A 288,358-nucleotide genomic window follows, 5' to 3' on the forward strand; every position below is an offset into this window, starting at 1 on the left:
AGGGTGGTGTTGGCCAATGAGCAGAGGAAGAGCCCTGGCTCATACCTGGCTCTGACTCCAGCCACTCCATCTCTAGCCCCAACTACCACCAAGGTGATAGCTACCAGCACACCCTAGGGGAAGACATGCTTACTTCAGATCCTGCTCTCCCACCAAAGCTCTGGGCCCATGCACATTCTATAGAAATGCTCTCACACAAGGACACCCCTTCAAGACCAGGATATGTAACTATTTCACCTAATTTCATAGAGACAGAGAAGGTTAAGCAAAATAAGACAGAGTAATTTGTTTCAAATGAAAGAACAAGAAAAAAGCCCTGAAAAAATAACTAATGGACAGAGATAAGTAATTTAATAGATAAAGAGATTCAAAGCACTAGTAATAAGAATGCTAACTGAACTAGGGAAAAGAATAGATGAACACAGTGAGAATTTTAACAAGGAACTAGAAAATATGAAAAAGAACCAGTCAGAACTGAAGAATACAATAACTGAAATGAAAAACACACTAAAAAAAATTAAAAGTAGACCAGCTGATAAAGAAGAACACATGAGTGATCTGAAAGATAGATAATGGAAATCACCCAATTAGAACAGCAAAAAAGGAAAACAAATTTTTAAAAAAGAGAACAGTTTAAGGGACCTCTAGGACAACATCATGCATACTAACATTAGCATTATAGGGGTCCCAGAAAGAAAAGAGGGAGAGAAGGGGGTTAAAAATGTATTTGATGAAATTATGGCTGAAAACTTCCTGAACCTGAAAAAAGCAGTAAGAATGTATAGGAAAGGAAAAATTCCACTAATACAGGCAAATATAGAGTAAAAGCTGAGGATCAACCACTTAAATAAGCTAGCATGAAGATTAAAAGACAAACAATTGAAAAATCAACTATAACTATAATAAACAGTGAAGGAATAAATATGAAGATGTAAAATATGACATCAAAACACAAAATATGGGGATGGGACTAAAAACTACAGAACTCATGGAATGTCTTTAAACTTAAATGACTACCAGTTTAAAACAAGTAGATATAGTTATAGGTTAAAATATATGAACCCCATGGTAACCACAAATCAAAAATGTACGATACACAAAAACTAGAGAGAAAGGAACACAAGCATTAATTAGAGAAAAACCATCAAACCACAAAGAAAGAAATTAGAAGACAAATCAGAGAAGAACTATTAAAAAAAAAACAACAACAGAAAACAAGTAACAAAATGGCAATAAGTACATACCTATCAATAACTATTTTAAATGTCAATGGACTAAATGCACCTATCAAGAGATAGAGAGTGGCTGTTTGGATAAAAAACAAGACCCATCCATACACTGCTTACAAGAAACTCACTTCAGACCAAAAGGCACACATCGACTAACGGTGAGAGGATGGAAAAAGATATTTCATGTAAATGGACATGATAACAAAGCCGGGATAGCCATACTTTTGTTAGACAAAATAGATTTTAGAACAAAGTCTATAACAAAACATAAATAAGGGCATTATATAGTGAAAAAGGGATCCATACAAGAAGGGAATATATTCACCTAATATAAGGGCACCAAAATATATAAAGTAAGTATTAACAGACATAAAAGGAAAAATTGACAATAATACAACAATAGTAGAGAACTTTAACAGAATTTAACACAATATTGTCTATTGAGGTAACACACTTACCTCAATAGACAATAACCCAGTCAGAAAGTCAATAAACAACCGCAGTATTGAATGACACTTTAGACCATTTGAACTTAATAGATATCTACAGGGTGTTCCATCCAAAAACAGCATAATACATATTTTTTCAAGTACACATGGAATATTCTCCAGAATAGATCACATTCTAAGCCACAAAACAAGTATCAACAAATTTAATAGGATAGAAATTACAACAAGCATTTTTTTCTGACCACAGCAGTATGAAACTAGGAATCAGTTATGGAAAGAAAAATGGGAACAACACAAATATGTGGAGACTAAACAACATGCTGCTAAAAAACCAATGGGTCAATGAAAAAATCAAAGAGGAAATCAGAAAACACTTCGAGACAAATGAAAATAAAAACACAGCTTGCCAATATCTATGAAATATGTCAAAAGTACCTCTAAGAAATGCAAATCAAAATTACAATGAGGTATCACCTCACACTGGTCAGAATGGCCTTCATCAAAAAATGTACAAACAGTAAATGCTGGAGAGGGTGTAGAGAAAAGGGAACCCTCTTGCACTGTTGGTGGGAATGTAAATTGATACAGCCACTATGGAGAACAGTATGGAGGTTCCTTTAAAAATAGAGTTACCATATGATCCAGCAATTCCACTCCTGGGCATATATCCAGAAAAGATGAAAACATTAATTTGAAAAGATACATGTACCCTAATGTTCACAGCAGAACTATTTCCAACAGCCAAGACATAGAAGCAACTTAAATGTCCATCGACAGATGAATGGATAAAGACAATGTGATATATATATATGTGTGTCTACACACACACACACAATAGAATATTACTCAATCTTAAAAAAAAGAGTGAAATAATTCCATTTGCAGAAACATGGATGGACTTAGAGATTATTATATTAAGTGAAGTAAGGCAGACAGAGAAAGACAAATTATATCACATATGTGGATTCTAAAAAAATGATACAAATTAACTTATTTACAAAATAAAAATAGACTCACAGATAGAAAACAAACTTATGGTTATCAAAGGGGAAAGTGGGGGAGGGATAAATTAGTAGTTTGGGATTAACAGATACACACTATTATATATAAAAATAGATAAACAGCAAGGGCCTACTATACAGCACAGGGAAATATATTCAATATCCTGTAATAACCTATAATGGTAAAGAATATGAAAAGATATATATATATATATATATATATATATATATATATATATATCACTTTGCCAAATACCTGAAACTATCACAACACTGTAAATTAATTATACTTCCATAAAAAATAGTACATTAATTAATTAATGTTTAAAATAAAAATAAAATAACAATACTTCAAAAAGAATAAAATACCTAGGAATAAACTTAACTAAGGAGGTGAAAGACCTATGATCTCAAACTATAAAAAAACACTGATGAAGAAAATTGAAGATGATACCAAAAAATGGAAAGATATCCAATATTCATAGATTGGAAGAATATAGTTAAAATGTCTATATTAGCCAAAGCAATCTACAGATTTAATACAATCCCTATTAAAATACCCATAACATTTTCACAGAACTAGAACAAATAATCCTAATATTTATATGGAAACACAAAATACCCTGAATTGCCAAGCAATCTTGAGAAAAAGAACAAAGTTGGAGGTATCACTCTGACTTCAGACTATACTACAAAGTTACAGTAATCAGAACAGTATGGTGCTGTCACAAAAATAGACACATAGATCAATGAAACAGAATAAAGAGCCCAAAAATAAACCCACAGTTATGGTCAATTAATCTATGACAAAAGAGATAAGAATATACGATAGAGAAAAGACATTCTCTTCAATAACTAGTGCTAGGAAAATGGAACAGCTACACATAAAAGAATGAAAGTAGAAAATTTTCTCATACCATATACAAAAATAAACTCAAAATGGATTAAAGACCTAAGTGTAAGCACAGAAACCATAAAACTCCTAGAAGAAAACATAGGCAGAACACACTTTGACATAAATCATAGCAATACAGTTTTTTGGAAATGTCTCCTAAGGCAAAAGAAACAAAAGCATAATAAACAAATGGGACCCAATTAAACTTAAAAGTTTTTACACAGCAAAGGAAACCATCAACAAATCAAAAAGACTACCTACTGAATGGGAGAAAATATTTGTAAATGATATGACCAATAAGGGGTTAATACCCAAAATATATAAACATCTCATACACTCAACATCAAAAAAAGACAAACACTCCAATTAAAAAATGTACAGAAGAATAGATTAGACATTTTTCCAAGAAGACATGCAGATGGTCAACAGGCATATGAAATGATGTGCAACATCGCTAATCATCATAAAAATGCAAATTAAAACCATAATGAGATATCACCTTACATCAAAAGACCACATCAAGCTATCAACAAAAAGACCACAAATAACAAAATGTTGGTGAGGATGCAGAGATACAGGGACCCTAGTACACTGTTGCTGGGAATGTAAATTGATACAGCCTCTATGGAAAACAGTATGGAGGTTTCTCAAAAAAAACTAAAAATAGAAATACCATATGATCCAGCACTTCCCCTCCTGGGTATATATCTGAAGAAAAGGAAACCATTAATTTAAAAAGATACATGCACCCCAATGTTCATAACAGTATTAATTACAATAGCCAAGATATGGAAGCAATCTAAATGTCCATCAACAGATGAATGAATTAGAGAATGTGGTATATATATATATATATATATATATATACACACACACAATAGAATATTGTTCAGCCACAAAAAAGAATGAAATTTTGCCTCTTGCAACAACTGAGATATAACTGGAGGGTATTATGCTAGTGAAATGAGTCAGACAGAGAAAGACAAATACTCTATGTTATCACTTATATGTGGAATGTAAAAAATAAAACAAATGCATAAATAAAACAAAAAAGAAACATACTCACAGATACAGAGAACAAGCTAGTGGTTACCAGTGCTGAGAGAGAAGGGGTGAGGGATAAGATAGAGGTAGAGGATTAAGAGGTACAAACTATGCTGTATAAAATAAATAACCTACAAGGATATATTGTAAAGCACAGAGAATTTGGTCATATTTTATATAACTTTAAATGGAGTATAACCTATAAAAATATTGAATCACTATGCTGTACACCTGAAACTAATTTAAAATTATAAATCAACTATACTTCAATTTAAAAAAATTAGAAAAAAACCTGCCACCTACCAATCTGGAGTACTCTGCCTCTTTCATTGGTCTCTCCTTGCCTTCTGTATATGCAGGCTGGTTTCAGATTACACTCAGGAAGCTCCGGAGGATGTTCAATCCAACAGAAACACAATCCTCTACAAATTTTGCCCCCTTAATATACACTGTAATCGCTTGCATTATCTGTTTTGTCCACAAATATAATAGAATTTATACTTTATGTATTAGATAGCAAATCTTAGAGTGTCAGTTTAGAATCCACAAAGGAAGTGGGAACAATAGAATTGTCCCAAGTCTCATAGTGCATTTTAAAACTTAATTATTTATATCATTCTCATTCTTATTAAGAATTAGGTGGACTACGGATTAATGAGTGAACAAAGCCCATATTATTCCTTTAAAATTCAGTTTCAATGTAAACTTAAACTTTTCCTCTTCCACTCCTTTATATCTTGCATCCAGTATAGATTTAGATATCCCTAATATTATTTCCAATTTCCCTGTTTTATGTGTATATATTTTGATTCATGGAAACAGTATTGTGACACACACACATATATATGTCTTATATATAACTACACATTTCATATATATATATATAATTCTTTTTTTTATATAAACTTAAAAATATTTATCTATGTTCCTCTGTCCATCTAATCTACTGTTTCTATTTGGGGCATAGAACTCATGTTGTACTTACATGTCATTTAACTATCCTCTAATCCAGTAACAGACACAGACATTTTCTCCATCTTGTTGACAGCACAGATAACACTTTAATAGACATTGTAGTGCATGTCCCATTATTGAACTGTAAAAGAAGTTTGGGGGGAGAGGAGAGTAGAGAGTGGAATATATATCTAGGATCACAATTGCTAGGATACAGGGTATCAGTAAAATTTATTAGACTGAGATGTGCCAGACTGTTCACCTGAATGGCTGCCCCATTCTACGTTCTCAAAGGTGAAGGATTATTTTACATATTTCTACATCCAAGAACACTTCATTAATTTCTATATAAATGCCCTTGTCTCCTGCACTTCACTCTTCTGAATGAAACGTCTGTGTGTCGGTAGGAAATAAGTGGACAAAAGGTAAAATTATAATTACTCTAATGGTGCATACAGGTTCTGTGTGTATATAGTTGCTCATAAGCAACTTACAAGCAGATTATGTAGCTCTCAAATGACTGAAGAATTTCTCCGAGATGAGGCTGCCCTTATTTATGTGCATGCTGCAGGCAGTTTTCCCTGCAATAGAAGTCGTTCAATTAAGAAAGTGAACACAAAATTTGTCCCTGATTTTAGCTGAAGCAATCAATGACACAGTCTTGACCGTGGAAGCTATTCAGGTCAGCTTTGATTGCTTAGACAATATAGATAGAGATTATAGTATTGCTCAGATGGCCTCTTCATGGGACAAGTTAAACCCTGTACAATGACTAATACATCTTGCTCTAACTAGATTAATGCCTTAGGCTAAATGGAAAGGCCAATACAGAAACTTAAAAAGATAATCACCTTTCTCTCTGAGTTAGACCCTAATAGTGTATAGCATTTGTTCAATAAGTTGATACTGGTACTCTGCAGGGCAAGGTTGAAGTCAACATTGCAGGTTGACTCATCTTGCTGGTTCTACTCTTGTTGATAGTGGCCTTAATTATATACTGCATGAAACAAATTTGGTCCCAACCCTGTCAATCAGATTAATCAGAGTAATTTACATTCACATGAAAGATTCACCAGAGGTTAAGACAGTGTAGAAATGAGAGGTGGATATTGCTGAAAGACATTTCTCCAGGGGTCTCTTGCATTTCTGCAGAGGCACTGACAACTTCAAAGTACCCTTTCAAGGATGTCCGTATAACAAAGAATTTTGGAAGATGGAGATATTATCTCCCACTGGAATAAAGGACAGACTTGTCTCCTGTTCAGTATAATAGAGATAATGTCTTTCTCCAGGGCAAAGTTTGGGCAGGCTTGCTTGCAGAACCTGATAATGAACTTGGGTTTCCTAAGCTAAGGGTTACTCAGTTGTAACACAAACCCACTGTGTATTCAGCATCCACTTTTGTCCCCTTCCACTTCACTTGGGAGACTGGGGCCAAAGTAAACTAATACAAACATAAAATTCATATTGCCTTCTGTGCTGTGAGTAATAAATCCTTCATCTCTGACAAAGGAGTCTCAAGCTATATTCCATGAAGCCAAGTTGTTAACTTACAAGTAGGGTAGAATGTCAGCCCCATCATAGTACATGACAGTATTATATGTTTAACAGATGTCCATAAAGAAATATTGCTCTTACATCTACTCTTTCTCCCCATACTACAAGATCTAATTCATTTTTTAAAAGTATAACTTGCATTGCCAAACACAAGCATGCATTGTGCCTCATAATATCTAATGTAATATAAAGTATGCAACTCCTTTTATCAATATGGCTTTATTCTACTGAAAAGATATAATCACATGGAACATTACAAAATTTTTAACAAAGGAAAGTAAATGTTGGTATTTGTATGTTTTACAAACAGTTATATCTTGTATAATTATTCAATTTGGTTTATTTCAAATTGAATTTTGTTAATTTAACTAAATTTGTGAATTTTGTTAATTTAACCAAATATTTTAGGAATAAGTTGTAAACGCTATTGAAGGAATCTTGTAGGAATATTAGAAAAAAGTACAACGTGAACTCAGAATCTAAAAGTTTTACATTCTACAGCACTGTCTCTAGAAATCCAACACACTCAGCATCATTTCAAAGACATTTTTTTCTAATCAATACACAGTGATACCTGAGAAAGAAGCATCCCTTTTCTATGCTCATTTACATATATTTATTCAATGAATATTAAATTAACACAACATGGCTAATTTAGAGCTGTGCAAACAAATGTCCTGTTCAAAGAATGATGATGGCCCACTTCTAAAAAAAGAAAAATACATCTTACTTGTCTTTTATTCTTTATGCTGCTCCTTATGTCATTTTATGAATTGTCTGAAATTATGTTGAATAATATAGTTGTCATATTACTTTGGTTAGTAGATACTGTAATAGATGGAACACATGCAAACTAGTCTTCTTAAATAAAACACAAACAATTTTTGTATTTTGAATTAAAAACTATAAAACTATTTTATAGACATAGTCACATCATGAAGTTAAATACGTAAGCAGCCAAACATCAGAATATGCATTTGGAATAATTTTCAATTGTCCCAAAATATGATGACGTCAAGGAAATCAGGATGGCCCTTTTCTATTACTCTAAGTTGATGGTTAGCAAGCAATTATGTATAAGCATGAAAACGCTACATATATTTATTCTGTTAATTTTCCGCATCCATTTTTCTTTTCAATACGTTTTATTTTGTCAAACATAAAGTTTAAACCAACCAAAATACACACAAAAAAATAATTTTATGCTATAAATGGAGAAAATCATTTAAGAGCACTGATATACCTTCGTATCTGACGAAGAGATGCAGTAATTGCTGATTTCTTCTAAGGCAATACCTATTGAGCCTCTGAGATAATTTAATCAATCAACATATATTTGAGAATATATACTCATGTTTACTAGATACCACGATTGGTAAATGATAAACTTCTGTAATCCTTTCCAAAAAAGAAAATATACATATATAAAATTATATTTTATGAATGATTCACCACTTTTTAGACAAACATATTAATGAGGAAAAAATAAGAGAGATCAACTCTAAAAGACAGTACACCATACATAGCTTCAGGCTTCAAATAAATTTCTTTCATATCAAATAAACTGTACAAAATATTCTAGTCTTTACATTCATGGGCAGCTTGTATTACTATCAAAAATTGCTGTAAATAAACAATGTAATAATTTTGAACTTAGATTTGAAAATAGTTCATTGTAAACAAATGCCATGCAAGAATTAAGAAATTGTCTTTATCATTTGTTTTGTTCTACTATGTTCACCTCATGTTTGAAAAAGAAGAGGGAAAATCAGCATGAGAAAAAAAGTAGTTTAAAAGTGATCCCACACTAAACTCTATGAAAAGTTATTCATTCTGGATTAAAAAGAAAAACAACTGTGTCTCATGACAAACAACAAATTGTTTTAAGAATGATGGATGAATACAAAGGTATTTCTAGTGTACAAAAAACAAATGAAAGCAAAGATAAAGGGAACGTTTCCTGACTCTAAAAAAATCGACTATACATTCAATTATAATTTGATTTTTCTTGTTGTTTGTGCTCATGTATAATGTAATGATAATCTTGTGAGAAGTAATTTCAAATATTGAATAAGACTATTAATTAATACAAGTGTTACATTTAGACATCCATGACTTCTTTTTTATATTCTGTACAATACTTGTCAGGCCTATAGTAGATACATAACCCTAATTCCTGCTTTCATCCAATCTTAGGACTGGTTGCTCTATTTTCAGTAAAATAATTTTGGATATGTTAACCATTAGACTATATTTTTGTACATTTACTTGTTCTTGCTCCAAGGGCCCACCATTATTCAACACTTTAACAAAATTGTTTTAATTATATGCACACACACACACATACGCGGCACATAAAACAAGCCAGATGCTGAAAATGTGGTCAGACAGGATTCCTCAGGTCACCTGAATAATCTAGATCATATGCGTCCTCATATGAAAACACTATATTTTAAACAGATAATATGTGATGTATTTTCAAAACATAAAACTATATTTTATTAAGAAGAAATAGATATAAAGAGGAAAAAAGTGAAAATAAATCAAAGTTTCCCAAATACAAAATAACATAGAAGTTGCTTTAACTGCAGATGGATATATAATGGAGACAAGTCGGAAAGAATAAATGGAGAAGAATAAGGATACACTGTAAAATTCCTATGCAACAACCAGCTCTATGAAGAATACATGTTTGGATTATAGTGAAAATTGAGCAGCTGAAACCTTTGGGAGAAAACAATATGAGTTGTATACTACCTATACCTTGATAAGAAATGAAGTATCCAGCCCAGATCCACTGAATTGAGAGGCAATAAAATATAAAATACTCAATATACACCTGAGATAAAAATAAAGAGAAACAACCAAGTGCCAAAAAAGAATAAATAAATTCAAAAAAATAGATGTAAGAAGAGCTATAGTTTTGAATCAGCTATAGATCTTGGAGAGGGTAGATTTTTTTTATACCCATGTAGCTCCCCTTTCTGGCTACATGAAGCAGGAATTGGAATTGCCATGACAGATTTCAAAATATGTTTTAAAGCAATTGTTTTAGAATAAATTTTCTTCCACATAAACAAAAAGTTGAGCGAGGTTATATCTTTATGAATAAGTAATGCTGATGAGAAAGGGGGAAAATGTTTCTACAGGTATACAATTGGTTCATTCTAATGGGATAACTGACTAATCTGAGTCTATGGGAATCTACATATCCAACTAGATTGCCAGCTGATTCTTGGTCACACTAGTGTTTAAGTAGCACTGACTTGGGGATATGGTCCAATAAAAATAAAAGTATTCTATTCCAGATAGGTTAGCTCAAAGTGACTTTAAAGGAAAGAGAGTTTACTCCATCTGATTGACCATCAACTCTCAGTTATTTTATATTTAATGCTGAACTAAGATGATACAGAGTATACATTGTCTAAGTAGAGACAGGAAAAACATTTTTCTTTCATAAGAATACCTAATAGAGACATTATTCCAATAAGTCTATCATATTTCAAAAGCTTTTTACTTATATTTTAATGGCCCAAGTAGCTAAGTCAGTGTCCTATTTAAAAGCATGGTAGTTTCCAGAAATTTAATACTGAAATAAAATAAACTTCATAATCCATGGCAGATTTTTTTGTTATTTCTGTAGACAATGGAAAAATTGCTTTAAATATTCTCATGGATTCTTTCCTTCTCCTGGGGACTTTTTAATGAACCAAAGACATCACTATTTGGGAAACCAGTTTGATCATCAATTGCTTAAATGATATATCAATTCAAAATGATTTTGTGGATTCTGAATGGGAGAGATTTGACAGCTTGTTATTTTATAATAAATACTCATTAAATGTCATCTACACCAAGTAACTGAAAAATACACTCTGTGCCTCGTTCAATTTACCTTCCAGCATGGAATAGTTATAATTGGTTGAAATCAAGATGTGGGGCTGAAAATTTACTCATTTATTCTCCCCCAAACTGAGAGAAAATGAATATTGAAACTTGGATTATTTTGAAGTATGTGAGTTTGTTTATCTTCTGCAGGGAATTTGAATTTTGGTCATAAATGCTTAGAGCACATCTGGCACATAGGATAAGGAAAATAAGTTCATTAGACAAATTGCAAAGGGTCACAATGGAGCGTGTGCCCATGCATGAATATGGGGACTGCACCCTGGGGTAGTACTGAGGCATGTTTGGCCGGCTGCTTTAATTCGTCCTACGTGATTTGTTAAGCGAACAAAAGAATATGAGAAGCTTGCTTGCTTGAGTGTGCCAAGGCTGCAATCAGCCACTTCATCCATCCTTTCCAGCCCACCACCCCTGTGAGAGCTGCAGATGCAGAAAAGCTGGCTGCTGCACCAAGGTAAATATGGCACAGTAGCCAGAAAGAATTATGAACTGCAAAAATGTGAACTGCAGATGCTGTACCAGAAGAATACACAAAGATGAAAAAAACAAAAACAAAAGAAAATTTAAAAGGCATAAAATATTCATTGAAGGCAAAAACTAAAACTCACTTTCTTAGATATCTAGATAAAGTTTGTATATTTAAATACACTATAAGGAATTATGCAAACATCGTCATGAATTGTATGATAATAATATAGAAACTCTAACATGATGGAAACTAAATTTGTAGAGGAGAAAAACAGTCACCTGTGAGGGAAAATTGTGTGTCAACTCATACCATAAATTTGAGGCAGGCCTGAAATTACAACTTGAGCCTCATAATTCCTAGTGTAATCCTCTTTCCATTGAGGCATGCTGCCTGTCTCTCATCATCATCATGCTCTCTATATCACCAATATCACTCACCTTATGTTGCTGTTCAACATGCTATTTCATTATTTATCAAATATTACTGCCTATTAAATTCAAGTTATTACTTGATGTTTTGATAATATATGAAATGAACATGTACTTTTGTTAAATTTCTTATTTTATTGAACAAATTATAATAGTAGTTTAAAATATTTTAATTAATGTAATATATATTATAATTTTTCCTGTGACAATATTGCTATTATTTAACCTTTTTGTTTTCAGGGTTTTTTTTTTAGTTCCTTAAAAAACTGGACATACTGTACTCTTAACCCTTTTAAGGAATATTAATTACATTTTTTAAAATGTCTCTTCCATTCTTTACATTATCTCAGTATGTTTTGGAATCTCTGGTTCAGTTTTTATATGCTGATCTTTCTCTTTCTGCTCCTGGCTTTCACCCTTGATTAGTATTTCATATTTATGAATAAAGAAATATGTTGCTTAGTATTGGTATTGGCGTTTTATTCCTTTGCAGGAGTGACAGGTTGCAAACAACATGCAAATAGTATAAGGTTTGCAAAATGGGCAGGTTCTAAGTAGAAGCAGCCTTCCATTTAAATTATTTATTAGGGAGATGCTTAAGACTCTCCAACTCACTATAATCACATGGAAGCTGCTCTGGGGTTGGCATATTTAATACTTATTTCAAAACTAAGTGGCACTGAGCTCCTCCACTTTTTTTTTCCCTTGTTTATTTTGGGGATTGAAAATTGTCTTAACTTCTGTCTGTTCTCCAATTCCCACACTAGTTCCCTTCTGTGGAATGGTTAATTAGAAAGTATTTCTTGGGTCCAGCTAAGGGCATATGCTACAGCCTGTTGCTCCTTGTACACAGAATGTATGCATTTTCAAAGACAGTTCTTTAATTCATTACAGTGATTTCTTCTCCAAAAGCCTATCACTGCATTCAGATTTTCTACTGCATTCCCTTCTGTGCAAAATTAGAGTTACACATTCTACTCCTCAGTGTCTCAGTCAATAAATCATCTGCTCTCTCCCCTCAGGAATTTGTCAGTGTTTCTCTTCAGTTGATGGTACTATTTCTTATTTTGATACCGACATACTTTTGTGATTACTATTTTGTATATATCAATTCTCACTTCAATTAGAGTTTATGAAAAAGAAAGGGTAAATTATGTACTCTGCCATCTTGAATTAGATATGCATTTGCTTTTTATCTTTGTTTTTCATTGTTGTTTTGACCATACATTTTAAAAATTCATATAAATCTTTGTCTATAATTTCCTTTTTTAGTTTCTGTCTTTGTAGTTTTCATTAGGAAGATTTTTCCCTCTCTAACAATACACAGCATTTTCTTACTTAATTTTAATTATCTCAAGGTTTTATCAATTTTTTCTCTTTCTGTATGATGATTAGAAACACAATGGACAAAAAAAACCCCAACATTATGGACATCAACATACGATTTACCTACCTCTACTCGGAGGAAGAATTAGGGTGTTCTGCACGGGATTGTGTAATGAACAAAGGATAGAACTAAGATTGTGGGGACTTGGGTTTTTAAGTAGATCATACTATAATGAAATGCATTAGAGCATTTATGGAACATCACAACCCTATAGTTTTCCCAACTGGCATGAGTTATAATCAGTGTAAATAAACTAAATATTAAGACATCTATACGTTTACATCCTCTATCTTGCCATTGTTTTCTGGAAGAAAACTTCAGAGCTAGGAAATGATGGTGACATTCCCTGGCTTCAGGTATGATCTGGAGTGGGCTATTACTATTAAAGCATCTGTAATAAGAAAGCTAACTGAATTAATGAAAAGAGTAGATGAACACAGTGAGAATTTTAACAAGGAATTAGGAAATAGAAAAAAGAGCCCATCAGAACTGAAGAGTAAAATAACTAAAATGAAAAACACAATAGAAAATCTATTTTGAAGATCTTCTATAATGTTAGGATCTATGTAGAAAAAGCACATTTTTTGTTTTCTGCATGCTGTTTTAGTCCTGTAAGTTCACTTTCCTTTCCTCCAAGTAATTTTACCTAGTGGAATAGATAAATTTGAGAACTTGTCTTATTAATGAAAGTAAATATGCAAAAATCAGCTTTCTTCTTTTCCCTGAAGATTGATATTAAGTGAATCTCTACAAGATATCTAGTTTGACCACAACAAAATTTACCCAGAATGAAGTTCTATAGGGAAGGTAATTACAAAGAAAGAGAATTCCAGAGGTCAAATACTTTTTGACAAAGAATCAAAAGCAATTTAATTAAGAAAGTATAGTCTTTTTAACAAATGGACTGGAACACCTGGACATCCATATGCAAAAAACAAACAAGAAATCTAAACAGAAACCTTTCACCTTTCACAAAATCAACTCAAAATAATCACAGACATAAATGTAAAATAAAAAGCTGTAAAACTCCTAGAAGATAACATAAGAGAAAATCTCGCTAACATTGGGTCGGGTGATGACTTCTTAGGTACCACACCAAGCGTGAGCCAGCAAAGAAAAAATTTGTAAGTTGAAATTTAATAAAATTAAACACTTCTCCACTGTGAAAGACACTGGAAGAAATATTTGCAAAACACATATATGATAAAGGACTGGTAACCCAAATATGCAAAAAACTCAATAATATGCAAAATTCAAAAAAACACCTCAACAATAAGAACACAAACAACCCAATTAAAAAATGGACAAAAGATCTAAACAGACATCTCACCCAAGAATATATATAGGTGGTAAGCACACTAATAGATGTTCAACATCATGTATCATTAGGGAATTGCAAATTAAAGCAATAAGATACCACTACACACATATTAGAATGGCTAAAATCCAAAACAGTGCCAACATCAAATCTTGGTGAGGATATGGAGAAACAGTAACTTTTGTTCATTGCTGTTGGAAATGCAAAATTTTACAGCCACTTTGGAAGACGCTTTGGCAGTTTCTTACAAAACCAAACATACATTTAACCATATGATCCAACAGCTGAGTTGCTTAGTATTTACTCTGCCCAAATGAATTGAAAATTTATGTCCTCACAAAAGTCTGCACACAAATGTTTATAGCAGCTCTATTCATCATTGTCAACCAGGATAAACTTCAATAAGGTGAATGGATAAACAAACTGTAGTATATTCAGAAAATGGAATATCATTCAGCATAAAAAGAAAAGAGCTATCAGACCATGAAAATACATGGGAAAATCTTAAACAGATATGGCTAAGTGAAACAAGCCAAACTGAAAAGGCTACACGTTTCCAACTATATGACATTCCAGAAAAGGTAAAACTATATATTCTGTAAAAAATATCAGTGGTTTCCTGGGGTTTAGTGGGGAGGAGATAGAGAAAAGGAGGGATAAATAGGTGGATCACAAGGGATTTTTAGAGCATTGAATCTATTCTGGATGAGACTGTAATGGTGACTTCATGTCACTACACGTTTGTCAAAACTGGTAGAAAGTGTAACACAGAGTGAGCCTTAATGTGAATTATGTACTTTAGTTAATAATAATGTATCTATATTGGCTCATCTATTTTAACAAATGTACCACAGTAATGCAATATGTTATAAAAGAGGGATAATAGGGCAAGTGAGAACGTATGTGGGAACTCACTGTACTTTCCACTCAATTTTTTTGCTCTGCATACCTAAAATTGCTCCGAAAAAAAAATAAAGTATATATTTTTTTAAATGGGCAAAGGAATTGAACAGACATTTCTCCAAAGGAAATAAATCAAAGGCCAATAAGCACATGAAAAAATGCTCATCATTACTAGTCATTAAGGACCCTTTAAAACCACAATGAGATACCACTTCACACTCAATAGGATAGCTACTATGAAAAAACAAGTATTAATAAAGATATACAGAAATTGAAGCCTTCATACAGTGCTGGGGGGAACATGAAACGGTCTGTGGAAAACACTTTGGCAATTCCTCACAAAGTCAAACACAGAATTACCATATAACCCAAAAATTCTACTCCTAAGTATGTAACAAAGAGAGCAGAAAATATTTTCACACAATAACTTACACATCAATTTTCATAGCAGCATTATTCTTAATAGACAATAAGTGGAAAGAACTAAAATGTTCATTAACTGATGAGTGATAAACAAATGAGGCATGCCCATACAATAGAATATTATGTAGCCATAAAAAGAATGAAGTACAGATACATACTACCATCTGGAGGAACCTTGAAAATGTTACACTAAGTGAAAGAAGACAAACATGAAATGTCTAATGTTGTATGATGTCAATTAAAAATATCTTAAATAGGAAAATCTATAGACAGAGCAAGAGGATTAGTGGTTGAGTAGATTTGAGGAGGGTGAGAGAATAGGGATATGATACCTAAAATATATGGGCTTCTTTTTCAGGTGACGAAACAGTGTTATAATGGACTCTGTGGATGATTGCTCATATCTGTGACTATACTATAAACATTGAATTGTTCACTTTGAATGGGTAAATTGTATGCTATGTAAATTAATATCTCAATAAAGTTGTTTAAATAATAATGTTGGGAAAATTACTACATGCAAAGAAGCAGCATAAGTAGATTCATAAATGGGAAAAAAATCAGTCAATAAAAACAGAATCAAAATGAGAGAGAAGATGGAATTAGAAGACAAACATTAAAACTGCTATTATAAATATGCTTAAAGAGGGACTTCCCTGGTGGTCCAGTGGGTAAGACTCTGCGCTCCCAATGCAGGATGCCTGGGTTCAATCCCTGGTCGGGGAACTAGATCCCACATGCATGCCGCAACTAAGAGTTCAGATGCTGCAACTAAGAGTTTGCATGCCACAACTAAAGATCCCGCATGCCGCAACTAAACATGCCACAACAAAGATCCCATGTGCCACAACTAAGACCCAGCACAGCCAAAATAAATAAATAAATAAATAAATAAATATTTAAGAATAAATAAATAAATATGCTTTAAGAAATAAAAATATAGATATAAAGAATTAAAAGAAAATATGAAAATAGAAACAAATGATATTAGAAAAGAACCAAATGTTAACTCTATAGCAGAAAAATATAATTTATGAAATATAATTTATGAAACTTTCACTTGGTAGTCAAAAACAAACAATTCTTTTCTTATATGTAGGACAATATCATGCAGTCTATCATATGAATAATAAAGGTTAAAAAATGTCTAAAAGACTTCTTGTGAGAAAAAAAAATACCTAGAGAAAATGGAATGACATATTTGTAATATAAAAAGTAAAAGATTTTTAAATAAAATTTTCAACCTAGAATTCCATATTGAGGAAAAACATCCTTCAAAAGCAAAGGCAAAATAATTTTTTACATGGAAAAAAAGTTGAAAGAATTCATGGCCACCAAATGTGAACTACAAGAACTATCAAAGTATGTGCTTCAGGAAGAAAGAAAATGACGTTGCATTGAAACTTGGATCTACTCAAAGTAAATACCAAAGTATTGTGGATAAGTACAATAAAAGATGTTTTTCAGTTTATGATTTCATTAAAAGGTAATTGACACTTAAAGGAAAAATAACAATCATCGTGGGTTTCATAACATATAGGAAAAAACATGACAACAGCAAAAAAAAAAAGGAAATGAAAATATACCCTTATAAGAATTTACATTATAAGTGAAGTGATTTAACGGTATTTGTAGGTAGACTGTGTAGGATAAAGATGCAAATTGTATTCTCTAGAGTATGGCTAAAAATAAATCAAAGAGATACAGATAGGAATACACAGAGGAGATAGCATAGAACACTGAAAATATTCAAAAAGGAGAAAAAACAAATAATAGCGGGGGGCAAATGGAAAATCAAAGCAAGATAGTGGGTCCAGATATGCTATGTCCCAAGCCAGTTTCTTCCTTGAGCCTTAATGTTGCTTCTTTCAAGATATGTTCAGTTATCTCAGTTTCAAGAAGTGCTGATCATTTTTTTGGTTAGTATTAGTCAACATCTCCACCCCACTCTACTTCTCAAGAACTTAGGATTCAGCTCTTTTAGTTGTAAAGGAATAATTTCCTTCTCAATGAAATGGATCTTTATGTTAACATTGAATTATCTCACTCTATGTACAGCTCATCTCATCCAGTTCTTAGATATTTTTAAAAATTTTTTTAGGTTTACATTTCCCTCTAATAAGTATTTACACCATAATTCCCGAGATGCAAGAGGTAAATTTGAAAGTTATTTCTGAGTTATTATTTTAAAACTACTTTCCATTTAGACATATGTGGTATTCTTCTTTTTGTGCTGATTCTTAGAATCATATTCCTGTTTTTCGTAGTCTCTGGAATCCAGACTTTATACTCCCCTTCTTTTTCTGAGGACTTATTTCTGGATATTTGCTCATCCTTTCTATATCTATTTAGGAATTGGATTTAGCTACACAAAAGAAAGACCTGCCCATAGAAGCTTTAACAAATAGGGGTTTATTTTTCTCATGCAGTTAGAAGTCTGGTATAGGCAGTCCAGAGCTTATTTAGCTGCCAAAAAAGAGTTTCTTCTATCTTTCAGTATTTGAGCCTCTGTGACTTTTCCCCTCATGGTACAATAACGCTATTCTGCCTTCACTCTGTTAGTATGCTATCTATATTCCAAGGAGAAAGAAAAGGGCAGGAGGAAGCAAAACCTTTCCCAGAAATCCACTTCTACTGACTTTATGTCTTTTGTCCAGAACTGTAATACTTGGCCACACTAGCTGCAGGAGAGTCTGAGGAAGTGAGGATATTTAAATGGACACATTGCCTTTCTCAACAAAATTATGAGTAGTAAAGAGCAGAGACACTGGAAATCAGGATGCAAATAGCATAGACTACCTTAGGTCAGAAGGTTTCTTCCATAACTTCTTTCTGGATTCCTCAGTACAATAATTACAGTAAAATCTATTTTTTTATCTACATCAATATTTTATTCTTTCCAAAGCAAACAAAGCAACCAATTTCATGTATACATTGCTCTCTCGTTAAAATATTTGAAAGGGCACCAAGTGTGCCTCTCTTCCATCTGAGGACATGCATATACTCAGTAGTCCTATAGCACTTTCTTTCTTCAAGAAACCTCAAGATGATATGAAATCAGAACCCAGATAATTCAATTTCCCAGATCCCTTTTCCTCTAGCCAAATACATTTTGTCCGTTCCAGAGCCCTCCCTCACAGATCTGAACTATAAAACCCTTTATCTATATCAAGAATGTATTAAGGGAATTCCCTGGTGGCCCAGTGGTTAGGCCTCCACGCTCTCACTGCCGAGGGCCCGGGGTTCAGTCCCTGGTCAGGAAACTAAGATCCCACAAGCTGCATGGTTCGGCCAAAAAAAAAAAAAAAAGTATTACATCTGCCAGTATGCTATATCATGAGGATTTATAAAACTATTTTTACCTTATACATAGATATTTCTAATATTCTAAAGTTATGCTAAGAAAAATTCATGATATATTTTAATAAATTATTCAAAATGTATAATATTTGCTTGTGATTTTATTATTTATCATTCTCCAGTATCTTATCACCAACTTTTTCTCTTTTCTGGGGCAGGGGGGAGCAGGGGGCACTGACATAGCAAACTGCATCAAACTAAAATAAACTTTTGAATCAAATATTTATAGATTTTCTTGTCTGTAATTTTTTAATCAATTGGCTATTTGACTGCAGCTCTTTAACTAGTTTTCCCATAATTAATTTCATATTTTTTGATATGTTTCAAAGTAAATGCAAACATTATTACGTTTACCCCGGAATACTGCAGTATGGACAGAGTCTAAAATTTGTTCAAGTTTTTGTTCAAGTTTTTAGGTTTTTTTAATGTAATATTCAAATACAATAAAATGCACAAATCTTAAGTGTACATTGGCCGAGTTTTGATGAACGAATAGTCCTATGAAAGCGAAATCCTTATCCAAGAAAAAGAACATTATCATCACCTCAGAAATTTCCTTTCTTTCCCTTCCCATTCAATTCTCACCCACACTCCAAACGTAAGTATTGCTATGATCTTCCCCATAAGCATTAGTTTTATGCATCCTACAAAACCATATAAATTGAATCATTCAATATGCATTCTTTAGAGAAAGCATATTTCACTCAACAAAGGATTTTTACAATGTACCCGTGCTGCAGTATATATCACTAGTTTGTTCCTTTTATTTCTGATTAATTTTATTTTATTTATTCATTTATTTTAATTTAAGCAATTTATTTGAGCAAAAATTCATTCAAGTCGGGCAGCATCCAATATAGCAGATAGAAAGCTCCAAAGAGTTGTACAAAATGAAAGTTTTACAGGCAGAGGGGAATGGGAACAAGGAAGTTACACTAAGCAAAAAAGTAGGTTGGTTATTACAAAGTTCCTTTCCTTTCCTTTCCTTGAGATGGCGAGAGTAACTCAGACAGATTACCTAACTAGTGCTGATCAGGTGATTCCTGATTGACTGGTTTAAGATTCCATTTCCCAGAGAGCTGAAGCTGTAATTAAGTTTAAGTCTTGGCTGGCTACGTGTGGCTTAGCATAAGTGTCTCCATTTTGGGTCTGTTGTCTTGTTTTTAACACATTCTATTAATTTTCCTTAGAAACTCGATGATCACCCCTTACAACTGGTTACCATGAAGAATTAGGTTGATGAATATAGTAGCTGTCTTGGGTGGTTTTCCTTTGCTGCTGGAGACCTGTTTTCCTAACAGTCCGTTCCTTTTAATGTAAGGACCAATAGGGTGTTTTTTGGAAGTGGGTCTTGGTGTTGGTGGAACACAGAGGGAGCTAGTCTGTGGATCCCCACAACCACCAAAATAAAGGCTCTTCTCATCTCCAGGGAGAACACCTGCATTTATTCCTAGGTAAAGTCGCCTTCAACACTTTTGTTACACGGGTATTTTTTTTCAGCATCTGATATAAACTCCAGAGTTTCCTCAAGCTTTGCTCTTTTATCTTGGGCTTGACAACCCACACTGGTTTGCTACCTAGACAAACAACTTTCTTTTGAGAGTGGTTCTCAAGTTTTATTCAAGAAGTTAAAGCTTTTCTCTACTCTACAGAACCCGGGAATGCGGAGAGGGAGCATCCACATGGCCACCTGTCATGAATAAATGTTGTTAGTAGTTATCCTGCCTGGGGGCCCGAGGTCCACACCTGCTCCTTATATTGGTTGCTTCTCTGCTGCAGTTTGTTCAGAGCTCTTTCAGGAAGAACTACGCTTTCCTCTGCTCTCTTGGGTGAGTGTTTCCCCTGGCTTTTATTTTTTCCGTCAGTCTGTTTTTCAGCATCTTGGACTGTAGTTTTTCCATTTCATATTTTCCAACCTTGTTTTGGTTTTTCTGTTTCCCTTTATGTTTCTTTTTTGCTCTTTCATCAGGACCTTAAGAGATACGGAAGGTAAGCAGACAGACTGGTTGTCTCTCTTTGGTTCATAATATTTATATTGTAGCTTCTTTAGGAAAAAACCAAACTAAAACAAGAGAAAAATCTTGTTAGTCATGCTGACAAAGTTTTGCGAAGTGCTGATAAAGTGTTTTAGACTTTAGAGAAATATTTAGCTACTGGAAACTTGTGAAATACTAGTTTGCTCCTTTCCATTTCTGAGTAGTATTCCACTGCAGGAATGTACCACATTTGTTCAGCAATTCTCCTGTTGAAGGACACCTGGGATGTTTCCATGTTTTTGCCTATTATGAAATAGAGCTGCTATTAACATTCATCTACACTTATTTTTTTGTGAAAATAAGTTATTTCTTTTTAATAAATACCCAGAAGGGGACTGCTGGGTCAAAGGGTAGTTTATTTTTACTAAAAAAGAAGGGGAAAAAAAGCTTCCAGATTGTCTTTCAGAGTTGTTTTACCATTTTACATTCAACCAACTATATATTGGTTGGTTATTCCAATCAATAACCAGAGAGGTCTGGATATTTCACATTGTTGCTGACATTTGATGTTCGCAGTCATTTTAACAGACATTCTGATGGATGTGTGTAGTGTCTCATTGCAGTTTTAATTTGCATTTCCTTAATGGCTAATCACGTTGACTGTGGTGCTTTGAGTCTACCTCATGTATGCATGGTTTCAGAGTCAGTCAGAGATTTTATCAGAATTTGTACATAGAATTTGGAGCTCCTCACCTCTATTTTCAGATCTAATATTTCAATTGAATTTTCTTTCATATTTGCTATTCCTCTACTGATATTTCCTGTATTTTCACTCATTACAAGCATATTCTCCTTTACTTCAATGAACATAGTCAAGAAAGTTGTTTTAAAATCTTGGTCTGAAAATTGCAGCATCTGAGTTAATTAGCAATCGTCATTTGTTGAGAGCTTTTTCTTGATACTAGGTCACATTTTCCTGTGATTAACTTGATTTTTGTCCTGAACATTGTGAATACTATGTTTGGTACATTCTAGATTCTCTTATACTTCTCCAAGAATACAAATGTTTTGTTTTAGTTTGTTAGACTTAAATTGCTGACTCATGCCTGCCTTGAGTGGCAGTATAGATTTCCACTCGATTTCTTAATCTTCGGTTGCAATCTGCTTTCAATTTGACCTTCATGTGCCTTGTTCAGGGACCATTCAGTGAACACGGACTAAGTTAATGAAGGAATCAGGTTTCTCCTGTCTTTTCTCTTACTAGGGACTCCTTCCTCACTTTATAGCAGCTGTGGTTTCCTGGAGTTCCTTCACAAAGTTCCTCTAGCTTCAAAGATTTCACATTTTTCTATTAGGCTTTTGGAACCCAGTGCTGCCACTTTTGCAACTATGGTGGGAATCACTCCATGTTGATCAATTCTCCCAATTTTTGCCTCCTCTCAAAAGAAAAAAAAAAAAAATGCCTACTCTTTTAAACCTATAGAGCCCCCAGGGAGTGTTCTGTTTTGTTTTCCTCCCCAATTATTAATAACTTATTTGTGAAAAGACCAATGTGTTAAATGCTTAGTCCTCTGTGGCCGACAACAAATTCTGGCAGCAATTATGTATGAAGACTTTGCTATGTCAGACTAAAACCCTGTCATTTAAAGTGTCACAAATATCAGCTAGTTACTAAAGGGGCTAGCCTTCCTAAAAGTATTTTTGTGGACCTTTTATCTTTCATTTGAACTATATTACTGAACCGGTATCAAATGAATTCATGGTATTTGTGTATCTGCTATAGGCAACCATTCTATTAGTCCAACTATTTCAGTAGTCCTTTTCATTTCTACAATTCTTATAAATGTTTAGACGAGTAAGGCATTTTAATAGAGGATATGTAGGTAGAGAAACTGGAAAAATGAATATTGTGTCTACTATGTAGTAAATAGTTTGCTAGAGAAGTGAATCCTACATATCTAGTCCTGCCTAAGCTTATCCCAGCTACTGTATTTCTCCATGTGGCTCTGATAGCTAAAAGCTCAGATTTTAAGTGCTCAAATATAACTTAAGCAGTATAAGTAAAAAATAGAATCCAGTTACTACGTAGTTGTCAAATTTTAAAGTTTTCATGGTAAATTAGTATTTTTTAATCAAAGTAAGTTGGAAGTTTAAGATATAATTATGGAGACAGAATGGGAGATGAAATAAGTGCATAAAATAAGTACAATATATAAAATTCCACATGCAAAAAATAGACTTAATGATTTTCTTCATTTGTACATAATATGGCATCAAGAATAAATATTCCTTAAATTTTGACACAGGTTAATATTTTATGAACCTTTCTCTAACCTGCTGATTAAAATCAATTTCAAGAGTCAATTTTTCTTTCTTTTCATTTTCGTATCAAATGGGTTTTATAACTTATGAATTAATAATGGCCCATCTACTCCAGATTTTAGAAATACTGTATATTATTTCTACTTAAATAATAAATGAATCTTAGGCTCCTTGTGATTATTTTATAGGTATATCATTTTTGTTATATATTTTGCAATAGGTTGAATTTAAAACTGCAATTCTTTTGAGTTACTTTATTACTATACTGATACATTGAAAATCACACTAAACTTAATACAGATTGATAAAGTCCTTCTGTTTAATGAAATCCAAACATTCTTTATGGTTCAGTCTACTTTCACAAAGTCTTTCACATATCCTTACTTCTTTGATACCACACAACATCATTCAAGTGGTATTAATCATGTGCTATCCTGTGACCTCAACCGTAGCATTAGTTTTATTTTTCACACCATATGTCCTATTGCCCTAAATAAACAATCTCAGGGAGATTACATTGTACTTTAAATTGTTCCTATAAAGAAACTCAAAAGATATGTATACATAATCTGTTGACTACATACAAAAAACATGAAATATACCTGTTTGAAAACATGAAATATCTATTTTTGTCTTAATAGAATAAGATTTAATAGAAATGTTACATTTCTGAAGATATGAACAGTGAAAGCATTCCGGAATGTCTACAGCTGAATTTAACTAGATATATACATATATTTCTTTTTTATTATGTCATCCTAGGATTTTATTATGTATACATTTTAGGTTGTTGGCTGTTTTTGATTTGATTTTTTTGATAAATTTGCCATGTTACATTTTACATATTTAAAGTGCACAGTGTATTACTTTGTTAGCTTCTTGTTCTCTTGACCCTTTATCATTCATTACATAATTACCTTTCTTATTACCATTTTTGGCTTGATCTATTTTGTCTGATATAAGTATGGCTATACCTGTTTTCTTTCAGTTAACATTTACTTGCAGTATCATCTTCCACCCCTTCACTTTGAATCTGTCTGTCTTTGGAGTTGAGATGAGTCTCCTAAGGCAGCATATAGTTTGCTCTTCTTTGCTTTTCAATCCATCAAGCCACTCTGTGCCTTTCGATTGGTGAGTTTAACTCATTTATATTTAGAGTGATTATTGATATATAAGGACTCATTACTGTCATTTTATGTTTTGTTTTCTCGTTGTTTTGTATCTCTATTGTTTGTTTTTACTTTGTGTTTCTGTTTGCCTTTTTGGGTTGGTAGTTTTCTATGATGATATGCTCAGTTTCCCCTTTTGTGCTTTTGTTCTAGACTTCGGTTTTGTGGTTACCATGAGGTTTGAATAAACTCTCATAGATGAAATAGTCCTTTTTCTACTGATAGCAGCTTATCTTCATTTGCTTATACAGGCTCCATTTTTCCCACCCCCTTTTATATTTTTGGTGTCACAAATTATCCTTTTTTATGCTGTGAGTTTGTTACTAAACTGTAGTAGCTATAGTTATTTTTAATGCTTTTTCCCTTTAAACCTCTATGCTATAATTAACATCCTATTCTAAAATAGTTACAATTTTCTGATTCTGTCTTTATCACCTTACTCAAAGTTTTGTGTATTTTTGTCTTACTGTTTTAAGCAGAAAAGCTCCCTTCAACATTTCTTGTAAGGCAAGTTTAGTAGTGGTAAAATCCCTCAGTTTTTGTTTATCTGAGAAAGCTTTTATTTCTCTTTCCTACCTGAAGGATAACTTTGCTGAATAAAGTATTCTTTGCTGGAAGTCTTTATCTTTCAATACTTTCAATATGTCATTCCACTCTCTCCCAGTCTGTAGAATTTCTGATGAGAAATTTGCTTATGGTCTAATGGGGGTTCATCTGTAGGTTTTTCCCTGACTGCCTTTAATAGTCTTTTATCATTGACTTGGCAGATTCACTGTAATGTGTCTTGGAGGGGGTCTTTTCTCATTGAGATAGTGATCTGTTATCTTCATGGACTATATGTCTACTTATTTCCCTTGGTTTGGTAAGTTCTCAGCTATTATTTCCTTGAATAACCTCTCTGCCCTCTTCTTCTGGTATACCTGTTACTCTTAAGTTAGCTCTCCTAATGGAGTCTGATAGTTCTCATAAGGTTTCTTTACCTTTTTGAAGTCTTAGTTCTCTCTCCTATTCAACCGGAATCATTTCTAGATTCCTATCTTCCAGATTGCTTATTCTCTCTTCCACCTGATCTGTTGCCATGTGTTCCAATGCATCCTTCATCTCATATGCTGAGTTCTTCAGCTCCAGAATTTTTGTTCTTTATAATTTCAATATTTTTGGCAAATTACATCTGTTCACTAATTTTATTCCTGAGTTAACTGAACTACCTTTCTGAATTACCTTTCTGAGTTTTCTTGTAGCTCACTGAATTTCTTCATAACAGCTATTTTGAATTCTCTATCAGTTAGATGCCAATCTTCCATGACTTTGAGTTTGGCTGCTGGAAAATTGCCATTCTCTTTTCTGTGATACCATATTACTGTGATTTTTCATGGTATTTGATGAGATGTGCCTCTGCTGGCACATTTGAACTAAGGACACCTTTCCTTTTTTTTTTTTAAATTTATTTATGTTTATTTATCTATTTTTGGCTGTGTTGGGTCTTCATTGCTGCATGTGGGCTTTCTCTAGTTGCAGCAAGCGGGAGGCTACTCTTCATTGTGATGTGCAGGCTTCTCATTGTGGTGGCTTCTCTTGTTGTGGAGCATGGGCTCTAGGCACGCGGTCTTCAGTAGTTGTGGCACAAGAGCTCAGTGGTTGTGGCTCACAGGCTCTAGAGCACAGGCTCAGTGGTTGTGTCACAGGGCTTAATTGCTCTGTGGCATGTGGGATCTTCCCAGACCAGGGCTCAAACTCGTGTCCCCTACATTGGCAGGTGGATTCTTAACCACTGCGCCACCAGGGAAGTCCCTAGGGACACCTTTCTTATTTAGGTAAAGCTTCTTTACCTTGGGAATTAGAGGCCTTTCTTTTGTTTTCTAGCAAGTGGCACTATAGCACATGTTTTCTTTTGCTTGTTTTTAAAGGAGTTGCCTCCAGCTATATTTGTGAGTGCACACTTTCCACCCTCTACTCCTTCTGCCAGAGGGGTTGTGGGTGCCATTGTCCTTGCTTGTACCACAGAGGTCACCAGTTCTGTTGCTGCTAACAAAATTGCCAGGGTCACAGGCACCACCACCATTGCTGGGGTCACCAGGGTTGCAGGCACCACAACCACTGCTGGGGGAGCTACGGTTGCAGGTGTTGCCACTGCTGCCAGGGACGCCAGGGTCATGGGTATCACTGCTATTCCTGGAACTGCTGGGATTGTGGGAACCACCACCACTGCTCCTCCAGTTCCACCACTGCTCCTCCAGTTCCACCACTACTCCTCCAGTTCCACCACTACTCCTCCAGTTCCACCACCTCCATGAGGTCCAGTCCACCCACCTTCAGATGTACAGATCAATAGACATATAACATTTTATAAGTTTAAGGTGTATGTATTGATTTGATAAATTTATATATTGCAATATGATTACCATCAAAGCATTAACTAACACATCTATAATATTACATAAGTATCACTTCTTTTTTGTGGTGAGATCATTTAATATCTAGTCTCTTAGCATCTATGAAGTATATAATGCAGTATTGTTGGCTATAATTACTATGCTATGCATTAAATTTCTAGAACTTATTCACCTTCTAATTGCAATTATGTATCCTTTAACAACATCTTCCGATTTCCCCGCCCTCTCCAGCCCCCGGTAATCAACATTCTACTCTCTGTTTATACAAGTTTGGCTTTTTTAGATTCCATATATAAGTGATATCATACAGACTTTGTCTTTCTCTGACTTATCTCATTTAGCAATATGTTTTGTTAACGTTGAATTGGTAGTAAGCTGAGGTAACAGTTTAGAAGTAAGTCAAGGTCAGATTAGACATGACATAGGGCAAAGAGACAAAAATATGTCATTTCTGGAGAAAAGACTCAAAGAAGGTAAGAACCATATCTAGATCCAGAGATAGATGTTAGTCCTATTCCATAGTATTGCAGCAAGCTCAATATCCAATAGATATTTCCCTGGGAGAGAAGTTAGTAGGATAAAGTACAAGGTCATTTTAAGGTTTTTGTCTTTTGAATATCTTACAGACTTAATTTTATTTTCTATTTCAGCATTTGCCAGATGGGTTAATGGTAATTAATGGTAATGGTAATTCAGCAAGAGTTGCATGAATTTATATATATTATAAGTGTATTACTAGTCTTGAAATATTAAGTGAATATTTTGGTTAATATATAGTGTGTTTAAATAACTGAATCTATATACTTATTATTCATAATGTGTTCCTTCAATCAGCTGAGTCTGAAAATTCAAATACTAGCATGGTAAATGGTTGAAATATTTTGGTATTTAAAGGGTTCCATGCTCAAAATGTCTGGAAAACAATTATTTTAAGTGAATTTATTTCTTATGTTATTTAGTTACCTATATAAAATTAACACTGTAAAGGAATTTTAGAGATCTCATTGATGGACATTTTGTAAAATTTACCTCTTTAAATAACAAAACAAAACATGATGATTTAGACATATTGGTTCTATCTGCTGCCAACCTGAGTACTGTAAAGATATTTGTTCTCTAAAAGTGTCTGATGACATTTTAAGAAAAATGGCTTATTCTTTTGATATTGAGTAATCTTTCTTCTGAAAACCCTTTTCTATCATAAAACAAGGACCCCATTTAGAGTCAGTTCCCTAAATCAGGTTCTACAAGAGAATGATGATGAGCAATATAAATGGAGAGATCTAAATATGGTTTTTCATGAGTATATTCAGTCACCAATTGTTCACAACAGCATTATATATTTTCCAGACTAAGGCATCACTGTTGTTCAGAGAACACAAAAAATAGTTTGTTTTGATCTAACTTCTTAGAAACACAAAGTTTATTTCAAAAAAATCCTTATGAAAATAACTACTAGTTTCATTTACTAGCTGGTTAAATTACAGTATGCATAACAGAGAGGTATGTGTGTATTACACAAGATCTGTCCTCATATTTATCCCATTTAGAACTGCGCCATATGTACAGACATGACAGAGCTGTACTCTGAAACTCACAGAAGAACCTTGTTGATTCTTTATAATATGTAAAAACAGCATATTAAATTCTGAATTATAAGTGTACTGTTAAATATATACTGCTTGTATTTAAAGTCTTCATAGTTGCTAACTGAAACTTGAATATTATAAAACAGAAGTGTCTTTATCCTATAATACCTCTCACAGGCTTTGTTTTAATGAAAATGTTATTGGAGTTATTCTTCACGGATACTCCCATCTTCTCTTCATCCCACATTTCCATTCTCAGTAATTTAAGCCACATATTTGCTTTTGATTCCTTTCTTTCCTTTATCTACTCTCATACTAAACAACTAAATCATGAAATATTCCTTGTTCTACTTTCTTAATATTTCTGGAATCTATAACTTTTCTCCTTTAAGCCAATAGTTAGTTAAGCCCATGATCTCTAGCTTAGTTTACTTCAACAGCCTATGAGCTGGGCTACCTGTCTCTTGTAAATGAACTCTTCTGATTCACTCTCTGTATTGCATTTATTCACTCATTCATTTATCTAGTATTTAATATATACTGTGAGACCAGACACTGTTTTGTGTGTATGGTTAATCTTTCTAAAACTCAGTTAATCATATTATTATCTTCTTTAAAACTCTTCAATGAGCTCATCTTTTTCTATGAAATCCAATTATTTAAATTATTTATCTCCTCATTAATTTACTATTTCTCATTACTGGTCCATTGCAAACATTTAGACGCCTTCTCTGGCTAAGATCTCCCTTTTACCTAATGCTTTGTCAAGACTCTTATGTCCTCCCATAGTATTCATGAAGAGCACTCATCATACTGTATTGTAAGTACTTGACTAAAATGTCTCATCTCTTGAAAATAAGCTCCTTGAAAATAGACAATGTGCATTAGTATTAATTACATGTAAAGTGTTTAGTAAAAGTATGGGGACAATAGAATCTCAGTAAAGAATAATTGAACAGTCCTGATCACCTGAGTATTACAGTATATGCTAAACTTAATTTTCCATCATTTATGTCAAACTTCTGAATCTCAAATACAATATTAAAAATACAGATCCAAAAACATATTGGACAAAACCTAGTCACTTTTTTCTGGAGTATCTGAAACATTCAGGCAGAACTGTAAACCAAGAGGTATACAAACCTCATAAGAAAGACAAAGGGAAAGTCTTGTGAGTGACAGATTGCTCACACTTTGGATGTGACCTAGGAAGTCATATGTATTCTGGCAGCATATTATGAAAATTCATTCTTCAATATTCTTATGTTGTAATTTTTATACAACATCCCATATTGTATACTAATAAGCAAACATCGTATCATTTAATTTTTCTGTACCATATTTATGACCATCTCTTCATTATACCACTGTGAACTCGCACAGATTTGTGTCCAGTAAGATTGACACAAAGATCCCAGGTCTAAATTCATATGAGAATTCTAGAATTCAATTGATTGTTGATTCTAGAATATCAAGGTGACAGCTGGACTCATTCATACAAACTTTGAGGTGAGTAATGGAAAATAAAATGTTTTAGTGAAATGTGTCCTCTCTCCCCTGTTTTAAGGTGTTTTGGGTGACTGTGTGATGGCTTTATGATGTGTCAACTTGGCTGAACAATATTCCCCAGAATTCTCTTCCTAGTATATTTCTAATTAGAGTAGGCTACAGGGAATATTTTCTTGACATAGTTAAAAGAAAGGTGACAGTAGTAATTTTTTACCATATGCACACCTTCTCCTGGTTATTCAATCAAACATTATTCTATGTGCCACTGTAAAGGGATTTTATAAATATTAAAGTCCCTAATCAGTTGATTTTAAGTGAATCAAAAGAGAGCATCCTGCACACACCAAACTTAATCTGTTGGTATTTATTTATTTAGTATAATTGACCTACAACACTGTTAGTTCCAGGTGAACAACATAGTGATTTGATATTTCTATACATTACAAAATGATCACCATGGTAAGTTTACTTACTATCTGTCACCATACAAAGAGATTAGTATTGACTGTATTCCCCTAGCCATACATTTCATCCCTGTGACTCATTTATTTTGTAAATGGAAGTTGTACCTCTTAATTTTTCTCAAATATTTCCCTCATCCTACCATCCTCCTCACCTCTGGCAACCACCTGTTTGTTCTCTGTATCTACAACTCTGTTTTATTATGTTGGTTCTTTTTTTTTTTTTTTTGAATTCCACATAAGTGATTTCATACCATATTCGTCTTTCTCTGACTTATTTCACTTAGCATTATGCCCTCTCCATCTATCCATATTGTTGCAAAAGGCAAGATTTCATTTTTTTATGGCTAACTGTATAAATATACCACATCTTCCTTATCCATTTATCTATCAAAGGTAGCACCCATATTTTGGCTATTGTAAATAATGCTGTGATGAACACTGGGGTGTGTTTATCTTTTCAAATTAGTGTGTTTGTTTTCTTCAGAAAAATAGAAGTGGAATTTCTGGATCAATTTTTAAGTTTTTGAGGAACCTCTCTATTGTTTTCCATAGTGGCTGCACCAATTTTGCATTCCTACCAACAGTGCACAAAGATTCCCTTTTCTCCACATCCTCACCAACACTTATTTATCTTTTTTATAATATCTATTCTGACAGATGTGAGGTAATATTTCATTGAGGCTTTCATTTGCATTTCCCTGATAATTACTAAGGTTGAGCATCTTTTCATGTGTCTGTTGGCCACCTGTATCTCTTCTTTGGAAAAAATGTCTATTCAGGTTCTCTGCCCATTTTTTATACAGGTTGTTTTTTAATGCTGAGTTGTGTGAAGTTTTGTGTATATTTTCGATATTAATCTCCTATCAGATATATCATTTGAAAATATTTTCTCCCATTCAGTAAATCAGAAGGTGTGATACTTCCAGCTTTGTTCTTCTTTCTTAAGATTATTTTGGCTTTTTGAGGTTTTATATGTTTCCATACAAATTTTAGAATTATTTGTTCTAGTCTTGTGAAAAATGCCATTGGTATTTTGATAGAGATTGCATTGAATCTATAGATTGCCTTGGGTAATATGGTCATTTTTAACAATATTCTTCTAATCGATGAGCATGGTGTGGCTTCACATGTTTTTGTTGTCTGTATTTTATGAAGTCTTATAGTTTTCTGAACACAAGTCTTTTGCCACCTTGGATAGTTTTATTCCTAGGTATTTTATTTTGATGCAATTGTAAATGAAATTGCTTCTTAATTTCTCTTTCTGATATTTTGTTGGCAGTGTATAGAAATGTGACAGATTTCTGTATTTTGTATCCTGTAAATTTACTGAATGCTTCTACTAGTTCTAATAGTTTTGAGCAGAGGCATATTTGGAATTTCAATATGGCACCCTGTCATCTGCAAACAGTGGCAGTTTTACTTCTTCCTTTCCAATTTGAATTCCTTTTATTTTTCTTGTCTTATTGATGTGGCCAGGAATTCCAATACTGTGTTGAATAAAAGTGGTGAGAGTGGGCATCCTTGTCTTGTTCTTGATCTTAGAGGAAATTCTTTCAGCTTTTCATCATTGAGTCTGATGTTAGCTGTTGACTTGTCATATATGGCCTTTATTATGTTGAGATATGTTCCCTCTATACCTGTGTTGTTGAGAGTTTTTATGAAATGGATGTTAATTTTGTCAAACGCTTTGTCTGCATCTACTAGGATGATCATGTGATTTTTCTTCAATTTGTTAATGTGTTTTATCACATTGATTTTTTGGATATTGAACCATCCTTGAATCCCTGGGATAAATCTCACTTGATTGGGTTTTATGGTCCTTTTAATGTATTGTTCAGTTAGGTTTGCTGATCTCTTGAGGATTTCTGCATCTTATTCATAAGTGATTATTGGTCTGTAACTTTCGTTGTGGCGTCTTTTTCTGGTTTTGGTATCAGGGTGATGCTAACCTCATAGACTAAGTTCAGAAGCATTCTTTCCTCTTCCTTTTTTTGGAGTAGTTTGAGAAGGATAGGTGTTAAATCTTTTTTAAATGTTTGGTAGAGTTCACTTGTTAAGCCTTCTTGTCCTGGGTTTTTGTCTGTTTACAGTTTTTGGATTACTGATTCAATTTCATTACTAGTAATTTGTTCATATTTTCTATTTCTTTCTGATTCTGTCTTGGGAGATTGTATATTTCTAGTAATTTGTCCATATCTTCTAGTTTGTCCATTTTATTGGTGTATAAATCAACTAATTTGTTTGTAATAATCTCTTATGATCCTTTGTATTTTTCTAGTACATACTGCAACTTCTTTTTTCTCTCTGATTTTATTTGGGCCTCCTTTTCTGATGAGTCTGGCTAAAGGTTTATCAATTTTATTTATTTTTTCTAAGAACCAGCTTTTAGTCTCATTCATCTCTTCTTTTGTTAAATCTCTATTTCATTTATTTCTGCCCTGACTTTAACATTTCTTTCCTTCTAACTTTGGGTTTTATTATTTTTCTAGTTCCTTTAGGTATAAAGTTAGGTTGTTTATTTGACATTTTACTTGTTTCCTGAGGTAGGCTTTTATTGCTATAAACTTCCCTCCTAGACAGTTTATCCTGTGTGCCATATATTTTGAATCATTGTGTTTTCACTGTCATTTGTCTCCAGGTATCTTTAAAATTTCCTTTTGATTTCTTCAGTGACCCACTGGTTGTTTAGTAGCACATTGTTTAGCCTCCATGTGTTTATGTGTCTTATAGTTGATTTCTAGTCCCACAGTGTGTCAGAAAAGATGCTTGAGATGACTGCAATCTTCTTAAATTTATTGAGGCTAATTTTGTGGCCTACCACATGATCTATCCTGAAGAACGCTCCAAGTGCACTTGAAAAGAATGTGTATTCTGTTTTTGGATGGAATGTTCTCTATGTATCTATTAAGTCAATCTGATCTCATGTGTTGTTTAAGGCCAGGGTTTCCTAACAGATTTTCTCTCTGGATGATCTATCCATTGATGTAAGTGGGGTGTTAAAATCCCTGACTATTGCTATATGACTATCAACATCTCCTTTTGTTTATTAATATTTGCTTTATGTATCTAGGTGCTCCTATATTGGGTGCCTATATGTTTACAATTATATCTTCTTGTTAGATCGATCCCTTTACCTTTATATCATGTACTTCTTTGTCTCTTGTACCATCTTTGTCTTAAAGTCTATTTTGTCTGATACACGTATTGTTACCCCACCTTTGTTTCCATTTTCTTGAAATACCTTTTTCCATCTGCCAATTTTCAGTCTGTGTGTGTCTTTAGATCTGAAGTGAGTCTCTTGGAGACTCACATATACATGGATCTTGTTTTTTATCAATTCAGGCACTGTATGCTTCTGATTGAAGTATTTATTCCATTTACATTTAAAGTAACGATAGGTATGTAATTATTGCCATTTTGTTTGTTGTTTTCTGGTTGTTTTGTAGATCTTTTTTTTTTCCTTTTTATTTTACTCTCTTCCCTTGTAATTTGATATAATTCGACTATCTTTAGTGTTATGTTTGGATTACTTTCTCTTTTTTTCTGTATGTATTATAGTTTTTTGATTTCTGGTTACCATGAGATTCATATATATAACTTCTTAAATATATTTGATTATTTAAAGTTGATGCTCTCTAAATTCAAACACATTCTAACCACCCTACATTTTACTCTCCTCTTAAGTTTAATGCTTTTGATATCATATTTTACATCTTTTTGTGTATCCCTTAACTACATATTGTGCATATAGATGATTCTACTACTTTTGTCTTCTAATCTTAATACTAGCTTTATAAGTGGTTGACCTACTACCTTTACTGTATGTTTGCCTTTACCAATAAGATTTTTTTCATAATTTTCATATTTCTAGTCATGGTCTTTTCTGCTTAGAAAGATCCCTTTAACATTTCTTTTAAAGCCAGTTTAGTGGTGCTGAACTCTTAATTTTCCTTTTTTGTAAAACTCTACCTCTCCTGAATGACAGACTTGCCAGGTAGATTATTCTTGGTTGTGGGTCTTTTCCTTTCTTCACTTTGATATATTATGCCACTCCCTTTTTGCCTGCAGAGTTTCCACTGAAAAGTCAGCTTACAGTCTTATGGAAGTTCCCTTGTATGTAACTAGTGCTTTTCCCTTGCTGCTTTTAAGAGTCTCTCTTTGTCTTGATTTTTGCCATCTTAATTACAAGGTGTGGACCTCTTTGGGTTGATATTCTTTGGGACTCTCTGTGAGTCCTGGACATGGATGTCTGTCTCCTTTCCCAGATAAGGGAAGTTTTCAGCTATTACCTCTTTAAGTAGGTTTTCTGCCCCCTTTTCTGTCTCTTTTCTTTCTGGGACCCGCACAATGTGTATGTTAGTACACTTGATGTTGCTCCAGAGGTCTCCTAAACTGCCCTCATTTATTAAAATTCTTTTTTCTGTTCAGCTTGGGTGATTTCCATGACTCTATCTTCTAGTTTGTTGATCTGTGCCTCTGTATCACCTAATGTACTGTTGATTCCTTCTAGTGTATTTTTATTTACTATTTCATTATTAAGCTATGTTTGGTTCTTCTTCATATTTTCTAACTCTTTTTTAAACTTTTCACTGTGTTCATCCATTCTTCTCCTGAATTCATTGAGCATGATTATGATGAGCTTTTATTGGGTAGATTACTTATCTCCACTTTGCTTAGTTCTTCTGTGGTTTTATCTTGTTCCTTCATTTGGGACATATTCCTCTGTTGCCTCTTTTTGACTAATTCTGTTTTATTTCTATGTATCAGGAATGTCAGTAACATTTCTGATCTTGGAGAAGTGGCCTTATGTGGGAGACATCCTATGGAGCCCAGCAACACACTCATCTCTGGTCACCAGAGCCCTGTGCTCTAGGGGTGTTCCCTATATGGATTGTGTGTGGCCTCTTCTTTTGTGGCAGGGATGATTACTGTGGGTGTGCTGGTAGGTGGGCTAAGGTCCCAGCGTTTATAGTCTAGAAAGAGGACTCCAAAATGGTGCTTACCAGTACCAGTGTCCTCACATTGGAAGAAGCTCCTACAAATGGTTGCCACCAGTGTCTATGTCCCCAAAGGGTCCCATTGGCCTCTTGCCTCTCCAAGAGGCTTCTCCAAGATCTCCAAGTAGGTCTGAACCAGGCTCCTTTCAAATTACTGCCTCTGCACTAGGTCTCAGAGTGTGTGAGACTTTGCATATGCCCTTTAAGTACAGAGTCTCTGTTTCCTACAGTCCTCTGGCCCTCACGGAAGTAAATCCTGCTAGCCTTCAAAGCCAAACATTCTGGAAGCTAATATTTCCAATGCAGACCTGCTGGGCTGGGGAGCCCAATGTTGAGCCAGAACCCCTCAGTCTTTGGGGAAAGCCTCTGCAATTGTAATTATCCTTCTGTTGGTGGGTCGCCTACCTGGGGGTATGGGCCTTGAGTGTATTGTGGCTCCACCCCTCCTACCTGCCTTGTTGTGTTTCCTTCTTTTTATCTTTAGTTGTAAAAGACCTTTCCTGCTAGTCTTCAGGTCATTCTCATTGATACTTTGTAAATCGTTTTAAATTTCATGTGTCCATGGAAGGAGGTAAGATCAGTGTCTTCCTACTCCACCATCTTGGCCACTGCCCTCTGTTGGAAGAACATTAAAAGGGGGCTCAGCACTTCCCTGATCAAAGACTACAAACAGCAGCTGGATCTGCAATTTCTCTCCTTTTCAGTGGATCTTCCTTTCTGGTTGCCCATCTGTGCACAGTAAGCTTCAGCTCATCTCATGGCATTTCATCCTGCTCATGATCTACCCTTCCTGGCTGCCTGCCCTGTAGACTTTAGGGCTTGTTTAGCCAGCCCCCACAACTGCATACAGTAATTCCTCATAATAAACAAACAAATATATATATTCACTTTCCTACTGACTCTGTTTCTCTGGATGAGTCCTGACTAGTACACACTAGCTTAAAAATATGACAACTCAACTGTCCATATCTATAATTACTTGTTAGCTTTAATATATTTTTAGAAACATGCCAGGTAGGCTTTTTGCCTCTTAGCAAGAATTTAAAGAGTAAACTATTATATCAGGTGTCTGGCTTACAAGAAGTACTGCAACTGTAGATCTCAAAGTCTAATCTTGGATTTTTTTAAGGAATAGTAAGTAGCTATGTGATTTATTTAGCTTCTGTAATATAATGGCCAGAAGTTTCCAGGCCAAAATCTAAGAGCTTCAGTGATTTATATGTAAGAAGAGTAAGAAACAGAACTAAAAAGTGCTTTAACTCTCATTAGGATGACTTGCCCTGAAGAAGTGATCTGATATAGAAACTACCATATAAGAGGAATTATCCTGAAACTTTACAGAATTTGTTTATTTGTTCTAACAGTTTTTTAGTGGAATCTTTAGGGTTTTCCATGTAATAGTATGTCATCTCCAAAGAGAAACGATATTATTTCATCCTTTCTGATTTGGATGTCTTCTTTTTCTTCCCTAATTGCTCTGGCTAGGATTTCCAGCACTATGTTGAATAAAGATGGGCACACTTGTCTTGTACCTATCTTAGAAGAAAAGCTTTCAAACTTTCCCATTGAGTATGATGTTAGCTGTGTGTTTGTCATATGCAGTTTTTACTATGTTGAGGTATGTTCTTCCCAATATGTTCAGAGCTTTTATCATGAAAAGGTGTTGAATTTTGTCAAATACTACTTCTGTATCTATTTAGAGAATCATATGATTTTTATACTTCATTCTATTAAGGTGGTGTATGGAGTTTATTGATTTATATAGGTTGAGCCATCCCTGCATTCCATGGATAAATCCCACTTGATCATGGTGTATGCTCATTTACATACGCCGTTGAATTTGGTTTGCTAGTATTTTGTTTGGAATTTTTCCATCTATATTCACCAGGGATATTGGCCAGTGGTCTTCTTTTCTTGTAGTCTTTATCTGACTTAGGTGTCAGAGAAATTTTGTCTTTAGGAACAGAGAACACTTTGGGAGTATTCTCACCTCTTCAGTTTTGGGGTGGAGTTTGAGAAGAATTGGCATTAATTCTTTAAATGTTTGATAGGATTCACCAGTGAAGCTACCTGGTCCTGGGCTTCTCTTTGTTGGGAGGGTTTGATTACGGCTCAATCTCCTAAGTCATTATTGGTATGTTCAGATTTTGTATTTTTCATGATTCAGTCTTAGCAAATTTATCCATTTCTTCTAGGTTATACAATTTATTGTCATATAGTTGTTCATAGTAACCTCTTATGATATTTTGTATTTCTGTGGTGTAAATTGTAATTTTTTCTCTTTCATTTATAATTTTGTATATTTGAGTTCTTTTTTTCTTGGTTATATTTATTTCTGCTCTAATCTTTTATTTCCTTTCTATTGTGACTTTGGAATTAGTTTCTTTTTCAAATTCCTTGAGGTATAAAATTTGATCATTTATTTGAGGTCTTTTTCTTAACATAAGCATTTATCACTGTAAACTATCCTTTTAGAACTGATTTTGCTGCATCCCATAAGCAATTTTATTGTTTTCATTTTCATGTGTCTCAAGTTACTTTCTGATTTCCCTTTTGATTCCTTCATTTACCCACTAGTTTTTCAAGGTTGTGTTTTAATTTTCATGTATTTGTACGTTTTTCCATTTTCCTGTTATTGACTTCTCGTTTCATATTATGATCAGAAAAAAACAACTGATAGGATTACAGTCTTCTTAAATTTATTAATATTTGCTTTGTGGCCTAAAATATGATCTAGAGAATGTTCTGTGTGCATTGATAAGTATGTGTATTATGGTGCTGTTGGATAGAATGTTCTATATATGTCTGTTAGGTCTATTTGGTGTAAAGTGTTATTCAGGGCCACTGTTTACTCATTAATTTTCTGTCTGGATGATCTATCCAATATTGAAAGCAAGGTATTGAAATCCCCTACTATTATTATATTACTGTCTATTTCTCTCTTTAGTTCTGTTAATATTTGCTTTTTATATTTAGATGCTCATTGCATTCTTCAATTCCAGAATTTCTTTGCTTTATGGTTTCTACTTCTTTATAAAACTTCTCATTTTATTAGTGCATTTTTTCCTGATTTTATTTAGTTGTCCATCTGTGTCCTCTTGCATTTCATTAAGTTTCCTTAAGACGTCTGACAAAGAATTCAACACAGTTAATTTGTAGATCTCCATTTCTTTAGGGTAAGTTACTAAAGCTTAAAAGTTTCCTTTGGCAGTATATTTGCCTGTTTCTTCATGATCAATGCACTCTTGCATTGGTGAGCAACTCCTCCCAGGCCCTTAGTAAATAGTGCTGGTGACAGGACCATGGCTAATGGGGCTGTAGCCTACTCCTTAGGGGTACAGAGCTGTTTCTGGGTCTTTAATCGAGACCACAGTTGGCAAGTCAGCCTCTTGGGTGCAGGCATGCCTTCTCAAAATGGATTTCCTAAGTTTTGGACTCCACTGAAGTTTCACAACCTCCTACCTAGATCCCAAAGTTCCTACAAAGGCACTTTTGCCCATTTATGGTTGCCAAGTTATTGTTGCTGAGGTGAGATATCAATGAGAAGCTCTTTTTCCTCCATCTTGCTCACTTCATCTATTTTTCTTTCCTGTCATTTTGTCTTCTATCTTTTCTCTTCAAAAAAGAGAAAAGAAAACTGTTTCAATTTCTTTCCATTTTCTTTCCTTTTATCAAGGTGACCAAGATAGAAGAGGCAAACATGACTGAGGCAGAAGTAATGGCAGGATTGGGGAATGGTTAAACAAAGGGGTCATGAAAAAATCTAAGTAAATTTATTAAGGATAATGGATACCAGCAGGGAATTAAAACATGAGAAAGATGAAGACAAGAATGAAGCCTGTGGCATTTGATTGGACTTAGATAAATTGGTGTGAGCTGTGTGTTAACAAATGGATATGAATAAACAAAGAAACAGATATAGGTCTCTTTGTGCGTGTGTGTGTATCTTAGCTCTGTCTAATGAAAATACCTGGAAGCTATGAGCACATTTAATGTCTAGGTTTTTTAAATAAAAGTTTCAAAAGTAGTAATAACAAACAGGAACTAATATTGGGAATGAATAAAGTAGGGAAAGATCATTTTTACAGTATAATCACAACTAAGAAGTTCTACATAAATAGAATGAATTGTAGAATCAGAAACAAATAAAAATTTGGTAAACATAACAGTCCTATTTTTTCAGGCGACTATCCTCAGTGGATACTAACACTCATGGATGAAAATGTGTTCAGAGATATACTATATAGTCTTAAACTATCTCCCACAATTCCAATCAAAATTATGGCACATTTTTGTTTTTGTAGAAATTTACAAACTTATTCTAAAATTTATATATAAATGGAAAGGGTACACAAATCTAAGATTGGTTTGAAGATGAAAAAGAAAGCTGGATGTTGTCCAATGACAGGCAAATCTGTAGTAATTAAGAGAATGTGGTATAGGTGCAAGGATAGACAAATAGCTCAATGGAGCAAAGAGAGAAACATACTGACTCCTATTGTCACCTGGTTTACGTCAAAGTGTCACTGCATTGAAATGAGGAAAGATGTTCTTTTTTGAATAAATGGTACTGGATCAGTTGGAATCTGTGTGAAAAATACATCTTTTCCTCCACAACACACAAATAGCAATTCAGATAGATTATAAAACTAAATTTGAAAGTTAAAACAATAAAGCTTTTAGAAATTAACATGGGCAATTATCTTCAAGACCCTAGGATAGACAACAATTTATGAGTAAGTATATAAGAAACAAAATATTAAAGAAAAGATAGATTAATTGGATGTCAAAAATTAAGAGATTCTGGGACTTCCCCGGTGGCTCAGTGGTTAAGAATCCGCCTGCCAATGCAGGGGACACAGGTTTGAGCCCTGGTCCGGGAAGATCCCAAATGCCAAGGAGCAATTAAGCTTGTGTGCCACAACTACTGAGCTTGCACTCTAGAGCCCGGGAGACACAACTACTGAGCCCAGATGCCGCAACTACTGAAGCCCACATGCCTAGAGCGTGTGCTCTGAAACAAGAGAAGCCACCGCAATGAGAAGCCCGCACACCACAATGAAGAGTAGCCCCCACTCACTGCAACTAGAGAACGCCCTCACACAGCAACGAAGACCCAACGCAGCCAAAAAATAAATAAATACAATTATTAAAAAAAGATTCTGACCATCAAAAGACATTAAGAATGTGAAAATTAGGCCACAAAATGACAGATATTTCCAATATGTGAAAACAACAAAGGATGTATGCAAGTCCATAAAAACTGCTACAAATCAATAATAAAAAAGCAGACATGCCAGCAAAGTCAAAAACTTTGAACACTTCACAAAAGAGGATAAACAAATGACAGACAGCATATGAGAAAATATGCATCATTAGTCACCAGAGAAATGAAAATTAGATACTACTGCACATCTACCAGAGGGCTAAAACAAAATAACAACAACAACTGATTATACTAATTATTAGTGATGATGTGGAGAGCTAGAACTTTTCTGTCCTACTGGTGGGAGTGCAAATTAGAAATCCACTTTGGAAAATAGTTTGCAGTATTTACTAAAGCTGAAAATATTCATGCTACTACTCATCAATTCTATTCCAGAAATACATATACATGTGCATCAAAGAGCATGTACAAAAATTTTTGTAGCATCATTATTTGTAATATCTCCAAACTAGAAACGATCAAAATGCCCATCAATAATGAAATGTAAAAGTACAGTTTGCTATATCCATATAGTGGATACCATTCAATGAACTGCTCCTACAGGCAACAACAGGAATGAATCTCACAGACATAATATTGAATAAAATAAACCAAGCACAAATGATACGTGTCGTTAGATTCTATTTATGTAATATATAAAACATTCAAATTTCATCTATAGTGATATATGTCAGAATATTTTGCTTGGAGACATCACTGATAGACTTCTGGTGTGCTGATAATGTTCTAGATCTAGGTGACAGTTATATAGGTGAGTTCATTTAGTAAAACTCATAGAGATATATGCTAAATATTTTTGCATTTTACTGGATATAAAGTATGCTTCAATAGAAAAAATTAAATAGACAAGAAATCAAGCCCCAATTCATGCAGTTTGGTCAGCTTCATTGCAATTTGGCTCCAAGAAGACTGACAGAACTAAGCCAGTAGAAATCTTCTATTTCTTTTAATAAGTTAAAGAAGCTGTTATAATACTTTTGAAAACAAATATCAAAAGGATAAAACACAAATTGACAGCAGTGTGCGATGCTCAACATTTATCTAAGAAAACAGTTTTAAAATTTTATGTCTCAGAATTTTAAGATTAGCATATTCATACTGAAAGAGAGGCTGTAACCTGGACTGAGTTTTTATACACAAGATAGAAATCCAGGGGGAAAAGTTGGAAAGGAATCACAGAGTGTCATATTAAAGTTCTGATCACTTACTGTTTGACTGTTTACATTTCATTTTATGATAATACACATAAAAGATCAATTGTTCTAGAAACAGGAAGATAAATGTTTATTTTATCAAATATAAAGAAGACGTTATAACTGTGCTAGATTATCTCTTCTATACCTGTCTCTAACATAATCTTGGTAAGGATAAAAACTAATTTTTCTGGAATCTTCTTCCCCTAAGCTCTAGGTCAGAATTTGCCAGTGAAAGTAATTTGTGTGAGATACGGAAGGGAGAAGTGAAGCAAAAGCCATTGTTTTCAGAGATCGGTCATAGTGCCTTAATCAGAGTGAAGCTGCAGATGACTTTACAAGCTCATACTGTCCCGTTGTGGCAGACTTTGCAGAATTCTTCATGAGCTCTCTCTTCATGCTCCCACCTTTTGGCTAGACACATCGCATAACTGGATTTCTATTTGAACACCTGCTTTTCCTCCTGCTCTAGTGCTTTAGGCTCTAGTTGTTATTGTTTCACTGATCATCCAGCTGTAGCATTTCAGATGTTCATACTAGCCCTTCCTGCTTTTGTATAAGCTCTAATTCATTTTATTAAACCCCTCACTCATATAAAAGGTGAATGGCTCAGTTTTGTTGACTGAGAAGCCACTTTGATATTTTACATATTGAAGTTTTCCAACTTTACTGCCACATTCACATTTTTTTAATTAAAGAACAGGATAACTTACTGACATGTTATTTAAGTACTTCAAAACAATTTAAAGAGATGTAATTTATAATAATAAGCACAATGTACGAATGTTAGCAGTGAAAGCATATTTTCTATATTCTACATGCAAAACTTAGACTTTATTAACTTTTAATTAACGTAACAATCTTCTTATTTATAAAAGTAGGCTGCTTCCTTTATCACTCTAAAAGTCTTTGGAAACTTTACCAGGTAGTTAACAAACTTGAGTTACCGAAACAAGAAAGATATTTTTTAAATTCTTGCACTTCGTGAAGGTTAAAGGAAGGGTTACTTGTAATAATTTTGGTTTTAAAATATATTTTATGAAGCATAATGGTTATAGAGACTAAGATTTTGCAATGTTAGCATTTTGCAATGGTAGAAAGATGATAATTAGCAAAGGTCAAAAACTGTTCTTATTTATGATTAGCTGCAAATAAAGTAGGAATTTAAATGTGTTATCTGAATACCTTTGGACAATCAGATATTCATTGGTAAGAGTTTCCTCCTTAGTGATAAAATAGTCTCCAAATAGATGTGATGAAAATACTATCTTTGAAGTAATTTTTGACGAAATCTGATAAAACTCACTTACAGAAAACTGCATTATTTGAGTAAAAAATTAATGAGGAAAGTGAAAGTTGCCCAAGACACAGAATATGCATTTGAATCTTATGATCACAGGCAGGCATTATATATTCAAGTTCTCACAATAATTCTTGTTTCCATAAAGGGAAGAGGAAAAAATTATATAAAGAAGAAGAAGTGGAAAATAACATCTATTGAGGGCTGTCTACAAACCATTGCACAGCTTCTTTACATACGCTATTTCACCTTTTAATAACATAATTATTTAAGATAGATATTGTTATCATTGCCATTTTATGAATTAAGGAATTGTGATTCATAGCTCGTTCAGTTAAGAGTTGGTAAAGGTGAACTTAGGACTACCTTGTACAAAAGCCTGTTGGAATTTTTTTAAATTAGTGTGACAAAGGTAAATTTTATTCCTGTGAGCACACTAATACATAGTGTGTTCTGGAGTGAAGGAGGAATCACTTTCTAATTCTGTAACCTTGAACAAGTTATTAACCCTGAGATAACACAAAGGATTCCATTTCCAAATCAGACTTACATGATTTGAAGATCTTTTCCAATATAAACCTTTCCTAATAATTTCAAAATAATTTTATTAGTACTTTCTATTTAAAGATATCAAAGAATTCTGGAAGCATTAATAGGGCAGTTAAGATCTTTAATAAAGTTAAACAAGAAAGGGAGCGAGAAAGTCACCAAAGGAATCTTAGTAAATACAGCATAAAATAATTTGACAGAGTAGAACATATATTTATGTTAAGAAGTGAAAATGGGTTTTTTAAATTTTTTTAAAATTTCAAATTGTCCCACAAAACAAAACCCAACTGTTTTCTGTATGTCACAGATATATCTAAAAGTGATTCAAAAGAATTTACAATAAAGAAATAGGCAACTGCATATGTCTGTCATGCCAGCACTAATAAAACAGAAATGAGCTCCTATATCAGACAAGGTAAAATTCAGACAGAAAAGTCAAATAAAAAAGAATTGAGATTTTTTCTTTTTTTCTACCAATGTCCTCTAAGGTCTTTTTTATTCCCACCTTCATGACTTCTGAAACCATACTAAAGATAAAAGTTTTTTTCAGACTGTTCACTAATTAGGTGAAAATTAACCAAACAAACAAAAAGCCCTGCAACTGATAAGCTGCTTCCTGGGAAATAACCCTGTGATTCCCTGCAACATTAATATAAATGACCAACTGGCAGAAGATGACAGGACGTAGTAATATTTTTAACTGGTGCTCATTCTGAACACTTATATTAGGATAGTTTTAATACCAACTACATGAAAAGGTGACAATTATTCCATGTTAACAAAAATTTCTCAATTCATTATTACAAGGATAAAATTAAGAAATTAATAAATGCCTCTAATTGTGGTTATACATTTAAATGAATATCTTTTAACAAAGTTGAAAAGAACAACCACATTTCTATGGTGATTGCACCTAGTATAAAACAAATATGCTTATTGAAAAAAAATTAATCTTAACTTGATTCCAGTTTCAGTCTGAGTAGAACAGATCCAAAGTTATATTCTTGAACAGCATAAAGCATTATATTCTCTTAAGCGCCACAATTTGAAAAATTGACAGAAGCCTTGAGTTACAACCTTAAATTTCCCATTAATCTATTGGTAATTTTGGAAGATTTCATTTTACTAATTTCCTGTGTTTTTATTTGTAAAATAAAAGTATTCATTTAAATGTCCGATACCATTTTCTGTTCTAATATTCTGAAGGATTTTCATGTTTTAGAATCTTTTTATTGAAGTATAAATGCTCATAATCTATTATTTTGTGGCTGTCCTTCCTTAAATTCATAATACACACATTACGTATATAAGGAAAATATGTCAATTATAAACCTATAACTAAAAAAAATTTGCATAAAGTAATATGCTAAATCTGAAAAACTATTTTTTGGTCTTTTCTCTTTTGTTTATCTTTAAAAATATTGCCTTGATCCACCAAGTTAATTTCACAGGTAGCTAACAGTTTTTGATCCTCCATTTAACAAAATAACTGTACCTTTACCCAGATCAGTAAGCCCCTGAACTTTGTTTAATCTGCAGATACTGATAGGTTTTATAAGTATCACTGTATGAAAGCCGAACAATTGCAATTAAAATATTCTGATGCAATCAAAGTATGCAAGAAAGTTATTACTATAATTTAATGATGTACCTATTCTTTAAATAAATAATTAAATGAGAGAAAAAGAGGAATGACAAGCTATAACAGTTTTTTTTACTACCCTATAGCTCATTTTTTTAAATATATATTGGAGTACAGTTGATTTACAGTGTTGTTTCAGGTGTACAGCACAGTGATTCAGCTATACACATATCTATTCTTTTCCCATTTAGGTTATTACAGAATATCGAGTACAGTTCCCTGTGCTATACAGTAGGTCCTTGTTATCTGTTTTAAATACAGTAGTATGTATATATCAATCCCAAACTCCCAATTTATCCTTCGCCACCCCTCCCACCCCCACACCTTTCTCCTTTGGTAACCATAAGTTTATTTTCTAAGTCTGTGAGTCTGTTTCTGTTTTGTAAATAAGTTCATTTGTATCATTTTTTTTTAGATTCTGCATGTAAGCGATATCATATGATATTTGTCTTTCTCTGTCTGACTTACTTCACTTACTATGATAATCTCCAGGTCCATAGCTCATGTTCTTAACACCGTGTAGGAAAACAATAATTTAGGGATTAAAAATGTGGGATGCTATCTAAAGAAGATAGTGTCAATTAGAAAGATCATTGCTCAGAAATGGATGCAATAAAATAAAATGAAAACAAAAGCATAAATATCCTGAAGTAAACACTGGTAATGTCCTTTTAAGCAATAACCAAGAAAAAAAAATTTCCCTTTTCTTAAATTTGCTCATTTACTGAAATGGTGTTTATTGATTACCTCCTACTGTCTTTTCTATTTAATAATAATTACTGAGCACTGATCTAGTTATTGAAGAGTACATTGAACAAGACAGACAAATCTTCCCTAAAGAATTTTCATTTTATAGTGATGAGACAGACCCATGTCTTCATATGATCGTCCCTCTGTGCCTGTCTATATCCTAACCTCCCATTCTGATAAGGATATCAGTCATATTAGATTAGGGCCTATTCTGATGATCTCATTTTAACTTAATCACCTATTTAAAGGCCCTCCCTCCAAATATGGCGACATTCTCAGGTACTAAGGGTTAGGATTTCTACATAGGAATTTTAGGGGAACACAATTCAGCCCATAACAGAGCCCAAGGTTTTTATGGTGGATGATTAGGTAGCACCTGCTCCCCAGCACATATCAAAATCCCAGACGCCCAGATAGAAAGCATGTGTCCAGCATAAACACTGTCTTTACAAACAGTCTAGGCACAGTGAACCCATGTAATCAGTTTGTGAGTGGTTCAACTGCCAAGTTCCCAGATGCTAGTCATGAGAGAATCTTGCAAGCGGGCTTCTCTAAAAAGATAGCAGGCTCAGGTCTAGTGTATTAACCCTTTTGTACACAGGCTGACAAGTTCAAGCTTATTTTTAACTTGTGATATATTTTGGGCTAAATATACACATATGTTTATTATGATTACTAAATGTTGCTTTGATTTTTAAAGGAGACAAAAAATATATTTTGCCGGTTAGTCTATAATAAGCAATTTGGCCACTACTTTCCTTTTATTCATTCCCTAAGCTTATATAACTTTAAATACATTAACAGAAAATTATCCAGTGATTTTGCTTAAAGTTAGCAGAGTAAAGGTTTCAAAATACAAGACAAAAAAAAAAAAAAAAGCATGAAAATTGAGGGAAAAGAATCTATATTGTCTCTGAAACAAAAAAAAAATTATAAAAACTAGTTATAGCCGTTACTTGAAACCACAACCTATGAGAAATATCTACTCAGGACAGAAAGAAGACAAGAACATCAGGCACGTACCTTACCAAATCTCTGTTTGTGGTAGGATGAATTAGTATAACTGCTTTGAGGGAAACATGACAATATCTGTAAGAAAAAAAAAACAACATACCCTTTAATCTAGGAATCTATTTAAAAGGATGCTTATTACAGAATTTTTGTAACAGAAAAAAATCTAAAAATTCATAAATATAAGACTAGTTGAATAAATTATGGTAATTACAGCATTACACACTCTACATGTGTAGTTAAAAACTAAATTAAATCACAGTTATTCATATGGAATGATCTTCAAGACATATTGCTCAGTAAAAATGAACACTAAATGCTTCATAAGATATGTTTGCATGTACATAACAATACACAGACTATATCAATAGTTTGCTTCTGGGTTGAGAGTCTTGGGATCTGAGAATAAGGGCGAATTAATTTTAGTGTTCAGATTTTTACCCACATATGTTATTACTTTACCAATATAAAATTCTTCATCTTCTGCCTTCTGAGGGACATCAAATGATTAAATCAATCAAGAGGATGAAAGTTGAGAAGGGCTATCATAGAAATCGATGCATCTTGGAATTTAAGATAACATAAAGGATTAGCTTGATAATTAAGATTCAAGGGACTCATACCCAGTATCAAGCTTTACTAATAATTTCAAGGATATATGTAATCATAAGGCACAGGTAACATTTAAAAAAAGGTCCAAGACCTCTAGCACCGTTCTCCAAGTCCTACTACACCACATCAGATGCACTCTGGCCCAAGTTAACAGATGAGGTTTTTGTGAGGAATGCATTACTTCACTTTGATAGAAGGAGCCAGTTAGATTATGAGACATTTATATTTTATAGTGGGTTACACAGATTATATAACATTCTCCAACCAACCATTATGCATAAATCTTTATATTCCAGTTTGTTTACCATAAGCAATTCTAGACAATTTAGGAACGTCCTGCTAAAAGCATTCCATAGAAAAAGATTTTTGCTAGCAAAAACCTTTATTGCTATTGTGTGGGTAGGGCCATCATTAGTATGTAGCAACAAAAATATACTTAGGACTCACTAAATGCTTGCTAGGTACTATGCCAAGTACTGTACATATAAAATTGAATAAGCAAATACCTGCTTTCAAGGAGTTTCCATTCTATTAAAGGGAGAGTGACAGGTAAAGAGACATTTTTGATGTATTGGGAAAAGTGCTAAAACGGAGGGAAGCACAGAGGAAGAGAATTTGACAAAAGCTTAGAAATGTCAGAAAGGCTTCCTAGAGGAGAGAATACTTAAGCAGTCTTAAAGGCTGATTGCAATTAGCCAAGCAATGAAGTGCAAAGGGCTGTCAGGCAGAGGAAACAGCACAGCAAAGACACAGTCAGTCTTGAATCAGCAAGCTCAGAAGGGGAAGTATCTAGAATTTCTCAGCTTCTCGTTTGGGGAGATACTGATATTGTCACTGAGATGGGAAATGCAGGAAGAATAGGGCCTTTGTTTTGTTCTATGGTGGAAGGTGTGGGTTGAGATTTGAATATATTGAATTTGAGATGATTGTGAGACATCCGTTCAAATTTAGGAGTCCTAAGCATCTGCATGGCATTAAAACAAATAGAGCAGATGTAAAAGTAGAGTGTACTGATTTAAGAAACTGCCTCTGGGGCCACTATTTAATAGTGATTGTCATTCTTCTTTAATCTTTGAAAAAATGGGGTATTTCTTGACAAGGCTGTTATAAAGGTTAATGTAGAGAGTGTTTAGCACAGAATCTGGAGTTAGCAAATTCTCAATAAATGGTAGGTATTATTACTAATGGCCCCAAAATAAGAGGATAAGAGTGTGCCAAGGAATCTAAGAGACTAAGTCCAAATTCCTGACATCAGATACAGTCTCTGCCCTCAAAGTACCCACAGTCTAGTTAGCTCCTTGAAGAAAGGGACCATATTTTTTTCTCTTTACTGTATCCTTTAGTACCCAGCTCAGATGACTGGCCCAAAGGTGTCAGGCACTTTATAAATTTTGGCTGGATGGTTGAGAGGAGGAGAAAGAGGCATATAGGAGAAGGGCAAGAGGTGGAGAGGAGGGATTGGGAGAGAGAGACAAGAGAGCTAGAAATGAAAGAGGAAGACTAGAGGGGGGTCGGAGGACAGTACGTCCTGTGGGACCTGGAGTGGGGTGGGGAGAGGTTATGGGAGCCTGGGGATGCGGTATGGTCACAGTCTGTAAGGGGGGGTGGGGGGCATGTAGAAAGCCAGGCCTCTGGCCCTAGAATGGGCTGCACAGTCACTCTTTTTTGTTTGTTTTCTGCATGGAACCAAACCTTCCCGGAGGCCAGGAGAAATTAGCCAGCTAACAGGCCAGCAAAGCTTTATACACTTTGATTCTGAGTTGGTTTGACTGAGGGTTGTAGGGTTCAGAGAGAAAAGCTATTTCGACCTTGGCGCGCTGGGACCAGGCCGCTAGTACCGATTTCCCCAGCTCTGAGGCGCCCAGGCCCCCGGCGCAAGGGGCCGGCCCTCGCGGAGGGCACTGCTGTGCGGCGTCCGCACGTTCGGAGCCTGTAACGCCGCGAGGGTGGGCCTCCGGAACGCGGGGTACCGGCCATTCCGGCCCGGTGGGGACTGAGGGACAACGACGGGAAAGGGGTGCGAGGGGAAGCGAGAGGGGAGGGCGGTGGGGGCGCAGAGGGGCCCAGGCCGGCTATGGAGTTGTACCTCAGCGCCTGCTCCAAGGCTGCCAACGTCGCCGCTACCAAGACGGCCACCAGCGGCCTGGCCGCGGACAACCAGCAGTGCGGAGACGTGAGTGCTAGCGAAGACTGGTCATCCTTGTCCTCTACCAGGCCTCCGGCCGGGTGGGCGTGGTGGTGGGGGGCGGGGGGGGCGGTGCCGCGGACGGTCACGTGCGGTCCGTGTGGTCTGTAACCGTCCAGCTTCTCGCGCCCTCATGCGGCGCGGCAGGTGGCGGGGCTCGGGCGGTACTGGCCGCAACTGGCCGTGGCGCCGGCGGGAGGGAGCTGGTAACCCGGAAGCGGAGGTCTTCCCGGCTGTCTGGCGGGGCTGGACCCTTCAGTTCCTCAGGTTGGAGTAACAGTAGGTTGGCCTAAACTAACATACCTAAAGGAAAGACAAAACTCTCCAATTGTACCTGACAGGGCGCGCACAAAACCCACTTTCCGGGGGTCGGAGCAGCTCAACTACTGGATCTGCCTCTTGGGGTGAAGCTGCCTGTGATCCCAGGAAGCAACCCTTTATACTATACCACGAAATTAAGTGAAAAGGTAAAGTGATGTTTAATTGTCTTACGTTGGTTTCTTTGTTCTTTTCGACTGCTGTTAAATTCAGGCGCTAGCTACATCATGTGAAGTGCATTGAGGGAATTTGCACTAATGTTCCGTACGTATCCTATCCTAAGGTATTGTTCAGGATGCGTACCAAGCAACTTCATCTCGTATGATTTGGACAGAATCATGGGCTAGAAAGTTTAGATTCTTAGTTCTGTTTTAATATGATTCCATAAATTATAAATTAACTTTATAATAACACTTCATTTATACATATTTATTGAGATTTACTTCACTTAGAAATATGTTTGGTCGAAAGGTGGAAGGTTATCTGTACTGGCTGGCATTTAATTATATGTTATGATTTTAACCAATAATAACTTGGACAGAACTCTCATTACAGAACACCTCTCTTTGTTTTGAGCTGAATTCTGTTTCACACACGAAGTGCGAAAAAAAGTAGAGTTGAAATGAATTAAAGTGTTTAGTCCTTTAACCTGACTATAGGAAAACAAGGCTCTGTCTCCCTGAGGAGACTCCATGATTTGCCCCAGCCTCCCCATCCAGTCTTTTCTCCAGTGCGGAGCCTCTGCTTTTTCTAGTTGGGGTCTTTTATACCTACTCACACAGACCATGTTAATACTTCTGTGACTTTGTTCACCTTGCCTCCCAAACCTGGCATACCCTTTGCTCTTCTCCCCAACTATGAATTTGGGCCATCTTTCAAGATTCCTTCTCAACCATTACAGCCCCCCAATTAGCTTATATTTCCTTAGAATTTGCATTGCCCTTGGTTTGTATAATTTTATTCAACACTATAATTTTATAATTTAAATCTTACTGGGTTATAGTGTATACTGCCCTCAAACTCTTTCATGTTTTTAGTCCTCAGTGCGACCCCCTCTCTCAAGCCTCCCCATTCCTTGATTCAGTACTTAACACTGAAGGAGGTTCAATACATTCTTTTTGAGCAGTTGCTTTGATCAGTATTGCAAAAAATTCTACAAGGAAGAATTCTGAGTTACCCCCTTACTCATCTAGTATTTATGATGTCATCAGAAATGAGTAGGGGCCCTTCATATTTGATACTTGCCTAATAAACATGATTTCTTAAAGTAAATTTTGTTTTTGGAAAATACATAATTTCCCTTTTTAAAAAGAAATCTCTTCTACTAGAATACAGCAAGTTAACTAAAAATATGCCAACCTCACACAATTTGACTAAGTCATAAACACACAAACCAGCTTTCCTAAAGCATGCTTGAAACCTATATCACTCCTTTTTATTATGTAAACTTAGCCCTGTCTTCTGTCTGCTTCCTCAAATATTGTTTGCTGTATTACCATTTTCTCTGTCAAATAGTAATTCACTTGTCAACTACTTTTTAAAAAGATGTTCTCTGTTCTTTATTACATTCATTTTCCCCCAAACTCTTCATTTAATCATAATTAGGCCCAATTTCCCTGAAGACTGACTTTGTACTGAAAGAAAAAGGATATCAATCTCCTCAATGAAGTAGTGCTTTATATTTACACTTTTAGTTGTTTCTTTCCAATTATTTTAATTGACAACAGATGGGTTACCCTGACACTAATAAATGGGTTTGTATTGGGTTGCCCAAAAAGTTCATTCAGATTTTTCGGTAAGATGTTACTGAAAAACCTGAACGAACTTTTTGGGCAACCCAATATGAAAGGTGTTCTTTGTTTACAGGTTAGTAGTCCAGGGCTGGTTTTGAGAAGCATAGGCCATCAAAGCTAAAATTCAACATCTAAAAGAAGTTGACAGCTAAACATCAACATCTAAAAGAAACAGTCCACTCCTTGACTCATGATTTTTGACTATTTCCCTTACAGGAAAGATATGAACTTCTTATCTGGTCTCACTGAATTTAAGACATTGCCCTATAGAATTCCCTTTTTTTTCTTGCCTTCTCAGGGAAGCTTCGGTAATTAGGGAATTCTACTTTACAACTTAGACCACTTGGAAGAGATTAAAGTCTGGTATTAAGCAAGTGGTCAGAAACTTACCAGGAAGCTTTTAAATGGATAAGGAACACTAGCATCCTATCAGGTTCCCCAGTCTCCCCTTTTGTCCACATAAGAAGAATCCTCATACTTACCTTGAGGGAGTTCTTTTTAGGGTCCCAACCCAGGCTCCTTAGTGTTCAGAATCTGACTGAGGTGGCTACCGCCAGACAGAACACAGACTGAGCACAAATTGGTACCTCCAGACAGTTCTGGATTGATGCACAATATGTGGGGTCATATAAATTGAATTAGATGCCTGCAGACAGGGCATGTGCTCTCAGGTTTGCCACATCTCCCACACATTCCAACTGCCTTTCACTTGAGCCAATTCCTGCTTTGACATCACTTTAGACTAAAATTTCTGTTGTTCTGTCCAAGAAAACCTAGAGGAAAGCACAAAGATAGGATGCAAAGACAACATTTGGATGACTTCCACACCTGCTTCCATCCTCTACTTTTTCCCTTTCAGAGGTTCTCGCATTACCCATTATCACCATCCTGCTATTGAAAAATTTTTGAAAAATGGACTAAGTACTCACATCCCCCCCAAAATTTTAAACCCCCTCACTTTGTAATGTTTTAACTTACAGATGAGATTAAATAATTCATCTGCTTCCTCTAAAGTAAAAGATATAGCAATATGACTATTAGGTGATATTTTCCTTCTTTTATATGTTAATGACTACTTCATAAGGTTGTATTTGGTCTTTACACATATGGAGAAACCTCAATCCCTATCAATAGCCTTCATAATTGGTTCTTCAATATGTTGAACTGTATAATATAGACCTTGAATTTTTTCCAGACTGTAGTGCTCAGAAATCATTGGGTGTCTTGTAGTAGATAAGAACTCAAAATACAGTAACTCTTTAATTCATCATCTTTAACATCTGAGTTTTACTTCTATTTTTTGTCAGAGTTGTTTCAATGAATCTTTGTGAAAGATTTTCTATTTTCCTTCATTTTCAGATTATTGAGATATAATCATGATAATTGATATTATCCCTTTATTCTTCTAATGCAGTGCCTTGATCTGGAAGAGGGAGGAGGAAAAGGGAGAATCTTAGTATTAGCTTTATACATTAAAAACAAATTTTATCCTATTCCCTTTCTTTTCCTTTCCTCCTCCATTTTCTAGCTTTGGGTCAGGAGCTGATGGAGATTGGGGCGGGGGGGTGGATTAATTGAGTGAGGGTGGATTTTTTGAATAATTCAGGTCAGTGAAGAAAAGAGGTAGGGATGAGCAATTAACATTGCCCATTCCAAATTCTTCTATTGCAGGTTTTTCCCCACTTCACATTCTTCTTGCATGCTTTATTTTCAATGAACAATCTGGTGTTTTAATAGGTTGATATTAAAAGTAAAATTCATTAATTGTATGTTTATAATATGTTTAAATCTATGTTTGCAGCTTTTCCGACCTTCTTATGGTTTTAACCTGACTGATCCTTATTGTCGACTTCTGGAAAACCAATATAAAAGTCTCCATGATCCACATTTAAGAGCCTACCATAAGCGTAAAGACATCTTGAGGAGATTAAAGAAAGGTGGCTACATCACCAGCAATAATAGAGTGAGTTGAAGATAATTTCTTTTTAATCATTGAAAACCTCCAAGACTTGGTATAAGCTTGCTTCTGTACCTCACTGGGTGACCTGTATCACCTTTAACTTGGTCATAAGAGATACTTAATGGAAAAGTCCATAAATTATTCAGTATTTGGATCAAAGGAAATCGGACAACAGTTGTTTTCTAAGTGAAACTACTTCCTCATTTACCTTTTTTCTTTGTAATATCAAAAGATGATTACCAAATAATTTGAGGATATACAAATAATTTTCCCAACTGTATCATAGTCCTCTTTCTCTGTCTCTAATGGCATGTATGCTTGTCAAGGATTATGTCCCATATACTTTTTAAAAACTTTAGACAAAATAAGAACCTAGCAAAATCAGCCTGATAGAGTCCTGATAGACTCTATTCTTACTGGGGTTGAACATTATTATTACATTGGTATTTTAATAGCTCCAATTGTGTGTACCCAATTCCTTATCATGGTATAAGTCATATTAATAAAGTAATGTTATTTGGATAGCAGTTTCCTATTGATTAACAACTTTAGAGAGCTATTACTTACAAAATTGTTAGTAATTTATTACTTGATATCAAAATGTTATTTTTGCTCTGGAAAGTAATTGCTTTGATTTTAAAATATTTGTATTTATATATTTTTGTTGTTATTATTGTTTTGTTTTTTTTTTTTTAGATTGTATGTACCTTGAGGGAATTGAATAAGTACAGGCAATATCTTACCAGTTTAAAATTAGACTTTGAAAGAAACTATATAAGAGAACAAGTAAGTTAAATACTTAAATTTGTTTTTTTAACATAGAGTTTGGAAGAAAGGTTTGTATACAAAGTATTTTCTTATAATATTTTACCTTGAATTTTGATAACTTAATTTTTCCAAGTAAAAATTTAGAGCAGTAGTAAATAATATTTTGAGGTTGCTATTTTGTGCCAAGAGAAGGAAAGGGACCAAGTCATCTATTAATATGCCAGTGGTAACTGACAAAATTTAGTAATTAAATTGCTACTCAGATGTGTCCCTTCTACGTGAGCTGGGACCAATGGGAAGAGTCCATTGTAGTAGCAAGATTCTTAAGCTAGAAACCGAAACAGCTTAAGTAACAGGAGAGGAACAGTATGAATAGTTATAACATCCTAAAGGTGACTCAAAGAACATGTACACTGTATGTTTGTACCCACACACATGTGGCTGTGTTCATACAGTAAAAAATGTCCTTAAAGGTGAAGTGGAATGATTGGTATAGAGTGAGTGGGTAAAGTTAGTGACTTCCTTTCACATTTTCACTAAAAGTTCGTGTGAGAGTGTGTTCACGTGTGTGCCTGCGTGAGTGAATTCAGGCGTTAGAGTCAAGAGAGTTGGGTAAAAATGAGAAAGGTGCTCATATATGTACTTTTACAAGTTTATGTTCTAAGGTCAAGAGAGTTGTATAGAAATGAGGATGACTCCCCAGTACTTTTAAGTGTTCTATATTTCCCCCCATTTCCTCCTCTGTGCCTACAGTTTCTCCTCCGCTTCTTCCATTTTTTTAAATTTCTTCAGAATGGGTAGAAAAATAAGCTGAAATATTTATCTTTTATTTTCAGAGAGAGAAATCTTTACTTTGGTTCAGTTGTCCACGTCTGCAGTGGATTCAAAATAGATTTAAATACAGTTAGGGACTTCCCTGGCAGTTCAGTGGTTAAGACTTCACCTTCTAATGCAGGGGGTGTGGGTTCAATCCCTGATCCGGGAGCTAGGATCCCACATGCCTCAGGGCCAAAAAACTAAAAACATGAAACAAAAGCAGTATTGTAACAAATTCAGTAAAGACTTTAAAAATGGTCCACATCAAAAAAATCTTTAACTGTATTTAAATCTTTTTTTTTTTAAACAGAATTAGTTATTTACAAAGTATGGGAATTTTACTAAATGCTAAATATGAAAAAGGCATATCAAAAGACAGTTTTCTGGGAAATGTTTAAAAAAATTTATTTATACATATATACACACATATACATACATATACATATATATGATACACACTTTTTCTTAATAGAAAATGCTTGCAAAACAAGTAAATAAACTACAGGAAGACAATCAAATACCTGGACGTTCTGATGTTGCACAGTTCCAAAATTGGTTGTTACAGGAGGGCACCCCATCTATTAAGGACCAGGAACGATTAATAAGGCACAGGTGAGATTGAAGTTAATGCATAGTTTATGTATATAATGTGGACCCAAATAAGTTGGAAAATACTACAAATAATTGAAGGTAGGAAATTTTTTAAAGTACTGGATGCTATTTAACTCCACTCTTTCAGTATGGAGAGGAAGGGAGATCAAGAAGTACAGGAATTGGAAACTTGGGTGCCAAGGCTATAAAGATGAATTTCTACTAGAGAAGATAGAGTTTCTGGGAGTCCAAGAGGTAATCCAAGCTGATAACTGAAGAATTAATCAAATCCAAAATCCTTCCTATAATAGGAGATGGTGGGAAAGTATCTTTAGCACATGCCTCTAATAATAGTTTTTTATGGGTCTTCTTTAAGCACTGACAGCATTAAGTTTGAGGAAATTAATGCAAAGTCAAAAAAGGAGGTTTGGTATAACTTTATCTAATACTAATATAAACATGCATTATCTCAAAAGAAAAAAACAAAACTGCAAGCTCTTTAGATATTATCTACTTACATTCAATCATTACCTTTCCATGGTCAAGACCATTTCTTAGTATAGTTCTTTCCTCCTCCTCCATTAAAGTGAGAAATTAAGCTGCATTACCTGATTTTATGTTCCATGGTAGTTCCATAATACAGATTGACATACCAGAGACCCAGACTATAGATGCAAGATTTGTTCAAGGCCTTATAAATTACAAGGGGCTCAACACACATCTTTTCTAAGGAAATTCAAATCTGATTTTTTCCAGATTTGAAGTCAGTGTTTCAGTTATTTCAGTCTTCTTTGCAAACTCATATTCCTAAGCCTATTGTGAATATGTACTGTACAAAATGTTTTTAATCAGTCTGCTCCACATTTTATCATTGTCTTGGCCATAACAACAGATTCTTATATATATATAGTAGGGAGAACTGCGTAATGAATAAAATATGGTGAGTTCATGGGTCAGGCTGGCTTAAAGTCCATGAACAGAGCTGATAGAAAAACAGTAAAATTCCTGTAGCTCAAGAAGTAAAAAGCAAGAAAGGAGGTAGTTTTGGACTATCAAAGCAGATGATGCCATAATAAGGAAAACTCCCAATTCACCTTCACTTACATTTTCATTTTTACTTAGATATTTGGATATGGTAAGTAGGGAATTAGAACGTCTTGAGCGCACAGCAGAAGAGCAACGCCTAATCCGGATGGATAGAGAAGAAAGACGACAGCAGGAACACACAAGAAGAAAACTTAGTCTTCGTAGAAAAATTGAAGAGGTGAGAGACAACAAATTTAAAATATTGAGAGAAAAATTGTGTACAGTTATTTCATTTGTAAATAATTGGAGCTGTCCATCATACTTCTTGAAGTCATTTCAAGTCTAAGCATTTTACCCACATTGATCTTTCTTCACAGCTATGATATGCATGTTGTTACATAAAATGAGGATGACACCACAAACTACATATATGAGCTAATATCTGCTCTTAAAGTGATGATGGTGAAAGTTACTAGATACTGTTTAACTCTCCTATAGCCCTCAGTGTGGAAAGGCAAAAATTTTAAATTTAGCTTTAGTTAAAAATAACCATCCCTGCATTCCTAATAGGCGTGCAGTGAAGAAAGCGCATTCTAAAGCCAACGTATGACTTGCAGTTACGCTTGACCTGATTTCTGTTAGGCTCTTGACTTGTTCTAACTTGCTTGTTGGTTTATTGTGAATACATACTGAATACAGTAACATCGTGCTCTTTAGGAGTGGAAGGCAAAAGAGATGTTACTTCTAACAAGGATTGGAGAAGATGTTAAAAGAGAAGCTAGGATAGAGGAACAACGCCGTAAAAGCAGAGAAGAGAGTGACAGGAAGGTAGGGTGAGCTTTAACCTCTAATTGGGGCTGTTTGAGGACAAGCTTTTGATAGTTTTGATTTTTGAATGTAGTTCACTTTGTGAGATGATAGAATAGTTACCCCAAATGATTTGTATTATACAGAACTGAAAGTTATAAAAATTTTTGCTATATTTTGGTCATATTGCAACCATAATATAAAAAGTACTTCTCTATTTTTTGATATAACTACTTTTGACTTTATCTCACACCATAAACTACACTTGTAATTCCTATAGAAAAAAATGACATAACTGATTGTTTTTCTTAGAATCAGAATTTCTTGGAGAAAGTTCTCAATTTTTCCCCACTAGTTAATTTTCTTAGAGTAACTGTTTTGAACCTTAAATAATATGTAATATTATATGATTTAGAGTATAAATCAGTATAAAGAGAAAGAAAATTCATTTGTAATCCCAGCACCACCCTATTTATTGGTATACATACACACACAACTACATACACATACATTGCATAATATTTCTATGAATATTTATATATTCCAATAAATAAATTTATGTTATTGTTCCTTATAGGCTGTTTTGTAGACTGCTTTTTCATTGAACGAAATAACATTGACAACTCTTCATGTCAATAAATATTAACCTAAAATAATCTAATCTAAATGATTATTTTAGGTAGTATGTTGTTGACAAACCTATATGTAAGTGTAAGATTTACATAATTTGGTTATACTGCTATCTACTGCTATATAATTTTTTAAATATTGGAAATTGAAATATGTTGGTAATCTTTTATTCTACCCTTCATACATGTACCTTTAAGTATTGTCAGGGACTCATTACTCATATGGCAAGCTCAGCTTATTCTAATTTACTATAATTATTATTTTCTAATATTTAATATTTATATTTAATATTTTTATTTAATATTTATATTTATATTAATATTTATTTTATAATATTTTATAAAATATTTTATAAAAAATATTTTATAATATTTTATAATATTTATTTTATTAATATTTATATTTAATATTTAATATTTATATTTAATATTTTTCACCACTTTTTTATTGGAGTATAGTTGATTTACAACATTGTTTTCAGGTGTACAGCAAAGTGATTCAGTTATACATGTACATATATTCATTCTTTTTTACTTTCTTTTCTTATATAGGTTATCACAGAATATTGAGTAGAGTACCCTGTGCTATACAGTAGATCCTTGTTGGTTATCTGTCTTATATATAGTAGTGTGTGTGTTTATTCATCCCAAGCTTCTGATTTATCCCTTCCCCCACCACGTTTCCCCTTTGGTTATCCATAAGTTTGTTTTCGATATCTGTAGGTCTGTTTCTGTTTTGTAAATAAGTTCGTTTCTTATTTTTTTAATTAGATTCCACATATGAGTTATATCACATGATATTTGTCTTTCTCTTTCTGACTTCACTTAGTATGATAATCTCTAGGTCCATCCATGTTGCTGCAAATGGCATTATTTCATTTTTTATGGCAGAGTAATATTCTATTGTATATATGTACCACATCTTCTTTATCCATTCCTCTGTGGATGGATGTTTAGGTTGCTTCCATGTTTTGTCTACTGTAAATAGTGCTGCAGCGCACACTGGGGTGCATGTATTCTTTTAGATTATAGTTTTCTCTGGGTATGTGGCCAGGAGGGGGATTGCTGGATCATATTGGATTGCTGGATCAAAAATAGAATCATAGTTCTATTTTTAGTTTTTTAAGGAACCTCCATACTGTTCTCCATAGTGGTTGTACCAGTTTACATTCCCACCAACAATGTAGGAGGGTTCCCTTTTCTCCACACCCTCTCCAGCATTTATTGTTTGTAGATTTTTTGATGGCCATTCTGACCAGTGTGAGGTGATATCTCATTGTAGTTTTGATTTGCATTTCTCTGATAATTAGTGATGTTGAGCATCTTTTCATGTGCTTTTTGGCCATATGTATGTCTTCTTTGGAGAAATGTCTATTTAGATCTTCTGCCCATTTTTTGATTGGGTTGTTTCTTTGCTTTGACATAGAGCTGCATGAACTGTTTGTATATTTTGGAGATTAATCCCTTGTCGGTCACTTCATTTGCAAATATTTTCTCCCATTATGAGGCTTGTCTATTCATTTTATTTATGGTTTCCTTTGCTGTGCAGAAGCTTTTAAGTTTAATTAGGTCCCATTTGTTTATTTTTGTTTTTATTTTCATTACTCTAGGAGGTGGATCAAAAAGATATTGCTGCAATTTATGTCAAAGAGTGTTCTGCCTATGATTTCCTCTAAGAGTTTTATAATGTCCGACCTTACATTTAGGTCTTTAATCCATTTTGAGTTTATTTTTGTGTATCGTGTTAGAGAGTGTTCTAATTTCACTCTTTTACGTGTAGCAACAACATGCCCTAGGTTTCCTCTTAATTTTTGCCTGATCACATTTGCTTTTCAAGGAGTCTTGGCCAATTTTAGTGACATCTAGTGCAGTGGATCAAATTATGGCATTGGGAGTGTCCATTAAACATGACCACTGATGGTAGGCATGGTAACACCACAGGCTACCTGAGGCATCTTAATGGCAGAGCTATTTGAATTATTGATATTTCCAATGCAGCTATTCTAAATTGTCTTTTTTGAATCATGTTTTAATATGCGAGGTTTTCAATTCATTTGTATGTGTTTCTTAATATATTTATATTTTTTGCTTTCAGATTTGATATTATCTGTATTTTTACTCCAATTTATGTGCTTAAGTTACAGGGTTGTCAAAAACTTTTAAGAGGTCTGTCTTAGCTTCTTTGTCAAAAATCAGTTGTATTATTCTAAATTTACTCCTTTTCTGCTCCTTGCCCTATTTGTCTATTATACTGCCTTGATTATTATACCTTTAATAATTGTTTAAATCAGTAATGTTAGCCTTCCAAGTTTGTTTTTCTATTTCGAAGTTGTTTTGGTTAATCTAAGCCCTTTACATTTCTGTATAAATTTTAAAATCATCTTGTCAATTTCTGCCAAGAAATTTTGCTGAAATTTTGATTGGAATTGTATTGACTCTGTAGGTCAGTTTGGGCAGAATTGATCTTTTGGTAATACTGGGTCTTCCAACTCATGAACCAAATACCTCTCTCCATTTATTTAGGTTTTCTTAATTTTTCTTCTCGTGTACTCATGTAATTTGAAGTGAACAGCTCTTACACATCTTTTGCTAGATTCTTCCCTATGTATTTCATGATTTATGCTATTGTAATTTGTATTTTTAATTTCAAATTCCAATTGAGGTTAGGATATAGAAAAACAATTTTTAATATTCATTTTGTATCTTGTATTGATAAAAACACTTATTAGTTCTAGTTGTTTTATTCTAGGTACCAATCGATATTCTACATGAATGATCATGTTGCTACAAATGAAAGTAGTTTAACTTCTCATTGAACATGGATGCCTTTTTATTTCCTTTTCTTGCCTGACTGCACTGACTAGAACCTCCAGTATTATGTAGAATAGAAGCAATTATAATGGATGTTATTATCAAATTTTTTTTTGTCCTATCTTGCCTCTCTACAGACATAATAGGCTGCTTGACATTGTACCAGACTTCACTGATATGCTTTTCATTTTGTAATTTTTAAATTGAAATATAGTCAGTGTACAATATTATGTTAGTTTCAGGTATATTACATAATGATTTGACATTTGTATACATTATAAAATGATCACCACAATAAGTCTAGTAATGCTCTGTCCTTATACAAAGTTATTATATTATTGACCATATTCCCTATGCTATATATTTTGTCCTTGTGATTCATTTATTATATAACTTGAGGTTTGCACCTCTTAATCCCCTACATCTATTTCACCCACTTCACACCCCCTCCCTTCTGGAAACCACCTGTTTCTTCTCTGTATCTGAATCTGTTTTATTGTGTTGTTGTTGTTCATTTTATTTTTTAGATGCTACACGTGATATGCAGTATTTGTCTTACTCTGACTTATTTCACTTAGCTATAATATCCTCTAGTTCATCCATGTTGTCACAAATGGCAATATTTCATATTTTTAATGGCTGAGTAATATTCCAGTGTGTGTGTGACTACATCTTCTTTATCCATTTGGCTATGGATGGACACTTAGGTTGCTTCCATATCTTGGCTACTGTTAATAATGCTGCAGTGAACACTGGGGTGCATGTATCTTTTGTATAAGTGTTCGTATTTCCTTTGGTTAAATACCCAGAAGTGAAATTTCTGGGTCATATGGTAGCTCTATTTTTAATTTTTTGAGGAGTTTCCATATTGTTTTCCATAGTGGCTGATACCATCTAATAATTTACAATCCTACCAACAGTGCCTTGAGGGTTGCCTTTTCTCCACATCCTCACCATTTGTTATTAGTTGTCTTTTTAATGATAGCCATTCTGGCAGGGGTGAGGTGGTAACTCATTGTGATTTTGATTTGCATTTCCCTGAAGATTAGTCATGTTGAGCAAGTCCTCTGACCATTTTTAAGTTGGCTTTTTTTTTGATGAGTTGTAAGATTCTGTTGTGTATTTTGAATATTAACCCTTTATTGGGTGTATCGTTTGCAAATATCTTCTCCCATTCAGTAAGCTGCCTTTTGTTTTGCCAATAGTCTACATGTCCAAAAACGTTTTAGTTTGTTGGAATCCCATTTGTTTAGTTTTGCTTTTGTTTTCCTTGCCTGAGGAGACAGATCAAAGTAATAATAATAATGCTAACATCGATGTCAAAGAGCATACTGCCTGTTTTCCCTTAGGAGTTTATTGGTTTGGGGTCTTACATTTAAGTCTTTAATCCAATTTTGAATTTGTTTTTGTGTATGGTATGAGAAAGTAAATCAGTTTGATCCTTTCCCTGTAGCTGTCCAGTTTTCCCAGCACCATATATTGAAGAAGCTGTCTTTTCCCTGTTGTATATTCGTGCCTCCTTTATTGTAGATTAATTGACTATATAAGTGTGGGTTTATTTCTAGGCTCTCTTCTGTTCCAGTGATATATGTGTCTGCTTTGGTGCCAGCTCCATACTGCTTTGAACTGTAGCTTTGTAGTATACTTTGAAATCAGGGACCATGATTTTGGTCATCTTTCTCAAGATTGTTTTGGTTCTTCAGGGTCTTTTGTGTTTTCATACCAATTTTAGAATTATTTGTTCTAGTTCTAAAAAATGCCATTGGTTAGGGTTAGGGATTACAATGAATCTGTATATTGCCTTGGGCAATATGGTCATTTTAACAATACTAATTCTTCCAATTCATGAGCACAGTATATCTTCCCATTTGTCTTCAGTTTATTTCATTAATGTCTTGTAGTTTTCAAGTATAAGTCTCTTACCTCCTTTGTTAGAGTTATTCCTAGGTATTGTATTCTTTTTGATGCAACTGTAAATGTGATTCTTAATTTCTCTTTCTGATAGCTCATTGTTAGTGTGTAGAAACATGACAGATTTCTGTATATTAATTTTGTATCCTGCAACTTTACTGAATTCATTTACTAGTTCTAATAACTTTGGGGGGCATCTCTAGGATTTTCTATATATAGTATCATGCCATCTGCAAACAGACAGTTTTACATCTTCCTTTCCAATTTGGATGCATTTTATTACTTTTCTTGTCTGATTGCCATGGCTAGGACTTCCAATACTATATTCAAGAAAAGTGGTGAGATGGGGCATCCTTGTCTTATTCCTGATCTTAGAGGAAATGCTTTCAGTTTTTCACCATTGAGTATGATGTTGACTGTAGGTTTGTCACAAAGGGTCTTTATTATGTTGAGGTATGCTTCCTCTGTACCAGCTTTGTGGAGAGTTTTTTTTTATCATAAATGGATGTTGAATTTTTGTCAAAACTTTTTTCTGCATCTATGGAGAAAATCATATGATTTTTTTCAGACTGTTAATGTGGTGTATGACATAGATTGATTTGCAGGTATTGACCCATTCTTATATCCCTGGGATAAATCCCACTTGATCGTGGTGTGTGATCCTTATAATGTATTGTCAAGTTCTGACTTCTAATATTTTGTTGAGGATTTTTACATCTTAGGTTCACCAGTGATAATGGCCTGTAATTTCCCTTTTTTGTGGTGTCTTTGTCTTGTTTCAGTATCAGGGTGATGCTGGTATCTTAGAATGAGTTTAGAAGACCCTTCCTTCCTCTTTGATATTTTGGAATAGTTTGAGAAGAATAGGTGTTAACTCCTCTTTAAATATTGGTAGAATTCACCAGTGAAGCCCTCAGGTCCTGCTGGTTAAACTTCATTACTGGTAATTGGTTTGTTCATATTTTCCTCCCAATTCAGTCTTGGGAGATTGTACATTTCTGGGAATGTATATTTCTTCTAGGTTGTATATTTTATTGGCATATAATTGTTCATAACAATCTCTTATCCTTTGTATTTCTGTGGTGTTGGTTGTAACTTCCTTTTCATTTCTGATTTATTTATTTGGGCCCTCTCTTTCTTGATGAGTCTGGCTAAAGGTTTATCAATTCTGTTTATCTTTTCAAAGAACCAGCTCTTAGTTTCATTGATCTTTTCCACCTTTTTTTTTTAGTCTTTATTCCATTTATTCTGCTCTGATCTTTATGACTTCTTTCCTTGTACTAACTCTGAGTTTTGTTTGTTCTTCTCTTTCTAATTCTGTTAGGTGTGGGTTAGGTTCTTTATTTGAGAATTTTCTTGTTTCCTGAGGTAAGCTTGTATTGCTATAAACTTCCCTCTTAGAACTGCTTTTGCTGTGTCCCATAGATTTTGGATCATTGTGTTTCTATTTTCTTTTGTTTCCAGGTATGTTTAGTTTGATTTCTTCAGTGACCCATTGGTTGGTTAGTAGCATGTTGTCTAGCCTCTACATATTTGTGTTTTTTGCAGGTCTTTTTCTTGTGGTGATTTCATTGTGGTCAGAAAAGATGCTTGATATGATTTCAATCTTCTTAAACTTATTTAGACTTGTTTTGTGGCCTAACATGTGATTGATCTATGCTGGAGAATGTCCCATGTGTACTTGAAAAGAATGTGTATTCTGCTGCTTTTCGATGGAATGTTATATGTATATATAAAATCCATTGGGTCTAATGTGTTATTTAAGGCTAGTGTTTCCTTATTGATTTTCTGTCTGGATGATCTATCTATTGATGTAAGTGGAGTGTTATTGTCCCTTACTATTATTGTGTTACTGTCAATTTCTCCCTTTATGTTTGTTAGCATTTACTTTGTGTATTTAGGTGCTCCTATGTTGGATACATAGATACTTAAAATTGTTATATCTTCCTGGATCAATCCTTTTATCATTATGTAATATCCTTCCTTGTTTCTTGTCACAGTCTTTGTTTTAAAGTCTATTTTGTCTGATAAAAGTACTGCTACCCCAGATTTTGTATCGAGTACTTTTTTCATCCCCTTAACTTTCAGTTGGTGTGTCTTTAGATCTGAGGTGAGTCACTTGTAAGCAGCATATATATGGGTCTTTTTTTTGTATTCATTCAGCCACTCTGTCATTTGATTGGAACATTTAGTCCTTTTACATTTAAAGCAGTTATTGATATGTATGTACTTAATGCCGTTTTGTTCACTGATTTGTGGTTGTTTTGTAGTTCTTTTACATTCCTTTGATCTTTTGCTCTCTTCCATTGTGACTTGATGAGTATCTTTAATATTATGCTTGGATTTGTTTCTCTTTTTTGTGTGTTTTATTATACATTTTTGGTTTGTGGTTACTGGGAAGCTCATGTGTAAAAACCCATATATATATATGATTATTTTAGTTGATTATCTCTTAGATTCAAATGCATTCTAGCAACCCTACATTTTTACTCTCCCCTCCACTTTTAATGTTTTGATATATTATATTTTACATCTTTTTGTTTTATGTATCCCTTAACTACTTATAGTGGATATAGATGATTTTACTACTTTTGGCTTTTAACTTTCCTACTAACTTTATAAGTGGCTGATCCACTGCCTTTATTGTATGCTTGCCTTTACCAATGGGATTTTTCCTTTTGTGTTTTTCATATTTCTAGCTGTGCTATTTTCTGCTTAGAGAAGTCCCTTTCACATTTCTTGTAAAGCCAGTTTAGTGGTGCTGAACTCTTAGCTTTTGCTTATCTACAAAACTTATGAGCTGTCCTTCAAATGAGAATGATAGCCTTGCCAGGTATTCTTGGTTATAGTTTTCCCTTTCACACTTTGAATATATTGTGCCACTCTTTTCTGGTCTGCTGGAAAGTTAGCTCAGAGTCTTATGTGAGTCACCTTGTACATAACTAGTTGCTTTTCTCCTGCTGCTTTTACGATTCTTTCTTTAATTTTTGCCAATGTAATTATAATGTGTCTTGGTGTGGACCTCTTTGGGTTGATCTTGATTGGGTTTCTTTGTGCTTCCTGGACCTGAATGTCTATTTTCTCTCTCAGGTTAGACAAGTTTTCATCTATTTCTTCAAATAAGTTCTTGGTCCCTTTCCCTCTCTCTTCTCCTTCTGGGACCCCTGTAATGTAAATGATAGTGTGGTTGATGTCCAGAGATCTTAAAATCTCCTTATTTTGTTTAACTCTTTTTTTTCTTTTTTCTGTTCAGCTTGGGTGATTCCAACTATTCTGTCTTCCGGTTCACCAATCTGTTCCTTTGTATCAGCTAATCTGTTGATTCCTTCTAGTGTATTTTTAATTTTAGTTATTGTATTATTCAGTTCTGTTTGATTCTTTATGTTTTCTAACTCTTGTTGAACTTCTCACTGGTTCATCCATCTTCTTCTGTGTTCCTTGAGCATGTTTATGACTATTACCTTGAACTCAATTTTATCAGGTAGATTGTTTATCTCCACTTTATTTAGTTCTTTGTCTGAAGTTTTGTTTTTGTTTGGAACATATTGCTCTCTCTCCTCATTTTGCCTAATTCTTTGTGTTTATTTCTGTGTATTAGGTAGATTGGTTACATTTCCCAATCTCGAAGAAGTGTCCTTATGTAGGTACCATCCTGTGACACCCAGCAGCACACTCCCCTCTGGTCATGAGAGCTCTATGCTCCAGGGGTGTCCCCTATGGGGGCTGCATGGGCCCTTCTGTTGCTTCTGCAGTTGCAGGGCTGACTACTTTGGTGTGCTGGTAGGCAGGGCTGGCCCCTGGTCTGGTTGGCTGTCAGGCCGTGCCTCATGTGATGGCTGCCTGCCCACTGGTGGACATAGCTGGGTCCTGGTGCAGCTGGTTACAAGGCCCAGGGGGTCCCATGTCTCGTGCCAGCCAACTGGTGGGCAAGGCATGTCCTGGTGAGGCTGGCTATGGGGCCTGTGGTGGCTGGGTTAGGAACTAGTCACCTGTTGGGAGATGGTGGGTCCCAGTGAGGCTGGTTGTATGGCCCAGGTGGATCCCAGGACTGGTGCCAGCTCTCTGGTGAGAAGATCATCCCCCAGTGCTAATAAGCTAGAGGGAGGACTCCAAAATGGCACTTGCCAGCACTGGTGTCTTCATAGTAGAACAAGCCTCCCAAAATGGCTACCACCAGCATCTCCATCCCCAGAGGAAATGCCAGCTGCCTCCTATCTCTCCAGGAGTCTCTCCAAGATGAACAAGTTGGTCTGACCCAGGCTTCTTTCAACTTACTGCCTCTGTGCTGGGACTTAGAACATGTGAGATTTACATGTGCCCTTTAAGAACAGAGTCACTATTTCCTGCAGCCCTCTGGTTCTCCCATACACAAGCCCTGCTGACCTTCAGAGCCAGATGTTCTTGAGGTTCGTCTTCTTGGTGCAGGACCCCATGGCTGGGGAGCCTGATATTGAGCTTGGACCTCTTTCTCCTTGGGAAGAACCTCTGCAATTGTGATTATCCTCTTGTGGGTCACCTACCCCAAGGTGTGGCTCTTGACTATACCTCATCTCTTCCTCTCCTACCCATCTCATTGTGGTTACTTATTTATATCTTTAGTTGTGGAAAATCTTTTCTGCTAGTCTTCATGTCATTCTCACAGTTGCTCTGCAGATAGTTTTAATTTCGGTGTGCCCATGGAAGGAGGTGAGCTCAGGGTCTTCCTACTCTGCCATCTTGGCCACAGCCTCTCATTTTGTAATTTTTTTTTTCTCTCAGTGTTTCATTTTAGATGGTTTCTTTTTCTGAACACGTATTAATTAATCTCTGTCCCTGCAATATCTACTCTGCCATTAATGCATCCATTGCATTACTCATCTCACACATTAAAAAAAAAAATTGATTTGGGCCCTTTTTATATCTTCCATGTCTCTTGTTTACCTTGTAAATATATGGAATGTAGTTATGTTGTCTGTTTTTTTTTTAATTCAAGTATAGTTAATTTACAAGTCGTGTTAGGTTCAAGTGTGCAACAGTGATTCAGTTGTACATATATAGGTATATATAGATAGATGCTTTTTCTGATTCTTTTCCATTATAGGTTATTACAAGATACTGCATATAGTTCCCTGTGCTATACAGCAGGTCCTTGTTGTTTACCTAATTTTATATATAGTAGTGTGTATATGTTAATCCCAAACTCCTAATTTATCTCTCCACCCACTCCCTGCTATCCCCTTTGGTAACCATAAGTTTGTTTTCTATGTCTGTTGAGTCTATTGCTGCTTTGTAAATAAGTTCATTTGTATCATTTTTTTAGATTCCACATATAAGTGATACATTTGTCTTTCTCTGACTTACTTCACTTATGTGATGATCTCTAGGTCCATCCATGTTGCTGCAAATGGCATTATGTAATTCTTTTTCATGGCTGAGTAATATTCCATTGTGTATATATATATATGTATATATATATATATATATATATACATATATATATATACATATATATATATATATACCACATCTTCTTTATCCATTCCTATGTTGATGGACATTTAGGTTGCTTCCATGTCCTGACTGTTGTAAATAGTGCTGCAGTGAACATTGGGGTGCATGTATCTTTTCAAATTAGAGTTTTCTCCAGATATATGCCCAGAAGTAGGATTGTAGCATCATATGATAACTCTATTTTTAGTTTATCTATTTTAATGTTATCTTTAATTCTAACATCTGTATCATTTCTGGATCATTTTTGATTGATTACTCACTTTATGGGTCATATTTCTGTGCTTCTTTATATGCTTGGTATTCTTTGATCAGATGCCAGATATCGTGAATTTTATATTGTGTGTGCTGAATATTTTCAGCTTTTTATAAATACTCCTTAGCTTTTTTTCTTGAATGTAGATAGGTAGTTTATTTGGAAATGGTTTGATTTTTATAGGTCTTGCTTTTTAATAGTTGTTAGATGGGGCCAGAGCCATGTTTAATCTGGGACTAGTTATTCCCCACTACTGAGGCAAGATATTTTAGTACTCTACCCAGTGCCCTATGACTTACAAAATTCTTCTGGGGTGGCTGGTGAGAATAGGCATCATAGGTAGGTGCCAAGTACTGTTTTCTTAATCCTTTGAGATGATCCTGTCTTTGGTCTTGGATAGTTTCCTCACATACACATAGTGATCCATTCCATTGCTGACTACCTTAGGAAATTCTCTGAGGATTTCTGGGTGTTTTCCTCTGTGCAGCTATCTCTTTTCTGGCACATCCAGTGTCAGTATTAGTCCAGAGATTTACAGAGAGAAGTCAAATTTCATGTATGATATTATGTTTACCTATGTTAGGCCTGAGTGACTCTTGGTTAAGGAATCCTCCAACTGAAGATGATTTGAAATTGCCTGAACTCACCAGGAGAGCAATGCATTGAGATGCTATCTGATCTGAAACTAGACACCCTGAAGGTGTGCAGTGAGATAAATTGCATCTAAGGGTTAAATATATTCTTCATGTTTGACCATGTGTGGAAACTTACCCCTTACTACCCTCCCAAGTTTGTACTCAGAATAACCTTACAAGTCACAAGCTCATTTCCAACATACTATCACATTTTAAATATTTATTTGTATTTCTAAACAGCAAGTTGATGTTAACCAATATACTTCTTTAATATTTTAGAAACAAGCCCTTCTAGAGAAAAAAATGGCTTATCATTTACAAAAAATGCAAGAAAGTGGCATTAAAAGAGAAGATATGAGGAAAAATACAATTGATTACAGAGAACAAGATGGACCACATTATGAATGTGAGAACATTAAGGGCTGATGTAGCTATGTAGAAAGTGCTTGTCTGTGTATTTATGTAAAAGATCCTTTTACAAAACTCTGTTTGCTCACGCTTGCTACCTGCTTTGTGCCAGGGAAGGGTTCTAGGCATTTCCCTATCAATAGTTCAAGTTGAAAAGTAGACATACATGTAAAAATTAAAATAACCTTATCAAGTGGTTCAGCAGACAGGCTTGCCTATATTGCAGTTCTAACCAACTTCCCTATACTTAATGTATTTTTTGCTACTGAAACCTTAAAAATTTGTAAGATAATTGCTATCACATACCAACATGGTGTTCTACTATTTTGCCAGCCATAAAGGATAGACAGTACCAGAAAAGAACACAGGGAAGAAGGGAAGGAGGAGGTAGAGAAAGATAGAAAGGAACAAAGAAAGGAAAAAAGGGAAGAAATGAAAGTTTAAAGGAAGAACATCAAGTCATTACTTTGTTATGCCCAATATCTACCAGCTTCCTTTTATTTTTAACATTTTAAGACTATAGTAGGATTTATTAAATTAATTAATGATATTAAAATTTCATGGCCAGAATACAAAAATGTAGACTTGTTTTAATTATCTGTGACTAAATGTATCAGGAAAGAAGATAATAATCTTCCATGAGTTATCATCATAGCATCCCATCAATCCTATCTCTGTCCCATCAATCCTGTTTCTATGTGAGAGCCTCCCTTTGTCCCTTAAGTAGATTACTAACTAGTCTCCATTGGCTCTTATTTTTACCTACCTCAGATCCATTTTTTACACTGCTACATAATTACACATAAAACTCTGTTCTGCTAGTTCTTTCTCCTGGCCTCAAAACTTAAAGATGCCCATTACGTCTTAAGTGAAGCTCAAACTTCTAAGACAACCATTCATCACCATCTAGGGTCAAACCCAAACCTAACTTTATTTCACATTACCTCCTTGAAGAAGGCAGATCTGATCTAGGGGTGATATGCTTAGGCTGTAAAGCCAAACTGCTGAAGTCGAAGTCCTGCTTTACCATTGTCTAGCCATGTAAATACCTTGAACAAATTATTTAACCTCTTTGAATCACAGTTGCATCATCTGAGAAGAAAATACTCCTAAATCCCATAAAGAGCCCAAAAGTTCTAGCCCATAGTAAGCATTCAATTAATTTCATTGTCTAATCAAACGAGACTGCTGACCGTTCCTAAAACACAAGTGAACTTTTATACTTCTGGGCCTCTCTTTATCCAAGTTTCTAGCCTGGAATGACATGCTTACTGTCCATCTCTTTAACTCCTACAATTCTTTAAGCTCCACTGTAAGGGACACTACAAAAAGTCTTTCTTGATAACTGTAATTGGAAGATACCTGTCCTTCGAATCACTTTTAGCACTTTGTATTATTCTTAATACATGTATTCCATACTTCCCACCGTCTTAATTACCTATTATATTGTAACTCCCACCTTTCTGTTTCACAGAGCACCTAGTATCGTATGTATATATGTATATCTTTGTGTGTGTTTGTATACATGCATGCTTACTGAATGGACTAATTCAGTCTCTTCAGCTCATTGAGATAATGATAGCAATTTCATTTCATTTTCATTTCAATTTCTTTTTTCTTCAAAAAAGAAATCACTTTAGAAACTATATACATCCCTGCATCAACAACCGTTAACGTTCTCATTTAATAGGAAAAGAGTTTCAAGAAGACATTTTTAAACACTTGTTGCCTCAAATCCCTTTTTTTGAAGAAGTGGGATATAAATTAATTTATTTTATCAAGGTGACAAATGAAATTGAATTATTCCTCTATAATAATGTTGTCATCTTCCACCAAGTAGACAGCTTCCAGAGGGACAGAGAGAGGAAGAGAGGACAGGAATATTGGGTGAAACTGCTCCAATGAGAAGACAGATCACTCTCACATTTGACAGCCTTAATGAAAACCCATTGAGCGCACATGCTGTGAGGATCCTTTGCCCTCCTAAATGGTTAGAAACAGGAACTATAATTTCCTTTATCACAAAGGAGGAATATGTATATGGTTGCTTATGCTAGTCTGTGAGGTACATTCAAGAGTTGCAATTGTCACTGTGGGCTGGTGGGTCTCCAGCCAGTAGCTATATTGGTATCCATCCCTACAAAGACGAAATGGCGTGTTACAGTTGAGCCAGGTATAGCTTTTCTCTCTGTCAGAGGAAAATTCTGTCCTTCTATCTTTTAACTTGAAGGGATAATATTTGAAGAGTAATCGTTTTTCGCATTCCTCCATCTTCTCCAGTACCTTCCCACAATCCTAAATAGAAATTAGCATATAGGCTCACTTCCTATTGGGCATGAAAAGAGAGCCTGTCTTGGGTAATTCTGTCATCATCATTATTAAAAATAAGTGTTTTGTTGCATTTCTTTAAGCTTATTCTCCAAAGAAGAAAAAGAAGAGTAATGATGACATAAAGATAGTTTATCCTGTTGGTGACCAGAAAGCAAATAAAGGAGCATATGGTAATTTAATATTGTGATAAGAAATATTAAATAGTATTTTTGGGAAAGACTGAATTTGGATGGCCTTTTTTGCTTAAATTCAGATAATTCCTCTGTTCTTTGTTGTCAAATGACAGATTTAGAGTGATGCTTACAAACAATGATATAACCTCTATTGCTTTCAGAATTTCATCTCAAGTTACAGATTTAGTGTTCTGAACTTATCATCATTTTAGACAAATTAAATGGTCTATTGCTGCTGAATGAAAAATACATGAACGTAACAAATTGCAAGATAATTTTTATATTGCTCAAAATGATTTTTAAAAACTCTGAAACGCAAGAGGGAGGGGATATGGGGATATATGTATACGTATAGCTGACTCACTTTGTTATACAGCAGCAACTAACACAACAATGTAAAGCAATTATACTCCAATAAAGATGTTAACAAAAAGAAAAAAACTCTGAAGTGAGTCAGAAATTAAGTTTATGTACATTCACTCAACCCACTATGGACCCCAGTGAAATATCACTTTCTTTATTTATATCATTCTATGTTACTTCATGTTGTCCATTAGAGCTCATTGGATTAGACCAGGAACCCAAACAACAGCATAAATATCCTCCAAATAATATACTATCAAAAGTATAAGACTGTTAAAAATTAAGCAATATGAATTCTTCTCCCATATTAAATTTCCAGGGAAAAATTAAAGTATAAAAATTAAATCCCTTTGTCTTTATCAGTTAAATTCTAAAGAAAAAGTTTAAAATCTTTTCTTCCCTGAGTGTGTAATTTGATTAGTCTCATAAAGTCTCTGGGATAAGACAGGGTTGCCTTAGCTGAGGCTGTCTTCCACTCAGGACTACTGAGGTTTACTTAATTCAGCTCTAAGCTTTAAAGACCAAAGAAAGATTTTTAAAGTCCAAAGATTTTTTGGTCCCATTTTTAAAGTCCAAAGATTTTTTTTATAAAATATCAAAGAGTTACTTACAACACATACAATTATGACAACACCAGCCACATATCTACTAAATGCAGACAATAAAACTAAATTCTCAGTCTCTAAAGCAGTTATCTCATGCAGAATGATCTTCTAAAAGTCTAGTGTTGAATGCAGGCCAGACTGGTCTTACTAATGTCAAAATAATCTCAGTGTTATTGGAGGAAAGGATGATAGATGGAAAATATGATTTTCAGCCTCACTAAGGTACCAGTCTATCTGTGACAGTTGTCCAGGTATCAAAACTATAAATTTAATTAAGCATAGTTGGGAGACAAAGATGAATTCTAAAACTATATTAATACATATCTGGGGGGGACAGGATCTATTTCTACCCTCTAAGAGATTGGCAAGTGAATCATTCTTGTTTTGTGTGAATTTTAGAAATGTACAGTAGTGATATCACAATTCATTATATATTAAAAGTGCCCCTCTTTCCCATTCACCATAATCAAACCTCCTTAGTTTCCGTCTCATCACTGAACTGAGTATGAACTCCATACAGTGTCACAACCTTTACACTCTTATGGGCAGTTTGCCCCCACGTTTCGTAATTGGCAACTATCCAAACAGAGTTCAGAGGCCAGAATTCTCTATAGTGTCTGCTTCTGATCTTGTCTCTGTATTTTTTCATTCCCATAAAAAGATCCTGGGGTAACTTATTTTGGTTTTTAAATTACCCTAAAGCAAAATGGAATTTTTTATATAATTGCATGAATTTTAACACACCTATGAATTTGTATGACCTCTACCACAATCACGTGAGAACATTTACAACATCCCAAAAATGTCCTTTTGCAGTCACACCATCTTCCCTCCCACTAATAAGCCCAGGCAACCACTGATATGTTCTCCATCACTATAGTTCTTTTTCCTTTGGAAAATGCCTTGTAAATGGAATCATATGGTATTTGACCTTTTGATAATTGCTCCTTTCACTCAGCATACCTTTGAAATTCTTTCAAATTATTTCATTTGTCAATAGTTGACTCCTTTTTATTGCTGAGTAGTAGTCCATTGTGTGTATGTACCAGGTTTATTTATGCATACATCAGTTGAAGGAAATTTGGTTGTTTCCAGATTTTGGTGATTATGAATAGAAAGATCAGAAGTATACATTAAGCTTTTTGTGTGAACAAGGAATTGTTGTATATGTTTAAGTTTATAAAGAATTGCCCAACTGTTTTCCAGAGTGGCTATAGCATTTTGCATTCCCTATTTGCTATGCATCCTTGTAACTGTTGGTATTATCAGTAGTTTTTATTTTAGTCATTCTAATAGATGTAATGGTATCTCATTGTGGTTTTAATTTGTATTTGCCTGATGGCTAATGATGATGAATATCTTTTCATATGCTGTTTGCCTTTTGTAAATCCTGCCTGGTGAAGTATCTGTTGAAGCTTTTTGCTCTGTTGAGTTTTGGGAGTTATTTGTATATTCTGAATATAAGTATTTTTCAGGTGTGTGACTTGCAAATATTTTCTCTCAGTCTGTAACTTGCCTTTTAATTTTCTTTTTCTGTTTCTGATTGATCAGTGTGTCTCCCCCTTTGCCCACATTGCACTGTCTTTGATTACTGTAGCTTGTTATTAAAATGTAGTATAATTCCAGCAACTTTATTTTTCTTCAAAATTTTTATAGATATTTTAATTCATTTACCTGAGTATAAATTTTATACTCAGCTTTACTGTAAAAATTATGCCAGGATTTTTGAATAAAGTATATTAAATCAATGTATAGATCGATTTAAGGGGGAAAGAAATCTTCACAGGGTCCTTCCAATCAAGGATGTTTAGGTCGTCCTTGATTTCTTTCATAAGTGTTTTGTAGTTTTCAGCATAGAAATCTTGTATATGTTGTGTTATATGTATACATAAGTGCTTCATTTTTGGTACTGTTGTATATGGTATTTTTAAAGTTTGATTTCCAATTGTCCATGGCTATTGTTTTTACTATGTCTCTTTATACAGATTTTTTAGTGGTTGTTCTAAGTAACAGTGTACTTACTTAGCTTATCACAGTCAACCCTAACTAGATATTCTACCTCTTTATGTAGAATTTGGAAACCTTACCACTATGTATGTCACCTTACTCCTCTCCCCTTTGTTATAATTATCTTATGTATTACATCTACATATACCAAACAGCCACTCAGAGTAATCATCATTTAAATGACTAAATAGGGGAAGAACAGCCTATCATATTTACTCAAATAATTAACATTTTGGTCGCCCGTTAATTCCTGATGTTTCTGGTCCCACGTTTCTTTCTGGTATCATTTTCCTTCAGTCTGTAGAACTTCCCTTAGCATCTCTTTTAGAACAAATTATCTGGCACTGAATTATCTTAGTTTTCCTTCACCTGAGAGTATTTTTATTTTACCTTCATTCCTGAATGATACTATTTACCCTTGATATCGAATTATAAATTGTCAGGCTTTTTTTTTTTTTCCCCAAAACTTTAAAACTGTTGTTCTCCATGGTTCTGATGGATATAGATACCATTATTAAGGTATTTTAATATAATTGATATGATATTGTATACAGTGTTTTGTGACTTGCTTTTTATACTCAGCATTATATTTCAAAAGTTTTACCTATGTATTATCTGACATTTTACTTCCTTTCAGTACTAATCCTATCCCATTGTGTGAATATCCCATTGTGTAAATATACCACAATTTAATATGTTTTTCTTTTGGGAAGTATCTGTTATTTGAACAATATGTCACCAAACATTCTATACATATATATCTCCTGGTATTCATGGACAGGTGATTCTCTAGGGGTTATATGCCTCGATATGGGATTTCTGGGTCATGTTCCCTCTTCTGAGAAATTATTTTTTCAAATCTCTTGTCCATTTTCCTATTGGGTTATTTTTCTTTCTCTTACAGATTTGAAAGATTTTTTTGGTTACACACTCTATTATATACATATATATGGTATAGCAATATCTTCTTCCAATTTGTAATTTGTTTCTATTCTCTTTTTATCTTTTGATGTACAGAAGTTCTTAGTTCAGTATAATAAAATTTTACATTTTTCCTTATAGTTTGTATATTTTGTTACTTTTTATTTGAGGTTCATTTCTATGAGTTCTCTTTGATATGGCAAAGACATTAATCTTTTGTCTTATTTGTGGCACATATTTCCATAATTTTGTTAATGACTTTTTTAGCCTTATTAAACATTTCAAACATAAGCAAAAACCAACAGAATCCTTATGTGCCTATCTTTCAACTTCAACAACTCATGGACAGTTTTGTTTTGTCTATGCCCTCAACTTCTCCCTGCTGCCATATTGTTTTAAAGCACATCCCACACATATTATTTCATCCATCAACATATCAATATGTACCTAAAAGATAAGGATTATTTTTTTAATGCGTAAGCACAATACCATGATCACATTGCACAAATAATATTTCCTTAATGTAATCAAATATCTAATCACAATTCAGCTTTCCAGTAATCTCATAAATGTCACAAAAATATTTTGACGTTACTTTGAATCTACATTGACACATACTGCGATAGTTTGTATGTCTTTTGAGTCTTTTAATCTATAGGTTCTCCTTCCATATATTCCTCTCCTTCCCTCCCTCCTCCTCTTTAAAATTAGTTTATTTGTTGAAGAAATTGAGTTGCTTGTCTTGTTGAGCTCCTCAGTGACTGAATTTTTGCTGATTGCATCTATATGGTATATGTTATTTCTTCTGTATTTCCTGTAAAGTATTAGTTAAATCTGTGCACTTTCAGGTTCAGTTTCTTTAGCAAGACTGATGCATACATGATGGTGTATATTTCCATCAGGAGACTCATAATATTGCATTGTCTTTCTCTTTGTGATATTAGCAGCCATTTATGTTCAAGGCCTTGATCCACAAATTAATTATGGGTTACAAAATTGGGATATTTTTCCTTCTTCGTAAACTAGCTAGAAAATTTCTAATAAAAAGAAACTTTCCCCCAACTACTGTTTGGTTACATTGTGATACAGGATACTTGAGAAAAGCAGGCTGATGCTTAATATTTTACCATCATTTATTAGTTTTCAAAATAATGAATTGTTTCAGTAGCATCTTCTAACAGTGAGCAATTAGTTTTGTTTCATTATGAATTCACAGATTTATATAAATTTTATGCGCTTAAAAATTGCTATTACTGTGCTTACTAATGTTGAAACTGTGACAGCTCTGGCCAGTGAGAGCCCCTTCAAGATAACTCTCGAGTCCTTTTTGACACAACCCTAGTGATTTTTGTTAGCTTCCTTGCTATCTGAGAAGACTGGACTATCCAAGCTTATCTTGTACACATTCAGTTGTTTCAACACCAATGAGTTTCATTGGTATCTTTGAGAAGATGAAGTAATCATATATAGTTGGACCTATTTCTGGACATGCTCTTTTCTTTTATTGGTCTATTTGTCCTTATGTGAGTATATTCAATAGCATTCTCTTAATTACTGTAGCTTTATAATAAGTCTTGAAATTTGGCAGTTTGAGTTCTCCAACATTTGTTTTTCTAAGTTGACTTGGTTGTTCTAGGGCCTTTGCATTTCCATAGAAATTTTATTTTTTTTATTGAAGTATAGTAGATTTACAATATTACATTAGTTTCAGGTGTACAGCATAATGATTCAGGGCAAATGATATTTTTGGCAGATTATATTCCATTATAGGTTATTACAAGATATTGAGTATAATTCCCTGTGCTATACAGTAAATCCTTGTTGCTTATCTATTTTATGAATATAGTTTGTATCCATTAATCCCATACTAATTTGTCCCTTCCTTATTCCCTCTCCCCTTTGGTAATCATTAAGTTTGTTTTCTAAGTCTGTGAGTCCGTTTCTGTTTTGTATAGATTCATTTGTATTATTTTTTAGATTCCACATATAAGTGATATCATATAGTATTTGTCTTTCTGTGTCTGACTTAACACACTAAGCATAATATTCTCTAGGCCCATCCATGTTACTGCAAACAGCAATATTTCATTATTTTTTATGGTCACATAATATTCTCTGTGTGTGTGTATACACATACATGATACATCACATCTTAAGCCAATCATTTGTTGATGGGCACTTGGGTTATTTCCATGTCTTGACTATTGTAAATAGCAGTGCTGTGAACATTGGCATGTATGTATCTTTTCAGCTCTCCAATTTCTACAACATAGTCAGCTGGGACTTTATTTGGGTTCACCTTTCATTTCTTTTTCTTGCTGGCCAGGACCTCCAGAACAGTGCTGAACAAAATGGTGATCGTGTACATCCTGATCTTGTTCTAAAATATAAGGCTAAGTGATCAATATAAATTAGAATATAGTTCTGGAGATTTGAAGATAGCTTTTATCAAAGGAAGGACATACCCTCATACTCCTCATTCACTAAGAAGTTTCATCATGAATGGGTGTTGAATTTTATCATGTTTTTCCTTTCATCTTTGAGATAATCGTCTACATTTCCTCCTCTTTTCTCTTACTGTGGTAAGTTACTTTGGCTTATTTTTGAATGATAAACTAACCCTGCATTCCTGGAATAAGCCTCACTTATTCATTATGTATTATCTTTTATTGTACATTGTTAGATTCAATTTATTTATAGATTTTGCATCTTTATTCATAGGAAGATATTGACTGAGTTTTTCTTTTCTTGTAATGTCTTGTAGTGATTTTTATATCTGAGTGATTCTGGTCTCAAAGTATGAGTTGGGAGAGAAGTTGACTCCTCTTCAATTTTCTGGATGAACTTGTGTAGAATTAGTGTAAATTCTTCCTTTGGTATTTTGTGTAATTCAGAAGTAAAGTCTTTTGAGCCTGGAGTTTTCTTTGTAGAAATGTTTTTAACTATATATTCCATTTCTTTAATAGATATGAGGTTCTTCATATTTTCTATTTATTCATGAGTGAGATCTGATTGTTTTTGAGGAAAATCTGTCCCTTTCATATAAGTTTAATTTATTGCTATACATTTGCATAATCTATTATTTTTAGTATTATCTATAGACTGTTATGCTGTTATCTCTGATTTCCCTGATGATGGAAATTTGTGTTTTCTCTTTTTCCTGATCAATCTGGCTTTATCAGTTTTATTGAACTTCTCAAGGAGTCAACTGTTAGTTTATTTTCCCTCTTGTTTTTCTATTTCTTTTTCACTTTGATCTGTACTTATTTCCTTTCTTCTGCTTACTAAGTGTTGACAAGGATGTGGGAGAATTAAAACTCTGACACACTGCTGAATGGTATGAAATGGTACAACCACTTGGGAAAACAGTTTGGCATTTCTTAAAAGTTAGACATATACCTACCATATGACCCAGCCATTCTACTACTAGGTATTTACCCAATAGAAATGAAAAAGTATGCCCACACAAAAACTTGTGCAGGTAAGTTCATAAATATTTGTAAGTTGCCAAAACTGGAAACAACCCAAACAACAGGTGAATAGATAAAGAATGGTAGCATATCCATACAATGGAATACTTCTCAGAAATTTTAAAAAAAAGGAATGAATTATTAAAACATACTATACTGAGCGAAAGAAGCCAGGCAAAAAATACTGTATATCACATACTATATGATCCCATTGATATAAAATTCTAGAAAATCCAGATTAATCTTGTGTAAGAGGTACAGAGCAGTGTTGTCTGAGGATGGGAAGAAAGAGATAAATGGATTACAAAGGTGGATGAGAAAACTTTCAGGGGTATTAGAAATTTTATTTTGGTTGCAGTGATGGCTTCACAGTTATAGATGTATTTTTAAATTGAGGAAACCATTCAATTTAAATAATTAAGTTATAATTAAATTATAATTAAACCACTATAATTAAACCAAACAATTATAATTAAACCATTAAATTATACTTAAGTGAGTTCTTTTAAAAAATATACTGTTTCTTTCATTTACTTTTAGGACCCTTTGTAAACACCATTCATCGGTCTCTAAGTAGTTCAAAGAATGTTGCCAAAAAATCAGTACCTTCTGTTGTTTGTCAGCCAGATGTACAAGATAATGATATTGAACAAAAGGTATGAAATTATGTCTCAAGCTTCTGTATGTGATTATTAATTTATCTAGTTAACTTTTACTTCTGTGAACCATCTCCCTCTCTAGCGTGTTACGGATTGGTTAGGGATATTAGGATCTATTCATGAGAACTGATCCCTTTCCCTAGATGTGTTGAATTACCTTTGTGCTAAACTCACTCTCATTAGCAGAAACTAATCGAAACAAACATTTAGCAATTGCAATATCTAATATTTATTGAGCATCTACTGTTGGCCAAAGCCCTGTGACTTTTTCCTGAAGGAAGGGAAAATGAATAAATTGGTCACATAGGATACAAAGAAGAATAAGACATAATCTTTCCCCTTGAGGACTCATTGTCTAATGGGGCAGACAGATACAAAAATGTTATTACAGTGAATTGAGAGTCTGGGATGATAAATTTTATTTTGATTCTAAGCAATGTGTTTTTAAAGCATTAGATTGGATTAGAATAGGTTGGATTGTATTTCCCTGAAACAGACTTAATGACTAAATGTTTTAGAACCAACCACTAAATAGATTACCATGTCTTTAAACAAAATATGGAGTACTAGAAGAGGGTAAAGTTTGTACGTGGCTGCATATTAAACTCAATTTTGAACCAGTGAAATTTGAGATCCCTGTGGAAGGTGTCCTAGGAGGTTGGTAATAAGTATTGTCCCTGAGACGATTTTCATGAGAGAGTTAGAAGATAAAAGGGAAGAAAATCTGTACTAATTTGGTTGATTGGTAGAAGCTAAAATCTCTTTCAGAAGTGAAGTTACTAATGAATGTTCTTATCTTTAATGTTGTACCATATAGAAAGATGGAGAGACAAATAAAAAATCAAGTATTTTTGATAATAGAGGTAAGAAAATAAAAAACATTCATAATTGTTCTGTTGTTTGTTAAGTACCTAATTATGGTTTCACCATATGGTTTCTCAAGTTACTTGTTATACCTGATTATAAAAACCATGGTTATTTTGGAAAATAAAGCATGGTATAAAACTGTTTATGAATTTTGATGTTATAATTAGCCTATATGTTTGAATGATTGCTTGATAAGTATGACTTTTGAAATTTGCAAAGTGTGGAAAAGTTAGAGTCTCTGCTGTAGCTGTTTATAGTGATAGGTAGAGTAAGGTACTGACATACTATGGTTCAGTAGCTTATAATACAGAGAAATATCCCCAGGAAGGTCCTCATACTGCACTGCCATCTATTCCCCACAGACAGTACATCCTATTTCCCATCTCCCCTTGAGTGGAATATACAATAGCTAAGTTTTTCTGCACCTTGTTAGATTTTTGGAAGTCACTAAAAACACTCTCATGCAAAACCTATATACACACATAGAAAATACTAAACACCTCCATCCAGTGGCCAATGACCACCTCAAATTCAATACAAAAATCAAAATTTTCAACTTCTTGATCCTTCTGTTTTTACCCAGGCACAAAACTTGACTTATCTTTGACTCTTCCTCTTTCTTGAATTTTGTATCCCAAAGTTGCCACTCTCTGTCTAATCTGCCTCCTTCATTCCTCTTTCCCTCTCTTTTGCATTCCCACAACTGCTGCCTTTCCTCCATCCTTGACTATTTCAGTAACCTTCCTCCAACCTCTTCTTCCTCTTTTTAATCCACCCTACATTTTGGTGTAAAGCAATCTTCCTAAAACACAGTTTTGGTTATTCCCCTATTCAAGTTGTGAATGGTTTTCCGTCACAGACTGAGTGAAATGCAAACAGTTAAATCTGCCAGTGGTTTGTGGTTAGTTATAGGGATTAAGCTGGCATAATATTAAATAAATTAGGATCAGAGGTTAAGAATCTCAGACTTGTTCCTGAGGGCAATGGTGAACCACTGGAAATTTGTAGGCACTAAACATCAAAAAAGGTCATGTTATTCTTAGAGATACTTCCTTAACTCAGGTAAATCCCTGATTGGTGTATTCCAGTGATTGTGGCAGCTCAGCAGGGAGAACATTGGATCAGTTCTATTCATTAACATTCACCCTTGTTCCAGCAATATTATCTTTTCATATGTAAAAGTATCTCATCTTTCTCCAGGAGAGATACATGTCTCAGCTCAAGATTCAATGATTTCAGCTCAGAATTCAGCTACAAGAAATTTTCCCAGATCTTCACAGTCTTATGTGGGTCCTTCAAAGGATGAGGTATATATTTCTTTTGCCCCAAATGCAAACAATAAATGAAGTACAATCATATGATCATCATTGGTATAAAAAATTCACTCATGAAATGACAATACAGAACAACTTCAGTCCCTGAAATTAATCATACCATAATAAAATTTTAATAGCTCTTGGATAGTCTTCCCAAATATAAGCTACAACATGTTGTTTACAGTACATACATGCAGACTTAAGAGGAAGTATCAAATTAGGCTTCTCTGATTGGGCTTTGACTAGTACTGATGGATTGTTCAGAGACAGACATACCGTCTCTCCCCATTTCCTTTTGACCAGTGAACAGTTACTTGCTGTTGAAAAGTTACCAGCAAAAATTCAGGGTGCGGCTTCTGAATATAACATAGATATATAGATATTTTTCTCTGTGCATTGCCAGCTTGCTATTATAGGAGTCAAAACCACATCTTCCATTCCATTAGTAACACAGTGTTAACTGTATCAACTGTGCTAAAAAGTTAACACGGTTTGAAAGAGCTTTCAGTAAACTGGAAATTTATTAGATTCTTTCCAAATGAATTCTATTTGATTAGGGTAGAAAGTGGCATCTTCTGTGTCCTCTAATGCATAATAATTGACAGACTACATTATACGTAGCTCATAAATGTAGTATGTTTACTATAATATGCTTCTCTGTAGCACAGTTTTATTATAAACAAGTATTTTACATTTCAGTGTTCTACTATGTTAATATCCACATTAAGCATGAAAAAGAAATTTCTTAACAACTCTGACATTTAAAGTCCTCATATTGCCCAACAGATGTCAAAGACTATGTCATGTACTAAAAACCAAACCAAAACAACAACAAAAAAATGAAAAACTTCTTTGAAAACAGTCTATAAATTTTATTATTGATGTTTTTTGAGTAATATGTGTATTCTTAAATCTGCCATCCATATTTCTCTAAAATGAATATTAAATGTCCACAAATATCTAATTTATTATGATAAATACTATGAGAATTTTATTATGATAAGTATCACATCCTGTTTCCATCATGTTGTACAAAGCCTACCACTGTCAGAAAATGTATTTCTGGTGGCCTGTGTTCAGCTCTCAGATCTGGGAATAAAAAAGTCTATTGCAGGAATTCCCTGGCAGTCCAGTGGTTAGGACTTGGCGCTTTCACTGCTGGGGGCCTGAGTTCGATCCCTGGTTTAGGAGCTAAGATCCCACAAAGCACATGGTGCAGCCAAAAGAAAAAAAAGAAGTCTATCGCACTGGATTTTCTGCTCTGAGAGCCAAATCCTCATATATTCAGAGAATCTGCTCTCTGCCTTCCAGCTCTGCTTAGTCTTTTATTCTTTTTTTAGCCTTGTTAAAAAAATACACCTATTCATTTGTCCCACTGAGTTAACTTCCTTACTAATCAGTGCACTCCAAAGATAATTTAACAATAAATAATATTGTACAGAAAAGAGTTAACATAGCAGGCTTGGGACTGCTGTCTTTGTAGAGGCCTGCTTGCAAGATTGGCCTATGGCTAGTGTTTGGGAACTTGGCTTTTCTAACATTCCCTAACGGATATGGAAATTTCCCTAACTGAATGGGTGGGTGCATGTACGTAGATTCTGCAAACAATGTGATTTTTGCTGAACATCTTATTTCCTTTTGGGGGGGCTAGAATTTCAGATGTGCACTAGGCAGAGGATGTCTTCATGACCAGCCTTCAATAAAAACCTTCAGTGCTGAGTTTCTAATGGATTTCTCAGGCTGAAACATTGCACACATGTTGCTGCATTTTTTATTGCTGGAGAAAACAGCATGTTCAAATGTGTCCTTTTACAGGAGGGAGAGAACATAAGGAAGACTATGCATGGATTTTTTCCAGACTCCTCCTATGTCTTTCCCCCTTATTTATCCTATAGTGTATCCTTTTACTGTAATAAATATTAGATGTGAGTACAACTGTATTCTGAGTCCCATGAGTCTTAGCAAATTACCTTATGTGTGCATAGTCTTGTGGCCCTCCTATAACATAACTGTGAACTTTTGAATTCTGTAAATAATAGATGTAATATAATCATCAAAAATGTGTGCATTTCTAAAAAAAATTGACATTTAAGAGTTCTCAGAATCTTAAATCTCTGTATTTTAAATATATAAATAATAGTTGATGTTCAGATCCTGGAAAAAAAAAATCCTTTGAGAATGTTTGTTTTGTTGTTTGGATTATGTAGAAGGAGATAAATGCTGATTGGAATGAAAGATCAAAGAGACCAGGCTACTTCTGTGAATCAGGTAAACATCAGCAACAGCTATTGAGTAAATTGTGCAGTCTATTAATTCATTCTTTCAACTAACATTTATTGAGCTCCTGATTCATGCCAGGTTGGTGCTAAAGACTGAACAAAGAAAACCCATGGTTCTTACCCAGGGCTGTTACAGTGTAGTAAGGAGATAATCATGCCGATAACCACAACCCAATATGATAAGTACAATAAAGAAAGTAGGTGTGTGTACAAATCAGAAGAAATACAGAGAAGACAGTGCCTAGGTCTGCCTGGGGTCCTCAGAGAAGCCTTTACAGAATAGGTCATACTTAAGACATGAAGGATGAGAAGGAATTTTCTATTTTAATTTTGAGAAAATTGATACTTTTTAATGTTAATTGTTCTCTTTCTTTGAGTATTGAATGCCTTTCTATGTTTAGAAGTTGTCTTGAGTATTGTTTTATTATATACATACATATATGACACATAAATATGTGATTCAGGATAAATACTGGTTTTGTGCTTAAGTTTATTCCTAAGTAATTTTATCACTTTTGCCACTTTTATAAATATGTTCCCACATTCATGTATAAATAGATTCCTAATGCTAGAGAAACACTGTAAAGTTTTTCATCTTGTATCCAATTACATTACCAAAATCTCCTGTTAATTTTAATATTTTTGCTAATATCTCTTGTTTTTTCTTAATAAACAATTACATGAGAGAATTTTTTAAATTCCCAAATGTTTGTACTCATTTTAATAATCTGTCTAAATATAGTTATTGGAACTTCCAATATTAAGTGGCATGGTAGTTAACAATATGACTGTTAAATTCTGGGTTTTACTTTAAATAGTTTTGGTGTTTTGCCATTTAGGATATTTGCTGTTGGTTTTGGTAAATAATACTTTATTATCTTTAAATAGTGTTTTTTCCTATCTTATTATGGCTGAAGATGAAATTATGAATTTTATTTATGAAATAAAATTATTAATTTTTTAAAAATCCTTTCTAGTACCTACGGATATAATCATATGTTCTTCTTTGATTTATAAGGATTATGTTGATAGATTCTGTCATATACTATTTTCCCATTTCAGAAATAAATCACACTCATCATATTATATTTTTGTATATTCTCTAAACTGAAGTAAAACATATAATCAGAAAAGACTACAAAATAATATACAGCTCAATGAATTATCACAAAGCACAACACCCATGAAACCACAATGTAGATCGAGAAATAGAACATTGGAAATCCAGCAGAAGGCCTCATTATACTCACTCCCAATCAGTATTCTCTTCCGCAGATACTGTCATTATCTTGATTTCTGATATTATAGTTTATATATCCATTTGTGCATATTTGTGCAGTTTCTTATTATCAAGCCAATACTCCGCTGTCCTAATTACAAAAGCCTTGTAGTAAATCTTGATATCCAGTAGAGCAGCTAGAGTATTGACTAGTTGACTATTCTTAGCCCTTTGCCTTTCCATATAAATTTTAAAAAGAGCTTGTTGAGTTCCAAAAAAAAAATCTTACTGGGATTTTCTTTTTTTTTTAAAGAAATTCACGTTCTTTCTTTCTTTATTTGTTTGTTTGTTTGTTTGTTTATTTATGGCTGTGTTGGGTCTTCGTTTCTGTGCAAGGGCTTTCTCTAGTTGTGGCAAGTGGGGACCACTCTTCATCGCGGTGCGCGGGCCTCTCACTATCGCGGCCTCTCTTGTTGCGGAGCACAGGTTCCAGACGCGCAGGCTCAGTAATTGTGGCTCATGGGCCCAGTTGCTCCGCGGCATGTGGGATCTTCCCAGACCAGGGCTCGAACCCGTGTCCCCTGCATTGGCAGGCAGATTCTCAACCACTGCGCCACCAGAGAAGCCCCTTACTGGGATTTTTTATTGGAATGGCATTAATCTGGAGATTAGTTTCAGGAGAATTACATCTTTAAAGTATTATATCTTCCAGTCCAAGAACATATGTAACTTTCCTTTAATTTCTCTCACTAATGTTTGTACTTTTGTGCCGTAAATATTTTTCATTAGGCTTATTCCTAGGAACTTGATTTTTTATGATACTTTAAAGAATATCTTTTAAATTTGTATTTTATAATTATTGATGCTCTGATGAAATAAAACTAAGTTTTCTATATTGGTCAGAAACCTGGGTAACCTCAATTATTATTACTAATAATTTATCTGCAGATTATTTTAGACTTTCTACATATATAATAATGTTTTCTACAAATGTCAGCTTTATTTCTTCCTTTCCAATCCTATAGCTATTTTTCTTGACTTCTTAAACTGTCTAGTATCATTAGTGTGTGTTGAATAAGACATTTGTTTTGTTCCCAATCTGAGAGAGAATACTTAACATTTTGTAATTAAGAAGAATGCCTGCTGATTATTTTTTATAGGTTTCAACATATTAAGGACGTTGTCTTAAATCCTTACCCTGCTAAGATCTTTCATTATGAATGGATGTTGAGTTTTGTTCAATTGGATTTTGTTTTTGTTTCACAATTACTGAGATGATTATATGACTTTTCTCCTTTATTCTGTTAATGAATTATGTTCATTTTTTAAAATGTTGCTCCAGACTTTTCTTCAAATAATAATCATTTGATCGTTATGTATTATTCTTTTTCTATGCACCTTGATTCAATCTGCTTGTTTTGTTTTACATTTTTTCCTTATATAGTCATAACAGCAATTGGCCTATAATTTTCACTTCTCATAATATCTTTTTCAACATAAAGGTTGTACTATCTTTATAAGTGTTCCATCCTTTATTTTCTTCTGGAAGACCTAGGTAGAATATTGGGGTAATTTTTTCCTTAAACATTTTGTAGAATTTACTGGTGATGCTATCTGGGCTAGGAGTTACTTTGTTAGGTAGTTCTTAATTACAATTAAACATTTTTAAATATAGGATCATTTAGTTGTTAGTCTAGTAATTTATCTTTTTCTACAAATTTATCAATTTGCCTAAGTTTCCAAATGTATTAGCATAAAATTATTCATAATATCTTGTGTATGTATCCTAATACTAATATTTTAACTTTTTTTAAAAATTAATTTATTTATTTATTATTTATTTTTGGTTGCATTGGGTCTTTGTTGCTGTGCACGGGCTTTCTCTAGTTGTGGCGAGCAGGGGCTGCTCTTTGTTGCGGTGCATGGGCTTCTCATTGCGGTGGCTTCTCGTTGCAGAGCACGGGCTCTAGGTGCGTGGGCTTCAGTAGTTGTGGCACGCGGCCTCAGTAGTTGTGGCTCGTGGGCTCTAGAGCGCAGGCTCAGTAGTTGTGGCGCACGGGCTTAGTTGCTCCGCGGCATGTGGGATCTTCCCAGACCAGGGCTCGAACCCGTGTCCCCTGCACTGGCAGGTGGATTCTTAACCACTGCGCCACCAGGGAAGCCCCAATATTTTAACTTTTTAATTAAAATTAAAAGCATTCAGAAAATACAAATTTGTGTTCAGTAAATCATCACAAAGCACACAAATCTATGTAACCCCTGATATGAACAGTAATATTATCTGCACTGCAAAAACACTCATTCTTTTCCCTCCAAATCGAAACATCCTGCCTCCTTTTCATTCTCTTGATTTCTACCACAATAGATTACTACTGCCTGTTTTTGAACTTTATATATAAATGAAATCAAGGTATGCTTTGTTTCTGGCTGCCTCTCTCAATATTATGTTTCTGAGTTTCATACTATTTTTGTGTGTCATTGTAATTCATTTTAATTGTTATATATAGTATTCCACTTCATGAACATACAATTTATTCTGTTTATGGAGATATGGATTTTCCAGATATGAACTGTTATGAGTAATAATTTATGAACTTTCTAGCACATTTGTGTGTGAGTGTGTTCTATGGATATATATCTAAGAATAAAACTGCTTGGCCATTGGGTATGTATATACACTAGTAGATAATACTCAAGAGTTTCCTGAAGGGGTCTCACCAATTTAAAGTTTTACCAGCAGTTAATGAGAGTTCTTGTGATTTCATATCCAGCCATCTCAACACTTTGGTATTATAGTCTTTAATTTTAGCCATTCCGGTAGATTGTTATGTTATTGAGGTTTTAATTAACATTTCTCTTATTAGTAATGAATTTTCATATCTTTATTGGCTACTTGGATATCTCATTTTGTGAAGGTTCTACTTAAGCCTCTTACCTATTTTTCTATGAGATTGTGCCTCTGCTTCTTACTAATTTGTTAGCAGGTTTTTTTAATATTCTGCATAATGAATCCTTTGTTGTATATAACGGTGTAATATATTCTCACACTATATGCCTTCTCTCTCTTTTATTAAGGCTTTTGAAGAACAGGTTATTATCATTCAAATTACCATTTATTTTTGATGAGTTATTTCTGTGTCCTGTGTAAGAAATCTTTTCCTAGTCAATGTTAAGATATTTCTTTGATTTTTTTTGTGAGAAAACTTAAGATCTATTCCATTAGCAGATTTCAATTATGCAGTACAGTATTATCAACTACAGACACTATGTTATACATTAGATCCTCAGACTTTGTTCATCTTATATATAAAAGGTTTACCCTTTTACCAGCTTCTCCCTATTTGCTTCTTATCCCAGCCCCTGGCAACCACCATTCTACTCTCTGTTTCTATGAGTTCAACATTTTTTTAAGATTCCACATAAAAGTGTAATCTTGCAGTATTTGTGTCTCTGTGTTATGACTTATTTCAGCTAGCATAATATGCCCTCCAGCTTCATCCATGTTTTCCCAGATGGTGAGTGTGTGTGTGTGTGTGTGTTTAGATAATATATTTTCTTTATGCATTCATTCATCAACAGACGCTGACATTGTTTCCATACCTTGGTTATTGTGAATAATGCTGCAATGACCATGGTAGTACAGATATCTCTTTAAGATAATGATTTCATTTTTTGTGTGTATAGACCTGGAAGTGGAGTTGCTGGATCATATAGTAGTTCTATCTTTAATTTCCTGAGGAACCTCCATACTGTTTTCCATAATGGCTGTACTATTTTACATTCCCACCAACAGTGTATATGTGTACCCTTTAACCCACATCCTCACCAGAATTTATCTCTTGTCTTTTTTATATCACCTCACACCTATTAGGATGTATATCTTATTGTAGTTTTGATTTGCATTTTCTTGATGATTATTGATGTTGAGCACCTTTTCACATACCTGTTGGCCATTTGTAGGTTTAAATTGGAAAATGTCAGTTCAGTCTCTCTGCCCATTTTTTAATTGGGTATTATGGGTTTTTTGCTATTGAATTGTATCCTTATGTATTTTGGATGTTAACCACATATCAGATATGATGTTTGCAACTATTCTATCCCATTCCATGGATTGTCTGTTCATTTTGTTTATGGTTTTCTTTGCTGTGCAAAAGCTTTTTAGTTGAAGTGATCCCATTTATTTTTGCTTTCATTTTCTTTGTTTTGCTGTCAAATCCAAAAAATCATTGCCAAGACCAATGTCAGGGGGCTTAGTTTTCTTCTAAGAGTTTTATAATTTCAGATCTTACGTTCAAGTTTTTAATCTATTCTGAGTTGAATTTTGTGTACTGTATAAGGTAGGGCTCCAGTTTCATTCTTTTGCATGCAGTTGTCCAGTTTTCCCAACACTATTTTTTAAAAACACTATGCTTTCTGCATTGCATATTCCTGACTCCTTTGTTATAAGTTAATTGAATGTATATATATACATATACATATATGCATGGGTTTACTTCTGGGCTCTCTACTCTGCCCCATCTACCTCTGTGCCAGTACTATGCTGTTTTGATTACTGTAGCTCTGTAATATAGTTTAAAATCAAGAAGTGTGATGCCTCTAGCTTTGTTCTTCTTTCTCAAGATTGCTTTGGCTATTCAGGATCTATTATGGTTTGATATACATTCTAGGACTGTTCTATTTCTGTGAAAGATGGCATTGGAATTTTGATATAGACTGCATTAAATCAGTAGATCACATTTGGACATTTTAACAATATTAATTCTTCCCATCCATGTTAAGGCATATCTGTCTGTTTATTTGTATCTTCAATTTCTTCCATCAGTGTCCTATAGTTTTCAGTGTACAGGTCTTTCACCTCCTTTGTTAAATTTATTCCTAAATATATTATTCTTTTTGATGCTATCTAAATGGAATTATTTTGTTAATTTCTTTTTCTGATAGTTTGTTATTAGTGTACAGACACATAACTGATTTTTATGTACTGATTTTTGTATGCTATGTCTTTACTGAATTCCATTATTAGCTCCTACAGTTATTTTGGTGCATTCTTTAGGGTTTTCTCTTTATAATAGCACGTCATCTGCAAATAGAGATAATATTACTTCTTTGTTTCTGATTTAGTTATATTTTATTTCTTTTTCTTGCCTAATTGCTCTGCCTAGGACTTCCAGTACTGTGTGAATAAAAGTGGCAAGAGTTGGCATCCTTGTCTTGTTCCTGACCTAGAGCAAAAGTTTTCAGCTTTTCACCACTGAATATGATATTAGCTGGGGACTTGTATGGTCTTTATTATGTTGAGGAACATTCGTTCTATGCCCAATTTATTGAGAATTTCTATCATGAAATGGTGCTAAATTTTGTCAAATACTTTTTATGCATCTAGAGATGATCATATGATTTTTAGCCTTCATTTTGTTAATGTGGTGTATTACAGTTAACCACTTGCATATGTTGAACCATTCTTGCATCACAGGGATAAATCCCACTCGATCCTGGCATATGATTCTTTTAATGTACTACTGAATTGGTTTGCTAATATTTTGTTTTGAATTTTTGCATCTATGTTCATCAGGGATATTGGCCTATAGCTTTTTTTTTTTTTCCTTGTAGTGTCCTTGTCTGGCTTTGATATCTCAGTAATGCTGGCCTTGTATAATGAATTTGGAACTGATCCCTCATCTTCTGGGTTTGGTTTTTTTTTTTTTTTTTTGGAAGAGTTTGATAAGGATTTGTATTAATTCATCTTTAAATGTTTAGTCAATTCACCAGTGAAACCATCTGGTCCTGGACTTTTCTTTGCTGGAAGATTTTAATTATTTTCATTGAACTATAGTTGATTTACAGTGTTGTGCCACTCTCTTCCGTACAGCAGAGTGACTCAGTTATACACATATATACATTCTTTTTTTATATTATTTTCCATTACGGTTTATCATAGGATATTGAACATAGTTCCCTGTGTGGAAGGTTTTTGATTACTGATTCAATCTCCTTATTAGTAATTGGTCTGTCAGATATTCTACTTCTTTATAATTCCATCTTGGTAGGTTGGATGTTTCTAAGAATTTATCCATTTCTTCTAGGTTATCTAATTTGTTGGGATATAATTATTCGTGGTAGTTTTTTATTATCCTTTGACTTTATGTGGTATCAACTGTAATGTCTACTTTTTCATTTCTAATTTTGAGTCTTCCCCCCTTTTTTTTCCTGTTAAGTCAAGCTAAAGGTTTGTCTATTTTGTTAATCTTTTTTAAAAAGTACTTATTTTTATTAATCTTTCCTATTTTCTTTTTGGGCTCTATTTCATTTATTTCCACTCTGATCTTTGTTATTACCTTCCATCTGTTATCTTTGGGCTTAGTTTGTCCTTCTTTAATTAGTTCCTTGAGCTGTTAAAGCTAAGGTGTTTATTTCAGATATTTTTCTTCTCAGAAAATCAGTAACGCAATGGAGGTCCTACGTTGACACAGTAGACAAGTTTGACTTAATTGACATCTACAGGATACTACATCCAAAAAACAAAACAAAAAAAAACAGACTACACATTCTTCTGAAGCATGCATGGAAAGCTCTAGAACAGACCACATACTAAGGTAACCAAACAAGCTCCAACAAATTTGAGAGGTTAGATATTATTTCAAGCATCTTTTCTGACCACAATAGTATGAAACCAGAAATCAACCACAGAAAGAAAACTGGGAAAAGAATGAACACTAATGGAGACTAAACAACATGATACTAAAAAACCAATAGGTCAATGATGAAATCAAAGAAGACATCAGAAAATACCTCAAGATAAACAAAAATGAACTCACAACCATACAAAATCTATGGGATACAGCAGAAGCACTTCTATATACAAAACTACAACAGTCACACAGAGATAGAAAACAAACATACGGTTTCCAAAGGGGAGAAAGGAGGGAAGGAGAGACAAATGAGAGGAGTATGGGATTAACAGATACAAACTACTATACATAAAATACATAAGCAACAAGGATTTACTGTATAGCATGAAGAATTAAATTCAGTATTTTGTAATCTATAATGGAATATAATCTGAAAAAATATATATAACTGAATTACTATACACCTGAAGCTAAGGAAATATTGTAAATCAGTTGTAATTTAATTAAAAAAATAAATAAGCAAAAAGTAAGTTTAATAAAAAAGTCAAAGTCAAACATCCATTTTTCCATAGAGATAAGGACAGAGCATTCCCAGCCAAGCTATTAACTCTGTCTTCCAAAACTGTGGAATTCTGTTTTGTTTTTTATTCTATTCTAATAATAATACCCTCTATGCTAAACATTTTCCTGTGAGTGTAGCTCATAACTGTAGATTTTGATGTAAATTGTTCTGTTTTTTATTGGTTTACACATAGATTTTACTTCCCCTCTTAAATTCTCTTTCAAAACAGATATCTGTGTATATTTTTAAATTTCTAATAAATAATTTTGGTAACATTCTTATTTTTAATTTCTTTGAATTAGTATCAGAAAATATAGCCTTTAAAGCTCTCTTCATTGAAGTTAAGTTTTCTTCATGGCCAAATATGTATCGATATTTTTTAATGTTCCACAGATATACCAAAAAAATGTCTATTCTTTATTTGAGAGACCTAAGGTTTTAATTCATGTGTTGACCAGCCATGAAGTCTCTATTGCAATTATTCAGCTCTGCCACTGTAGCTGGAAATCAGCCATAGGCAATATGCAGTGAATGGGCATAGCTTGAGTCTTTCATCAGTTTTGCTTTTGACAATGTCACGTGTAGTTCTCAGCCCTATGATTGCTGGGTTCCTCTTAAGTGAGTTTTTAATTTTCTCTACTTGGTCATACTTTTTTTTATGACCTTAGCTGTTAGGCCTATGTATTAGCAGGAAATCAGCAAGTAGAGGAAACCACAATTATTTCTGCATAAGGGGAACAGGATGACTAGAATCATAAATAACCCTCTGTTAAGAGAAAATTCCTGTACCTCCCCTCAGGCATAATTTGTAGCCCTTTCTTACCTTAAGGACCTACAGCAAACCAGTCTACCAGTAGAGCTCCCCTTCAGGTCCTCTCAGTGTAAAACTCTTATCTCCCTTGCCTTCCTCCCCACATGAATAACTGTTTGCCTGAGAACTTTTTTTTCTTTTTTAATTTTTACTAGAGTATAGTTGATTTAAAATACTGTGTTAGTTTCAGGTGTACAGCAGAGTGAGTCCGTTATACATATACATATATCCACTCTTTTTTAAATTCTTTTCCCCATATAGGCCATTATACATTACAGAGTACTGAGTAGAGTTCCCTGTCATATACAGTATGTCCTTATTAGTTATCTATTATATATATATATATATATATATATATATATATATATATATATATATATAGTTATCCATATATATATATACACACACTGTGTATATATATATAGTATGTACATGTCAATCCAAGTCTCTCAATTTATCCCTTCCCCCCCTTTACCCCATAGTAATCACAAGTTTGTTTTCTACATCTGTGACTATTTTTGTTTTGTAAATAAGTTCATTTGTACCTTTTTTTCTTTTAGATCCCACATATAAGTGATAGCATATATTTGTCTTTCTCTGTCTGACTTCACTCAGTATGACAATCTCTAGGTCCATACATGTTGCTGCAAATGGCATTATTTTGTTCTTTTTTATGGCTGAGAATATTCCATTGTATATATGTACCACATCTTCTTTATCCATTCCTCTGTTGATGGACATTTATGTTGTTTCCATGTCCTGACTATTGTAAACAGTGCTGCAGTGAACATTGGGGTACATGTATCTTTTTGAACTATGGTTTTCTCCAGATATATGCCCAGGAGTGGGATTGCTGCATCATATGGTAAATCTATTTTTAGTTTTTTAAGGAACATCCATACTGTTCTCCATAGTGGCTGTACCAGTTTACATTCCCATCAACAGTGCAAGAGGGTTCCCTTTTCTCCACCTCCTCTCCAGCATTTATTGTTTGCAGATTTTTTGATGATGGGCACTCAGACCAGTGTGAGGTGATACCTCATTGTAGTTTTGATTTGCATTCCTCTAATAATTAGTGAGGTTGAGCATATTTCCATGTGCTATTTGGCCATTGACATGTTTTCTTTGGAGAAATGTCTATTTAGATCTTAGGCCCATTTTTTTTTAAACTATATATATATCTATTATATATATATCTATTTTGTTGTTGTTTTTGGATGATTTGCTTTTTTTTTTTTTTTTTTTTTTTTGGCTGTGTTGGGTCTTCGTTTCTGTGCGAGGGCTTTCTCTAGTTGTGGCGAGCGGGGGCCACTCTTCATTGCTGTGCGCGGGCCTCTCACTGTCGTGGCCTCTCTTGTTGCGGAGCACAGGCTCCAGACACGCAGGCTCAGTAGTTGTGGCTCACGGGCCCAGTTGCTCTGTGGCATGTGGGATCTTCCCAGACTAGGGCTCAAACCTGTGTCCCCTGCATTGGCAGGCGGATTCTCAACCACTGCGCCACCAGGGAAGCCCTTACACCCATTTTTTGATTGGGTTGTTCGTGTTTTTGATACTGAGCTGCAAGAGCTGTCTGTATATTTTGGAAATTAACCCCTTGTTGGTCGCATCATTTGCAGATATTTTCTCCCATTCTGTAGGTTGTCATTTCATTTTGTTTACGGTTTCACAGCACCACTTATTGAAAAGACTGTCTTTTCTCCATTGTATGTTCTTGCCTCCTTTGCCATAGGTTAGGTGACCACAGGTGCGTGGGTTTATTTCTGGGCTTCCTATCCTGTTCCACTGATCTATATTTCTTTTTTTGTGCCAGTACCATACTGTTTTGATTACTGTGGCTTTGCAGTATAGCCTGATGTCAGGGAGTGTGATTACTCCAGCTCCATTTTTCTTTCTCAAGATTGCTTTGGCTATTCGGGGTCTTTCGTGTTTCCATACAAATTGTAAAAATTTTTGTGCTAATTCTGTCAAAAATGTCATTGGTAATTTGATAGGGATTGCATTGAATCTGTAGATTGCTTTGGGTAGTAGAGTCATTTTCACAATATTGATTCTTCCAATCCAGGAACATGGTATATCTCTCCATCTGTTTGTGTCATCTTTCATTTCTTTTGTCAGTACCTTATACTCAGTACTTATTCTGAGTACAAGCATTTGCCTCCTTAGGTAGATTTATTCCTAGGTATTTTATTTGTCTTGATATGATGGTAAATGGGATTGTTTCCTTAATTTTTCTTTCTGATCTTTCATTATTAGTGTATAGGAATGCAAGATATTTCTGTGTATTAATTATGTATCTTGCAACTTTACAGAATTCATTGATAAGCTCTAGTACTTTTCTGGTAGCATCTTTAGGGTTTTCTATGTATAATATCATGTTATCTGCAAACAGTGACAGTTTTACTTCTTCTTTTCCAATCTGGATTCCTTTTATTTCGTTTTCTTCACTGATTGTGTGGCTAGGACTTCCAAAACTATGTTGAATAGTAGTGGCAAGAGTGGACATCCTTGTCTTGTTCCTGACCTTAGAGGAAATGCTTTCAGTTTTTGCCATTGAGAATGATGTTTGCTGTGGGTTTGTTGTATATGACCTTTATTATGTTGAAGTAGGTTCCCTCTTTGCCCACTTTATGGAGAGTTTTTATCATAAATGGGTGTTGAAATTTGTCAGAAGCTTTTTCTTCATCTATTGAGATGATCATATGGTTTTTATTCTTCAATTTGTTAATACAGTGTATCACATTGATTGGTTTGCATATATTGAAGAATCCTTGCATCTCTGAGATAAATCCCACTTGATCATGGTGTATGATCCTTTTAATGTGTTGTTGGATTTGGTTGGCTAGTATTTTGTTGAGGATTTTTGCATCTATGTTCATAGGTGATATTGGCCTGTAATTTTCTTTTTTTGTGACATCTTTGTCTGGTTTTGGTATCAGAGTGATGGTGGCCTCATACAATGAGCTTGGGAAGTATTCCTTCCCTTCCTCTGCAGTTTTTTGAAGAGTTCCAGAAGGTAGGTGTTAACTCTTCTCTAAATGTTTTACAGAATTCCCCTGTGAAGCTATCTGTTCCTGGACTTGTGTTTGCTGCAAGTTTTTTAATCATAGTTTCAATTTCAGTACTTGTGATTGGTCTGTTCATATATTCTATTTCTTCCTGGTTCAGTATTGGAAGGTTGTACCTTTCTAAGAATTTGTCTGTTTCTTCTAGGTTGTCCATTTTATTTGTGTATGGTTGCTTGTAATAGTCTCTTATGATCCTTTGTATTCCTGTGGTGTCAGTTGTAACTTCCTTTTTTCATTTCTAATTTTATTGATTGGAGCCCTCTCCCTTTTTTTCTTGATGAGTATAGCTAAAGGTTTATCAGTTTTGTTGTTCCAAAAGAACTAGCTTTTAGTTTCATTGATCTTTGCTGTTGTTTTCTTTATCTCCATTTCATTTATTTCTGCTCTGATTTTTATGATTTCTTTTCCTTCTACTAACTTTGGGCTTTGTTTGTTCTTGTTTCTCTAGTTGCTTTAGGTGTAAGGTTAGGTTGTTTGAGATTTTTCTTGTTTTCTGAGGTAAGATTGTATTGCTATAAACTTCCATCTTAGAACTCCCTTTGCTGTACCCCATAGGTTTTGGATTCTCTTTCTTTTGTTATCATTTGTTTCTAGGTATTATTTGATTTCCTCTTTGATTTCTTCAGTGATCCATTGGTTGTTTAGTAACATGTTGTTTAGCCTCCACGTGTTTGTGTTTTTTATAGTTTTTATTCCTGTAATTGATTTCTAAACTCATAGCGTTGTGGTCAGAAAAGATGCTTGAAATGATTTGTTTTCTTAAATTTTCCGAGGCTTGATTTGTGACCCAAGGTGTGATCTATCCTGGAGAATGTTCCATGTGCACTTGAGAAGAAAGTGTATTCTGCTGGTTTTGGATGGAATGTTCTATAAATATCAAGTCTATCTTGTCTAATGTATCATTTAAGGCTTGTGTTTCCTTATTTTCTGTCTGCATGATCTGCGTCTTAAAGTCCCCCACTATTGTGTTACTTTTGATTTCCCTTTTTATGGCCATTAGCATTTGCTTTATATATTGGTGCTCCTATTTTGGGTGCATATATATTTACAATTGTTATATCTTCTTCTTGGAATGATCCCTTGATCATTATGTAGTGTCCTTCCTTGTATCTTATTTTAAAGTCTATTTTGTCTGATATGAGTATTGCTACTGCAGCTTTCTTTGATTTCCATTTGCATGGAATATCTTTTTCCATCCCCTCACTTTCAGTCTGTGTGTGTCCCAGGTCTGAAGTTGGTCTCTTATAGACAGCATATACACAGGTCTTGTTTTGTATCTATTCAGCCATTCTGTGTCTATTGGTTGGAGCATTTAATCCATTTACATTTTAGGTAATTATTGATATGTATGTTCCTATTACCATTTTCTTAATTGTTTTGAGTTTGTTTTTGTAGGTCTTTGTTCATCCCTTCCTCTTTTGTTCTCTTCTCTTGTGGTTTGATGACCATCTTTAGTGTTGTGTTTGGGTTGCTTTTTCTTTTTTGTGTATCTGTTTTTTGGTTTGCATTTCCCATGAGGTTTTGATGTAGCAGTCTATATATATACAAGGTTGTTTTAAGTTGCTGGTCTCTCAATTTTAAATGTAATTCCCATTTCCTGTATTTGTACTCTCCTCTTCTCATGTTTGCTGGTTTTGATATCATATTTGTGTATGGATGATTTCCTACTTTTACTGTAGGTTTGCTTTTACCAGTGCACTTTCCAATTTGTGATTTTCTTGTTTCTAGTTGTGGCCTTTTTTGTTTGTTTGTTTAACCTCACCTGCCTAGAGAAGTTCCTTTAGCATTTGTTGTAAAGCTGGTTTGGTGGTGCTGAATTCTCTTAGCCATTGCTTGTCTGTAAAGCTTTTGATTTCTCCATCGAATCTGAATGAGAGCCTTGCTGGGTAGAGTATTCTTGGCTGTAGGTTTTTCCCTTTCATCACTTTAAACATATCCTGCCACTCCGTTCTGGCCTGCAGAGTTTCTGCTTAAAAATCAGCTGATAACCATTGGGGATTCCCTTGTATGTTGTTTGTTGATTTTCCCTTGTTGCTTTCAATATTTTTTCTTTGTATTAATTTTTGTTCATTTGATTAATATGTGCCTCAGCATGTTCCTTCTTGGGTTTATCCTGTATGGGACTCTGTGCTTCCTGGACTTGGGTGACTATTTCCTTTCCCATGTTAGGCAAGTTTTCTACTCTAATCTCTTCAAATATTTTCTCAGGCCCTTTCTCTTTCTCTTCTTCTGGCACCACTATAATTCAAATGTTGGTGTGTTTAATGTTGTCCCAGAGGTCTCTGAGACTGTCCTCATTTCTTTTCATTCTTTTTTCTTTATTCTATTCTACAGCAGTGATTTCCACCATTCTATCTTCTAGCTCACTTATCCATTCTTCTTCCTCATTTATTCTCCTATCAATTCCTTCTAGTGTATTTTTCATTTCAGTTATTGTATTGTTCATTTCTGATTGTTTGTTCTTTAGTTTTTCTAGGTTTTTGTTAAACATTTCTTGTATCATCTCGATCTGATCTGCCATTTTTTTTCTGAGATTTTAGATCATCTTTACTATCATTACTCTGAATTCTTTTTCAGGTAGATTTCCTATCTCCTCTTCATTTATTTGGTCTTGTAGGTTTTTATCTTGCTCCTTCTGCAACATATTTCTGTCGTCTCGTTCTATCTAAGTTACTGTGTTTGTGGTCTCCTTTCCATGGGCTGCAGGATCATAGTTCCTCTTGCTTCTGGTATCTGCCCCTTGGTGGGTGAGGTTGGTCCAGGCTTCCTGGTGGGAGGGACAGGTGCCTGCCCTCTGGTGGGTGGAGCTGGGTGTTGTCCCTCTGGTGGGCAGGGCCATGTCCGGGGTGTGTTTTGGGGTGTCTGTGAGCTTAGTACAACTTTAGGCAGCCTGTCTGCTGATGGGTAGGGCTGTGTTCCTGTCTTGCTGGTTGTTTGGCCTGAGGCATTCCAGCACTGGAGCTTGCAGGCTGTTGGGTGGGGTTGGTTCTTGGTGCCAAAATGGGGACCTCCAAGAGAGCTCATGCCAGTTAATATTCTCTGGGGCCTCTGCTACCAGTCCCCTTGCCCACACGCTGAGGTACAGCCAATCAACCCCCACCTCCCCAGGAGACCCTCCAAGACCCCTAGGTAGATCTAGCCCAGGTTCCTATGGACGTACTGCTTTATGCTGAGTCCCAGTGCACATGAAACCTTGTGTGCACCCTCCAAGAGTGCAGCACGTGCACTCAAGCCCTGCTGGGCTTCAAGGCTAAATGCTCTGGAGGTTCTTCCTCCTGATGCCAGACCCTCAGACTGTCTTGGAGTCTCGGAGGGCTATTTTTATGTGGGAACATCCCTATGTAGCCTGCTTGGGTTTAATTTTTTTTTTTTTTTTTTTTTGGTGCAAGGGCTGTTTTTAGTATGGATGACTGCCACCTCTTTTCTCAGTGTATGCCCTATTCCTTTGATAGAGGGTTTGACTGGTGTTGTGCTGACTATAGCCTGCCCTGGATATTGAGTGGGGCCTCCCCTTTGCTCTGTGGTTGTCACTGCCCTGTCAGGGGCAGGGTCTGATCCTTAGTTGCTCACATAGAGGCCCCCAGATCTGTTTCTTAGCTGTGTTTCTGGTCTATGATGTGAGGTAGGTGGGACTGGAGCACTCCCATGGGGAGAGAAGCCACTGAGTATTCCACCTCTGGAGCTGTTCACCTGTGAGTGTGCTCTGTTGTGTCCCCTTTCGCCTATTGTGTGGGCTCACAAAGTACACTGTTGTTGGTACTGCTCTCAGTCCCAGCTGAACCGTGGGTATACCAGCAATTGCTATTGACTCTCTGCCTGAGAACTATTCTTTTGAAAGATCTGTCCTCACCCACTTATCTGGAATGCCAGCTTGCTAATATATGCAGATACCATATATGTGTGGATCTGTTTCTGATTTCTCTATTCTGTTCCAAAAGATCAGTTTGTCATTGCACTAGTATCACAATGTTGATGATTCACAATGTCTTGACCTCAGTAAGAAGACATCTCATCCACCAGCTCCCATCTGCTACCACTTTTACCACTTTGTTCTACTTTTCTGGGAGTGCCTTGGCTAAATCTATCTTCCTCCATATAAATTTTAAATTGACCTGCCAGTCTCAGAAACACACGCAGACACACACAGCTGAGGTGTTGACTGAAACTGCATTGAAACTATAAATTAATAAAGGGAGAACAGATATCTTTACAATACTGATTCTCCCTATCAGCGTAAAGGGTCTATCACTCCATTTTATGGAAATTTCATTTCTTTAAGTTTAGTATTTTCGCCAGAAACATCTTACACATCTTTTTGTTAGATTTGTTCCTAGGTACTAACTATTTCTATTGCTATTAAAAATGGTATATTCTCTAACTACTTGTTATTAATGTATAGAAATGTGATTGATTTTTATATGATTATGTGTCCAGCAACCTTTTCAAATTCTCTAATTCTTATTCCTTATTTGTTGATTCTTTTGGGGTTTTTTAATTAAATTTGTTTATTTATTTATATTTTTATTTTCGGCTGTGTTGGGTCTTCGTTTCTATGCGAGGGCTTTCTCCAGTTGCAGCGAGTGGGGGCCACTCTTCATCGCGGTGCGCGGGCCTCTCACTGTCGTGGCCTCTCCGGTTGCAGAGCACAGGCTCCAGACGCGCAGGCTCAGCAGTTGTGGCTCACGGGCCTAGTTGCTCCGTGGCACGTGGGATCTTCCCAGACCAGGGCTAGAACCCGTGTCCCCTGCATTAGCAGGCAGACTCCCAACCACTGCACCACCAGGGAAGCCCGATTCTTTTGTTTTTTAATATAACCATATTACCGGTAAATAATGACAGATTAGTTACTTTATTTGCAATCTTAATATTTTAAAATTATTTCTTGTACTCTTCCCATTTCTAGGGCCTTCAGAGAAATGGTGAATAAAATGATGAAAGTGGGCTTTTTGTTTTCTTTCTGATTTAAAATATTTTAAAATTATTCACCATTAAATATGATGCCCACCGGAATATTTTGGTAGATGCCAGGTTAAGAAAATGCCCTTCTATTTCTAATTTGCTAAGGTTTATCAGTGAATGTTAACTTTTTAGTGCATCTCTTGTTGAGATGATCACTTTTTATTCTCAGAACAATCATTCATTTCTTGATTAAATCAAATTTATTCATCATGTATTATCTTATACATTTCTAGATTAGATTTTCTAGTAATTTTTGTAGGATTTTAGCATCCAGGTTCTTGAGAGAAGTTCGGCTGTAATTTTCCTTTTTCATAGTTTTCTGGTGTGGTTTTTGTACAAGTTTACACTAGCTTTATGCATTATATTACCTCTTTATTATTTTCTGGAAGTTTCTAAAGTGAGAATCATATATTTCATAAATGCTTGGTAGAAATTACTGGCAAAATAACCTGTCCTGGCTCTCTATGTGACAAAATCTTTCCAGATTCAATGACTTTAGTGATTCAGAACTATTCCTATTTTTCATTTCTTTTCAGATTTTTTGGGCATGTTAGACTTTTCTTGAAAATGTATTCAATTCATCTGAATTTTCAAATTTATTGACATAAATTTATCATATATCCTCTCCATACATATTGAGTATAGGATTATGAAATGGTAGTATGGGAAAGAACACATACTCTGACCCCAGACTAGTTAAGTTGAATCCACACTCCCACACTTGAATTTATGTTTGGCCAAGTTGTTTAACTTCTCTGTTCTTTAGTTTTTCCAACTATAAAATGAGAATAATAATAGTACGTTGTTCATATGATTGCTATGGCAATTCAATAACTTAATATTTGTCAAGTGCTTAGAACTGTGTATGATACTAAATTGGTGGTATGTACAAAAGAGATTTTGAAATGTACTGCAAAATTTGATGTGCAGTATTTTTATTCTTCTCTAAATTGTATCTAAATTCCAATTTTGTGTGTTATTTTGTATTCATGAGTTTTAAAATTTCAAGTATATTGGATTTTTTGTTGTTGTTGTTATTGATTTCTAATTGCTTTGTAGACTGAGAACATGACCTTTATGTTACCAGCCTTTTGAAGTATCTGAAGAATTGCTTTATTGGCTTAGCGTACATGATTAATTTGTTTAATGTCCTGTTTGAAAACAATGAATATTGTCAACTTTGAAGTACAATATTCTAAATATTTCTGTTCAACTGAGATGTTTAGTTGTGTAGTTCAAATAGTCTATATTCTTACTTTTTAAATTCTTTGTTCAAAAAATTATCGTGAATGATAAGATAGTTTTTCAACTCCTCCATGTAGTTGTATCCATTTTTGCTTGTTTATTTCTTGATCGAGGTTATTAGTCATATCTAGGGTTATCTTGGCAACTTATTACCAAGGTAATAACTTAATCTTATTATTATGTAGTGACCTTTATCCTGAGCCATGCTTTCTGTCTTAAATTCAATTTGCCTGATGTTACTATAGTTGTATCAGCTTTCAATCTTAGAGTCTTTAGATGTTTAATTGTAGCTCTTATAAATACTTGACTTTGGATTTTGCTTTATTTTATTCAGTATTAGAATTTCTGATTTTTAACTGAATTTAAACCGTTTACATTTATGTTAATTACAGATCTTTGGAAGATTTTTACTGCCTTATTTTTGCTTTCAGTTTGTTCTCCTTTTTAATATATATATATATTTAATTTCTCCTTTCTTCCTTTCTTTTAGAATATTAAATGTATTTTTTAATTCAGCTTTCCTTCTACTGTTTTGGAAATTTTTTACTATGTGTATATTTCTTTTGACAATTACCCTTAAATTTTAACATGTATACTTAAAGTAAAAGTCAAAGTTACAATAATTTACTTCTACTCACTATCTCATATCATATTTAACTAATAATTTATCTGGTAAAAAATTCAAAATTAAATTACTTTTCTATTTTATAGAAATTATGTTTCTATTTTTCTATTAAATTACTATTCTATTTTTCAAGTTTTATTTATATTTTCTCACGTTTACCATTTTATTGTTGTTCATCATTCCTTTTTGCATTTCATACTTTATAGAATCACCTTCATTTTTCCTAAAATACATCCATTCTTTAGAAATGTCATTAATGAATGTATTTTGGGAGTAAAGTCTCAGATTTTATTTAATAAAACTGTATTTTATCCATGTTATGGGATATAATTATGGCTGGATATACCAGTTCTCAGGGACAGTTCTTTTTTTCTTAGCACTTTGAAAATATTGTTTTACTTAAATGACCTGCTTTCTGTTCTACTTAATTCCTATGTAAGTGGTCCTTCCTCCCACATCCCCCTCCCCACCTTCTCACCCCCGCCACACACACACCACAGGCTGCTTTTAAGATCTTTCATCTTCTTTACTTTAGTATCACTATGATGAGCAGTTCTGGCCAAGTCTCAGCTGTTTTTCTCTCCTATGTTGCTTCTCCTCATTTTCTTTATTCTTTTCTTCTGAAACTCCAGTTATATACATGTGTGTGTGTGTGTGTGTGTGTGTGTCTACTTCTACATCGTCTAAAAACCACATTTTCCATTTCTCTCTATTGCATTCTGGTTAATTTCTTTGAGGTTGTCTTCCATTTCACCAATTCTCTCTTCAGTTGTATCTATTTTACTATTCTATAAATTTAATACACTTTTAAATTTGTTTGATTAAACATATATATATAATATATATTATAAAATTTCTCATCATTATTCAGATTTGATTGGACTTTTTTGATAGGTTCCATTCCTGTGATTTCCAATTACTACTTTATTTATTTAAACATATAAAATACACATATTTTATAGTCTATATTTGATAATTCCAATATCTGAAATTTTTGTGGTCTAATTTTAATGTTTTTTTCCCCCTGATAACTGGCATGTTGGTTTGTTTCTTCATATTTGTCTATATGTGAGTGGCAGGGATGTGTTGTTATATGTTAGCTTCTTTTTGACAGAAATGCATCATTTTTGACAGAATTCCATACTTTGATAGGATGTATTACTATGTAGAAACTCAAACTGAACATGTTAAATATGTACAGTTTTGCAAATATCAATTATACTTCAATAAAGCTGTTAAGTTTTTTTCATATGCTACTGCTAGGCATCTGGGAGAGCTATAAAAACAGGTTCATTTTAAATTTCTCATTTGGAGTTTTATGGACCATACAGTGAATTTGAACCTCAAAGTCACATAAGAGATAATATGTGGTTATGAATTCTTCAGAGATATTATTCTTTTCTGCTCTTCTTCCTCTATCCACAGCTGATGCCAAGGCATAATTTGTCTGTGCTGCTACCTCTGTGGCATGATTTTTTTAAGATAGCTCTTTCACCAAGGGTGTAGTTTTGTGGGATAAAGTATATTTTCACAAGCTCTAAGGTTTTATTTCCCATCTGGTTTGAGCCTGATATATGGTTTTGAATCCCCTGGCTATCCATTAAGTTTGCAGTTATGGCCAATGGGCACAGGGCAGGCATCAGCTTCATCATTTGCTTACAATTCCATATGTGTGTTCCCCCCAATTTTTTACTCTCAAAGATTTCTCTTACCTCCTTGAAAGCTTAGCTGTTTTTAAGAGGATGGTTTTAATATTTTATACAGAATTCTAGGAAAATATTTTTAGAATATTTACTCCAGCATATTAATGAAACCACAGAAGAGTTTGTTTTTTATTTTGCTTTTAAAATTATATTATCTTCACACTTAATTTCTCAGGTCTATGAATTCTTAATTTCAGGTACTGCTTCTCCAAATCTGAACACACACAAAAAAATATATCTACACAAACAAAGTCAAAAAGGTTCATAGGATTTAAGTAAGACATTTTTACACGTCACTGGTACCTATTGGTTACACATTTATTGGGAGAAACAAGAGTTACCACTTAAACTTGACTGAACAGGCTCTAATTACTAACACTACTTTCTGTAACCAGGACATTCTTTTTGTCTAAAATTTTTATTCATTTGTGTATTTGCATAATTAACAAACACCAAATCCAGTGTGGAGGTGTTGTGCATAAAAACTTTCTATGTCATCTGTATCCAGAATCTTTACTAAAATCCAGTAATGAAATCTAGCTAGATTACATACAAAGCGAGTGAGATGATGTTTGAGTGGGAAGAGATTAATGGCCAACAAATCAATGAATAAATGTTGAGGAAACGTTAATTACGTAGTATTCTCAAAAAATAAATGTTGGAGATATAGTGGGAAATTTACATCATAATCAGGGAGACAGAAGAGTAAACCTTTAATTACAGTATAGCATAATGAGTTTTATAATAGAAATGGGTAGAATGCTTTAGGACCACTAGAGAAGAATATTTACTTAGTTTCAAGGAAGGCTTTCTAGAAGAGTTAACACAAGCTGTCTGAGACCTAAAAGATAAGAAGTTAAAAGAGGGCATAGGGTGCTCCAGACAAAGGAAATGGCAAAAACAAGGGCCCAGAGGCATGGGAAAGATGATACATTTAGGAAATAAGTTATTTTGCGCCTCTGATCCATAGAATACACATGGAAGACTAGCCAGAGAAGACACTAGAGAGGTAGATAAGAACATCAGATTGTATGGTATATTTTATGCCTTGCAAAGAAATTTAGACTTCATTGTCGAGAGTCTCTGGAGGCTTTTAAACAAGACTGACAATAGAGAATAAAGAACTATTAGAGGATATTATCATTTTACAAGTTGTTGGGGAAGGATGCAAACTAATTATTTTCTTTTTCTGGTAAATAGGACCTCGGGCTCCTGCCACAGTCCAGGGTATTTTCCCTTCTTGTGCTTTCTCAAATACGTAAGTATCTAAGAAAATTAATGTATAATGATAAATTAATATTCTAATAAGTACGTGGGTCATATTAAAAAGCAAATAATTACATGGGATCCTCCATTCTTGTACTTCTACTTAGATTTAGTGAAACGTTTGTCTTTTGCAAATTCTCCTCACTAAGCTTAAATTGTAAAGTAGACAAAGTTAATGTTCTTCCTTTTCCTTATTTCTTTACCCCACTATGGTTCTACACTTACCCTATATTCAGAGTCTTCATGCCACTTTCAAGTATATCCAACCATGTCTTCTCTTCTTCAGGTAGCTTTCCAGGATCTGGACTTGTCTCTTTGCCTTTCTCCCCTTTGAAACATTTACCATTCCTTAAACCTTTTGAGATTACTGGCTTCCTAAGGACAGATTAGTTTAGATTAGTTTTACTTTTTAAATTTTTAATTAGTCATTCCTATCCTAAAGTGTATTTGCCATATAATCCAAAATAATAATCTCTAATGATAGAACTTGCAAGTCTCTGGAGAAGAAATTTGGGGAGCCTGAGGGATTTTTATTCCTCAAACTGGTGGCAGCCTATTTCTGTTGGTGTCTATATATGGCTTTCTCAACTTTAGAGCAGAGAGACTATCATTTTAGACCCAACACCGTCGCCTTTTTTAAAAAAATCAATAACTCAACTGAGGTCCAGGAAAGACTTTACAAACCCCAAATTCCTATGAAAATGGTTGGATAGAGTTAAGTGGTATATGGTGGTAAATGCTGTTGACATATTCGGACCAAGCTTTCTTGGAGGAAGGATCTTGACTTTAGGACTGATGAACATCAGTTTAACTGACTTACTGAGAGTTCATAGGATACACAGCACTATAATAGATGCAGAAAGAAGGAAACTGGACTAGTCCGGTTTAAAGAAATAGAACAAGGTGGAAGAATGGTGATCATTTGTACAAAACGGCCATTTTTATTTTAGTTATTTGGTAAATGTTTATTAAATATAAATACCTGCCTCTTTATAGAAATGGTTAGAGGAAGATCATAATAAAGTCTTGAGTGCTGCCTCTTTATTTTTCTCCACCCAACATTATAGAACTACAGAGTCACTTGGATCTTCCATAGCAAATATTTTGGATACTTTTTCATTAAAAATCTTAGCTCGGTAAGATGAGTAACTCTGTGTATTACCTGGAGATTCTTCACCACGCCCTCCCAAATTGACAGGGAAAAATACTTTTAGTTGCAGCCAACCAGCCTAGCATCCTGTCAGAATACAAACAAAACACAGCTAACAATACTTTCTGGTCTTACTCTGCCCATCATACACATTCACATTCTTCTCATTCTGATTTAATTCCAGATTTCGTAAGACTTTACTGTGGAATCATTACATGTATTCTACCATCCACCCTATCTCTCCCTCCCTTTCGTCTACTGATTAGTTCTATTTTTTCTAATGTTAATACAAAAGACAGAAACATTTGTAAAATAGACATGGAAATTCAAGACCAAGAGAATGAAGACAAAGCAAGTATGATAGCAGTGGGTATAAACAGTTTCAATAATTACGCATTACACTTAGATAATGAATATATTTATATTATTGGGATGGAAGATGTAGGAAGTAACAGAGTGAAGAAGACAGTAAGTCTGCTTGCTACTTTCATACTGTGGTCAGAAATTTATAGTTTACTTATTGGGCAATACTCTGATGTTCTGGAAGGGGAATGGTATGGTCAAATTAGCATACATGATGGATAACTCCAACAGTAATATATAAGAAAAATTGATGGCAAGAAACTAGGAACCAGTTCTAGAAGTCCATTAGTGGCCTGCACAAAGGCTTCATTTTGTGTTAGAGTGAGTAGGCCCAAATCCAAACGATTTTAAATGGGAATTTATTTATGTTCAAAGCATAATGCTAGATATTGGGCAGATACCACAAGGAAGAAACCTATGCCACTGTGATTGTCAGCTGTTCTTTTTCAAAGATACCCTGTTGGTGAGAAAGAGGATGGAAATAGGACAAGTTAAAACACCACAAAGCTCACTGTTCTTACCTAGATCAGCTCTTTTTCTTGAGTAAACACTCTCTGGAATGCTGAAAGCCTTTGGTTAATTTCCAGAGTTCTGAAAACTGAAAAAAATTGACTATGAAAACCATTAACTATAAAATAATGAAAAAAAAATTGCTAGTTTACCTATTGCTTTTAAGAAGGAATAAATTTTCAGAGCTCTTTACTCTGCCATTTTCACTGATGTCAACCTTTATCTGGTTATCACAGTTGTTTTTTAGTGGTCTTCTTTGAAGTTTTCTCAGTTATTTGATTATTTTTATTCTTAGGTCTTTTCTCTTTGTTTGGATATTTCTGCATGCCTTTGAGGCAGAAAGTCTGTTGGAGTCAGGTACAGGTATCAGTTAATACAATGGACTCCTTGAGTTCCATTTGGTGCCTACAGTATAATGTGAAGAGAATAGAAAAATGAATCTGGGAGAGTTAGGTTGCAGAATATCAAAAAGAAAAAAAAAAACTGTGCTTAGGTTGACCTAAGAAAACAGATCCTGAAAAAATAGAGGCCAAAAGATAAAAACATGTCACTGACATTACCTTTCAGGCTCCAGGTTCCATATTGCAAAAGGTACTAGTCGGAGTATGGACTGTTGCTACAAAGCCCATGTCTGAGCTGAAACCAGGGAGGTTTTCATTTTCTGCCAAGATATAGGATATAATTCTCTGTCTTGCTGTTTCTCATAACTGAATTTTAGACTTTGGGAAATTTTTAATTTTATTTATTTATTTAAAAAATTTTCATTTTATATTGGAGTATAGTGGATTTACAGTGTTAGTTTCAGGTGTACAGCAAAGTGATTCAGTTATACATATACATATATCTATTCTTTTTCAGATTTTTTTCCCATATAGGTTATTATAGAATATTGAGTAGAGTTCCCTGTCCTATACAGTAGGTCCTGTTAATTATCTATTTTATATATAGTAGTGTGTATATGTTAATCCCAAACTCTGAATTTATCCCTCCCGTCCCATTTCCCCTTTGGTAACCAGAAGTTTGTTTTCAAAGTCTGTGAGTCTGTTTCTGTTCTGTAAATAAGTTCATTTCTATCATTTTTTAGACTCCACATATAAGTGATATCATATGATATTTGTCTTTGTCTGACTTACTTCACTTGGTATGATAATCTCTAGGTTGATCCATGTTGTGGCATTATTTCATTCTTTTTTGTGGCCGAGTAATATCCCATGGTATATATGTACCACATCTTCTTTATCCATTCCTCTGTCAATGGACATTTAGGTTGCTTCTATGTCTTGGCTACTGTAAATAGTGCTGCAATGAACATTGGGGTGCATGTATCTTTTTGAAGTATGGTTTTCTCTGGATACATGTCCAGGAGTGGGATTGCTAGATCATATGGTAGTTGTATTTTTAGTTTTTTAAGGAACCTCCATTGTTCTCCATAGTGGTTGTACCAGGTTATATTCCCACCAACAGTATAGGAGGGTTCCCTTTTTTCCCCACCCTCTCCAGCATTTATTGTTTGTAGACACTTTTCTTTGGCTGCGCTGCACAGCTTGTGGGATTCTAGTTCCCCAACCAGGGATCGAACCCAGGTACCCTGCAGTGGAACCACAAACTCCTAACCACTGGAAAGCCAGGGAATTCCCTGTTTGTAGACTTTTTGATGATGGCCATTCTGACCAGTATAGGTGATACTGGATTGTAGTTTTGATTTGCATTTCTCTAATAATTAGCAAAAATGTTGAGCATCTCTTCATGTGCCTCTTGGCCATCTGTATGTCTTCTTTGGAGAAATGTCTGTTTAGATCTTCTGCCCATTTTTTCATCGGGTTATTTGTTTTTTAAATATTGAGCTGCATGAGCTGTTTATATATTTTGGAGATTAATCCTTTGTCCGTTGATTCATTTGCAAATAATTTCTCCCATTCTGAGGGCTGTCTTTTCGTCTTGTTTATAGTTTCCTTTGCTTTGCAAAAGCTTTTAAGATTCATTAGGTCCCATTTGTTTATTTTTGTTTTTATTTCCATTACTCTAGGAGGTGAGTCAAAAAAGATCTTGCTGTGATTTATCAGAGTGTTCTTTCTATGTTTTACTCTAAGAGTTTTATAATGTCCCGTCTTACATTTAGGTCTTTAATCCATTTTGAGGTTATTTTTGTGAATGTTGTTAGGGAGTTTTCTAATTTTATTCTTTTACATGTAGCTGTCCAGTTATATAAGCACCACTTATTGAAGAGACTGTCTTTTCCATGTATATCCTTGCCTCCTTTGTCATAGATTAGGTGACCATAGATACATGGGTTTATCTGTGGGCTTTCTATCCCATTCCATTGATCTATATTTCTGTTTTTGTGCCAGTACCATTCTGTCTTGATTACTGTAGCTTTGTAGTATTGTCTGAAGTCAGGGAGTCTGATTCCTTCAGCTCCGTTTTTTTCCCTCAAAACTGCTTTGGCTATTTGGGGTCTTTTGTGTCTCCACACAAATTTTAAGATTTTTTGTTCTAGTTCTGTAAAAAATGCCATTGGTACTTTGACAGGGATTGCATTGAATCTGTAGATTGCTTTTTGTAGTATAGTCATTTTCACAATATTGATTCTTCTAATCCAAGAGCATGGTATATCTCTCACCGTCTGTTTGTGTCATCTTTGATTTCTTTCATCAGTGTCTCAGGAGTTTTCTGAGTACAGGTCATTTACCTCCTTAGGTAGGTTTATTCCTAGGTATTTATTATTTTTGTTGCAGTGGTGAATGGGATTGTTTCCTTAATTTCTCTTTCTGATCTTTTGTTGTTAATGTATAGGAATGCACGAGATTTCTGTGCATTAATTTTATATCCTGAAACTTTACCAAATTCATTGATTAGCTCTAGTAGTTTTCTGGTGGCATCTTTAGGATTATCTTTGTATAGTATCATGTCATCTGCAAAGAGTGACAGTTTTACTACTTCTTTTCCAATTTGTATCCCTTTTATTTCTTTTTCTTCTCTGATTGCCGTGGCTAGGACTTCCAAAACTATGTTGAATAATAGCAGCAAGAGTGGACATCCTTGTCTTGTTCCTGACCTTAGAGGGAATGCTGTCAGCTTTTCACCATTGAGAATGATGTTTGCTGTGGGTTTGTCGTATATGGCCTTTATTATGTTGAGGTAGGTTCCCTCTATGCCCACTCTATGGAGAGTTTTTATCATAAATGGGTGTTGAATTTTTCAAAAGCTTTTTCTGCATCTATGAGATGATCATATGGTTTTAATCTTCAATTTTTAATATGGCGTATTACATTGTTTTGCATGTATTGAAGAATCCTTGCATCCCTGGGATAAATCCAGCTTGATCATGGTGTATGATCCTTTTAATGTGTTCTTGGATTCTGTTTGCTAGTATTTTGTTGAATATTTTTGCATCTATATTCATCAGTGATATTGGTGTGTAATTTTCTTTTTTTGTGATATCTTTGTCTGCTTTTCATATCAGGGTGATGGTGGCCTTGTAGAATGAGTTTGGGAATGTTCTTTCCTCTGCAGTTTTCTGGAAGAGTTTGAGAAGGATTGGTTTTAGCTCTTCTCTAAATGTTTGATAGAATTGGCCTGTGAAGCCATCTGGTCCTGGGCTTTTGTTTGTTGGAAGATTTTTAATCACAGTTTCAATTTCATTACTTGTGATTGGTCTGTTCATATTTTCTATTTCTTCCTGGTTCAGTCTTGGAAGGTTATACCTTTCTAAGAGTTTGTCCATTTCTTCCAGGTTGTCCATTTTATTGGCATAGAGTTGCTTGTAGTAGTCTCTTATGATGCTTTGTATTTCTGCAATGTCTGTTGTAACTTGTCCTTTTTCATTTCTAATTTTATTGAGTCCTCTCCCTCTTTTTCTTGATGAGTCTGGCTAAAGGTTTACCAATTTTGTTTATCTTCTCAAAGGACCAACTTTTAGTTTTATTGATCTTGCTACTGTTTTCTTTTTTTCTATTTCATTTATTTCTGCTCTGATCTTTATGAATTCTTTCCTTCTACGAACTTTGGGTTTTCTTTGTTCTTTTTTCTCTAGTTCCATTAGGTGTAAGGTTAGATTGTTTATTGAGACTTTTCTTGTTTCTTGAGATAGGATTGTATTGCTATAAACTTCCTTCTTAGAACTGCTTTTGCTGCATTCCACAGGTTTTGGATCATCATGTTTTCATTGTCATTTTCTCTGGGTATTTTTTGATTTCCTCTTTTATTTCTTCAGTGATCTCTTGGTTATTTAGTAACGTATTGTTTAGCCTCCATGTGTTTGTGTTTTTTACATTTTTTTCCCCGTAAAAGATTTCTAATCTCATAGTGCTGTGGTTGGAAAAGGTGCTTGATATGGTTTCAATTTTCTTAAATTTACCAAGGCTTGATTTGTGACCCAAAATGTGATCTATCCTGGAGAATGTTCCATGTGCACTTGAGCAGAAAGTGTAATCTGCTGTTTTTGGATGGAATGTCCTATAAATATCAATTAAATCTATCTGGTCTAGTGTGTCATTTAAAGCTTGTGTATCCTTATTAATTCTCTGTCTGGATGATCTGTCCATTGGTGTAAGTGAGGTGTCAAAGTCCCTCACTATTATTGTGTTACTGTCGATTTCCTCTTTTATAGCTGTTAGCATTTGCCTTATGTATTGAGGTGCTCCTATGTTGGGTGCATATACACTTATAATTGTTATATCTTTTTCTTGGATTGATCTCTTGATCATTATGTAGTGTCCTTCCTTGTCTCTTGTAACAGACTTTATTTTAAAGTCTATTTTACCTGATATGAGTATTGCTACTCCAGCTTTCTTTTGATTTACATTTGCATGGAATATCTTTTTCCATCCCCTTATTTTCAGTTTGTATGTGTCCTTAGGTCTGAAGTGGGTCTCTTGTAAACAGCATATATATGGGTCTTGTTTTTGTATCCATTCAGCAAGCCTGTGTCTTTTGGTTGGAGCATTTAATCCATTCACTTTTAAGGTAATTATTGATATGTATGTTCCTATTACCATTTTCTTAATTGTTTTGGGTTTGTTTTTTTAGGTCCTTTTCTTCTCTTATGTTTCCCACTTAGAGAAGTTCCTTTAGCATTTGTTGTAGAGCTGGTTTGGTGCTGCTGAATTTTCTTAGCTTTTGCTTGTCTGTAAAGCTTTTGATTTCTCTCTCGAATCTGAATGAGATCCTGCCGGGTAGAGTAATCTTGATTTAGGTTCTTCCCTTTCATCACTTTAAATATATCATGCCATGCCCTTCTGGCTTGTAGAGTTTCTGCTGAGAAATCAGCTGTTAACCTTATGGGAGTTCCCTTGTATTTTATTTGTCATTTTTCCCTTGTTGCTTTTAATAATTTTTGTCTTGAATTTTTGTCAGTTTGATCAGTATGTGTCTTGATGTGTTTCTCCTTGGGTTTATCCTGCCTGGTAGTCTCTGTGCTTCCTGGACTTGGGTGGCTATTTTCTTTCCCATGTTAGGGAAATTTTCAACTTTAATCTCTTCAAATGTTTTCTCCGGTCCTTTCTCTCTCTCTTCTCCTTCTGGGACCCCTATAATGTGAATGTTGTTGCATTTAATGTTGTCCAAGGGGTCTCTTAGGCTGTCTTCATTTCTTTTCATTCTTCTTCCTTTATTCTGTTCTGTGGCAGTGAATTACACCATTCTGTCTTCCAGGTCACTTATCCGTTTTTCTGCCTCAGTTATTCTGCTATTGATTCCTTCTAGTGTATTTTTCATTTCAATTATTGTATTGTTCATCTCTGTTTGTTCTTTAATTCTTCTAGGTGTTTGTTCTTTCATTCTTCTAGGTCTTCATTAAACATTTCTTGCATCTTCTGGATCTTTGCCACCATTCTTTTTCTGAGGTCCTGGATCATCTTCACTATCATTATTCTGAATTCTTTTTCTGGAAGGTTGCCTATCTCCACTTCATTTAGTTGTTTTTCTGGGGTTTTATCTTGTTCCTTCATCTGGTACATAGCCCTCTGTCTTTTCATCTTGTGTATCTTTCTGTGAATGTGGTTTTTGTTCCACAGGCTGCAGGATCGTAGTTCTTCTCACTTCTGCTGTCTGCCCTCTGGTGGATTAAGCTATCTATGAGGCTTGTGCAAGTTTCCTGATGGGAGGGACTGGTGGTGGGTAGAGCTGGCTGTTGCTCAGGTGGGCAGAGCTCAGTAAAACTTTAATCCGCTTGTCTGCTGATGGGTGGGGCTGGGTTCCCTCTTTATTTGGCTTGAGGTGACCCAGCACTGGAGCCTACCTGGCTCTTTGGTGGGGTTAATGGCAGACTCTGGGAGGGCTCACACCAAGGAGTACTTCCCAGAACTTCTGCTGCCAATGTCCTTGTCCCTGTGGTGAGCCACAGCCACCCCCCACCTCTACAGGAGACCCTCCAACACTAGCAGGTAGGTCTGTTTCAGTCTCCTATGGGGTCACTGCTCCTTCCCCTGGGTCCTGATGCACACACTACTTTGTGTGTGCCCTCCAAGACTGGAGGCTCTGTTTCCCCAAGTCCTGTCGAAATCCTGCAATCAAATCCCACTAGCCTTCAAAGTCTGATTCTCTGGGAATTCCTCCTCCTGTTGCCGGACCCCCAGGTTGGGACGCCTGCCATGGGGCTCAGAACCTTCACTCCAGTTGGTGGACTTCTGTGGTTTAAGTGTTCTCCAGTTTGTGAGTCACCCACCCAGCGGCTATGGGATTTGATTTTATTGTGATTGCGCCACTCCTACCATCTCATTGCAGCTTCTCCTATGTCTTTGGATGTGGGGTATCTTTTTTGGTGAGTTCTAGTGTCTTCTTGTTGATGATTGTTCAGCAGTTAGTTGTGATTCCGGTGCTCTCGCAAGAGGGAGTTTAAGAGCACGTCCTTCCACTCCGCCATCTTGAACCAATCTCCAATATCTGTCTCTAGGTATTTTTTGATTTCCTCTTTGATTTCTTCAGTGATCCCTTGGTCCTTTAGTAACATATTTTTTAGCCTCTACTTGCTTCTGCTTTTTATAATTTTTTTTTCCTGTAGTCAATTTCTAATCTCATAGAGTTATAGTTGGAAAAGATGCTTGATATGGTTTCAATTTTCTTAAATTTAGCAAGGCTCACTTTGTGGCCCCACATATTCTCTATCCTGGAGAATGTTCCATATGCACTTAAGAAGAGTGTGTATTCTGCTGCTTTTGGATGGAATGTCCTATAAATATCAATTAAGTCTATCTGGTTTAATATGCCATTTAAAGCCTGTGTTTCCTTATTGATTTTCTCTCTGGATGAACTGTCTATTGATGAAAGTGGAGTGTGAAAGTCCCCCACTGTTACTGTGTTACTTATGATTTCTTTTTTCTAAAGTTGGCTGTTGCTTTAATTCTAATTTTAAACATTTGAATACTGCCCAGCTAAGAAATTCCACTTCTAAGAATTTATTATAAGAAAATAATGAGAGATGTGCAGAAATGCATATATAAAGGTGTTCATCAAAACATTTGTGTTAATAAAGATTAGGCAAAAGCATAAATGCCCAATAATAAAGAATTGGTTAAATACTTTGATATAGTCATTTTATGGAAAGTGCTTTGGTTTTTAAATATGCCTGTATTTTTATCTCTGTCTATATACCTGTATTTTCTAATTTTTATCTACCACAAGTATTTTGTAGTTATATAACTTAATTGAAAAGTTTTAAAATCTGCCCAGCTCAATGCTCTGTCCAAAATTATGTTCCTTACTTTTCTTATGTTTTTTCCAATTTGACTTTATAATTGAATAGCCAATCAAAGTTCAGTATATGTAGACTCTAAGTTTTAATTTTTCAACTTTAGCTTTTACATCTTCTGTTTTTATGTAGTTTAGCTTAACTTCAACACCTGACACTGAGCTGCTATAGAACAGCACACAAGCCAATGGAAAGCTGTCATTTTCATTTTGAACACTGTCTCCTGCAAGCTCATATCTGAGGCCTGTACATTCTAATTAAGTATCAAGAAGGACAAGCACAACCATAAACTCAAATATCTAGGAAACACTTGAAGATATAATCAGTTGAAACGTTCCTTTTTTCATCTAGACCTGACTGTATCTTAACTCAGAGTAGGAATTTTGGCATGGTTTTGCCAGGGTTGCAGCCTGTTGGCCTAAGAGCCAGAATGAATATCTTTAGTATTTATAGCTCAAAAGTTGTCTCTTTGAAAGGAAGACAAAGAGGTGCCTGATTACATCATAGCTATGTGTGCCTGTGTGTGCACCTGTGTGTGTGGATGTGTGTCTGAGAGAGGAGGGATGGGGAAGGGGACGGAATGGAGGAGAGGGAGAGGAGAGAGTGAGAAAGTGAGTGGGATTGTGTAAAGGGTTTCTGTTATCTTTGGCACTAGGTTAATTTGCCCTTTTAAAGTTCTTATAGACTCCAATCGTTCTTCCTAGTAGATGTTCTACTTTTAATTAATTAATTGATTAGTTGTTCAATGTCTGACTCTCTTTCTAGAAGGTAAGAGACATGAGGGCAGGAACCATGTCTCCACCCACTCCCCTCTCTCTTTCCCTAGTTCCTACCATGGTGCTTTTTGCATATGTAGTGAGGATTTAATAAATATTAGTTGAATAAATGCATGCATGGGTCTTAAAAAACCATATATAAATATATATATACATATATTTTTTTTTTACCTTGTCTAACAGCTTCTGTAGCTGCTGTAGCTTCCCCCCCGACCCACCCAGCTGCTTCTTAAAGCCATTTTTATAGCAGGAGAGGACCATTTCCTCAAACTGAAGGAGGTGCTTGTTGGCTACTTCTGCAGTGGGAAGGTTGGCCCACCCTCCATCCGTTGTGAGCTTCAAAAGGTGGGAACTACTCTTCAGCCCTGTTTTACGGCAGTTAGGATCGGTGTTTGCACTCCCTTCCTAGCTGCCCCTATGCTCTAGATAGTTCTGTGACAAAAATCAAGCATGTGTTTCAGTCTGCAGTGACACAGGGCTGTAGCCTTTTTAGGATGTCTCATTTGGATGCCAGTGTGACTGTGGAACTCCAGCTCTCTCATAGACAAAGTACACATCCATCTTTAATTTGTGCTACATGCTAGGCTTTGCCTCATGAAAGCTTGGCGAAGGCAGGCATTTTTGTCTGTGTTGTTCACTGCTCTGTCTTCATCCTTAAGGACAGGGCTTGAATGCCCACTCTGGGCACTCAGTAACTGTTTGTGGAATGAGTGAATGAATGATGAAGTATCCTCATAGCTGGTGAATGTCATCTTGTGTTTGATGTGCCATTTTGGCTATAGTTCACTCAGTTAAGAACTTGAAATGTGTACTGTTTATGAAGAGGGCAATCTTTTTCTCACCCCCCTACCCCCATTACATTTCTGATACTCTGCTGCATGATCCTTCTAAACTGGATGCCAATTCTCCCATTTTCCTTTACAGAACAGACCAAACCATTAATGTTGGCAATCATGTGCTATTGAGTATGTTGTTACCAAATTTCCAAATCTTCTGATCAACCCACAGAATTTACAAATATAACAAATTCACTTTTTTTATTGGTAAAATGCTATACTTTCAAATCAGTGTTTTCTATAAGAATACTGATTTTTGCTGTGTGATTCAGAAATCAGAGGACAAATGGTGATAATATATGCTAAAATTAAAATTAGTCCGCCTCCTTTTGTATACAAGAACCTTGTCACTTCCCAGTTTGCTTTGTCTCTCAGGAAGCTCAGAGCTAAGAGTTATGCCCACCTATTCTTACCCTCAATTTTCTGACACAGGGATTTCATCTCTATTTCCATTCATTACTTTGTTCTTTTAAACATAAAAAAATATATATGGTATCATGCTTTGTCAAAAGTAACCTCAAATTCTTTTTGGTATTTGAAAAATTATAGTTAATGAGAAGAAAAATATTTAACTATTCACAGGTGCTTTTCAAAGCCTGCCTTCCTTGATGCCATCAATGCCTGCCTCTCACTCACTAGATATCAATGCTTTTCATGAGCTGGATTTCTCCAGCGTCACTGGCACTGGGAAATAAGCATGTTATGCTAGAACATTAGCGTGCAGCAGAAAGAGCCCTTGGTTTGGAGTCAGCAGAACTGGGTTCTTGTTACAACTCCACGTACTACTGGAGTGATCTTGAACAAGTCACTTAACCTCAGTTTCTCTAATAAACATTGAGTATAAAGTCACATGTTATACCAGCTACCTTGGGTTCTCATGATGTAAATGAGATAAGACGTGTCCATGTGTTTTGTAAATATTACAGTTGTCTACACATCTGTGTCCCCACAAGTCTGTACACTCCTTAAGATCAGGGACTACATCTTGTTCATATTTGTGTCCCCAGGGCTTGGCTTGTTGACCTGAAGACACAGAGGGCACTGAATGTGGGTGATACTAATTTACTCATTGTTTTCTTTCAGAAAAGTTCTACTGGAGTCTGTTCATTAATAAGCCTTCATTGGTCAGTGGATCTTAATTGAGTACCTTCTACATGCTTTCTACTACCCCTATGTTATTTATTTATTTATTTATTTAATCTTTTTTTTAATTGGAGCATAATTGCTTGACAGTGTGCTAGTTCCTGCTGTACAATGAAGTGAATCAGCTATATGTATACATATATCCACTCCCTCTTGGACCTCCCTCCCACCCACCACCCCTCCCACCTATCTAGGTCATCACAGAGCACTGAGCTGAGCTCCCTGTGCTCTACAGCAGGTTCCCACTAGCTATCTATTTTACACATGGTAGTATATTTATGTCAAGCCTAATCTCCCAATTCAGCTCACCCTCCCCTTCCCCGTGTCCATACCTGCTTTCTCTATGTCTTCATCTCTATCCCTGCCCTACAAATAGGTTTCATCTGTATCATTTTTCTCAATTCCACATAATGCATTAATATACAATATTTGTTTTTCTCTTTCTGACTTCACTCTGTATGACACACTCTAGGTCCATCCACATCTCTACAAATGACCCAATTTCGTTCCTTTCTATGGTTGAGTAATATTCCATTGTATATATGTACTACATTTTCTTTATCCATTCATCTGTCAATAGACATTTAGGTTGTTTCCATGTCCTGGTTATTGTAAATCATGCTGCTATGAACACTGGGGTACATGTCTCATTTTGAATTATGGTTTTCTCAGGGTTTATGCCCAGTAGTGGGATTGCTGGGTCATATGGTAGTTCTATTTTTAGTTTTTTAAGGAACCTCTATACTGTTCTCCATAGTGGCTGTATCAGTTTACATTCCCACCAACAGTGCAAGAGGGTTCCCTTTTCTTCACACCCTCTCCAGCATTTGTTGTTTGTAGATTTTTTGATGATGTCCATTCTGGCCGGTGTGAGGTAATACCTCATTATAGTTTTGATTTGCATTTCTCTAATAATTGTGATGTTGAGAAGCTTTCCATGTGCCTCCAGGCCATCTGTATGTCTTCTTTGGAGAAATGTCTATTTAGATCTTCTGCCTATTTTTGGATTTGGTTGTTTGGTTTTTTTGATATTGAGCTGCTTGAGCTGTTTGTATATTTTGGAGATTAATCCTTTGTTAGTTGTATCATTTGCAAATATTTTCTCCCATTCTGAGGGTTGTCTTTTTGTCTTGTTTATGGTTTCCTTTGCTGTGAAAAAGCTTTTAGGATTAATTGGTCCCATTTGTTTATTTTTGTTGTTATTTCCATTACTCTAGGAGGCAGGTCAAAAAAAATCTTGCTCTGATTTATGTCAGAGTGTTTTTCCTATGTTTTCTTCTAAGAGTTTTATAGTGTCCGGCCTTACATTTAGTTCTTTAATCCATTTTCAGTTTATTTTTGTGTATGGTGTTAGGTAGAGTTTGAATTTGATTCTTTTACATGTAGGTGTCCAGTTTTCCCAGCATCACTTATTGAAGATACTGTCTTTCTTCCATTGTATGTTCCTGCCTCCTTTGTCATAGATTAGGTGACCATAGGTGCGTGGGTTTATCTCTGGGCTTTCTATCCTGTTCCACTGATCTATATTTCTGTTTTTGTGCCTGTACCATACTGTCTTGATTACTGTACTTTGTAGTATAGTCTGAAATCAGGCATCCTGATTCCTCCAGCTCCGCTTTTCCTTCTCAAGGTTGCTTTGCCTATTAGGGGTCTTTTGTGTTTCCATACAAATTGTAAACGTTTTTGTTCTAGCTCGGTGAAAGATGCCACTGGCATTGGTCTTGCATTGACTCTGTAGATTGCCCTGGGTATGATAGTCATTTTCACAATATTGATTCTTCCAATCCAGGAACATGGTATATCTCTCCATCTGTTTGTGTCATCTTTGATTCCTTTCATCAGTGTTTTATAGTTTTCTGAGTACAGGTTTTTTGCCTCCTTAATTAGGTTTATTCCTAGGTATTCTTTTTGTTGCAATGGTAAATGGGATTGTTTCCTTAATTTCTCTTGCTGATCTTTCATTGTTAGTGTACAGGAGGTGCAAGAGATTTCTGTGCATTAATTTTGTATTGTGCAACTTTACCAAATTCATTGATTAGCTCTAGTAGTAGCATCTTTTCTGGTAGCATCTTTAGGATTCTCTACATATAGTATGTCACCTGCAAAGAGTGACACTTTTACTTTGTCTTTTCCAATTTGAATTCCTATTATTTCTTTTTCTTCTCTGAGTGGCACAGGTAGGACTTCCAAAACTATGTTGAATAATAGTGGCGAGAGTGGACATCCTTGTCTTGTTCCTGATCTTAGAGGAAATGCCTTCAGTTTTTCACCATTGGGAATGATGTTTTCTGTGGGTTTGTCATATATGACCTTTATTATGTTGAGGTAGTTTCCCTCTATGCCCACTTTATGGGGAGTTTTTATCATAAATTGGTGTTGAATTTTGTCAAAACCTTTTTCTGCATCTATTGAGATGATCATATGGTTTTTATTCTTCAATTTGTTAACATGGTGTATCACATTGATTGATTTGCATATATTAAAGAATCCTTCCATCCCTGGGATAAATCCAACTTGATCATGGTGTAGGATCCTTTTAATGTGCTGTTGGATTCTGTTTGCTAGTACTCTGTTGAGGATTTTTGCATTCTATGTTCATCAGTAATATTGGTCTGTAATTTTTTTTGTGATATCTTTGTCTGGTTTTGGGTGACAGTGGCCTCACAGAATGAGTTTGGGAGTGTTCCTCCCTCTGCAATTTTTTGGAAGAGTTTGAGAAGGATTGGTGTTAGCTCTACTCTAAATGTTTGATAGAATTGGCCTGTGAAGCCATCTGGTCCTGGATTTTGTTTGTTGGAAGATTTTTAATCACAGTTTCAATTTCATTACTTGTGATTGGTCTGTTTATATTTTCTAATTCTTCCTGGTTCAGTCTTGGAAAGTTGTACCTTTCCAAGAATTTGTCCATTTCTTCCAGGTTGTCCATTTTATTGGCATATAGTTGCCTGTAGCAGTCTCTTATGATCCTTTGTATTTCTGCAGTGGAAGTTGTAATTTCTCCTTTTTCATTCCTAATTTTATTGATTTGAGTCCTCCCTTTTTTTCTTGATGAGTCTGGCTATAGGTTTATCAATTTTGTTTATCTTCTCAAAGAACCAACTTCTAGTTTTATTGATGTTTGCTATTGTTATCTTAATTTCTATTTCATTTATGTCTGCTCTGATTTTTATGATTTCTTTCCTTTTACTGACTTTCAGTTGTCTTTGTTCTTCATTCTCTAGTTGCTTTAGGTGTAAGGTTAGATTGCTTATTTGAGATTGTTCTTGTTTCTCAAGGTGAGATTGAATTGCTGTAAACTTCCTTCTTAGAACTGCTTTTGCTGCATCCCATAGGTTTTGGGTTGTTGTGTTTTCATTGTCATTTGTTTCTATGTATTTTTTATTTCCTCTTTGATTTCTTCAGTGATCTCTTGGTTGTTTAGTAGTGTATTATTTAGCCTCCATGTGTTTGTGTTTTTTACAGTTTTTTTCCTGTAATTGATTTCTAATCTCATAGTATTGTGTTCAGAAAAGACACTTGATACAATTTCAATTTTCTTAAATTTTCTGAAGCTTCATTTGTGACCCAAGATGTGATCTGTCCTGGAGAATGTTCCATGTGCACTTGAGAAGAAAGTGTATTCTGTCCCTTTTGGGTGGAATGTCCTATAAATATCAAGTCTATCCGGTCTGTTGTATCATTTAAAGCTTGTGTTTCCTTATTTCTGTCTGGCTGATCTGCCCATTGGTTTCAGTGGGAAACCAAAGTCCCCCACTATTATTGTGTTACTGTCAATTTCCCCTATTACAGCTCTTAGCATTTGCCTTGTGTATTGAGGTGCTCCTATGTTGGGTGCATAAATATTTGATTGTTACATCTTCTTCTTGGATTGAACCCTTGATCATTATGTAGTGTCCTTCCTTATCTCTTGTAACAGTCTTTATTTTAAAGTCTATTTTTTCTGATATGAGTATTGCTCCTCCAGCTTTCTTTGATTTCCAATTGCATGGAATGTCTTTTTCCATCTCCTCACTTTCAGTCTGTATGTGTCCCTAGGTCTGAAGTGGGTCTCTTGTAGACAGCATAGATATGGGTCTTGTTTTTTTATCCTTTCAGCCAGGCTATGTCTTTTGGTTGGAGCGTTTATTCCACTACATTCAAGGTAATTATCAATACGTATGTTCCTATTACCATTTTCTTAATTGTTCTGGGTTTGTTTCTGTAGGTCTTTTTCTTCTCTTGTGTTTCCCGCCTAGAGAAGTTCCTTTAGCATTTGTTGTAAAGCTGGTTTGGTGGTGCTGAATTTTCTTGTCTTTTGCTTGTCTGTAAAGTTTTTGATTTCTCTGTCAAATCTGAATGAGATCCTTGTTGGGTAGAGTAATCTTGGTTGTAAGTTTTTCCCTTTCATCACTTTAAGTATTTCCTGCCACTCCCCACAGGAAATCAGCTGATAACTTTATGGGGATACCCTTGTAGGTTATTTGTTGCTTTTCCCTTGCTGCTTTTAATGTTTTTTCTTTGAATTTAATTTTTGTTAGTTTGATTAATATGTGTCTTGGTGTGTATCTCCTTGTGTTTATTCTGTATGGAACTCTCTGTGCTTCCTGGACTTGGGTGCCTATTTCCCATGTTAGGGAAGTTTTCGACTATAATCTCTTCAAATATTTTCTCAGACCCTTTCTCTTTCTCTTCTTCTTCTGGAACCCCTATAATTCAAATGTTGGTGCATTTAATGTTGTCCTAGAGGTTTCTAGACTGTCCTCATTTCTTCTCATTCTTTTTTCTTTATTCTGCTCCTCAGCAGTGATTTCCGCCATTCTGTCTTCTAGCTCACTTATTTGTTCTTCTGCTTCAGTTATTCTCCTATTGATTCCTTCTAGTGTATTTTTCACTTCAGTTATTATGTTGTTCATCACTGTTTGTTTGTTCTTTAGTTCTTCTACATCCTTGTTAAACATTTCTTGTATTTTCTCGATCCGTACCTCCATTCTATTTCTGAGATTTTGGATCATCTTCACTGTCATTACTCTGAAATATTTTTCAGGTAGCTTGCCTATTTCCTCTTCATTTTATTTGGTCTTGTAGTTTTTTACCTTGCTCCTTCATCAGTAACATATTTTTTTGTCATCTCATTTTTTTTGATGGGTGGGGCTATGTTCTTCTCTTACTGGTTGTTTGGCCTGAGGCATCCAGCACTGGAGTTTGCAGGCAGTTGAGTAGAGCTGGGTCTTGGTGCCAAGATGAGGACCTCCCGGAGAGCTCACAGCAATTAATATTCCTTGGGGTCTGAGGTTCTCTGTTAGTCCAGTGGTTTGGACTCAGTGCTCCCACCACAGGAGCTAAGGTCTGACCCCTGGCCTGGGAAACCAAGATCCTGCAAGCTGAATGGCACAGCCAAAAAAAAAAAAAAAAAATGGCAACAAACAAAAAGAACAACAACAAATAAAAAATAAAATTAGAATTAAAAAATACATTAGAAAAAAATACAAATATAAATGAAACAACAACAAGGCAAAACCAAACCACAACAGCAACCAAAAATAAAAAAGGGCCAGAAAAGACCTCGGTGGGGGGTCATGGATTAGGCGAGGGGGGACAGGGCATAGGCTCAGGACTGGCATGCTGGAAAAGGCCTTGGGGGATTGGGGGACAGGGCCTAGGCTCAGCGCAGCCAGGGGGCGAAGGTTTAGGCTTGGGACCCCAGGGCCCTGAGCCAATGGGGAAGACGCTGGCCGTGTTCCCTTCTGATCCCCCAAAAGTCTCTCCCCATCCCTGCTGATCCCCTCTCCATGTGTGGGCCCCTCTGAGCATGGGAACTGCCCCCATACCCCAGCCTCTCAGGGGCATGAGTCCTGTCTTGCCTCTACTTGCTATTTTCTTAATTTTGGGGGGTTTGTTTATGTAGGTTTTTTTTCTTCCCTTCCTCTTCTCTTGTGATTTGATGACTGACTATCTTTAGTGTTGGATTCCTTTTTCTTTTTTGTGTATCTATTGTAGATACAGTTACCATGAGGTTTTGATAAAGAAGTCTATATATATGCAAGGTTGTTTTAAGTTGCTGGTCTCAATTTCAAATGCATTTCCAATATATCATGCATTTATACTCTCCTCTTCTCATGATTGATGGTTTTGATATCATATTTGTGTGTGGATGATTTCCTACCTTTATTGTATGTTTGCCTTTACTGGTGAGCTTTTCCATTTGTACTTTTCTTGTTTTTAGTTGTGGCCTTTTCTTTTCCTCCTAGAGAAGCTCCTTTAGCATTTGTCATAAAGCTGGTTTGGTGGTGCTGAATTCTCTTAACTTTTGCTTGTCTGTAAAGCTTTTGATTTCTCTGTCAAATCTGAATGAAAGTCTTGCTGGTTTGAGTATCCTTGGTTGTACATTTTTCCCTTTCTTCACTTTACATATATCATACCACTCCCTTCTGGCCTTTCTGTGTTTGTAGTCTCCATTCTGCATGCTGCAGGATTGTAGTTCTTGCTTCTGGTGTCTGCCCCCTGGTGGGTGAGGTCAGTTCAGGGACTCCTGCAGGCTTCTTGGCGGGAGGGACTGGTACCTGCCCACTTTGAGTGGAACTGGGTCATGTCCCTCTGGTGGACAGGCCTGTGTCAAGGGGCTCAGGAGGACTTTAGCCAGCCTGTCTGTTGATGGGTGGGGCTGTGTTCCCATCCTGTTGGTTTTCTGGCCTGAGGCATCCCAGCACTTGAACCTGCAGGCTAATAGGTGGGGCCAGGTCTCCGTGCCAAAATGGTGACCTTTGGGAGAGCTCATGCTGAGGAATTTTCCCAGGGGCCTCTGCCACCAGTGTTCTTGCCCCCGAAGTGGGCCACAGCTGACCCCCAGGAGACACTCCAAGACCCACAGGTAGGTCTGGCCCAGGTTCCTACAGAGTCACTGCTTTGCCCTGGGTCCCTGTGCACATGAAACCTTGTGTGCACCCTCCAAGAGTGGAGTCTCTGTTTCCCCCAGTCCTATGGAGCTCCTGCACTCAAGCCCCACTGGCCTTCAAACCAAATGCTCTGGGGGCTCCTCCTCCTGATGCCAAACCCCCAGGCTGGGGAACCTGATGTGTGACTCAGAACTCTCAGTCCTGTGGGAGAACCTCTGTGATATAATTAGTTTCCAGTTTGTGGGTTGCCAACCTGGTGGGTATGGGATTTGATTATATTATGAAAGCACCCCTTCTACCATCTTTTTGTGGCTTCTTCTTTGTCTTTGGATCTAGAATATCTTTTTTGATAGGTTCCAGTCTTTTCTGTCGATGGTTGTTCAGCCATTAGTTGTGTTTTTGGTGTTTTCATGAGAGAAGGTGAGCTCAAATCCTTCTACTCGGCCATCTTGCCACCCTTCTGAAGGAACCCATTTAACTGTATACATGTTCTTCTGAGATCTTGGGAGAACATAGTTGATGAGTAAGCTATCACTGATTTCAGTCCAAGTTTGTTTCCTCTGCGTGTGGTCTTCTTCACAGGTTAGTGATGCTCACTGCTATTGGAGCAGGATCCCAGCTCTCATCACTGCACAACACAAACTCAGTGTCTAATTTTATAATGTAAAGTAAAGTACAGGCCTAGAAAAAGTAAAAAAGGTATATCAATTTTCTCTTAAGAAAGCAGGAAGAAGATAAGCAAAGGGCCTATATTGAAATTTATGAAAATAAATATCTGAAATATACAAAAATAAATCAGAACTAAAGTCTCAGATCTTGTTTTATTAACTGTGTGTTATTCTGTATTTTTCATTGAGTTCTTTAATTTTTACAATTCAGAAAACTATGTTGTTTATTTCATTAGTATCATGATAAAAAATCTAATTAGAACACATGATAGAATATTGTCATACATAGAAAAGGGCTACATCTAAATTGGTATTTAATATGGCTAGAAATTTATGATTTTAACCCATAGTTATTAAATAGTCACCTTAATTCCTTACTACTGTTTGATGAGAGTGTGGGTAGGACTGTGGGATTTGAAAGGGTAAGTAAGTTAAGGATTATCCGGAAGCTCTGGTCAGATTGTCTTGCCACCTCATGCTGCCTTTTAGCAAACAGAAAGGACTATCTCACTGTCTCCCTCCAAGTCTGTGTCCTTCCCCAGAGAACCTCAAAGCAGGAATGGTTAACATGGGTCAGAATTGGAATTTTCAAATAGACATATTTTTTATGGAGCAGCCACAATTCTACTCCTCTGAGTAATAAATCATGTGGGCCAAAATCAAAGAAGGAAGAGAAATAGGTGGTGGGGGTGGACAATAAAAAAGTTTATTCTTTTGAATTTCTTTTAAAAATCTCTTAGATACAAAGAGAAGAAACTGATTCACTGATTAGAAGTTTTGGAAAAAGCTACATAAATTCTTGACCCTAAGTAATAACTAAATCATCAACCTTTCTTGACTTTACAGACAACAGAATCGCCTACAAAACTGCTTGCAAGAAAAAGTATGTATCATAAAACTCATTGATAAAGCAGCATATTAATGATACTCTTGTATGTGTCATAATAGGAAAAAAACTATGAATCAAACAATGAGTAATCATTTATTGATATTAGTGTCCCTCTTTGCCCTTTTTTTCTCCTTTAATAAGTTTACTTTAAGTTAATTCTTAGATTTTACAGTAGTCTAAAGTTCTCATCAAAATATAATTTTGGCTCTTCAGGAAGATGTCTCATGGGGATGAGCAGGAAGTCAGGGAAGGGTCATTAAGGGACCTAGCCATCAAATAATCATAAACCCAGTCTGTCATGGGAAGCCATTAACAAAATCACTTCACAGACTTGGCTGACAAACTTGCGTTTGTCTCTAGCCAGTTTTGTGGGAAGCACCCCAGTCACATAAAAAGGACCTGGTCACCTATGAGCTGAGACTTGGATAAGAGGGTATTTTTATAAGGCCTAATTCTGGATCCAGTCAGACCAGTTAGGAAAGAGAGAGAGGTTTGAAAACAACATATATTCTGACATACTTTTTCACATGAACTCAATTCATAGAACATGTAGCAAAATGAAAACTTTTGATTCAAGAGAATATTTCTCAGTTTAATATTATAATGGAAAGCAACTGCAAACTATGTTCTATTTATCATATTTTACTACATAGAAAATTTTAGGAATATCTTTCATATATCAAGGTTGGAAACTTCTTCTCATACCTAGCCTAAGAGTAATAATGTAGGTCTACTGTTTATTATCTCTGGTACTAAAAAAAATAATATATATTAAATGTCTTAGTTTATATGTCATAGTAGATTAGAACAGTTGCTTTGTTCTTAAAATATTTGATTTTGGATGTGATTATGTAAGTATTATATGACATATGCTATCACCCAAAATATTGTTTTCAGACCACTAGCCATTGTCTGTATAATAAATGCAAAAATGTATTAGGAGATTCAGGGATTAGAGCAGAATAAAATGGCTTTCCTTGGGGTGCCCCTAAACAGTCTTTAATGTGTCAGGAGAGAGTATGCTACATAGGTGTTAACTTATCTTTCAATGTTGGCCTGAAATGGGAATAATTCTAACTAACTTAAGGCAATATTTTGGGTGTGAACAGCCCCATTACAGGAATCCTACTGTTTATCCTCCTGTCTACATGCCAGCCTTCCAGGCTTTGCTGCCAATTACTTGTGTTTATTGCTTTTTATGTTTTAAGAGTAATAACAATTTAAAACATACTATTAGTTTATTATAGGCAAGAGGATGTTTTGCGAGTCCAAAATATATTTTCAGGGGCTTCCCTGGTGGCGCAGTGGTTGAGAATCTGCCTGCCAATGCAGGGGACGCGGGTTTGAGCCCTGGCCCGGGAAGATCCCCCATGCCATGGAGCAACTAAACTACTAAGCCTGCGCTCTAGAGCCTGTGAGCCACAACTACTGAGCCCACGCACCACAACTACTGAGCCCACACACCACAACTACTGAAGCCTGTGCACCTAGAGCCCACGCTCCACAACAAGAGAAGCCACCGCAGTGAGAAGCCTGCGCACCCCAGTGAAGAGTAGCCCCCGCTTGCTGCAGCTAGAGAAAGCCTGCACACAGCAATGAAGACCCAATGCAGCCAAAAATAAATTAATTAATTAATCAAAAAATATTTTTTTTCAGTACATAATTTGAGGTATATAGAAACAGATAGATAGATTTTGTTTCTACTGTTGGTCCAGTTTAAATGTAGGACAGCACCACTGACCACTAAGGAAACTCATACAAATCTGGTCCCTGAATTCTTATTTCCAGCTCAAAATGAGGGATTCTCCAACACCTATTCTTGCTCAGCCCTCCTGACTCTTTGAGACTCAGTTCTAGATTGCCCTTGTTTTCAGTCTAAATTCATTTGTTCCCTCAGTGCATCATCTTTTCTCAGCCTTCTTAAGACAGTTTCCACTGATACTTTTTTGTTGGATACAAAGCCATTCAATCTCTGTAAAGCATGAGCATTTTTGTTACCTATCAAATGATTCTTAGCAATTAGCTGTAGTCATTTCCATATATACACATTCACAGGCTCACCCCTGCAGCAGGGAAGGGGAGGAGAGATGGCTTCTTTTCCATCCTTACATCTTAGCTAGACAGATCCCTCTGAAGGCACCCAAATGTTTTGACTGCATCTGTTCGAGAAATGCTTTGTTAGAAATAATCTGGTTCATTTTAAAGTAATTTTGCTGGGTTGTAGACACCATGTTTCTTCTTGCCAAAATACTTGCCTGTAATGTGCCTGGATAGCAAGTTAGTGATTTTTTTTTTTTTTTAAACCAGAAATTCATTTATCCTAGCAATAAATGTTGGGGGGGAGAAAAAACTTCTGAGGGAATGGGAGTCAAATGGAAACTTATACAAAAAGTATTTTACTGTAGCACAGAATAAACCAACTTGAAATTAATTTGAAATTCTAAATAGATTTTCTTTCACTGTGTTCTTTTTATAATGATGATGGTATCAAGCTATGCATTGTTTGACATAAAAAATTAAATGTTATCCTCTGTCCCAGAATAGAGTAAGTTGTTAACATGATTTTCTTTTCATTCCTGCTTGCCTCTTTTCCAGGTAACTTCTGGGGAACTGAATAGCATAATTCAGAATATAATGACCTGGGTTGTGGCTACAGTGACCAGTATATTATACCCAGCCATCACAAAGTATGAAGAAAGGTTGAAAAATAATGCATACCCAGTGTCTGATGACTCCATCCTCTCTTCAGATAGTTCAAGTTTTTGTAGCACATGCAGTGAAGAGTTTACATATGGAAGCTACACATCTGCAACAACTAAAACATTTCAGGGAGAGCCCTGTGCATTTGCAGTTGACTTATCAGTAAGGCGACCAGCCACACCTTTAAAACCACCATCTGCCCATGTGGAAAGAACAGTTGTGGGAAAAACATATCACATTAAAGGACAATCTATAACATCTGAACTCAAATATAATAAAACAAGCATGATATATACATACCCTAAGCTCAGAAGTTGTAAATCTGATAGTCACCTTCTAGCATCATTTGAAACAAGCACAAAAAAATCAAAGGATGCTACCACTGAAACAGACGGCTTAGAGAGTCCATTGTTTTCTGATCAAAAAACAAAAGCCATGAATGAAATGAAGAGCTTAAAGAATGTTTTTGTTAACTTTAAGTGTCGCTTAAAAGGGGAAACTGAATTGATTTTGGAAAGCATTTTTCAAGAAATAATGTCTGATTTAACACAGGCCATTCCTTCTATTTCTTCTGTTACTGCTGAAGTTTTTGTTGACCAAAGTGAGCCTGAAAAAGGAGACTTGGTTTCTAATGCTGATATCTGCTCAGTAGCTTCAGAGATCGTGGAAAATATGCTTGAGAAGCTACAGTCTGCAGTTGAGAAAAAATGTATCCAGATATTTTCACAAGAAGATTTGTCAGTCAACATTAAACCAAGCTTAACACCCAGTGGAGAATCTCTCACTCCATCATATGGAAAACCTTTAATAGATTCACTGCCTCATACCGTGGAACCCATGTGTGATATTGCAGAGGATATGGTGCATGCCATTTTAGAAAAGCTGATGACTCTTGCATCTTGCAAGCAATATGAACTTCCTCATCTTGAAGATGCAGCTAAACTTTCCTATCAGCAACATATGGCAGACCCAACATATATGCGCCTTATAAAAGCCAACAAAAAGAAATGTAGTCCTGAACTTGATGCAGCTAATTTAATTGTTAAAGAAGAAATACAAAATTTAATGTCAAATATTTTTTCCCAGTCCTCTTTGGTTGGCTATATAGAGGAAGCAATCAGCACTATACTAGGACATGTACAAACCGAACTTACTAATGAGAGACTTATTGCATCTGATGAAACAGTAGTACTCCTTAAGCTGCTCGATGATATCTTTACTCAGTTACATCAGGAACCAGTAAAAGCAGATAATCAAAAATGTAGACACTCTAGACTGAGAAGTCCTTCTGACACTGAATTAAAGTACAGACTCACTGGCACTAGATTATCTAATGGTCCTGGGTCTGGAAGACCATTTCCACCTATTAATGTTCCTGGCATGGTCCTTTATTCTGAAGATGATAATGAAGAAATAGACAAAATTGTGGGAAATATGCTTGATTCATCTTTTAAAGATGAAAAAGCAAAATCACAAGAACAGATTCCTGAGCATTGGTTTACAAAAGGAAACACTTGTCTTGAATACAAAAGAAATAGCAAACAACCTACAAAGCCTGCTTCTCCAAGAAGCAAAATTGCATTTCATGATCGGAGGTTAAAGACTGAGCTACCATTTTTTAAGAATAAAATTTTAAAGGAAAATCCCTGTTTAAATAAAGACATTTTGTTTTTCAGCCAAGATCAAAAGCATCAAATACACAAGGCTTCAGAAAACATAGTTAAAAGTATTTTAACGGAAATGCTCAAGGACGTATCTTCTATTCCTCCTGGTCGCTTAGACCGTAAAACTGGCAAAGAAGCTTCAGTTCTTGTTTCAGAAAAACCTCAAGGACTGTCACATCAAGAATGGATGGACCAGATGTTTTCTGTGTCAGAAATTAGTGCAGTAGCTCAAGAAATAACAGATGCTGTATTAAATATACTTCATGAGGCAAGCTGCATTCCCAATACCACCAAAAGTTCCATTTCATCATCAGTTCATCAAACTTCTCTAGAGAGTCCTGACACTCTCCACATGGTCAAAGAAGCACCAAATCAAAAGCCATTAAAAATATGGTTCGAGAGTGAAAAGAAAATGAAATATTTATCTTCACTCGATGTAGATCCTGCAAAGCCTTCCCTGTTAAAATCTGAAGAAAGTGAACATAAGCCTATAGATGACATTACTGATAAGATCATTAATGCAGTTTTTAAAAGGCTGAAGTTATTTGTTTGTCCAAAATTGCAACTGGGCTTCAAACCTTTACTTGCAGAGCAATCTTCATTACAATCTCAACTTAGTACTTATACAACTAAAGTGGTAAACATTGTTTTGCATGCTATCCAGAATGAACTGGAACTCAATAAGAAAACCCTAAATCTTAGGGAAACAGACCATACCAAATCCCTTACAGGTAAAGGATTTTTTACTGACACTGATAAATTAGAATCTCTTGTCTCAAATCTCAGTGATGACATTATGGCATCTCCATTATTAACTTGCATTTGTGAAATATTATCAAGTGGACATTCAGATCAAAGCAATATTTCACTCCTGTCAGATAATCCAAAGCCTATGACATCATGCAGATCTGATAATGTTGATAAAGGGAACATTTTGCCAAGTAGACAGGATAAAAAAACTTTTTACAAATTTTTAGCTACTCCATGTGCTCTCCATAGTGTCATTAGTGAAAAAGATCTCAAAGAGAATTCCAGATTGCAAGTGTTAGATAATATTGGGGAAACACTCTATGAAATGTTATGCAAGCTCATAGGAGCCCACCCTCACTGTCAGCCGTCTTGTAGTAACCTAAGCAGAGAGAAGACAAATGAGAATCAGCAAACAGCCACTGAAATGCAGTCTAATATTCAGCTCATTTCCACAACAATTTTGGAATATATCCTTGCAAAATTATGTAGTGTTAACATGGATAGTAGTTCTGTAAGTTCAGGATTTAAAGCTGTCTCAGAGTCTCTTGATATTGACAGCCTATCTTTTACTTCAATTATTGAGGAAATGGCCAAGTGCACTGACATAATCTCCAGCATAGTTTCCAGGATGGTTCAGAAGGGTAATAAAGATATGACTAAAAGCAAGGAAAAATCTATTGCTCCTAAGTCTTCCAAAACAGGGAGCACAAAAGAAATTCATTCTAATAAACTGAAAGCTGTGGCTTCAGATATTCTTAATATGGTTTTCGCTAAACTAGAAGGGTTTGCCAATGGAAATTTAGAAACTCTGAAGGCTTCTATCAATGATGGAAATAAAAAAAGCAGTAAGATGGACTTGGAATGTGAAAGTCCCAGTGTTTTCACGGACACACATGAAGAACTATTGCAGTCTGCTTTATACATGCATGCAAAGAAGATATCAAGTGCTATTTTGAAAGCTATTCAAACAGAATTAAATATGAACTCATTAGATTTGAAGGCAAGTATGGAAACACCACCACCTGACAAACAAATGCTTGAGAATATAGTCAGTTTAATTTTAGATGCAGTATCCTCAGATATGCTTAATGAAACTGAATCTGAAGAGAGAGGCATTCAAACTTATAGATACAGGCCAACCTATGGAAATTTTCTTCCTGGTGGAGCTGAATCAGATTCATTTCTAGAAGATACTGCAAATACAGAGAAAGAATTCATTGGAGAGAGAAGATCACTTAGAGAAGAAACTAAATCAGATTCTCTTCAACAATGTGTTCTAGAAAGAACCTTAAACAAAATTGAAGTGAAACTCAAAGGACCACAGAAATCTCCAATTGTTCCCATTATAAGAAATATTTTGAATGAAATTTTTCAAAGTGCTTTGGTCAGTCAATTAAATGTGCTTTCTCTCTCCCACTCCTATTTAAGTGGCATCCCTCACAATGTTGAAGAGACAATTGCTCAAACATCTGTTCAATTTATAGATAAAATGATGGTGTCTGAAGCAGATGTAACCATAGTGGCAGATGATGTTGTTAGAACTGTGTTTGATAAACTTTATTCAGCTGCTATGACAGGGAGAAATGCAAGTGAAAACAGGTATAAAACCATCACCTTTTCAACAAATGTTTCTTTTCATGAACACACCAGTGGAGGAGAAAAGCCCCCCATCACTGTGCCGAACAAGAATCCATATACTCTTCAGTCCAGATTCAGTGTTGACAAACAGGCTAAAGTAAACACAGTTGAAGATATTGTACAGACAATATTAACAAGTTTAGAAACTTTTGCTACTTCCAAAGTACAATCTCTCTTTTGTCCCCAGATCAACTTCACAGTTCCAATGGCTTTACCTATTCAGCAGGATAAGAGTACATTAAGCAAAGCATTATCAGCCAAAGATTTGTATTCTGATGATCAATTTTCCTGTTGCTCAGTGGATCATATTATGTCAGAAAAGACCAACTCATTATGTCAAGTCTCGTTGAATAAATTAAATACATATGCAACAGAAGTGGCCAGAAAAATTTTACAAGGAATCAAACATGAATTAGATAAAGAAAGGGAAAATTCTTTCTTAACTCATAACATTGTGGTTTCTGAAAGTATTGCAAGTCAAATTGTTAACACAGTGTTAGATATTGTATCATCTAAAGGAAAATGTGACAAAAACAATTCTGACAAAGAGATTAATTCAGATCAGCAAGAAGGTATTATTGAAAAGCTGTTTAAGACTGAGTATCAAAAAGTACTTCAGTTTCAAATACAAGATACCATTGAAAGTATCTTACGTGATATTTATGAAAAACTACTGTATCAGAATAATCTCTCATTTGCCACACCTGCTTTGAAATGTAGCATAGCTGGCAAACATTCCAGAGCAAATTCTGAAATGTTCATTGAGGATGCAAATAAGATTCTTCCAAATTTTTCAGTTCCTAACTCAGATGTCATTTTGATATCCAATGATATAGTAGATATTGTTCTTCATAATCTCAGTTCTGCTGTCATACTTAGCATAAATTCAAAGGATCCTACTTCTACAAGATTGCCTCTGACCTTTTGTGATATGTTTCCAAAAGCAGAGTGTCAACAGCCTCTTCTTATGGAGTCAAAAAGTGAAAGAAAAACAGAGCATTTTCCATCTTCAAAAAATCTGAAATCAGCTTATGCTAATGATACTCATATAACTATAGTAGAGAAAGAAGACCCCAAGAAATCTGTTCCTGACCCATGTGAGGAAAGTGCTGACTTCATTACTAAAACTATTTTCAATCGGTTAGAATCATTTGCCACAGAAAGAATGGATTTGTTAATTACTCTTGCTTTCCAGCCTAAAGAAAAGTCATTTCTGAGCCCAGAACTGGAAAACTGTAGACGAGATGACAGCATCTTTCGTGAATCAAGCCAGGTGGAATCAAATGTGAATATCCTGAAAATATCAAATGAAACTGTTCTCAGTGAAGAGCTCACAGATTTCACTTTTGCCAGTTACAGAGAAAAACTTGGATCTACAATTCATCTATCACAAGCTAGTCTTAAGGAATATGCTGACATCATTGCCAGTGCCATTTTGAAGCTGATTAAAAATGACTTAGACCTCAAAATCCAAAAGATGCATCCATACCCAAACAACATTTCATTCCAAGAAATCACCACTGTGAGTGAAATTGTCAACAGTATCTTAAAGATTTTATATAATAAAAGATCTGTAAAGGAAATCAGTTTTTACTCAAAGGACAATCCTAACTTATTTTCACAACTAACTGCATCAAATGAAATATCACTGGGACAAAGAGCTCAGGAAACACACACCAAACTGTCTCTGTTTTCAAAGTATCCATCAGAACAAAACCAAATGGCATTGGAAAGGGAAAGCCAGAGAATTGTTCTAGAAGAAATATTTATGAAAAATGAAGAATCAAAACAAAAAGAAAGAACTGCATTATTCAGTGCGGTGAAAGAAGTTTTAAGTAAAGTGTATCAAAGAATAATGGAAATCATAGGCCATTTGCCTTCATTTAATGAAATCCCCCACTTTATGTCTAGCTCTAAAATTAAAACATTAGACATAACACAAAAAAACTTCTTTCAATCCCATATTAACAGTGTAGCAAGTGACATAATTGAAAGCGTTTTGGGGAAAATGTACTCTGTAGCTGTGACATCGTTATATGAAAGTAATAAAGTACAAGCAACTGACAAAAATATTTTACCAAAGAAATCATCATGCATCAGAGAAACTACACAAGCAGGAATAGGAAGTAATCTCACTAGCTATATGCTACCACAGGTTTATCCTTATGCAGGCAGTCAAAATGTCTCTCTATTGGAAAAAACTTTTTTACAATATTCACCATTAAAAGTGGGCAAGGATTTAGTCCAAATGGTTCTCAATAAGATCACAAATTTTGCCTCACTTTATCTAGAAGAGACCCTGTCCCATAAAGGTTGTTCTGTTGAGTTGCAACCTCTAAGGCTACACAGTTCTAAACTGAGCCCTAAGGGCAACCCTAAGCCAGGTTTTAAAACAAGTTTAAAAGCAAGATCAAAAGTTACTCCTTTGCCTAAATTTAGAGCAAAACCACACCTAGGACCTAGTCGTACTAAGGCCAAAAGCAAGACTAAATTAGGTCCTAGACAGAAGACTCCAAAAGACACCTGGTCCAAGACTGCCATTGGGCTGCCACACATCCTACCAACGGGAGATGCCAAAAACTTACTGGAAGTGAAGTTGCCTACTTCAGAACTAAAAATGTATGCCAAGGATATAATAAGTAATATCCTGAAAACAACTGTTAAAGAATTTGAAAAGGTGATGCAAATTAGAGCAATGGTAAGTGATAAAGCTTTACCATCCGATCAAATCATGGCAGCAAATAAAATAGTTAGTACGGTTTTGCAAGGATTATATGCTACAAATAACCAAAATTTGGCTAATCCTATCATATTCTGTCATCTGGATGATCCCAAACTTTCACAGGGGAATATAGGTGCAGAGTCTCCTGCCAAACCACAAGCATGTTTTTACTTGGAAAATGTTTCTTTACAGTTAGAACAGATTTTTCCTAAAGAAGGTATATTTAAAAAAATGTTTGACAAATGGCAAGCAGAATCAAATGACATGGAAAATGAAAAATGTAAGCTCTTGATGATAGCTGAAAATGGTTTGACTGAAATTTCAATAAAAGCAAAAGAATTAGAATATTCTCTTTCACTTTTAAATTTGCCACATCTTGAGGACTGTGAAAACAGGTTTCATAGTTGTTTTAAGGGAGCGTCTATGAGAGCTGAAGACACCAAAGCACAAATTAATATGTTTGGAAAGGAAATTGTTGAAATGCTATTTGAAAAATTACAGCTGTGCTTTTTATCCCAAATGCCCACCCCACGTGGTAAAGAAACTCCAGCAAGTAGGAAAGAACACATTACTACTAAAAGTAAATATGGTTTTCCAACCAAGGACATCCTCAGCAATGAACCAATATATAACACTAAAACCGAAGACCAAAGTCCTTTGGGCTCTAGCAACCAAATTATTCGAGAAATTGTAGAAAGGATTTTAAACCTGTTAGAGTCATTTGTAGACTTACAGTTTAAACATATCTCTAAATATGAGTTTTCTGAAGTAGCGAAAATGCCTGTAGAAAACCTTTTTCCTGTCCAACAGAGACTATTAAGCAAAAAGATGTTGCCAAAATTACAACCACTAAAAAAGTTTTCTGATGAATCCAAGTCAAGTACTGTTATTTCCAAGGAAAATGTACAGAATACCCTTCTACAGGTTCATTCGTTCCATTCAGAGTTACTTACATATGCCATTAATATCGTCAGCGACATGCTTGGTATAATTAAGAGCAAGCTGGACAAAGAAATAAGCCAAGCAGAACCATCTTCAATTAGCATATTGAAAGAAAATATTGCAGCAAGTGAGATAGTTGGTACACTGATGGACCAGTGTACTCATTTCAATGAGTCTCTGATCAAAAACCTTCCAAAGGAAAGTTTGTTCCAAGGAGTAGAAAATACCTACATTGTTAATCAGGTTGAATTAGCAACTAATACGAAAATGCCCATGTCAAAGTTAAAGGAAGTAAGATTTGGGAATCATCCTCCACAAAGCAGTGTACTGGGTTTAGGGTTTTATTCAGAGGAAGATAAGAAAAAAAGGTATAAGTCTTCATCAAATTTACCCTTATATTCCAGAGCCTCTGTAGAAGACACAATTAGAAGCTCAGAGCCAATGGAAAGGCTTGATTCAGAAAACATACCATCATGCTCTAGAAACAAAGTACAAGACTTTAGCCCAAAGGAATCTGACTTGGGCTATTTTGATCAAGCTATGAAAGGAAATAGCTCCCTCCCGGAAGGGAGTGTCTTACAAAAACTGTTAAAGAAAGCAAATGAATCCACAGAAACAGCATTACAGCAAGTCATATCATTCACAGAAATGAGAAAAGGTGAAAATCCAAGAGTGTTTCATTATGAGATCTCCAAACCAGTTGTTGAGCCAAACCAAATTCAGACAACTGTCTCTCCACTCAAAATTTGTTTAGCCGCAGAAAATATTGTCAGTACTGTGCTGTCAAGCTACGGCTTTCCAAGTCAACCACACATTAATGAAAGCACAGAAACAATGAAACCATTTTTCATATCAAAGCAAAACCCTTTGTCTGTAATATATGGTCAAAAGAATGAGGAGAAAAGTTTGCTTAGAATGTGGGATAAAAGAATCAGTTGTATACCTGAAGAAGAAAACAAAAAACCTGAAGCCAGCAGGGGAGATTTTTCTTTAATGCAAAAATGGGAAAATAAGAGTTACCTGAAGATAAAGACTCTGCAGGAAGTTGAAGTCATTGCTTTTGCTGATCATGAACTGGGTCCAAATGAAATTCATTTGGTAGCAAGACATGTCACCACATCTGTGGTCACATATTTCAAGAACTTTGAAACTAGAGGTAAGCAAGAATGGGCATAATTTAGAAAACAATAGATATATTTAAAAGTGGGCATAATTTAGAAAAAATAGATATACTTAAAAGATCTCCTGTCCAAGAAGCTTCATTTACTGTTTTTCTGAAAACAGCCTTAGGAGGGTATTTAATTACTTCTTAATATATCAAGATACTAAAAAAAAAAAAAAAAAAATTCATATGGTTTGAATCTGAAAAGGTCTCTCAATTTTCCATATCTGCAGATGAGAGAAAATGTGACTTTTTTAAAGCAGGGGATTTTGGTTGAATATGAGGTATGAGTTCCAAAGATCTTTTAAAGTTCTCAAGCATGACTTCTTTATAATCATACCAAATGTACAGGTAACTGATTGAAGGTTGTGATTCAACTTTAATGTGTACAGTTGAAGTCGTTGCTATTATTAGTCACAGTGTATAAGAACAGTAGTGTTAAACATCTTATTTTGCTTGTATTCCAGTGTTATTAAATTCCTTTTAGGTATAATACTCTAAACATATATTTAAATATATATTTTCATTCCCTTTTAAAAAATGCTTATCTGTATATGTTAGAGGTTGAACCATATGTGATAGCTATTTTCATATGTGAAAACCTATTATTGGAAAGTTCATAAAATTCAATCTAATAATCTATTATAGCCTTGAACTGGATCAGTAATTCTAGTTGCCAATAATTAGTTGCTACGTTACCAGTCCAGATACATCACTTGCCCATCATTCAAATTGCAGAACACATACTATCAGTCCTACCTACCTGCACAATGAGGCCATTTCCTATACTTAAAACTGGTATGATTTCAAGGTGGACAGTTGTGTGTCTGAAATTGCAAGCTTATAAGTAGAATTTCTTTAAGCACAGCCTAATTGAACTTAGAAAATAAGAAAAAGAAAGCAAACGAGAAGATCCATGATTCCCTCCCATTGGTATTTGGCTCTTTCTATCATATCTCTTCTCTATTCCCAGACATGTCTGGGGCCTTCCAGCAATTTCACTCATGTTCCTTCCACGTGGAGCACTCTTTCCTCCCTCCCTTCATCTCAACATGGCCAAAACCTGTCTAGCTGTCAAAGTTCAGCTTAAAGCCTCCCCTCTCCACTGAGTCTTGCCTGATTCCACATGCAGAGGTATAATAGGTTATTACATTCTGAGGAAGTTTTGTGAAAAAAAGAGTATGTAGCTCTGGCTACCACTCCAAGAAATCAGCCATACCAAGTAGGTATATGATTTGCAGTACTCTGTTGAATAGCAGAATATAGTCCTGTGCCTGGCTGGGTTGGCCCATCATCTTTGTGACAAACTAATCTAGGGGTTAAAGTACTGCTGATGTTACAGTCCATCCCTAACCTTTCTGAAGTGAGCACACTTTTATTTCAGTCAAGTTGTTATTGCAACACAACTCTTTAGCTTCCTAAAAGTAATACATAACATTATATGTTTGAATAAAAATATTTTTTAAATAATTATATGAAGTCTCTAGAGATCACTGCAGACATGTTAAGATGTAACACCACACTTGGAAATCATTTCTCTGCCCCAGGATTTCTAGCTTCTTCAAGCACCTTAACCCATCTAAGCAAGACAGGTATCAGCACTAGACTTAGAGATTTGAATTCTTCAGGGTTATTTTCTCAACTTTATGGCTAAAACTAAGATTCCACAGGTGGGAAAATAAGTATCTGAAGAAAACCCAATATCTTTCTTGACTAGATTTTTCTTTTTCTTTAGTGAGGTGTTCCAAAGGTGAAATTCATATGTAAATAACTACCAATATATAGAATTTTCCATATGTCCCTTAATGCATGCTAAAATGGTAATGTTTTCTTTTTTAAGTTTCCAGTGAGGAGGTGTCTATTGTTTCCACACTGTCAAGAAAAAAATATCAATCGAAACAGCCTCTAAGAAGCATATACAATGATTCTTCGCTTTATCAATTTTGTGAACATCTCACTGAGTCTGTCATTTGCCATTTAATTTCAAGCATTTCTGATAGCACCACAGACAGCAGAGAAAAGGAGAAAGCTTCCCATGCAGCATTTAACACAATTATTTCAATTGATTCTCAAGTGTTTGAGAGTAGGTCCATTTCTGTTGGAGAACTTGCTTTAAGTATTTCTGAAATCATTGCTGAAATCCTTTTAAATAGTAACATCATAGAGAATGACACTGCACAGCAAATGTTTTCATTAAAAAGAAAGTATATTTGCTGCCCAGGAGTAGCTGCTGCTGACTTTGATGATCTCTTTCAGGATCTCTTAATAGGTGTGATGCATGTACTGTCCAAAGAAATAGGGTTAAATCATCACCTGGAAAACAGTGGAAGAAATAGACCATTTTCCATCCTTAGAAGTAATAGTGTGCCCATTTGCAACAAAAAAAATACCATGCAAAGACAGAAAGCTTCCAGAGACTGGGAATTATCTACTCACAAAACTGATCATATCATTCAAAAAAATAAATTAAGTTATCTGGCCCATAAGTTAGATAGTCTGGCTGGTAGCTTAAAAACTCATGAATCCAAAGAAGTAGTCAACAAAGTTTTCAGTATTGTTTTGGATTTATTTTTACCAGATGAACAGCCAGATGAGGCTATGGATACTGATAAAAAAGCAAGAATATTTTTCTCATCATCAAATGATCGGCAATGTAATAACATACTTGGAAATAACTTAGGGCTCACCCCCAAATCAGTTTTCCTTCTCAATGTTGTGTGTGAGAAACTTATTAGAACACTTTTAGAAAAATGCACAAACTCTGTCTTTCTTGATAATAGCCCTCTTTCTGAAGAGATATCAGCAGAAGAATGTCAACTTTTAAAAATACTTCAAAGTGTACAAGATGAAGAATTTGATTATTGTAAGAGAACGATGGACTGTGAACAATTTCAAGGGGATTATATGTCAGACGTTTTGGAAAATCTGGCAGAAATGGATCAAGATTTACTGTCATCAGACTCTATTCTTACTGTTCTTTCCCACAGCTTGGTTAAATCATTGATGGATAAATTATGTCACAGTATACAACTCCCCCAAAGTCCACCTTTTGCAAACAAGCATTTGAAGTATGGAATGAGAGAAATACAGTCTAGTTTCATAAAAACAAAAAGGCCAGAGTTAACAGAATTAGGACAAGGTAAAGGTTCTTTAGGACTCACGAGTTATGATGGCAATGCTTTGACAGGACCCCTGAATAATCTCAGTGTAGTTAACTCCAAAATACAAGCACCATTTGGCAAGAAGTATTCAGTAAATTTTGCTAATGTGTCACCTCTTAAAAGACAGGGAACAAAGGATAAGGATACAATAGCCATCCATAATAAGCTATATCCAGGAGATGTGAATACGGGTGTTTATTCAGCCACATTTTTAGAGGACATAATTTCAGAACTGTTTTTTAACCTCTCTATTTCACTGTGGGGCAAAAATGAAAACATCACTGAAGCCCAGCTCAATGAGATGAATGCATTATTTGTCAACAATGTAGTGAATGAGTTTAATAAGGCAAGGGTCACTGTTTTACGGAATTCTGAAGAAAGGCTGTGTTTTCCACCAATCCATAAAGAAACTTTTAGTAGGATTGTTGACTCAGTTTATTATGATGTTTTACAGCAATATAAGTTGAAAATGACCTGTGGTGGTAATCTGGCATGTGACAGTACTTCAATAGCAGAACAAATAACGAATAGCATATTGTTAGAGATTTTGGACTACCAACTCCCATCTTGCTTCAGGGGAAAGCTCTTACATAATTCATACTACCCTCTCAACGCTGAAATTATATTACAGAAACTTCAAAACAACCTGAGAGAATTTACTTCCCAAGCTAGGTCTTCAGCAAGCTATAGCACCATGTTATCACACTCATTTTTAGAAGATATCATCAGAAGACTTTTATCTCTACTCATTCCTCCACCCAGTAAGGCGTCCTCTTTGGGAGAAAGATATTTCATGAGTTCAGATTTTAATGAAATATCTACCTGTATAATAAATAAGGTTATATCAGCCATTTCAAAACATAAAATTTGGTTCACTATATATGATAATCAATATCTATGTACAGGAAAAAACCTCCAGAAGATGGTGGATTCTGTTTATAGAAATATTATGCAAACATCTGACTCTCTTCTTTCAATACAGAAAAGTATAGTCAGCCGAAGCCCAATTATGGTTGACCAAATAGCCAGTTTTATTATCCAAGAGATTATTGAAAATCATCTTCAACCATTTTTGTGTGGAGAAGGTTTACCTCATCCAAAGACTCCATCAGATACAATATCGAGTATGGTTAAACAGGTTCTCAGTGAAGTCATAGAGTCACACAGACCCCAGATGCCATCACCCTCAGGTATTTACCCTAAGACATTTGTAGGGGAAATTGTTGCCAGACTTTTATCAAAATTTTTCAGTCCAAAGCATAACACTGAAATTGAGCTGGAAAACATGACCCAAAAAATAGTAAACTCAGTAAATAACCATTTTAACAAAGCTAAAGTTCACATTCTATATGATGACAAAGAACAGTCTTACCCCTCTGTAGATACAGATATTGTGGATGAACTCGTCACCTCAGTTTATAGAAATGTTTTAAAACAGCACGGATTAGACCCTGAGGTTGATAAAGAGTCTGAAGACAGCGATATTTTTGTGGAAAAAATTACCAACTTAGTTGTAGCAGCTATTTCAGATTACCTTCTTCATCCATTGTTTTCTGGGGATTTGTCATCATCTTCATATTTTATTTCAACAACTGAGAATATCATTCAAGATGTTCTTAGTAACATCAGTAGGTCTACCAAGCCAAGTCAGAGTTTATCTCCATATAACACCTTGCTGCCATACACATTTTTAGAAGACATGATCAGAGTACTATTATCTAGAATTTTCCCTTCTGCATCTAGCATTGTTGCAAACAGAGAAACTCCAAAAGATGGATCAAAAGTTAATTTCAATGAAATTGCTTCAAATATAATCAGTGATATTAGGATGAAAATTTCCCAACATGAAATTCGATTTTCAAAAGATGAAGAAACCAAGTTTGTTTATTCAGAAGACAATGTTCAGCATCTTGTGGACTCAGTATTCAAGAATATTTCAAACTCTGAGTCTCAAGAATCAGTTGAGCAAAATATCACAAGCAGTAATGATGTTTTTATTGACAGAATAGCAGGTTTTATCATTAAACATATCTGTCAACAACATCTTCAGCCATTTGTGGACAGAAAGTCATTACCTTCTTCATCATATACATATTTTGGTGATGAGAAAAGGCAGTGGTTTTATGCCAGTGTTTATTCCTCAACTTTTTTGGAAGATGTGATTTCTGGGGTTTTAAGCAAGATATTCCACAGGGTGTTAGGCATTGTACAAACAAAATCAGTAACAGATTCAGAAGATGAACTGTTTGATAAAGCTGAAAAACTCATACAGTTCATAACAGAGGAATTCTCAAAAGCCCAAGTTAGCATTTTAGAGAATGCTGAGGAAAATTTATGTTTGCCTCCAGTGGAGAGAGATGTAGTCAAAAACATTATTGATATGGTGTACAGCAAAGTTGTGCAAGAATACGAAATGGATATGATGCCTGATAAAGATTTTCTAAATGACACAAAGACGCTGGCTGCAAGGATAACTAAAACCATCCTAGCCAAAACCTTTGATTTCCAAATTCATCCAAATCTTATAGAAAAGTTTCCATTTGGATCACAATCCAAACTTAGTACTGATATTTTGATAAAGAAAGTTCAATGCGACATTACTAAATCAAGATTCCAAAGACAGGCTTCAACAATATATACTACTATGTTATCACATACTCATTTGGAAAAAATTGTGTCTCAGCTTATATCTCAGATGAGTCCATTGGCCTCCAGTACAGAACACCCAAATACTTCTCAATCAGACTTAAGTAATACAGTAATAAAACTGATAAATGAAATCATGTCAATAATTTCAAAACATTCAATATGTATTATTAAACATGGGAATGAAAAACATAGTATGATTTCAGAAAAAGATATCCAATCCATGGTTGATTCCATTTATGCTGATCTTTCCTATTCAAATATATACCAGTCTCTTACAAAAGATAAAAAAGGTATAAGTAATATACCTGTTTCAAAAATAGCAAGTTTTATAATAAAAGAAATCTTTAACCATCATCTTCAGTTATTTTTATCTGGAGATAAAACTCTCCTTTCAGCCGCAGTTGATCAAACTTATAAACAGAAAGTAGTAGATCCTAAACAAAAAGAGTTGTCTTTCATTGTGAATTCAGCTGTCTTTTTGGAGGAAGTAATTTCTGAACTTTTATGTAAACTTCTTTATGCATTCTCACATAATGTCTTGGCTGCTGAAAACCCAGATACAGTAAAAGACAAAATTACTGGCATTGTTACAACATTAGTAAAATCAATTGTTCTGGAGTTCACCACATCGGAGATTTTAGTTTCAGATAACTTTGATGATGATATGTGTTTTTCAGAAGGATATAAAGAAATGGTTCAAAAAACAGTCAACCTAATTTATGAAAAAATATTAGATGAATATAAATCTCTGATTCAAATATATAGGGCTATACAAAGTGACACAGCTTGTTTTGGAAGAAAAATATATAATTTGCTTTTGGAAGAAATTTATGATTATCAGGTGCAGTCACTAGTTTCAGGAGAATTAGTATCTTCTTCCTACTCTTCCCCTCAAGCTGATAAAATCATCAGAAATGTGCTCAATGTCATCATGAGAGATAGCCATGCCTTGCCATCATGTATTACTGTGCTGTCACGTTCCCTTTTAGAAGACATGATTTACAAGCTTCTAGTGCATATCTTCCCTTCAACTGACACTGAAAGTGAACTACAAGAGGAAGAGGTTTCACCAGATTATGAGTTTGTGGATGCAGCATCAAAAATAACTGATGAAATTATCAAAGAAATTTCTGAACATGAGATCCATCTTGCTACGGCAGAGGAGGACGCAGAGAGTATGCAATTAGAAGTGACTGAGAATTTGGTTGACTCTATATGTAATAATATTTTGAAAAAATCTGAATTTCAAGCTGAAGTCCAGAAAGATGCAGACAAAAAAGGAGGCTCATTCCTCAGTAAAATAGCTGGTTTCATTATGAAGGAAATCATGGATCATCATCTGAGGCCATTTTTACATGGTGAAGAATCATCTTCCAATAACTTATCTAATTATGACCATGTCTCTGTACATACTAAACCTGGTAAAGAAAAGAGACAGCCTTCTCTATATTCAGCTACATTTTTGGAAGATGTAATTGTTGACCTTGTTCACAAGTTTTACTCTCTTCCAAGTATTACTGAAGATTCTAAGAAAAAAGAAACACCAGAGCCAGACATTGTGAGCTTGGCTATAAAATTTGCAAACTCTCTGATAGGAGAATTTAGGAAAAGTGAAATTAAAGTTCTACCAAATGCTGAAGAAATTTTTTCTTTTCCACCAATTGATAAAGAGACAGTTGATAAGATATCCAATTTTGTGTATGATCAGTTCATAGGAAAGTATGGATCTAATGCTATTCAGATGGATGATAAAAATAACATTGTTACAGAAATGATTGCTGCTTCAGCCCAGAAGGCCATCTCTGCTTTCAAGATTCAACCACTTTTTTCAGGAGACTGGTCTTCCACCTTCTATTCATTTCTAAATCCAGATAACATCACCCAAAGGGTTAAACACCTTCCACAGAAAACCTCTACACAGATAAACAGATGCTTAAAAGGGAACCAACTTACTTTACCAGAACAATCATATAAACACACATCTCTAACCTCAGACCAGAAAAATGTGTTGGATACTTTGGAAATAGATAGAGGTGCAATGAGTAAAAAGAAAAGTTTCAAAACTAAGGAGACATCAATGAAAAAAGGTGACATCCAAGATCCAATAGTTACCTCTGTAACTAGAATTATGAAAAGCAACATGGTTAACCTGTTATCAGGGTCAGCTGCAGATGTGGCAAATAAAAAGAAAGAGAATGAAAATAAAATGGGAATTCCAATTCAAAAATATAATGTATCAGAAGTTACTTCGCCAACTACTAGTGTGAAAAGTAAAGATAAACAGGAGCCGTATTTGAAGGGAACACTTAAAAATAGTGAAATTGAGAAGAAAAGCATATCACCTTCAAATAAGGAGGGGCAAGGTAAGGAGGTACACACACAATTTCTAGTAGCTACTGATGGTACAGAATGTGAAAAGGAAATACTTGGACCAGATTTTGCAATAGACATTGAGAAGAAGATTGACAAAACAAGAGAAAATTCATTAAAAAAAGAAGACAAGCCCTTTCAGTTATCTTCTTTGACAACCAAAGCAAGAAATACAAAGACCACAATAGAGAAAACAGTTGCCCAAAAGCCAAACGAGGAGAGGAAAGACTCTCCAGCTCAAATAGATATAAAGGAAGGACAGTGCTCAGATTATGAATGTGTTCAAAATGTCATTGAAAATATTTATGATAATATCTTAGGAATATATCATTCTCAAGAATCAGCAGATTATTCAAAACGACAAAGTCTCCCAAGTTATATATCACTGCCTCTAGTTCAAGAGGTTGGCGAGGATTTTGCACAGTCCATTTCAACAAAGGATTTATACCTGTCAATTAACAAAAATCTCCCTGCCAAAGAGAAAAAAGAAGAAAAAGAGAAAGCAAGAGAAATAGAAGAAGAGAGGGAGAAAGAGAAAGAGAGAGGGGAAAAAAGAGAAAAAGAGAAAATAAAAGTTAAGGATATTAAAAAGGAACCTAGTAAATCAGACAGTCCTCAGTACCCACCAAAAAGTGAACCTGGAATTTTTCCTGCTAAATTTTTAGAAGATGTTATCACCGAAATGGTTAACAAATTGGTCTTTTCTTCCTCACCAGAAACACAAACATATGATAGATGTCAAAATGTAAGTGATGATGAAAATCAAGCTGAACTCTATGACACAGCTATGAGACTTATTGATTCACTGTTGAAGGAGTTTTCAGATGCTCAAATTAAGGTATTTAGGCCAGATAAGGAAAATCAGTTTTTTCCACCTGTAGATAAAGTGTCATCAGTTCCTAAAGAACCTCCCAGGCATAAAGAATCAAATATAGATAAAGCACTATCCAACGTCAAGAAAATAACTGTGGATAATATGCATAAAATGACTGAAAAACCCTCTTCGAATAAGATACTTTTCCTAGATAAAATATCAATTGATAAAACATTGGTCAACAAAGTTGTTCACTCCTCTGTGTGCAATATTTTGAAGGAATATAAATCTCAAGACTCCATTTGTAAGAATATAAAGAATAATGGGGGAAATTTAGCAAGACAACTAACTAGTGCAGTGATAAGTGAAATTTTTCAATATAAGCTAAATTTGATATCGTGTGATGAGTTTCCACCTTCATCATGTTTGCCTCTGGAAACTAAGGATGTTGTTAAAAAGGTCCAAAAGGTGGCTCAAACAGCCAGCAAAGAATGTCAGACATCATCGCCATATACCATCATGCTGCCTCATGAATTCTTAGAGAATGTGATTTATGCTCTTTCATCTAAAATTTTCTCAACAGTATCCAACACCGAAGCAGAAACATCTGAGGGCACCTGGTTCACAGAACTAGATTTCCTTCAAATGAAGTTATTAAGTACAGTTACAACAGAGATCTCCAAAAATGAAGATACGATTATACAGTATGTGGAATCCTTACATCCCAATGATGATGAAATTATTCAATTAGTGGTTCAATCGCTCTATAATAATCTCTTGTCACAGTTTGGATCACAAGAGGTTATACAAAATTGTGCAGCCAGTGGATGTAGAATTCTTTCAGAAACCATGGTTGACTTAATTCTACGAGAAGTGACTGGCAATCAGTTGCAGAACTACTTTTCTGGAGAGCTAACTCCATACCAGTGTGCAGAAGTTGACAATGTTGTTGAAAATATTCTTAAAGATGTTATCCAAACTGCTGATGTTCCCCAGCCTCAACCATCACATGCTCGTATACTGCCTTATAACATAATAGAAGAAATTGCTGTAAAATTTTTATCGAAGCTTTTATCTATGTTTCCGAAAGTAGATAATGAAAGACGCAAATCCATAGAAACTGAAATTCAAAAAATTATCTCAAAAATATTAAATTCAATACAAGAATTTATCTCCAAAAGTAAGATTAAAGTTGTATCACCAGCGAAGGACTTGCCTACTGTACCTTTAGCTGACAATGAAACCGTTGAAAAAGTAGTTAATTCTGTTTATACCAGTATTTTAAAGCACTCTGGCTCACACACTTCTATATTTAAAGATTTAATGGGTAAGAGTAATGTCCTCTCTGATATAATAGGTTTTTTATTGGTGAAAGAAATTTCCAATTCTAAATTTCAACCTCAAGTAGAGGAAGAATTATCAAGTTCAGAATTAGCTCTGGAAGCTGTCAAAATTATGGAAAAAGTGGTCAAAATGGTTGATGAATTTAAGTCCCAGGAAAAGTCTTCATCCAAAAAAGGTTCCGTGTTAGATGCCACGTTTTTAGAGGAAGCATTGGCTTTGTTCTTGGCTAAAATAGTAAGGTTGCCAAGTGCCTCAAGCAAACATGCAAAAAACTTACCAAAGCCTGAGTTAAATAAAATTGCATCTCAACTGACAAAATCTGTGACGGCTGAAATTTCTAAGAGTAATATTAATCTTGTTGCTGCTGATTCTGAAGAACACTTTTTAAATCCAGAAAGTATAGAAATGATTTCTCAGGTTATTGATTCTATTTATAGTAATGTACTACAACAACCTGGAACCCATAAAGATCTTTATTATGATATAAAAAGTACAAATGGAGTTTTCCCTAAAAAAGTGGCCAGTTTAATTATTAATGAAGTTTCAAATTTTCCCTTAGATACAGTTAGTCCAAAGAATTCAAATGCTGGTCTCTTCAGAGATCTAGACATTAACAGAATTGTTCAAAAGGCACAAGAACATGCTAAAGTGATCCCTGACTTAGATAAAGAAGAGTCAAATAAAGATTCAATTGTAGAGGACTCTACAATTAAAATAGTTCCACATGTTGGGAATAAACCACTCAAAATAGATCCAAACATTATCTCAGAACATTTAGCAGTAATTTCTGTAAAAACTCAACCTCTTGAGAAACTTAAGGTGGAATGTTTAAAAAACACTGGACATAACATAGCAGAACTGAGAAGAGCATCAATAAGTAGAAGAAGTTATTCCTCAGACACATCTACTGTAGGACAGTTAAAGAGAGAAAGACGTACCTCATTGAATAAGACGGGACGACTCGATGTAAAACCCTTTGAGGTAAGTGAAAAAGCAATAGAAAAAAAAAAAGTGAGCCATGGTTGTTCTGTGATTCCCTTCCTCAAATAGGTATATGGGAATGTATTTGCTGTTGTTGTTGTTATTGCCTAGCCCAATAGGAAAACTGGTTGCACAAGTTCATTCGTATAGTTATATGACTTACTGGGACTTGCCATATCAGCTCTGTGGCTCACTCTAAAGGTCTCAGGCTAGTTTTCCTAAGACAATCAGTTTAAACGGGCTTTAAAAAAATAATGGGAATATAGGGACATACCCTTAACAGTAAAATCAGGCTGACTGAAATTATAATGATAAAACTATCTAAAATAGATTTCTCAAACCTAAGGCTCTATAGCGGTAATACTACTCTTTTTACTTTTAACAACATTCATCAACATACATCAGACTACTCTGATTACTACTACTCTATAAACTCTTAGGTTATACTTGTTTCTTATTATTTCACTTTAATTATATTAGCCTTTCTCAAGTTCTTCTATACTCTCAAGAAGTACCAAGTTTCTTTCTTCTTCTATCCTTGTTCTAGATTTAGCTGCTTTATTGCTGCCATATTTATGAACCTGTTTCCTCGTGCTTTAGTCCCTAGCTCTGCCCTGCAGCTCCATACTTAGGCCCCAAATATATTAAACTAATTGAGACTTTAAAATGACAAAATGATGTCCTTGTTACAAGGGAACTATACCGCTGAGGACAAAGGGTGGTCTGGCCAATAGTTACACTGATCTACTACACATTTTGATTTTTATCAGAGCCCCTTCTCCTGATGGTATTCACTCATAAGAGGACTGAGTGTGCTTAGGGGTATAATCTGTGGCCTGGACAATGAGCAAACTTTTATAGAACCATTCTCCCTGGAGCATAAACTTGAAGTAAATTTTCTCCAGCACTATCCTGCAACACATTGAACTAGGTCTCAGGGCTGTTAAATATGTTAATTGGCACTTTGTGTTTTACTCAAATACTGAGATTATTATGGGCTGACATACTAATTTAATCTTCTTTTCCCTAAATTTTTTGAACCAGATGACAGTCCTTTCAAACTCTAAAATTTATCCTTCCACATGGATTCTCATCGTTTGCATTAGCATATTATTTGGTAGTCTTCATTCATACATAAGTAACCCCTTAGGAGTAAAATTTGTTGAACAGACTATAGAATAACATTAGTCAAAAGCAGTTTTTAATTACCTGTAGAATTGTCTGTCACAAATCTTACTCGTAGTTACCAGTTCTCTTTCATTAAGTCATTTATAGACCACAGGAAAGCAGGATGGGAATATTTAAACCAAAATAATTACCGCTGTCCTCTTAAGGGGAAGAAAATCCATCCTCAAAATAAAACACAAAGAAGCAGACCTAGACAACTCTGATAAGACATATGATTTGTACCAATCTGAGTATCAATCTCCTGCATAGGGAGAAGAGAAGAAGCTAAAGAACAGTAGATTAGATCAGCGAACCTAGACACTTGTTGGCCTCACCCAAGGGCTTTATTTTCTGTTTTGAGATACCATAAATTCCCAACACACTAGGCATGTACATATGAAAACCATATATAGTCACAAATTCCAAAGCCATATAGAACGATTTTGGATTTTGTAAACCACTGGTCCCCTCCACTAACACAGAAAATCAAAACTGATTGGTTTTAAATTCTTAAGGAGGCTGTTTCTATATTTTGTTTCCACAGAAGATATTCTTTTAGGGCACCAATATCTGAAAAACTGGCTTACAGTGTTACACAGGGATGTTGAGGTCTAGAATTATTAACTCAAAACAATTTGGAGGTTCTGTGGCATCATCAAAGGCTACTGAAGTGCGGAAGTTCTGTTATTTAATTGTAACTGTCTTTTATCTGTCTTAAGACATTGAAAATGGAAAGTGAGATTTGACTAGGGAGGTGAGAAAAAAATGAAGATTTATGTTTTCAAGATTCTTTTGGAAAATATATCCAAAGGATCAGGGGTGGAATGATAGGGATTAAAGAGTCAAAGACCTTTACAATCTTGGTTATTCATCATTTTTAAAAGTCAAGATCAGATAATACCTTGCTTTCTTGTTGAAAATATGTACATTTCAGTTTCTCTATGATAACCCATCTACAATTTTAGAAAAATATATTATCATGTCTACTTCTGTCACAAACTTTCAAAGTAACTGAAAAACAAAAAAGTAAATATGATGCAACAAAATATAAAGTTTAACCAAAAAAAGAAGAAAAAGAGCCTATTTTAGTCCTTCCTTTAAACTCTGGAGTAAATTATGGTAGATTAATAAAATAACCTCTGAAGGTAAAAGAAATGATAGATACCAACAAATATTTCTTACAATTTTCATGTTTCTTTTTAAAAATATTGCTAATGTAAGCATGGCATCTGAAGATAATACTACTTTAACATTGAAACTAGAAATCATACTAAAATAGCTGTATTATAATAGAATCACAGGAAAAGTGATTGAGACATTTGTTTTTGATATTCATTATACCTTCAATTCCAGGCTGTTTGCAGAAATTCATTTCAGAATATAAGAAAGCCTGATATCACCAAGGTGGAGCTTTTAAAAGATGTTCAGAACAAAAAAGAACTTATCCTTCGGTTAGTAGCTCATGATATTGATCAAGAAGTTTCAGAAAGTACCATAGAAAAGGAACTAATGTCTGATGAAGATGAAGTTGTTTTAAGAGAGATTGTACAAGAAGAACACTTAGGAGAAAAAGTTGAAGATCAAGTGAAAGAAGCCACAAAGCCAGTAGAAACCAAAGTTGTTTCTCCCAAGCCAACACGAAGCACAAGTAGCCTGAAAAAGAATTTTTCACTAAGCAAATGTTGTCAGCCCACATCCAATGCAAATGTTGAAAATACTGAAGCAACCTCAAATCATGTAATAGAACCGAAGGAGGGACAATTTAAAAGAACTGTTGCTAAACTTGACATGGCCACCTGCTCAAGAACCCTGACTGAAACAGATTCTATTTGGGAGGAAAAGCCACAGAGGAAGGTGAGTGAGAAATATGACTGTCAATAACCAGATATCTATGGAAAGAGTAGAGATCTTCAGAAATTCTGTCCAAGAATGTACCTTAATTGGGCAGAAAAATACACTAAAATGGTTCCAGATAGTCTCTTCCTTAGTCTGGCAACATTTACAGTATGAGAGAAATAACTAACAGATGAAGCCATAAAACACAATTGAGGGAAAGCAGGTAATGCAAAGAGACATATATTAGCTAGAAGTCCAGGGATAACAGAAAGTGGAAGCTATTTAAGAGAAATGCAAGCTAATTATTTACATCTATCTTTTAATAGATTCCGGCCCTTTTGTATTTTGGCTGATAAATACCTTTTGAGCAGGTAGGGCGGGACCAGAAAATAGGCCAAGGTAGGAAGAGGTAAAAAAGAATCCACACTAATTCAGATTGTCTGAGTTTGAATCTTGACTCTCACTTTAATAGATATATATATCTTTTGGGCAGTTACATAGCCAACTTTTTTCTTACAAGTCACTTAGCCAACTTGCACAAAGTTAACAAGTTAATCAAAATATTTTAAATATCACCCTTGCAATCAGCCCATAAACTCCACTCTCGTCATGGGGAACAGCTCTTGTCCCTAATACCATACCCCTCACATAACATAATGGTCTAGACTTCAGTGACCCTTTGGGTGGTTCCTGTCTAAAAAATCCATACCAAAACATGTCTTGGAAAAGTGTATATGATACAGGATTTCCTGATGAGACAATTCTATTGATTATCCATTTGACATTATTCCTAGATTAACACAAAAGCTGAGATGAACCAGAGAAAAAGAACAGAGATACAGCTCTTCAATTCAGAAGTTTCCCAGGTAAATCATCTTAACACATACTCTGACCTATTTGTTGGGAATCTATGTGTGATTACATGACCAAATGCAGTCTGCAGAATAGTTTTCTTGAGCCTCATACTCAGAAATGCTGGCTTCATAGATAACTAAAGAATTGTTATAACAATACCAAAAGTCAAAATGGATTTCATATAATGGATTATTGTTCATATACAATAATCCGAATAATAGTAGTCTGTTTTTTCAAGATTCTAGTAGACATAACAGTCAAGGTATTCTTACGAAAGTTATAGCCATAAAATCACACATGACTTCCCAACAAACAGATCAGAGTACGGTTAAGATAACTGACTTGACAAGCTTCTGAACTGACCAGAATTATATCTCTGTTCTTTTTCTTTTTGAACTAAGTTTTCATTAAAATATTTGTAAAGTACAGAAATGGAAAACTATATTCTTCAAAGTTTGTGCTAGGTTAATCTTTAATGTTTATTCAGACTTCAATATTATAATATAGATCATCTTTACTAGCCATTTCCAAAGAATTATATCGGAAAGAGACATTTTAATTAGAATTACAGTGTTCATCCATTTTTAATGTAATCTCTGAAACTTCTTCTAATAATAGTGTAGATTAGAGGGCAGAATATGCCAAGTGTATGAGAAAGTGCATATCAAACACTACTTTATGTAACATATGGTTTGCACTTTTCCAGAAAGAAGAAAGAAACCTTATTACTGAGCCGACACATTACTTCATACACAGAATTATGAGTTCATCATCATACAACCAAGAAGATCTGATTTCATCTGCTGGGTACATGAGATTAAAGCAATATAAAAATAGAAATATGAGATGAAACTAATGCTTATGGGAAGAATGAGGTCTCTGGTAAAACTACGATTGGGCAAATATTCAGCCCTAGACCTTCCCTCACTCCTTATCCTTTTCTCCCTTGGCTCCCTACTGTGGACATTCCCTAAACCCTCTCCTTTCTATCTGATTCCGCATTTCTAGTTACCTGGCCTCTATGTTCTTCCTAGTATAGCAGTGTCTTGGATGAAGAATTTGCTAGTGTGTTTTGTTTTTGTTTTTTGTTTTTCTTACCTGGAAGATAGTGCAGATTCTATTGTGACCCAGTGCCTTTCAGCCCAGAGGGTTCCTGCTCAACTCTAAGTAACTAAATGTTCCAGTGTGTATAACTGCCTCTAAGAAGAATCCAAATAAGAGAGGGAGCAGTGTAAGCTGAAGCATTCAGGGATGAATTCTAGAAAGCAATGGAGTTTGATGTGGGCCTGTAAAGATGGACAGCATTTACATGAGGAGAAGGCAACCCAAGTTCGGATGACTATAGGAGCAAAGTCTGAACTATATGGCATTTATAGAGGACAGAGAGAAAAAGTACACTGTAGACTTGAAATCTAATTAATAACTATATCTAAAACAATAACTATCTAAAACAGTTAGAACTTGTCTAAAATTATTCTTAAGTTTATAAGAATATTCATAACCTAAAAGAGGTAGCATTTCTATTGTGGGAGAAGCAATAGGTATAAATAGGAGAAAAATCTACCTGGTTATAATTTTTTCCCACTCAGCATGATGGAATTGTTTCTTTTTGACACTGACACTATTTTGGGACATATTTTCCTGGCCAATCATTGCCTCTTTTTTCCTGCGTAATGATTATATTAACATACAAAATTAGTAATGCAGGTACCTCTCTATTGTTTATATCAGTGAAGACAGAGGGCACAGATAATACCAAATAAAAGACAATTTAGAGCAAGATAGCAGACCAAGAAACTGCACACCCTTATTTTCTTCTAGGAACAAAAAATAAACAACTACAGACTGCTAAAACAACTTTATAGGAGCTCTGGAAACCAGTCAGATAACTGCAGCAACCAAGGGAATGCCCAATCAAAGAAAAGCCACATTCAAAGTGGCAGGAAATTCCACACACTTTTACTTGTTTTTGCCCAACCCCCTTCTGCAACATGATGTGGCACAGTTGGGAAGAAATGGCCCAATTCTCAGTTTTCTCTCTTGAGGTGGAAAGAGCAGATTGGAACTTGTTTGTAATGTTTGGGCCTATCTGTGGGCTGCCTGAGGGAATGTTTTCTGTCTCACCTGAATAGGAGCTCAAATTGGGAATGCTGGCATTGTTTGGGTCTAAGCCTAGAAGCCACAGAAGTCAGTAGATGGATGCCATGGTGCATGAAAATCACAAGGGACTGCAGATGCACAAACACCTGAGGGAAAGAGATTACAGGCAGGGGAAAACAATAGGATAGCTAAGGCCCTGAGAAGAAACATGATGAGACTCTTAGGAAATAAAACATTTAAAAGCAGGTCAGGAAAATGGAAGAAGGAAAAAAAAAAGTACATACGTAGGCCCAGAAGGACATATACCCAGAACAAAAGTAAGATCTGAAGGCTTTACCTCAGACTGTTCCCAAGGCTCAGAGTCCTACTAATTAGTGAAGGGCTTCTACAACAATCTCCAAAAACTGGAAGAGGTAGCTATTTCTTTAAATGCTCAAATTTCGACATAAGATCACAATGCATATTAATGAAATTAGGGCACATTTTAAGAAACCAAATAAATTCCCAGAAAATGTCCATGGAGAAGCACACGAATTAGACATACATGACAAAGATTTTAAAATAACTGTCTTAAATATGTTCAAAAGCTACAGAAAAACACAAAGAACTAAAGGAAATCAGGGGAAAAGTATATGAATAAAATACATATAAATAAAAACAAAGAGATAGAAACTAAAAAGGAACCAGACAGAAATAACAGAAATTCTGGAGCTCAGAAATTCACTAGATGGGTTCAAGAGCAGACTCAATCAAGTGGAAGAAAGAATCAGTGAACTTGAACACAAGTCATTTGAAATTTTTGAGTCTGAGCAGCAAAAAGAAAAGACTGAAAAAAGAGTGAACAGATTCTGTGGCACTTAATGGACACCATCAAGCAGTGATATATACATATGTAAGTATATATATATACATATACACACCATGGTGAGTTCCAGAGAAGAGAGAGAGAAAGGGGCAGGGCGATTATTTGAGGAAATAATGGCTAAAACCTCCTCAAATTTGAAAAAGCATGAATATACAAATACAATAAGTTCAATGAATTCTAAGTAGCATAAGCACACAGAGACTACCTGAGACATCTTATAATCACAGTCATCAAAAGCCAAAGACAAAAAGAGAACCTTGAAAGTGACAAGACAGAAATGACTTGTACAAGAGAGCTCCATAAAATTATCAGTAAAATTTTCAGAAGAAATCTTGCAGGATGGAAGGCAGTAGATTATATGCTTAAAGGGCTAAAAGAAAGAAAACTATCAAGTGAGAACTCTATAACCAGCAAAAATACCCTTCAAAAATGAGAAATCAGAACGTTCTAAGACAAAAAATAAAACAAAAAGCTGAGAAAGTTCATTACCACTAGACATGACTGCAAGAAATGCTAAAAGAAGTTCTTCAAATTGAAAGTAAAAGATGCTAGACAGTAACTTAAAACCATATGAAAATATAAAACTCTCTAGTAAAGGTAAACACAGGGACAAATATAAAAACCAGTATTATAATAATTTTAGTTCGTAATTCCACTTTTATTTTCTACAGGATTTAAAGAACAAATGCATAAAAAATAATTATAAATTTATGCTGATGGGCATGGAATATATAAAGCCATAATTTGGGACAGTAATAACAAAGGGATGGGGGTTGATCTATAAAGGAGTAGAGTCTTTGTATGAAGTTGAGGTTAAATTGGTATCAATTTAAGATAGACTGTCATAACTTTAGGACATTATATGGAATCTGTGTGGTAACAAAGAAAATATCTATAGAATATAAATGAAAGGAAATAAAAAGGTAATCAAAATGCATCTCTGCAAAACCTCAACTGACACAAAGGAAGGCAGTAGTGGAGGAAATGAGGGATTACATACCTCAATATAATAAAGGCCATATATGACAAACCTACAGCTAACATCATACTCAGTGGTGAAAAGCTGAAAACATTTTCTCTAAGATCAGGAGCAAGACAAGGATGTCCAGTCTTGCACTTTTATTCAACATAGTTTTGGAAGTCCTAGCTATGACAATCAGAGAAGAAAAAGAAATAAAAGGAATTCAAATTGGAAAAGAAGAAGTTAAACTGTCACTGTTTGCAGATGACATATTATACCTAGAAAATCCTAAAGACACTACCAGAAAACTACTAGAGCTCGTCAATGAATTTGCTAAAGTTGCAGGTTACAAAATTAATACACAGAAATATCTTGCATTTCTATACACTAACAACGAAAGATCAGAATAAGAAATTAAAGAAACAATCCCATTTACCATTGCAGGAAAAAGAATAAAATACCTAGGAATAAACCTACCTAAGGAGACAAAAGACCTGTACTCCAAAAACTATACAACACTGATGAAAGAAATCAAAGATGACACAAACAGAAGATATACCAGGTTCTTGGATTGGAAGAATCAATATTCTCAAAATGACTATACTACCTAAGGCAATCTACAGATTCAATGCAATCCCTATCAAATTACCAATGGCATTATTCACAGAACTAGAACAAAAAAATCTGTATGGAGACACAAAAGACCCCGGATAACCAAAGCAACTTGAGAGAGTAAAAGGGAGCTGGAGGAATCAGGCTCCCTCACTTCAGACTATACTACAAAGCTACAGTAATCAAGACAGTATGATACTGGCACAAAAACAGAAATATAGATGAATGGAACAGGATAGAAAGCCCAGAGATAAACCCACACACCTGTGGTCACCTAATCTATGACAAAGGAAACAAGAATATACAATGGCAAAAAGACAGCCTCTTCAATAAGTGGTGCTGGGTAAACTGGACAGCTACATGTAAAAAAAAAAAAAAATGAAATTAGAACACTCTTTTACACCATACACAAAAATAAACTGAAAATGGATTAAAGACCTAAATGTGAGACTGGACACTATAAAACTCTTAGAGGAAAACATAGGCAGAACACTCTCTGACATAAATTGCAGCAATATCTTTTTCGATCCATCTCCCAGAGTAATGGAAATAAAAACAAAAGTAAACAAATGGGACCTAATTAAACTCAAAAGCTTTTGCACAGCAAAGGAAATCATAAACAAAATGAAAAGGATATAGAATCAACACAGAAGAAGACAACTGCATTTCTATACACTAACAATGAACAATCCAAAAACGAAGTTAAGAAAAATTCAATCCGCACTAGTATCAAACAGAATAAAATATTTAGGAATAGACTTACCAAGCGGCAAAAGATTTGTACACCGAAAACTACAAAACATACCTAAAGGAAATTAAAGGAGACACAGATTAATGGAAATAGTCCATTAAGATTTCAATATTACCCAAAGGATTCTACAGATTAAATGAATCCTTATAAAAATACTTAATGACCTTTTTCTGCAGGAAAAGAAAAAATTCATTCTAGAATTTATATAGTATCTCAAAGGACTCCTAACAGCCAAAACAATCTTGAAAAGGAAGAACATACTTGGACTTCCTAATTTCAAAACTTACTACAGAGCTATGGTAATCAAAACAGTGTGGTGCTGACATGAAGACAGATATGTAGACCAATGGAATAGAATAAAGAGCCCAGAAACAAATCCTTAATATATGGTCAAATAATTTTTGATAAGCATGCCAAGACCATCCAATGGAGAAAAAACAGTCTTTTCAACAAACAATGTTGGGAAAACTAGATAACCACACACAAACAAAAATGAAGTTAGACCCTTACCTTATACTCTGTATAAAAACTAATTCAAAATGGATCAAAGACCTACATAAAACTATAGAACTCTTATAAGAAAACATAGGGGGAAAGCCCCATGACACTGGATTTGACAATAGTTTCTTGGATATGATACTAAAAGCACAAGCGGTAAAAGAAAAATTAGATAAGTTTGACTTTACCAAAATTAAAAACTTTTGTGCTTCAAAGGACAGAGTGAAAAGTCAGCACATAGAATGGGAGAAAATATTTGCAAGTCATATGTCTGATAAGGGATTACTATCCAGAACATATAAAGAACTCCTATAACTCAACAAGAGCAAAAAACCAAACAACCTGATTAAAAATTGGGCAAGGGACTTGAATAGATACTTCTACAAAGAGGATGTACAAATGGGCAATAAGCACGCGAAAAGATCCTCAACATCACTAATCATTAGGGAAATGCAAGTCAAAACCATAATGAGATGCTATTGCACACCCATTAGGATAGCTAGTATCAAAAAATTTTTCAGAAAATAACACGTTGGCAAGAATGTGAAGAAACTGGAACCCTTGTACAATGCTGCTGGGAATTTAAAATGGTGCAGTCACTATGGAAAACAGTGTGAGAGTTTCTCTAAAAAGTTAAATATATAGAGTAACCATATGATCCAGCAATTCTACTTCTGGGTATATACCCCAAAGAATTGAAAACGGGGACTCAAGCAGATATTTTTACACTCATATTCATAGCATCATTATTCACAATAGCCAAATCATGGAAGCAGCACAAGAGTCCATTGATGGATGAATGGAAAAACAAAATATGGTACATACATTCAGTAGAATATTATTCAGTTTTAGAAAGGAAGGACGTCCTGACACATGCTATATGTCACCTTGAAGACATTATGCTAAGTGAATAAGTCAGTCTCAAAATGACAAATATTACATGATTCCACTTATATGAGATACCTAAGTAGTCAAATCACAGAAGCAGAAGGTAGAAGACTGGTTCCAGGGGATGGAGAGAGAGGAATATGCGGTGTTAGTATTTAGCAGTACAGAGTTTCAATTGGGGAAAATGAAAAAGTTCTATAGATGAATGGTGGTGATGGTTGCACAATAATGTGAATGTACTCAAGCACAGAACTGTACACTTAAAAATGGTTAAGATGGTAAATTTTATGTTATGTGTATTTAACCAAAATTTTAAAAGTTGGGAGAAAAGAGTCAATTTAGAAATAATTTGCATTCAATTTGGAAACTCAGTGATACACTCTTCCAGGTTTACTTCCATATGAAGAATGACTGACAAATTGTTCTTTTACTTAACCAGTAATTTCTTGATTCATTAAATACACAAAAAAATTAAATATTTTTTTTCTTTTGTTTTAGTGAGACTGAAGATTGTATGGCAGATAAAAGTACTAAAATGATGGAAGGTTGGATTTTTGTATTTCTTGATTTAAAGTAGAAAGTATTCAAAAGGACACTCTACTGCTTTGATCAGTTTTTTTAGTTATCAAACCTGAAGTTGATACTTTTTTTTTTCCCTATGAGCTTATCTACTTTTAGAAATGATCCAGTACTACATCACACAGGTGTTAAAATAAGTCAGCTAGTTTGTCTTATTAATGATTTTGGTCAAGAATATGGTATGATAATATGAATTTATATTTACCATGCTCCTGTGAGAAATAGTCACAAAATCAGGGTATATCATATGATAGTTTCTAGCTGAACCAGAACCCATGATACTAGGATTTAACAATTTCTTTGAGAAGTTATCCTTCATTTGTGCTTAACCCTATCAAAATGTACCCCCAAAAAGGCTTTTAAAGCTAAATTTATTTGCTTACATTTAAATATGGCTAGTATGGACCTCACTTTGTTGTTGTTGGGTTTTTTTTGTTTTTTTGTTTTTTTTTTTGCGCGGGCTTTCTCTAGTTGTGGCAAGTGGGGGCCACTCTTCATCACGGTGCGCGGGCCTCTCACTATCGCGGCCTCTCTTGTTGTGGAGCACAGGCTCCAGACGCGCAGGCTCAGTAGCTGTGGCTCACGGGCCCAGTTGCTCCGCGGCATGTGGGATCTTCCCAGACCAGGGCTCGAACCCGTGTCCCCTGCATTGGCAGGCAGATTCTCAACCACTGTGCCACCAGGGAAGCCCCTGTTGTTTTTTTAATCTATAATTGTACTGACTGCTTAGAACATTTGTGTGAGGACTGTTTGGCACTCTGTTGAAACCTCAGATGATTAATGTGGTTCTAACAATGGTAGCATGTCCAAGAGGTTGAGTGTCATGTTTACTATAAAGTGGCCTTGAAATTTGAACCACAGGTTTACCCTGGTTATTTCAAACATACAACTCACTCAGGTTGTTACTTAAGAAACATATTCTCTCAACTTGGAAGTGGAAATCATTTTTATTAAGATGGGATTCATAGAGTAACAGTAAGCATGCCAAAATTCTATAAATGTACCATAACCAGGGGTCAAAATAATCACTGTATGATTCCTGTATTACGGAATCCTAGGCTGCTAGAGTTAGACAGAAATCACTTACTATAACGCCCCTCATTGTTTACATGAGGAAACTCAAGCTCAAGGTGAGAAAATGTCCAAGATTACTTTGAGTCAGAGCCAGAACACAGTCTAGATCCCAATGCTCCTGACCCTAAATTCAGTGTTTTGTTTTTTCCAACTTTGTTGCAATGATCCAGCTTAATTCTTATATCCTTCAGTAATATTGCAGCTGTCCAGTTCAATCGTTTATTCATTCATTCATTCATTCAAAGATTTTACTGAGCACCTCCTTTGTGTTCTAAAATCCCATGTGTGAACAAAACTGACAAAGTCCTTGATCTCAAAGAATTTACATTGTAACTTGAGGCAGGGCATCAAAGATAATTCCAGGTATAAGTATTTCCCATCTCATCTGGGACAAAAGCCAAAGAACTTACAATGGCTTGCAAACCCTTACATCATCTGGACATCACTCCAAACCCCTATTACCTCTCTAACCTCCTCCTCTGTTTCTCTTTCTGGCTCACCCTGCTCAGGCCTCACTGACCTTCTTGCTGTTCCTCAAATATTCCAGGAATTCAGGGTCTTTGCACTTGCTGATCCTCATGTAGTGCTCTTCCCTCTGTATCTACATTGCTCATTCCTCACCTTCAGAACTTTGCTCCAATGTCACCTTCTCTGTGACATCTTCTTTGACCACACTCTTTGAAATTGTAACCTCATTCTCAAGATGGCACTACATATTCCACTTCTTTGCTATTTTTCTCCTTAGCATTTATTACTATATGCCAGACTGTATGTTTTAATTAATTGTTTTTTTCACTACCTCCCTCTAGAATGTAAGCTCCATGAAGATCACAGCTATATTCCCAAGAGCCTAAAACAGGCATACAGTAGGAGGAGGCAGTTAGTAAAATAGGAGAGACTATGGGAATCGAAGGAGGGTGCACAAGAATTCTGTTTTGGTTATGTTAAGGTATTAGATATTCGATATTTAAGTTGAGGTGTCACATAAGCAATAGGATATTTCAGTCTGGAGTTCAGTGACAAGCTTAGGGTTGAACACATACATTCCTAATTTTAGTTTATAGTCTTATATAGAATATGGGAGAAAATCTCAAATCTGAGTATGTTAGATCCTGAATTAGCAGGAATTTTTCTGTGACTCTTCATCAAAACAAATTCCTAGTATATCCTGGAAAGTTGATAGCCATCTAACCTGGAAACATAAAAACTGGTGTTTGGAATAATAGTCCTGGTAGTAAACCCAAATGTCCTCAGTCATTTAAAAGCAAAAGTCAGTTCAGCTATATGCGATATAGAGTCAGACACTTTAGAAATATTATCAACCAACAATGAAATTTTACCAATTTTCTCAGATAAGTCAGATAATCAGCTCTTATCATATTTGAGTTGAGGTTTTACTTTTTTTTTCCAGAACCTACATTGACCCAAAGGGTAATTCAGAGAGTAATCACATGTGTTGACTCTTGATGATCGCATGTCTATAAAATGCATACTTTTTACGTATGAGATATCTCGAGTCCTCTTTAGAGACAGGCAGGAAGATAGTCTTATTTACATTCTACATAGGAGGAAACTGGGAGAGAAGTTAGATTAAATTTGCCAACATTCACACAGCTCTAAGTAGTGAAGCCAAGACTCAAACTTGGGTTTTCTGACTCCCTAACACGTTAGCTGGGGTCTTTATGAAACTTATCTCACAGTACCATTTCTACCTCCTTGGGTTGAATTCTTCTACTGGTGTCTTGACCTCCCCTGAAATTTAGGTAACTTTTAGTTCTGTGCAACTCCACAAGGTTTCTTCTTGGTATTGCCTCAAAATTCTCCTGATTTTCACTCAGAGTATTTCATAAGACTAGCACCTTCCTCTTTGTTCCAATTATCTGCTTTTAATTAGCTATGTAGAATCAAGTGTTAAAGCTAGAAAGGCCCTTAGGAATCACCTACAGGGTAACTTCTCATTTTACATGTAAAATAAATAGGGCCGTAGGGATTGAGTGGCCATGCATAGATGTATACCTACTAAGTTACAGAATCTGCCTTTCCTACTACATCACACTTCATCTTTCATAATTTCTAAAAGAAGGGCTAAGATATGCCACAGAATTCTAGAGATCTCACCTATTTCAGTTTTGTTCACATTGTCTGTACACTAAAAATAATAATAATTTCTTCTATCAGCCTAAATTCTATGACTTTTTGGCGAAAAAAATAAGATCAGATTTGTGTCAGCACTATTTATGCCTCAGAAAAAATACTATTTTTCCCCCCCTCTACAGCAAGTTCTCAGGAACGAAGGCCAGAAAATTCAAACAATGTTAAGGTAAATACTTTTCAATATCCTCTAATTAGAATACATGGAGTCCAGGTGAACACAGCCCAATTTTCAAGGTCAAACCAGGGACTACGTGGTGCTATTTGAGAGGCATCAGGAAGCATTCCCCTATTTGCAATTTCTTCATGCTCAGATCTCTCCTCCTGGCTGAGACTTGTCGGTGGTACCCAAGAAATCCATTAATTGTCACCTTAGGGTTAAGTTATCATTCCTTGCTTAAGTGCACAGGATAAGCCACTGTTCCTCCCTAGCACCTAATTGCAATTCCATTCCTTAACTCTGTTACTGCAGTCTCTGGAGGAAATCCTAGAGGGAGTGAGTCACTTGGCCCTGCCTAGGGCAGGTAGACCCAAGTGAGGGACTTGGTGGAGGCAGGGAGGAAATAAAAGCAAAAATGGAAGACAGCAGTTTATAAGAAATAATTGCTGATTCCATCTATTTCTCTGTATTCCAAAGGACTGACTGTCTAAAGGCAGTTTTCCAAAAGGCCCAGCTGTTCTCCAGTGTAAACTCAGAAAGTGTCCTCTTTGCTAAATCTTTTTAGAAAGCTTCCAATGAGTGCTCAAGCTACAAATCCTCTTCTGTTTTGTTTGTTTCTTGGCTCAATTTAATCCCATTTTTAAGCAAATCTCCCCAACCCCATGACATTACAGTCCATCCATTATCCAGTCACTTCTCATTATCAGAGTAATTTTCAGAGCCATATCTTACAACTCATACTTAAGATAACTTTTGCCACATATCTAAAGATGCTGGGTTAGTTCCTCACTCAACCTAATCTTCATTTTTGAACATAAACATCTATTTGACAACCTCAGGCTGCACTTAGGCCATATTTTCCAAGTAAAATCATATGGCACTAAAGGGGAGACAGTGAATCTCTAGTCTGATGACGGGCCATTCCTTGTGCCAAAGTGAATTGCAGGCTAATCTGGACCCTTTTGGTTCTTCACTTTTCCTTGCTTACTGCTTTTTCCGTGGTAAAACTATAACTTAAGTTGTTATTCAGTCCAGTTCTGAGTAAGGTGGAGTAAGCACATTCCACCTGTATCTCTCACTGATTAAAACTAAAAACTTTGGACAACTACTGAGGGTTCTGAAAAGTAAATAATATCAGGAGTTTGAGGAGGGAAATCAAAACTCAAAAAATAATACCATTATGAGTTTCCTGGGTTTTTTCCTCTCACATCTCCTAGCATAGACCCAGGGCAGTTCAAATCCTGTAATTATATAGAGGGAATGGATAAAATAAGAAAGCTCCAAGAGAATCCACTGCTCTCTTACCAGAATTAGGAAGAAGTTCCTATGAAATGGAAAATAGGGAAGCCCACTTTTTACCCCTCTTCTGCCCCTGCCACAAAGTAAGTTTCAGCCATGAAGCTACACAACAATGGCAGCAAAGGCTGTGAGGCACTTAAGACTGAAAGAAAATCCTTCTGACCAGAGGAATTAGGAAAAAGACTCCAGTAACCTGAAGAACATTAGGGGGAAACGTGCTACTTTTTTCTCTGCTTTCTCTTGTTAATTTACCCCAGACATGGATACAGTCATGGGATGTGTTAGACAGCACACAGGAAGGCTAGAAGCACACAGCATTCTAAGCATAGAACCAGAAAAGGAGACTACTGAGAGTCAGAGACACTAAAAGGAATCAAAGAGAGGAGGGATATCAAAAAAGGAATCCCTCCAAATCTGTTTATAAATTGTCTCCTGAGATGTGCATGCCAGGAACTGACCTGAAGTTCTATAGACAAAAGGCTATGAGAACTTGAACTACAGTCTTAATAGTGGTATGCACTAAAAAATACCACCGAGACTTTGAAAACTGAACTTACACTGGAACCACAGCCATAGAAGGCAGAGTAGGATGTGTGGTCTGAAACTTAATGGGTTAATTACATACTTTAAAAAAATCAACCTTCTACAAAGGATTTTAACAGTTCTTAGAATCACATAAATTGTTTAAAATGCTCAGGATACAATCCAATATTACTTAACATACAAAGAACTAAGACAATGTCTACCACTTTCAAGGGAAAGGACAAGAGATGCCAACTCCAACATAGCCAAGATTTTGAAATTTTCAGACAAAAACCTTAAGTGATTTTAACAATGTTCCACGAAGTAATAGCAAATACTCCTGAATCTAATGCACCGCTAGAAGTTCTTAGCAGAACTTAAGTATATTTCTCATCTCATAAGTAGGGAGCATCTGCTCCCTACTTATAGATTAGGGATTATCAACTCTAATTCTCACAAATTAGAGCCATGATTTTTTTTTTAATATCAATATCTGCCCCACCCTCAAGGATTTCAATTCCAGTGGTGGTATGGGACCCAGGTATTCATATTTTTAAAAAATTTTCCACAGATAACTCTACTGTGAAGCCAATGCTGAGAATAAATTCTTTAGGTAGTCTCTGCTCCATTTTATTCTTTAGGCATCCTGTTCAAAATATTTCAGTACATAAACTACCTCAAGTCCTTTTGGAGGAATTGTGGTAAAACTCATTAATATCTGGTAGTCTTTACATAATCTATATACAGTACATTTTATGTTACATGTATTTAGCCTTACTTCATTGACTTTTTTACTTTTTAAATTGCTAGCATTATAGAATAGTTACAGTGAAGCCCAGGTACCTGTCCCAGGCTATTTTATGCCTTTCTGGGAAAATTGCTCCCTTTGCATTCAAATATATGATAAAGACCTACAGAGTAAAACCAGTACCTGAGCCATGTTCCCTGCCCTAGCTCCACACACCCACTTTACTTCTCTAGATTCCAAAATCGCTAAAATTTCCATAAAAGGAAATTGGGCTTATATAGTAAACATCCATTGTCCTTCTCTTATCTCTATTATCAGAAAAGAATTTATAACTTACTTCTCACTCCAATTCATCCAAAAGGGGAAGGGGGAGAGACAGAGCTGACATTTTTTGTCACTTTTAACATGCCTGAACCTTTAATCATCATTTGGTAGCCAAGGCCCATATCTATGATAAGGGTCAATCCTAGCCATCATAATTGGCAAAAAGTAGGAGTCTAAGTGTCAGAGAATAATTATTTGTGACTGCAGAACACAGAAATTATATAAAATGCTGTAATGATTATGCTACATCTCTTGAGGATTTCTAGGTATCTCTAGTGTGTAGTATCCAACAAAAGGTCCAGTCAATACTTTGTTTTGTCTTGGCAGTTTATCACCATATTTGAAGGAAACAAGAATATTCTTGGTAGTGTGAATTCCTCGAAAGAAGTCATTTCAGGTACAAAATATACTATCCTTTTAACATTACTCCTAGAATGGGTAGCTTCTCCCTTGCAGTATTGACATGTATTATCAATATGAGATTGCTATATATAAAAATATAAATAGTAAGATATTATTTCCATTTGTAGTTTACTATGCAATTCTTAAACCAAAGGAGTAATAGATAACGGAACTAACGTTGAATAGGTATCAGCTATCTTTATTTTACTAAAGAGAAAGTGAGAGTAGGTTACTCAAGGTCACCCCAAGCTAGTAAGCTGCAGAGCTGGGATTCAAATACAGATCTGCCCGACTTCAAAGCCTAAGCTCATTCAACATGACCACAGGTCACATAATCAAATGTTCACAGGAGCTAGGTAGGTAACAAACAAGAGCAGTATTTTGAGCAGGGGTCTGTGGTCCACTGGAGATGGCATGCCCCATTTAAAGAAGGGAGCTGTTACTCAGGTCCAGTCATTGGCATGCTGGATTGTTGCCAGGCCTTCTAATTCAGGTCCTAGCATTTTTCAGAAGAAACTGGAAATGGAAGTTCTATGTGAAAATTCCTGACTTTCAGGTTTTATCAAGTAATGCAAAACAGTTTATGGACCAAACCAAACTTGTTCATATCTCCTACACTGTATTATATTCCCTCTGCAAGTCTTAGAGCCCTAATTTACAAATGAGAAAATGGAGGTAAATAACTGTCTGAGGTTATACAGCCAACAAATGGAAAGCTTTTAGGGCTCAAAAACATATCTTCTGACTCTGACCCAACATTCTTTCTTCCCTCTACATTGTGGTTCCATATAGTTACCACTGCATCCCAGAATTATGTCCTCAATGACAAAGATAGCTTAAAGTTTTACTGTGAAAAGAGCTATTAACTGATAAACACAAGGGTTCACTATTCTCTCTGGGGATGATGCTATTAACATAGGACACCAGCAACCCACCAGTCATCTAATAGTGAATGTGGATTTGGGCAGTGTCTTCATTGTGTTTCTAGGAACTGCTTTATACTGGAACCACCCAGAATACTTTTTTTTTTTTTTCTTTTTTTTTTTAATTGCAGTATAGTTGCTTTACAATGTTGTGTTAGTTTCTGCTGCACAGCAAAGCGAATCAGTTATACATATACATATATCCCCTCCTTTTTTGGATTTCCTTCCCCTTTAGGTCACAACAGAGCCTTGAGTAGAGGGTGTCTTTGATCAGCATCAGGCAGTCCTCACTGCTGAGAGAGAGCACCCATTGTAGCAACAAGCCTGGTCCCTCAGGGCAGTCTGTGTGTGCCTCAGGGGCACAAGGGTTGGGGGGAACTGCATGTGAGTACAATGGACCCTCTCTAGCTGGCTAAGTTAGCATCTTGGAGTAATGATGCCCAGGAATCTGCATTTTTAACAAGGCCACCAAGTTTTCAGAACATTAACTCTTACCTCTCCAATGAGAATTTCAGAAGCCTTGTATCAATGCCTCAGTCGTGTTAGTAAAATTTTTATCTTGCCTTTTCAGAATATACATCTTTCTCTTTCATTCATGCTTTTGTCTTGTCTGCTGCAGATTTGGGCTTTTTCCTTTTTATAGCACAGTAAAAACCTAAACATACATTTTTATTCTTTATTCTGTTGGCTTTCTTAGTTTTAAATCTGCTGTTGGCTATCTTAGCTTTAACAATAGAAGATTACCTTGCTAGAAAAGACAAATCTAGGTAACTGCAAGAGGTATAGTCACGAACTTCGGCATGTACTGGAATTAAGAAAAGATGGGCTTTTACTATCATGTGTGTTTTCATGTCCTATCACATCCTATCATAAAGTTTCAGAAAAGTACATATTTACTTGTCTTTACATGTAAAATATTCATTTTGTTAAATTATAATATGATATTCTGAGAGTCCATGCCCTGAAGAAGTGGTATAGAAAAATGAATCCAAATGGAAATTTTTATTATCTATACAGTCTTCTGTCACATGACAAAAAAAAAAACCACTTGAAGTTAGTCAACTAAAAATTTACCCAAAGTGGTGAGAAATTATAGCAGTTTTAATGCACTTCTGTTTTCAAGTGAGCACTCTGAAATAGACACCCTCACTGTATAGCGTTGAAAGTTACTTTCCCATGTGAGTTTAGCTCATCAGACTTTTTCAGAGGTGTTTCTGCTAGAAAAAGAAAGGTATTCTTTGTACACCTGATTAACGAAGTATCAGAGTGCAGCATATAATAATGCCATGAGAGTCAGAAAGCTGTTCCCTGTCCAAGCTTGGCCACTCCTCATGTGACCTTAGGCAAGGTTTCTGACCTCGCCAAGATTCATATACAAAAATGGAGATATTTTTCCTGTTTCCTTCACAGGAGTGTTGGAAGAATCAAAAGAATCTTTCTTTTTTAATCCCATAAATTATTCTATAAATGTCAGTTTTTGAATTCTAAATCATCAATTGTATAGTATGGCTGCCTCAACTAGAATGTCTAATAAATATCTATACTACTTTTTTTGCTTTGTCCACAGAAACTCCCAAGCCTAGTATTCCTAAACAAGGATCTAAAATGCTGGCAAAGGTATCTTCAGCTCTGTCAAAGGTGTTTTCTCGAACTAACACCAATATTTCCAAATCTTCCTCACCACCTCACCAGGACAAGCACTGAAGTTTCTATACCTGATGTAACTATGCTTACTTCCCTTAGAAAATAAAATGTTTTTTAAAACATAACATAGTGTCCTGTAAGATGATTCTTGTAATGCTGAGCAAAATATTAAAAGCAAGAGAAGTATATTAGAGACCTGGGTGAGAGAAAGTTTTGATAATGCTTTTGATAAGCATTTTGGTATAAGAAGATGCTGAGTGCTAGTATTATTCAATACATACATGCCATGAAGATAAAGAGACAGAAAGTGTACCTAGTAAACCAGTCAGCCCTCATTACCCATCAGGAAATGAACTTGAATTTTTCCTGTTAAATTTTTAGAGGGTATGTTCACTAGAATAGTTAGCAAACTGAGATGAAACTCAAGCTTAATTCTATGACACAGCTATGAAAATGATTGGTTCACTATAAAAGATGCATTTGAATGTTCAAATAAAAGTATACCACCTGCAGATAAAATTTCATCAGTTTATAAAACACCTCCCAAAAAGATCCAACTATGGATAAAGCACCGTCAAGAAGTAAAGAATTATTGTGCATAAAATATTATATATACATAAAATGACCCCATGACTAAAAAACCCTTTTCTGACACGGTACCTTCTGTGGATAAAATACCATCAATACACAAATTGTTGGTCAATAAAGTTATTAAATCCTTTATATAGATACCTTATATGAATATAGATATAAAGATTCTATTTGTAAGAACATAAAAAGCACTGAGGAAAACTTAACAAGATGGATAGCTAGTGCTATCTATTTTTTCAAAATCAGTTAACTTAGTACTTTGTGACATGGATCCAACTTCGTTCAGCATGTTTGCCTCTGGATTCTAAAAGTCTTGTTTAAAAGATGAAAAAGGTGGACCAAACAGTAAAGAATTTCAGTCATCACCACTATCTACCCTAATGCTGACTCATACATTTTTAGAGAATGTGGTACCTTTTATCTATAATCTTCTTGACAGTAGCCAGCGCTAAAGCAGAAATATCTGAGAAAATTTTGTTTTACAAAATTGGATTTCCTTTAATAAAGTTAGTCAGTGAGGTTATGACAGATAGCTCCAGAGGGAAAAAATGTAATTATAAAGAATTTTTACATTCCAGTGATGATGAAGCTACTCAGTTAGTAATGTAGTCTATTTATAATAATCTCTTATAAATTATTTGATCTCAAAGATCATACAAAATGATGTACCCTATAGATGTAGACCTTTTCAAAAATGATAGTTGATGAGAAATGACTGGCGGTCCAGATCAAAACAATTTTCAGGAGAACTAATTCTTCCAGTGTGCATAAATTGACAGTGGTATTGAAAGTATCCTTACAGATGTCATCCAAACAAACCACTGATGCTCCCCAGCTTCAGAAATCACATACTTTTAGGTTGCCTTTTAACATAACAGAAGATTTTAGTGTAAAATTTTTTATCAAAGTTCTCATCCATGTTTTCAAAAGTTGATAAGGAAATAAGCAAATCTTTAGCAGCTGAAATGCATTCTGATTTTAAGGCATTCTGGTTCACATACGTCTCTAATTAAAGATTTAACATATAAGAGTTAATGTACTCTCTGATAGAAGGTTTCTAATGATAAAGGAGATTTCCAATTTTCTCCAACTTGAGGAAGAAGCATAAAGTTCAGAATTCTTGAAGCTGTCAAAATTATGGAAAAAGTGGTTTAAATTATTGATAAATTTAAGTTCTAGGAAAAACCTTAATCCCGAAAAGCTTCTGTTATATGTCATGTGTTAAATGAAACTTTGTGACTGTTTAGATAACTTAGTGGGAAAAAATGCATATTACCTGATAAAATCTGTAGTAGCTTAAATTTCTATAAGTAACGAACCTTTGATTCTGAAGAATACCTCTTAATCCATAAGGCATGGGAATGAGTTCTCAGGTTGTTGACTCTGTTTCTGTTGTACAGAGGCTGGCAAACCTTTTATGTGAAGGGCTAGATAGTAAACATCATACTTTTGCAGGGCATAATGGTCTCTGTCAAAACTATTTCATTATGCCTTGCTAGCACAAAAGCAACCATAGACAATATATGAACAAGTGAATGTGACTGGAATTCAATGAATATTTATGAAAAGTAAAATTTGAGGTTTTTTTACATTTTTATACCCCAAAACATCATTTTTTTCCAGTGATTAAAAACTTATAAAACCATTCTTACTTTGCAGGCTTGTCAAAAATAGATGGCAGGCCAGGTTTACCCCATGGGTGGTAGTTTCCTGACTCATGTACTATGAAAATTTGGGACCCATAAACTAACTGAGTTTGATATTAAAGGCACATATATTTCTAAAAACAATGAACTTTGGGAGTTCCCTGGCAGTCCAGTGGTTAGGACTTGGAGCTTTCATTGCTGAGGGCCTGGGTTCAATCCCTGGTCAGGGAACTAAAATCCCACAATCCGTGCAGTGAGGCCAAACAAACAAAAGCAATGAATTTTACTAGGGAAGTTTCAAATTTTATTACAAAAAATTAATACATAAGGTTCAAATGTTCATCTTTTTAGTAATTTGGTTATTGAATACATTGCTGAGAAGGCACATGAGCATTCTGCTAAAATATACCTTGAGTTAGAAAAAGAAAGTTGGAAAAAGAAAGTTAGATCAAGACTTAATGTGAGGTTGAATTTCCAGTAAAAATTGTTTATTACCTTAGAAATAGCCAATCAAAATGGATCCAGACATATTTTCAGAACACGTGGTAGTCACATTTGTGAAAACCTCACCATTAGTCTAGACTGCAGCAAAATGGAGTATACACCTCGAAGTTCCCATCCCCCCACAGAAACACTGACAAGCAAAAACTGTCAAACCCAACTTTTCAGAACTCTGGAAAACAGTTAAAGGTTTATAGTAACTAATCAAACATTGAATCAAGAAAAAGGTAACTTTCAAATGGTAGCAAAGATTTATGATGTTTTTACTTGCCCTTGCCCCACCCCCTCCCCAGCACAGTAGCAGTCTTAAAGAAAGAAACTTGCATTCCTTGTGTAAGTCCTTGGTCCCTGCTTTTGAAGGAAGCAGAGCAGACTTCATTGGAAAATTATTGTGTTTGTCTGTTACAAACTGGGAGCTGCCTGAAATGTAGAAAAGCACTTGTCCCTGTTCAGCTTAACTGGGAACTCAGACCAGAAAAGCAGTAGGCATAGCTCAAAAAAACTGCAAGCCAAATTAACAACTCACAGATGCTTAGGGGAAAAAAATGTGATGGAAACATGAAACAGATGCCAAAAGCCCTGGAACAAAAGTTAGGGAGTTTCATTAAGAAATTAAGGCATTCAAAAGCACCCATGAGAGGAATTTAGAAAGCCATGGACATGCCCAGAACAAAACTCATGCTCAGAAAAGATATGAAACACCCTAAATTTTCACCTCAAACCAATCCTTAGGCTCAGTGTAAGCCTACCTAAGTATTCGAAGCAGTTCCCTTCATAGATCCAATCTTCACAGACGAGGGTGTGTATGTTTTTTAGCTCCTGGTGTTCAAGGGAATCTCTATGAAACCTCTAGCTTAACACAAGGAACAGAGACTTCAGTGACCACAGAAGATGAGGAACACATCCTCTGAAAATATAGTTTGGGGAAGTCACTAAACAAATGGGCTACTATAGCCTTCAAAAATCAAAAACATAAAAAAAACAAAAAAGACGGAAAAGAGGGAGATCTGATTTCCAAGTTACCACATTATAATATGCAAATGTCCAGTTTTCAACAACAAAAACAACCCAAAAAACCCCACAAGGAATACAAAGAAACAGGAAAATATAGCCCCTTTAGAGGAACAAAATAAACATTAAGAAACCCTCCCTGAGGGAGTCCAGACTTTGGAGTAATTATACAAAGACCATAGAACAATTATATTAAATATCCTCAAAAAGCCAAAGGAAAACATAGACATAGACTGAAGGAAATCAGGAAAAAAATATGTGAACTAAATGAGAATATCAATAAAGAAGTAGAAATTATAAAAGGGAACCAAACAGCCACCATGGAAAATTTTGACAGTCCCTCAAGAAGTTAAGCATAGAATTGCTACATATTTCATTAATTCCACTTCTAGGTATATACCCAAAAGAACTGAAAGCAGGGATTCAGATACTTGTACACCAATATTCATAGCAGCACTATTCACAATAGCCAAAGGTGGAAACAACCCAAATGTTCATCAATAGGTGAATGGATAAACAAGATATAGTATAAATGTACAATAAAATATTATTCAGCCTTAAAAAGGAATAAAATTCTGATATACACTACAACATGGATGAACCTTGAAAACATTACGCTAAGTGAAATAAACCAGACACAAAAAAGGTTAATACATGATTTCACTTATCTGAGCTACACAGAACTGGAAAATTCACAGAGAAAAGTCGAATAGATGTTAACAGGAACTGGAGAGAGTGTGGATTGGGAAGTTATTGATTAATGGGTACAGAGTTTCTTTGGGGGATGATGAAAAAGTTCTGGAAATGGATAGAGGTAATGTTTGCAGAACATTGTAAATGTACTTAATGGTACTGAATTACACACTTAAAAATGGTTAAAAGGGTAAATTTTGTTATGTATTCTTATCATAATAATAATAAATAACTTGTAAAAATTGGAACCACACAGATTCTGGAGATGAAAAGTACAATAACTGAAATAGAAAATTCACTAGAGGGATTCAACAGAAGATTTAAACACACAGAAGAAATAATAAGTGAACTTGAAGATAGAAAAATTGAAATTATTTAGTCTGAGAAGCAGAAAAAAAAATGAAAATAAACAGAGCCTAAAGAACATATATGAGATAAGGACCTATGTGATACTGTCCAGCAGACCAAAATATGCATTATGTGAATCCCAGAAGGAAAAGAGAAAAAGGACAGAAAGAATATGTGAAGAAATAATGGCCAAAACATCCCAAATTTATCGAAACTCATGAATCTACAAACCTAAGTTTCAAAATTGGATAGACTCACACCAAGAAACATTATAATCAACCTGTCAAAAGACAAGCTATCATGAAAACAGTGAGAGAAGTGACACCTCACATTCATTTACAAGGAACCTCAATAAGATTAACAGGTAATTTCTCATCAAACTATGTGTGGCAGAAGACAATAGGATGACCTGAAAGAAAAAAACTATCAACTAAGAATTCTGTGTCAAACAAAACCGTCCTTAAAATAGGGAGAAATTAAGACATTCCTAGGTAAAAGCTGAGGGAGTGTGTTATCACTAGACCTGCCCTACAAGGATTTATAAAAATAATCCTTCAGATTGAAATGAAAAGATGCTAGACAGTAACTCAAAGCTTTGTGAAAAAGTAAAGTTCTCTGGTAAAGGTAAATACATAGGCAAATATAAAAGACAATGTTATTAATTTTTGGTTTGTAACTCCATATTTTCCTATAGGATTTAAAAGACAAATACATTAAAATTATAATTCAATGGTATTGGCCACATCATGTATATATTTTTTACAATACTTATTGTATTCTACATACAATAAGTACAGGGGAAAAGAGATAAAGCTGTATAAGAAAAGCGATTTTCCATGCCATTAAAGTTATGTGACATCAATTCAAATTATGTTATAAATTTGTAAATGTATTCTCTCCATGGTATGGTAATAAAATAATGTTATTTTATTAACATTTTAGATGTTAATAAAACATCTAAAAATATACAGAAAATAAAAAGATAGTCAAATGGTTCACCACAAAAAAAGCAACAACACACAAAAGAAGGCAATGATGAAGAAAGTGAAGGACAAAAATAGCTGTAAGCACACAGAAAATAGTTAAATGGAAAAATCCTTCCCTATCTGTAATTACTTTACATGTAAATGGAATAAATTCTCTAATCAAAAGGCAGAGGCATATAGAATAAAAAAAAAAAAATACAACTATATACTGCCTACAGGAGATGCATTTTAGATCCAAAGAAACAAATAGATTTAAAGGATGGAAAAAGATACTCCATGCCAATAGTAACCAAAAGAGGCCTGGGGCGCTATATTAATATCAGACAAAATAGACTATGTCAATGTTACGAGACAAAAAATGGCATTATATATTGATAAAAGGGTCTATTCATTAATAAAACAATTATAAACATATCTGCACCAAACAGCAGAGCCCCCAAAATAAATAAAGCAAATAATGACAGAATTCAAAGGAGAAACAGTTTTTCAGTATACCACTTCCAATAATGAATAGAACTTCTATATAGAATATCAATAAGTATTATAGAAGACTAAAATAAAACTGTAAATTGATTAGACCTAACAGACATATAGAGCACTCCACCCAGAAAGAGAATCCACAAGGGCACACAGAATATTCTTCAGAATAGACCATATTAGGCCACAAAACAAATCACAATAAATTCTAAAAGACTGAGTCAAACAAAGTATCTTTTCTGACCACAATGGAGTAATGCTAGATATCAATAAGGAACACTGGAAAATTCACAAATATGTGGAAATTAAATGACATACTCTTAACCAATGGGTCAAAGAAGAAATCTCAAGAGTTTAGAAAATACTTAAAAATAAATTAAAATAATGATGCAACATAACAAAACTTATGGGATGCAGCAAAGGCAGCGCTCAGAGGGAAATTTATAACTGTAAACATCTACATTAAAAAAAGAAGAAAGATCTCAAGTCAATAACCTTAACTTCACACCTTGAGGAACTAGAAAGAGGAGCAAAATAAACCCAAAGCTAGCAGAGAAAATGAAATAATAAAGATTAGAATGAAGAAAAATAAAATATGCACTAGAAAAACAATAGAATCTATGAAGCCATACGTTTGTGTTTTTGAAAAAATGAAAATTTACAAACTTTTAGCTAGATTGACCAAAAAATAGGAAACTTTTCACTTTTCACCATTGGGTATGATGTTATTAGCTGTGGGTTTTTAATAAATCCCTTTTATCATGTTGAGGAAGTTCCCTTCTATTCCTAGTTTTCTGAATGTTTTTATCATGAAGGAATGGTGGATCTTGTCAAATGCCTTTTCTCTGTTCATTGAGATGATCATGTCACTTTTCTTCTTCAATCTACTAATGTAGTCCCAATTAGTTACTTAGGGCTACTGTTACAAAGCACCACAAACTGAATGGGTTAAACGACAGAAATGTCTCACAGTTCTAGAAGCTAGAATTCTGAGATCAGAGTTTGCAGGGCCATCCTTCCTCTGAAAGCACTAGAACAGAATCTGTTCTAAGCCTGTCTTCTAGCTTTTGGTAGTTCCTTGGCTTTGGGCAGTATAACTCCAGTCTTCACATTGGATTTTCCCTGTGTATGTCTGGGTTTTTACATGATGTTCCTTCTACAATAACAGTCATATTGAATTAGGGTCCCACCATACTCCACTACAACTTCATCTCAACAAATAATTACATCCTCAATGACCCTATTTCCAAATAAAGTGACTTTATTTGGTAGAGAGGTTAGAAAATCAATATATGAATTTGGAGGGGGCACAATTCAAACCATAACACAGTGCATCATATTGGTTAGTTTTCTCATGTTGAACCTTCCTTGCATTCTGGGATAAATCCCATTGAGTCATGATGTCTAATCCTTTTAATATGCTATTAAATTCAGTGTGCTAGTTTTTTGTTGAGAATTTTTGCATTTATATTCATAAAAAATACTGGTATTTAATTTTCTTTTCTTGTGACGTCCTTACATGGCTTTGGTGTCAGGGTAATGCTGGCCTCATAGTACAGGTTAGGAAATGTTCCTTCCTCTTCCATTTTTGGAAAAGTTTGAGAAATACTGGTGTTAATTCTCATTTAAGTGTTCAGTATAATTCACTACTGAAGCCATCTGGTCCTGGATTTTTCTTTGTTGGGAGATTTTTAGTGCCCTGTTTCATCACTACTATTCAACATCGTAATAGAACTTTTTTTTACCAGAGCAATTAGACAATAAAAAGACATAAAAGGCATCCAAGTGGGAGAGAAAGAAGTAAAACTATCTCTGTTTGCAGATGTGAATAGACATCCCCAAATATGCAAATCCACAAGAAGGCTACTAGAACTAATAAGTGAACTCAGCAAGGTTACAGGACAGAATATAAACACAAAAAGTCAATTGTATTTCTATACACCTAAAATAAATAATACCTCCAAAATTGAGAGCAATTCCCACTACAATAGCATACCTAAATAAAATAATAATAATCAATCAATCAATCAAGGAGGTGAAAGACTTATACAATAAAAAGTTTATAACGTTTCTGAAAGAAATTTTAAAAGGACTAAATAAATGGAAAAGACCTTCATGTTCTTATATTTTTGGCAATGGATTATTAGATATGACACCAAAAGAGTGAGCAACATATCTGGACTCCATCAAAATTAAAAACTTTTGTGCATCAAAGGATATTATCATGAAAGTGAAGAGACAACTTGTAGAATGGATGAAAATATTTAAATATTTTCAAATCATATATCTGATAAAGGTGTAACATCCAGAATATATAAAGAACTCATGCAACTCAAAATAAAAAACAATTAAAATATGGGCAAAGACTTGAATAGACATTTCTCCAAACAAGATATAAAAATGGCCAATAAGCTTTTGTAGACATGCAGTATCATTAACCATTAGGAAATTGAAATCAAAACCAGAATGAGTTACTGTTTCATACATACTAGGATGACTTTTTTTTTTTTTTTTTTTTAAGGAAAATGACAGGGTTGGCCAGGACATAGAGAAATTAGAATACTCTTAAATTGCTGTTGGGAATTGCAGCTGCTGTGGAAAAGTTTGGTGTTTCCTCAAAAAGCTAAACATAGAATTACCATATGACTTAGAAATTCCACTCTGAAAACAGGAATTCAAATACTTATACAATAACATTCATTGCAGTATTATTTGCCAAAAGGTGGAAACAACTATTGTCAACAGATGAATGGACAAAAACAATGTGATATACACATATAGTGGAATATTATTCAGCCATCAAAGAATGAAGCCCTTACACATGCTATAACAGAAATGAACCTCTAAAACATTATACTAAATAAGTGAAATAATCCAGACACAGGACAAATATTTATTCTACTTAAATTATATATTGTATACAATGGGCAAATGCATAGACCTAAAAAGAAGATTAAAGGTTACCAGGAACAGGGGTTGAAGGTAGGAATGGAGATTACTGCTTACAATTACTACTTAATTGTTGCAGTTTCTACTTGGAGTACTGAGAAATTTTTGGAAATAGTGGTGATGATTCCTCAACACTGCGAATGTAATGCCACTGAATTTTACACTTAAAAATGTTTAAAATGAAAAACATTGTATGTTCTATCACAATAAAAGAAATTTAAAACCCTCACCCTTCTAGAGAAACTGAAGATGTTATATCTAACTAGAACTGGACATAGAATAACTGAACCGAGAAAAGCATCAATAAATGAAAGGAGTTACTTACTAGGCACATCTAATGCAGAAAACAGGAAGACCTATTTCATTAGATAAACCTAGACAACTGGATGTAACGTTTTTAAAGGTAAGTGAAAAAGGCAATGATGAGAAGAAATGAGTGGGCAGTGAGACACAGTTCTTCTGTTACCCTCTTAAACTGGACTCTGGGAATGGAAATGCAGTAAAACTGACTGGCTGAAATTGTAATCCTCATTGACCATTCAGAAGAAATGCAATCTTTTACAGTTTCTGCAATTCTTTATTATGGATATTCTTTATCATACACTGTAGTGATGCAAAAGGGCCAATAAATAGAATAATGGAAAACTAACCTCTACTATAGTTTTAAATCCTCAAACTAGTGTTCCACAGTAGCACTGTTCTTATTTTAACAATATTAATTAGACTTTAAATACTAGGTTTCCCTCACTTTTTCTTATTATGTTTGCATTATATAAACCTTTCTCATATATTTTCACATCCTCATAATAAAACTAACTTCTTCCCTCTTTTACCTTGTCCTAAAGCTAGCTATCCCAATGTTGCTAATCTTATGCATCAGTTTCCATAAGGAGCTTATCAGGTCAATAGTTTTATCTCATACTCTATTTTTTTGGAAAACATAGATATCATGACCAAATGCAATGTGCAGTTTCCCACTGCAGCATGGTCAGAAATGCTGGCCTATAGCATTTCTAAGGAAATTTTGTGGGTTTTTTCCTTAATTTATACCAAACTCTAATACCGGACTTGCATTTTTTCCTAAAGAAGAAAGCAGACCAATTACTGAACTAACACATTACTTCATACATAGAATTATGAGTTCACCCTCATATATCCAAGAGGATCTAATTTCATTTGCTGCTTACATTCAATTAAAGCAACTAAAAACTACGAATCTGAGATGTAAATTAAGCATATGGCAAGATGGAGCCCTTGATAAAACTTTGAGGAAAACAGTGATCAGCCCTCAATCTTTGTTGACTTCTTGACCATTCCTCCATTCCCTATCTTCTATGGTCAGTTCTTAGACCTCCCTTTTCCATCTGCTTCCCTACTCCTGTTTCCCTGATTTCTATTTCTTTTTCTTGAGACCATCTTTGTTGTACAGTGATGCAATGGATCAAATTTTTGGAATGTGTTAGATTATTTAATTGGGACACAGGCACTGAGTTAACAATAATACAGTGCCTGTACTACAGGCCCAAAAATTCACTGATTCAAAGCTTGCATTTTTGTTTTTAGTATTCAATTATTCAATTTGTAAATCTAAGTCTCCTTAAACTTGTAACACAACCTGTCACTTATAATAGTCACTTGTAAATATAGTAAATTTGTGTTAAAATTAAAGGCACTAACTTTTACTTGTGTCCTTTGTTCAAATAATACTTAATTAGTTTATCATTTTGACAGTGGAGAATTACCTTAAATATTTACCAGTTTACAAATTTCATTAGGTAAATTCCTTAAGATGGTTCAAGCTATATGAAAAAATTAGTCTATTTTTCTCAAGCATTCAAAATATCTACATCTCAATCTAGACAACAAAGGCTTCCTACCACTTATAAAACTCTTTTAAATTTAATAAATCAGACTTTTAAATTTAAAAAAGCAAACACTCAAGTATTTCAAACAAAGCATGAAGAAAAGCATAGCGATTATAAAATTTGTCACTACGATTCTTAAATATATCAAATAAATTAGCAATGCTACGGATTTTTTATAAACATGCACCCATTCAAGTACACCCACACACATATATGAATATTTAAACATTATTATAATTGTAAGGCAGCTTTAAGCTTTGTGACCAAAAATAAAGTTTGGGGTGATGAATTTCATTGGTGGGTGTCATTAGAGGGCCTGAAACGACTGAAGATTACCAGGATCACCTCACCACTCTAAGGCTAAGAGCAATGATCAGAGAGGAAACCCAACTGCCAATATTTGCTCAATTGAAGCAGTCATCCCTAAAAGACTATTTGTCCTCTGATACTGCTTAAATAACTGAACATGTAACCAAAAGAGATTATTTAAACAAGAATAACAGGATGTTGTCAATTAAGAAGTTTATTTTTCCATTAGCAGAGTGAGATCCCATGGAAGGCGAAGGGAAGGAATATTAGAACACTTACAGAAAGATGAAGAAACTGTTTTCTCTGAATACCAAAGTATTGTCTGGGTTAATGTGCAAAAGTTGTGGCTGGGACTTTTGGCTATGGCTTTCAGGAGTTTAATGAATCCTCCTCCTCAAAAATATGTATAAAATTAGACAGAATTATCAAAACAAACCATATTAGGAATCTGGAAATAGACCAATGGCAAAAAATAATTGGGAAGGGATTATTCATAATTTCAGGTAAGAACAGAGTCTGTTTTTTGCATGGGCGGTGGGGGGAGCGGTGTGGGGCTGCTCCCTTCCTTCTCTCTTCCCATCTTGATCAGCTAGGACAGTTTTCACAGAGCATGGCTGACCACCATAACCAGAAGCTTTGCTTCCAGAAAGGCACACTTGATTTGGGGTGAAAGCTAAAAACTTGTGATTTTTTTTCATTAATAGTAGGGAACTGAGTGGGAAATAAAGGGCAAAACCTGTAACTCTGCTAGGAATAGTTTGTAGTTCTAGTTGGTACAGAGTGCCCTAGCCAGAAGGCTGGATACTGGAGAACTATGTAAGGGTGAGATAAGCTGTCCTGGCTGACACATTCCTGGCTGACAAAGAAATTATGTACATGCATAAGGGATACTTGAGAGATCCTGAGGTCTCTCATCCCTAAGATATTTCAGATATCTGAGAAGTGGAAGCCTAGAAAGACTGGAAGACTGGCTGTATTTTGAATGCATTTCAACATACATGCAGGTAATTAGGCTAAGGTTTAAATTCTTAAGGACTTGAGTTGTAGGAGCACATGCTTTTCCCCTATCACTGGCTGACAGCTTTGCAGTCTTAGCCTCTTAGACACCAGGCTAAAAAATAATTAGAATAAAAAATATGAGAAGAGATATAACCAGATATATTCTTTGAGATGCAGGAAAGTTACAAAAAATAAAGCAGAATTCAGACTTGCTACAACATATTACCTAAAATGCACAATTTTGTCAATAAAATTAGGAAATATGAAAGAATAAGGAAACAATGATCCATACTCTGGAAGAAAAGCAGGCACTATAAATGGACTTTCAGAGGGCCTAGATGTTGGATTTAGTAGATAAATGCTTCAACTATTTTACATATATATATGTTTAAAGAATTAAAATAGGATAAAAATGACTCAATAAAGGGGATTTTCTAGTTATTTTTCTGTTATTTCTAGTTTAATCCCATTGTGTTCTGAGAGCAGTCACTATATGATTTCCATTCTTTTAAATTCATTAAGGTGTGTTTTATGGCTCAGAATGTAGTCAACCTTGATGAATATATTATGTGTGCTTGAAAAGAATGTATATGCTGCTGTTGTTGGAGAAAGTGGTTATAGATGTCAGTTATATCCAGTTGATTGTCCTTATTGATTTTCGGCCTACTGAATCTGCCCATTTATAATATGGTGATGTTGAAGTCTCCAGTGATAATTGGTTTATCTATTTCTCTTTGCAACTTTATTAGTTTTTGCCTCATGTAGTTTGTCATTCTCTTATTCAGTGCATACATGTTAAGGATTGTTATACTTCTTGGATAATTTATCCTATTATTATGTAATGCCCTTATTTATCTCTGATATCTTTCCTTGCTTTGAAGTCCTCACTGTCTAAAATTAATATAACTACTCCTGTCTTCTTTTGAAGACAGTATTAGTATTAGTATTAGCATATTATATTTTTCTCCATCCATTTACCTTTAACCTATTTATGTCTTCATATTAATGCAATTTCTTGTAGACAACATATATTTAGTCTATTTTTTTTACCCATCTGACAACTTGTCTTTTAATTGGTAAATTTAGACAATTGATGTTCAAAGTAATTACTAACTTAAAAGGATATTAGAGAACAAAACTACTAATCTTCCCAAATTTCATAGATCATTTGTTATCACTTTAATGTCAGTGCTTTTACTGGCAAAAAAAAAAAAAAAAACTGGAACAAATATAGCTAAATTACAAATTAATCATGTTATTACAAATTGATCATGTTTTCAAAATTAACACTCAATTATAAAATTTCCAGTATCACAAAGAAAAAATGTGCTCTCAAACATTTCTATGCTATAGCACTTATAAGAATGCCGTTTAATTTAATAATGCTATTTAAAGCATTTCAAAAGTTGAAAAGCATAGTGAAATATACTTTTGTGAAGGAGATTATTTTTGATAGTACATATAATTTAAGTCTTTATTTTGATGGAATAAAATCACCTTTGGAATTTCTAAGAAAAATCTTATTTCAAAAATTCTTACTGACTGAAATTCCAAGAAAGTTGTACTAGAGAGGTGACATGATGAAAATGGAAGAGTTATGAGAATTAAATGATTTGCAATGTGTAAAGCTCTTAGAACAGCCTGACACAAAGTAAATTTAAGAGTGCTCAAATGAAGTAATTAACATATATTCCCAACTAACCTCTCATTCCTAATTTCTTCCCTGGAGAATTAAAACAATCTAGGAAATCATATTGAAAGGCACCTAGTTTACTTTAGACCAAAAGCAGAGTTAACAGTTATACAATTTTTTCAAAGGCAGTTGGTGACAGCCGAGGGACCTATGGCAAGGAAGTCTTGTGGTACTTTCACGTGAGGTAAAATCTTAGATTTGGAAATGTGCTAAGAGTTCTAGGGATAAAAAATAATAATAAATATACTTAGGAAGTGCTCATATCAGTTAAATTTGGTTCTTGTAAGAGTTAACTAGCTCTTTTTACCCCAATAAACATGTAAAGATGTTATGTTGGTCAGATAAATTGCTCCCAGTGGGCACAGTGGCTTCCTTAGAGAATATTGCCACTTGCATCCATAAAGATCTGAGTTAAGAGAGACAAGAGGTAGTTATGACTTTTCACCTCAATATATGCAAACTACAAGTGCTATGTTGATGATCTCAAAAGCTAAATTAAATTGCACACAGGATTTTAGATATATATCCTGATGCTCTTGAATGCCACGAAGAGGGATGGCTTCAAATATTTACTGAGCTTCTACTACGTCTCAGGCACTGCTCACATTGGGTAATACAGAAATAAGTAAAACAGTTTGCAGCCTCTGGCTCAGTACAGTATACAAGGAATATATATTAACTGATAATCACAATAATGTAAAATAGGTAGTATGGCTAATATAAACAAAACATGAAAGATAAATGAAAAACATATCTAAATGTACCAAATAGCATAATTTTTAAATCACTGAACTTTCAGTTCCATAGTAATTACATAAATAAATTTGTAGAAAATGGAAATACAAATATGTCTTCTGCAACAAAAAAAAGATAACTGTACAACTGATGGAAATATAAGCAATATAAAGAATTGTATTATATCACCATCACAGAAAAGAATCTGGAAGTCAGATATAAAAACATGTAAAGAAACATTTATAAATATGCATGTATACAAGTAGAAGTCTGGAAAGTGATATGGGAAATTGAAACAGTTGTTTTAGCTCTGAGGAGCATTTATTTTTTTCTTTTATAAAATATTCTTGGGGTTAAAATTAATAAGTGAATAGCTATATTGATCTTCCTTTCTGCTATTATGTTAATTATCTACTACTTCTGTTATTACATTATCTATTATGGAGTACATGTCAAAACACATGGGTTTTGGTTAATCCATATTTAAATATTATAATGTGGTGAATAATGACAGAGAGTTGAGAAACAAACACACCTGGGTGCATATTTTCTCTCTGTCACCCACTACCTGGGACAGGTTACTTATCCTTGCTGTAAAATGGGATACTAAGAATTCCCATTTCACAGAGATGTTGTGAAGAATTATTGAGGCATGTAGATGATGCTCAATAACTGTTATTACTCTCAATTATTATCAACTACTGACTTTGTTTAGCAATTTCACTTTACAGATGAGAAAACTGAGATCAAAAAAAGTTAATAGACTTACCCAAGGTCATAGATCATAAAATTTAAAGCCAGATTTACAACTATTTATTCTAAATAACAGCTACTTTGCTGTATGTTGATGAATTTTAGTTAAATTTACCATTACCTCAATTTTTTCCTAAAATTAATGAATTGTATAATTCACAGATAATTTTCATTCAGATCAAATATCCTCAATGCCCTAATATTCCTTCACAGGCCAGAAATATTCACTCCACTATTGAGTCTTGTGCAGATGTTCCATACTCTATAAAAACATGAGGAAAAGGTAAAAATCTCACCTAGCCCCACTCCACACCTAGAAGCCCTTTTTGCCTTTCAGTGAGAAAACTATTTCCAGCTAATAATTTGGAAAAAATCACAGGATCATGTTGTTCGCTTTTCTCTTCTCAAAGGATCACAGACTTACACTGCATTTTGTCCAATGTCCAAAAACAATTATTTCATATTTTTTGTCTGCCTTTAGATTTTGTTTTTGCCGAAGGAGAAAGGGTAAATCCAGTTCATTACTCTGTCATAGATGGAAAGGGAAGTTATTATTTTATTTTTACTCTTATTTTAAAATTATTTTATTAGAAAACTATTAGGTAGTTTTAGTTGGAAACTTCCTACCAGATCAACAAAAAGATTTTATACACTAGAGTTTAATCAGTTCACTTAATGATCAAGACAGTTTTATATACATTCCTTGTGGAGCACATGAATTTCCTCTGAGCTTAGAACACCAAGTCTAAATATTCCTGACCTTAGAGAACAACTAAGAGTGTATGAGTTTAGTTTTTTATTGACTTGAGAAGTGTGGTTTTGATAAATCACATTTTGACGTTCTAAACAGTTTCATCACATCATTCAGAACAATTATATTTTGTGTTTAAGACTCCCATTGCTAATATGTGCCAGGCTCTGATATTATATATTTATAAAAATTTTACATCTGATCATCTTTTATCGATGATTGCACAAAAGATTCCAAAATTCACAAGCTTCAATTTCTTTGAAATAGGGTATTGTCTTAACTAAGAAATAAGAGTTTCAAAATAATACTATAACACAATCAGATAATTGATCATTATCAATATGTTTTGCTATAAATTATATACTCATTTTCTGAAAATTATATATTTCTAACTTGCTGACAGCCTATTTTAAACACTGAATAAACTATTTCACTCTCTAATGTATTTCACTTATGATCTATTTTTTATTGCAGTATAAGGAAAAAGAAAGCAGCTGCATTCTCCAGCTGTGACAAAGTGTTTCAATATATGAGGCAAGCAACATCAGTAATAAATAAAGCGATTTACTTCTTTACAAAAATGACTATCTCTATTTAATATCAAAGCTGTTGCTAGTGGTAGAGACTAGCAGCTGGTATGGCTAAAGTGAATACTCACAGGGAAATTAGGTTGCCACTATATCAGCTATATTATGCTCACAAAGGCATACTAAGATTCCTGTGGAAAACATTTAAGTGCTTTCCTTTTGAATTCACTACCAAGAAACTATCTTATTTCACTTAGGTCACTGATAACAATTGAGTGACAGAATGCAGTCCATTGCTGCTACCACAAAGCAGTTAACTTCCACTTCCCATTGTAGGCAAAGAGTCCAGAGTGTCCTTTAATGATAAATAAGAAATGTACTAAAGTCATAAAATTGATGCAAAAAAATAAAATTATATTGCATCTCCAGAGGTTGCCATGTTTCTAGAACAGCTAGGGGCTGTGGAGATAGAGTATGTTCCAATATGAAGCTTTCAGGTAATTCATCATTTTACACACACACACACACACACACACACACACACACACTTCCCCAGTTATCAACTATCACAAATTAGACTACTATGACAAAATTAAAACTTCCCAAAGGGGCTTCAGAACTAGTTGTATTTTCGAGCAACCACTAATCTATAACGATCTATGGTTAGACTGAATTTTCTAATGTCATTTTCACTAGAGAAACCAGGCAACTACCCAACAGTTATTTTTCAACCATCGACCTGGAATCATATTTTCACACTAATATTTGGATATTAGAGATCAAGGCATCATCTATTCACGGATCCAGGTATGTGTCTTGAATTAACATATGTCAACGACTAAGAACTTTCACTGTGTTCATATTTCATTGAAATAACTATAGCTTAATATTTGGATATCACCTTATAGTTTACATTATATTTTTTGTATGTTAATATATTTAATAACTATGTAAGATGGATATGAGAGTGTAACAGAGAAAAACAAACCTGACTCCATATTGGATCTATTCCTTTAGCTCTAACCCTTGTGCTCTGTTGCCTGTGCTTAGTCATGCTGGCTGTGCGCCTTTGTAAAAGAATGTTACCTATAGCCTGAAATACACATGATAGGCTCTGACCTTTAAAGGTATAACACTTTTCCATTTATATAGAGATAAAAAGTTGCAGAACAGAGAATAACATTTGCCTTCTTGGAGGTTTACAAGAACATTGTGAGGAGTCCTATATGGACAGCTCCAAGAACAAAGGATTTCTTCACCAAGAAGTCTGCAACCTTTTAGTATAAAAGAAGCCTGAATTCTAACTCGGATAAGATGGTTCTTTTGGACACTAGTCCACCATCTTTTTGGTTCAGTCTGCTGGCTTTCCGAATAAAGACACTAGTCCTTGCCCCAACAACTTGTCTCTCATTTATTGGCCTGTCATGAGGCGAGCAGTATGATCTTGGACTCAGTAAAAAAGGAATTATTGCCCCACTTGATATGAGACCATGAATTTCAGAAGGGTAAATAATAGCCTAATGCTACATAGCTAATCATTTGCAATCTGTTTGCTAGACTGTGAAAAGGGAAAATTCCATAGAATAACTGTCAATGTCATTATCATTACACTAATACACCAAGTTTGGGAAATAAGTTAATGATAGAGGAAAAAAGCTTATAATAGATAATTAATGGAGAAAGGAGATGATTACAAAGGAATTTCTGTTAACTTGCATGTTTTCATCAGCATTTTATCCTGTATCTTTTTACTGTATCACCTGAAATAGATTTCTGCATATAAAACCACATTATATATTATTTGTTGAGAAATTCTGTATTCTGAGAGTGCTGACAATCTTGCCAACTTGCTTGAGCTACTAAATGCCCAGCAGGTACATACTGATAAGAATTTTTCTACCCCAAAGGTCTGACACTGAGGACAAATTGGAGAATTTTTCCATAGCTGTCGAATAGTACAGCATGATTATAGAAAACTAATAGGTAACTTAAAAGGCCACTTCTTGGTTTTCTATATTTCATTAAATGGTCAGTGAAGTAAAAATTATTTTCTCAATAATAATAACAGTAAGATGAAGAAGCGGAAAAGGAGGAAGAAGAAGAAGAGGAAGAAGGGAAGGGGGAGGGGGAAGAGAAGAACAAGTTTGCCTTTTTCATGCTACTTTCTTAAGTATTCCAGACCACATGATGTATATTACAACTGAATGAATAAGCTCTCTTCTATCGAACCAAACATGAAAGATTTCTAAAATGATAAGATGCCACTCTTCTTGCTATTTTTGTGTTTTAAAGTTATTTTTATAGTTATATAAATATATAGAATATTTTATAAATATTTCATAATATATTTGTTTTAATTATGTTTTATATTATATACAATACCTATTTTAAATGAATATTCTAAAAGTTCTCCATTTAAATTTCTAATATGAAAAATATAGATAGAATTTACCCACATTAAGGGTCTCCACAATTTTTAAGAATTTTATAAGTTTCTGAGAGCAAATTTTGAGAGCCACTCCCTTAAATTATGTTTTAGAGTGTGTTACACCAGGTACATAACTAATATATTCATCTTTTCAAATGCGCAAAGAGTTCTGCTTGTGCTACATATAATATAATGAGTTCTTTTTGTCTGGTCTACTAATTTAAAATTTTAGAATAAATATTTTCTATGGAATATTTTTTAAATACTCGTAAATCATCATTAAGCATAGGTAAATGAAATAAAACTTCATATTAAGGATATGGGTCAAAATTTGTTATTTAATTTGATAGTTTATCATTATAGGTAAAGAATTTTCCTTTTCATAGTCATGACAATTTATTATTATATTGGTGAGTGTCTATAAAACTTATCTGTATAAGGAGTAGTATATTTTGAAGCAGAGAGAAAACATGTAAACAGTATTCTGGCAAAGGTCAAAGTGGATTATGTTAAATGACTTCAGTAATAGCACTCTCTTCTTTGGTGTTCAAAACAATAGATCTAAAAGGTTCCTGACTGCAAATTTTGAGAACCACTCAAAAGCACATGAATATTAGAAAATTTTTTTTCAATGAATGTAATTGTCCTCCCTTATAACACAAAATATTTAAAATAATCAGAAGTTAGAAACAACCTATAAAATGAGAATGCTAAAGTTAAAACTAAAGTAATTTGAAAGTATACTATGGGATGCAGATTGGCATATTTTATATTACCTGAATAATCCCATAATACTGTCTTTTACAATTTCTAGAGTATGGATATATGACATTACATTTTCACTTAGAAAACTGATTTAACACATATTATGTGTCACAAATTGTGAGTAAAACTGGAACACGAAGTTAAGATGGATGTCTCAGGCTTAGATGTTACAAAATTTCCAGTCTCTTGGTATGAAAAGTATATATGTATATTATTTGTTAAGTTTTATTGATATATATATATACACATATATAAATATACACACACATACACATAGATATAGATATAAATATAGGTATAAAAGGGTGTGAAGACAAAATCTTAATCTATGTAGAAGCTGGGAAGACCTGAAATAGACTAAGGGGTTCTATCAGTCTACTGTGGGTCCTGAAGTTCTGATACAATACTATGATGGTTGGTCATTTTGCATGAACTTTGGAGGTTCATTTCATTATTAAATTTAATTGAATATTTGGTTTGCTTTATTATTCTTCCAAGGGAATCTAAAAAAACTAGCTTGATCTGAGTTATGCTAGTTCTGCCTGTCTTGGTCTAAAAGTTAACCTTTATTCTATCTTGGTTTACTTTGTTTCAGCACCAACTTTTGGTGCATATTCAACTGTTTTATTCTTATTGGAAGAAAATTATATACTGTATAATTTTTTATCATGGATCATAATAGTAAAACTAAATTTATCACCACTGCCTAAATTAAAGTTTTTTGGCTACACTACTTTATTAACCTAACCACCTGCTTATGCTTCAATAGTTAAATAAACATCCTAATTTATGAAACTAATTGTATATACAACTGCAATTGTACTAGTTAGGAATTATTACTAGAGCTCATACATTGAAAATCTAGCAATCTAGTTAAACTAGCTAATCCTAGTTGTCTTGCATTGGGAAAAGAGTTTAAGCAAACCATGCTAATAATAAAGGATACTTCTCTAACAATAACCAGTGCTCTTCTACTCATTTAGTTGTAAGGATAGATAGGGCTCCATAGCAAAGAAAATAAAATCATGCATTGAAACATTTTCTTCACTATGTAAAGCAATCTATTAAAATATCAACACTGTGATTCCCTTGCAGGTATGAAGAAGCAACTGCCTCAAATCAATCATCTGAGCTCCTGATGTGGTTAGTTTTATGTCAACTTGACTGGGCCACGGGGTGCCCAGATATTTGGTCAAACATACTTATGGGTCTGCGAGGGTGTTTCTAGATGAGATTAACATTTGAATTGATAAAAGCAAGTAAAGCAGATTGTCCTCCCCAATGTGAATGGGCCTCAACCAGCCCACTGAAGGAATGAACAGACTAAAAGACTGAATAAGAAAAATTATTTCTAACTGCTTGACTGTCTTCAAGCTGGGACATCAGTATTCTCCTGCATTCAAGCTCAGTCTGGAACTTACACCACTGGCTGGCTCTCCTACATCTCCAGTTTGCTAACTACAGATCTTAGACCTTATATCATAAAACCTCGCCTCGCGTCACTTCGCTTCACCTCACCTCGCCTCGCGTCTTCGCCTTGCTGCGCCTCAGCCAACGAGTCATGCCGCGCCTGCTGGTTCTCTGCCTACTTCCCAGCCGCCGCGTGACCCTGCTGGTCCTGCAGCCTGGTCAGCGCCTGGCCCACTCGGAGCCTCCGCGCCAACGCCCCACGTCGACCGCAGAGGTGGCTATTGCCCTCGTGGTGCTTTTTACCGCCTTCTTAACCCCCAGTGGGTATGTGCTGAGCAATATGAACCAGTTCTGAAGACGGTAGTGGGAGAAGATGTAGAGCAGCTGTTAACGTCCAACAAACTTTCAGAAAACGCTGTGGCTTCTTTAAATGAGTAAAAGTGCTTAGTTGGGTTGATGATGCAACCGCTGTGGGTATTCACTTTCATAACCACATGCTTATGGTAAATATTTTGCACTTTTTTTGTACTGTGCATTATAGAAAGTTGTATAGTCATTTAAAAATGTTAAATAAAATTGAGACACTTGTTCATGCTTGGTAAAAAAAAAAAAAGGGAGAGAGGTGTCTTATATTGATAGCATACACACACACACACACACACACACACACACAGTCAAATTCTCAAAAGCAAAGAATACAACAGTGTTTGCCAGAGGAGGCTGGGGGGGATGGAGAAAATGGGGAATTGTTATTTAATGGGTATAAAATTTCAGTTACACTGGATGAATAAATTCCAGAATATATGCTGTACAACATAGTACATATAGTTTACAATACAGTATTGTGCTCTTAAAAATTTAAGAGGGTAGATCTCATGTTAAGTTCTCACCACAATAAATAAATAAACAAGAAAACTCTGGAAGGTATTGCTATGTATATTACCTTGATTGCGGTGATGGTATCAAAGGTGTATCAAAGGTGTTTGCCTATGTCCCAATTCATCAAACTGTACACATTAAATACATGCAGCATACATATAAATGATAACTCAACAAGGCTGTTAAAAAATAGGGAACTTCCTCAATCTGATCAAATGAATCTAAAAAAAAATCTACAGCCTAGATCTTCAATAATGAAGGAAACCTGAATATTTTCCCTGTGTAATCAGGAAAAGGGTAATGATTCCCACTTTCAACACTCCTGTTCAACATTGTTCTGAAGGCCCTAGCCATTGCAATAAGGCAAAAACAATCAATAAAAGATAAAGCCAGGAAAGTAAGAAGTAAACCTTTTGCAGATAGTATGATTGTTTAAATAGAAAATTCCACGGAATCCACAAAAAAAACTACTAAAATTTATGAATTAATATGGCAAAATTCAAGGATAAAAGATTAAAATACCAAAATCAGTTGTACTTTTGCTAACTAGTGGCAACAATTAAAAAAATAAAATATTTAAATTTCCATTCACTACACACAAAATAAAATATTCATGAAAAAGTCTAACAAAAGATGCACTATTTCTCAACAATGTAAATTACATATTATTAATGATAGAAAATAAAAAAGACTACTAGATGGAGAAATATTCAATACTCATGGACTGAAACACTTAGTATTTTTAAGATAGTAACTCCCCCCATTTCAACTATGCATTAAATACAATTCCAATTATACGAGTCGACAAGCTGATTCAAAAATGATTTTGAATAAAAAGAAAAATCTGGAAGACTTATTCCACCTAATTTTGAGAATAAAGCTACAAAATCAAAACTGTTTGGTATTAGTGAAAAGATAGATATATACATCAATGTAACAAAATGGAACATCCAGAAATAGGCCACATACATAGGGCCAATTTGTTTCTGACAAAGATGCCAAAGCAATTAAATTTAATCTGTATGCATAAAGATTGAGCATTCTCCCTTTTCTCATGCCATGCAGAAAAAATGACCTCAAAATGAAAAGTCTACCTAAATATTCAACTAAAAATGATAAAATTTCATAAAGAAAACAGTTTATTTGTAACCTAACAAAGATTTTTTAGATAAATTAAACAAAACATGGAACATAAAAGAAAAAACTGTAAACTGAGACTTCATTAAAAAAAGTGTTCTTCAAGGACTTCCCTGGTTGTCCAGTGGTTAAGACTCCGCACTCCCAATGCAGGGGACCCAGTTCCATCCCTGGTCAGGGAAGTGGATCCCACATGCCTCAATTAAAAGATCCCACATGCCGTAACTAAGACCCGGCGCAGCCAAATAAATATTTTTTTTTTAAGTGTTCTTCAAAAGACATTATTTATACAATGAAGAGAAAAACTGTTGAGCTGCCAGGTATCAAGGTGGTAGGTTAGGACAATGAGCCAAACCAAAAGTAACAATCAAGGCTTTGTTCACTTATTGTGTGTATTTGTTTGTTAGGACTGCCATAACAGGGTACCACAGACTGGGTGGTTTAAACTTACAGTTCTAGAGGCTAGAGATCAAGATGTCAGCAGGGTTGTTTCTTCTGAGGCCTGGCTCCTGGGCTTGTAGATAACCATCTTCTCCCTATGTCTTCACGTGATCTTCCCTCTGTGTGTCTTTGTCCTAAAATTCTCTTCTTATAAGGACACCAGTCATAGTGGATTAGAGTCCATGCCAATGACCTCATTTAAACTTATTACCTCTTTAAGTCCGTATTTCCAAATACAGTCACATTCTGAGGTACTGGAGGTTAGGACTTCAACATATGAATTGTTCGGGAACACAATTTTCCCCATGATACTGTGATAGTGCAGGCAAGAAGCAAAGAAAAAGAAAAGTACAGGCTAGCCAATGTTCCATTTTTCCCCATGGAAGGGTACTGGGAGAGGGTCAGTCAGATGATGTGCAGCACAGTGGGGGAAATCATCTCAAGGCTGAGGATCCTGAAAAAGAAACAAAAAAAAAAACCCTCCTGCCTTTTATAGACCCAGGTGGCCAGGAGCAGGGGGAGGGAGATGTGGTAGGAGTGAAAAAGTGCTGAGTCAGAGTGGAGAAAATATCTTAACAAGGTTTCAGCTGAGGCGCCTAAAATGTGCCTCAGCTGTGGTCTCTGAATGGCGGCACCTACTTTAGGAATGCTGATATGCATATGAACATGGCTCGCCCAGAAGTGGGGGGCTTTGTCCTTGACTGCCACTCTCTCCATAGTTAAAATGGTTGTTCATGAATACAGTGTATAAATACGTGAAAGTCTACATTTTAAATATAAGATTAGGAACACATACTCTAGAAGCAATTAAAATAAATTTGTCAGGGTACTGATAAAGGAACTGTGGAAATAAACTAAGTCTACCCAAATAAGAATGAGCAAATGAGATTTATTCAGAGCTTGCTATAGCAAGGGAGTCAGCCATCAACCCTTTTGTTGGCAGAGACTCAAAGGCAGACAGATGAATGGGAAAGCTTTATATGGAAAGAAAAAAAAAGGAAGGCTTCAGTATCCTGATTGGAGGCTGTTGCCCTGGAGAAGCCGTAAGCAGACCAACTGGAAGTGGAGCAGCCTATACGATTGGTTAGGGGAGCACACTTGGCTTTCTCTGGTTGCTCCTAAGTTGGGAGCAGGGGCAAAAATTAGAGAAGCCTCAGTTACTGATCAAGTCCTGGCTGTTTTGGGTCAATGGCTACTGAGGCTGTTGTTTAGCTTCCTGGACTGGTTGCTGCAGGCTGAGGGTCAGAATTCTACTTTTATATATGGTTTTGAGATAGGCTGGGACCGGGACCCTTTACTGGAGTGCTTGCACCTGGACAAACATCTCCTTCTTCAGCAACAGAATACAAAGAAACTATAAGGGATTAAAAATAACTGCATGCATGCACAGTTGGGGCAAATTATGAACAGTAAGATATAAAAAGGCCAAAAACCAACTGACACGTCTGAGGTTCCGGGAGCAAAAGCAGGGTACTGCGCATCATCCCTGCACACAGCACCACCACGGGGGTACACAGACCACCTAAGCTACCCCTCCGGCTGACCCACCCATCTGCCCCTACCCTCACACCATTTAAGGAACCAGCTCACCCCACCCTGGGGAGCAAGCAAGGGCACCTGTTACTTGTTTTCACTCCCTCTTGCTGAAGCATGAGTCCCAGTAAAGCCTTGCTTAAGTTTCGCGTCTGGCCTCTATCAATTTCTATTTGATTATAGAGTCCAAGGACCCAGGCTGGTAACGCTTTGGCTATTGTCCGTTTATATATTCAATATCTCAGTGAGAAAGCAGTAAAAAATTAGTGCAGAATTTTATGACCAACTTACACTGTCAATTCCTGAATAAAGCCCAAGTAACATATATTCTTCTGCATTTTTTCCTGGAGTTTATACATGGAATTGAAAGTAACATTAACATTAAATATGTAATTAGAATTAAAATTACATTGTAAAGTAGGAAAAGTGTTCACAAAGCACAAAATTAAGTGAAATAACCATGAATGTACTATAAGATACTGAGGAGGAAAAATCAAAGCCCGGAGTTTCCCAGAAGACAGTGAATGCAATGCAAGTCACAAATAAGGCATAACACAAGATCAGCAGATTAGAGATCCTAAAGGCAAATTATAATTTTTTAATTTACCACATTTTTTTTCCAGAAAAAACCAACAACTTGGAGTAGTATTTAGAACAGGCATACATTCCAAGGCATTGATAAAATTAATGACTGGAGAACAAACCAAATTTTAAACTGTCTCTCAGCCAGGGTAAAAATAAATGTTAATTGCATTTGCTCTCTTTAATTGAAAGAATGAACAATACCAAAACCTCAAAGAAGAGAATAATGTTTTAAACACTAAAGAAATTTCTCATAGTCTGGTAGTTTGATATGATGATAAATAGTGTAGTCTCTAAAATCAGACTGCCTCAGATCAAGTCCTATCTGTGACACTTATAAGCTGGTTGTTTCTCTCTATAACATGAAATTCTTGTCATGGTTATGTATCATATATTTAAACCACTTAAACATAACACCTAGCACCTTGTTTAACATCTCTTCAAAGTTAGCTATAAATATATTATTCACATAAGAAATAAGTATTGAGTGCTGAAAACTGTCTAGTCACTATTTTAAACACTGGGGATACAACAGTAAACCAAATAGACACGGTCCCTGGTTTTATAGTTGCATTCTGGAGCCATATAAATGCTATAAAGAAGATTAGGGCAAAGTAAGAGTTAGCAATACTGCAGAGAGAAGTGTTCTATATATAGAATCGTCCAAGAAGAACTTCTTCAACACAGTAACCTTTGAACATAGACCTGAAAATAGAGAGGGGGAAAAGTCACAGGGAAAGGGAGAAGAGTGTGTTTGATAGAAGGAACTTTGTGGAGTGTCACATACATGTCAATGCATTCTTAGCATGTTCCAAAACCAACAAGGCCATATTGGTGAAATGGAAACCATGACATGCTTTGAGCAGAGCAATGATCTGATTTTATTTTGAAAGTATTATAGTGGCTACTCTTAGCAGCATGAACTATAGGGAGGCAAGACAGAGGAAAGATCAGTATCTTTGTGAAGGTCTCCCCCACCTTTCCCCCATATATATCATCCATCCATTCATTTATTTATCTATCTATCTAGAGTATATTTATCTATCTATCTAGAGTATATTATGTAATATACATATGTTGTATGTATAAAAGAAGACCAACTATTATATTTGCCTTGTTCATCTAAGGTGATATAACGAGAACTCTTTTGGAGAGAATTTTTAAAACAGAAGTAAATAGAGGGTATTGTTTTGCTTTGGTTTTTGTTTTCTGTTTGTCTTGCTATAATTTTAATAAAAGATGAGGGCCTGGGGCTTCCCTGGTGGCGCAGTGGTTGAGAATCTGCCTGCTAATGCAGGGGACACGGGTTCGAGTCCTGGTCTGGGAAGATCCCACATGCCGCGGAGCAGCTGGGCCCGTGAGCCACAATTACTGAGCCTGCGCGTCTGGAGCCTGTGCTCCGCAACAAGAGAGGCCGCGATAGTGAGAGGCCCGCGCACCGCAATGAAGAGTGGCCCCCACTTGCCGCAACTAGAGAAAGCCCTCGCACATAAACGAAGACCCAACACAGCCATAAATAAATAAATAAATAAATAAAAATTAAAAAAAAAAAAAAAAGATGAGGGCCTGGTAAAGTAAAATTCAATGAGAGCAAGGTTGTAAGGATCTAAGATAAGTATGCCTCAGTTTGAATCTTGGTTCTCTGACCTTGGACAAATTACTTAACCTCCCTGTGATTCAGTTTCTTCATCTTTAAATTGGAATAATGCTAGGACCTATAGCAAAGTTGATTTTTTTGTTGTTGAGAATTAAGTTAATATATGTAAAATGCTTAGGAAAATGCCTGCAATATAACAAGCATTTAATAAATATGAGTTCTTATTCTGCTTATTATTATTGAAGAAAAGAAAGAGAAAAATGATTTGATTGACCAAACATCATGTGGCTCTAAAAGAATATTTTAAATTCTAACTTAACTAGTAGAATTGTGTCAGTGGAGGTGATTTTGCTCAGCAGCACAGTGGAGAGTCTCCGGGTCAGAGACTCTGAAGGACAGCAGCAGTCTGAGGTCTTCTATAGACTGAGGTTTATCATACAGATGGCTAGCAGGTGTTGAGTGCAGTTTTGCAGGGTATGCAAAGCAAACAGTCTCTAAATGGCCTAATCTAAAAAATCTGAGTTTGGTGCCGGTGGGCTTTGGAGCTAATGGGCCCCAGTCTGCTATGAAGAAATAATCAACATTGGGCCAATAGACAGAGACCATCTTTGCCTTGTTTATATAACAGAGCCTCCCATGAGTCCCATGTGATGTGGACATGACTGGTTCAGAGTCAAGTCTGTAGTCAGGGACCCTGAAATAGCAGGGCCCCAGAAAGCAGGTGTCCGAAGAAAAATCTGACAGAGAAGTAGAGAGGGCTCCTCTTCCACTCAGGACGAAAGGAAGACTGAGAGGGACAAGAGCTGCCAGTGGGCACTTGTTAAGACGCGGAGATCAGGTTCTTTGTTACTCCGGCATGGACTTTTGTTGCAAAGGCTATCTGGGAAAACAGTGACCAGAGGATACAAATGACAGATGTGTTCTGTGCCTCACCTTAATAAGAGAGCCCATAAACCATATTTCCACACACCTCTCGTCATTTGTAGACAAAGTCTGAGAAGCCTGAGAGACCAAGCATTTTACCAAGAGAGACTGAATGTTTCCTTGAAAGATTCTTGAATCACTTATTTTCTATACTAAGTCTAGCTCTTTTGTTGATTTTCCTTTGCCTGCTATCCAGGATAGGGGTTGGGGGGGGCCTGCGAGGAAAAAGAAACCATTTATAGACAAAGAAATCACCTTTCATCTGATCATGGCTGTGGTTGTTTGAGGATTTTCCCAAGATTTCTACCTACTCATTATTTGAGATTATGGTATGGGGGGCGGGGAGGTGTGGTTTCTGTGTTTGGTAAAGAACTTTTATGGTTGCTTGTATTTTCTTTAGTTCTCAATTTATTCAGTTTACAAATTTAAAAATCTGTTTTCCTTTTAAACTCCTAAACACGGTTTATAGTCTGGTGTATTCAATTATAAATATAGTAATGTGGGTTATCATTAAATACCTTTATTTGGAAAATTTGTTTTCTTAACAACTTTATTGAGGTATACAAAAAACTACACATATTTAAATATGCCATTTGATGGGTTTAGACACAGCAAACATCTGTGATGCCATCAGTATAATCAAGGTAGTAGACATATCCAACACCTCCCAAAGTTTTCTTGTGTCCCTTTATTGTTGTTGTTTAATTTTTTAGTAAGAACACTTAACATGAGGTATACCTTCCTAACAAATTTTGGAGTGCACCATGCCTTATTGTTAGCCCTAGGCACTATTATACAGCAGATTTCTAGAATTTACTCACCTAGCATAACGGAAACTTTGCATCCATTGAACAACAACTCTCCATTTCCCTCAACCCCCCAGCCCCTGGCAACCACTATTCTATTCTCTGTTTCTATGAATTTGACTATTTTAGAAACCTTAGATAAGTGGAATCAAATTTAATGCCCAATTAATTTTCATTTTCATTTCCATGAGTAAATTTCCCTAAATATCTAGCAATGTTTACAAACTTAATTTTATCAATTCCTTAAGATATTTCAAACTACATCTGAAAATTTAATCTATTTCTCTCAACCATTTGCAATACCTACTTCCAAATGTTTGAAAAACTCTTTTACATCTAATAAATCAGACTTTTTTTCAATCTCCTTCAGTGTTTCAAATAAATACAGACAAGCACAATGATTTTAAAACTTGTCACTACACCTGTTAAATAGAACTTAAACCAATTAATGTTATATTTAAATTTAAATCTATTCACCTATAGTTCTATAAATTCAAACATTAATTTAAATCTATTAATGTTATAGAATTTGATTTAAAAAACACAAACACTCCCATGCAGACATGCATAAATATGGATAATTACAGGCATAGGGGACAGTGTTAAAAATAACTATATCAACTATGTAAACACTGATCCACTTATAGACACCTCCCATCTTCTCTCATTCCCACATACATCATATTCAAACCATCCATACATGTCCATATCCAAAAGCATAAGACCCACTGATCCAAAAGCATACATAAACTCATATTTACATATACATATTTAAATATAACTGGAATGGACTTATAAATATTGTTGGAATAATATCAATCCTAAAATAATCTTGCCATATTAATATATTCTAATGCTTTAAATACACATGTGGTATAATAAATAATACCAAAATTCTTATAATAATTGAATTGCTTCATTTGGTATAGCAATATAAAATATTCACATAAAGAAATCTTGTAGAATTGGCAACAATATAGCATATCTGTTCCTTTGTGTTTAAAGCACATCATTTCTTAGGTGAAGATTAGCTCCAGATCTCTAAGGAGTCACTTTTCGTCCTCAAAGTGAACATTGTGAAGAATGGGACATTCTTATATGATAGGTTTCCCTAGATCTTGTCACCTATTTCAGCCAGGTTTAAGATTATTTTAGACTTTGCATCTTCTAATCCGAACATCAGAGTTTTCGCTGCAACTTTTGAATAAGCTTATTACTAAGTCATGGAGTTGGAAATGACTAGTTGAGAATGGCCCTTGCAAAATAGCACCTGAGCTGTATACCCGGCAGTAATAGGATTTGCAAAGTGAAGCAAACACAAAGTCTAATTCATTCTCTTTAGGTTTTAAAATAAAAGGGATAATTTTACATAGTAAATAATTAATTCATTTCTCAAAATGATAACCCCCTGCTAGTTACCTTCTGAATAAAAAACTAGTTTTATGGTTTTGGATATATGTAAACAGAAAGTTTTAATGCTTAAAAATATATGTAGATTCCAAACCATGTTTTGGCTTTTCTAGGTCCTTCATATTTTCTTATGAATTTGAGAATCAGCCTGTCAATTTCTGAGAACTCCCAGTGAGGTTTTGATGGAATTAATGTTTGCCATGTTTTACATATGGTTGCTTGTTAAAAATTAGTAGTATACAGAAGAAAATAGCTTTCAAAAGTGCTTACTCAAGGAAAATGCAAATGATTAATTAGATAGTAATATGGAAAACATTTGGCCAATAGGTTTTTAATCAATTAATAATTTTCTTCATTAAAATACATAAATCCAGCAATAACTCTTAAATAAAAGAAATACAATATTGTCTTCTTAAATAAAAGAAATACAATATTGTCTAACTCCCTTTTTGTATCTAGCTTTACATCATTAAGATGTCTTTCTCACTAGATTACAGGTGAAAATCAAAATGTTAGTGCAAATTAACAATGCTTGCTATAATAAGCATAGCGTAAACACTTTTTATTTTTTAACATCTTTATTGGAGTATAATTGCTTTACAATGGTGTGTTAGTTTCTGCTGTATCACAAAGCGAATCAGCTATATGTATACATATATCCCCATATATCCTCCCTCTTGCATCTCCCTCCCACCCTCCCTATCCCACCCCTCTAGGTGGTAACAAAGCACTGAGCTGATCTCCCTGTGCTATGCAGCTGCTTCCCACTAGCTACTTTACATTTGGTAGTATATATAAGTCCATGCCACTCTCTCACTTCATCCCAGCTTACCCTTCCCCCTCCCCGTGTCCTCAAGTCCATTCTCTATGTCTGCGTCTTTATTCCTGTCCTGCCCCTAGGTTCTTCAGAACCATTTTTTTTTTTTTTTTAGATTCCATATATATGTGTTAGCATACAGTATTTGTTTTTCTCTTTCTGACTTACTTGTCTCTGTATGACAGACTCTAGGTCCATCCACCTCACTACAAATAACACAATTTCGTTTCTTTTTATGGCTGAGTAATATTCCATTGTATACATGTGCCACCATATGACCCAGCAATCCCACTACTGGGCATATACCCTGAGAAAAGCATAATTCAAAAAGAGTCATGTACCACAATGTTCATTGCAACTCTATTTACAATAGCCAGGACATGGAAGCAACCTAAGTGTCCATGGACAGATGAATGGATAAAGAAGATGTGGCGTAAACCCTTCTTAATTTTCTTATTATTCATTAATGAGACATCAACACATTTTATTTATATATTATTATATTCATTATAAACATATAGCACTCTTATTCTTCTCAGATGCCCCACTGAATGAGTTTGATGATGCAATTCTCAAGAGAGAGAAATATATAGTGCTGTGTGGCTAAAAGCAAATTTTCTTTAAATAGATAATCTCTTTCATAGACTGAAAAGTACATGCAGTTCTTATAAACATTTAAATTCTGTTTAAGTAATAGAATACCAATTTGACAATATACTTCAAACATTTTTTAGGTTTAAGTAGATACATTTATAAACAGTCACAACATATCTGTCAGCTCTTTTGGTCTACAATTATAATATATAGCCTTAATAGAACAGCATTACTGAACACTTGTACCTTTACTGGCTGGAATGACAACAGGAAATCATGTTGAGTGGAACCTAGAGAAATATGCTTAAGTATTCTGCTGTCTAGGGAGCAAAGGCTCTGAAACATCTCAGTCTGGCACTGTTCCCACTGAGTGAGCTGAAAAGGTCAGGCAAGGGTCTTTAGGGAGCTGGAAGGGGTCAGTGTTCATAGGTATGTTGGGTTATCTGTCACTCAGTTTCTCTGGATGATCAGTATGAGATTTCCCATTGGCTAATCATCTTTCATAGTTAGCATATCTAGACTGACACATATTATCTGAAACTCTGACCATTTCTTACTACATCCACTGTGAGTAACCACCACCATTTCCCAGCTGGGTCATTATTATAGATTCTTAACTGGTCTTTCCTCGCATTTCTATGTCTATTCCCTACTCAAAAGCCAGAGTGAGGCTTAGAATCATTATCCAGATCATCTTATCCTATTTTTCAAAACCATTCAATGCCTCTCCATCTCACTCAAAGCAAAAGCCAAAGTTCTCACATGGTCTGAATGACCCTCCAAGGTCTGTGCTTCTCAGTAAAGTTTTGTCCCTGCTTCTCTCAAGACAGTATTAAAGGCCACAAGAATGAGTCAACATAATTCTACAGTCTGACATTTTTCTACTTAGTTCTCTAAACATCCAAACTCTGTAGGCATATGATATACGTCTTTCCCCAACACACACACACACACACACACACACACACACACACAAAGAGATAATTTAACCAGGTGCTTTATTACCAAATAAGGATTGCCAAATTCCCACTTGGTAGTGAATGTATTGTGTTGGTCAAAAAGTTTGTTCATTATGTTATGTAAACATAACATCTTACAGAAAAACCTGAACGAACTTTTTGACTAACTCAATATATTCCCATCCTTCTGACAACTCCAAAAATTTCATACTTTAGAGCTTGTCAGAGGTAACAGCCTACTTGCAAGTATCAGGTAAGTATTAGGAAACTTTTGACTGCAAATAATGCCAATACATCTCAGACTAGTTCTAAGAAAAGAAAATATAGTGCCTAAATTGAGCCTTTGAAAGGGGAAAATGAATTCAGGTCTCCCTTCTCCTATTGACTTGGCTTTGCTTCCTTCTGTGCAGGGCTCCTTTTGTGAGCTCTACAGATGGGCTTCCACCATTCAAATAGGTGAGATGACCATCAGAGGCCTCAACATCACATCTCATAGTTTAGCAGGTTTAGAGGGGTTTTTTTTCCCTCTTTCCTTGTTTCTTAAAATTAATATTTGAGATTATATCTCATTGGCACTGTTTAGATTACATGCCTAATTCTTTGACAAACACTGTTGAAGAAAGAGAAATCATAATTGGCCTGATCTGGATCATTGTTCCCCTAAAACCTGGAAGTGCCTTACCAGGATGACATAACAGGTAAGACAGTAATTCCCCAAAGGGAAGGATGCTACACAATGGGAAGAGGAAAATTCTCTGATATCTTGCTATGATATTGTATATTTGCACTTTTGATGATAAGATATGGAAGCTAGTAGCATTTGCCAAATTCTGCATTTTTCACTATAACAAGAATTTCTACTCTGAACAAAAATGCAATGTTTTCCATCCCAAACCTGAAGAAGGAAACAGATATCCAGGTACGGGAAGCATAAAGAATCCATCAACAGAAGAATGGATAAAGAAGGTGTGGTATATATATGCAATGGAATATTACTCAGCCATAAAAATGAATGAAATATTGCCTTTTGCAGCAATGAGGATGGACCTAGAGAATCTTATGCTTAGTGAAATAAGGCAGGCAAAGACAAATACTGTATGTTATCACTTATATGTGAAATGTTGAAAATAAACTAATATAACAAAACAGAAGAAAAGTGCAACATTTTTATAGAAAGAAATAGCAACAGGCTCAGTACTGAAGTTTTGCTCTTAAGAAACTTTATGGGTGACCTGTATCAATGAGAAGTCGGGGACTACTGTGCTATTTATGAAAATATTATATGGCTTAAAGCTATACATGGATAAGTTCTCAAAATGTTTAAATTCTGTGATACAAATGGAAACAAACTGCTGTAACTATTAATAGAAAGAGGAAAGGTTGTTAGATCCAAGAAGAGTTTATAAATTTTTCGATATAAAAAACAATCAATTATAACACAGTGGCATAAATTACTTAATTAATTAATTCACCTAACAAAAAATACATAACACCTTTATACATATTTTTTAAATTCAATTAAAGAACAGAAAAAGAATACCTATATAAATGCAGACATATACCATTTTCATAGAGTGATAAAAAATATCAATACTGTAAAGATGCCATTCTCTCCAAAATAATTTAAGTATATATTTAAATAAACAAATTTAATTTATAAATGTAAAGAAATATGAACAAAATATGCAATTTCATAAAGGGGTCCTAAAATTTACATGAGAAAATAAATGCCCACAGTGAGCAAAAGCAATTGAAAAGAACACACATAAGAGAAGTCAAGGAAAATGCACCCTAACAGCTATTAAGCTAGCTGAAGCCATTGCAATTAAGACAATAAGGAACTGATATAGACAAACAGACCAAATAGAATCCAGAAATAAGTATGATTTATGTAGAGGTATCATCACAAATAAATGTGAAAATAATAGAATGTCCAATAAATTATTTGGGGAAATTTAACTCACTTTAAGAAAAAAAATATGATGCTATTATCATTAACTCACATCATAAATGAAAATAAGCCCCAGGTGGATTAAATGCCCAGATATGACAAGCAAAATTATAAATCCCTGGAAGATAAAGCTAAGATGATTTATGGAGTGGGAAGGATTTCTTATACAGGGCCTAAAACGCAAGCTCTAAGATAATTTTTAATGAATTTTACTACAAAATATAAAGATAAATACATTTTACTTAGCTACTATAGCTTTGATCAAAATAATCTCCATACCCCATATGAATTTATCAATAATAATTAAGTAATTAATAAGTTAAAATATAGAAAATACTATTGGGAATATAAAAAGTAAATAAGACAAAAATCTCTATTTTCAAGTAGTTGACATGTGCATGGATAATAACTAAAATTCCAAGTAGAATTTGATAGATTTTTTAAAGATAACTCAAATTACTGATCATTTTTCCCACCTTGTATGTTTTTTTTTTTTTTTAATTTATTTATTTTTGGCTGTGTTGGGTTTTCGTTTCTGTGCGAGGGCTTTCTCTAGTTGTAGCGAGTGGGGGCCACTCTTCATCGCGGTGCGCTGGCCTCTCACTATCGCGGCCTCTCTTGTTGCAGAGCACAGGCTCCAGATGCACAGGCTCAGTAGTTGTGGCTCACGGGCCCAGATGCTCCACGGTATGTGGGATCTTCTGAGACCAGGGCTTGAACCCGTGTCCCCTGCATTGGCAGGCAGATTCTTAACCATTGCGCCACCAGGGAAGCCCCCACCTTGTATGTTTTAAAGCATAATTTGTATGTGTTATCTTCTCCCTATTTCAGAGAATTCAGCATAAATGATACATTCAATAATTTTTATGTTTTCATTTATGATAGTACCAGTCAAACTTACTAATATGTTTGTAAAACTGCTTCAAAGAATCTATTTCCACTTAACTTTAACCTAACCTAAATAGGTTAGGTTACAATATCTTTTTGGCTAACAAATCTGTGTGTTTTAATTATTGTTGTTAAAAGTGTAAAGGCTTTTCTCCCTCATGATTTTATTATGAAAATATCTACCTAAGCCATATACCATATGGACCACACTAGAGAAAATTTATTTAATATGTTACAAAAGGCTGTACTCCTCTCTTTAATTAGGACTTTAATGCCAACAACAACCACTGCATCTTGAGTTAGCCACAAAACTATCAAATGCAATGCTTAGATTTAATTAAACATTTTATAGTCCCTTTTAACCTGGCAAAGATGTTCACCCTTTTCCCATGTCCAGTTATGAGAATAGAATGGTAAATAACTAATAAATTAGAATTAGGTTTATAATTTTATTTCCAGAAAAATTATATTTTTAATATGCATTTCAGCTTATCTGTAAATAACCTAAAAGTGATGTCAAAATCTTACCAGGGAATATCCCTTCTGTCATATTCAAGTATAAGCTGGTGGGTGCTGTGTGTTAAATGACGACAATTTTCCAAAAACATACAACATAATGAATCACATATTTTAAATGTTCATTAAATACCCATTTATTGTCATTTCTCTTAAGACAAAGATAACATGTACTCATTTGTGGAATATTGTAATAACCTTCTGTTATTTTTAAGGTAAAATGAAGCTCAAAATTATCAAAAAAGATGAGTTTATTTGGGAATAGCAGAGGAATTACAATTCCAGACATGCAAACGGGCGAATCCGCTGAGGGTTTAGGGTAGGCTCTATATATGGTCGGGGAGCATAAAGAAGGGAGAGTGCAGTTGGAGTCTGTTAAAATCAAAAACAAATGGAGACCAGGTGTGAAAATTCCCTGAGCAGACAAAACCAGTCCAGACATATAAACAAAGCTCAATTCAGCTTATTTTTCAAGACCAATGACACCTGGCTCATTTCTTGTTCATGCCTCTGGAAACCATAAGCAAACTTTCCCAAAGTTGATATGAGGCAACCCTTAACCAACTCCTTATCATTTAAGAAAATTCCAATATTATCAGTCATCTGTAAATCAGGCATTTATAGGAAATCAGTCTCTCAGTCCTTAAGTTTTATTTTCCTTAGGGCACATGCATGACATTTTCCATTTTATACTCTCTGGTTCCATTTCAGATTGACATTCTTTCTAACTATACTCTCCACCACCAGCTCCTCTCCTTTGAATTGTCCCAGCATAGTGCTGCTTGCTTATTCTTTCAAAAGCACCCTCAAATGATTTCTCTGTTCAAGAGTCATCAGTTCTCCACTGCCTATAGAAAAATGTCTACACTCATTATCTTACTTAATGTCTTTTATAACCTTGCCCAAATAGTTTTTCAATCGAATTTCCCAATACTATCTTACAGGAAATTTGCATTTAAAGATCAAGAGTCTACTTACCATCACATAACTCACTTGTAATTTAACTCAAATTATTGAGTACCTACTATGTGCCAGGTACCACCTTAGCACCCTTGTTCATCTCTTGTATAATACGACATCCTTTGGTGATTTTAATTATTAAAAGTCTATGGGTCTTTCATGTCCCAGAACAGACACCATCTGTACCATGATACCTGTCCTAACTGCTTAAACTCAGTCATCTCTACTTGAGCCAAGAACCCATATTCTGTACAGTCGGAAATACTGACAAAGCATACTTCCTTGTGTAGTGTTGTATATTTTCTCATAGTGTTATTTTATGTTTTGATATTTATTGGTTTATTTTACTATAATTCACATGTATATGTCTTGCAGAAAAAGATAATTGGTCCCTATAGTGCAGAGACAAAATATGGAATATGAATAAAATACTGTTCCTGCTTTCAAGTGCTTATCAACCCCAAATAGATATCAGATGACCTCACAAATACTTTCTTCTGCTATAAACATCAATAGGCATCCAGCATACCAATACACACACACACACACACACACACAGACACACACACACAGACACACGGAACAGTCACTTTAACTTCAAGAAAATACTTCTCTATAATTTATTTACATTTCCCTCTTTCACTTTTAAGATGTATGAGAATTGAAACCATTTACCAGTACACGCACAGAGCTTACCATCTATATTAAAATGACTTCTAGTTTTCCACCGTCTTCATCGGCACAACCAAGTGGTCATAAAGTAGTTACGGCTTTTGAGCTTTTTTTTGTTGTGTTTTCCAGGAAATTCTTGCCCAGGAAGAAAAAAGTTACAAATAATTTTATTATTCATTTCAGGAACAGTTCCTGAGAGACCTATTTCATTGAACATCAGATTACTGAGCATTTTAATCAATAATCTCAAATGATTGTTTTCTTTCCCAGACTCTTGTTTTATTTTGATTGAAGTATAATTGACATACAATATTATATTAGTTTCAGGTGTACAACATAGTGACTTGACATTTATATATATTACAAATTAATCACCACAATAAGTCTAGTTACCATCTGTCACCATACAAAAGTAATAGAGTATTACTGACTATATCTCATATGTTGTACATTACTTCCCCATGACTTATGTATTTTATAACTGGAACTTTGTACCTCTTGATCCCCTTCACCCATTTTGCCCACCACCCAACTGCCCTCTTCTCTGGCAACCACCAATTTGTCTTCTGTATCTATGAGTCTGACTTTGGTTTTTTTGTTGTTGTTGTTCATTTGTTTTGTTTTTTAGATTCCACATATGAGTGAAATCATATGGTATTTGTCTTTCTCTATCTGACTTATTTCACTTAGCATAATACCACATTTTCTTTATCCATTCACCTATCAATGGACACTTAGGTTGCCTCCACATCTTGGCTATTATAAATAATAGTGCAATGAAATAGGGGTGCATATATCTTTTCAAATTAGTTCTTTTGTTTTCTTTGGATAAATACCCAGAAGTGGAATAATTAGAACTACCATATGATCTCCTAGACTCTTTCAATCCCTTTCCTCAAAACCCTCACTTTGCTGTACCCATGAGGCCTAAACTATCATATTATAATCTTTACCCAATCCTAATCAGACTATAATATCAAAAAGTTCATAAATTTCACAACTCTGTGTCTCCCCTTGGAGATGCTAAGACTCCATCTAGGTAGTGCTCACTCTTATCACAGAAAGTAATGGACTCACCTTTGTCTTATTAACAAATTATTTCAGTGGTATTTTGGGGAGGCTAGTATTTAACATTTGTCATCATTATATATTATGTATTCGTTTACAGTCTGTGTTCTTAGCTAGAAATTAGAAATTAAAACTAAAATCCCTAAGAGTAATTTGAGGGACTAAGAATTAAAGATTCTTGGTGCATAAGGTATGATGCAGAAAGGAACAGACCATAAGCTTAGGAAAAAATTATATTTGATGCTTGAAACTTATTTTCCTTTAACACCTGAAGAGAAATTTTATATCTTGGGATCTACTCTCTCTTCATTCTGACATATCTTGATTATAAAAATTATTTAAAAACAAAGTGAAACAAAAGCTCAAAAGGCATAAGCACTTTGTGTCCACTTAAAGGTAAATAAGGATAGTTAGGAACCAAAATTCTATCTCAGTCTCTAATTGAGCCACATGGAGAAAGAAAGCTAACAGGAAATAAATTATTTGGGGGAATCATCATAACTAATCTTGGAAAAAAATGTGAGGATTATTCAAGTGAAAGACCAGGCTCAGAAACTGCCTTTTTGCTCACACACTGTCTATAGCACTGTGTCTCAAACATGCCACATGGACTGCACTCTTTCGCCTGGGTAACAGTTGGGGTTAATGCGAGACGCCCACATGCCAACTCTTTACTTTCCATAATTAAGGATTCAGAAACTTTGAAGAAGAGTTAAGAGAGAAACAGGATAGGACTGATGGGACTTCTCCTGGCCTTAGTTCCCTAACAGATGTCAAGTTGCTGGTAATCCTGCCCAAGCATGATAGAGTCCAACCAGATTTGAGGAAAGTCAGTAACTACTGGCATTAGGGCTTTAGTAATTCAAGTGTCCATCCCAGCAGAGGGTGGAGGTTGGGGAGAATATACAAGCTTATTTCTTTCATTTAAGGGAATATGAAACTCATTATTAGGGAGGCCACACCTTCACCAATGGGCAATATATAGAGTTCACAGGTATCCTGAGAGCCATGGCTGCTTCTTCCCATCCAATGTCTCAAAAAGCACAACCCTCATGAACATATACTGGCACATATCATCTCTAAAATAAAATGGACTTAGGTTAAACTGCATTGCATTTAATGACTTAGGTTATCATGCAATGAGGACAGGAGAGAAAGCTGTGTGGGAGTGAGAGCTTGAAGTCAGGAAAACTGCAGTTTTAGACAAATGATAGATGAAAATTCAGCACTCTAGGGAAACAATGTTGGGCTTCTGGAAAGCTACTAAAGAAGCCTTAAAAATTGTTAGTTTTTACCAAAAAAAGAGAAGAATTATATCTATGGGAGTTTGGGAGTAAAGAAGAAAATTTTAAAGGCATTTGTCTGAATCATTTACTGTCATTTCTAAAGGATGTAAACATTTCTAAAAAAAGTACATATTCACAATTTTAGAATTTGTGGATTAACCCCTTTGTATTACAGATGAGGAGCAGATAGCCAGAGTTTAAGTGACATATCCAAGGTTATATAGATAGAAACAAAGCTATTCAGGAATAGAACCTCAATTCTCTTACCCTTGAGAAAGGTTTTTTCCCCCTCTACAATATCACACTCTCTATTTCAATCAATTAAATTGTGTTCTGAATATTCATTATACAATCAAAAAACATTTTAAAGAATCTACCAGCCACTGGGCTAAGTACGAACAATGGTGATCAAAATGGGTATGCCTCCTCCCATCATGACCCTTACAGTTTGATATTATGAGAAAGAAATAATGGTAGAGTACATGTATCAGGTCCCATGGTGCTTCAAATAAAGTTGGGGAAGTGGGACTTCATGACTAAATGCAGACTAAAGGAATACACAGGGGGAGACATAGTGCTTTAAGTCAGCAACACAGATAGTGTTTACATTTTACACTTAGAGAATGGAGAAGGCATTGCTAGCTAGAATGGTAACATGAGCAAAGAAAAGGACAACTGGGTGAAAGAAAGCAATCTTGCATTGCTTTATACTTAAATTTCTTTTTACATAACTACATAATTTAATTTTTAGAAATATCTGTAATTTAGTTTTAATTTTTTTGTTTTGTATTTAAAATAGCTTAGATTTAGAAAGGCAATTAATGTGTTCAAGTCAGCTAAGCTAAAAAATGCCTAAACTTGGACTAGACCATAGGTTTTCTGATTTCAACTCCAGTGCTTTTCTACTATAGTGTTGCATAAATCACAGCTCAGATACCATTTCCTGAAGCAAACAATCACAGTTGATGCTGTGCCTGATTTGTGTAACAAAAATTGGATCTGGTAATAGAAATGCCAACTCACAATCTTAATAACCTAATCATTCAGATCTGAAATTTGTTTTTCAAAATGTGTGACAAATTAGTTTGAAGTAATAATTTATTTGCTTTTTTCCCAAATTTTCCAATATGTGTTGTAATTCTACCACTGTTAATTGGACATTTAATGTTAATAACCATTTTGAAAACTTCAGTACATTTGAATTATATAGCTAAAAGATAAATCAATTTTTCTCTACATTTCCCTATTAAATAAATACTTATTACTAGGATAATCTAAGAAGGAATATATTTGAAGACCAGAAATGAGTTATGGAATAGAGAAAAAATTATGTAACGTTTATTGCATACATTATGCTACACTATTAATTTTAATCCCTGTATTTATATTATAGACAAAGAAACATATAGAATTAATAAAAAATAAATTCATAAATAGTCAATAATGACTCACAAAGGCTGCTGCTATGAGACAAATGATAGAATTAACCTATTTTCCCTTCTTCATACTTTTTAAGTGTTTTATACTTAAGTAGTCATATTCCTATTTACAGAACTATCAATATACACCAGTTCTTAAAGGTAAAAAAAGGTTTGTAATAGGGAGGAACGACTCTGACTCCATATTGGTCTGTTTCTTTAACTTTCTATGGTTTTTGCTACAAGTTAATCACTAAAGAGATGTTGCCTATAGCTTAAAGTATACATAATGGCCTATCCCTGGGAACCCTGCCTCCCATACAATGAGGTTAAACTAAAATACCTTTGTTTAGCTCACAGGAAACATCTTGACCAGGCTCACCCGTGAATGGCTGCAAGAAAGAAGAAATTAACATATCCCCTCTGGGGTCTGGCGGGAACCAGGAAATATCTGCAACAACTTATCACCTTTTTTGACTCACCTCCCCGCCTTTGTTCTATAAAAGAAACTAGCATCCAAACTCAGGCAAGATGGTTCTTTGGGACACTAGTCCACTATCTTCTTCATCGGCCGGCTTTCAGAATAAAGTCATTTCTTGCACCAACAACCCATCCCTCCATTTATTGGCCAGTCGTGTGGCAAGCAGTATGAGCTTGGACTTGGTAACAAGTTCACTCCCTTCCTCTACTGAAAAATGTGTAATATTTCATACCAATGACCATTGAATAGAGTATAGAAAGTAAGACAGAAAGAGTAAGAAAGGAAGAAAGCAAACAAGCAAGCAAGAAACAAGAAAAAGAAAGAAAGGGAAAGAGAGAAAGAAAGTTAGACATCACAAATTCTTGGATTATGAATTTGGTTTTATGACCTTTATGTTTTTAATAATTTGATACCAGGTTATAAATGCTCAGAATGTGAAATGTTGAAAGCAGAAAAAAATTAGAGGGTTGTTTATTACATACTTAACATCTGAGAAGCCTATATCCTTTAAAATCCTTACATAAAGAGTATATATATATATATATATATATATATATATATATATATATATATATATAAAACTAGTTAATGTAGAAAGAAAGAAATAGTTGCTAATTTGTGGCCATTTCTATTATTAAGCTAATGGAGTACTTAACTGAAGCATAAACTAACTTTTTTACTGCTTTATAGTTCTAATATAACTTTAGAGCTTGTAGTTTATGTTTATAGTCTACTTTTTATCATATGAATGACCCTGTTAGTACATAAGCATTTAGTCTTAATTATAGATGATGAACTGCAGGCTTCAGTGGTTAAGTGATTTTCTTAAGGTTACTTAACTAGTAAATAGTAAAGTCTAGATCCAACCATATCTTCTGAATTTAAAGGCAAGGCACGTTCTATTATAAATAATTCCCTTTAAAATGAGTTTTCGTTACTTAGTAGTCATAATCAAGGCACATATGCTCACTAATTATTAATTCTAAGGATAGAATTCAAAACAGTCTAATGATTATTGAATTAGTTGCTATGAAAAGCAACTTGAGCATGCTTGAAAATTTTCAAATGCCTGGTTCTGCTCCAGATATCAAGCATGTTACCTACCAGAGAAATAGCTCTCTCTTAGCTATAAAATTTTGCTTCTCATCTCTTAGAATTCACCTAAGACTGGTGAGGAACAGAAGAACTCATCATTTCTTTTTCTCATTTCCAAAGGTCTATTTTCTGCAAAGAGGAAAAATCCAAAGTGGAATATCCCCCTGAGGTGAACCCCACATTACAATATTGCCATGAAATGATGGTGTAAAAAAAGAAGAGCACATACAACAGGAGAACCTCTAGGAGATGTTTCCTTAAGGATGTGATATTGAGTTGAGGTTTGAAGGATAAGATCAACAGAATAGTGAAAATGTTTTAGGCAGAGAAAACAATGTGGACAAAGACCCTCTGACAAGCACATATGACACATTCAAAGAAATATTAAAAAGTCTGCATGACTGGCTCAGACAGGAAAAACACGATGGATGTTGTGATAAACTTTTGACATAATTTCTTACTGCAGTTTCTCTATTGTCTATTGCATCTGCCTTTTGTGGCTTTTCTTTCTTTCTTTTTCTTTTTTGTCCTGCTATCCTAGTCCTTTTAGTCTTTTATTTTCAAAAAATGGGAAATGAAACCCATTATCAGATAGTAAGTAAATTTATTAAGCTTCCAAGAACTGTACTAATAAGTAAAATATATATAGAATAAAGCGCTCTTTCACATATTTTCTTTTGTTTTGTATTAAGTAGTTCAACATTTTGACTGGCATGCTTATTTAAGTTATCACAATCATTCAAAAATCATGATGATTCTGAAAATATAACAAGAACTTTTTTGTAATAATTTTATAGTCCATAAATAATGTATATTCATTTAGTAAAGATTAAATGAATTCAAAGCGAAAAATATCTAGATAATCATGTTACTCACTAAAGTCCATTAGAGAGAAAGTTAGAAACAGAGAGTTAATAAATGAATAACTGCCAAACAGAGAATATTTTGAAACCAACTAGTAGAAAATATCAGAACTGGATATATAAATATATTTACAATTCCCATGGAGTGTGTAGAATTTTCTAAGAGAATTTGGCACATCTCTTAGGTATCCAAATAACAAAATCTTGAAGTAAATGTAAGTTTCAGAACAGGCCTGGTGCAGGTGAGATGTGAATCATCCCTAGGTTTCTCATTATAGACTGTACAGTAGTCAGTAAGGATGAAATAAAGTAGGATATCTGCTTCTTAATTTTCTGAGACCTAGTTGTATAAACCAGAACTCTGGACTGAAGATGTTGCAGAATGGAGAAAAAAGGTTGAGAAAGAAGCACCTTTGTAACTACTGACCCAAGTCACTTGAAACCAGATAAATAAATTTCCACTTGGGAGAACTATGAAAGCAACAAAAACTCCTGCAGATAAAAAAAGGGGACACCAAACCTGAGGGCAGACATGTTACCCCAGGGAGAGGACCCAGTAGATGTGGTGAAAAAGTATCCTTATAGAGTACAACCTAACTAAAACTTTCAGATGATTCCTATCATTCTCCCCAAATTTCCCCCACAGATTCTTGACCTAAATATAGACAAAGTTTTAAAAATTGTCACTGATATAAACAAAGTAGCAGCTTTGTTTTGAAATCTCCCATTCAAAATATTGATGTTCTTTCTTAGTGCATAGGACAACACACTTAACAACAAACACACAAGCACACACAAACAAAAAACACTTTCTCAGGGGAAAAAAAACAAAGAAAGAATGAAAACACTCACACTTGAAACTAGAACACGCTAAGAGGAAATCCTCAAATTCTAAATGCTAACAGAAACAACAGAGAACTTCGGAGACATCAGGAAGCAGCAATGGGAGTGACAGTAGAATGGGGAAAGAGAGAAAGGCATTGAATGGCAGATACCCAAAAGCAGAAGCAAAAGTGAGCTTTCACCTCATGTTGCATTTGCACAGGATGTGAGCATACGTGAAGGGATAGAGAGAAAGTATAGAAATAACCCAGTAACACAAAGTTGGCAGACCTCATAAGGTATGAGGAATAAACATCTTCTAAAACAGAGGAACATAGCTTACAAGGAGGGGCTAGGAATTTTGGAGATAACAGCCAGCGAAGGAACTAGAGAGCACTGGAAGCTCCCCAGAACATGACTGAGTTCATAAAAGTCAGAAGCAGGTTAGCTACCAATTGGCATGGCACTTAAAGAGAATAACTGCCCCCACAAAGTTCCCCAGGGGTGACTGTGACTTCCTTGCCTTCTCCCCTTATGCAAAAAGCTGGTATAGAAAAATTAAACTTGGAAGCAGATTCTAGGACTAAGTTAACTGTTAAGAAACAGGCAAAACTCAGTTTCTTAGAAAAATAAAACATTTACAGAAACAAAGTCAAAATTTTAAGGCACACAGGAGATGACAGACCTGGTTAATAGTTAAGTAGAGAACATAAAGGACAGAAATAAAATAGTGAGCAAACTGAAACAAAAATAAACATTAAAAATTACTAGTAAGAAATCTATCACTGAATAGGGAAAGGATAGCCACTGTATGCATACTTGGAGTTTCCAAAGAAAAATATTAAAACAACTGGAGAGAACAAATGTTTAGTAATACAATTCAATAAACTCCTATAATAATAGACTAGAATCTGATGTTGAAAGGGCACTTTTTGTGACGGAGAAAATTAACCAAGAGTGTTGAACACCAAGTCAAATGTTAGAGAAATATTTAGATTTTTAAAATAAAATAATAATTTTTGGTTATTAGGCCAAAAGATGAACTCATATATTTTAGAAAAAAGGACTATGGCTTGTATAAAATTTCTCCGCATCAACATTCACGATACACTAAGACAGGAGTGTGCATACTTTGGGATGAATATGACCATGTTTGCATTTGGGAGGGTAGCCATAGGACTGACTACATAGAAAAATTCTAGAATTAAGAAAATATTAAAATTAAGAAAACAGTTTATAGTTTAACAGTAAAAGAGACATAGCTAAAGAGAGAATTAGTGAACAAGCAGAGAGGTCACAAACAAATATACCAACTAAAACACAGAGCAGAAAAAGAGAATTACAGAAAAAAATGTTAAGAAATACACAGGCTATGGTGGAAAAGTACAACATAAAGTATAAATAAAACACTAAAAGGAGAGGAGATAGATAATGGGGCAGAAGAAATATTTGAAGGTTTTTGGTTAAGAATTTGCAATACCAATAAAAGACATTAACCTATATATTCTATAAGAACTAGGAACACCAAAGAGGAAAAACATGATAAAAACCATACTTAGGGCATCATAATAAAATTTCTGGGAAAAAAAAAAGAAAAAGATTTTAAATGTAGCAAGGAAAAAAAAGATAGTTCTGCTATAATGAGACATATGTGTTCCTATAAATCATTGTATTATGCAAAATGACATAATAAAATCCACAGGGATTATGGGTCAATAGGGCTGCAGGCACAACATTCAAAAACTTTGTCAGTGACACATTAAAAAAAAAAAACCAACATGGGACTCTAATAAAACAGTAGTACAATTTTATACACATTAAATGATTAAGAAACACATGAATACTATAATAAATATGGCACTTTGACTTGAAAAATGCCCAAAGTTTATTTGTAAAGGAAACTGTGGGAAGAGTTGCAGCTAATACACAATCTTATGAAAATTAAAAAAAACAAAGTAGCTCTCTCTGATTATCAGTCCTTTCAATACCTACTTTATAGAATTATTTTGAGTATAAGATATAAGCAAATTGCTTAGAAGAATGCCTGGCACTTTATGTGTTCACTTATTGTCATTAGTCATCAAGGAAGTACAAATAAAAACCAGTGTGATAGCACTTCATACCCAATAAAATGGCTGAAATAAAAAGGATTGACTATGCCTAGTGGTGACAAGGATGTGGAGCAACTATAATTCTTATATATTTTAGATGAGAGTGTAAAATGTTACAACTACTTTGGAAAACCTTATACAATTAAACATATATTCATTCCATGTACCAGAGATAGCAACTCATGGATATATACCCAAGAGTACATAATGTATATACTCATAAAAGAGTTGTAAACTAATATTCATAACATTTTTATTCATAATAGCTAAAAACTGGAAACAACACAAAAGTCCATTGACAAGAGAATAAATATGAAAGTTTTGGCATATTCTTACATTGTGATAGTACTCAGTAATAAATGATATAAACTACTGATTTGTGAAACACCACAGAAAATTCAAAAAAAAATATCATGGATGAATTTTTTTAAAAAAACAAAACATTGCTGAGTGAAAGAAGCCAGATGAAAAAATTTTACGACACAATTTATATGTAGTTCCAGAACTGAAAAATCAAAGCTGTAGTGCTAAAAATCAGATCAGCGGTTACCCAGAGGCCAGGGCATTGAAAGCAAAAGTTCAGGAGGACCTTTCAATGATTATAGAAGTAATTTTTATCTTGAGATTGTGGTTCCACAAGTACATAAATTTGTCAAAACTCATCAAATTGTAGTCTTAAAATCTGCTCATTTTAATTTATGTAAACTTTACCTTGGTAAAATTGATTTAAAAAATCTGAAAACAACCCAAATATCCATCAACAAAAGAATGGATAAAACATTTGGAGTATACTCATATAATGGAACACTCCTAGGATATAAAAATGAATGAAGTACTGATTCATGCAACAATTGGATAAATCTGAAAAACTTTGTGTTGAGGATAAGAATCCAGAAATAGAGCACCTGATGTATAATTGCATTAACATGAATTTCTAAAACCAGCAAACAAAGCTAAGCTGCTAAAAGTCTGAATGGTGATTGGGGTGGTTTTGGGAGATTAGATAGAAAAGGGAAAAGCATAAATTTCTGAGATGATGGGAATGTTGTATATCTTGATTTGACAAAGCTTGTTAAACATACAATCAAAAATTTTAAATTTTCCTGCATGCTAATTATACTTCAATGATAAACAAGAACATACATATCTATGGATGTATGTCTTTGAAAAGAAATACAATAAAAATAAAAGTTCAAACTATGTTTTTAGTAGTCTTAAACTAATATGTAAACTAACTGATGTTTCAGCATAAAATTCAAGTTCTCTGACAATAAATTCAAAACTGAGGAGAATAGGGAGGAAAAATTCCATTAGTCAAAGAAAACATGAATGATTTGAATTTTTGGATGGAAATATGTAAGTAATACAAAGACAGAAAACCTCTTATAACTGAATATATTGGTTTACTATCTCTCATAGAAATTAAAAGAAAACAAAATATCAATGTACAATATTTGCTTGAGGTTTTCAGAGTCAGCTTCAAAAGGCAACCTATTGTCTTATATATCAAGATCTAATCATGCAGCTCAGTGGCCTGCATCTATGCCTTTGCTACTTGAGAGTGAATTTTGCCCATAACTATAACTAAAGGCTAAACTGGAGCTCCAATCTATCATCTGTTTAAATTTCTTTTACTCATGATGACATAAAAATTACTAGGCAGATAATGTCTATCTCTTCTGCAAGATTCCTGTGCTGAGCTTTTCCATTTTATTTAGTAGTTTTGAAAACATGTTTACAAACCAATAATTCCCCTCCAACCTAATGTAACATTTTTCTTTTTCTCTAAATTTAAGATTATACTCGTATTTTAAGGTGAAAGACAGAAATCAGTTCAAATATAAGTTGGAAAACCCTAGCTTGACCCCAGAGGGTGCATCAGACCAAATGTTTGTGGATCCTGTCTCTCCTTCACGTTATTTATCGCCTGTGTTCTACAATTTCAAACTCCCTGTAATATTCTAATTTGCAATATTCTAATTTGTTGCCACCACTCATTTATAATTCAGTCTTCATGTCATCTAATTAGTATCCAGAAATTTACACTGCCTATTTGTAGTTGTAACATAAGCTCAACCCAGACAGAATTCTCTAAATCAGTGGTTTTTAATAATTTTTGGGCTCATGGATGCTTTTGAGAGTGTGATAAAAGTATGAACTGACTCTCCCAAGGAAATATATGTGTGCACAGAGACACATACATGTGCACATTTACACGTATATGTCCACATATTTATTACATATATGTATATATGTGGATTATCAAATTATATATTCTATTGTCAAAAAAATTTTTTTAAAAGTGAAGGACCCTCCATGGATCTTGTAGGTTTTTCTGGACACCCGATTGAAGTAGGTCTCCATATTTGGTTTTACTTATTCTGGGCTCTAGTGTTTGGGCAGATACAGATTTCCCGGTATACCATTATCTGATGTAGACTTTTACTCAAGTTTTATGAAATTGGCAGAATTTATTAATAATAACTAAACTGAAGAATAAATATCCAGAATAATAAGTGATATAGATTGTGATTCTAAAACCTGTTTTTAGAACACTAACAACAACAAAAAAAGCTATCATATAAATACTGTGAAGGAACTAGGGGAAGTTTTGATAATATTAAGACCATGGAAGGACGAATGTTTTCCTCTCTTCCTGCTGCATTAAATGTAATGAAGTCCATTGTTCTTTCTCAGTTTGGTAAAGCCTCCAGCCACTTCTCTACATAAGCAGAAAAAGATGATCATATTGGAACAGATCTTTAATCTTTAGAGACCTTTGAGAAGCTCTTGGTTTACACAAATTTAAATAAAATAAATACTTTGTGCAAAAAGAAAAATTCTTAATACAGCATGACTGCACTATGCCTTGTTATTAATATTCAGGAATCTGAAGAGGATGGACCTATGTATACAGGGTATAAGAAAACTAGAAATCTTGGTAGCAAGATCAAGCAAGGAAGCAAATCGCTCAGTCTCCCTCTCCCTAGGCTTCAGAGTTCTGCAAATCTGTCAGATGGATCTCAGTATCTTTGATCAAGGGATCATTTACTGCTATTTACCATCATGAATGACATTAACTGACTGACCATGAGAGAAGAGAGAGTCAGAATTTTGTGACCTTAACAAAAGGACACAGAGGTCCTCTTACAGATGATTTGATTTGGGAAAGATGATGTATAGACTTTGAAGCTTGTGGTTGGGGAATGTTAGTGGTCCAAGGAGGCTCCTCTGTTACCTACTGTTGGTTCCACTCTTCTGACTGAACCTTGACAGACACATACATTGAGAGTGGTTCCAGAGGATCAGACTCTTAAGGATAAGTTCTATGAATTTATTCTAAGATTTATGGAATGAGATCTCTGATCTGATTAGATATAAAAGCATTAATGACTCTGCTTCCAATGGTAAAGGAGGCATGATAGCCTATGACATGCATAGGAAAACAGTTACTCAAATTATCATGCTAAGATGCTTGTAATCAAGTGTCGAAAGGCAAGGCTCTGTGTGATTATGTATTCACTCCCATAGAATATTTTAGTGAACATAAACAGAATAGGGCAGATGGTTGGTTGCTTGCTTGTCTGTGGTTGCTTGCTCCAACTGTGCTGGAGGGTTTGAGAAAAGACAATTATGCACTCGGGCCTTTAAATTCCTAGTTCAAGGCCTTAAGTAAGGGATGTGAAAGCCTCTATGACTTTCCTGAAGAAAGTCTTATTTCTGTAGCTACAGGGCCAAGACTTCTGAAAACCGAAACAAGCAAATTGAACTCCTAAACTTGTGGGGTCTCTTTTGTTAAAGTTAGGGCATTAATTGGGAAGGAATGAGATTCTGACAATTGTAATGGGGTTAGAGGACAGATTCCAATATGGGAAACTTGAATTAGGCTGAGAGAACCGCTCGGTTGTGAACATGTGCTACATTTTCTGAGAAAGAAACTTCACTCAAAAGAGCCCAAAAGGTGGAGCTCAAAGCCATGGAGAATTATTCCAAAGCCTTAAGACAATTCAAACTTCCAGCATTATTCAATATGGACTTGAGAAATTCTATGGACCAGTGATCAACTTTAGCCTCCCATTTCCCACATTTTGAACAGGAATGTCTATAGTGGCTATCCTATTTCTGCCCCACCATTGTATGTTAGGTGTATGGGGAGCAGATAACTCATCTGTTTAGTTTCACAGATCAAAAGGAAGTGTGCTCAAAAAGCTGTAAAGAAATTACACTTGAGGAGCCTCATCCATGCCTGGACCTGATTTAAAGGACAAGACTATGGATTTTGAACTGATGCTATGAGATGAGACTTCGTGCACTCTTGGGAGGAAGAGAGTGTATTTCATATGTGGGAGGGCTGTGAACTATTGGGGCCCAAAGGGCAGATTATGGAAGCCAGCATCCAAGATAGCACAAATCATCTTACCTCCTGGAATTCAGTCTTTGCATGATCCCTTCCCCTTGTGTGTGGACTAGATTTAGTGACTCACATCTAATACATAAGGTTAAGTGATAATTTACTTCTGAGATTAGGTTATAAATATCTGAGGTGCATTCTTACTTCCTCCAAGATCACTTATTCTGGGTGAAGCCAGTAGCCATGTGAGATTCCTATAGAACGGTCCACATACAGAGGCCAACATCCAGGGATGAATTGATGCCCTCAGTCCAAAAGCCCGCAAGGAACTGAGGTCTGCCAAAAATCTCTGAGTGACTTTAGAAACAAATTCTACTTGAGTCAAGCCTTCAGATGAGAATGCAGGCCCAGCTCAGAGTGTGACTGAAATAATGAGAAACCTTGAGCCAGAGTTACCCACTTAAGCTGCTCCTGAACTCCTGATCCACAAGAATTATAATATTTGCAGTCTTAAACTGCTAAATTTTGGAGTAATTTGTGGCACAATATATAACTAATATAGTACTGCTAAAATGAATAAACAGAATTGTAAGAGATATAGACTGTGGTTCTAATAGCAGTATCTTAGGTCTTCTACAAAGCAAGTGAAAAGTAAACCTAACAGCCTTTTCAAGGGAAGGATATCTTTTCTGGTCTGGTTTGCATTATATATGTTGTTCACTTTTGCTGATTCTCTTTAGTGGATCTAATATTCTTTTATTTCTTCATATCATCACTATTAGAATTCCACTTATTTGTTACAGTGACCTTACTATTAAGTTCTTAGCCTTTGTATGCTCAATGCTGCAAGTACCACTTAAGAAGTGAATCTTTATCAGTTGATATTCAATGCAGAGTCTATTTCTAATGTGTTTTACAAAATGCCAGCTTTCTGCTTTACTTGTTAACCTTGGGAATGACTGTTATCTGTTTGACCCTGCAGTTCCTTCTGTAACTAATCAGTCTGTCTTTTTTTTTTTTTTTTATCTTGAACTCATACTAAAAGTCAGCCGTGTCATCTCTGCATGCTGGGGCAAATGTGAGTTGTTTTTTTTTTTTATAAATTTATTTATTTATTTATTTATTTTTGGCTGTGCTGGGTCTTCGTTTCTGTGCGAGGGCTTTCTCTAGTTGCGGCGAGCTGGGGCCACTCTTCATCGCGGTGTGCGGGCCTCTCACTATCGCGGCCTCTCTCATTGCGGAGCACAGGCTCCAGACGCGCAGGCTCAGCAATTGTGGCTCACGGGCCTAGTTGCTCCGCGGCATGTGGGATCTTCCCAGACCAGGGCTCGAACCCGTGTCCCCTGCATTGGCAGGCAGATTCTCAACCACTGCGCCACCAGGGAAGCTCCAAATGTGAGTTTTTATTCTTAATTTTTACCAGTAGTAGGAAAAGGGAGGGAAAATATGCCTGCAATCTTATATAGTTACACAGTAGCTCTTTTACTGAAAATTTATTTGAGGGTGATAGTCTCAATTTATGCCTGTTGTCCTAGCATAATTTTTAGCATATTCTTTTACTCTAGAAAGTGTCTAGATATAAATGATAATTCTTGACAACTGCATTTATAATCCAAAGTGTTCAATCTAAAGAGGCAGTGTTAAATTGTGATAAGGAGTGCCATTTTTGTCACCAGAAAACTGTAATGAAATTCTAATGCTATCTTTTTTCAGTTTTTTTGCTCTGAGGCAAATTATTTACCTGGTCCTCATTTCCAAAATAGAAAAAAAAAAAGTAATATGAACTCATAGATTTGTTATGAGTATTTAATAAATTAATACAAGTAAAATCCTAAGAAAAGTAACTGTCATACAGTAATCAGTAAATATGAATATTGCTATGGTTAATTTTCTGTGTTAACTTGACTGGGTCATGAATTACTCAGATATTTGGCCAAACATTATTCTGGATGTTTCTAAAAGCGGGTATCTGAATTAGATTAACATTGAAATTGGTAGACTGAGTAAGGCAGATTGCCCTGCCTAATGTGGGTGGGCTCCATCCAATCAGTTGAAGGCCTGAATAGGATAAAAAGGCTGACCCTCTTCTGAGTACGAGAGAATTCTTTCTGAATGACTACCTTCAAACTGGAACATTGGCTTTTTCCTGCCTTTGGACTTGAACTGAAAGATCAGTGCTTCCTGAGCCTTGAGGCTGCAGGTCTTCAGACAGCAACTACACAATTGGCTCTCCTGGGACTCCAGCGTGCTGACTCACCTTGTAGATCTTGGGAGTTGTTAGCCTCTATAACTGCATGAGCAATTCCTTTAAATAAATAAGCAATCAAACTAACAAACATCTTATTGATTACGTTTCTCTGGAAAATCCTGACTAGTACACGTATTACATAGTCTATGAGAAAATTGCTTAATAACCAGTTGTGCATGCTAGAGAAGGAAAAGGATATATTCTTCAACTTTTCCACCTGTAGCTTTTTAAAGGGGGAAAATTTGACACTGATCCTGAGCAAATTCATTTACAAAATGGTCTGTAGAGAATGTGATTAAATTAGCTTACAATTTAAAAAAACGTAGTATACTATAATTCAGGAATTGGGTTCTCAGAATTTTGATATCGTGGTGAAGATGATGACAATGATGACTATGGTTATGGAAATCAAAACAACTATTACAGTCATCATTTACCTTAATACAAAGTTACTAAGACTTGAACCCAGTAGCGAGGCAGACAATATTTTAAAATGTCAAAGAAAAAATGGTGTTTCTTATCATTAAAATAAAAATTATTCAAATTAAAATAATAATGAAGCACAATTAACCGATTAGAATAGCAAAATATTTTCTTTACTTTTCAAGTAACAATAATTGACTTTGAACAGTATCCTGTGAAATGGGTAGTTTCTTAAGAAAATAATCAGACAGGCACATTCAGAAAACCAAATAAACAAAAAATTACTCTAGTCTTATTTAAAAGGGCAAATAATTGAAAAAGCAATGATTATTCAAATTATATCACATTGCTTTAATACAATAGTACGTAAATATTAAAATTATGTTTATAAAAAATTTGTAATGGCATTCCAAAGTAATGTTAAATGACAAAAAATCAGGATGCAATATGATTGCAACCAAATTTTTAAAACTTCCTAAAGTAGAAAAATAAAGCATAATGTTCATTTCATTTCTGGGTAAGAAGATCATAGTTTTTTAAGATGATATTCTTTAAAATTTTAAATATATTTTCTCAAATTTTCACCCATAAGCAGTAATACTTTAATTATATGGGAAAAGAGAGAAGCAACAGATACTATAAGCAAAATAAACAAACAAAAACTTGGTCTGTTCATTTGTTATACATTTTGTGCTCAGCAGCATGCCTATAAGGAACTTACAATCTAATTGAGGAAATAAATAAAATATTTACTGAACAAAGATGAGCTTGGTATTTGCCATGTTGACTTTAAAGCACAATAGGGCTTAAAGCAATCTCTTGCGTTATACAAGCCAGGAATTACCTGTCACTTTGAGTGTCAATTTTGCAAAAAATATGAGCCTTTCACCCTCAGGAGTAGGAACTTATATCTTATATCTCCCACATAGCAGCATCCATAATATGAACACTGTGAGAATATGACTGACTGACTGCATTAAAATCCTAGATTATTATAAGTACATTCTTTCTCTCTAGAGAAATGATGCCATTTCATTGAACTTTAATATTCTTTGTTGTTTTCCTTGAATATAAATTAATAGAACAAATTCCAACCATTCCAACCTACTATATTGTTCTTGGTGAAGGTCTCCATTAAAATCATCCACAAAGGATAACCATTATTAATAGTTCACGTTTTTTCCTCTAAATGTCTTTCTAGATCTCTCTCTTCATTAGTTTATATCATTGGATCTTGCTATAGAAACTATAAAATGACTTTTTCATTAAAAAATATATAATATCTATATATCTAAATCTATCTAAAATTCTATTAACATAGCCAATAGCACGGATTTTGTAATTATAAACACTGCATTCAAATTCTACCACATACTGGCTGTGTCACCTAGAAAAATTATGTAAATCTCTCAAAAGCGCAGTTTCCCAGTATATAAAATGCTGATAATGTTTTCTGACTCATAGGATTCTAATAAAAATTCAATGAGCCAATACATGTAAAGCTCTTAGCACAATGTTAAATATGTTCAGTTGTTTTTTAGTTGTTGGTATTGTTTATTATTATTATTTTATATTTTACAACAAAATAGTATTTTTACATGCATGAAACATTTTCTTCCATCCGTTTCTATTGCAAATTTTTTGTTCTTACAAAATTTATTGTTACAAATATATAATGGATAAAACATACCCATGCAAATATTGCTTGAGGATCAATTTTTATAAGTGAAATTATGGATCTAAATCTTTTCATCTTAAAAAGTTTTAGCCAATTTAAACTCCTTATAAAAACATATGAGAATTACAGTGCTTTTTTTTTTTAACACATACTCATAAACAATGGCTTTGTTTTTTTAATTTTCCCAAGATTATTTTCTCCTTATTTTCCAGGTCTTCAAGCATTTCAATTGAACTTCACTATTTCTTAATGTGTGTGTATTAGAGATTCGAATTTGACAGCATGTAACAGAGAACTCCCAGTACAGTTAAATAAACAAATGAGGAATTTAGATGTTAATTTCTTTGCCATAACAGTAAGGAAATAGATAGCTTTATGAAACAAGTTCCTCTTTCAGGTATAAAGAAAAAAGCATGTGTGGCACCTGACGTGAATCTTTCTCCAAATGCCAAACACTTCTGCTTACGTCTAATTGGCAAGAATTGTCATATGGTTAACTGACAGGAAGCCTGGGAAAAACATCTAGCTGGGTTCATCACTGCTTGATCTCAGATTTCCAGCCTGCAGAATTGTGAGCAATAAATTCCTGCTATTTATAAGTACCCAGTCTGTGGTATTTTGTTGTATACGCCTGAACAGACTAAGACAAAAATTGGTACCTAGAAGTAGGGTGCTGCTGTAACAAATACCTAAAAATGTAGTAGTTTTGGAACTAGGCAAAAGGCTGGAAGAGTTTTGAGCTGCATGTTAGAAAAAGCCTATATTGCTGTGAACAGACCACTAAAGGCAATTCGGGTGAGGACTCAGAAGAGGACACCTGCAGAGAGAGCCTCAGTCTTCTCAGAGAATATCTAAGTGGCTGTGAACAGAATGTTGGTAGGAATGTGGACAGTAAAGGCCATTCTGATGAAGTCTCAGATGGAAATGAGGAACATGTTATTGGAAACTACAGGAAAGGCAATCTTTATAATAAAGTGTCAAAGAACTTGCCTGAATTTTGTCATGACCTAGTGTTTCGTGGAAGGCAGAACTTGTGAGTGGTGAAAAAATTTGGATATTTGACTGAAGCTATTTCTAAGCAAAGTGTTAAAAGTAAAGATTGACTTCTCTTGAATACATACAGTAAAATGTGAGAAGAGAAATGACTTAAAGAGGTAATCGTTAATCAAAAGGGAAGCAGAAATTTAAAATTTGGAAAATTCCTATCCTATCGTTTTACAAAAAAAAACGAGAAAGCATGTTCCGAAGGGAACACTCTGGGTGTGGCCAAGCGAACCTCTGATAAGGGGATTAGGAACCATGGATTTAATCAGCCACCCCAACAGGAAAACAGCCAGTTTGAACGGAAGGGGAAGGAGACAGGAAGGAATTTGGAAGTTGTTGGATTTCCTAGATTTTACTAGAAGGGACCATGGAGTTATTCACCTGCAAACATGCAATATTCTTCAAGACAAGAGAAAAAGGATTCCAAAGGTGATTCAGAAATCATCAGAACCGCCTCCTCAGTTTCAAAAGTAGGAGCCATTGCCTAGGTTTCAACAGACTGGAAGACCACGGCCGAATCTGTTGGGGTGGTAACACCCACGCCATGGCGGCTGGACCCCTGCCCAGGGGTGGGTCTACCCCCACAAACCCAGACCAGTAGAACCACTGGCCTGTGTTTCCAGACCAGGAGAGATGCTGCATGGGCTGTGCCCAGCAAAGCCATGGGAACTGGAATGTGTGTCCAGAAGGCAGAATCCCCATCCCAGTAGGTCTGAAAGGCATGGCCTCTGCCCCAGAAGGCAGAGTATCAAGTTAAAGAAGATTTACTCTCAAGCCTTGTCTTGTTGGGTTTGGGATTTGCTTGGGACCTATCACCCCTTCCTTCTGTCCTATGTCTCACTTTTGAATTTGGAATATCTGTCTTATGCCTGCCCCACTATAGTATTTTGAAAGCACATAACTCATAACTTGTTTGATTGCACAAATTCACAACTGGAGAGGAATTTGTCTCAGAATGAATCATAATTTGAGTCCCACCCATATCTGATTTAGGTGATATTTAGATGAGACTTTGGACTTTAGATTTTTAAGTTGATGCTAGAACAAGTTAAGACTTTTGGAGCTGCTGGGGTGGAATGAATGTATTTGTATTTGAGAAGGAAATGAATTGAGGGGGTGGGGCAAAGGCAGAATGCCATGGCCTGAATGTCTGTGTCCCTCCAAAATTCATCTGTTGAAATCTTAACCCCAAAATGTTATGGTATTAGAAGGTGGGGTCATGAGAGTTGAGCCTTCATGAGTGGGATTAGTGCTTTTAGAAAAGAGACCCCACAGAGATCCCTCACCCCTTCTACCACATGAGGATACAATGAGAAGTCTGCAACCCTGAAGAGGGCCCTCACCCAACCATACTGCCACCCTGATCTCAGACTTTCAGCCTTCAAAATTGTGAGAAATAAATTTCTTTTTTTATAAGATATCCAGTCTGTGGTATTTTTATATAGCAGCCCTAACAGACTAAGAAACTGCCCCAAACAAAATTGAAAGTTTGTTACTAAGGAAAAAGGAGAATTGAAATTAGATATGTTAACAATCTCTGTCACATTAGCCTTTTATAATTCTTTTTTTTAGTCTAAATTGCTTCTTTATTTTTTGGTCCATTTTTCTGTTCAGCTGCTCTATTTTTTCTGTTGAGATCATTATATAGTTTGATACAATGGTGTGCTGATAAATATTTAACAATTAGTTCTCTGATTAAAATGAAAGATGTTAATTTGTAGCATTTGTCAATATTCGTGGTATAAATTCTCCCATGGAGGCCAATTTCAAGCAACCAAAGTAATATCACTGAACATGAAGTAGAAAGAGATAAGTAGTAATACACCATTATATAGTATTTCTGCCCTAAAGATACAATAAACATGAACTCAAAAGCATAAATAATAGTAAAATGTAGTAACTAATTAGAAAGTAATGAGTTTTCAGTTTTTATTACCTTTGTTTTTTAAAATGATTTAATTGTACAATTATATATATATATATTAATAATAGCTGTATTTAACAAAAATCAATGCAAAATAAACCAAAGATTTAAATGTAAAACATAAAACTAAAAAACTTATACTAGATAACATAAGAGAATATCTCTGGGACCCAGGGATCAGTAAACAGTTTTTAGAAATGACACCAAAGCACAATCCTTAAAAAATTTTGATAAATTGGACTTTACCAATATTAAAAATTTGTTCTGTGAAATACTCTGTTAATAAGATGAAAAGATAAGCTATACATTTAGAGAAAATATTTGCAAAACCATATATCTGACAAATGACTCATATGAGAATACATAAATAATTATTAAAATCAACTGTAAAAAAATCTAATTCAAAAAGGGGCAAAAGATATGGAGCGACATTTCACAGAAGATACGTGGATGGCAAACAAGCACATGAAAAGATGTGCAATATCACTACTCATTAAGATCAAAATGATATCACTACACGCTTACTAGAATAGCTAAAATAAAAAGTGATAATTTTTACATTTTAAGAATAGCAACCTATATAAAAATATTTAAATGGTTTAGTTAAATAATATTAAATATAAAAATAATATAACCAAATGCTGACAAGGATGCAGAGAATCTGATCTCTCATACATTGGTGGAGAAAATGTAAAATGGTACAACCATCCTGGAAAACTAGTTCAGCAGTTTCTAAAACAAAACAAAACAAAACAAAAAACCTAAACATATATTTACCATACAACCCAGCAACTGTTCTTTGGAGCATTTATGCCAAAGAAATGAAAATTTATGCCCTCACAAAAACCCGCCCATGATTGTTCATAGTGGCTTTTTTAAAAAATTGTGGCCACAAATTGGAAACAACCAAAACACCTCTTGATGAGTGAATGGTTAAACACACTGCAGTACCCCCATACCCTATACTCAGCAATATTAAGGGATAAACTACTGAAACACACAACACCTTAGATGGATATCAAGGATATTATGCTGAGTGAAAAAAATCCAATTTCAAAAGTCACATACATTATGATTTCATTTATATAACAGTCTTGAAATGCCAATATTAAAGTGTTGGAAAACAGGAATGCTTCCCAGGGGTTAGCAGGGAATACAGATTAGTGGTTTCCAGGTTTGGAGGGTGGAGGGCGGAAATGACTAAAAATGTATAGCATGAGGGAGAACTTTGGAGTGATGGAACAGTCTGGTTGTTATATAAATCTACCCATGTGATAAAAGGACAAGAACTACACACACCAACGTCATTGTACCAATGCTAAATTCCTGGTTTTGATATTATTGTACTCTAATTATGTGAGATATAACCATTGGGGGAAGTGGGTAAAGGATACAAGGGGTCTTTCTGTCCTAGCTTTACAACTTCCTTTGAATCTACAATTACGTCAAAATAAAAGGACTTTAAGAAAACTAGCAGCATAATGTACATATTTCTTTGCATCTGGAAAAAAATTTGTCTTAGAGATTATACCATGCTACCTATTTCTTTATCATGGCTGTTTACTATATCAATTTTTTAAATTCTGGTATTGTTTGATATTTTGTTTCTTTCTGACTTTTTGGTATGATAAACATTGTTGAAATAAATATAAATTGTATGTGATATCAGCAAGTGCTTATCACAGCACATTCATAATAGTTGGTTACAGTGGTAATCTATTCTAAAAGACTGGGCATATAATTTGATGAATCAGTTCCATTAAAATACTGGCTCTAGAAGTTTTATATGTTGTATTAATCTATATGACAAATTTCCAAGAATGAAATTACTGGATAAATCTATTTTTATTAAGCAAAGTTTAAATTAGTTTTAATACTTAGAGATAGTAGCTCCTCACAACTTTTTATTTTTACACAGTTTGCTGGGAATCTTTGTCTATTTATTTTAATGTGAATTTAGAATAAGTTTTGCTAACTAAAAATTCACACTGATATATTATTGGAAATATGTTAAAATTATAGATTAAAATAGGGAGAGATAGTGCCTTTCTGATAGTGAGTCATCTCAAGATCACACTGTGACTGTAATTATTCAGTTCTTCCTAACTATCCCTTAATTTTTCATATAGATCTAAAACATTTCTTATTAAGTTATTTCCATTTTTGAGGCTTTTGTACACTGTATGTTTTTTCTAGTACATTTTCTAGCTCTACTGAAATTTTTTAATGAGAAAATCATTGATTTGTTTTAATTTTAAAAGCTCCCCTCTATAGAATATAGTTCACTGTATTTAACACTTGTTTTGCTTTCCTCCTGAACACACAGTAAACACCTCCCAGCCACAGTACACCTACACACACACACACACACACATAAACACACACACACACAAACACACACTACCTTGGAGTTAGGTATAACCACATGATTAAGTTCTGACAAACAAATGTGGAAGAAGGGATGTAATGCACTTACATGAAAAGTACTTGCATCATCTACACATTCTCTCTTTTGTAACCAGATGTGAAGGGTCTAACAGAAGACTCTAAATTCAAAGGGATAGCTTGTCTTTACATCATCATGCAGAAGGCCAAAGGGATGATCAACTGCTAAACACCAGCACTAAACTTGGAAGAGAAATAAGAAGCCATCAAGGCATTTCTTCAATGACATACTTAAGATCATTTAAAAATCAAATTGGAGTAACTACGGTTCAGGCATCCAAAAGGGAGCTGGGTAGCCATTGTGGATGTGGTTTTAGACACATTTCTATATCACTGAGAACTTGAGTTTTCTCTGAACTGTATCAAACTCTAGGACACCACTAACCATTTTCAAAACACTATCTGCTAGCAGCTACCAGCTGCAAACTTGTACTTTGACAGTTCCCCCCTTTGAAACTATGTAATAATTTCAGACCCCAACCAATCCTTGCTTAACAAGCCCCCATACTTCTTACCAGGTCCAGTTCTAATTATTGACAAACAACTTATGTAACAGACAGGTTTTTGTCTTTATAAACCTCCCCCAATTTGTAGTCAGGCAGCACGTAAATCAAGTGCTTCTTGAATCTGTCTCTCCCAAACAGCAGGCCTAACAAACAGCAAATAAATGCCTCTTTATTTCAATCAGGTACCCATTTTTGGAATTTTTGGTTAACATCTTAAAGCATTATGCATGCAATTGTTTCAGGTTTCATTATCCTTCAACTGCTATGGACTTGGAAAATGTGTTTTTATAAATATCAAGGGATTTTTTAATTTACTAAGGAATTTTCTTTCTTTTTGAAGTCAGAAGAAATTTTAAGAGTTTAAATAAAATTATAGCTTCAGAGATGTTCAAAAATAGTTATTTTTTAAATCCACAAAAGAAAAAAAAATTATGCTGAAAAATATTAATTATACACTAAAAGTTTTATCTTTTAAAAATAATTTTGCCTGTTATTGAACTACAAGAAATAAAAATGCACTTTTAATTTACTGACATTATGATTAAAATTTTTAAATAGATGTTTCTGTACATTGCAGATTTCATTTAAATAATGTACGTATTCTATTTAGTCTCATAGAGGGGATAGATACAGATACAGAGGCATGGAGATGGGTAGATAATGAAGATGTAGATAGATAGAAAATAGAAAAATATATGGATAGAAAAAATATATGGGTAGATAGAAATATATAAATATATATTATATATATATATAAAATTTTAACCTCTCCAAGATGTTATAAAATTAAACATTTGGAAATTCTGAATAATTTCCAGAAATCTGAGTTTATCCAGAAATAAATGTTCTAGTCCAGATAAAGTGGCTTATTGAAGGGCTCTTAATTTTTGTGGTATAAGGATAAAATAATAGAAATTTTAAGCACCTTGTTATCTAGTATTCTACTGGATATTAAAAGAATTAATGTAATAGTCCTTCATTTATAGAAATAAAATTTACTTCAATTCCAAGCTAAATCATAGTTTTATAAGTAGAAATATATTTTCTTCTCATAATTCACATTCCTACTATTCTCATTTTTATGGCATTTATTTTTACTTTATAATGTCTGAGGCTATCTTCATTATATTTCTTTTTCAATGTCTTTTGGTAAACAGACACCTAAGGGTAACTCAAATTGCTTTTCTTTGTGTAATGGATCAGCTTGAATTGGCCTGGAGGTTATTGCATAATGATGTTTAAGATACTCTGTAAAAATCATTAACTCATATCTCAATACTTTCAGGAATTCTTGAAACATTTATTTCTCATTCCCACTGGTTTTCTAGTTCCAGTCTCCTCTAATATTTTGTATTACTTTTAATTAATATCTCTATCTATCACACTGAGAAAAAATTACACCCTTCTATATTACTTCTAAATGTTTTTCTGAATGGGTTTCTTAAATCTAGTTATTTACTATTTATTTTCTTTCCCTAATGGTAGAATGTTTTGTTCAACTTCCAAAAATATTATTCAGTTGAATTTATCACTATCCCAGAATAGTTGCATGTAGATTATATCTTTGTTTGGTTAGCCTTTCTTTTGAATAGAATTTTCTTTCAGTTTTAAAAACTAAAATATTAGTTATTAAAATGTGTTACATTTCTTTGATTCCTACTATCTCCTTTCCTTGTTAACAATTAAGAGGCATTGGTGATTTTACATGTCCCACTACAATATTTTTTCAACATTTACAAAACACTGGGAACAAGTCACATAGAAAGTGTAAAAGAATCTTTCATTTTCTCTTTTTCTTTTATGCTAAATATACATATTTTTGGCTTTTCAAGGAATTTAAAAGTTTTTTTCCAATTAAATTCAAGTTTTTTCAAATTTCCATAAGAAATATTTGCAATATTTTATTTATGTATTACTTTTAAGTCCTTGTTTGGAAGGAACATAGGTGTGTGTGTGTGTGTGTGTGTCTGTGTACACGTATGTGAAAGAGAGAGATTGATTCTGCATATGTGCCTTTGCCTGTGCTTTCATTTTTTCTTGATGTATTCTAGTTTTATTATGTTATAATCAAAATGGTGTCTGTACTGTTTAAGATTCATTAGAATTTCAGATGTTGTCTAACACAAGGTAATCTTTTTTAAATGTTATTCCTATGTAAGTTCAAAGAAACAATAAAAACAGAAGTTACAGATAACATTACTGAAATGTATTGAGATACAACTAGAGTAGTGCAGAGGAAAATTCTCAGTTCTAAATATTCCCATTTATAAAAAGGAAAGATGAACATCAATTAATTAAACACTCAATTCAAGAAATTATAAGAAAACAACAAAAATATTTGATGAAAGGAATTAAGATGAAAAATTCAAATATTAATAAATTAGAAGACAGAAAAAATAATCCTTAAAACCAAGTGTTGGTTGTTTACAAAAGCAAATCATAAAATAAACAAACCATTAGCTCACCTAATCAAGAGAAAAAGACAAAAAGCACAAACATGCAAAATAAAAAGGAGCACACATTTTAAATCATATGGGAAAAAACAATCTTAAATTTACCCATTCTCAATTCAAGGTGAGATGAGATGACAGTCTACCGAAAAGAAATTGATTATATTCTATAACCCTCCATACATTCAAGTAACCATAGTCTATCCTAAAACTCAGTTGTGTCACATAACTCAAACATTTTCTGAATTATTTGTGTAATCAAGCAGGATCCTACGGGGCCTTCCCTGAGACAGACCCCTCCCCCATATCCTCTGCTTTAGCTCTTCTCTGAAATACCTAGATAATAGTAGCTGAGGCATATATCCTGAGTTTTTCAGATGCTAAAACCACCACCAAATGGAAGAAATTAACTACATGATGATCAAGAGCACAGAGCCCCCAGACCTTCATAGCCTAAGGATTGATCACGGTCAACCAATCAGAATTGTGCACAAGCTGATCACATACCCTGGGGCGCCCCTCCCTTACCTTCCCTTTAAAAATGCTTTGCTGAAACCCTTTGGGAAGCTTGGGGTTTTCTGGAGCACAAGTCACCTGTTCTCCTTGCTTGGCCCTGCAATAAACCTATCTCTGCTCCAAACTCCAAACTCTCCAAACTCTCCAAACTCTTTGTTTGGCCTTACTGTGTCTCGGGTACCGGAACTTGCATTAGGTAACGTTTATATTCAGGGTCCAAGGCAAAATAGAAAGTTGAGACCAGAGAGACAGTATTGGGAATTATAATAAAGTGTGAGTTACAGAATGCTGAAGTAAAAAGTATTAATTTTCCAGACTGTGTAAGAGTCATGGGATTCAACCAAGTGGTATCAAGGAAACAATGAAATTGATCAAAGGCAGCACCAGCCTCCTCACACTCAGTTTGCCTTTATTTAGACAGGCTTAGTCCTGGAAGCTCTTTGATGTCCTGAATGTGTTATTTCCTTGATTAGAAAGAATACCTTAGTGTCATGAAAGAATAGAATATATCACTATATAACTAAGGACAAGTTTCAAAATGACCTTAATACGTTCTTCAGCAACCCCCTGGTTTCAAAAGTGAACAATCAGGTGTTGTCAGTGCTTCCATGAATGCCGTAACTGTAAATATTGTGGCATGAAATACTCCAGAACCAATAGCTCAAGGCACCTAGGAGTTCAATAGTCTAAACCAACCTAGTTGTCATTAAGCTGTCCATTTTTCTTCACCCTCTGCCAATGGGGAGACTTGAAATTCAATTTTGCTAAGTCCCTCCCATGAGGCTACGGCTGGGTCTACAAATATCTTCACCTAAAAATAATAACAACAGAATAATACAGAAACATTGAGAAATGACTGATAAATATCTAGGGCAGGATCTACAGTAGCAGACCATGGCAGCGTACTGGGAAGTCAGGAACCTGACCCCCTGTCCTATTTCTCTCTGGTGTCCAAGGAATGCTGTCATCAGAGTGGGTAGGCAGGGGAAATAGACACAGAATAGAAAGTCATTTTGAGGCAGGAGACAGATGGGCCCCCAGGGCAAACAGTTTGAGTTTGTTCCTTGTGGACCGACACTCCGAGACGGGAATAACAGGACAACTGAGAGAGGAGGCTGGGCCCTGCCCAGATAGAAGATAAGAGACCACATATTTCTGCAAAGCCATAGGGCCAGGGCCTTGTCACTGACCACTGGTCTAGTGGCTAGGATTCGGTGCTCTCACCGCTGCGACCCGACCTCAATCACTGGCCAGGAACCGAAACCCTGCTTCAAGCCACTGCAGGCCGAGGCCACTGGAGATAAATTTCAGATCCTGCTCTCCAGTCATCACAGAACAACCCTCAACACGCACGCGCGCACACACACACACACACACACACACAAACGCACACACATACACACACACCTGACTAAGGGTAAGGGGTTTCAGAACAATTTGGCCTGTTCCCCTATCAAGTATGGGCTGCAGCAAGGCATGAGTGCAACGAGCTTCTTACTTGCCTCAGCAGTGTGAACCTAAAAGAAATACTCCACGTGTTGCATAAGAAGTGTTTTCAGGTCAAAACTGAGATAAATACTCAAAAAATACGTTGCCAATCATGTGACCTCACAGACTCAAGAAATGGAACCAAAACAGAGGCCAAATCAGATTATGTAAAACCTAGAAGAATACTATATGGAAACCCCGGTACTCCTATTAACTTTTATATGGTCAAGATGCTATCTATGTGTGTCTGACTCTTTTCAATAAACTGCAACTAAAGCAGTGGTTTCTAATCTTGACTGCTTGTTGGATTAGTACTGGGTACCAAATCACCACCCAGCTTTCTGATTTAACTCATTTTAGTGTGGTGTGTGCATCAGATTTTTTTAAAGTTTCTCAGAGATTTCTAACATGCAGCAAATGCTGAAATAGGATATGCTTAGTGAGACAGGCACCCTTAGAATAAAGGCACCTATCCCATCCCCCAAGGTATGCAGCTTCTCAAGTGTCACTACACCTAACCAAGCAACAGGGTAATAAAAATGGGATTCTCTTTTTGGTTTAACTTAGGCTCTAGGAAAGAGAATGGCAAATTGTGTACCTTTGCCTATTTTTGTAAATAAAAAGTTTACTGGAACACAGCCATGCTTTTATTTACTCATTGCCTGTGATTGTTTTTATACTACTATGGCAGAGCTGAGTGGCTGCGCTAGAGATCATATGTCTGGCAAAGCAGAAAAGAGTTTACTGACCCTTGACTGAGGCACTGGCTGGACCACTCCTGCCCCTTGCTTCTCCTCCCTCTACGCCCCCCTCACTCTAGCCAGTGACCTAGAAGAAAGACAAGGAGAGTAATGCAGCCAGAGAGAAGCTGCCACAACTTTAAAAGAAGTTCATAATTTTTAAATTGTATACTGGAATAGACATAAAAATTACTGAACTGATATTGTTTGAGACTAAAGAGAAAACAAAACTTTTGGTTTACTAGCTGTTATGAACTGAATGTCTCCCCAAAGTTCATGTGTTGATGACCTAACCCCCAGTGTGACTCTGGGGTGATGGAGCCTCTAAGGAAGTAATTAAGTAAAGTAATAAGAGTTGGGACCCTGATAGAATTAGTGTCTGTATGAGGGGAGACAGCAGAGAGCTTTCTCACCCTCTCCGTGTACATGCAAGGAAGAAAGTCCATGGTAGGACATTGTGAGAAGACAGCCATCTGTAATCCAGGAAGAACCAAATCAACTGGAACCTTAATCTTGGACTTCTGGGCTCCAGAACTGTGAGAAAATTAATTTCTGTTTGTAAGCCTCCTATTCTATGGTATTTTGTTATGGTAGCCCAAGGAGACTAAGACACCAGCAAAAAGTCAAGAGATAAGCTACATATTTGCTCAAGTTTCAACACAGAGAGAAAGGAAAAATTAGCCTCAACACACAGTTTTGAGAGGTCAATTTGGGGAGAATAAGGTAGTTTTCAATTGAATCCTACCTCTGATTTTTCTTTGGACATTTGCACAAAGCGTTCATTATCAAATTGACAATTTTTGAAAGTAATTTTTAATACAAGATAGATGTTTCCTTTGATAATGAAAGGTTTTGTTTCTTCTCTTTTTATGTCTTCTATTTTAGTTTTGGTTGTTATTATAGTTTGTTTCCATACATTGGGGGAAATGCCTTAATTTACTTCTTTATATAAATTTGTAATGTGTGTACAAAATGTGTTGTAAAAATGACTCTTTAACAATGTAATAAAACCTGATTCCTGTTACGAGGACCTCCCCTTTTCTTCAATCCACCCCCATCCACACTCCATGAGTGGGATCTTATGGAATCTAATATCCTTTATCTATGACACTGAAGTTGTGTGTCCATGAAACTGTGGCAAGTGCACTTGGTAGCTTACAAGTAGGGTAAAATCTCAGACCATTCACAATTTTTGATAACTTTCGTCCTCCAGTAAAGTAGCCTGGTTGTGATGAACAGAGTCTAGAAGCAGCCTCATGATTGCCACCTCCTGCTGTTCACATCCTTATGGGATTCCCTCCCCTTGGGTGTGGGCTGGAACTGTGATTTGCTTCAAAATCCATAGAACATGGCAAAGGGGATGGTATGTATGTGATTACGCATATGAGATTACATGACATAAGAATGCAGTACTTATCTTTTGAGTTTCTTTCTCTCTGGTTGTCTTTAAGGTAGCAAGCAAGCAGCCTTACGGAGAAGCCCCACATGGCAAGGAATGACAGTATGCCTCTAGGAGCAAAGAACTGAATTCCTCCAACAACCTGTGTGAGCATAGGAGTGGATCTTTTCTCTGTCAGACCTCAGATGAGACTGCAGTCCCAGCCAATACTTCTATTTCAGCTGTGTGACACCCTAATCAAGGACTGAGCATAGCTGTGCCTGGACTCCTGAACCACAGAAACTGTGATAAACATGTGTGGTTTTAAGCCACCAAGTTTACGGTAATGTTGTTACGCAGCAATAGATAACGGACACACTGTCTTTCTCACAGAATAGCCTGGAGGAAGCATTCCAAGGGAATAAAAGTGGAAGCTGCAAGATCTCTTAAGGTCTAGCCTCCAAAATCAAGTAACATCACTCTAATCACATTCTGTTGGTCAAAGAAAGTCAGAAGTCAGCTTAACGTTCAAAGGAGTAGGGAAATAAACTCCAAGTCTTGATGGGAGGAGCAGAAAATTACATTGCAGAGGACATGGGAGGAACTGTTTCAAACACCTTTCAAAGCAATCCAACACAGTCTGCTCTTCGGTCTCAATAACTAATATCCATACCATGTGCAAAATAAACTCATTCCCCTCTCTCAAGACCCTCAAAGTCTCACCGATCATGGCTTCAGGCTCAAAGTTTATGAGACGCAGATCAGGCTCCTTGAGCATTATCCTTTTAAAGGTTTTACAAACTGGATTTCTTTTCTTTTTTTTCTTTTTTGTGGCTGAAAGAAGTCTAGAGGGAAATGTTCCCTGTCAGTGTAAAACTAGTCATATATAATGAAAACAAGTAATGAAATAAGAGCCCATCCCTAAAAATAAAGACATTGCTATTTTCCACATCACCTTACTCTTTCCTGTTTTTCTCAAAATGCTCAGCTCAGTTTTACTTTGTCTTAAACTTTTCCTCCCCATGTAACAACTACAACCACCAATGAGATCACCAGCTCACGCATTTTCTTGCCCTTTAGTCAGTAAGAGTTGATGATCCATGTTTCTTAAAAGTGTCAGCAATGAAGTTTGGCAGCAAGAAAATGTAACAGGAGTTGTTAGAGCAGGAAGGGAGCATAAATATATTCATCCTAGCCTAGAAAGAGAAATTAATGAAGTATAGATTATTGAAGTTTTCTGGTTGATATTATTATCATTGCTTTCTTTTCTTTAAATGAACTAGCTATAATTTCAGGCCCTGGAATGTATACATTTCTTAAATGATGGGCAGGTTCCCTTACTAAAATAGGATACCTTTCCATTTGCTAGCTTCTCTTCTCACCTACAGAGTCTTCTTGTGCAGATGAGAAAAATCTAATGATTAACATTAAATAAATCTGCCCGATTATTCCTTTTACTCTAGAACAGTGGTTGGCAAACTTTTTCTTTAAAGATCCAGGTAGTAAATATTGTAGGTTTTGAAGATCACATGCTCTCTGTTGCAACTACTAAACTCTGCCATTGTAGCCTAAAAGCAGCTATAGCCAACGTGGAAACATATGGGTGTATTGTTGTACAAAAGGGGTCATTGGTTGGATCTGGCCCAAGGCAGTAGTTTGTTGACTGCTGCCTTAGAGCAGCACTGTCACCTAGAAAGGCATGAGCCACGCATCTAATACTACATTTTCTAGTGGCCTCATTTAAAAAAATAAAAAGAAACAGGTAAAATTAAGTTTAATACTATATTTCATTTAACCCATATATCCAACACTTATCATTTCAAATGTAATCAACACATAAAATTGTTTTAAGTAATTTTCTTATAAAATTACTATATTCTACATGCTTTTGTGTATCTAAATAATATCTTCTTTAAAACTACCTCTAGATATTTCACATTCTTTTCCTTTTCTGTACTAACTTCAGAATTTAGTGTGATCTAATACTTACAGGACATCTCAGTTTGGACTAGCCATATTTCACGTGCTTAATGGCCACATGTGTCTAGTGGCTACCTTACTGGACAGCACAGTCTGAGAGTATGCAGAAAATGCAAACAACTTGAAATACTACCCAAAACGTATTTCAAGCGACCTTTTTCCAGTTCAATTTCTCTTATATTAGGTCTGAATTTAAAGTTTTGGTAGATATTTTAGAGCAGCAAAATTTGCCACCCCAGAATGTATGTCTCTGGCAGGAGGATTAATTTAGGCTGATTATTATTAAGAAACAGAAGACTCGGGAAGTCTTTCTTTTTACCTCTCTCTTAGCTGCCTGAAGAATTTAGATAAAGGGACTGTTCCCAGAATACAGTTGTTACCAGAAAGATCTGCAAAGAATATGGGCTTGTTGTGGTGGGGGAAACTCCAGGCCTGGCCTAAAGATGAGAGTCCATTCTGTGTCCCAGTGTCTCTGCCTGGTCCAGCAAACATTTGTTTACCAAACCTTTGCTTTTCCACCTCCATGTGAATTGCCTTTCTCCCCTCTGAACTCCCAAACCCCTACCCGCAATATCCTCTTTTGAATTTAGCTGAAGATGACATTTAAGGTGAGGTCTTTGAAAACTGAGTTACTCAGTTTTCCCAAGTCCCTCCCACCTACACAAGTTAATAAATTTTGTTCAATATTCTCCTGTTAATCTATCTCACATAAATTTAATTCTTAGACTAGCCAGAAGAACCTAGAAAAGTAGAGAAAAATTTCTTCCTCCCCAACAATATTTAACAAGAAAAATTTTATAGTGTTTTTCCAAAGACATCATAAACTTAGAAGGGGCATACATAGAGAAAAATGTTGCAGTAGTCAAATGATTGCTCTAATTTAGTGGTTGAGTAGTTTTACAATACGTTTTACAAGTTTTGTGATCACACAAAATAGTCTGGCCTCTTGTTAATCATATAGAATTCTCCTAGAGATTCTATTTCAATGGAACTGGACTTGGGCCTAAAAATTTATATATAGTAAATTTCCCATATGGTTTTTAGAACCCTGACATGTTTATACAAAGTTGTGTAGTGAAGATAAAAATATCATGTCCATATTGATTTATACAATAACCTGGAAACTAAGATTAAGTTTATTCTTTAAACACTTACACAAACAAAAACAAGACAAAACAGTCCCTTGGTACAGAAGTGGATTTGGAAATTTTTATCATTCCTTCACTCAACAAACAATCCTTATCCATTCTCTATTTTATCTGCTTTATCTTCTCATTTCTCCTGTCTCAGTTTTATTTTCCTTTTATTTTCCCATTATCCCTTACAAGTTGAACCTCCCCCTTCCTGTGACCGTTCTCCTACCATCCTCAGGATTTTACTATCAACTTCTCACTAATAGATTTACTCTTTCCTTTATCCTTACTTTTACTTCCACACCTGGTTCTCTTAGTGTTGCTATATTCCTTAAAACATTCCTCCATTTATCTCCAACTACGTCCATGACTTAAATCATCACTTCAGTAACCAGCTTTCACTTTATCCAGTTCAAAATTCTTCTTCAATAAAACTGACTGAAATAGAGCATGAGATTTCATCAATTTACCATAAAAAATGAAACAGACCTTAAAAATAGTTCCTGCCCTTAGAGGTCCCTGCTCCAGCGATAGAATTTTTCACTTATGTGACACATTCCAGAATGTTTCCAGAGGATAGGTGACTTGCGATTTTCTACATCAGTCTTTAACAGTTATAGTAATAAGGTAAAAATAAAACTAAAAGTGACAAATATGAAATACTGTGGACATTTTAATTAAAGAACAGAAAGGGACCAGCAGAGAAAATAACATAAAAAAATAAAAAGACAGAGATAGGAATCAGAGAAAGGAATGAGGGACAAACATAAACAAAGACAGAGAAAAACAGACACAAGGAAAGAATAAAGACAAAGAAAGAAACAGGAAGGAAGGCACCCAGCAAGAGACAAGAGGAAAAAGCCTAACAGGAAATACATTAAAAAAATGATTAAGTATCTTTGGATGACATCACTATAAGATATTTTCATTTTCTGTTCTTGTTTATTTTTCATGTTTTCTACCCATAAGCATCCATTACTTTTATAATTAAAGATACATTTTATGTCTCAATCAGAAAAATAATATATATTTTTAGTATAATTTAATATAAAGACCAAATAATTTTACCCATCCTCATGTAAAAGTATGGCATATATTCACATTCTTGATCTGAAAAAAAAAACAGTTTTTAAATCATAGGTGAACCTAACGAGTTTTAGTATAAATCTGAGTTTTAATCTCAGAGCAGCTTTAACAAAATAGTAATTAAGTTTTTGCAATTGATCTGAGCTCTCAAAATTCTAAATGCTCTTGTTCTCTAAAAGTGTTAGTTTTTTCATCATTTTTCTAATAAGCAAAGTTATAAGAGCATCTAAAATCTTGACAGTAAAGATCAAAATAAAACTTCAAATTTATTCCACTGGAAAACTCTCAAATATTATTGAAAGAACAATATATTAGAAATTCTTTTAAAAACGAATTAACAGCAGAAGTTTAATATTGAATTGTGTGAGACATACACAAACTCCCAATATTATATTCAACTCACATATTGTATATAATATGTTCCCACTGTACTTCCTGAATTCTGAGGCATTCTTCTTTCAGGGCTTATCTGTCCTTTTCTAAAAAGCTGAATTACCTAAGTCAACTGTTTAGTCATTTGATAAATATATGTTAGTTTCTGCTTTATGCCCAGATTTGTTCCAAACCCTTAGTATAAAAAGATAATTTAATAGGGCCCTGCCTCTAGGATCTTGTAAAATAATATTTACAATTTAGTTATAAAGGCTCTAGCCAATGTAGGAATGAAGGATTATATTCAACATCCCTATGCATTCAGATGAAATTTCATAAATAGTAGGTGTCCAAAAATATATAATAATACATTTTAGATTAATAGATTGGTAGTATATAGTCAATACATCTGGAATTTATGTAGAATTGATTTGCCCTGTTTTTCACAAACTGAAAAGCAAATTGGCATGGCCCAATTCCTTTACGTATAACTTGGTAATGCATCTTGGGCAGATCACTGCTTTCTAAAAAGGGGTAAATAATATTATTGGAAAAATAATTTACCAACAAGCACTATATAGAACCAATACAGGATTAGTATACCCTTTGAGGATTCTGTTTGGATTTGTTTTTTTAGAGTTTTATTTATTCTGTATCTGGCCTTATTTTATAAATCCTTTCTACTTAAATCTTCAAATCATATTATTTTCTGTCTTTGCTTTTAACTTAACAGTATTTGAAAACACTGCAACTTAAAATAAAAGATTTAAAACGTAAAAAAAAGAATAAATGAAAAGTGATTTTTGAGGCATATTAACCTAAAGCTCTGAAACAAAAATAAACTCAGTCTTCAAGTGACAGCAACTTTAGCAAACAGTAATTTGTATAGAAGTACTTCACCTCTTTTTAAAAGCCCCTTAGTTTCAAAAGAAGACATGCAAAAAGTAAGAGGGCTACAGACAGCAGTTTTCAGAATGAGAAAATTAAGAGGAAGCAGTTCCTTTTATCTTTCAATTCTTTTTATATCAAATACTATAATCTAACCTAACTATATGTTAACCTAACTATAATCTAGATTCTGAGCAATCAAGACACAAAGATGCTGGTTTTTACCTTTTACTTATATAATCTGGTGTTGAGCAGATGCAGCTATTAAATGATGAGAAGAATCATCTATGAAAATGAATACCATATAATAACAATAAGTAATGAAATAAATGCACAAAAGAAGTCATATGATTAACAGCATTCTACTATAATCCTCTAAATATGTAGTATTGGTTTATTACAAGTTGCCTTGGAAACTATTTTAGGAGATTTTGTTTTCAGAGCTAAAATGATTTTCCTAATGAGAACAAAGATCTAGTAAAGGTATGCAATCAGTTCCTCTGCCACCTCCCTGCAAAAAGAAATAAAAAATGAAAATCCCTTGTGTTTGATGTTAGCTGCTTAATGCAACCACAATTTTCATATTTTAAGCAAAAGGCTCAGTTTGCAACAGCAGAGGAGGGTAATCCAGTGTGGCTATTATCAAGAGTTGTGTTTCCATGTTTTGTGGTGAGGGATAAGGCTTTGGAGCCACATGGCTTGGGTTTGAATCCCAGCTCTGGCATTTATAGCTGGCTGTTCATGGATAAGTTTTTAAAACTCTCTCTGTTTTAATTTCTTCATCAGCAAAACTCAAAAAATGACTTGCACCTGCGTCGTAGAACACATAGTATAACCTTATTAAATGTTAATCATCACTGACAAAGAATACTGATAAAAGGCTAACCAACAATACTGTGGAAACACAATCCTGTATGGTACCTATTGTTATTTCCCAGTTTTCAGATAAGCAATATTTCATCTGAACTTAGCCAGTTTTCACATAAGAAAATGAGAGAGTTAAGAAACACACCAGCTACATAGTTAGAATCTGGAGGACTAGGATTCCAACTTCATCTTCTGACTGTAAGTGTACCACCCTAAATGTGCACCTTGGTTCATATCCTCTTCAGCGTCTTCCTCTATCTTAGCCTCCTCTGCTACCCTATCCGACCCCAGCCGTCTTCATCATCATCATCATCACCACTACCACCACAGTCAGGACTTACTGGTTACTGATTTCTAACTATGTGCCACTCACAGTGGGTTTTTTGGGGGGTCTTTTTGTTCTCTTCGGTTTTTTTTTGTTTTTTACAATCATTACCTAATTATTTCTCATAATAACTCTGGAAATTTGGTGCAATTTATCCCCATTATACAGAGAAAGACACTGAAGCTTTAGAGTGGTTAGGTAAATTTTCCAAAGTCTTTGAGTTAAGTGATGAAATAGAGCTGAATCATTTGTTTTTTATGCCAAAGTCCAGACTTTTTTTTAACAGCTTCATTTAGATATAATTCACATACTACATAATTCACACATTAAATTGTACAATTCCATGGCTTAGGTATATTACATTATTCTTTTTAATTGTGGAAAATATATATATAAAATAAAGTTTACCATTTTATCCATTTTTAAGTATATAATTCAATGACATTAATTTCATTCACCATGTTATACAACTATTACCAGTCTCTATTTCTAAAATTTTTTTATCACCCCAAATAGAAATTCTGTAACTATTAAACAAAAACTCTGCACCTGACCTCCCCCAGCCACTAGTAACCTCTAATGTACTTTCTGTCTCTGAATTTGCCTATTTCAGATATTTCATATAAATAAAATCATGCAATATTTGTTCTTGTGTGTCTGGCTTGTTTCATTTAGCATAATGTTTTCAAGACTCAACCATGTTATAGCATGTATAAGAACTTCACTCCTTTTCATGGATGAAAATTATTCCATTTTTTGTGTATACTACGTTTTATCCATTCATATGTTGATGAACACTTGGGTTGTTTCCACCTTTTGGCAATTGTGAATAATGCTGCAATGAACACAATTTATATTTTAAAAATATTGTTGTGATTGGTGTCATATCTAAGAATCCATTGCCAAATCCATGGTCATGAAGATTTACTTCTATGTTGTCTTCTAACAATTTTGTGGTTTTTAACTCTATATTTAGGTTGTTGATCATTTTGAGTTAATTTTTTCATATGGTATGATTTAGGGATCCAACATCTTTCTTTTGCATGTGGAAATCTACTTGTCCCAGCACCATCTTTTGAAGAGAATATTCTTTCTCCATTGAATGAACTTGGCACCCTTGTCAAAAATTAATTGGCTATGGAGGTATAGATTTATTTTTGAACTCTCAATCCTATTCCATTGATTTATATGTCTTATCTTCATGTCAGTATTACAGTATTTTAATTGCCATGGCTTTGTAGTAAGTTTTAAAATCGGGAAGTATGTGTCCTCAAAATTTGGTCATCTTTTTCAAGATTATTTTAGCTATTTGGAGCCTCATGCAGTTTTATTTGAATTTGAGAATCAATATTTTCATTTCTGCAAAAAAGACCATTGAAATTAAAAGGATTTTGTTGAATCTGTAGATCATTTTGAGTAGAATTGACATCTTGATAATATTAAGTCTTTCCATCCTTGAACATAAGAGGTCTTTTCATTATTCCAGTCTTCTTTAATTTCTTTCAGCAACGTTTTGGAATTTTTAGCGTACATTCTTTTACCTACACAATTAAATTTATCCTCAGTATGTTATTCTTTAAAACGCTATTGTAAATGGAATTTTTTTCTTGATTTCTTTTTCTGATTGTTCATTACCGGTGTATAGAGACACAACTGATTGTTGTGCATTGATCTCCTACCCTACAACTTTGCTTAATCCATGCAGTAGCTCTAATAGCTTTCTTGTGAATTCTTCAGGATATTCAATTTTGGGGTCATGTTATCTGTGAAATGAGTTTACTTCTTCCTCTTTAATTTGAATGCCTTTTATTTCTTTTCCCCTGTCTAAATTTCTTTGTCTAGAATTCCAGCACAATGTCAAATAGTAGGGTGAAAGCAGGCCTCCTTCTCTTGTTCCTGATCTTGAGGGGAAAGCATCCGTCTTTCATCACTGAGTATGATGTTAGCTATGGGTTTTTCACAAATGCCTTTTATCTTGTTAAGGAATTTTCCCTTTACTCCTAGTTCTCTGAGAGCTGTTGTTGTTGTTGTTTTTAATGAAAGTGTATTGGATTTGTCAAATCCCATTTCTGAATCAATTGAGATCATTCAAGTAATGTGATTATTAGATTAATTTATTTATTTGCTTATGTTGAACTATCCTTGCATTCCTGGCATAAATCCACCAGTTATGGTGTGTAATCCTTTTAATGTGCTATTGGGACTTCCCTGGCAGTCCAGTGGTTAAGACTTCGCCTTCCAATGCAGGGGGTGCGGGTTTGATCCCTGGTCAGGGAGCTAAGATCCCAAATGCCTTGTGGCCAAAAAACCAAAAACAAAACAGAAGCAATATTGTAACAAATTCAATAAAGACTTAAAAAATGGTCCACATCAAAAAAAAAATCTTTAAAAAAATGTTCTATTAAATTTGATCTGCTAATATTTGATTGAGGATTTTTTCATCTATACTTATAAGAGATATTGGTTTCTAATTTTATTTTCTTGTGATGTCTTATTTTATTGTGATTAAGAACACTCAACATGAGATCTATCCACTTAAAAAAATTTATTGTTGATTATAGGTACAATGCTATACAACACATATCTAGAACTTTTATCTTACTTAACTGAAACTATATGCCTGTGGATTAGTAACTCATCATTTCCTCCCCCCACAGCCCCTGGTAATCACCATTCCAGTCTTTGATTTTATAAATTTGACTATTTAAGGTACCTCATATAAGTGGAATCATACAGTACTTATCTATGTCTGGCTTATTTCACTTAGCATAATATCCATGTTCCTGCATATTGCCGAATTTCCTTCTCGCTTAAGTCTGGATAGTATCCCACTGTATGTACATACCACACTTTATTTATCCATTTATCAGGAAATGGACATTTGTTTCCACACCTTGGCTATTGTGAGTAGTGCTGCAATGAACATTGAGAGTACTAATATCTCTTTAAGATCTTGATTTTGATTCTCATGGATATATATATATACAGAGTTGGGATCACCATATTACATGGTAGTTCTATTTTCAATTTTGGAACTATTAAAAAACTATCTATTTTTAATTTTAATGTTGGAATGTGTTCCAGAATCCAGGCTCTCTGGATCTGGACCTAGACTACATCTCTTGTTTTTTATAAAGGCAGTTAATTGGAGGAAATAAAAAATGTACCATAGTTTGGCCATATTTGGTGCCATGAGTACAGATGAAGAAGTACAAGTGTTCTTAATCCACATTCTGTCACTGGCCTTACTTACGCTTGAATATTTCCAACCTATGAAAAGTATGCAGCTTGTAGCTCTGAGGTAAATAATTTTTATAAAGAAAAAATGTTTTAATTTCCTAAATTGATGGCATTTTATTTTGCTCTAATGTTGTTTGAGTCATTCCCATTCAAAGCTTCATGAATCAGAAATGCATGTTACAAACACTAAATCAATTTCATTTCTAAGTACCTTCTCTTATATGAAAGGGAGACATTATTATAGAAAAAATATAAAACTTTTTTAAAAAAGCATCTATATGAAAGCCAAATGAATATAAAAAATTAATTTAAGCCTTGGTTTCTGGAGCATTTAAAGAAGAATGCTTTACAGCACACACACAGAGGCATGAATACACACATACACACACACAATAAAATTAATGTATATAATATCATACTCCTTGTTAAAAAATTATCAGGCCTAAAGAACAGTAATCATAAAGATCAATTTGCAAGGAAATATAAATTATTTATATCACATATTCATAGATTTACTTTAAATTTTTAATTTTTTATTATTGATGGCACAAAACTAGAAATTTGGACAATTTTTTAAAAGTTGATCATCTTTGACAACATTTGAAGAAAGCAATGGTTATTTAGAAATTGCTCATTTTGGGAAATGAACATTTAATTACTGAGATATACATTAATTCTCCAAGGAAAAAATTTTAAGTTACAAATTATTAATACTTAAAAGTCTATTCCTGAAAGACTAACAACTGGGGAGAGTTACTGGGATGATTTATTATCAATCTACTGATTCAACTAAATTTAATTTGAGTTAAAGTCCATTTCAAAATTTAGGTAAGAGTTTGTGTTACAACTTCTAACTATTTACTTTTGATTTTTAATCTATTACTTTTTTCAGTTCTGTGCAAATAAAAATTGGTCCTTAAAAATTGCCTCTAATATATTGAAATCTGTAAATATTCGTTGGAGAAAATTATTATCTTTGAGAGTCAATCATTTTTAGAATAATACATGAGATATATTTTCACTAATATTAATAATGGAAAAACACGAATCTTGGATAGCTTTCCTTTGTATCTCACTTAATACTTGCAACACCGCTATTTAATTGCTGCTGTTCAACTTTCAATTTCACTTCCCTTACCATGATGATTGTGGAAGCACAGTCTGTTAATTACTTCCATCTGTAAGTGGAACAGATCACTCATGTTCACGTTTTATTGGTCAAAGCAAGTGATATGATCATGTCTAATCTCAAGGAAACAGAGTGATGTAATTCTCCCAAGTAGCCAGAAGTCTATCCTTCTGGTGACCAAACATTAGGTCACTCTTTTACCTACACTCATTACGCATTTTACTCCTGCTCAAAAGAAATACTCCCAAAGGTTATTCCAGTACTGCAATCATGTTCAGGGTCCAGAATCCTTTGGTGAAAGTTGACGATCTCTATCTCAGATGAATGTTGCAACTTTTGATTCATTATCTTATGAACTAAAAGACAAGTCATCTGACCCATGGACCCTCAATAATCGATGGGAAAGAATGAGTGACACATATCAGGCAATAGCTGTGATGAATAATTTTATGTGGCAAGTTGACTAGACTAAATATTGAATAATATTGAATAATATTTAGTCATACATTATTCTGATTGTGTCTGTAGGAGTGTTGCTGGATGAGATTAACATATGAAGCAGCAGACTGGGTAAGGCAGGCTGCCCTCCATAATGTGGGTGGACCCCTTTTAATCAGTTGAAGGTCTGGATAGAGAAAAAGGCCAATTCTCCCACAAGTAATGGGGAATTCCCTCCTGCCTGACAGCCATGAGCTGGAACACAGGTTTTATTTCTGCCTTTGTGAAGCATTAGCTTTTCTTGGGTCTTAAGCTTCCTGTCCTTCAGACTGGGACTACACCATCTACTTTCTTGAGCATACAGCTTGTCAACAGCAAATCATGGGATTGTTAGCCTCCATAATCATGTGAGCCGATTCCCATTTCTATTTAAGAAGGAGTTTTTAGAGAAGTCCAAAGACAACAGGAGAGACAAAAATAAAAACATTAGAAGAATTCAAATCCTCTGGCAACTGCAGGTACAGCAACCACTAAACATAGTACAACTCCTAGCAAGAATAACATACAATTTCATAATAAAGCCCTTTACCTCTGCTCTAATTATTTAATACATCATATCTGCTTTCAACCAAAAATTACAAGGCATGAATAAGGCAAGAGAAAACACTATCTGAAGACATAAAGTAAGCATTAAAATAACTATGATTAATATGTTAAGGACTCTAATGGAAAAAGTGGAAAACACAAAAGATCAGGTACATTACCCAATGTAGGCAGAGATATAAATTTTTTTAATGAATCCAAAAATGGTAAAAATGTAGGGCTTCCCTAGTGGTGCAGTGGTTAAGAATCCACCTGCCAATGCAGGGGACACTGGTTCGAGCCCTGATTCAGGAAGATCCCACATGCCACAGAGCAACTAAGCCCGTGAACCACAACTACTGAGCCTGCGCTCTAGAGCCCGTGAGCCACAACTACTGAGCCCGCGCGCCTAGAGCCCATGCTCTGCAACAAGAGAAGGCACCGCAATGAGAAGCCCATGCACTGCAACGAAGAGTAGCCCCGCTCGCCGCAACTAGAGAAAGCTTGTGCACAGCAACGAAGACCCAGTGCAGCCAAAAATAAATAAGTAAAATAAGTAAATAAATTTTTTTTAAATGGTAAAAATGTAAAATATTGTATCAGAAATAAAGAATTCTTTTGATGAGTTCACCAGTAGACTGGATATGGCTAAGGAAAGAATCAACAGACTTGAAGATATGTCAATATAAACTTCCCAAATCAAAATGCAGTGAGAAAAAGAGTGAAGAAAAAACAGTTACAAAAGGTGTAACATAATGGAAATGCCAGAAGGAGAAGAAAGAGAAAAAAGAACAGAAGAAATATTTAAGTAATAATGACTGAGAATTTTCCAAAATTAATGACAGACACCAAACCCAAGATCCTAGAAACTCAGAGAATACTGAGTTAAAAATTTTTTTAAATTTAAAAATACAGGTAAGCATATCACATTCAAACTGCAGAAAATCAAAACAGAGAAACCTTGGAAGAAGCCAGAGGAAAATAGCACCTTACTTATAGAAGAACAAGAATAAGAAATAGATCAGACCTCTCTTCAGAAACCATGCAAGCAAGAAGAAAGAGGAGTAAAATACTTAAAGCACTGAAATAAAAAAACCCATCAAACTAGAATTCTGACCAAATTAAATTATCTTCAAAATTGAAGGAGAAATGTTTTTTGAAGAAAGCAAAAATGGAGAGAATTTGTCACTAGTAGACCTGAATTGTAATATATATTAAAACAAGTTTTCAGAGAGAAATCATATTGTTACAATATCAAATCTTCCAACTTCTCTTCATATTGGATGTATTCCCAATCAAAATTCTAGCAAGTTACTTTGTGGACATCAACAAACTGATTTTAAAGTTTATATGGAAAGGCAAAAGATCCAGAATGGCCAATACAATATTTAAGAAAAAGAACAAAGTCAGAGGACAGATGCTACATGACTTCATGACAGCTACAACAATCAAGGCAGTGTAGTATTGGTGAAAGAAGAGATAGATCAATGTGACAGAACAGATAGCCCAGAAAGAGACCTACACAAATATAGTCAAGTAATCTTTGAAAAAGGGGCAGAGGCAATGGCAATAGAAAAAGAATAGTTCTTTTCAACAAATAGTGCTGGAACAACTGGATATTTATGTGCAAGATGACCTTACAACAACTCTCACAAAAATTGACTCAAAGTGGGGCACAGACCTCAAGGTAAAACACAGAACTATAAAGCTTATAGAAGATAACAGAGGAGAATATCTAGGTGACTATCTCTTTGGCAAAATGTTTTTAGGTAAAACAGCAAAAGCATGATCCTTAAAAAAAAGTATATATTGGATCTCATTAAAATTAAAACTACTCTCTGCAAAAGACTATTAAGAGGATGAAAAGACAAGCCACAGACTGAGAGGAAATATTAGCAAAATAAATATCTGATAACGGACATGTATCCAAAATATACAAAGAACACTCAAAAATCAACAATAAAAAAATGCAACCCAATCAAAAAAGTGAGGAAGAGGTTAGAACAGACACTTCACCTGAAGATACAAGGATGGCGGAAAAAAAAAAAAAAAAAGCATATGAAAAGATGCTCCACATCATATGTCATTAAGGAATTGTGAACTAAAACAAAAATGAGATATAACTATACACTTACTAGAATGGCTAAAATCCAAAACACTGACAATACCAAATGTTATCAAGGCTATAGAGAACCAAGAACTCTCATGCATTGCTGGTAGAAATGCAAAAAGGTACAGCCACTTAGGAAGACAGTTCTGCAGTTTCTTAAAAATAATAAATATAATCTTACCATATGATCCAATAATCATGCTCCTTGGTAGTTACGCAAATGAGCTGAAAACTTATCTCCACACAAAAACTTACACATGGATATTTACAGCAGCTTTATTCACAATTGCCAATACTTGGAAGTAACCAAGATCTTCAACAGATGAATGATAAACAAACTGTGATAATCCATTCAATGGAATAAAGAGAAACTATCAAGCTATGAAGAGACATGAGAGAACCTAAAATGCATATTACTAAGTGATAGAAGTCACTCTGTAAAGGTTACAAACTGTATGATTCCAACTATAGGACATTCTGGAAAAGGCAAAATTATGAACAGTAAACTGATTAGTAATTTCCAGACATTAGGGAAAATGGGAGAGAGAAAAATGGAATTATATAAAATGTTGAATGAAAACTAGAAAAGGCAGAAAAAGAGGGAAAGGAAAAAGAAACGAAGAACAAATGCAGTGATTAGAAAACAGTTACAAATATGGTAGATAGTAATGTAACTCTATAAATAATGCAAATAGTCTAAATATGCCAATGAAAAGACCGAATTGTAAGTTGTCTACAGAAACCTACTTTAAATATAAGGACTCTGATAGATTAAAAGTAAAGAGATGGGGGAAAATATATCATGCTAATAATAATCAAAGGAAAGCTGAAGTAAGCAAAATAGATTTCAGAACAAGGAATATTATCAGGAATAAAGAGGCATTTCAGAATGACAAAGAAGTCAATTTTTCATAAAGACATAACAGCCCTTAATGTGTGTACTTAAAAAGTGTCAAAACACTTGAAACAAAAACTGATAGAACTGCAAGGAGAAATAGACAATTCACCATTATAGTTGGAGACCCACTGTAGTCAGCAATCCTCTCTCAGTAATTGATAAATCAAGAAGGCAGAAAATCAGGAGGGATATAGATGACCTGAACAGAACTACCAATCAACTTGATCTCATTGACATTTACAGAATACTCCATTAAACAACAGAAGAGTACACATCTTTCTCAAACTCACATGGAACAGTCACTAAAACAGACCAAATTATAGGCAATAAAATACCCCTTTACCAGTTTAAAAGGACAGAAGTCATGCAAAATATATTCTCAGACCACAATGAAAATGAATTATAAATCAATAACAATCAATAAAAGAAAGGTGGAAAATTCTCCAAATATTTGGACATTAAATGACACACTTCTAAGCAAAACATAGGTCAATGAAGAAGTCTCAGGAGAAAATGTTTTTTTAATCTATTTATTTTATTTATTTTATTTTCAGCTGTGTTGGACCTTCATTGCTGTGCGTGGGCTTTCTCTAGTTGCGGCAAGTGGGTGCTACTCTTCGTTGCAGTGCGTGGGCTTCTCATTGCGGTGGCTTCTCTTGTGGAGCACGGGCTCTAAGCGCGCGGGCTTCAGTAGTTGTGGCACGTGGGCTCAGCAGTTGTGGCTCGTGGGCTCTAGAGTGCAGGCTCAGTAGTTGTGGTGCACAGGCTTTGTTGCTCTGCGGCATGTGGGATCTTCCCAGACCAGGGCTTGAACCCATGTCCCCTGAATTGGCAGGAGGATTCTTAACCACTGCGCCACCAGGGAAGCCCTCTCATGAGAAATTTTTAAAAATTTTTAAACTACATTTAAATCAAAATTTAAAACTAAATTTTTTTGGTTTAAAAATTAAAACTAAAAAAAAACTAGATTTTTTTTTATTTCAGTTAAATTGATAAACCTCTAGCCAGGCTAACAAAGAAAATATGAAAGAAGACAAGATTATCAATATTAAAATGAAAGAGGTGCCATCACTTATGATCCCATGTACTTTAAAAGGATAATATAGGAATATTATTGCTGATCCTAGGACTGGGGAAAAAATAAACAAGATGAACATGCAACATCTTGTAGTGTCAGAAAGTAAAGAAGTGTTAAAAACAACAACAATAACAGCAACACATTGATTGGGAATTTGTCAAAGGGACATAAAAGCTAATTTAAAGTGCTTCCAATGGCCAAAGCTAAAACTAAAGTAATGAATTATTGGTTACAACTCAAAGTATAAACTAAATACCCATGATTCCATAATGACATGCATAAGTGACTGAATTAATAAATAAATGGGGGATAAGACTCCATGTACGAGAACTCCAAATAATTTATGTAGATACTCCCCCTTCAAGGAGGTTGAGTGAACTCCTCACTCAGGTGTGAGCTGTGCAGAGTGACTTCCTTCCCATTACTACAATATGGAAAGTGGGTGGAAAAAAGAGTAACTCTATAGTGAAGAAAGATGAAAAACTACTAGCTCAGCCAGGTGATCAAGGTCAAGATCAACAGTAATAAATCTTGTTGATAACATGTACTCTTGACATGATGTGATAAAAATAGTGCTTTACTTCTGTGGTATTCCTCCTCAAAACCTATAACCCCAGTCTAACCATCAGAAAAATATCAGACAAATCCCAATAGAGGGGCATTCTACAAAATATCTGATCAGTGTGGGTGGGAGAGGGAGACTACAAAGGTGTGAATTCCGCAAGGTTAAAATCACGATGCCATCTTGGAGGCTGTCTTCTATAATCCAGCCTCTGACTTTCAGTGATTCATATCCACTCCACACGCAAAATACATGAACACCTTCTCAACACCCCTAAATACCTCAACCCATGACCCATGACAGTCAGCTCACGGTCTGGAATCTCATCATCTAAATCAAATCTGAGTGTGAATGAGATCCCATAGGTGTTGTTCCCTATGTACAGCTACTTGCGTATGGTTCCTCTTTATCTGAAGTCTTGAAAACTAAAGAGAAAGTTATATGTCTCATACACTCAACATGTTGAGACAGGAATAGGATAAATGTTGTGGACATTCTTCCTCAACGATGGAAAATAATTGGCATACAATGGATACTGGTAAATTTGATCTTTGCTTAGAAACCACTTATTAATTTTAGCTTTCTTTGCCACCTGAAAAGGTTGGTAACCTTCAAAATCAGCAAGTCCCAGCTTCATTATTTAATGATCCTTCTATTAGCTTATCTTTCTCTTCTTTCATTTTGCTACAATCTGCCAGAAGAAACAAGATGACATTTTCAACCCTATAGTTATAAATTTCTTTAGCTATATCACACAGTTCACTGGGCACATTGTCTAATTTGCACATTACTACAGGCAACAGGGTTGATAAACTTTATGCCACAACATAACAAGGAGCCCCTTTCTTCCAATATCCAGTAGTATTTTTCTCACTTTAAGACCTCACCAGCAGCCTCCTCAGAGTTCAAAATTCTATAAACAGTGTTCAAGACATTTAATGATTTAACTAACAGTCTTCTCAAAATCCTTACAGCTTTCCCCAATTCCATTCCCTGCCTGATTCCAAATCATTCCTATATTTTAGGTTTTTGTTATGATAGTACCCAACTTCTGGTACCAAATCTACTTTGTAATTGTTGTGCAAAAATCACTCCCAAACTTAGTAGATAAAACAACAAATACTTACTACTTTACATAGTGTTCGAGGTACAGGAATTGAGGAGCATTCTTCCTGGGGTTCTCTGGCTCAGTGTCTCTTATGAGGTCGCAGTCAAGCTGTCAGCCAGGGATACAGTCTCTAAAGAAGAATTTATTCTGAGCATACTCACATGTTTGTTTGCAGGAGAAGTTGCAGTTCCTCACAGTGCAGGTCATTTCATAAGGCTGTTCGTGAGCTGGCTTTCTCTAGAACAAGTGCAGAGAGAAAGAAGAAAGTAATCTTTTTTAACTCAATCTTGAAAGTGTATTATATTGGTCACATAGAACAATCCTGGTACAATTTGGGCAGGGACTATACAAAAAGGTGTAATGGCAGAAGTTAGAATCATTGGGGACCATTTTTGGAGGCTACCGACCTCAGCAAGATATATGAGTTTCCATGCAGGTAGAACAGTAGAGTTTGTTGTAAAGGGTAGTTCACTTTTTTCCTCAATATAAAGCAGAGTCATCAGCTGAGATTGAGTAAGGCAAGTTATTAGATTTCTGTGGGAAGGAGTGAATATATGTGATATTCTTGGAGAATGGGAAGAAAACAGAGTAAGGATATATGGTAGGATTGCCATGCTGTATTAAGCAACCACTTATTCTTAGCTATAAATTTAAAGTGCAACCAGTCAGCATAATATGTTTTCTCATAATGTTCTGTTGCTTGTTAGGTAGGCTCAGTGTAGATGAACTGTTTAGTTTTAATAAGGTGGGAGTTTTGCAACAAAAGTGCAATGGCTTTTTTAAAAAGTTGCAGGAAACAAAAGTGTTTGACAAGAAGTTATTAAATGCAATTAATGAACCTCTGTAATGGGTAAATATTGATACTAGGGAGCAGAGCTCAGACCAGAGTAATGGTTAGAGAGTAAACTACCTGAAAGAAAACACTTGTAAGTCTTCAGGAATGTATTAATGCTTTTCCAAAGAAAGAATTGATGATTTGTGAGTCATTAGATGGTATTTGCCATTATGCTTTGAGGAACTATCTAGAGGAATTGTTTTCTTAAGGAAAAAGAAATAAATTTAAATAAAAATTCATCAAAAAATTATTACAAGAAAAGGATTACATCACAAAATAATTCTAACACAAAATTGGTAAATGTATACTTTATGTTATATATACATACTGACCACAATTGTCTTTATATTCTACCTGTCATACAACTGACAGATCAGAAACAATAAAGACCTCCTTATTTCAATTTAATCTATTGTTTATAAATATATCACAAATTCACATGACTTACCTTACTTAATTTCCTTTAAGCCTATCTTTGACATTGAGAAATACATGTCTATTTGGAATGAAAAATTATTCCTCACTAAGGTTATAAATTTGGTATAATAAAATTATATTCCTATCACTTAGTAAATTTAGTCTAACCAAGATTGAGAAGATCTCAGAGAAAAAATAAAATTTCATATTATCATATTTCATTTGTGAATGAGGAAGAGGCTATTACTTGTCTTCATATTGATGGAAATTATCTTCTCTTGATTGACTTCAACACAGGACAAATATTTTTAACAAATACTTTAAATTTTAAAAATGATTCAGTAGAAAACGAATGTTTAGCCATGCTTTTTTAAAGATAACAATTTCTTATAAGTAGCTCAGGTGAGAATAGCAGATTTTAGTCTCCTATTTGTTAAATAGCTCAGCTTCAAAAAGAAAAGTATTACTTTAGCTACTTAGAGGAAAAGCTGAGTGCTGAATTCTACGTAATCCTCTTTCCCTCTGAAAAGAATAACATTTTTAAATTATAAAAACCATTCAGTAAATGAAGAAGTTATATAGTAGAATTTCTATTTTTAATGTTCTATTTTTTATTTTATAGATTTTTTCTATTTAAAATAATAAGAGGGAGAAAAAGAATGATTTCTTTAAATTCTTGTATTTATCATAAATTGCATAGAGTTTTAATACATAATTGTCATAACTAGAGGAAGGGTTCTGGTTAGACCTGCTCTTTATTCAGACTTGTTTTTGTGTAGATATGTTTAACTGGTCCATTTCCTACTTTTCTTCTTTTGTGATGTCAGCATGTAATATTATAAATTTCTCCTCAAATATCCCTTTTTATGTATACCACAAATGTGGTAAAAGTATTTTCATTAGCACTCAGTACTAAATATTTCTAATTTTCATGTTTCATTTCATTCATAATATTTTATTTTCATTTTTATTTGGCACATGTGTTATAAAAAAGTGAGGATTTACATTTCCAACTTTAAGGGGATTTTCAGTTATCTTTTTATTATTTAATTGTAACTTAATTTCATTGTGGCCAGCAAATTGGTCTCAATTTTTTTGAGAAATTTTTAGGGTTCAATAGATAGTCAATTTTTAAATGTTTCATGTTTGTTTGGAAAGAATATGTGTTCTCCAGTTCTAGGGTAGAGAGAGAGAGAGAGAGATACATACACAGATGGTAGATCAATGTAAGTACAGATACATACAGATACAGAGATACAGAGATAGATATATACATAATATGCATATACTGGACTAGTTATGTTTGAAGGTTTCTTAAAATTTTCTATATTCATATTGATTTTGAGTCTGAATAATCCATAAACTAGGGAGAAAAGTGTGTGAAAATCTCTTCTAAGAAGTTATTGATTTCTTCTGTTTAATTCTGTCAGTTTTTGCTTTACATATTTTCAGTCTATATAATTAAGTGCATACAACTTTATGGTTGTTACATATTCCTGGAAATTTGGATCTTTCAAAAGTATAAACTGGATTTTTAAACAATTTCTAGCAATAATTTTTTTTTTTTTCAAAAAGTCTATAGGTGTACAAACTTCTTTTTGGTTAGTCTTTTCCTTGTATATATATATATATATATATTTTTTTTTTTTTTCCATGCCTTCACTTTCAAGTTTTCTCTGTCTATATTCCAGGTATGATTTTAGTAAATTGTGCAAAAATCACATTTTTTTTCTCATCCAATTTGGCAAATTTTATCTTCATTGGAGGGTTAGTCCATTTGGATTGACTGTTGATGGATGTATTTGAATTCATTTCTAATATCTTGTGGTTTTTATTTAATCTCCTTTGTACATTGGGGTTTTTTTTTCTGTTCAGTATACTTTATACATCTTTTTTCTTTTCTCCTGACTTCTTTTGTATTACTGAATTTATATTTCTTTTCTCTGAATCCAGGTTTTCCCTCCTTGCTTTATGTGAGATTTTCTTATATAACCTCCCAACCTCATCCTGACCCTTAGAGAATGGTTCATTAAAATCAAGGCTTTGTTTCTTGGTCCCCAAGGAAGTGGCTCATTAAAACTAAGGGGCTAGGCCATCAAAAATAAACATCAAGAGGAAAGATGCCAGATCTAAAGATTTTTTTCTTTAGGATCATCAGATTATCTTGTGGGGTTAATACCATTGAAGTACCTGACTAGCGTAGCAAGAGGAAATCCAACCCAGGCTCCATGCAACAAACATTTCCCTGGAGAAAAGGGTAACTCTTATAATTCTACCCAAAGACCATGTTTGTTTTTTGCAACTCCTTCACCTAGATTTGTTGCCTTTTCTCAATGTCTACACAGTCCCCACATGTGCTAGCATGTATCCATGCTTCTTATTCTGGATTAATGCTTCCTTGTTGAATTGTATAGTATCCTATCAAGAAAAGAGAAACCTCTCTAGATACTTCAAGCATGAGAGACTTAATGCAGGGAATTGGATAAGGAACTGTAGGAGCAAAAGGAAAAGGAGAAAATGCACAAGGGACAGAAGGAACAAAAGGAAAAAAGATATCTAGAAGCTGCTTCCTCTTTCAGGTAGGAAGCTATGAGCCTGCACGTGTCACTGCAATGACAGAAGTGATGCTTTTGTTTTTTCTGCATTTAAAACTGGACTGCTGATGATTCAGAAGCCCTCAATCTCGTTGATGTTGTTGGAATTGCCCCTGATCCTAAGGCAACATGGGTCTATTTTCAGTAAGCTGCTGCTCTCATTGCCAGCAATCACTGATAGAAGCAGAATATAAATAGCTCCTGCTTTCTTTCTGCCTTTCAATCTTTCATCTATACTTTCCCACTAGCAAAAGCTAACATGAGGTCAAGTATTAACCAACTCTGGAAAGTGTAATTTGAGGCTTCCAGCCCCAATGAAGAAGAAAGTACAGGTTTCCCCCACTATCGGAAAGTAGAGCATTCCCATGAAAACTTTCATAATGGCCTAAAGTGAAGAAGCAATTAACTTGGGACACATCTTGCTAACAGATGCACAAAATAAAATGAGATAAAGCATAGACACAGTTCAAAGTTACAGCGGCTTGGTGCTGAGATGCTGAGTGAATTTCCAGGGGAAGGAGCTTTTTGGTGCCACTCCTGCTGCTTAGGGTACAGGCTGCCTTTATAACAGCTGGCTGCAAAACAAACACTGAATGCTATTTTCACTTTTTACCTTTTTTGTAAAAGTGAAAATCCTCTTTGCATTTCTTTCAGTTAGTGAAAACTAATGTAGGTACTACATGTAGGTACCATTGTAGGTCTTTTGTGAAAACAAAGCACAAGGCAAACTTTCAAAAAGTGGGGGACACCTGTATAGGTGTACCAACGTGGGAGGGAGACTAGATGTTACAGTCTACCCCTTCCACAACTCAGCATCCATATACATTTCTCTACTTGCTAAAGACTGAATGTGTGTGTCCCCCCTCAAAATTCACACATTGAAGCCTAATCTCCAACGTGTTGGTATTTGAAGGTGGGGCCTTTTGGATGTGACTAGGTCATGACAGCAGAGCCCACATGAATGTGCCCTAATAAGAGACCCCAGAGAGTTCCTTTGCCTCTTCCACTATGTGAGGAAACAGCAAAAAGACCACCATCTATGAACAAGGAAGAAGGCTCCCACCAGACACTGAAAGTTCCTGTGCCTTGATTTTGGCCTTTTCAGCCTCCAGAACCATGGGACATAAATTTCTGCTGCTTACAGTCTACCCAGTCTACAGTATTCTGTTACAGCAGCCCAACTGGACTAAGACACTACTCATATTTAAATTTCTATTCAACAACAATAAAAGCAGTGTAAATAATACTTTAACTAGCAAAATGCAACAATAGCTCATACAAATGAAAATAAGTTCATCCTCTCCCCAAAAAGGGGAAACAAAATCTCATCAGTCATTGTACTCAACTACGAAAGATGTTAGTTCTTCTTTCGGTCCACTTGGATACTCTAGAATTAAAGATTACATTTTTTTTTTTTAATTAGTTTTTTTTTTTTTTTAAGAGCTCCTGACTTATTTATTTATTTTATTTTGTTGGCCGTGTTGGGTCTTCGTTTCTATGCGAGGGCTTTCTCTAGTTGTGGCAAGCGGGGGCCACTTTTCATCGCGGTGTGTGGGCCTCTCACTGTCGCAGCCTCTCTTGCTGCGGGGCACAGGCTCCAGATGCGCAGGCTCAGTAGTTGTGGCTCACAGGCCTAGTTGCTACGCGGCATGTGGGATCTTCCCAGATCAGGGCTCGAACCCGTGTCCCCTGCATTGGCAGGCAGATTCTCAACCACTGTGCCACCAGGGAAGCCCAAAGATTACATTTTAAATTTATCTATCAACAATGCACTTTATACAAAATGTTAGTAAAACAGGAAAATAATTACGATATTCAAATATGGAAATAATAAGTGCATACAATTCTATTTGTATAATTTGTTGATCATATATGATAGTTATAATTTCCATGCGATATTACAGGTTTGTTTTTTTTAACCTGAGCAAGAACCTCATATGGCCAAGGATCTTTACTAATGGACTGTCCTAATCCTCACTGAATCATTAATTGTCCTGTCTTATTGTGTTGCCTTAATCCTCCATGACCTTGTAATAGATTATTTTAACTGTTCGTTGAAGCAAAATATGTATACACAAAGGTACTCATATAATAAATGTGCAGATCAAATTATTTTTCAAAATTGAACACACCTATATAATCAGCACAGATAAAAATCAACATTACCAGCAGTCTGGAAGCTTCTCTCATGCTCCCTTCCATTCACTATCTTCCCCTCTGAGAGTACACATTATCTTGAATTCAATTTTTACTTGATTTTACACTTCAAACTTTTTTACTTTTACCTACTTTAAACCTTTACGTGAATAGAATCAATTTAATATAAATCTGTTTTAGTCAGAGTTCTCCAGAGAAACCAGTAAGATGATAGATAGATAGATAGATAGATAGATAGATAGATAGATAGATAGATAGATAGATAGATAGATAAATGATGAATTGGCTCATGTAATTGTGGAGACTGAGAAGTCCCACAGTCTTTCGTCTTCAAGCTGGAGACTCAGGAAAGCCAATAGTGTGATTCAGTCTGAGAAGCAAGGAAGCCAATGATGTAGATTCCAGTTTGAGTGTGAAGGACTGAGAACCAGGTACATCAAGACCAGGAGAAGACAGAATGCCCCAGCTGAAGCAATCAGGCAGGAAGGGGATAATTCCTCCTCCCTACACCTTTGGGTTTTTTTTTTTTTTTTTTTGCCTCCACCTTTTGTTTTATTCAAGCCTTCAATGATTTAGATGATGTCCACCCAGATTGGGGAGGACAATCTACTTTATTGAATCCACCAATTCAAATGCTAATCTTATCCAGAACACCCTCACAAAAACACCCTCTATAATCTGGGTGCCCAGCAGCCAGTCAAGTTGACAGGTAAAATTAACCACCACAGTATTCTTTTCTGCCTGGCATCCTTTCCTCAACATTGTGTTTGTGAGATTCATCAATATTATTCATGTAGTTTTAGATCGTTCGCTTTTCTATTCTATGGTGATAGAAATTTGGGTAATTTCTAATTTTTACCTATTAAAATAGTACTTATATATACATTCTAGTATATTGCTTTTGATAAACATATGTATTCATTTCAGTTGAATATGTAGAAGAAGTAGAATTGCTGGATCTTGGAAAACACATTTAGTTATAGTAGATACTGCCAAACCATTTAATCTTCTACTAACTTTTACAGCCGGACATGGAACCACTAAAGTGACACACCAGAGAATGCCTTGAATTCCATTCATAGCCTTCCCTACTTGTATTATGTAGCAGGAACCTCACTGAGTACAGGCATACCTCAGAAATATTGCAGTTTGGTTCCAGACCATCACAACAAAGTGAATATGGCAATAAAGTGAGTCAAACAAATTTTTTGGTTTCCCAGTGTATATAAAAGTTATGTTTACACTATACTACAGTGTATTAACTGTGCAAATAATAGTATTATTTCTTTAAAAATGTACATATCTTAATTTAAAAATTCTTTATTGCTAAAAAATGCTAACCATCTTCTGAGCCTTCAGCGAGTTGTAATCTGTTTGCTGATGGAGGGTCTTGCCTCGATGAAGATGGATGCTGACTGCTCAGGGGGTGATTGCTGAAGTGTTGGTGTGGCTGTGGCAATTTCTTTTTTTTTTTTAATAAATTTATTTATTTATTTTTATTTTTGGCTGTGTTGGGTCTTTGTTGCTGCACACGGGCTTTCTCTAGCTGCAGCGAGCGGGGGCTACTCTTCATTGTGGTTCGAAGGCTTCACATTGCAGTGGCTTCTCTTGTCGTGGAGCCCGGGCTCCAGGCAAGCAGGCTTCAGTAGTTGTGGCACGCGGGCTCAGTGGTTGTGGCTCGCAGGATCTAGAGCGCAGGCTCAGTAGTTGTGGCGCATGGGCTTAGTTGCTCTGTGGCATGTGGGATCTTCCTGGACCAGGGATCGAACCATGTGCCCTGCATTGGCAGGCAGATTCTTAACCACTGTGTCACCAGGGAAGTCCCTGTGGCAATTTCTTAAAATAAGACAACAATTAAGCTTGTCATATTGACTGACTCTTCCTTTCACGAATGATTTCTCAGTAGCATGCAACGCTGTTTGATAGCATTCTTCCCACAGTAGAACTTCTTTCAAAACTGGAGTCAATCCTCTCAAACTCCGCTGCTGCTCTATCAACTAAGTTTAGGTAATATTCTAAATCCTTTATCATCATTTCAATAATCTCCACAGCATCTTCACCAGGAGTAGATTCCATCTCAAGAAACCACTTTCTTTGTTCATCCATAAGAAGCAACTCCTCATCTGTTAAAGTTTTACAATGAGATTGCAGCAATTCAATCACATCTTCAGGCTCCACTTGCAATTCTAGTTCTCCTACTATTTCCACCACATCTGCAGTTTACTTCCTCCACTAAAGTCCTGAAGCCCTCAAAGTCATCCATGAGAGTTGGAATCAGCTTCTTCTAAACTCCTCTCTGTGTATGTTGATATTTTGATTTCTTCCCACAAATCATGAATATTCTTCATGGTATTTAGAATGGTGAATCCTTTCTAGAGGGTTTTCTATTGGCTTTGCCCAGATCCATCAAAGAATTCACTATCTATGGCAGCTATAACCTTATGAAATCTTTCCTAAATAATAAGGCTTGAAAGTTGAAATTACTTCTTGACCCACGGGCTACAAAATGGATGCTGTGTTATGCAATGCCAGCTGCTTTTTTTTTTTTAATAATTTATTTTTATTTTTATCTTTATTTATTTATTTATTTATTTTTGGCCGTGCCGCACAGCTTGCAGGATCTTAGTTTCCTGCTCAGGTATTGAACTCACACCCTCAGCAGTGAAAGTGTGGGGTCTTAAACACTGGACGGCCCAGGAATTCCCCCAGCTGCTTTTCCATGATAGAGTATGTGGCAAGACCAGCGAACTCAATCAACATAAGCTTATTGTAAAATATATTTTGCTGATGTGCTAACCATTATCAGAAGCAAGGCTGTGTGAAGCAACATGGTAGTAAATAAGTATTTTATAAGTGATTGAATGGTGCTGCTAGCTGAAGCACTGTAGCCAAAAAAGGCAATACTCTCTCTAGGATAAATTTCTTTTTCAGTGAAACAAATGACTGCTCCTTTTTAATTAAGGTGAATTCAACTAGCATTTAAATTCTACAAGTAGCAGTCGAGTTTCAAATTTGATTTTCAACTGTTACAGCCCTTTAGCTTTTGTTATCTTCCTATGTCTTAGCTGTATGAGGGACTGGCTAGAAATTTAAATACTTGAACTACTCATTTTCTTTCTGCAAGTGATCTAATGTAGTCAGAAGATGGTGACTGCTGAGTGTTATGGAGGCTCTGAAGGAAGTCCCAGGATGGTGGAGGGTAATTAATCACAAATACAGGGCAAAGTGTGAAAGCTAGAGGACCTCTTTAGCAGCATTGAAAAATATCTCATCTTCAATTCTGTACCTTCTCAGGAATCTCCTCCAACCATCCTCTTCTGGTTACCACAGAAATAAGAGGATAAAGTCAAAAATTAACCAAACCAAGGAAGTGTTAGACCTCCTAAGGGAGGAAAGGGGTTATACTTTGAAATATCTGCAGAATCTAGACAGCATGAACCCAAGGAATCCAGTAGTATGTGTACAATTGGACCCTGGTAGACCATAAAGCTCTATAAAGCCAGAAAAAGAGAGTCTATAGATATGGCAGCATTCTTCCATAAAACAAGATTAAACACCCTGAAAAGGAGCCTGGTGAATAGTGCCGGCTAGAAAGGATCCTGGAAACTTGAAGAAAGTGATATTCCACATCAAGTAAAGTAGAAATGCCAGTATACTCTTGAGAGATGGAGGAAGAAGGGGTGAAAAGATGCAGAGAAGGGAATAAAGTACACAAGACTGGAAAACCCACCAGATGGTTATGTTCTTCAGGAAAGACTAGAGAAAGTCAAGATAACTCCGATTATCAAGCAATAAGAATGTGCTTGTGAGAGGGGCATCAGTACCTCCAACAAGGTCAATGTTGGCTACACTCTTTGGACAAGGGATGACTATGAAAGATGCTCTTACCTACCAAACTGCCTTACTTGAATGCAACGTGGAGGATAGAATCCTGAAATAATAGAGATCAAGTGGCAGCACCGAACAGTCAGAAACAAAGTGGGTGTAATTACAATAATAGCAGCAAGATTTGAATGGCAACAAGGTGGACCTGAATGGTCAAGAGCTACAGAGATGGTTAACAGAACATGACATCTGTAGTGTCAATATAGATGGCAGCCAACAAGTATATTTCTCACTCTTTACTACAAAAGAAATGAAGGATCAGGGCTTCCCTGGTGGCGCAGTGGTTGAGAGTCTGCCTGCCAATGCAGGGGACACGGGTTCGAGCCCTGGTCTGGGAAGATCCCACATGCCAGAGCAGCTGGGCCTGTGAGCCACAATTACTGAGCCTGCTCATCTGGAGCCTGTGGTCCACAACAAGTGAGGCCGCGGTGGTGAGAGGCCCATGTGCCGCGATGAAGAGTGGCCCCCGCTTGCCACAACTAGAGAAAGCCCTCACACAGAAACGAGGACCCAACATAGCCATAAATAAATAAATTAAATAAATTTAAAAAAAAAAAAAGAAAGAAAAAGAAATGAAGGATCAATGATCGGAAGGCTTGGAAAAACCACCAAAATAAAAAGTCATGATGCCTTGCCTAATTTCTGGATCCAAGCTTACTTTTAAGCCCCAGTAAAAGGAACCCTATAAAATCATAAAAAACATATTTGGTAAGCATTCCCCCTGTCTTCTCCAAAGGGTAAGTATACTAGGAGAAAAGAAAATACCTAGAGATGTTGAGAACTGTTGGACGATGGGTCCAAGTTGACATCAATACCCAGAGACCCAAAATTTCAGTTATAATGGGGACTTATTGGGAGCATGTCTTAAATGTAATCTTGACTCAGGATCAGTACAGAATGTAACCACAGGGTCTGCAGACCCACCCAGTGGCCATATAATCAATTCACAAATGTGTGATTGGAATAGATATACTTGGTGTTTGCCAGAATAGCCACATGGGCACCTGGCCTGTGGGGGAAGTTCTATTATAGTGCACAAGGCCAGTATGCACCTTTGAAACTGCCCTCCTGTCAAGTTAGTAAACCAAAAATATCACCACCTGGTGAAAACAGCAGAAATTAATGCAACTCTTAAAGATCTAAAAGAATGCAGTGGTGGCGGTCCCCATATTGTCCCCCATTAAATTCATGCACCTCTCTCCAGTAAAAGTCAGAAAGATCCTGGAGGATAACAATGTGTTACCACAAACTCAACTAAGAAGTATTCTCAACGGCAGACGCTTTCCAGATGTAAAATGTTTGCTAGAGCATATTAACACAAGTACATGGTGATTCAGAACTTTCAAAGATGAGGGTATGTATTACCCCACCAAGTGAGACATATAGTCCAGCAGAGGTATTAGCTTATGGAAGGCAGTAGAGGGAGTGTCGTCATGGCCCAGAAACCACATAGTAGTGACAAGGGCTGTAGTTACTCCCACTAATGTTTCTAAGTTTCCCTAGGAAAAGAAACCAACTAGAATAATGGAAGAGCTGTTCCCAGATGTATTGAAGTTAATTTATGGATCTGAAAGGCACAAGGGTGGTCAGGAGCAGATGCTGCCATGTGCTAACCAGGTTTTGCTTAGGATCAAGGCACTAATTCCCCCAGCTGCTGGGAGGGATGCCTACTGTTGGCTGACACCTGAGTGCCTCCCCAGGAACTGTCCTTGGCCAGAGAGAGTTACCTTACCCAAGGTTATGCCTTTTCTCCAGAGGCATCTGACATCCAATCACTTGCTTATGAGTGAGTACAGACTCTGGCTCTAGCTTCAGAGCTCATGGTACAATTGGCCGAGGCCCGGCAGTAACTACATAGCTGCACTTCAGCTTCTCCCTCTTCCCAGTCTTGCCTTCCTCACACCCTAACAGCCATCGTGCTCTAGAGAACTATCCCAGTAAGGTCATGCACACAAATTTCCACTTCAGAGTCTACTTCCCATGAACCTCGCCTAAAGTAAAGATTGAGAAAACACCACTGGATTTGGCAGTTCTGAGTATATAGTGACACTGTAAAGAGGAAATCATTTTGTTCTGCTTCTGACACTAAAAACTAAATAGCCTGGTTATTAATTTTCTAGTTTATCCATTAATATATGCATAAAATATATGCATAAAATAAGAAAATGAAGTACAGGGCTAGGTGGTTTTTCTTTCCATATTAGAAAACATTTATAAATTTATATAAATTTAAAATATTTTTCATATCTGCTGAGTGAGAAAAGAAATTTTATTATCTCCATTTAGAAGCCTGCAATTATTTTAAAATCAACTGATAAATGATGGGATTTATGATTAAGCAGTTAATCCCAAAGAGAATATTTTTTAAAATGTCTATAGTTAATTCAAAACCTTTATAACTGATTGTTTTTCAAAGCAATTACAATACAAAAAAATAAATACATTTCCATTTATTGTATCAATATTCAATTATCTTTCCTTTATAAGTATGACTTGTTCTGAATTTGTCACTATCAAAAAAATCCTATCAATATACATTATATAAAATTGCCACTATATTACAAAGGCAAAATAATATGCTAAAGACAAAAGTAGTTCTTTTCCAATAGCATATGAATCACTGATTTCAGTTTTATTGATATTATATTCAGGATAAGTAAATGCTCATAATCAAAAGACTAGATAGAGAAAGTATAGGATTTCTTTTTAATTTTTAATGCACTTTATAATAGGACTGACAAATTAAAATTGAATTAAACCCATAAGGGTTCATCCACTGAAGTGATTTTTCTGACAGAAAAAAGTACATAACTACAGAGTATATTCTACTGATGGTAAAATATTCTTAAAAACCTTATCAATTTTGATAACATACCAGCTAATTTTCATTCCAGGATTTCTAGCTAGAAATCTTTTTGTTACATGAGAGGAAAACATATTTAAGGGAACTCAGAAAAAGGAAAGTTTATTTGAAAGAACACAAGAATCTGCCAAAAAAAAAAAAAAAAACAACCCTAGGAAAATTCAACACCCAGGCCCCAGGAGGATCAAAGACTGTTGAAGATTCAGGTAGCTACCCTACTTTGTCTTCACTCTTTCTCAGAAGCTCTCTTCCTAAGTATTGTTCCCAGCATTTTTTTTTTCTTTTGTGATAGGTCTGCTCTTTCTGCTTATTAATCATCCATGAAGCTCATAATACCTGCCCAAGATGCCACCACGACTGAAACTTCCCTTTTTGCCTCTTAGAATTCCAAATAAATCCAATTTTCCCAACTCATCTCTGTGAGACTGACACAAATCATGAGTGCCTAGACAGACTAAAATTGGTCAAAACGTACAAAAGAAGGTTTGGGATCACATGGTACTAAAGTCTCAGCAGAACCTGTAAATTGGAGCATTTTCCTCTAAAAAGGGTGATAGCTTATAAACAAAACTAAACATCTTCAAGTAGAATAGACTCTGAGATATATAATAGTCAATTTTTAACGCCTCCTTTTTTAAAATGATTTGTTTTGTCCTTGCCATTTTATATTTGTTTTCTTGTTTTTTTTGGAAATATTTCATTGTCTTTATTTTTTTTAACATCTTTATTGGAGTACAATTGCTTTACATTGTTGTGTTAGCTTCTGCTGTATAACAAAGTGAACCAGCTATACGTATACATATATTCCCATATCCTCTCCCTCTTGCGTCTCCCTCCCACCTCCTTATCCCACCTCTCTAGGTGGTCACAAAGCACCAAGCTGATCTCCCTGTGCTATATGGCTGCTTCCCACTAGCTATCTATTTTACATTTGGTAGTGTATATATGTCAATGCCACTCTCTCACTTCATCCCAGCTTACCCTTCCCCATCCCCGTGTCCTCAAGTCCATTCTCTATGTCTGCGTCTTTATTCCTGTCCTGCCCCTAGGTTCTTCAGAACTTTTTTTTTTTTAGATTCCATATATATGTTAGCATACGGTATTTGTTTTTCTCTTTCTGACTTGCTTCACTCTGTATGACAAACTCTAGGTCCATCCACCTCACTACAAATAAAAGGAGACAAAAGACCTGTATGCAGAAAACTATAAGACACTGATGAAAGAAATTAAAGATGATACAAACAGATGGAGAGATATACCATGTTCTTGGATTGGGAGAATCAATATTGTGAAAATGACTATACTACCCAAAGCAATCTACAGATTCAATGCAATCCCTATCAAACTACCAATGGCATTTTTCACATAACTAGAACAAAAAATTTCAGAATTTGTATGGAAACACAGAAGACCCCGAATAGCCAAAGCAAACTTGAGAAAGAAAAATGGATTCTTGAGAATCAGGCTCCCGGACTTTAGACTATATTTGTTTTTAAATATCACATACCTGTTAATTCCAGGCATTGGCAAGAACTAAGAGTGTTAATAGAGAAAAGAGCTGAGTGGCAAAAAAAAAAAAAAAAAAAAAAAAAAAAGCTGTTGCAAAGCCCTGGCCATCTGATTCCTGAGAGAAAGAATCTCCCTATGACCTGATGGAAACAACTATGTAAAAAAATTAAGGGAAACTCTACTTCTGAAATGGCAATGGGAGGACCTCCAAAGACATATTTCCTAGCAAAACAAGTATAACTGGTAGGAAAAATAATTTTTAATGAAGTTTTTGGAAACTGTTCCAAGGGCAAAAAGTAAATAGCAAACATTTAAGAAAATCTATTAGAACTCAGTAAGAACAGGGAGAGTCTGTGGTATTTGAACACGATCCACTTCCTCTTTCCCCTCGTAGCTCAGCCTAATGGAAACTCCATTGAAGGTGGCTACAGCCAAGAGTACAGGGTTCCTTCTCCCAGTCAAAGGCTATGGTATTGTTGGGGAGGAAGAAATTTTCCTCTGCCCTTCTAGGTTCTTCTGGCTGGTCTAAGAATTAAATCGACAGGAGGCAAACTAACAAGAGAAAAACCAAACCAAAAATTTAATAACATGTTCGCATGGGGGAAGCCCAGGAAAACTCAGTAACTCGCTTAAAAAGGCCAAAACCCTCACCTTGAACACCATCTTCAGCTAAAGACAAAGAGGATGTTGGGGCTAGTAGTTTGGGATTTCAAAGGGGAAGAAAGCAATGCACATGGAGATGGGAAAGCACACGTTTAGAAAACAAATGTTTGCTGGGCCAGGCAGAGACACTGGGACACAGAGTGGACTCCAATCTCTAAGCCCTGCTGAGCTTCCCGTACCCCACCTAGCCCATATTCTTTGCAGGTATCTCTGGTGATAGCCCTACTCAGGGATTAAGCCCTCTATCTAAATTATTTTAGGCAGCTAAGGAGGAGGTCAAAGCTTTTTCCTGAGTCTTTTGGGTCTTGATTGTTTTCAGCTCAAAATAATCCACATGCCAGAGACATTTCAGGGTGGCCAATTTTGCTCCCCTACAGTATCCTCCCGGGAGGAACAGGCTGTCAGGATTTCTTTCTTTTTTTTTTTTTAAACATCTTTATTGAAGTATAATTGCTTTACAATGGTGTGTTAGCTTCTGCTTTATAACAAAGTGAATCAGTTATACATATACATATGTTCCCATATCTCTTCCCTCTTGCATCTCCCTCCCTCCCACCCTCCCTATCCCACCCCTCTAGGTGGTCACAAAGCACCGAGCTGATCTCCCTGTGCTATGCGGCTGCTTCCCACTAGCTATCTATTTTACATTTGGTAGTGTATATATGTCCATGACACTCTCTCACCCTGTCACATCTCACCCCTCCCCCTCCCCATATCCTCAAGTCCATTCTCTAGTAGGTCTGTGTCTTTATTCCCATCTTGCCACTAGGTTCTTCATGACCTTTTTTTTTTTTTTCCCCTTAGATTCCATATATATGTGTTAGCATACTGTATTTCTTTTTCTCTTTCTGACTTACTTCACTCTGTATGACAGACTCTAACTCCATCCACCTCATTACAAACACCTCCATTTTATTTCTTTTTATGTCTGAGTAATATTCCATTGTATATATGTGCCACATCTTCTTTATCCATTCATCCGATGATGGACACCTAGGTTGCTTCCATGTCCTGGCTATTCTAAACAGAGCTGCAATGAATATTTTGGTACATGACTCTTTCTGAATTATGGTTTTCTCAGGGTATATGCCCAGTAGTGGGATTGCTGGGTCGTATGGTAGTTCTATTTTTAGTTTTTTAAGGAACCTCCATACTGTTCTCCATAGTGGCTGTATCAATTTACATTCCCACCAACAGTGCAAGAGTGTTCCCTTTTCTCCACACCCTCTCCAGCATTTATTGTTTCTAGATTTTTTGATGATGGCCATTCTGACCGGTGTGAGATGATACCTCATTGTAGTTTTGATTTGCATTTCTCTAATGATTAATGATGTTGAGCATTCCTTCATGTGTCTGTTGGCAATCTGTATATCTTCTTTGGAGAAATGTCTATTTAGGTCTTCTGCCCATTTTTGGATTGGGTTGTTTGTTTTTTTGTTATTGAGCTGCATGAGCTGCTTGTAAATCTTGGAGATTAATCCTTTGTCCGTTGCTTCATTTGCAAATATTTTCTCCCATTCTGAGGGTTGTCTTTTGGTCTTGTTTATGGTTTCCTTTGCTGTGCAAAAGCTTTTAAGTTTCATTAGGTCCCATTTGTTTATTTGTGTTTTTATTTCCATTTCTCTAGGACCTGGGTCAAAAAGGATCTTGCTGTGGTTTATGTCATAGAGTGTTCTGCCTATGTTTTCCTCTAAGAGTTTGATAGTGTCTGGCCTTACACTTAGGTTTTTAATCCATTTTGAGTTTATTTTTGTGTATGGTGTCAGGGAGTGTTCTAATTTCATACTTTTACATGTACCTGTCCAATTTTCCCAGCACCACTTATTGAAGAGGCTGTCTTTTCTCCACTGTATATGCTTGCCTCCTTTATCAAAGATAAGGTGACCATATGTGCGTGGGTTTAGCTCTGGGCTTTCTATCCTGTTCCATTGATCTATATTTCTGTTTTTGTGCCAGTACCATACTGTCTTGATTACTGTAGCTTTGTAGTATAGTCTGAAGTCAGGGAGCCTGATTCCTCCAGCTCCATTTTTCGTTCTCAAGATTGCTTTGGCTATTCGGGGTCTTTTGTGTTTCCATACAAATTGTGAAATTTTTTGTTCTAGTTCTGTGAAAAATGCCAGTGGTAGTTTGATAGGGATTGCGTTGAATCTGTAGATTGCTTTGGGTAGCAGAGTCATTTTCACAATGTTGATTCTTCCAATCCAAGAACATGTTATATCTCTCCATCTATTTGTATCATCTTTAATTTCTTTCATCAGTGTCCTATAATTTTCTGCATACAGGTCTTTTGTCTCCTTAGGTAGGTTTATTCCTAGATATTTTATTCTTTTTGTTGCAATGGTAAACGGGAGTGTTTTCTTAATTTCACTTTCAGATTTTTCATCATTAGTATACAGGAATGCAAGAGATTTCTGTGCATTAATTTTGTATCCTGCTACTTTACCAAATTCATTGATTAGCTCTAGTATTTTTCTGGTAGCATCTTTAGGAGTCTCTATGTATAGTATCATGTCATCTGCAAACAGTGACAGCTTTACTTCTTCTTTTCCGATTTGGATTCCTTTTATTTCTTTTTCTTCTCTGATTGCTGTGGCTAACACTTCCAAAACTATGTTGAATAATAGTGGTGAGAGTGGGCAACCTTGTCTTGTTCCTGATCTTAGTGGAAATGGTTTCAGTTTTTCACCATTGAGGACAATGTTGGCTGTGGGTTTGTCATATATGGCCTTTATTATGTTGAGGAAAGTTCCCTCTATGCCTACTTTCTGCAGGGCTTTTATCATAAATGGGTGTTGAATTTTGTCAAAAGCTTTCTCTGCATCTATTGAGATGATCATATGGTTTTTCTCCTTCAATTTGTTAATATGATGTATCACGTTGATTGATTTGCGTATATTGAAGAATTCTTGCATTCCTGGAATAAACCCCACTTGATCATGGTGTATAATCCTTTTAATGTGCTGTTGGATCCTGTTTGCTAGTATTTTGTTGAGGATTTTTGCATCTATGTTCATCAGTGATATTGGCCTGTAGTTTTCTTTCTTTGTGACATCTTTGTCTGGTTTTGGTATCAGGGTGATGGTGGCCTCGTAGAATGAGTTGGGGAGTGTTCCTCCCTCTGCAATATTTTGGAAGAGTTTGAGAAGGATAGGTGTCAGCTCTTCTCTAAATGTTTGATAGAATTCGCCTGTGAAGCCATCTGGTCCTGGGCTTTTGTGTGTTGGAAGATTTTTAATCACAGTTTCAATTTCAGTGCTTGTGATTGGTCTGTTCATATTTTCTATTTCTTCCTGGTTCAGTCTTGGCAGGTTGTGCATTTCTAAGAATCTGTCCATTTCTTCCAGGTTGTCCATTTTATTGGCATAGAGCTGCTTGTAGTAATCTCTCATGATCGTTTGTATTTCTGCAGTGTCAGTGGTTACTTCTCCTTTTTCATTTCTAATTCTATTAATTTGAGTCTTCTCCCTTTTTCTCTTGATGAGTCTGGCTAATGGTTTATCAATTTTGTTTATCTTCTCAAAGAACCAGCTTTTAGTTTCATTGATTTTTGCTATTGTTTCCTTCATTTCTTTTTCATTTATTTCTGATCTGATCTTTATGATTTCTTTCCTTCTGCTAGCTTTGGGGTTTTTTGTTCTTCTTTCTCTAATTGCTTTAGGTGCAAGGTTAGGTTGTTTATTCGAGATGTTTCCTGTTTCTTGATGTAGGCTTGTATTGCTATAAACTTCCCTCTTAGAACTGCTTTTGCTGCATCCCATAGGTTTTGGATCGTCGTGTCTCCATTGTCATTTGTTTCTAGGTATTTTTTGATTTCCCCTTTGATTTCTTCAGTGATCACTTCGTTATTAAGTAGTGTATTGTGTAGCCTCCATGTGTTTGTATTTTTTACAGATCTTTTCCTGTAATTGATATCTAGTCTCATAGCGTTGTGGTCGGAAAAGATACTTGATACGATTTCAATTTTTTTAAATTTACCAAGGCTTGATTTGTGACCCAAGATATGATCTATCCTGGAGAATGTTCCATGAGCACTTGAGAAAAATGTGTATTCTGTTGTTTTTGGGTGGAATGTCCTATAAATATCAATTAAGTCCATCTTGTTTAATGTATCATTTAAAGCTTGTGTTTCCTTATTTATTTTCATTTTGGATGATCTGTCCATTGGTGAAAGTGGGGTGTTAAAGTCCCCTACTATGATTGTGTTACTGTCGATTTCCCCTTTTATGGCTGTTAGTATTTGCCTTATGTATTGAGGTGCTCCTATGTTGGGTGCATAAATATTTACAATTGTTATACCTTCCTCTTGGATCGATCCCTTGATCATTATATAGTGTCCTTCTTTGTCTCTTGTAATAGTCTTTATTTTAAAGTCTATTTTGTCTGATATGAGAATTGCTACTCCAGCTTTCTTTTGATTTCCATTTGCATGGAATATCTTTTTCCATCCCCTCACTTTCAGTCTGTATGTGTCTCTAGGTCTGAAGTGGGTCTCTTGTAGACAGCATATATATGGGTCTTGTTTTTGTATCCATTCAGCCAGTCTGTGTCTTTTGGTGGGAGCATTTAATCCATTTACATTTAAGGTAATTATCGATACGTATGTTCCTATTCCCATTTTCTTAAATGTTTTGGGTTTGTTATTGTAGGTGTTTTCCTTGTCTTGTGTTTCTTGCCTAGAGAAGTTCCTTTAGCATTTGTTGTAAAGCTGGTTTGGTGGTGCTGAACTCTCTCAGCTTTTGCTTGTCTGTAAAGGTTTTAATTTCTCCATCAAATCTGAATGAGATCCTTGCTGGGTAGAGTAATCTTGGTTGTAGGTTTTTCTCCTTCATCACTTTAAGTATATCCTGCCACTCCCTTCTGGCTTGCAGAGTTTCTGCTGAAAGATCAGCTGTTAACCTTATGGGGATGCCCTTGTGTGTTATCTGTTGTTTTTCCCTTGCTGCTTTTAATATGTTTTCTTTATATTTAATTTTTGATAGTTTGATTAATATGTGTCTTGGTGTGTTTCTCCTTGGATTTATCCTGTATGGGACTCTCTGTGCTTCCAGGACTTGATTAACTATTTCCTTTCCCACATTAGGGAAGTTTTCAACTATAATCTCTTCAAATATTTTCTCAGTCCCTTTCTTTTTCTCTTCTTCTTCTGGGACCCCTATAATTCGAATGTTGGTGCGTTTAATGTTGTCCCAGAGGTCTCTGAGACTGTCCTCGGTTCTTTTCATTCTTTTTTCTTTATTCTGCTCTGCAGTAGTTATTTCCACCATTTTATCTTCCAGGTCACTTATCCGTTCTTCTGCCTCAGTTATTCTGCTATTGATCCCATCTAGAGTATTTTTAATTTCATTTATTGTGCTTTTCATCGTTGCTTGGTTCCTCTTTAGTTCTTCTACGTCCTTGTTAAATGTTTCTTGCATTTTGTCTATTCTATTTCCAAGATTTTGGATCATCCTTAATATCATTATTCTGAATTCTTTTTCAGGTAGACTACCTATTTCCTCTTCATTTGTTAGGTCTGGTGTGTTTTGACCCTGCTCCTTCATCTGCTGTGTGTTTTTCTGTCTTCTCATTTTGCTTATCTTACTGTGTTTGGGGTCTCCTTTTCACAGGCTGCAGGTTCGTAGTTCCCGTTGTTTTTGGTATCTGTCCCCAGTGGCTAAGGTTGGTTCCGTGGGTTGTGTAGGTTTCCTGGTGGAGGGAACTAGTGTCTGTGTTCTGGTGGATGAGGCTGGATGTTGTCTTTCTGGTGGGCTCGTCCACGTCTGGTGGTTTGTTTTGGGGTGTCTGTGACCTTATTATGATTTTAGGCAGCCTCTCTGTTAATGGATGGGGCTGTGTTCCTGTCTTGCTAGTTGTTTGGCATAGGGTGTCCAGCACTGTAGCTTGCTGGTCGTTGAGTGAAGCTGGGTCTTGATGTTGAGATGGAGATCTCTGAGAGATTTTCGCCGTTTGGTATTACGTGGAGCTGGGAGGTCTCTTGTGGACCAGTGTCCTGAAGTTGGCTCTCCCACCTCAGGGGCACAGCCCTGATGCCTGGCTGGAGCACCAAGAGCCTTTCATCCACATGGCTCAGACTTTTGGGAGGTCTGACGTCTTCTGCCAGTGTTCAGTGGGTGTTCTGTAGGAGCAGTTCCACGTGTAGATGTATTTCTCATGTATCTGTGGAGAGGAAGGTGATCTCCGCGTCTTACTCTTCCGCCATCTTGCCCCTCCCCTCCTGTCAGGATTTCTCATTTCTGCCAGCTATTGGTTGCAGAAACTAAATCTCAGGTGAGTGTGGCCAAGATAACACAGGCTCTCTTTGTCCACCAGTCTCCACTCATAAGGTAGAGAATCAACCTCAGGCATGAAAGGCTAGGAAAACTGGGCTCCAGTCTATCCTTACCGAGGCCCATACACAGCGTGGAGGTCCCACGCCACGAGACACAAGCTGAGAAGACCAGAGGCTACCACCTTGCCCAGCAACTTGCTCTTAAAGCAGAGGCATCACTAAGAGAAAAGTAGGCCACTGTCCCACCCCCAGACCCAGAGCCAGGGCTCAGAGATTTGGCCAGAAGAGAGGCAGTCCTTAAGAACAGGGAAATGTGAAGTTCTCCCCAGTGTAACAGAGGGTGGCAAAGGTCAAATATAATGGTCCTCTCAAAAACAGTAAAGGTTTTGGTGGTAAGCAATTAAGGTAGCTTCACAAGAGTAACAAGTTAAGCCACAGAAAACCAAGTTAATCAGATAAAGCCAAGTATTCAGACAACTAATAACTTTCATGGGATAAGCTGGAACCTCAAACATTGGCCTCCAAAACTACCCCTGTAAAGGGGCTGAATTTAATTATATCAGACAATGGAGCAATTTACACTCCAGGGCATTGTCAAAACAATAGCGCAATTAGTGGAGTCTAACAGCTGGGTTTAATCAGGAAAGGAGACAAAGAGAACCCTGCTCAAAACACTGTCACTCCAGGGTGAATATACACACACACCCAAGACTGCACCTCTGAGCAAGAGTCAGAGGCTTCACACTGCCGGGCAAGTAGATGTCACTAAAATAATCCAGCTAGTCACTAAACAAATAAACCAACAACAAACCCCAGGGAGAGGGGAGCTGCTCCAATATATAATCTTAAGTGTCCAATTCTCAACAAAACAAAACTAAAACACATGCAAATAAACAGCAACGTGTGACTCAGAAAAGCACCAAAACAATCTTGAAAAAGAACAAAGTCAGCAGGCTCACACTTTCCATTTTCAAAACTTACTACAAAGTTGCAGTAATCAAGACTGCCTGGTACTAGCATAAGAAAAGACACACAGGTATATGGAATAGAATTGAGAAACCAGAAATAAAATCCCTCACATTTAATGAATGATCAGTTGATTTCAAGAAGGGTGCCAGACCATTCCATGGGTAAATCATAGTCTTTTCAAATAAATGGTTCTATGACAATTGGATATCCTCATGCAAAAGAGTGAAGATGGTCCCCTACCTCACTCGATATACAAAACATAACTCAAAAGGCATCAGGAACCTAAATGTAAGTGCTAAAATTATAAAATTAATAGAAGAAAACATAGGAGAAAACTTTCATGATTCTGAATCCAGCAATGACATGACATTCTTAGATATAACATGAAAAAGAAAAGCTACAAGAGAAAAAATTAGGTAAATAATTTAAATTTTATGAAAATTTTAAAATTTTGCACTTCAAACTGTACCATCAAGAAAGTATACAGACAACCCACTAGATGGGAGAAAGTATTTGCTGTACTTGAAACTAAAACAAAAAGGCAATTTCTAAAGTAATTTAAAAAAAGGTGAACGGACTTCCTTGGTGGCGCAGTGGTTAAGAATCCACCTGCCAATGCAGGGGACACAGGTTCGAACCCTGGTCTGGGAAGATCCCACTTGTTGCAGAGCAACTAAGCCCGTATGCCACAACTACTGAGCCCGTGTGCCACAACTACAGAAGCCCGCCCGCCTAGAGCCCGTGCTCTGCAACAAGAGAAGCCACTGCAATGAGAAGCCCGTGCACTGCAATGAAGAGTAGCCCCCGTTTGCCGCAACTAGAGATAGCCCACGCGCAGCAATGAAGACCCAACCCAGCCAAAAATAAATATAAATAAATAATTTTTTTTAAAAAAGGTGAAAAGTGTAAAAAGCCTCTGAAAGGTAATTTTTTCCACAGAAGTACAATATAGGTCAATTTGAAACCTATACATGAAGATAGCAAGATTTCTAATATGTTTCAGTAGAGAGAACATAGAAAAAGTTAAAAAATAAAAAGAAAAGAAAAAGATTGTACAAGGCTTTGACAAAAATAAGTTGCCTTAAAGTAAAAACTTTGTCATTTTAACCAATCTTATTGTGACATTTTGATTTCAAGGAATTTTTTTTTTCAACCACAGGAACCCAAGATACATATCAGAGAGATAAAAAGCTTGACTTTAGTATTCTCAGCATGTCAAGAAAATTGGGAGCATGTCAAAGTTATGGACACTGGAGAATATCCAATGAGGAAATAAAGCAAAATTTTCTTTGATTGTTTTAAAAAAATAAAACACTTTACATCCTTGCAGTTTGAAATGTTCTGTTTCTGAAATGCTGATATGAGTGCATAATCTCATGAAGTAATCAAAACTATAAATTATGACCTGTGAAAATACTGTTCAAAATGGCAATTTGGGTATGTAATGGGGTATTAACATGTGCTATGTAGGAATACTGCTAAACTGCAGATAGTATGTTATATATATAGACACCTTTATGACTAATGCACCAAGGAGAAAATTCTGGCAAAGTAATGTGTGTTCAAATTCCCTGTATATAACTACACTGAAACCTAACATTGATTTGGTATAAATTGTAAGTTATTATACCAATAGCTAACCATTTTTTATTGGCTGTCATGGTTTATAGAAAATAGCTACAGAATCAGCTCACTTTTCTACCTGCAATGTATCTACTTTGTAAAATAAAAAATCATTATTTTTTTATTCTAGTCTCTTGAATCATAAGTTATAGCATAATAACTAAAGCCATTTAATACAGGAAAATCATTCCAAATCAAAAGGACAGTAGATTGACTATTGCAAAGGAAATAAAAAGGGTAAGAAACTAAAATATTGTTTGAATATGCAAAACTAAGTATTTCACATCTACAAATGCAATTACACCACAATATGGCTCTCTAATACATTCCGGAAATGACATAAATACATGGAATGTCCTATGGTCCCCTATAAACTCCGGTTTCAGATGGTGGACCAGGGTGACCAACTTACACTCAGTGAAATGGGAATGAGACCTACTTGGACTTTTTTTTCTCTATTAAATGATGCATTTTTATACATGATGAAGCTTCCTGTTGCATTACAGTTTCATGATACTGAGAATGACAATTGTATACCAAAAATTTATCATATGTTCATGCTTTTTATGTTTTTTTAAAAGATTTTTTTGATGTGGACCATTTTTAAAGTCTTTATTTTTAATTTTTTAAAAAAATAAAAGTCTTTATTGAATTTGTTACAATATTGCTTCTGTTTTATGTTTTGGGTTTTGGCCGCAAAGCATGTGGGATCTTAACTCCCTGACCAGGGATGGAACCCGCATCCCCTGCATTGGATGGCAAAGTCTTAACCACTGGACTGCCAGGGAAGTCCCCTGCTCATGCCTTTTAAATTGTGAAAAATCATACATAGTTCTGTGGTCTGTTTCCAATGTCAGCTCACCAAATAAGTTGTTCCGTCATATACTTTGATGAATAATTTCATTTTATTCAATGTTTTGGGATGTTATTTATTGACTGACCCAAATGACAATAATTTAAAATATTTCCTTGGATATATTAAGGAGAAGTATGTCTATTAAAAAAGGGGGTCTTAGTTATATTCCCAATATTTTATTTTACTCTTAAATCTCAAAAACTCTATGTAATCATAAAGAATTTCAGTTTACGGAACAAAAAAAAACTATACACCTTAACTACAGCCATCTATCCCCTATGTTTATTACTTGCTTAGGTAAGTATTTTAGACATGTAAACTGCTACCTACTGAGTTAACTGGTAAAATAATTAGAAGTACATAGCTGAGATAGCCTTTCTTTGTTGTATTATTATAATCCAATTGTTACCACATTTTATCTCCACAATAAAATGTTAATATTTAGTATATATTAACTGCATTCATATTTGCTTAATTTTTCATACTTTATGTTCCCTGCACAAACTGTTTCATAAAATGGGTTGGGAAAAATTTATTCACATACCATATTTCAATGACATTAGCAAGTTAGCCATTTAGTTGATTACAAATTGTGAATAAACATTTTCTGCTCTGGTTTGAAAACCTAAATACCAAGAATGTTGCTATATATAGTTAAGAAAGTTTTTGAGAAAATGATTCATATGGACTTATTTTTAAAATAGAATCAAATAAACATTTAATCCCTTACTTTGTAGACTTTTGCAACCAAAATATTAAAAAAAATTTTTTTTGTGGCAAGCCAATAATAGAAAGTTTCGACTCTCCATACTCAAAGACCATTGTATGGTGGTATATCCCACACAGACTATGAGGGTCAGGTAACCAAGGGATGGAAGTGGCCTTGCTTACCACACTGAAATACTTGGGGAATTTGTGCTTTCCATTCTTGGTGATGTTGGTCTAGAGGTCCCAGTTCTCAGAGAGATTGTTTATAACACAGGAAGCAGCAAGATTCTCATTAAATGATGGCTGCTGATAGGTTTCTTCAGGTTCCTTGTTCCAAGAGAACATCAAGCAAGGAAAGGAGTCACCACACTGGCTGGTGAATTAACCTTGATTATCAAGAGGAGATGGGTATGTTATTATACACTGGAGGCAGAAAAGAATACATTTGTCTCCCTGGGATCCACCAGGGTGTTTCTTAGTACCCCCACTCTGCCTATTTGGGGCAGCAAATAGACAAGTGCAGGAGCCCCCGCTTGAAAAGGTCATGATAACAGGTGCTTGGACTCCTCTGGTGTGAAGGTCTGGCTCACCCCATCTTATAAGTCACCTAGACTAGAGGAGGTCCTAGCTGGAAATTAGGGAATTTAGAATGAGGGACATAAGGAGCATCAGTTGTGTCCTCAAGACCAGTTGCAGTTGTTGGGATTTGAGTCCTTTCCACTAACCTGCTTTTTGTAAGCATCCCCCAAATCCTAGAGAAGCTATTTCTCGATGAGCTGAACTTACTACAGGAAGCAAGTGGATGTGAATGCACAGAATAGGCTGTACTGGATGCTGTGGTGCCCCACCAAAATTGCCCTCCAGGCCTGAGGCATCTTCCCTCAGTTGCCAGTACCTGCTGACATCTCACTTCTGATTTGCTCTCCAGGAATTGTCCTTAACCACAGATAGCTTCCTCCCCTTTTTTCTTCCAAAAATTGGTCCCTGCAGGGTAATGAGATCTGGTTTCCTCCCATTGGTCCAAGACAACTCTAGAAATTGTCCAGCTCCAGAGTTCTCCATATAATTGGCTCCCATATAATTTTTTTTGCATCAGAGTTTAACATCTTTCCTGCCCATGTCTGCTTCTCTTGTGCACAGATATTGTTACCAAAAGCACCTCCTAAGAAACCTCCTGCATAAAAATTTCTGCCTCAGAGTGTTAGATTTGAATAATTCAATCTAAGGCAATAGTTAAATTGCATGATTAGGATGAATATCTTTTAGTGTATTGTTAAAATATGTCAAGCAATAGTGGCTGGGCAGAGTATGAAAATACTAAATAACAATAGGCTTTTTAGAAAAATGAAGTTAAGTATATGTCTTTAATCACAACAAAAAATGAAAGCTACAAAAATATTAAAAATTTGTACAATAATAAAGGTATTTCTGTTATTCAATAGACAACATTTAGCCTGTCTAATTAGAATGAATTGATAAAATTGGAATATCCCTATTTTGTCACTCACAATGAAAAATATGGATCTAACAGTGATTATCGGTGGCTGCCAACATTACAAAGAGACAGCCAGACATACATGCTTCCTGATGGACATGTACAGCACCATATTTGAAGTATTTTACTAAAATATAAATATATAAACCTGAATTGTACAGTCACTAGATCTAACCACTAATTACAAAATCTGTAAGAATACATTAAATGACACTAGAGGATATCGCAAAGTTCAAACAACAGGAACTACGAGACAAAACTGGCTAAAAAATAAATTGGGAAAGGGAGGCAGGAAGAAAGAGAGTTATGTGGGTACAATCATGGGGATTTGAACACTGATTATATTAAAAGAATTATTGGGTTTGCCAAAAAGTGCTTTCAGTTTTTAAGTACAAATAAAAGACACATTTTTCATTTTCACCAAGAACTTTATTGAACAACATATTCACCCTTTGGTTTCACTACCTTCTGCCATTTTTCAGGCAACTTCATAATTCCATCTTCCCAAAACTTTTTATCTTTTTGACCAAAGAACTGTTCCAGGTGTCTTTTACAGTCTTGCAGGGAATTGAAATTTTTTCCTTTAAGAGAATTTTGTAAAGACCCAAATAAATGGAAATCCAAAGGTGCAATGTCTGCTGAATAGGTGGATGAATCAGAACTTCCCAGCCAAGCTGTAACAGTTGTTGCCTGGTCATCAAAGAAACACGCAGTCTTGTGTTATCCTGATGGAAGATTATGCGTTTTCTGTTGACTAATTCTGGACGCTTTTTGTGGAGTGCTGCTTTCTGTTGGTCTAACTGGGAGCAGTACTTGTTGGAATTAATCATTTGGTTTTCCAGAAGGAGCTCACAATAGAGGACTCACTTCCAATCCCACCATATACACAACATCACCTTCTTTGGATGAAGACCGGCCTTTGGTGTGGTTGGTGGTGGTTCATTTCACTTGTCCCACGATCTCTTCTGTTCCACATTATTGTACAGTATCCACGTTTCATCGCCCGTCACAATTTGTTTTAAAAACGGAACGTTTTCAGTATGTTTAAGTAGAGAATCTCATGCACAAATATGGTCAAGAAGGTGTTTTTCACTTAATTTATATGGAACCCAAACATCAAAGTGATTAACATAACCAAGCTGATGCAAGTAATTTTCAGCGCTTGATTTGGGTATTTTGAGTATGTCGGCTATCTCCCGCATGGTATAACGTTGACTGTTCTCAATTAATGTCTCGATTTGATCGTTATTGACTTCAACTGGTCTACCCAACTATGGAGCATTGTCCAGCGAGAAATCTCCAGCACGAAACTTCACAGACCACTTTTGACACATTTGATCAGTCACAGCACCTTCTCCATACACTGCACAAATCTTGTTTTCGTTTCAGTTGCGTTTGAAATCTTCCTTGAAATAATAAAGCATAATCTGCTGAAAATGTTGCTTATTTCTTCCATCTGCAATATTAAAATGGCTACACAAAAATTCACCAATTTTGATTCCTTTTTTTTTTAATACATGCTGATATGACAGCTGTCACAATACAATCTAACAAAATTGTTTCAAATGAAGTTAAAGACAACTAAGTGCTACTACAGCCATCTTACAGAAAAAGAAGAACAAACATTTTGGCGAATCCAATATTATTTTTAACTATATTTTACATATAATTACTAGTCCAAATTGTTTGTGAAGTTTCTAGAAATACATGTTGAAATATTTACATATAAAATTAAATGATCTAACTCAAAAGAAAACCAATGAAGTGTGGAGTATGGGTTGGCATTTGGATAAAAGAAGATTGGCCATATATTATTATTAAAGCTGGGTGAAAGAGGTTCATTCCACTATTCTCTCTACTTCACGATATATTTGAATTTTTCCATGTTTAAAAGTGAAAAAGAATTAACCCATAAAAAAATGAAATAACAAGCCACCCACATGGAGAAAATAGCTGCCATTCTGTAACTGACAAGGTATGCAATGATTAGATATTTCATTTAGCATATTGTAATTGTTATTGGGGTCTTTTCTTCAAGTGCAGCTTCTAACTGCCTATCATTTATATGGAATAAAATTGATTTCTGAACATTAATATTATACCCAACACTTTTCAAAATTCTCTTATCCTGTTAGATATTCCAAATAAACATAATTTTTACACTCCTGACATGATAGAAGAATATCTATATTTTTGTGTTAAGTGTAATTGTGAGTTTTGGATTGGGCCACATGTAAATATATTTTATGATAATAAATATCTGTCTATCCCAATTTCATTAAATGTAGGCAATTATATTATTAGCAACTATGGAGATGATTTAGGATTTCCTAATGCTGGATCATCTTTTCATTATTGTATAAACTTGACTTGTTCAAAGTTTATTATTCTTTCATGTGCTATCATTTTTTTTCCCATTTTTGTAGCAACATTCAAAAAATTGTCTTGGTTTCTGCTTTTCTTATTTGTTGCTATCTTTCACAGGCCTTGGTATTCTTCGAAAGGATTTGGAATTCGGATTTCTTTTTGATATTCTTCCTTTCATGTTGTTGTTTGCTTTTGAATAATCGTTTAAAAATGTCTTGAGCTGGTGTTATTTCAGAAATAGCTTTTCTCTTTCTTTTTCTCATTTTTTTAATATGTAAAGTGTTCTGTATGGATTTTGTATCTCTTTTGGCATGTATGTTTTATATTTTCCTAAAAATTCATTCATTCCAACCAGGTTTTCAAATTAATTTGCATAATTCTGAATGAAGTGAGCTTGTTATTTATTAAAATAAGCATTTAAAGCTACAAATTTTCACTCAAGCATTACTTTAATGAATTCCCATGTATTTGAATATGGAATGCTTATGCTGTTCATTTATTCTAAGTCTTTTGCAATAACAGCTTTGATTTCTTGTGTGGCCCAAAAGTTTTTTAGAGGTATCTTAGGTCTTTTTTAATATATATTTTGTTTCAGGTTGGTAGAAATTATTTTTTTCTAGGCACACTCTATAGGAACAAGAAAAAAGTAAGACTTCATAGAGGATTTGACACGTCTGCTGGGACCATAATAATATGTAGCCATTTTCCAATGAAGGTAAGGGTCTCCCAAGAAGAAAAAAATAATAAACAAAGGAATAAAACCCTGATACTTGGAGAAGTTATTTGTAAATCAATAACATTATGTCATATGTAGCATGAGGAGCACTCTATGTATTATGCTGTAGAGTAAAGCAAAAAGAGATAGATGATAGAGGGCCTTATGTGCCACGCAACTTATACTTTACTCCAAAGAAAAATTGAAGTATTAGTCATGGAAGTAGAATCACCAAGTTTAAACATTATAATCAACACAAGGCACTTATAAGAAGGATAAAATGGAGAAATAAAGATTGGAGATTAGAGACTTCAACATTATTCAAACAAGAAACAGAAAGAATCTAAAATAAGATAGTAGATATGGAAATATCATCTTTACCAATCTTCCTGGACTTGGTCCCTGTTATGAACTGAATATTTGGGTCCCCTCCCCAAATTCATATGTTAAAGCCCTAACCCCAGTGTAGATATATTTGAAGAGGGGACCTCTAAGGAAGTAATTAAGGTTAAATGAGGTCATAAGGATGGGCCCATGATCTGATG

At 35.0% G+C, this 288,358-nt stretch overlaps 2 protein-coding genes across 2 annotated transcripts; both read left to right on the forward strand.

The window, feature by feature from the left end:
* Positions 1-50,100: 50,100 nt before the first annotated feature.
* Positions 50,101-171,712, forward strand: FSIP2 (fibrous sheath interacting protein 2). The gene is made up of 24 exons (XM_061203006.1): positions 50,101-50,199; positions 50,553-50,678; positions 54,124-54,285; positions 54,979-55,068; positions 56,339-56,478; positions 57,580-57,721; positions 58,201-58,311; positions 70,299-70,425; positions 72,839-72,928; positions 80,838-80,953; positions 81,774-81,819; positions 83,024-83,130; positions 85,347-85,407; positions 107,437-107,494; positions 128,354-128,390; positions 130,992-137,449; positions 137,498-139,968; positions 141,815-151,293; positions 153,814-154,314; positions 155,858-155,958; positions 162,325-162,371; positions 165,756-165,799; positions 169,011-169,080; positions 171,576-171,712. Exons 1-24 carry the CDS (start codon positions 50,101-50,103, stop codon positions 171,710-171,712), a joined length of 20,820 nt encoding a protein of 6,939 aa, XP_061058989.1.
* A 21,528-nt stretch (positions 171,713-193,240) lies between these two features.
* LOC133091701 (cytochrome c oxidase subunit 8C, mitochondrial) lies at positions 193,241-193,444 on the forward strand. Its single transcript, XM_061190982.1, has one exon. The coding sequence runs from the start codon at positions 193,241-193,243 to the stop codon at positions 193,442-193,444; it is 204 nt and encodes a 67-aa protein (XP_061046965.1).
* Positions 193,445-288,358: the final 94,914 nt, after the last annotated feature.

This window comes from Eubalaena glacialis, chromosome 1 (genome assembly GCF_028564815.1).
Source record: "Eubalaena glacialis isolate mEubGla1 chromosome 1, mEubGla1.1.hap2.+ XY, whole genome shotgun sequence".
NCBI classification, from domain to species: Eukaryota; Metazoa; Chordata; class Mammalia; order Artiodactyla; family Balaenidae; genus Eubalaena; species Eubalaena glacialis.

Coding starts and splice junctions, on each gene's coding strand:
- FSIP2 (XM_061203006.1), top strand. CDS start 50,101: ATGGAGTTGTACCTCAGCGCCTGCTCCAAGGCTGCCAACGTCGCCGCT. Junction 81,820..83,023: donor AAGTATTTTTGATAATAGAG/GTAAGAAAATAA, acceptor ATCTTTCTCCAG/GAGAGATACATGTCTCAGCT. Junction 128,391..130,991: donor AAAACTGCTTGCAAGAAAAA/GTATGTATCATA, acceptor CCTCTTTTCCAG/GTAACTTCTGGGGAACTGAA.
- LOC133091701 (XM_061190982.1), top strand. CDS start 193,241: ATGCCGCGCCTGCTGGTTCTCTGCCTACTTCCCAGCCGCCGCGTGACC.